The sequence below is a fragment of the Pleurodeles waltl genome, chromosome 3_1, assembly GCF_031143425.1.
Source record: "Pleurodeles waltl isolate 20211129_DDA chromosome 3_1, aPleWal1.hap1.20221129, whole genome shotgun sequence".
NCBI lineage: Eukaryota > Metazoa > Chordata > Amphibia > Caudata > Salamandridae > Pleurodeles > Pleurodeles waltl.
The window spans coordinates 845,677,346-845,939,362 of NC_090440.1; the positions used below are offsets into that span (position 1 = coordinate 845,677,346).

General features: G+C 44.5%; 1 protein-coding gene across 2 annotated transcripts; it reads right to left on the reverse strand.

Moving 5' to 3' along the window:
- Window positions 1-1,637: 1,637 nt before the first annotated feature.
- Window positions 1,638-164,084, reverse strand: SMAP2 (small ArfGAP2). Of its 2 annotated transcripts, none has more exons than XM_069223776.1 (10): window positions 163,598-164,084; window positions 81,073-81,206; window positions 80,657-80,742; window positions 79,172-79,250; window positions 78,032-78,112; window positions 77,770-77,851; window positions 68,682-68,791; window positions 64,234-64,396; window positions 15,402-15,691; window positions 1,638-4,799 (listed from the first exon to the last, which is right to left on the reverse strand). In XM_069223776.1, exons 1-10 carry the CDS (start codon window positions 163,698-163,700, stop codon window positions 4,674-4,676), a joined length of 1,254 nt encoding a protein of 417 aa, XP_069079877.1. In that variant the 5' UTR covers window positions 163,701-164,084; the 3' UTR covers window positions 1,638-4,673. The 2 variants fall into 2 exon arrangements, with proteins under 2 accessions (XP_069079877.1, XP_069079876.1); XM_069223775.1 differs by having other exon boundaries at window positions 77,993-78,112; window positions 163,598-164,005.
- Window positions 164,085-262,017: the final 97,933 nt, after the last annotated feature.

Below are 262,017 nucleotides of genomic sequence, written 5' to 3' on the forward strand. Positions count from 1 at the left end.
ATTTTAAATGAATCCTAAGTCATGTGCAGTTTCAACAACTACTAGCGGATACATGTGCCATAAAATGCACCGTTTGCCATTTTCTTCCCGAATTAATTTTGCCTGATTTCACAACCCATTTAAATCCTAGCAAATGTGACTAGTTTTGCCTAATCAATGAGCTCTGGAATGCCACGTTTGCCAAACGGTGCAGAAAATGTCCCATGGCTTAGTCCAATACGAGGTACTGCTCAGTGTGTCATGTAAAGTATTGATTCAAAGCTTCCCTAGTGGGCCCACTTTATTTGCTGGGATCAAACTTGCGAAGTAAGCAGAGCTAAAGGGTAAAGATTAAGTGATACCCAGACGTCAGTGTCTTATGAGTAAATGTATGTATGCAAGTGCATTGCTCAATGCACATGCCTCCGTGGGTGATTATTTTTTAATCTACAGATCGAAAATTGATTAGTAAAATATGTATGTATGTATATACGGCATCTGACAAATGTGAAAGTGCCTTTTTTTTCAGCAGAGCAGCCCTGCAGCAAATTACTGCCTGGTTCTTCCCAAAAATTAAAACAAACAAAAAATACAAAGAGGACCGCTTGAGAGGAGTGGGGGAGTCAACAGAGGAGGGGGTGGGGGTAAAGCCTGGGGGAGTGGGCAGGTGGGGGGGGGCTTGAGAGAGAGAGAGTAACACAGGCCCTTTGGGCTGGGCCTGGGGAGGCCCAACCCAAAAATAATCCAGGAGGGTTGGGTAAAGCAACAGATGGGCTTGGTGGTATAGATTAGCTTGGGGCAACAGAGAAAATGAGACGAACAAGTGAGTGGGAGAGGGAAGCAGTACATGATGGAGAAAGACTGACAACACATGCACGGTCAGAGTGCTGACAGAAAAAGAAACAAAGTAGATATGTGTGAGCAGTGGGAGGATACAAGTCATCCAAAGCAAATAATCCTGTGCATTTAAACATTTTGGCAAAAGGTGGGTACACCTCGAAAAGGAAATGGCTGCTGTCAGTGGGCAGTTCTCCAGTTTTGGCATTTCAAAGTTGATCACAAAGTTTTCACTACTACTCTATGTACTGTACTGTAGTATTTCTCTGGCACTGTTTAGCACTCAATCAAAAGATCATATCAATTACAAGCATTGGCAAAGGCATCATGTCTGGTTTTAATTCACTATCACATGTAAAGAATGGCATGAATAAGTGTGCATTTGCGCATGAGTTGGCATCAAGAAGTCGACAGAGATAGGGAGAGATGTAAAATATTCCTCACTCACTGCTACACACGTACTCCTATTACCTACAGCCAATGACATTAGGTGACAGAATTGCTTCTTTGGGCTGAAGCAAGATTGATTAACAACGTCAAATAATCGCTGGTCAAATAAATTAATTGGTTAAAATGGTTAAACCACAGGCCCAGTGTATGTTTTCTTCAAACAATATGACTGTTTAGATATCCGTCAAAACCAGATCTTGAAAGAAAAAAAAAAAAAGGTACAGGAAATTAGGCAACAACTGTCTCCTTCGAGTCCCTCATGTCACAATACAAGGAGAACGACTGAAAAAAAAAAAACACAAAAAAAACACAACACATCTTTGGAAAACCGACGCCATTAAAATAGCAAAATAAGCACAGACACCAACTACACCAGTTAATATGCAAGATTTATTTTTTGAATTTACATATTCACAATCCGCATCCGTAACAGACCAAACCTTCAATAAGGAGACTCGAGTGGAATTTGTTTTGATTAAAAGAAATATAAAAGCATATACGTCCTTCCCTCCATTCAGTAGATCCCAACCACTCGAGAATACAAGAAGAATATAAAAGTTCACATTAAAAATGAGGCATAAATTCGAACATTGATGTACTGGACAGAAGAAGTCACTGTGCAGTTTTTTTGCTTCAATAACAACGTTCCATGTTTACATTCTGTTCATTTAAAGAAATGAAAACGTCAATGTCACACAGTCAAAGAAAATACAAAAAAGCAAGTGCAAATTTCACATTCGAGGCATTTCTCGTTAGCAGCAGAAGTGAGAGAGTGCCCTTGTGGTGTATTAAACAGAAAAGTGACAACATATGGATGCAAGACCTCAATAAGAGGCGACACTATATCAAAACAAAAGGCCGACCTGAAAGCACACGGCTGTGCTCATGCAGAATACTACTGCTCCTTCCACTCCATCTCTGGCCTGGTGTCCTTTGGTTGTGGATGTCTCCCTTGGATCATCAAGACACAAACGTTTTGGTGTATATTTTTTCATGTGCAGTCTACTCTGCCTCAGCGCCACTCTGGATTATCATGAACCAGCAAGATTGGTTAGGCGCTTCAAAGGCATGAGCATTCAGCCCGCTTGCCTGTACTGCATGCAGAGTAACTGATCCTGACCGCTACTTAGATGTCACCTTACCATAGATGAGATAGGTGTGATGCATGTTTCAATGCTTAGTTAAATGCCATTATTGGATGGAGATCCTGGCACAGTGGTATGGGACAACAATGTAACCATTCTTCTAATGCAGAGAATTAAGGTAGCAGTCATCAGACCATCAAGCTTCTTATGGGCAACTGTTAATCGATTTGGCACTAGAATGCCTGGTGAGCCAAGATTGCACACTCAAGAAATCTTGTTCACAGAGCGTTGGGTACCCAAAGCTAACAGTGGGAATTCGGTCTTCCTTAAGGGATTAGGACGCTGAGCTTGATGGTGGGAGCTGAAGAACAACAAACTAAAGTCTGCCAACCGCTGGCTGTACCAAAACAAACTTTAAATCACTGCCTATTGGCTATGCAAGCATGCTAATTGTTTTCCTATTGGATTTCAAAGGGTAGAAAACACTTTATCCATGTATCAAACAAGAATGGTCACTTGTGCATCGGGGAAAAGTGGAATAAACAACCAATAGGGTTTTACTTAACACAATACTGCATAATAAATAAACTCATAAAAAAACAGGTTCCTAAATCCTGTTAAAGATAGTTTGGCTCAGAACCAGGGGAAAAGTCTCCAGAACACTAGGACCAAAGCACCAACAGAATGATTCCTAGCACAGATAAAATCATAGTGGATAAAATACATATGCAACCAAAAAAGGACAAAAACAAACAAACATATTGGACATATTTAGAGTCACATAATTAAGCCAGAAGAAACATCTGTGCGTATATCAGTTATTGGGAGGGACTGTGCTTTAAATGAGATCTCGATAGGCTACTACACTTTACAGTACTGCCCTAAGCATTCCATCTAACTTCAGATGAGGCAAGAGTGACGATGTGCAAAAAAAAAAAAAAAAAAAAAAACACATACATTGGCACAGTTTGCTTGAACAAGACATCACAAAATAATCTAGTTGGAACGCACTACTACCACAGCATGCTTCTACACTGAAATACAAGCAAGGATAAAAAGGACATGCAGCAACTAAAGATTTCAGAAAATCGGCTTGAGCATCTTCAACTCTAGGCACCCATGATGGTTTTTGTAACTTACCCAAGATGTTAGGAGGATCTAGTTGTTACACTTGGACCCAATGGAATACTCAGCCAAATACATTCACTTTTCCAATTTCCTCACATAAATTTATGATGCTGTAATTCTGGCCTGAAAACAGATGCTAAACTGTACAAACAAACTGAAAATAATGCCATCCCAACCCCATGGGCCCGTATTTAAAGCAGCAATGTTATGATCAGCCACACTGGACATTTTGGTCTGTAAATCTTAACCTCAGCAAAACATCACATGCCAATATTTATAAAATGGATAAAACTGCTGTAAAGATTTCATGAAAAAAAACACTTGGTTTCTATTTGACCATGCCGAACATCTCAGAATAACTTATGGCAGGGCGTGGTACATTAAGAGGTGCCACTTTACGTGACTTTCTAGTTTCTTTCACTCTATCATGTCTTATAAAGTGTATCTACGATAACAACTGAGAAGGACGAACATAACTTCTAAACACTTACAATGTCCTCAGATGTTTAAGTTTAAGATTGTCGTTGGTCAATCTCTATAATGAAAAATGACCAGACTGCCTACCATTAAGCCACTGTTAAGTGCCGAGTTAAGCTTCTTAAAATCACCCTGTATTCCATATTTGTATCAATTTGGACTTTACAAAGACAACAGATGCAGTGTCCCAAATATCCCAGTTTCTACTCTGCTAGCCAACAAAAGTGACGCACAGTTGCCAGGTAGGGGATTGTGGGATGAGCGGGAACTGCTTCAGACTCTGCTGTTGGGGCAGTGGCCTTTATAGAGTCCATAAAAAACACCTTCAACTATTTGTCCTAAGAAAATGAAGGCTCTCATCACGTATGAATTCAAGTATCACAGCTCAATGTGAGATATGTTACAGAACAGGTGGCAAGGAAGGCATAACAGTACAGATAACCTGACGAAGCCAACGTGATGTGCACTTTTTACAGCATGCAACTCTGTTGGGGGGGATCTCTCCAAGGCCCTCTCCCATGAGGAAGTGACCATCAATGGACAGATCAGAGGATTCCCTGTGTGCCAGGCATAGAAAGGCAAAAATGGATCTCAGCTGTGAAAATGTGATCAGGCCTGAAACAAGCCAAATGGCTCACAGTGCAATGTACAATAAAAAAGAAATGTGTTGAAGGCAAAGAAAAAGGCTAATATATTCTATATAGATGTCATTTCGTCTCATTTCCACATCTGGGTGCTGAGTGTCTGACTGGTCACGTGGGCACTTCCGCCACCTATAGGCTGTCCATATGCCACCATTCCATTGGCTCCGTAAAAGTTCATGCTGGCCATCTGGTGATTAATCTGGGATACAGGGAGATAGAGGTATGGTGAGATCACCAACAAACTGGCATGCACAAAACATAGGACTGATTACAGTATCAAAAATAAGGTCCATGAAGTACCTTAGATAAACAAGTCTTAAAAAGGCATATCAAACATACATGAATGGCTTAACTCCTGAATGTGTTGCAGACATACAATAAATGGCATATGAACACTAAAGGCGGCCTTCCTATCAGATCAATAACACTATTGCCTCTAAAACTTCAGATCCTATGGAATTTCCTATTTCCTTCAGCAAATTTGGGCCCTATATCCAGCCACAATCAAAAGGTAGCAGTCATCAGTGAGGTTAGGGTATCCAGGTACATAATCTTTCCATTTTCACTGTCATTCTGTGTCAGTGGGCCCTGCCAATATACTGTTTGATCGTCAATATGTTCCACAATCTAGGCATCTTCTTGGACTCAATTTCTTGCTATAATTAGAGTGATGCTTTTCGGGTTTTGTACTTTTTAAAAGACAGTTACATTTCTATGGAAACCTCAAACACTGATGCCCTCAGATTCGCTGTGTCCTGGTGTCACTGTATCATCTGTGTTTTGGAATTTCTGCTCTTTCACAGGATTCAGCAAATTTATTAAATACAACAATGCTGACTTTTACACCCTTGTGCCTTTTCCCATTTAATGGATAGGTTGATGGGTTTTAAATTTAAGGGACAAAATCCTCTGTTCACGAACATAACACTGGTGGATGGTAAGTAAATAGTCTTTGATGCAGTTTGAAAGCTGAAATTCCTAAGAACTTTTTGCACCATCTATAATAACACAGCTTCCCATTCCTGTTCTTCAGATCTGGAAAATGGGCAACAGTTACTGAGTATTAGATCAGTCAAAGACGCAGAAAATGTATTTCAATACAGTATTCGAAGTCTGCCCACACAGCAGGCACACAGTACCACAGAGTGGGAGGAATTCATCATCTGGATCTGTAATTCATGGAAACAAACCATATTCAATGATCCCAAAACCATCACACTGTACTGAAAGAGGTGGGGAGGAACTCATTCCTTAACAGTAAATATCTCACGCCTACAGAGGGAACAATATATCTTTGGAATGATATACTGCAAACATTTTTACACATTTTAATCTGAAGAGTTCCGCCATGTTGGAAATATATTAGTGTTTTCACACTGAACTGCTTCTTTGAAATTTCATGAAAATGTACAGTGCAATTTTTGCACGGGTTACTGCGAAGACATGCCATGAGTCTATAACTGCTGCCTGCAGTTACAAAAACAAGGCTGAAGCAAATGCCCATACATTTACCCAGAACATTTAGAGAACATAATATAAATCTATCCTCATGAACTAACGCTAAGTGTTCCACAAATATGGCTCATTTGCAGTGGCTCTGAAACTAGAATTTGTGAAGGCTCTCCAGCACCCACAGAGATTCTGAAGTGGTTTCAGCAAGAAAATGGACAACTGAAGAGGTATCCAAAGCGTTTTTCTTTTTTTCTTTTTAGTATTTGCTGTGTGTTAAAAATATATACTGGCAAATGGCACTTAACCTTTAACACTTGCAATTTCGGTTCTACGACATTTTCTTTGTCGTTCTGGCTACAAAGCAGTGACATTCCAGAAAATTAACCAAGTGACATTGATGCTGGGGTCTGAATTCAAAAAGCAGATTATCTTGCTCCCTTTATTAGATGAATGAATATTTCAAAATATATTGCTCTCAACAGAATTAGGAATGAGCACTTCACCTTTCTTTCAATTTAGTTTTTTTTCCTATGAATAATGCATGTATCACATAAAAACCTTCCAATTACAGCTAGTGCTTTAAAACATGAAAAAAGTAATACAGTTGCGTACGTTAACAGCAATTTATACAATGTAAATAGAATGAGCTATAAAAAAAATCCTACTAAAAATAACATTTATGAATAGAAAAATATATTTCAGCAAGCTATGGATGCTAAATCGGGACAATGTGCTGGTAGCATGTCATAAGCTACTTAAGAGTCCTGTACTTAGCCAATGAGAACTAAGTGAAACCTTATGTTCGCATAGTCCAGAAAAAGAGGGGAACCTTGACCCTTTCTAAAAAACGGGACGAATTTAAGAGACTTCAACTGGGACAATGTCTCACTTCAAGGCATTTGTTGCGACTGGACATTCTGCCTAACATGTAAAGGACTCTTAGCTGCAGGTCACTGTGTTTCCCAGCCAACACTGAAGGGTCTAGGAGCCCTGGGGGCAGAAAGATGGAAAAAACAGAATAGCCTTAACTTGGTAGTGGCATTCCCTGCAGCTGGACTTCCCATCCTGAGACATCAGGAAACAGCAAATGAGACCGTCTATTGTGCCAGTGACAGGCAAGGCTGCCAAGGGGCGTTGTCATCACCCCGAGAACCATCAGGAACATAATCTTTGCCAGTAAGTTTGCCAGGTTTGTGAGGTATTTGACTTCATAATTTCTCCCACCCCTTGTGCTCACACAGACACCTAGTGAAAAGTTCAACCTCATCAGATCCAATTTAGGAACGGGCTTGTCCGTGTCTCTCATATAGTTAAGCCATGGAGTAGCTTTGGCAGTTTACATCATTAACTGAGGTGTCTTTTGAAGGATACTTTTTTACCCTGCCTTCAGTTATTAAATTGGAGTCATCAACAGAATTTCGAACCTTGAGGAAGATTCTAGCCATCCCTGCATTCCAATGACACTGTACTTACAGACTTATTTAAATAGGGCTCGTTGAAGACGTTTCATGTGCCACTTCCCTCAATGAATACTGGATTTTGTTTGAAATCTTTTCACTATTCTTTTACTCCCATTCAATACTGGATGCGGATCACAACATTGCTGCACACTATTTTTTGCCATTTTTGTTACTATTTACATTAAATATTTTTGTCAAAGTTCTTTTTATTTGGTTAAGTATGCACGGATCAACACTGGCAACAGCGGACCAATCAATCTCCCATAGTACAGTTCAGCTAGTTTAGTAACCCTTTGTCGATCTTTGGGGGATGTTTCCCAGTGCACATTACAGACATCATCGTCATCACCGTCCGAATTGCTACTGATACAAGAAACATTGCCCCCTCACTCCCAACCCCAAAACAAAAGAACGAGGGGAAAAAAAGAGCAAAAACATTACCCCTTAGGGGGTAAACACTGAGAAAACTATCGGTACATGTGAGACTCATCCCCTGTAGCGTTGAGCAATACAAGCCTAGGTGAAGCGGGAGGGGGACCATCGGGGATCCTCCGCTCAAAGGACAACCTTGGACCCAGGTAAGCTCACACCACTCCCCATTTTAAAACTGGAGGTGGAGTGCCCTCATGTGGGTAGCGCAAGCACATAGTGTTATACCTGTCCAGAGGTCTTCCCCTAAGACGCCCTAGATTAATTCAACATTTTTTATAGTTATCCATGAATATGTCAGACATTTGTTCCATCATGACTGCCTGCCAAATTCTAGCGTGCCATTGCATTAGTGATGGCACCACCCTTTACCTTCCATGCCGCTGCTAAAGCTAGTTTGGCTGCTCCTTGCCAGAGCCACAGAACGGCTATGTCTCCCGTGGTTTGGGCTTAAGGGAATCATCACATACACCTACTAGTGCAAAGTCAGGGCTATCTGGGATCAGGCACCCCAAGATCTCCTTGACCTGAGCAAGTATTTCAGTACAAAATGGGCAAATAGTTGGGCAATCCCACCAAATATGTCGAAAGTCACCCCTTAGACCACTGCCTCTCCACCATAACTCTTATGTGTTGGGGAAGATGTGTGAGTTTAGTAGGGTAAAGATACCAGTCAAAAAGTTGTTTATAATGGACTTCTCTCATGCCAGTGGAATGGTTAAATTGAGGGATCTCTCCAACATCCACCCCATCTAGACTCAGAGATGTTTTGTCCTAGAACTTTTGGGTTGCAGAAAAGGTGTGGAGGATAACAGGAGGGAGTACAGGAAGGATATACATTCCTTCGAGGTCCCTGTCAGTAAATCGTGGGAGTCAAATACCTAGTGGCCAACACCCGACATCAGGATGGAGTACCCAATGCTTTAGTTGAGTGTACTGATAGTGCTCTGTTTGGGGGATGTGAACATCTGTTTGCCGGTGTTCGAAGGTGGGAATATTCCATCCATGGAATAGTTCAGCTATAGTGAGGCATCCTCCCTCTCTCCATGCATCAAAGGGTCTCGAGTGTAATGCTGGGGGAAAGGTTGGATTGAAATGGATTGGCATGAAGTAGGAGGGGATCTGCAGTGTGAAGTACCTCGTCCCATATTTTAAGCGTTGTCATGGTAGGTGTGCTCAGATATGCATTCAGCGGTAAGTCTGCTTTCGGTTTTCACAGCACACCCCTACTGCTCTGTCCATGTGAAGCCAGTGCTTATCAGACTCTCGGAGGGACCATTCAGAAATGACACACAGCTGGCCTGCCTTGTAAATAAATGAAAATGCGGAAGACCCATCCCACCTGCGGTCTTTGAAAGTCAATATTTTTTGGGATAAGCGAGTTCTGCAATTTTTCCAGACGAAGCGGGTTATTAGGGAGTGGAGTGCTGCAAGGTAGCCCCGATCCAACTCCACAGGAAGGCCTTGGAAGAGATACAGTAGCCTAGGCAACATAGACATTTTTATTGCGTGAATACGCCTTTGCCAAGAAATATACATGGGCACCCAACATTTGAGGCCTACCTTAAGCTGTTGTAGATAGCTGGCTCAGAATAGATTGGAAACTCTGGGTGTGATTTTTATACCCAAATAGGTAATCTCTCTTTTGGCCCGTTGAAAAGGGGAGTTGGCCACTACATTTTCCATGTCTAATGGGGTGGGAGTGTTCGGTTAAGGAGAAAGGATTTGTTGAAGTTGGTACGGAATCCTGCTACTGCTTCATATGCCTGAAGTGCCATCTGGAGGTCAAGGTCAACAACACGTCCGCAAAGAGGAAGATTTGATGGCTCTATGAGCCAAATGACAGGCCTTGGATAGTGGGCATAGTGTGTATTGTAGCTGCCAGGGGTTCTATGCTCAGAGCAAATAATAACAGGAAGAGCTGGAGCTAAAAAAGAAATCTGATCCTACTCCATTAACCAAAACTCTTGAGCATAGAGAAGCATAGTTGGCCTGGATCACTGCGATAAATTGATCGCATAAGCTGAAACGACGCAGGGTGTGGAATAGGAAGAGCCAATATACTCGGGCAAAATATTTCTGTCCATCAAGGGCTATCAATATAGCCAGTATCTTTTTCTTTGTTGCTTTTTCGACCAAGTGGACTCTCCTTCCAGACTGTCATGCATCTGTCGACCTTTAATAAAGCTAAATTGATCCAGGTGAATTAAATTGGCCATGATATCCACTAATCTGGAGGCCAGAATTTTCGAATATAGTTTGGCATCCAAGTTAAGCAGCGCTATGGGGAAGATATGAGCCTCAGGAATGGGGGTCTTTCCCTGTTTTGGGGGATAATCGAGATAAATAGGGAAACCAGATTGGTATGAGGTCAGAGCTAAATGTTTTATAAAAAAAGGGCCATATATCCATCTGGCCTTATTGACATACGGAGCTTCAGTGCCCTAATAGCGTCCCAAATGTCTTCCTCGCTAACTGGAGCACTCAAAAGCTCATTTTGAGCTTCTGTCATCTGTGGGATGTTCACATTTTCCAAATAGCTCTTTTGAGTCTGTTCAACGATAGGGGTGGCAGTATATACCATTCATAACATTTGCTAAAAGTTGATGCCTTCTCTGATTCAGAGGTTGCCAGTTCACCATCCTCTTTCATTACCTCCCCAATGTATTCCTTCTCCGGTTTGAGTTTAAGTTGTCGTGCTATTCGGGGTCCCACTTTGTTACCTTGCTCATAGGAAGAGCGTTTAAGTAGTAAGAGAGTGAATTCTGCCCTGTTGGTATATATTGCGTTTAGTTTCCCTCTAAGTGCTGTGACTTTCTGCCGTAATGGTAGTATTGGTTGTAGCTTATGAGCTTGCTTGGCCTTACTGAGTTCAACCTCAAGTGTCAATCTTTCTTTTGTTCTTTGTTAAGTGCCGAGACTAGGGTAATGCATGTCCCTCTAATGGATGCTCTGAATGTATCCCAAGTGGTGGAGTGGTTAGTGTCATGGGGGGATTCAATTCGAAAACAATCCCTGAAAGCTTTGCGAGACTCATCCCTAGATGCAGTCCCTTGTCAAGGAGGCGGGGAAAAAACCAGCGGCGGAGTTTAGGTGGTGGTGGACCCCATTCTATTTATAAATGTAGCAAAGCGTGATCAGAAATGGTGAGTGGGTAAAAGGAGACCATGGGTATGGACGGTGTAAGCGATTAGCTGAGGAAGTTGTAGTCTAATCTGGAGTATGTACGATGGATATGAGAGAAGAATGAGTGACCTTTAGTGGTGGGGTATAGTGTTCTCCAGGTGTCTATGAGCCATAATGTCTGTATTTTTTTTTTTAGAGCTTTGGGAAAGATCCCTGTGGGGTACCTGTGAGGGCAGGTACTGTCTATATCCGGGTCCCATGGGAGATTAAAGTCTCAGATAATGATGATTTTCTCTTCCGCAAAATCTCCCATTAGTGATAGAAGTGCCTGAATAAATGAGATCTGGTTAAAATTGAGGACGTAGACAGAGGCAAAGATACACAACTGTCCTGCCAGCCGCCACTTCACCATGTTAATTCTTCCGGGGGTGTGGTCAAGAGTCACTAATGCAAATCGTTAGAAGCTGTTTGTGTCCAAGGTGTGTGTAGGCGTTTTGTATATACCTCCGGGGCAGGTTTCTACCCTGATATGGCCAAGTGGGATATACTTAGTTTGTCGTCTCCCCCTTCAAAGGAGAGAGGGAACCAGACCGCAGCTGTGGGCAGTTTAAGATTCGTCGATGAGATGAGCCCCTAGGCTCTGTCAGTGTACATAGGCTCCTTGGTGTAAGGAGCCTGCTCAAAAGTGAGAGCATATAACTCTTTAAGCGTTCAACGTTTCTGTGGGGGGGGGGGGGGGGGGGGGGGGACGGGTTAGGCTGTCTCTGCAATTGCCACTGGGTTCTCTCAGCACTTTTGATTGCCGTGTGTGTGTATAAGGTACTTGCGCTTCCACCCTGTTGTTGATCATTTAGAAGCGATATGTCCAGGATCGATGCCGCAGCTTGTAGGTCGACAACATGGTGAGTTTTGTTATGGTATTCAAACACTAAGCCAAATGGGTACATCCACCTGTACCTGATATGTTCCTGTCTCAGTTTGTCGGTAACAGGTCTTAGTTATAGCCTAAAAACCAGCGCTGCTGGGGTTATATCTTGGAAGAGAAAGCATGTGACATTGTGAAATGTGATGCCGTCTTTCTTTCGTGCTGCTCGAAGGATTGCCTCCTTTGTCTTAAAGGAGTGGAGTCCTTAAAGGACATCACGGGCAGCTACTTCCTCCTGTGTTTGGGTCACCCACTCGGTGGACTGTCTATTTTGATTTTTAAGTGGGTTTCCCCTAGTACCTCCGCAAATAGCCCCACTCCATAGGCCTCAAGATCTGGGTCTTCCACTGACTCCTCAAAATTATGGATGTGTATGTTATTGCAACCTGTTTTCAAGGTCTTCTCATTTCAGTTCTGAGGTTTAAAGATGCAGTTGGAGGGAATCAGCTGTCTCTTCAGTCCTGTCCTTGCGCCTCTCTACCTCCTGGATCCTAGTCTCAAGACCTAGTGCTCGGGAGCCTATAGAGTCAATATCTTGTTGGAGCGCAGTGAACCTGGTATTAACAGCAGATTTAAGTTGGTTCAAGGAAGCATTCAGGTCCACCTTCAGTTTCTCTCGAAGCTCCGGCTTAAATAATTGAAGGAGAGTGAGGTGGTCCTTCTTCGTAAGCGCCATGACGTCCCTGTTTGTGGTGGCTAAGGGAGGTGCCTGTTTCTCTGTAGGTGCAAAATAGGTGGACATTGACACTTTTGCAGTCACCGGGGTGGCATGGGTGCCACCCCATGGGCCTCCAGTGCCTTCCCTCTTATCCAGATACAGATACGCTGAGGTAGAGCCCTTTAAATCTAGTGTAGAGGGGACAATGTAGGAGTCAGGGACCTTGAATTGCGCAGCTCCCCAATTGCTGTGCTATTTCTAATCCCATCTATGGCAGAGGAGGAGTTTCCAGATTTGTGCCTTATGTTCATTCACCCCCTTCTGCCTGTAGGCGTTATATTCACAGCAGCCTGCAGTACAGACTTCCTTGAGTTCAACATCCAGGTGGCAGCAGCAAGCACCAGGTTTTTAATTGGTCATGTGGTGCGTTGAGTCAGTGAGTCAGTACAATTGCTGTCCCAGGCTGTCCCTCATGCATCCTTCATGTCTCTAGGCATGCCCCATCTTAAAGTCAGGCATGGATTAGCCTAAAGCTTTCAGGAAGAATCATGTGTGATGGGCTTCAATCACTGTGGAGGCTCAGGGTTCTTTCTCTCAACAGTACACAGTGCTAGGGCACGCACAGCTCAGATGCATGGCAATCACAAGGGGTCACCTGCATGTCTGTTGGCCCGGGTGCCGCCATTGCAGAGTCAGGCATTTGGTGCTTTGCATTTCATAAAGCAAGGTAGGGACTGTTTGCTGCTTAATTTATTTTCTCCCTTTCTTCGCAGGACAGTCGCAGAGGCGTGGGGCTGTCTGACTGAAGCAGGAGGTAGGAGTTTTCTGGCTCACGCACGGATCACCCCACCCACCCGGTGCCTCTGCCATCATCATATCCAGCTACTCGTAGGAGTGGCAGGGTAGATGTGGTTGCCGCTCCCAGCCTTCTTCCACTCATCTAATAGCTCCCTCTTGGGCCGCTCACCTCTTATGTTGGTGGTGCAGCAGCCCCCCAAAGAGCTGCTACGGCCTCCGAATCACACTGGGGGCTCGGCTCACTGCATCGGGCCAACCCGCGATGGGCCCTCAGTCATCTCGCTCGAGCCTCCGCTCCTTTCATAATCCGCCACCATCAATCCCCTCTGGGCCTCCTTCTGCATTGTCCTTTATTCCTTGCCTACCCAGAAGGGGTCCACTGTGTCCAACAGACCTGAAAGTGTGCACACACCTCAATTTCGCTTGAGTTTGCAGCGGAGCTCGTGTCGATCACATTCACTCAGCCATCATGGTTGGCCACACACCCCCATCAAATGTTTTTGAATCCTCTAACTTACCAGATCTTTTTTTGCAATTGTTTTACATTCGTTATGAAATAGTTAAACTCCAGTAACACAGGGTGCATTGGAACTGCTCCTTGAGACACTACCATCGGAGTACTATGAATTCAGTCTCAAACATGTCCTTAAAGAACATTCTTTTCTCACTGTTCATCCATATTCTCTCTTGGAATATTGGATAGTCCAAAAGAGATTGTTGAAATAAGAGTCAGACGGCAATGCAGTGATCTTTCCTGGTAATTAAGCTGGTTAGAAAGGCCATTTTGATGAAGACCATATTCCCTATGTATGGGCATACCAAACTGCATTTACTATAAATACTTATGAAATATACTTAGAAATGCAATTCTGAATACCATTATTGTGAGAATGGCCTTGAACAGGAGTATAAACACCATCACTGTCCAGACCTATACTTATGCAGCGAATGTCTGATTTATTTGCTACTTTTGAACATGATTTTTACATTCTATATTTATTTGGTGAGATGAGGCTACTAACCAGCACCCTTACTCTCAAACCTCTTCCAACACTACTGCTCATTTACATCTTACAAGAGTCAGCTATTTGGCAGGAATACATGGTTATAGCACCCTAACATGGTCTTAAAAATGCCTGACAACCAGCATAATAAAGGCCCATTCTGGCACTACCTGCCATGGCAAACGTGCACGGTCTGAACAAATGACTATGCACATTTTCAAAGGCCGGTACTGCCAGAATGGGCCGTTTTTATGATTCTTGTTATCCTGCATTACCAACTACAGCAAAACGTCAATATACTTTGGCAGGTACAGAAGTAATGGCAAACATGAAGTAATGGCAAACATGATTTTGTTGCTTGACTCTTAACCATAAAACACTGGGCGGCTGCCAATGTCATGTCTGTGTTAACTTCTAGTTTTGGGGAATTTTGTCAACAGGTTCCCAAAAAACACGCAGTTGGTACTGTCTGAATCACTCCGTAGGGCTAATCAACCTCAACATCATTGGAATGATCAGCAAAGAAGAAAACCTTAACAAAAGCTCGAAAATAAGAGGTCTTCAAAATTTAGAAGAGGCCAACCCAATTTTTTTTTAAATAACGCCAACTTCCAAAGAACACACAGGCTGTGTCAATGAGCTAGCAGCATATGTAGAACAACTGTCCAGATTTCCAATATATTCACCAAAATGTATCCTAATTATATATGTAGTTAATACATAATAAATACTTTCATATTTCACCTACTTACCATTTGGTTGTACGTTATTTTCAGGTGTAAAGAATAGAAACCATACACAAACAATTTAGGAGATGACTAGCAGTGGTGAAAGAAGACAGTCTATGGTGTCAGCTTTCTTTAAAAAACCGACAATGGGTGAGCACCTGCGTTCTAGCATTGAAATTCTTTTAAGTTACAAACAAGAGAACAGAGGAAAACCGTCTCACCTGAGAAACATTCCACGGCATTGGTTGCGTTGGCTGCATCCCATAGACAGGTTGCGGTACAGCTGCCACCCCAATGCCGAAGTTGGCTTGCTGTGTCATCATTCCATTTGGGTGGCCCATCATGGTGGGTTGAACACTGCCCATGTAGCCTGCTGGAATACCCATGGGTGCAACCATGCCAGGAGGTGGAGCCATCATGCCACCAATTAATCCACCTGCCTGAGCCACACCTGGAAAACCGCTGTAGGCTGTGGGATACGCCATCTGGGCAGGTGGCATGTACATTGCACCTGAAAAATGCACAAAGAAATATTACTGAGAAAAACAGATGGTACCGGATGTGATGTTTGTGTGTGTGTGTGTAGGACAGATGGTTTAAAAAAACTGTATATCAGCAGCAAGTGTTTGACACGATGGGTTACTTAAAATATCACCCCTAAAACACAAAGACGCTGATACTGCTTATATGAATTACCTGTTAGTTAAAAGTTGCTGCTTCAATAGTGTAAGAAACCCAAAAAATGTATTCTCCAGGGCCTGCCGTAAAATCAAGTTATTTGTTTTGCAACAACCTAAGATCGAGAAAGCTGCTGCATTACAGAGACAGGTACTCACATGAACATGTTCCAAACAGATGAGAACGGACCTCAGATGTGTGGCGGTGGGAAGGGAAGTATTGACTAACCAAACATAGCTGGCTATGTTGTCCACTTGCATAACATATGTTCTGTACAAGGCACGGAAACTTGCCATTAGCTGCAAGTGCTTTGGAGGTTAGGCAACAGTGTATTCTACAAAAAGAACGCAGATGTATAGGGAAACTCCACAGAATGCACCTAACGCTGCCAAGGGACAGAGCCGCCACTGTGTCGGAGAACGCTCAGAGTGCAACAGAGAAACGTTCCAGATTAAGCTCTCCTCAAGTAAATGCAACACAGCCACTATATGCCATGGAATGTTTCCATCATTCCGACTCATGTGGAAAATGAACATCATCATGACAACAAAATGCAGCATTTGTCAGAGAACAGGGCCGTCACTGCAACACATATGTTTACTGGGAACCCTTTCACGGTCATAGATATAAATATATTTGTGCTACTAAAAGAAAGCAATAGCAAAGTGTGAATTATAGCGAAGCATTGGGAGGGACGATGGAAAGGAAGACTGCAATATGGGCTGTGTGCTCTATGGTAGCAATGCGTTCTTTGGTGGAGAAGATTTTTTTTACCTGTGCAAGGATGGCTTACATTTTTAATAAGCGTTTGGTTAGTGTCTGAGAAGTGTACAAGCAAAATCCACGGTGAAGTTGTAACAAAATAGTACTACGTGAACTTAGACCTGACAAACACAAACAGTGGAAAAATTACCCCTACATTTTGAACAAACACCTTCAACAAGAGAATTGTCTTTCATAGCATAACAAGCTACATTTTACTGACTGACGTGAGTTTTGTTTGCACATTTTACTTGTGCAGTCATTAATTTCAAGGGCCACCTCTACAACATTAGGTTGTCTCCGTCCTTGGATTTGGCAATGGATGGTGTAGTGGAATTCTCTTGACGAACGAAAGAAATCTGTAAATCTGAGGTTGGCCTCTCAGATTACAGGAAAAAAAAATCTCTAAACCAGCCTACCAACGGTGATGCATGCCGATGGTGGTTTATGAAAGTGTTTTCTAGCTGTCCACAGTGCCAGCATTAGCTGCAGTTTGAGCTGCCATCTTCCACGCAGTTGTACCCTGTAGCAGGCATACGTTTTCTTTAAGTGCCTGATAAACGGAATGTCCATGCTGAATTTAGGCTGGGAGATTAAAGGCATCAGCATATATATTGCTGGGTGGTATAAAATGATTTAAGCATACCTTTTTAAATGCAAGATCAACTTATTCACAGAATTGTTTCGTTTCTCTCCACCTCAATGCATGTCTAAAACTTTGGACTGGTTAATGGTGAAAAACTAGACAGTCTCGCAAGGAATTAATTTTCGTAGCCAAAAGAAACAGCCCTCCCCTTGCAACAGAAACAAGCATTGATAAATGCATTGGGTTTTGCCTATAGGATTAATAATAAGTAGGGCTTCCCGTTTCATGATTTTTTTTTTTTTATAAACCATTTTTATTTTGTGTCTTGTGAACAGATGAGGTGATAATTCTTATATTTCCACATTTATTTAACGGATAAATGTGTACTCATACTTTGATGCCTGTCAGGTTATAGCACATTGCACCCCCAAAAATAATTAAATAATAACACCACATTAAACAATTAGAATAATAGCACAAGTACATGTTGCAATATGCAGTAATTTAAGCAAATCTCATTGAGTTCTGTAACTCCCCAAGCCGAGTATATGTACAGCTATTCGTCTGACTGTCATTAATCTCAGCATGGAGAGTCACTCTAAAGAAGCCACATTAGCTGTATTTTGCGGCTTTAAAAAAAAAAATATAGACAGGAAACAATGTTTTCTGTGTATTTATCTGTAAGAATCAGTAAAAACGGAAAACAAGGAGCCCTAATAATAAGTTAGAAGGTCTGGGAGCACACAACAGCTTCTCACATACAAGACGCATTCGCAAGCACATGCACTCGCAGGCCTGACCCTAAAAAAGCAAGCATTCCTGCATACTGTTAGAAGCGGACTGCCTTTTCTGTGGGAAGAGATCTTACTTATCTTATTGTTTAATGACACCGAAGTCTCAACAGTTAAAGGGCTTAAACAGCGTGAATTGCCCAAGATCGCCATGTTAGGGTGGCACCGAGACTTAACTGTCCTGTAAACAATGCAAATTGCTCAAAACCACCCACCATATCTTAGGCTCACCCTGAGACTGAAACACGAGTTTCAGTCTCTTTAAAATGCCACAGAACTTACAGTAAGGAAATTCAATTAGAAAAAATAATATTGCGTACACACTTACATAAAAACACTACCATCCCCGAACAGTTTACTAGCCAAAGAACCACCAGTGCAGTTAATTCCACAACCACTTAAAACAAAACAGTGAAAACTAGAAAACCTCTTTCAGAGGTTAATGATAGTAAGAGTAAAATAAAATATGCTAATTTATATGCGCAATAACATCGTCCGTGGACAACATTGGCTTATTTAACCAGCATATTCGTAAAATATAACAGACTGAACAAGTGGAAAGGATAAATATGCCTTTTCCTACTTCAAGATATTTTCAAAACAACGGAACACCCAAATTCAGTTTCAATCATATCTCTTGTTCATCATAATGTTTATTTATCTTCTAGACAAAATACAGACCAAAGGTTACGGGTTTTTTTTTTTGGTGATGTGGAGAATACGATCTGTTAAATACAGGCATTCCAGGATTGCTGCAATTACTAAAGCACATTTACCACCAAGCTAAATTTGACCAAGCGTTGCCTGTTTTAAGAATGTGCAGTTTATGCTATTTATATAACAACGAAAATACAGGAGGAACTTTAAATTACTATGGAGAACTCAAACCCTTTTCAGCAATTACTGAGCTAAAATACCACGCGTTAAAAGTAGGCAAATAAATATAAAAGCATTTTACATTCACAGAAAGACAAACAGCAAAATTCTCACTTTTAATAAATAACTCCTGCTACAATTTACCACGTATTCCTCACTTCCCACTTTGTTTATTCATATGGCCAACAAAAAATACAGCAAACGATATAACATGTTTTTGGTGCTGGAACAATACAATCTGCACAGGAAAGGCCAGTTCGACAAGAAACCAGTCTTAACACGTACTTCCTTATAAGGCTAAACGCTTGGTGTAAAATAAAAGTGGTGAACTCACACAAAAAAAGAAAAAACTTTTCTTTTTTTATTTAAAAGTATTCCAAAGCAATAAGATACCTTGAAAAAAAAATAAAAAAAAAATAGAACAGCAGCACAAGTCACCAAACACGCTTTTTCAGTAGACCAGCTTCCACGCAATGCAGCAATGCCCAACAACTGGAATTTTCGAATTCAGTGCTTTTGAAACTATACAGCTTCCCTTCCCGGCCAGTAGAAGGAACAGGCTGCAATAACAACCCTCCAGAAATACTTTTAGGACAAGCACATGGCCGTGTTTACAGTGCAAGTTTCTGCGACAGTTGTTTGGCGCTGTAATGTAATACAGAAACTGACCTTACGGATAAAGGAGGTTACAAAAATCCTTTCAGAGCACCACGGAACGTGCTAATGTAAAGCACTGCAATCACTTCGTTCAGGCCTACATAAGACCACAGTAAACACATGTCAGGAATTGGTCTTATTTTTTATTAACGACTAACATAACAGCAGAAAAAGATGCAATTTTAGTAGCGGAACAATATCATAAAGAACGAAGCTTTAGGGGCACCCGATCCAATCCCGAAGTGCTCATTAACCTAGGCGTCCAACGTACCTAGCATGGAAGTACCTTTAAAACAAGCATTGACAAAGCCAATATGTTTGACCTGTTGGCGTTTTCAATGGTTTTTAAAGGTGTTGCACAGCAGCACAAGCTCAGAAGCAAATCAATTAAAGAAGTTCCGAAACCAAAGCAGATGAACACAGTACTTGGTTCTCGGGACACTGATTAGAGGAAACACACGAAAAACAAGCATTGGTAAATGCAGGAAACAGTGCTACAGCCAATAAAAACGCAGGAAAAGTAAGTTGGTGGCAAGCACAGAAACCAATGAAAAGCAAGGGAAGCAAGTTGGGCGAGATGGAAGCCCTTAATGGATGTATTTAATGGAATAGATTTCAGAAGCACAGCGCAAGCGCAGTGCAGGCGAAACCTAAAAAAGCGCAATCAAGACCAAACCATATAGTATGCTTTAATGAATCCATGTCATCATCCACCGCCTGACTCAGGCAGGTGATTAATTGCCTTCTCTACTAGCTGCTACATACAATAGACCAGGAGATCCAGCCAAATAAACAGCAGCATCCGTGTTCCTTAATGCCGGAGAAGCAAAGCATAAACACACTTCACCGCATTCCCTTTTCAGAGAGAAAGTCAAAAAGCATTAGTCTTTTTCTCTTGATGAAGGATTAATCTAAAGACACATGAATCAGAGAGAAGTCCTCTACTGGGGGGGGGGGGGGGGGGATTACTGAGAAAGATGGAATTCCCTACAGTACTACATTTCTACATTAGTTTCAAACAACAAGAATTTTTTTTTGTTTTACAACTTTGCACATCTCCGCAAACAGAACTAATCATATACAACAAGGTGTGAAGGACCCAGGAAGATTAGTTCCTACTTTCCAATCTTCTAGATAAATCTACAGGGTTGTTTGAATAATGCAAGAAAATGCCTCAGCCACCAAATGGTACCAAGCGTCTTCATTGGTGTCTCTCCTCATCAGGGTACATGAACACCAGCCGAATGGGCTCAACTAAAAAGTGGGGGCTTGTATAAGGTATTATTCATGACAAATACAATGATCCAGTAAGAGTAAAAATGATTATGGGTATACCCTGGACATTTACTTTTATTTAATGAATATGCATAATGCGGTTAAGAACAGTGTCAGGATGTTCAATGAAAGCACAATGGTTTCAACATCCTATAATGTCAACATATTTCAACTGAAAAAAGTTTTGCCAATACGTGTCATTCTGTTTTTCATCGGGGCTTCTATAGTTCCCTGCAGATCCCTTCCTAATTGCACAAAAAAGTGTTCAAAAGGAGGCATAATCATCTCTGATCTGCCACTATTATGATAGCAAACCTGTAGTATAAGATAAAACAGCATAAGCATGGAATAACAGATTCCTCTTTTTTTTTTATTTAACAAACAAAAAAAAAGATTAATCACATCAATGGGAAACTCAAAGCATCTTCACTGGGGATTACTGCAAACCAAAACAATCTCGCTTACTATTGTGAAACCCTTCGCTTTCATATACGATTATGCGTTCACTACATACCTCATGCAGCATCCTGTTGTCATACATATGTCAGTTTGTCATCTTTTGTATGCGCCACCAAGGCAGGAGGATGAGAATGAGATCAGATAAGATGTATAGCACAACATAAGAACATTGAAAACATATTATGCCGATCCATAACAATCCAACAAAAGGCGACGTGGGAAGGGTGAGTGAAGAATCTCCAAGTAGAGAGTATCTACCAGAATGATTGATACAAAAAGGTAAGTGACTCTTTCTTATGATGGATACTTCTATCTATAGTTTACTCACCTGCTGAATGGATCACCAAGCAATATCCACCTGCCGGATGCATGGCCTTGATGGATGTTTATACTAAGAAGGCTCGTAACACAGGTCAGGCAACATGCCTGTCCCTCCTAACCTCAGAATGCAGGCAACAGTGCTTGGCAAGGTATGAAGGGATGACTAAGTGGTGGCTCTGCAAATGGCAGCTCCAGAAACTTCACTTGCCAAGATAGATATTGAGGAGAAGGATGATAGAAGGATGACAATGTTATGGACAGACTCAGGTGGAAAGGGGTCACCACCTTCAGGAGAAAAGCAGCTCTGGTTCGGAGAACTAACTTGTCGGAATAAAAAGGGGTGAAGGGAAGCCAGATGTTCAGTGACTCTTCCTGGCCAAAGTAATGGCAATCATGAAAACTATGTTAAGGATTAAAAGCCTTAAAGAACAATTAAGAATGGGCTCAAATTGAGCTTCCATCAATATACTAGGAACCAGATTTAAGTTCCACCGTGGAATTACACAAGGAATGGGAGGAAACGTTGATCAGACATATCAAGAATTTCAAACCAATGGAGGGGGCTTGATAAGTTTCATTTCCCTGCAAGATCAGGCATGCCTTAACAATGCCGCTAGATACCCCTTCACTGTACTCTCAGCACAGCCTTCCTGAGCTGAAGAAAGCACAAACTTGAGGATGTCAGACAGCTGAATAATCTGAATATCTGAATATCCGTGGTCCAAGCGACAAACCTGCACCACCTGCCTCAGTAAATAGATTTAATGGAGGAACAAAAGGCAAATAAGATCACACCCACCACACTAGACACCTGAAATGCAGTCAAGTGCCCCCCACTCAATCTAGGTTCTGTAGTCTGAGTAGAGGACATGCCCCTGCGACTGGGAGAAGACATCCAAGCAGAGAAGGAATGGGGAACACAGTAGGAGCTGCAGAAAGTCTGTTTATCACACCCTTCTCTGCCAAACTAAAATAGGGTGAGCCTGTTCTTGTCAAATGTTCCTCAAAACACAATCAATCAAGGGTATGGATTTAATCGTATCAAACAGAGGAAAGTTCGACTTCAATAGAACTATCTCCTGTACTGCTCCTTGCATTGGATGTTAGAGGGCATAGAGGTGCAACGACGACTGGAACTCTGCCCGTCTGTACTGTCCTTGGCCTTGGCCACACAAAGTGTGGCTTCCCTCTCTTTAATGGCCTTAGAATGCATGCTTTGACATGACTCACATGAATCAGAGTCGTGTTCAGAACCCAGGCACCACAGGCAAATGTGAGTGTAGGTAAAAGACACTCGCAATCTCCAAAAGGTTTAAACCTTGATCTTTTAGGAGGGAGCATGCTGTTGGGCTTGTGAAATAATTTTCTGAGGAGAATTGAGCTCTGGACCTGTGCCAAAGGTGCAAAAAAACCAGTAACCAACATGGATACAATAGTGGGGGTGTTTATGAGGGTTGGTGACGTCACAGGTCATCACTCTCAGCATCAAACAGAGCCAGCGCCAACTACTGTTGAGAAAAAAGCTATGGAAAGCAGCTACCCGTACAAGTCTGACACCTGATTGAATATTCAAGAGGTGAGTAGTTAATCTGTAGTTTGAAGTATCAATCAGAATGGAAAACATATCAGTACTCAAGTTCTGGTTCCATGTAACATTTCTCCTGCTTGCAGTACACCTCAAAAACCTCTGCTGTAGAAATGGGTCTGTTAGACCTGGCAGCTTTTTGGCATGTCTCGCCTGTCTTTTTGCCTTCAGACCTCCTGGTTTTGGACTCTGTTTTTGCTGGTTTATTGTTTCTGCGCACTTTACCACTGCTATTTAGTGCTGAAGTGCAAGTGCTCCCCATATAAATTGTACTGTGGATTGGTTTATCCATAATTGGCATATTTGCTTTACTAATAAGTCCTGAGTAACTGCCCTAGAGGAGCCCAGGGCCTGTGAATCAAATGCTACTAGTGGGCCTGCAGCACTGGTTGTGCCGCCCACATTAGTAGCCCTGTAAACACAACTCAGACCTGCCATTGCAGTGTCTGTGTGTGCAGTTTTAAACTGTCAATTCGACTTGGCAAGTGTATCCACTTGCCAAGCCTCAACCTTCCCTTTTACTACATGTAAGGCACCCCTAAGTTAGGCTCTAGGTAGCCCCAGGGGCAGAGTGCAGTGTATGTTTAAGGTAGGACATATACTAGTGTGTTTTATATGTCCTAACAGTGAAATACTGCCAAAATCGTTTTTCACCTTGCAAGGCCTATCCCTCTCATAGGTTAACATGGGGGCTGCCTTTCAATATCCTTTAAGCGCAGATTCCCTTTGAGAGTAGATAAAAATGTGGAGTTTAGGGTCTCTGAACTCACAATTTAAAAATACATCTTTTAGTGAAGTTGGTTTATAAATTGTCTGTTGGAAAATACCACTTTTAGAAAGTAGGCATTTTCTTGCTTATACCATTCTGTGACTCTGCCTGTTTGTGGATTGTCGAGGTCAGTTTGACAGCTGGGCTGTTCACACCTCTCTAGACAGTGACACAAAAGGGGGTGGGGGTGTAGCCTGCATATCCTGAGGAGCCATCGGAGCTGGAGGGGAGGGATGAGTGGTCGTTCACACCTGAAAGGACTGTGCCTGCCCTCACACAATGCAGTCACCGACCCCCTGGTGTGCGTCTGGGGCCTGGCCTGGACAAGGAAGGATCTTGCAAACACTTGAGACTTTGCTTTGAAGTTTGCCAACTTCAAAGGCAGAACTGAGTATAAGAAGACCCAAAACCCCAGACATTTAGAATCTTTCTGGAATCAAGAGGAACCTCTGCCCATGAGAAGAGTGAACGAGGAGTACTGTCCCTTTGCTGTGTTGCTTTGCTGGACTGGCCTGCAGTTGCTGCTTCTGTCTGAAAAGAGTGCAAAGGGTGAACTTTACTGTGTGTCCCGCTTGAGAAAATTCTCCACGGGCTTGGAGTAGAGCTTGCCTCCTGTTGGAAGTCTCAGGGACACCAAAGACTTTAGTTTCCTCGACCTGCAGCACTGGGAACTGTGTGTTTTGTGCTGTTCAAGAGGAGAAACAACTGCGATGCCAAGGGCCTGCACCATGACCTGCCAATGCCACACAGAGTTGCATTGACCCACTTCACACTGCGACCCTGGTCTCCCCGACGCTGTCATCGGATGACTTCACCGAGCCACTGCTCACTCCGCGAACTGTGGGCCCCACACTGCGGCATCGCCTGCTCACGCCACAGCCTGGGCATCCCCGACAACACCGCTCCTGCTGACACCGGCGCCGCTGCCTGCACCGTGGCCTTTGGACACTGCTCGTGAGGTAAACGAAGTACCGTCCCATCCCGCACCGCAGTCCCGGTCCACAAACGCCAGCACCATCGACTCCGGTGTCGTCACCGGGCATCCTGCCTGCACCGTGGCCTGTGGACACCGCTCATGAAGGTCACTAAGCACCGTCCCGTCCCGCACTGCTGGCTTGGGCCTACCGACGACAACGCTTCAGCAACGACGCCGCCGCTGCCTTCACCGTGACCTGTGGACACCGCACGTCACATCGTCCCGCTTCGCACCGCAGCCCCGACGTCATCCACACCGGCACACCTGACATCATCAGCCTGGAGTTCGATCCTGCACAGACTCTGGAACCGACACCACAACATCAGTGATGCTGCTCTCCGGAGCTCACCGTGAGGATCACGGCACCCTGCATATCCAAGGTACTGTTTGCGGGTCTTCCCGACACCGTAGTTGGCCTGCAACGCAGAGGCCGGCCTGAACTGTTGGTTTTGTTGATCACGACGCTGTGATAGCCCCAGGTGGAGCTATCGACTTCAAGGAACTGTAGTTTTGAGTAAATCTTGTAGAATTCATATTTTTCTTACTGTATGTTGGATTTTTATCAAATTTGGTCTTGTTTTATATAGATAATTATTGGCTATTTTTCTGAAATTGGTGTGGTGTCCTTTTGTAGTGTTTTCACTTATTACTGTGTGTTATGTCCAAATACTTTACACATTGCTTCTGAGATAAGCCTGACTGCTCTTGCCAAGCTACCAATGGGGTGAGCAGGGGTTTTCTGAGCGGGTATCTCCCTTATCCTGACTAGAATGAGGGTCCCTAATTGGACAGGGTGCAAACCAACTGCCAACTAGAGACCCTATTTCTAACAGGGTCCAATAAGAATTCTCTACCAGACCAATCCCATCATAAAAGGGGAAAACAAAGTTGACAAACTTCTAATAGGGGAAAGTTCCAAGCATACTGATGGCTACTCCTATTGTGGCAAATTAGGAGTGATTTATAACATACATATGCAGACAGCCACACCAACCAGAGAAAACAGCAACCCCTAATGGTACCTATTAGAAGTGGCTAGTTGAAAATGACGGGACTAAATACATCTTCCTGGCAAGGTTTTGCCTTGTAAGCCTCGCCCCTTTGCATTCCCTGCTCTCTCCATTCTCACATGCTTAAAATATGTAAAAGAATGGCCGGTAAACTTCTAACCAAGACAAGGTGGGGTGAAGGAGGACAGAGCAGGGTTCATAAGTTGACAGATTAGGCATATGGAACCAAAGAGACATCGTTGTGCAGGAGTCCATCTCTCTGAACTAGCGAGGAACTTAACACAAAATGGGAAGAGACAAGCAGTACATGCAGAGTAGTTCACATGGCCACCATGCAATAAAAACCATGAGAAACATAGGCTTGTTGGTACCAAGCGATTTATAGTGGGGGAAGGGGGAAGGAGGGTGTGAAGTGCTGACCGGTACATGAGAGAAGCAAATGCGAATTTCCTTATTTTGCTTTCAGTATGGATACCTAGGTGGCACGAACGTTGCTAGATGGAAAAAGAAGGATAAAAGAGTAATATGTTTTTTTCATTCGCGTAAATCATTGCTGTCAAATAAAAGCAGCAAAGAGTATGGTCAATCTGAACTTCCTCTTTAACCCATTGTTATTGTGGCCTTTAGAAAGCAAGGGTTTACTGCAAAAGAATGAGTGGCAATGCCCAAACATATGGTGTGCTACACACTTATATGACCACTAGATACTGAGAGCAGTCCATCCTAATGTGAGTAGAAAAACAGCTGCTGTTTTTGCTTTACCCACTAGGACTCCAGGGAGTATCCCAGCAAATGAACTTACTAGTTTCAGGTTTTTCACCACTTAACACTAAAACTCTACCGCCCAAGAAACTTGAGAGAAGTTTAAACCATGGGACACATCAGACAACTAGTTTGGGTGGGCCATATATTCGGATCAAACTTGGCTTGTTACCAGTGTAGGAAAGTATCATCTTGCCTGGCATGTTACCCCCATTTTTACTTGTGTGTCAGTTTGTTTTTGTCTGTAACTGGGATCCTGCTAGCCAGGACCCCAGTGCTCATAGTTTGTGGCCTATATGTGTTCCCTGTGTGGTGCCTAACTGTGTCACTGAGACTCTGCTAACCAGAAGCTCAGTGCGTATGCTCTCTCTGCTTTTAAAATTGTCATTGCAGACTAGTGACCATTTTCACTAATTCTGATTGGCACACTGGAACACCCTTATAATTCCCTATTATATGGTACCTAGGTACCCAGGGTATTGGGGTTCCAGGAGATCCCTATGGGCTGCAGCATTTCTTTTGCCACCCATAGGGAGATCACACAATTCTTACACAGGACTGCCACTGCAGCCTCAGTGAAATAACATCCACATTATTTCACAGCCATTTTACACTGCACTTAAGTAACTTATAAGTCACCTATATGTCTAACCCTCACTTGGTGAAGGTTAGGTGCAAAGTTACTAAGTGTGAGGACACCCTGGCACTAGCCAAGGTACTTCCACATAGTTCAGGGCAATTTTCCTGGACTTTATGAGTGCGTGACACCATTACACGCATGCACTACATACAGGTCAATACCTATATGTAGATTCACAATGGTAACTCCGAATATGGCCATGTAACATGTCTAAGATCATGAAATTGCCCCCCCCCCCATGCCAAATCTGGTATTGGGGTGCCAATCCCATGCATCCCCGGGGCTCCAGCATGGACCCCGGGTACTGCCAAACTAGCTCTCTGGGGTTTTCACTGCAGCTACCGCTGCTGCCAACCCACAGACAGGCTTCTGCCCTCCTGGGATCTGGGCAGCCCAGCCCCAGGAAGGCAGAACAAAGGATTTCCTCTGAGAGAGGGTGTTACACCCTCTCCCTTTGGAAATAGGTGTTAAGGGCCTGAGAGGAGTAGCCTCTCCTGGCCTATGGGAATGCTTTGAAGGGCACAGATTGTGCCCTCCTTGCATAAACCAGTCTACACCGGTTCAGGGATCCCCGAGCCCCTGCTCTAGTGTGAAACTGGACAAAGGAAAGGGGAGTGACCACTCCCCGGTCCATCAACACCCCAGCAGTGGTGCCCAGAGCTCCTCCACTGTGTCCCAGACATCTGCCATCTTGAATGCAGAGGTGTGAGGGCACAATGGAGGCCTCCGAGTGGCCAGTGCCAGCAGGTGATTTCAGAGACCCCTCCTAATAGGTGCTTACCTGGTTAGGTGGCCAATCCTCCTCTGAGGGCTATTTAGGGTCTCTCCTGTGGGTTTGTCTTCAGATAACGAATGCAAGAGCTCACCAGAGGTCCTCTGCATCTCTCTCTTCGACTTCTGCCAAGGATCGACCGCTGACTGCTCCAGGACGCCTGCAAAACTGCAACAAAGTAGCAAGAAGACTACAAGCAACACTGTAGCACCTAATCCTGCCGGCTTTCTCGACTGTTTCCTGGTGGTGCATGCTATGAGGGCTGTCTGCCTTCACCCTGCACTGGAAGCCAAGAAGAAATCTCCTGTGGGTCGACGGAATCTTCCCCCTGCCAACGCAGGCACCAAACATCGGCGTCACCGGTCCTCTGGGTCCCCTCATCTCGATGAGCGTGGTCCCTGGAACACAGGAGCTGGATCAAAGTGACCCCGACAGTCCAGAGGTCCTTCTGTCCAAATTTGATGGAGGTAAGCCCTTGCCTCCCTACGCCAAATAGTAATCCTGTGTACTGAGTGAACTGCAGCTGCTAGAGCTTCTGTGCACCTTTGCAGGGAATCCTTCGTGCAGAGCATAGCCCAGGTCCCCAGCACTCGGTCCTGCATTGCTCAACTCGCTGAGTTGACCACTGACTCCGTGGGACCCTCCTTTGTAGTGTTGAGACGACCAATGTGCTCAGATTTCTTGAACGCCTGTTCAAGTGCTTCTGCGTGGGCTCTCTGTGCTGCTGAGCACACCCTCTGTCTCCTCCTCCAAGGGGCGACCTCCTGGTCCTTCCTGGGCCCGGCAGCACCCATTTTCTTCAACTGCGACTCTTGCAGCTTGCAAGGCTTGTTTGCGGTCTTTCTGCGTGGAAACAACTCTGCATCCTCCAGCACGCCGTGGGACACCTTCTGTGCAAGGGAGAAGTTCCTGGCATCTTCCATTGTTGCAGAATCTTCAGCTTCTTCCACCCGGGGGCAGCCCTTTTGCACCTTCATCCGGGGTTTAGTGGGCTCCTGCCCCCCCCGGACACTTGCGTGACTCTTGGACTTGGTCCCCTTCCTTTACAGGTCCTGCGGTCCAGGAATCCGTGTTCAGTGCTTTGCAGTCAGTTGTTGTCCTTGCAGAATCTCCTATCACGACTTTAGTGCGTTTCTGGGGTAGTAGGGTAACTTTACTCCTACTTTTCAGGGTCTTGGGGTGGGGTATCTTGGACACCCTTAGTGTTTTCTTACACTCCCAGCAACCCTCTACCCACTACACTAGGCCTGGGGTCCATTTGTGGTTCGCATTCCACTTTTGGAGTATAGGATTTGTGTTGCCCCTAAGCCTATTGCATCCTATTGTATTCTACAGTGTTTGCACTACTTTTCTAACTGTTTACCTGCCTGATTTTGGTTTTTGTGTATATTTTTCTGTATTTTACTTACATCCTAAGGGAGTATATCCTTGGAGATATTTTTGGCATATTGTCACTAAAATAAAGTACCTTTATTTTTAGTAGATTATTAGTCATGTTGCACTGCAGCCCACAATACCACTCTATTTCGTCTGTGTGAGAAATACTGGCTTTGTCTTTTAGCTGTGCTGTACAGCAGCATGGCTTAAAGAAAAAAAAAAGATGTGAAGCTAAAACAAAGAGCTGTGGGAATGTTGCTAATGAATGTTTTGGGGCTTTTTTGACTCTTTCTTTATGTTTGTTATGCTGATATGTATAGAGCACTAATCAACTGAGAGGGTATCCAGGTGTTTGGGCAAGGTGTGTAGGTGTGTGATCCCAAGATGCTCATACAAAGAGCCAGGTCTTCAGCTTCTTGCGGACCTCAAGAAGTGAGGAAGCGGCTCTGCTGTGTTGAGGGAGGTTGTTCCATATCTTGGGTGCGGTGTAGGAGAATGAGTGACTTCCATTTTGCAGATGTGTGTGGGAGTGAGGCAGAGTGTAGGTGTTTGGGGAATTGCTGAAAGTGTATGCGGTTATTCAGTTATTCTGGTCCTTTGTTGTGTATGGGTTTGTATATGTGAGAAGTTTGACCTCGATGTGCTTGTGAATGGGAAGCCAGTGAAGCTTCCTGAGGTGTAGTGTGATGAGGGTGCAGCATGGGAGGTCAAGTATGAGTCTTGCGACTACATTCAGGAAAGCCTGGACTCTGTTAGGAGTTGTTAGGGGATTCCATTTCCAGTGTTGCCGTAGAGCAGCCTGCTGGTGAGGAGTGCTTGTATGACAGTCTGTCTGGTGTGCTTAGGAAACCATTTGCAGATTTTTTGCAGCATGCGTAGGATGTGGAAGCTGACGGTGCACACTTGGTTAACTTGAGCCATCAGGTTGATCTTTTCATCTAGGATGATCCCTAGATTTCTTGCAAGATCTGTGGATGTTGGTTCTAGCTCAGACCACCGCCAACCAGGTGGAATCCCATGGGCAGGTCCTGTTGCTGAAGACCAGTACTACCGTCTTGTTGGAGTTGAGCTTCTGGCAGTTGGTTAGCCTCCAGTTTGCTAACATGGTCAAGCAGCTGGTTTTGGGTGGTGTTTGTTTTGTTCGTCAAGGAGAGTATGAGTTGGGTGTCATTGGCATAGGAGATGATGGTGATGCCTTGTTATCGTATGATGTTGGTGAGCAGGCGCATTTATATGTTGTAGAGTGGGGCTGAGTGATGTTCCCTGTGGGACACTGCATATCAGTCTCGTGGTCGGATGTGAAGGGTGGCAGCCTGATCTTTTGGTTTTTTTCCCGTAAGGAAGGAACACATCCATTTGAGAGCGGATCCTCGTGTGCCGATCTCGTAGAGTCTTCTGATGAGGGTGTTGTGGGAGATAGTGTTGATGGCTGCAGAGGTCGAGCAGGTGGATTCTTCCCGTAAGGAAGGAACACATCCATATGAGAGCGGATTCTCGTATGCTGATCTTGTAGAGTCTTCTGATGAGGGTGTTGTGGGAGATAGTGTTGATGGCTGCAGAGGTCGAGCAGGATGAGAACCATTGTTTCTGTATGCTTAGGATGTTGTTGGGGGCTGCAATGAGCACTGTTTCGGTGCTGTGGTTCTTTATGAATCCTGATTGTGTGTTGTCTAGAAGATGGTGAAGTTCGACGTGGACTGTGAGTTGTTTGATAATGGCCTTCTGATTCACTTAGGCGGGATAAGGAAGAAAGAAGGGACATGGGTCGGAAGTTGCTCAGCTAATTTGGATTTGCTGTGAGTTTCTTGAGAAGGGGATTGATTTCTGCAAGTTTCCATTTACCTGGGAAAGTGGTGAAAATGATGGAGGTGCTGATGATGTGGGTCAGGGTGGTGCAGACAGGTGATGTTGCCAGGTTGTAGATGTGGTAGGGGCATGGGTTTGTTGAGGCTCCCCCTTGAGTGGATGGTCCCCATTACTGCTGCTGTGCCGTTTCTGGGGAGGGTTGTCCATTCAGTCGGGTGACCATTTCGGTTGGTGGTGGGAAGGTTAGTGATGAGTTCCCTGGGGCTGGGTTGGTTTGTGAAGTTGCTGTAGATGTTTGGAATTTCACTGTCAAGTTGGCTAGGTTGTTGTAGAGTTGTTGGAAGGCAGCAATGTTGTTGACAGGGGACAAATGCAAGATGAAATCCTTCACAATCGAGAAGATCTCCTTGCAGCTTCCTTCGAAGCGGTCCACTTTTTCTTGGTGTCTTATTTTCTGGCAATTGCACCAGAGTGGTGTTGTGGCTGGCTATCCACTTACTTTCTAGTTGTTTACAGTGTTGTGGTGTCTGGGAGGTCTTCTGTGTACTACCTGGCCTGCTTGTTTAATCTACTATGCATTTTGGGTTTGATGGGTGTAAGGGAATCCACGCAGTCTGCTTCTGTGATTTTGCTCTATCTGCAGCTTGGAGTGCTGAACCTTGTAGGAGTTTTGACTTGAGGTGTGTTGATTTGGAAGTGGATGATGGAATGTTCAGTCCATGTGAACTGTGTGGTGGAGTTGTATTTGATACTGTGGCTTGTGGCGAAGATGGGGTGCAGTGTGTGTCCTGAAGTGTGTGATGCTTCTGTGACTGGCTGTGTGAGTTCGAAGTTGCTCAAGCTTTTGAGGAGCGCTGTGTCACAGGGGTCAAATGAGTCCTCCAGGTGGAAGTGGAGGTCGCCAAGGAGAATGTAGGCTCTAGAATCAATGGTGAGCAGAGTGACAAAGTCGGTGAGGAGGTTGGTAAAAGTGTCTCAGAATCCAAATGGTCGGTAGGTGAGGGTTCGGCTTGGGGAATTTTTCAGAGCTTTGCAGCTTGAAGTGCAGGTGTTCCTTGAATTGAGTGATGTTCTCTGTGGATGTTGTGCATTTGGTGGAACCCTTGTAGATGAGTCTACCTTCTGGCTTGTGAAGGTACTCCTGTTGAACGATCCTAAAGCCTACTGGAATTGCTGTAGCAACGTCAGAAGCCGATGAAGGGTTGAGCCAGGTTGGGTGTGGGTGTGTTTGTTTTGGTAGGGGGTGTTGAGGTCATTGTTAGTATTTGTGTGGGTAGTGAAGGTGGGTGGCTGTTGGAGAACCGACAGTGGGTACAGGTGAAAACTTGTATCATGATGTGAAGTGTGGCGTGTCAGCAGTTGAGGGAAAAGTCATACTGGACCTAGCTAGCTAAGGAGTCTGCAGAGTATTGTTGGGCAGTGACTTGACCAGGGTTCCTGTCACTGGGCGCAGTCCAGGTGCGGACGGGGAAAGAAGAGCTTGCCTTTTGGGACGCCCACTGAGTGTTAATGATGCAGCTGTTAAGTAGGTCCTGGAAGGGGAGGGGAGGGAGCCCCGTGTGCCATGATGTAACTTCCTTTGCTGATGGGTGATGGAAAATGAAGTCCTTGTTTGGCTTTTTCTTTTAAAGATGGTTTTGGTAGGAAAACCAGTAATGTGACCTTCTGTGCTGATAGGAAATAATTTCCATAAATCATTTGATTTCTTTTACAGCTTTGTTTGCAGAATGGGAAGCATATGGTAAATGATAGGATGCACTCCTCTACTCCCTATTGAGATGTTTTACTACACAATCAAACCCTTTCAAAATAATTAAAGTGATTGTTTATAATTAAATGGTAATAGGCCATGCAAATTTGCATTTTGTGCTGAAAGCATGAGAGGTAACCAATTATATTCAACTGTATTTTTTAATTTTACTTACTTTATATGTTGAGCATAGTTTCATGGTAAGAATTGGATATGTATTAAATAAATACATTTATGTTGGAGGTGCAGTAAATGTTTAATTAAGTTAATGTGATAGGGCCCAAACCTGTACATATAAAATGCAAGAAGTGGGTGTGGATGCAAGCTGTAATAGTGTTGGCACCACACATGAATTACCTCTAGTGGCTCTCCCCACCTCCCCAGCAAATTCGGCCAAGATATAATTCCTGTTTTTTTACTGAGCAGAAGGCGTCACCCACCCGCTACATTTGCACCACATTTCAAGTACCATGGGGGTGTCCTTGTTAGCATGTGTGGTGGGAGAAACGATGCATACTTAAGTGCATACTGACACTACAGTGAAAGACTGTATGCATATAAACTTATGCTGTGAGAGCACATGACTGCCCTTTTAAGCAATGTACCATGCACCATGGTACATTGCACAATGTGCCATGTTGTGAGGATCTCTAGGACCTGGTTTGATCTAACCTGTTTTAGTTCATTTTAGTGTTCATATTTTATTCATTTAAGTAAGGCTGCTTTTAGCGATTCGTTTTTGAGCTCATTTTGTGAGCCCAGATTTCCCTGCGCCCTAATACAGCCCAGTGAGTAAGAGCCTTAGAAGACTGGTAAGACCTGATACTTTCTGTGTATTCTTGTTATTTGTTGAAAAGTGTTTCTTCTCCTACCCGTGCCTGTTTACATTAGGCTCCCTGTGTTTCAGCAAACTTGGTGTTTTTAAACTGCTGTTTTTAACCTGTGACTGAAATTTCCCTCTGAGTATTTCACAAAGACTGTGTAAATCTACACCCCCCCCTCTCTTTTTTTTATAAAAAAAAAGGCTACATACACTAAGGCTAACCAGAGTGTGTTTAGGAGACTCCTTAATCTGCTCTGTAATTTAAATGTTGTTTGGGAAGTGTATGCACCACTTGTTTTTGCCTTGAAAACGCCATATATTTGAGTGAGTGACAAGCAGTATTTCAGTGGTTTCAAATCTGTTCCTTACCTGGAAATTAGACTTTGCTAGCTTGGAAGTGTGGATTCTGCAGGACTGTATCCAAGGAGATTCTAAATAGTGGAGCCTCTCTCTCCTCCCTTCCACAAGGGCTTGAGTTTAAGGTAACTTGGCCCTTATATAAGTTTCTATTGGTTGTTGCATATGTTGTTGTGATTGGTTGCTGGGGCTAATATTGCTATTGGCTTAAGGGTTAGGGTTTGTGTTCTGATTAGTACTAGGCCTAGGGTCCCTACTGTTCTAAAGTTTTAGGGTTAGAGTTGTGACTGGCTGTCAGAGCTAGGGCTGTGATTGGCACCAGGGATCCTATTGGAGTGAGGCTTTAAGGTTACTGTTGTGGTTGGCTGTCAGGGCAAGGGCTGAGATTGGTGCTAGGGTTTCTACTGGACTGAGGTTTTAGGGTTACTGTTGGCTGTCAGGGATACAGTTGTGATTAATTAATAGGGCCAGGTCTCCCATTGGCTCTCAGGGTAGAAAACTGATTGCTGAGGGTTAGGGCTAGGGCTAGGGTTCCATTGGCCAATAGGGCTATTTAAGCCTAGGGCTCAGGGAGTCTCAGCCCGGGCGTCAAGGCTAAGGACAGAGATAACAAAGGCAGTTGCCTGTTTAGGCATGTTTGGGACAGGTCAGGCCTAGGTCCAGAAATGCTGTCCAATTTTCCCCATTTACAAGAAAGGACCTTATTCCTTCCACATCCCTCAACATCCAAACACAACATCAGCAAAGTCATCCAACTCATGCGCCCCAAACAAACCTCATGCAGATTTCAATGTCTCAACATCACTAAACACCACATACCACACCTATACACATCCAACACGACCACATTATGACACCTGCATTCTCACACTACACAACTCTGTCCATTATCACTAACACATCGCCCACACAACACAAAGCCACATAACTTTCATCCATCCAGACACACACTCCCTGTTCTGACAAAACGCCAGCACTATCCTCTATTTGCTCCTAACAGACCCCTTTTTATCATACCATCCACCAACACCAACCTCACCCTTTTACCAAATACACACAACCATACAATCCTTACACTCCAATCCACCACACATTACCTCTTCCAGTGATCAAATCTAACACACTCTTAACTCTTGTCCATCCCCTCTTACTCACAACATACTCTTCTTCAAAACACATCACCATCCCCTGTACTATTTAGACACCACTCACCAGCAGTAAGACACATGCAGATCCTTCACAGAAAACCACTATATCAATATCTCCACTTAGTACTCCACAACAAAACAAACCACACACATCAAAATAACACAAACTTCATAATACTTTGCACACTCACTACCACCCTGCTGAATACACAAATAATACAAGTCCTGACCCATCTTTACTCCAAAATTTTCACTCTTCACAAACATCTACCACATACACCCCAACACAACAACATTCATTCACCCGCCTCTCATCCATTGTGCAATTTAGAGCCTTAGATTATAATCTACATGCTCCTCCACCACACCTAACCCATACTCCTTCCCGCTCTAAACAGACGTAAACAAAATAAACATGCCACTTTTAACAACTTTGCACCCCCTGTCTATTATACAACAAAGCTACTCTACAAAAAGAACTAAACTCATCATGTCACTCTCAGCCACCAAGTCCACCACCAACACACACAGATCCAACAAAATGCCTCCTAAGCCTGCTGGATGAGGAACACAATATAGAAAAACAACACTATTGTGACACCCTCATACAGTTATCACAACTAATAACACCTGCTCCAAGCTCAAAATATACTGTTCACCCTTCTCCAAAACAAAAGGACACCACCACCAAAACACAATTTCTAAACTGCCTGCTCTTAAATACTCAATTACTATAAAAAAAACACACACCACATCTACAACCTGCTCACTGACACAACCTGACTTTCTATTCATAAAAGAATCATGGTGCCGAGATGACATGGCTTCAGTGTTGTGTGATGCCACTCCTCCAGGTAATCAAACCATCACACAAAACCACACAGATAGACTAGTTATTATATTCAAACAAGCAATATATCTGAGCAAAACAGAAAACATTTCCCTACAAGGTTGTGAGGCACTCATCACCAGATGCAATTCTACACCAACTTCCTCCTGTAACTTTCTCCTCCTTTACAGACCCCTGTCTAACAATTCAACATTCCTAGTCACATTTCTAGACAATTTCAAACCTTATAAAGTTATATTCCAACCTCTGCATTCTTGGGGACCTAAATATTTGGTTTCACAAACCCAATATGCCACATCCAAAAACTTTCACCACTGGCCTTAAACCTACATCAGATTGTACACAATCCCACGCACATCACTGGGCACATCCTACAGGTCATTTTTGCAAACCCAGAACTAGTTACCATTCAAAGTATCACGTCAGTCGCATGGTCAGACTACCATTTTGTAACTTTCCAACATAAAACACCACAAATCAACACACCCAACATCTATTGACCATGGAAAAAAACTCAATTTTGAAGACTTAGAAACACAACTAACAGCCAGCACAGATCTAGACACAATAAATTCTGTTCAAGAACGTTATGAGTGGCTACAGGAAGCTTTCGATATCCTAATACCACTCAAAAAATAAACAAGACAAAAGAAAACCAAACACCTTGGAGAAATAAAGAACTAAAAAAGATAAACCAACAAATCAGAAGGCTGCATCGAGCTGGGCTCAAAACAAACAATATTCAAGACAAACTTCACCTACACAAACTTAACAGAATATACAAATCATCAATCAAAAAAGCTAAAAAAGGTACTACTCAGACATAATTCAAAATGCTAAATATGCAAATAAAGAATTCTAAAAAATTCTCAGCATATTTTGAAAACCTAAATGCATGAAAGGCGCTCATCCCCTTTACTCAATAATACACAAACAAACTGGCAATTCGTTACACAACTGGGGCAGACACATTGGGGACCTATTTACAACAAGGGAAAACAACCAGCACCAACCCATTTCCTAAAATCCCATCCAAAAGTAAGCCAATCCAGCCTCTGCACTCCTTCAAACAGATATCAAAATGTGAATTTATGGATTTGGTCAAAGCAAGCAGGTTTTCTGGCTGCCCTTCTGACCCTTGTCCAGCACACATCTTCAAGAACATTCTTTTACCTACTTCTGCTGCCATACCAGTAAGAATCATCAATAATTCTTTAACTACTGGAACCTTTCCTGAAGGCCTTAAAAAGGCATACATACGCCAGTTATAAAAGAAAACAAACCTGGACCCACATGACCCCAACAACTACAGACCAATTACAAATGGACCTTTCCTGTGCAAACTGAAAGAAAGAGCAGCACTCGCCCAGATGTCACTATTCATTGAAGATAACTCCATAGTTTCAGACTACCAAACTGGATTCCGCCCAGGAAGAGGCACTGAATCTGCACTCCTCTCAATACGGGATGATCTTAAAAACAGTCGGCCGCAATGGAGTTGCTGCACTACTTCTCTTGGACCTCTCAGCTGCCTTTGACACTGTTGACCACGACACCCTAATTCAAAGACTTCACAAAGTCGTCATAGAAGGGAATGCGCTCAAAAAAGCAGGGGTCCCTCAAGGATAATTTTTCTCACCTATGTTTCTCAATAGCGACATGATGTCATTATCTGAACCGATCAATGAATTTCAACTTACACGCTACAACTATGCAGATGACACACAAATACTCCATAAACTGGAATGTCTGAAAGACATTGGAAACTCACAAATCTTCAGTTGCCTCAGAGTCGTTGATCAGTGGCTAACTTAAAGCCATCTCAAACTGAATGCTTCCGAAACGGAAAGTCTCATCCTTGGAATTACCATGGACTGTAAGTTAACAATGAATGACCAAGTGGACAAATTAGTATAATCAAGCTTCATCACCTTGAAAACCCTGCACTGCATCTTTCCCAACCTCCCCCCAAAAGGTCCATGCTACTATGTCTTTTGTACTATCTAAACTAGATGACGCCAATGGCTGCTACCATTGATCATCTCAATCTACTATGAAAAAACTACAATGCATTCAGAACTCTGCTGCCAGACTACTACTACATGTAAAGCCACAAGCCCACCTCTCCCCTACCTTGAGGGCCCTACATTGGTTACGGGTCGAAGATCGATCTTCAAGCTGCTTTGTTTCACACACAAAGCAATAAATGAAACAGGAACAAATACATTCAACAAAGAAACATTCGCTCAAGATTGGCACCCCGCCTTAAAACACTACCATACACAAAAAATAGGTGGTATATCCTTCTCTGTTCAAGCGGCCAAACTATAAAATTCATTACCCACAAATATAAGATCCACGGATAACTATCTTGTCTTCAGAAGACTACTCAAGAGTTGGCTTTTTCCTTCATAACCACCATATCCAAACAGCAATGGACTTCATATGCCTGTGTTGGTAAACGTTTATAATCTGATTAGGTGTGTGTATATATATATATATTTCTTTAAGAAATATGTATAATTACTATTTCATAATAATAACATATAAACATACTCTTTAAGCCTGTTTAGCAAATGTATATTTACTCATGGTTAAATGTATATTTGTGTGTGCGTATATATATATATATATATATATATATATATATACCAAACAAATTCTTGTAACAAGGTCAGGACACTTCCAGTGAAAGTAAAAAGTTTACTGTCACACAGATACTTCCTCCCAACGCGTTTCAGCCGTAGCCTTGTTCACAAGAATTTGTTTGATGTAATTAATGGTTTTCCCAAAACCATGGTTGGACCGTCACTTTTATATATATATATATATATATATATATATATATATATATATATATATATATATGGAAAATGTCACTTACCCAGTGTACATCTGTTTGTGGCATGTTCTGCTGCAGATGCACATGCTATGCATAGGTCCTGCCATCTAGTGTTGGGCTCAGAGTGTTACAAGTTGTTTTTCTTCAAAGAAGTGTTTTCGAGTGACTCCTCCTCTTCGACTCCATTGCGCATGGGCATCGACTCCATCTTAGATTGTTTTCCCGCAGAGGGTAAGGTAGGAGTGAAAGAGTATAAAGAAAAGAGATGTCCATGCTAATGGAATAGAAATATATATATACATATGTACAAATGTTTGATTTAACTTAAACGGCTACAGGCACCCGGGGAGGCGGGAGGGCGCATGTGAATCTGCAGCGGAACATGCCACGAACAGATGTACCCTGGGTAAGTGACATTTTCCATTCAATGGCATGTGTAGCTGCAGATATACATGCTATGCATAGACCACAAAGCAGTTTTCCTCCCATAAGCGGTGGTCAGCCTGTAGGAGTTGAAGTTGTTTGAAATAGTGTTCTTAGTACAGCCTGTCCTACTGTTGCTTGTTGTGTTGCTAATACATCTACACAGTAATGCTTGGTAAATGTATGGGGTGTTGACCAAGTGGCTGCTTTACAGATTTCTGTCATTGGTATGTTTCCTAAAAAGGCCATTGTTGCTCCTTTTTTTCAGGTGGAATGTGCTTTTGGTGTTACTAATAACTGCCTTTTGGCTTTTAGGTAACACGTTTGGATGCATTTTACTATCCATTTAGCTAGTCCTTGTTTTGAGATTGGATTCCCCGTATGTGGTTTTTGGAATGCCACAAATAACGGTTTAGTTTTTCTAAATGATTTAGTTCTATCAATGTAAGACATTATAGCTCTTTTAATGTCTAATGTATGTAGCGCTCTTACTGCTACGGAGTCTGGTTGTGGGAAGAAGACTGTAAGTTCCACTGTTTGATTGATATGAAACTGTGAAATCACCTTAGGTAGGAATTTTGGGTTTGTCCAAAGTACTACTTTATGTTTGTGTACTTGTATGAAGGGTTGCTCAATAGTGAAAGCTTGTATTTCACTAACTTTCCTTAATGAAGTGATTGCAACGAGGAATGCTACTTTCCATGTTAGGTATTGAATCTGACACGAATGCATAGGTTCAAATGGTGGACCCATGAGTCGTGTGAGTACAATATTTAGATTCCATGAAGGCACTGGGGGTGTTTTTGGTGGTCTGATAGATTTTAGTCCTTCCATGAAGGCTTTTAGGGACTTTAAATATAGAGGTGTGTTTTATATTTTCCAGATACGCTGAAATAGCAGTGAGATGTATTTTGATGGATAAAAAGGCTAAATTTGCCTTTTGCAGATGAAGCAAGTAATCTACAATGTCTTGTAGTGATGCTGAAAGAGGGGCAATCTGTTTGGATTGACAGTAAAACACAAACCTTTTCCATTTGTTTGCATAACACTGCCTGGTAGTGGGTTTTCTAGCTTATTTACTTCCATACATTCTGTTGGAAGATGTAGATATCCAAACTCTAAGACTTCAGGAGCCAAATCGCTAGATTGAGTATTGCTGGATCTGGATGCCTGATCAGTTGTCTGTTTTGTGTTAACAGATCTGGTCTGTTGGGCAGTTTGATGTGTGGTACTACTGACGGTCTAACAATGTTGTGTACCATGGTTGACGGGCCCATGTTGGTGCTATAAGTATGAGTTTGTTTTGACGCAGTTTGTTGACTAGAAATGGAATGAGCGGGAGAAAAAGCGTAAGAAAATATCCCTGACCAGTTGATCCATAGAGCATTGCCCTTGGATAGAGGGTGTGGGAACCTGGATGCGAAGTTTTGGCATTCTGCGTTTTTGCTGGTGGCGAATAGGCCTATATCTGGTGTTCCCCAGTGATGAAAGTATGTTTGAAGTACTTGGGGATGAATTTCCCACTTTTGTGTTTGTTGATGATCTCAACTGAGAACATCTGCTAATTGGTTGTGTATCCCTGGAATGTATTGTGCTACAGGGTGAATGTTGTTGTGTATTGCCCAATGCCAAATCTTTGGTGCTAGAAGGGACAGTTGCGATGAGTGGGTCCCGCCTCGTTTATGTAATACACTGTTGTCATGTTGTCTATCTTGATCAGAATGTGTTTGTGAACGAGAAGAGGTTGAAAGGCTTCTAGTGCTAGGAATACGGCTAGCAATTCTAGGTAATTTAGGTGAAGTTGTCTGTGTTTGTTGTCCCATTGTCCTTGAATGTTGTGATTGCTGAGGTGTGCTCCCCATCCCATCATTGATGCATCTGTTGTAAGTGTGGTTTGGGGCACAGGGTCTTGAAATGGCCGCCTTTTGTTTAAATTGTGGAATTCCACCACTGAAGCGATGTGCGTTTGGCGGTCTATCAAACCTAGATCTTGAAGTTGACCATGTGCTTGTGACCATTGTTTTGCAATGTAAGGGCCGCATGCTTAGCCTTGCATTTGGGACAATGGCGATGCATTATGCCATCATGCCCAACAGTTTCATGACAAATTTGACTGTGTACTGTTGGTTTGACTGAATTTGTGCCAATACGTTGTGGAATGATAGTATCCTTTGTGGACTTGGGCTTGCAAGTGCTGTTTGCATATTTAGTGTGGCTCCCAAATACTGTTGAATTTGCACTGGTTGTAAGTGGGATTTTTGGTAGTTTATTGAGAACCCTAGAGTGTGTAGGGTTTGTATTACCTAATGTGTATGGTTTTGACACTGTGTCTGGCTGTTGGATTTTATTAGCCAATCGTCGAGATATGGGAAGACATGGATGTGTTGCCTTCTTAGGTAGGCTGCCACTACAGCAAGGCATTTTGTAAATACTCTGGGAGCTGTTGTTATCCCGAAGGGTAACACTTTGAACTGGTAATGTTTTCCTTGTATTACAAACCTGAGATATATTCTGTGCACTGGATGGATGGGTATGTGAAAATACGCATCCTTGAGGTTTAATGTTGCCATAAAATCTTGTTGTTGTAACAGTGGGATTACATCCTGGAGTGTTACCATGTGAAAGTGTTCTGATAGGATGTAAAGATTGAGAGTTCTGAGATCTAGTATTGGTCTCAAGGTTCCATCTTTTTTGGGAATAAGGAAGTACAGGGAGTAAACCCCTGTTCCTATCTGATGTTGTGGTATAAGCTCTATGGCTTGTTTGAGTAACAGTGACTGCACTTCTGTTTGCAACATGGAGATGTGTTGGGAGGAGAGTTTGTGTGGTTTTGGAGGTATATCTGGAGGAATTTGTGTGAATTCTATGCAGTAATCATTGGATAATACCCAATTTTCTGTTGTAATGGGTAACCAATTTTTGTGGAACATTTGCAGTCTTCCTCCCACAGGAGAAGTGTGATGAGGGAAGATGTGGAGCAAGTCAATGTTCTGTGTGTGAGGTTTGTTTTGTTGGCTGATATTTTCCCCTACCTCTGGGGAACTGGCCTTTGTAAGTCCCTCTAAACCCACCTTGTTGGTACTGAGGCTGGTAAGACGGTTTTGATTGTGAGGTGGATGCCTCAGATGTTTGGGCTCTAAAACCACCCCTGTATTGAAGCTTTCGAAATGAACCTCTGTACTGTGTCGTATACAGAGCACCCATGGCTTTAGCAGTGTCTGAGTCCTTTTTCATTTTTTTCGATGGCCGTATCAACCTGAGGGCCAAAAAGCTGTTTCTCATTAAATGACATGTTAAGGACAGCCTGCTGGATTTCTGATTTAAAGCCATGCGTGTCTCCGAATGGTGACAGCAGTATTGATTGTCCTAGCTGCTGTATCTGCTGAGTCTAGGGTTGACCTAATCTGGTTATTAGTAATAGCCTGCCCTTCCTCGACTATTTGCAGTGCTCTCTTTTGTTGGTCCTTTGGGAGATGCTGGATGATATCTTTCATCTCGTCCCAGTGGGCCCTATCATACCCAGTCAGTAGTGCTTGGGAGTTGGCTATTCTCCATTGAATAGCTGCTTGCGATGCCACTCTTTTACCAGCAGCATCGGTGATGTCTGGTGGTGGTGCATCACCAGATGACTGGGAGTTAGCCCTCTTTCTTGCCGCACTGACAACTACGGAATCAGGAGGTAGCTGTTGGGTAATGAATGCCGGATCAGAGGGAGGAGGCTTATATTTTTTTTCCACTCTGGGGCTTTAACTGGCTCTTGAAAAATTTGATGTGTGTGTGTGTGTTTCAACATGCCTGGAAGCGTGGGAAGGGACTGGTAAGTAGTGTGAGTAGAGGATAGTGTATTAAAGAGAAAATCATACTCAAGAGGCTCGGTGTGCATGGCTACGTTATGGTATGACGCTGCCCTAGCTAAAACCTGAGAGTATGAAGTGCTATCTTCTGGTGACAATGGTTTTAAAGGATAGCAGTCTGGATCGTAGAGATCCCATGGGTCGACATTGTCTTGGTGTGAATCTGCAGAGTGTACTGGAGACTGTGCAGGTGTAGGGGTAGTAGGTGGAGAGAGAGTCAGGTGAAGAGAATGAGGAGGAGACTGATGAGGTGAGAATTGTAGAGGCAGAGTTTTTTGTTTGGGCTTTGGCTGGTGGCTGATCAGTGTCCAATTGTCCTTGAAAGGCTAGCTTCCTCTTTGTTTTTAGAGGAGGTGCAGTTAGGATCTTGCCAGTGTCTTTATGAATATGAATTCGGACACGACTTTCATCAAATTCCTCCATTTGTGCGAGTTCCTCCAAAAATATGTGGCTTTCTTTAAGTTGTTTTGAAAGTCCATGCTCCTCTGTGTAGATGAGTCTTTTCAGCTCAGAAGCCGGTTTTCTCGGGATCGAAAGGCCTGGAGTGGATGTTAGCCTCGCCTCCGACAGATTTTCGAGGCTTTGACTTGATGGGTCAGTGTTTACCTCTTTCAGAGCCTGTGCTTTGGCTCGAGTCCGAAGGCTTCAGTGGCGTGGCCTTTCTCGGTGCCGAAGTTTTTGCTTGGTCACCGGAAGTCTTGTTGTGGGTGGATCCATGGCTTTCTGGCAGTGGCATTCCTGAGGCCTTGTGTTTGGGCTTGGATTGGACAGGGGAAGGCGTACTCACGTGCTGTCCTGCCGTGACCGGTCTGTCCTCCACGGACTCGTGCTTCGTGTCGGACCCTCGAACGGAGATTGTGGTGTGCATAATCTCCTTTTCCTCCACGCCGAGACGTTCGGTGCTTCTTGACGCCATTTCCAACCTTCACGCTCTTCTGTCTCGTAGAGTGTTCTTCGAGTGGAAGGATCTGCAGGCCTCGCAAGTATCCTCTCAATGGTCTGGAGATAGACAAAGGTTACAGACAAGATGTTGGTCTGTATATGGGAAATTGCCGTGGCACCGAGGGCAGAAGCGAAATGGGGTCCGGTCCATGAGGCTTCGACGAGGCTTTGGTCAGCCCGACCAGGCCCGAGTTGGGTGCGGGTGCCCCGAAGGGCGAGTAAAGAAGTTGGATCCGCCGGTACCGAAGTATCGATGATAGATGATACGCGATCGAAACAATACGGACGAATTAGAGAGTTTTCAGGACTTTTCCGACTCGAACTACTGGAGCGAAAAGAAACATGTCCGAACCCGATGGCGGAAAGAAAACAATCTAAGATGGAGTCGATGCCCATGCGCAATGGAGCCCAAGAGGAAGAGTCACTCGATCCTGTGACCCGAAAACACTTCTTCGAAGAAAAACAACTTGTAACACTCCGAGCCCAACACTAGATGGCAGGACCTATGCATAGCATGTGTATCTGCAGCTACACATGCCATCGAACATATATATATATTTGTGTATATTATTTTATGCTTAACATGTTCATAGGTCATTGCATAGTCCCTACATAAGGTGTTAGAGTAGATACTTATGAATCCCTGCTTTCATTTTATCTATCACAATGAGCAAATGTTATCTTAATTATTTTATCAGCAAGAATTTCGCTGTTGTAAATTGACAAAAGACAAAATAATGTTAGGGAAGTACACAGATAAATTAACTTCAAATATTGCAAATCTTGAAAGTCTGTGTTTATACAACACAACTTTAAATATCAAAATATTTTATCCATTATTAAATTCCTTACACATATATTCCCTTGCTATATATTTACTTATCAGGGCTCGCAAAATCTACTCGAACACTCGCTATGGCGAGTCATTGTTTATGAGGTCGAGCTATTTTTACTAACTACTCCACCCTTCTGGGGAGTGGACAAAGAACAGGTGTTCTGTTCAGACAGTAACTGAATTAGCAATTAAGATGCCTTTAAATCTTATTCTTGTCACATTTCCACTGTATTCAGAGACAGAGGTCAAAAGTCAGTTTGTCTTCTTGAAATGCAAATACTTTTGTTGTGACTGCAGAGTTCCAGGATTTTGTAAGAGGAACTGTCTGACCTGTATGAAATGAATGCCTGTGGGCATCAGGTCTTTTCTAACACACAACATTGGTATAAGTAAGTCAACTTAAACATTTCAAAATATATTTCAGTAGCTGTGAAAGACCATTTTGTTGTACTTGTGTGATGATTTTTTTTTTTTTTTTTAATAGGATGAAAAAAAGTCAGAACACTTTACTTGGTGATGGGCAAATGATACATATTTTTTCTGAAACCTAATTTTCACAGATTATTGTTAATAGACTATATAGTTTTATCAGTAAAGCTGTAAGTTAGTGGGAAGGCTTTTGGACATTTCTTAGAAATTTATCAATCAGATCAATTAATCAGTTTTTGTAAAGCGCGGCTACTCACCTGTGACGGTCTGAAGGTGCTGGGGGATTGGGGAGGCGGGGGCCTCATCCGAAGAGCCACATCTTAAGGTTCTTCCTGAAGATGGTGATCAATGGGTTTTGTTTGAGGTGCAGGAGGAGGTTGTTCCAGCTCTTGCTGTGATGTAGGTGAAGGATCGTCCCCCGCAGTGGTTTTACGAATGCGAGGAATGGTGGCCAGGGCCAGCTGGGCAGAGAGGAGGGCAGGAGTGTGGAAGGAGATGTGGTGGTTCCGGTAGGCTGGTCCTGCGCTTTGTATGGCCTTGTACATTGGGTGAGTAGCTTGAAGGTGGTTCATTTCTCGGACGGGAGCCAGTGAAGGGTCCTCAGGTGTTGGGAGATATGTTCTCGGCGTGGGAGGTCCAGGATTAGTCTGGCGGTGGCATTCCGGATGTGTTGTAGTTTTTTTTATGTTTGAAGTTGAGGTGCGGGCGTAGAGGGCGTTGCCGTAGTCGAGCTTGCTTGTGACTAAGGCGTGACTGACTGTCCTGTGGCAGTCAGTGCTGGGATCCATCTGAAGATTTTCCTAAGTTTGTGGAGTGTGTGCCAGCAGGAGGAGATGACTGAATTTACCTGCCGGGTCATGGATAGGGAGTAGTCGAGGATGATGCCTATGTTGTGGGCAAGCTCATTCAGTGTAAGGGGGATGGGGTCATGGTGCTGAGGGATTTGGGACACCAGGAGATGTCCCAAGCTGAGGTGGCATTTCTGAAAACGATGAGCTCAGTCTTGTCGGAGTTGGGCTTGAGGCAGCTTTCTCTCATCCAGGTGGCGACAGCTTCCATTCCTGAGTGGAAGTTACTTTTGCCCATGTCTGGGTCTTTGGTGATGAAATGATGAGTTGTGTGTCATCGGCATATGACACGTTGTTCATTCCGTGGCTTCTGATGATGGCAGTGTGCTACCACATCATGCTTTAGTAATATACTTATTAAAAGTTAGTGTTTAAACATAAACACTCCTGCCCTGATGGCAAAGCTATTAGTAAACTATGGGGCAAGTCATGTATGGATCATTTGTACCCTATATGTGGGCTAGATTTATTATACATGGAACAAACGTTTTCTGCATTCAAACAAAAAGAGGACTTTTTTTTTTTTTTTTTACAATAGAACTGCTGAACTCGCATATTTGAAGGTGCACTCATATGTGAGAATGAAGAAAAAGGTGACTGTAAAATGCAATATTTACATAGGATCACACAATTTGAGACCAGTTTCCTGGCCAAGTACATTTACTGTTTGTTCAAGTAGATTGTTCAAGCTTCGACCTGCAGGTCTAGTAACATTTTTATGATTTTTCAAGGCCTGCGATCTATTTATTTCTTACTTCAGTCGTACTGTACAAGAAAGAAAAAATTACTCCCTTGTAAGCTTTGCTCTGTCTTCCCATCACTTTATACCGCTATCAATCTATCCTCCATCCCCACTCTCTAACTCTTCCAAAGCCCATTCTACTACTGTGATCTCCTGACGCATCAATGGAATCAGAAGGGTCCTTCTTGGACCTGCATAATGTGGACAAAATAAAATAAAGTGACGTGTGCTTTGTTTGGTGACCACCACAATAACAAGGAGGTAGGTCCCGCAGCCAAAAATATAATAACGGGAAAGCTACTTTAAAATTAATCAGATTGAATCTAAAATATATTAAAAGGAGCCAGTGGTTGCGTTCTTTATCCGTCCCAAATATGGTTCAAAGGGTTTAACAGTGACAGACTGCAAAGAAAAATCCACCTATTTCATGTCCAGAGCACCTCTTAACCTCTTCTTTTCGCAGCGGATTGCATACCTGGATTTCACAATCAGCTTGGCATTCTTTGGAAGAAATGTGGTGGAATCAAATCAATTAATTAAACCTAAATTCTGAAGGCCGATTTTACACACCTCAACCAAGGTATCTTATTCACATTTTCTAGAACTAGGCAATCTAACATACAGGCTCTGACTAATGCTGCTTCTGGGATTTGCCAACACTTGATCCACAATAAGAGTGGCAAGATTTTTATTTGATCAGTTATACAAGGAAGGCCCACCTCTTCATGGCATTTAAAATTAGCTGTATTTTTTGGGACTGCAAGCATCCTATGTTGATGGCATTCTCAATGGATTGGAGATTATCTGATTTTTGGTAACCCCAAATCCCTGCCCCATAGATAGCTGCAGCAATACATTTAGCTTTATACAGAGCAATCATCTCTGCCAGAGGAGTGTGGCCTAATGACCCAGCAAATCTAAAGATGCCCTCCACATTCCTTTCCAGTTGTTGTGCTTTCGCAAGAATGTGTGGTTTTCACTCTAGAGAAGAGCTAAAAACAGACCTAAATAACTAAAATACTTTTTTACATTTTAAAATGATACCCCACCCCCATTCTAGAGTGCCTGGATTTCGTGCGTAATGGCTCACATGTCATGGTGTATGATTTTGAATGGTTTACTTCTAGGTCCAGTCCTTCCATAGTTATATTCAGTAAAAAGATCTAATAGCTTCTGCAGTGCAACTGGGGTGAGAGCAATCAGAACCGCGTTATCCACATACGAAAGTATTGGCACAGAATGATCCCCTACCTTTGGGATGTCCACGCCTATCCGGGATAAATGATCTGTGATACTATTAACATAAATTAAAAACAAAAAAGGTACTAAAATACACCCATCTGACACCTCTAATGGACTTTATTGGAGATGATAATTCCCCTTGTGGGCCATATCTGACCGATACTTTAAGATCATGCTGCAGACGTCTCACTAAACTGAGCAAATCTGAATCCACCCCCCCATCATCTGCATGATCTTGCATAATTTGTCCCTATCTACCAAATCAAAGGCGCTTGACAGGTCAATAAATGCCATATGAATGGTGCCTCCCTTAACCTTTACATATTTACTGGTTATCAAACTTAGATTTAATATTTGCTCCACAGTCCCTATACCCGGCCTGAACCCATACTCAACGGGTGTTAAAATCTTATTCTCTTCGGCCCATGTCTCAAGTCGGGCGACGATAACCCCTTCCAGGATTTTTGCTGTAGCATCTATTAGAGATATTGGCCTATAATAGGCCGGGCACAATTTATTTCCCTTTTTAAAAATGGGGACAAGGATGGCCGTTTTCCATGACTCAGGGATTTCCCCCACCACAGCACTTCTTAAGACATTTGTCACAACTGGGTCCCATAAATCTATATTTGATTTAAAAATATCAACATTACCGGAAGTAGATTTTCCAAGTGCAAATAGTACCTCAATCATTTCTATGAGGAAGTCCAAGGGTACTGGGACTGGCTCTTGTTGAAGTAAACAATCCAGGCCCCATAAGGGTCACCCACTGGGCATCCGGGATTATAGCTTCCAGTTTGGGCATACTGTACTCATATTTCCTATACTTATCTACCACTAATCCTTTTTGGTTTCGGAGTAGCATGCTACTCACCAAAAAAACACTTTTAAAATTTTTACATATTTTTATCAGTTGGCTTTACTCTAGGAAAGCGAGAAACAAGCTGTTTGTTCAGTTAGCCTTTGCATGACAATCAGTACTTTCTGTCCAAGGCTAAAGAACTCTGCGCACGATACATGGGTTTGTGCTGTCCATTCAAGAGTCAGGTTCTACCATCTAGACACAGCATTGCATCAAAACTGTACTTCCAACATGCTATGGTTTATTATATAAACAATGCATTGACCCAGAATTCTGGCCACAAATATCCTGGGTCGCATGCTGTACAGCACGCAGTTTGGTTGGCGGTGATCTACCAGCCTCCGAGAGGTTTGCCATTTACACCACAGGCTGATTCCTGAAACTATTTCCAGGTATGGGGCTGGGATTAATCCCTTACATCGGTTCGGGCAGAAGAGTACACCCAATATGCTCTCAGCATAGACCCAGGGTTATGTAGGCACCTCTAGCGTATCTAGAACCACATACATCATGGTTGGATTGTTTCTTATTTACAATGTTCATAGTGCTGATAACTATGCTTTGTTTCATCTGCCTAATTATCACAGCTCACTCTCTAAATGCAAGACTGTGGTTGTTTCAATAATAGTATTGAAAACGTATTTTGCATCTTTTCTCTCTCTCCTTGGCATTCCTGAGTAACAGTACAAAAGGGGTATGATCCGTTTCCCAGCTTCCCTGGAGAGTTGGAGCGTCATGCTCAGGTTGCCATAATCACCTTTCACCCCAGTGGGTTTGGAGGTTTGGGCGAGGCACTGTGAGCAAGACAGGAGTTAGACCAACAAGTACTAATGGTGTGGAAAGACTCAGGTTCCCACACTTTGCCATTCTGCGATCCTAAACACGCATTCCTATTACCAAAGTAGGAACCGCATAACAGGGCACCACCAACGTATCAAGGTCAGGTACTTAACGGATCTCATGAGTAATTTTCTCTTGTATGCCTATGGAGCCTTACTCACCTTTATATGGAGATGTGTGTGATGTTAGGGAATTATCCTCCTCAGCAGTAGAGGAAGCACCTATATTTTGCTGTAGGTTGTTCAAGCTCGAACCTGTAAACAGATACCCCACTTAGTGTTTTCCTTCTCTGAATTCTGTTTTTCAAATGGCTAATCCAGTAGTTATTCCAGTAAATTGTAGACATAATTTGCTTTTAAACGGACTACCCAATGTGGGTGGAGATGTTACGTCTGTGGTTGAGGCACATAATGCGTACAAAAAGGAAACATTTAATTCATGGGTCAATTTTCCTGCAGTTGATGTCAACTCAAATACATTTCACACATACATGGTGGCTAACCCACCAGCACAATATAGAGCATACAATTATTTAGAAATACCTTTGACAAATCAGGAACATCAGAATTGGTTCCAAGACGCCCTACCACACATTGTTGAAAATGTTAGATTAGGATCCCACAGTCATGACGGGGCCACATAGCCAATTATAGCTGCCTACACACCATATACAAACATACAAAATTTAGTAGCGGCTGATCCACATCCATTATATAATAATTTAGTTTGAGTACATAGATGCTTAACAGTTGGTAATGCAAACATTGAATACTGCCCCAGTAAGGGCTGCTCCAGTTGTTCAACAACAACTGGCGACACCCAGGATTAACCCAGTTACTGTTAATGCTATTATGGGTAAGGTACACACTAAAACAGGAAGAAATTCCATTTTGGGTTGCTGAAATACAAAATCGTCTGGAAGCAGTGTTTCCACATATCATACCCCAAGATAAACCTAGAATTCTCACAATGTGCTTGCCACTTGGGATGTTAGCCCCTCTTGATGAGTGTGCTACTTGGGCACAGTCATTGCTGCAATATATGTACCATAACTCATGGAACACCATCACTTGCGGTTTTACCGGAGTTGTTAAAACAAATAAAAAATTAATATGGGGCTGCCCCGGGACTTGGGGATGAAATTAATTGGCAATTTTGCCACAGTATCCTCAATTATTTTAGGAAATTCAAAAAGGGAAGCAGCTGCATTGGTGGCTCGCTAATGACTTGTGCAAGTTCCTTTAATAGGCCAGGAGCACTAGTTACCTAAAATAACTGAAGAGACTTATACAAGTATAGATCATGATAGTTTGGGGGCAAGACCAAACAAGCCACAGCTTAAAGATAATCCTAAAAAAAGATGATGCCAAGCAAGTGCGGGAGTCTTAAAAAAAAAAAAAAAAAAAACACTGGGACAAACAAAAATCAAATAAAGAAAAAGTAAAATCAAGGGGAGAATCTCTGCATTCACAGCTCTGGAAATTGTTACAACCTACATAACTGTGATAATTTGACACAACCTCAGTCAGTATACTGATACACACCCTTCTCATTCCTTTCAGGGCTCCTCCGATAAATGGTCAGAGGGCTGGCCGGTCAGAACGCAGAACAGAGGAATATGTGAAACAAAAGAAGGTCTCACAATGCTCATCTGACATCATTATGAAGAAGGAAGAGAAACTTCCTCAACAAAAAGCCCAATTCAAAAAGAAAGTGCTTGCAGGAATTTCTGAAAATATGCCACACATATTGAGAACATTACTGTGGAATAGGAAGTGGGCAGTTACTATGCTGGACAGCGTGGCGGAAATCATAATAATTATCCAGTATCTTCAAGAGTTTCGGGATGTGAGAGCAACTAATAACTATATAAAAGTTGAAACCCTAGACAGTCGCGTCACCCTTCCAGACCGCGTCTATAAACTAAACATACAAATTGAGGGTGACATAATGCGCACAATTAAAGAAATTTTCTGGGAAAGATTAACACTAAGCTATGACATTCTCTTGGCTGAAAAAGACTGGCCACCGGAGTTTGTTAGAACACTCCCACCACAAGAGGAGAATGTGATTTTACTGTCTTTCGCAGTCCTTGTTTCAGAGCAGGTAATGCAAGCATATGCGGCAAAACTGGGCCCCTGCACATGCCCCAGCACTGTACTGCAACCATGTAGACTGGGAAAGGGACTCTTCTTATCATGTAATACCCATGAAGTCCAGCCCACAAGAGCAACCACAATTCCTCATAAAACATGAAGCAAAAAAACCCTGTGAGAAAGATTCTCTCACAGTTCGAATACCAGAGAGTAACTGAACCCTGCGTGTCTCCTATGAACAATCCTTTGATCCCAGTAGCTAAGTTGGATCATTCATATAGAACAGTTTCAGATTATAGACATTTAAATAGTCGCACACATTTGTAATACAAAACTCACACAGTACAACACTAATGAATATTATTGCCTGCAAAAAGTACAAAACAACCTTGGATATCTTCAATAGCTTTTCTGCCAAAATATAGTACCACACCAGGGGCCTGACTGCTTTTTCCATGCTTTGCTCTCAACGCCGATTTTGTCGACTTACCCAACAGTATTAGAACAGTCTAGGGATGTTTTCTGGCTGTGTGACATCAATATTGCATGATGTTGATCGCAAAGCATTATTCTATGTCGATGACATATATATGACGAATGATGACTTAAACACACATTTAGCCAGGGTAAATCGCACTGTTCTGGGATGCTACAAATTAAAGTTTAAGAAAACAAACATTGCTTTTCTTAGTGTCCTATTTTTGGGATAGGACCTTTCAAATGAGGGGAAGAGTTTGTTACCACATTTCCTTGAGAAGTGTGCACAATTACAACCACCAAATACCATAACAAAATACAATCCTTGCTAGGGTTTTTCAATTTGGCAGAACATATATACCTGGTTATGCGCAATGCATAAAAAAAGCACCTTATTATTCAATATGTCCAGATTTGTCCAGTAATCACTGGACACCAGAACACACAAATACTCAGAAGCAAAATACCTAAACACACCTGAAAACAAACATTTCACCATCCAGATAGTTCTAGGTGCCATTGGCTATGTCACATTCAATGAAGGTGACAGTATCGACTGCATATAAATCACATTTATATTCCAATGCTGAAATGCGTTTTGCATCAACTGAAAAAATACCGATTGCACTTCAGATGGCTGTCACTAAGGATAGACCACTGGCTCAGGGAAACTGCATCATTGTTGTAACCCCATTATCTGGCCTAGAGGCAGTAACAATGGTTAGTGTTCCAAATGCAAAAGCCTTACATCCAAGATGGATACAATGGGCCCATTTCCTGACTGCCACTGATGCAGACTATGTGTTTAACCCTAAATTGCAAACTAAAGAATTTCTCCAATACGAACTGGGGCACCCCATGCCCACCAATATAATGCCTCTTGATCAGTATAAATATATTATTTACGCTGATGGTTCAGCTCAACCTGCTCTGGGTACTAAACATGAATTCTCCATGGCTTGCGCAGCAGTTTATGGAGTGATGAGGCATGGAGAATTTCACCCTCAACAAACATTTATGTAGTCCTTAGGGGATTGCACTGCACAACTAGCTGAACTGAAAGCACTGATTCTAGCACTGGAACATATGAATTCTGAATTCCCGACACTGAAAGTGTGTGATTCGTACTATTGCGTCCAGTCCTTCAAAGAAAAGCTGCATTACTGGCGCTTTAATAGATTCAGAGACTCGAAAGGAAACGTAATAAACCATAAAGTGCTCTGGGGGAAGGAGGCAGAGTTTAGAGACAAACTGCCACAGGCTCATGTAATACATACATTGGGCCAGCAAAATGTTGGAATGCACTTTGTATGGAAATCACTGGCTGATAAAGCAGCCAAATCTGCAGTTGTTACTGCAACTGTAGCAGTGATTACTTCTTACCATACGAGGGTGGATGAAGAAATACTGGAAGCCGTGTATGACTCAGCTGACTGCACCCCTTCACTGAAAGCATATCCAACAAAATATTCCAACAATTTAAGTGCCCAAAACGTCCTTCCAGGGATGAGTGATCAGGTGATCCCCAACCAAGACCATAAACTAGAATTAATCCAAACCGCACATATGGGTGTTGTGTCTGCCCATTCTGGTGTGGTGGCTACAATTTCCTTGCTACAAAAACGTTATTAATGGCATGGTCTGTACAGACAAGGCAGTATGTCCTTAGTTGTGACATCTGCCAGCAAATTAAAGACTCCACTGTTGAACAACCACTGCAGACACCCCTCTTTGTGTCCAACAAGCCTATTAAGTTGGTGTACCTAGACCATTGTTGTCCCTTAAATACTGATGGTGCATACAAATACATTCTACTTGCAGTAGATTCTTGCTCCAGATTCCTTTGGGTGCGGCCACAACGATCAGCTGATGCTCGCACTTCCATTAAAGATTTGCAAGTCTTTGTGCAGACATATGCAGTAGCAGCATTGCACTCACACCAGGGCTCTGCTTTTACCACCAAAGCGTACAGGGATACCATGGGAACCCTGGATGTAGCTGTGCATTCTCTCCCCCCCCTTATCATCATGATGGAAATTTGATAGTGGAGAGAAAGAACCAAGGCTTAAAGCAATCCTTAACAGCTAGAGTATTAGGTTCAGGTCATAGCTGGATTCATCAAGACCTTTATGGTGTCCAGAGAGCATTCAATAATCTGCCTAGATCATCTTTGATGGCAGTACTCCATATAAAGTCCTGTTTGGCATCCTGATTTATGTCCCACATCTTGATGGTCCTGGTGAAGTGGTGGCAGAAACTCCTTTTGACATAAATGAAATGCAGTCTTTCAGGAATTCCCAAGATTTCAGAGATGAGCGTTCTACTATGCATGGCGCTGCTGTGGGAATGAGGGCTAGAGCAACATCTACAGAGTGGATCCCAAAAGTTGAGGATCTAGTCAGAGAAAAGATCGCGGTGAGAAAAGAATGAGGCCTATCCCACCGCGCATGGGTGCCAGTCCTTGGAATTTAAGGCAAAAGAACTGTCATCTTGCCACCACCGGTTGGTTGTAAAGAAAACAGTTTTGTGTCCATTAATCAAGTAAAATTGTATCATGTAGTTGATCCTACACAATAGGCCTAGAGGATTCCTGGTTAACTACCTCCCTACTCTCACTACCATCTAGGAAATACCTCTTGAAGCATTAAACAACGCTGCAATTATAACCCCTAAGCATAGAATGGTGGAGAATGAACTTCTGTCAATTCCAATTACCACTACGAGCACCAGAAACGCAGGTCTACAGTCTACAATTACTTCTCAAAACAACAAAGTGGATCATGATAAGCCACCTTTGAAGGCGTCTACCAGTTCTCTTTCATCTGCATCGGCTCCTGTCTTCACTCAGACTGCTTCCAGGTATTTTGTCGACATTGACGACTTTTCATGATTATACGTAAGCTTTTTAACTGGCTTTAACACACTTATTTGATTCGTCCGTCGTGCTGTTTGTGGATTATACTAAACCTGCTGCACCTCTTTCTGTGAATTGGATTTGTGATTGTTTTCTTCTTGCTTATAAATGGGCATTATCTTTCTGAACGCTCTACTGCTGAACTAGTACAGAGGTACCGAAGCCTCATTGGTGTTCCCACAAAGTGCAAAGAGACTTGTCTCTATTGAACATTGCTGTTGTTCCAGTTTGTGATGGGATTGTTTGGGATAGGGTTCCATATGATATGTTTGGTCCTGCTGAAACTATTCAAATTCTTTATGCTTTTAAAACTTCTATGGATGACATTACGCCTGGGGTTGTGTCTGATGAATGGGATGTAAACACTGTTTCTTCAATGCTCTCTGCCCTTAAATATTTTTCTGTTTCTTTAAAGTGAAGCTATGTATATCAACTCCACAAATTATGAAGAAATGTATTGTGATCACCACCATGCACATCATAACCTACACAGAGCTAGTACTCCATGTACATTTTTCAATTACACACAATGGGAACACTGTCCGACTTCACCGGGGAGGAGTTCTAAAACATATTCAGATAAATTTACATACTTTTCCAGCCACAATGTTACTGATTCATTATCTTATTATTTTGAATTACCTTCTAATGCAAGGGAAAACATGCTGACCGCTACTAAAGTAATACATTCAGATTATTTATTTTTCCCAACTAGCCATTAAGGATGCATATTGGAACGCTATAATTGATTTGAAATCAGTTTGGGATACAGAAGATGGGCAAGTAGAGAGCATGGATTCCATCACAAATGATTTTTCTGAACAAAACTATTCAAAAGACTACTTGCCTTGGTCTGGCAAAAATGAAATAACTGAATGCGCCCCGTATCCCTTCAAATGGAAACTTTTGAAATTAGCAATGTCTGGTAAATTATACAGAAGATTAGCCCAATGGTATGATCAGGAATGGTAACATTAATTCAACACTTTCAGGTCCCAAGGGGTTAGTATTGTGGCCTGTGGACACTAATGGCTGGCATGCATGTTTTATTATCTCTACACAGGGTTTTAAAGCACGCAGACTGGACCCTCGTTATATATTGAGAAACAACATTCAGAGATTGTCACTTACTATAGCCTAGGGAAGTTATTGAAGCAATGGTTGCAACATTCCACCTTAGCAGCTGTAAAAAAAAAGTAAAAAAAGCACCTCTCTCTCCTCTCTGATGATATGGATTTGCAAAATGTCTTTGACAGCATTTTTACAACTTGAACAGAGTCAGCATAGGTCCGTCATGCAGTTGAGTTGGACATGACAGGTTCTAAAAATCGAAATGCGTGCCCTGGAAGCATGTGAACTCCACCAACTTAATTTTGCCCTTTAAATTATCACATACACAACAGATAATGGCTAAGAACGACGCAAAATATACGATGCTAAATATTATAAAGTTGCCTTTTAGAGTGGCTGAGGCACCATCTGCAGTGTGGTTAGTACATGGAGTAATATGCCTACCAATCTCCACATTTCAATTCACGCTGTGTTTGAAACATTTTCTGGTGTGCAGGTTTGAAGGCTTAGGGGAGAGTTTTATTCATGAGGTGTGGGAACTGCCTTTCAATTACAAATGTATGATTAGGGAAAAGGAAGTCTCTTTAGTGGTAGTAATTGCAAACCTTCAGTAAGCCATCTAATGATTTGTAAACAGGTGACATTGCCCAGCATTTGTAATGCGATCAAGGCCGCTGTGAGATGAGAGCAGGTGTCCCATATGTGATTTCTGTTTCTCAAATATAAACCTGCTGTGGTAATGTGTTATTCCCCCCATGCATGAAATGAAGGCAACACATTTGTGGTGTTCCATTCCTGCCTTTAATGTTAACTTCAACAAGCTGAGCCCACTAAAAGCACTACTGTTACAGAAACACGTGGCGCTTACATCTGCCTGTGAAATACTTGAATTACAAGTGGCGAGGTCATCCACCGACATACAGTCACTTCTAAATACTAACTTTCGAAGACACTTTGGTGAACTTGTTCGCAGAATTTTTAATGCTTCCAACAACACACTTTTTAACAACTGGGCCTGGGTTTGTCAGCACTTTCCAAACTGCTTTCGAAGTGATATCATCATTTATACAATCTTTGTTTTAAAGTGTTTTTGGGGACATACCACTTGTATTGGCATTAATTGGTGGTATTTTGCAATTACTATTTTTGTTCTGCAATGGATGTCCCATCTCAAAGTAGACTAATAGTGGAACTAATAGTGGAACTACTGACTGTCCATCTGTGTCGTGAACACATGAGACAGCACTCTGGAGTGTCTTTGTTGGAGAAACTAAACAACAACTTGTCTTTTTGACCAGTATGGTTCTATTGCATGCAGCCTGTGTTCCGCTGTCTTTGGTGTCCTTTCGAGTGTACATTGGATGTGTATCTTACACAGCAATTTGCATTGCCTACTGACATGGATCTTGTGAAGTTTCCGCTGCGGGTTCATACCTGGAGTTGTCCTATGAATTTATGATGGCTTCGAGATACCTTTTATAAACCATCCTACGTGGATATGGATGCTACGGCTCTAAGTATGTTTTCATCTGGCTTAACAACTGCAGGTACTGCACAGAATGCTACTTCCTTAGAGGAGGCTGAAGCTTTGGATCTTTGGGTTTCTTTACTGAGGCGTTGATGGTTCTGTCGTCTGTGGATGTGGGATAGTCCATGGACTCCCTTCCTACTAGTGTTTTAATTGACATCATGGCTGCCTACGATAACTTAAATGTTGCCTTGTTTTGTCACAAATGGACAATTATTTATTGGCTCCATCAATTGTTTGCTCTGCTTGTTAGTGTAAACAGAGAGGGTGTCGTGAGGACTTCTAGGACGCGGGTTGCTCACCCCTGTTTTAATTAATTTTAGTGTTCAAATTTTATTCATTTCAGTAAGGCTGCTTTTATAAATGATTTTTACATATTATTATCAGTTGGCTTTATTCTAGGAAAGCGAGGAACAAGCTAATTGTTAAGTTAGCTTTTGCATGATATATAACCAATACTTTCTGTCCAAGGCTAAAGAAGTCTGTACACAATATGCTGGTTTGTGTTACCCGTTCGGGAGACAGCTTCTACCATCTACCAGGCATAGCACTGCATTGAAACTGTACTTCCAACATGGTACAGTTTAATATATAAGTGATGCAGTGGCCCAGAAGTGGCAGAGGGCATTCCAGCCACGGCTATCCAGGGACACATGCTGTAAGACAGGCAGCTTCCTAGTGATCTACCAGCCTCCAAGAGATTTGCCGTTTACAACACAGGCTGAATCTTGACACTATTTCCAACTTTGAGGCTGGGACTGACCCCTTAGATCCGGTCAGGCATAAGGGTACACCCGATATGCTCTCGGCATAAACCTAGGGTTAGGTAGGAAACCTCTAGCACATCTAGAACCACAAACATCATGGATGGATTGTTTATCTTCCTTACCATGTTCGTAATGCTGATCACTTTGTTTTGTTTCATTTGCCTAATTATTGCAGCTCACTATCTACATGCAAGATTTGATTGTTTCAATTATTGTATTGAAAACTTCTCGCATCTTTTGTGTCTCACCTTTGCATTCATGAATAACAGTACAAAAGGGGTAAGATCTGTTTCTACGCTTCCTTTGGGAGTCAGAGTGTCATGTTCAGATTGCCATAATCACCTTTCACGCTGGTGAGTTTGGAGGTTTGGGTGAGGCATTGTCGGCTAGCCAGGAGTAAGGCCGACAGGTATTAATAGTGCAGATAAACTCAGTTTCCCACACTCTGCGATTCTGCCGTCCAAAATTTGCAGTCCTATTACTAAAATAGGAACTGCATAACACTCCCAATATCTTAACTGTGTGTACAATAACACTGCAATCAGGAAAGACCTCTGGCAACGGTAGCCAGAGGCGGGATACCCAATTTGCAAATGTTATATAGCAAGCAACAACCTAGGCAGAAACCATTTTAAGACAAATCAAGAGATACACTTTTTTTTTGTACATTCAATACAGAATTTTCTTTTAGTCAAATCAAATCAAATCATTAACATTTATAAAGCGCGCTACTCACCCGTGCGGGTCTCAAGGCGCTAGGGGGGAAAGGGGGGGTTATCGCTGCTCGAACAGCCAAGTCTTTAGGAGTCTCCGGAAAGCGGAGTGGTCCTGGGTGATCCTGAGGCTGGTGGGGAGGGAGTTCCAGGTCTTGGCCGCCAGGAAGGAGAAAGATCTCCCACCCGCCGTGGAGCGGCGGGTGCGAGGGACGGCAGCAAGTGCGAGGCCAGCGGAGCGGAGGGGGCGGGTGGGGACGTAGAAGCTGAGGCGTCTGTTGAGGTATTCCGGTCCCTTGTTGTGGAGGGCTTTGTGTGCGTGGGTGAGAAGACGGAAGGTGATCCTTTTGCTGACTGGGAGCCAATGCAGGTGTCTCAGGTGTGCGGAGATGTGGCTGTTGCGGGGTACGTCGAGGATGAGGCGGGCCGAGGCGTTTTGGATGCGTTGCAGGCGGTTTTGGAGTTTGGCTGTGGTCCCGGCGTAGAGGGTGTTGCCGTAGTCCAGGCGGCTCGTGACGAGGGCGTGGGTCACGGTTTTTCTGGTGTCGGCGGGGATCCAGCGGAAGATCTTACGGAGCATGCGGAGAGTGAGGAAGCAGGCGGAGGACACGGCGTTGACTTGCTTGGTCATGGTGAGAAGAGGGTCCAAGATGAAGCCGAGGTTGCGGGCGTGGTCTGCGGGGGTCGGTGCGGTGCCGAGGGCTGTGGGCCACCAGGAGTCGTCCCAGGCGGACGGGGTGTTGCCGAGGATGAGGACTTCCGTTTTTTCAGAGTTCAGCTTTAGGCGGCTGAGCCTCATCCAATCTGCGACGTCCTTCATACCCTCTTGTAGGTTGGTCTTGGCGCTGGCGGGGTCCTTGGTGAGGGAGAGTACAAGTTGGGTGTCGTCGGCGTAGGAGGTGATGATGATGTCGTGCTTGCGTACGATGTCGGCGAGGGGGCTCATGTAGACATTGAAGAGTGTCGGGCTGAGCGATGAGCCTTGAGGTACGCCGCAGATGATCTTGGTGGGTTCTGAGCGAAACGGAGGGAGGTAAACTCTTTGGGAGCGGTTAGCGAGGAAGGAGGCGATCCAGTCCAGGGCCTGGCCTTGGATCCCGGTGGAGCGTAGGCGGGTGATTAGGGTGCGGTGACAGACAGTGTCAAAGGCAGCCGAGAGGTCGAGGAGAATGAGGGCGACTGTTTCACCGTTGTCCATCAGGGTTCTGATGTCGTCTGTGACTGAGATGAGGGCGGTTTCCGTGCTGTGGTTGGTTCGGAATCCGGTTTGTGAAGGGTCGAGCAGGTTGTTGTCTTCCAGGAAGGTGGTCAGCTGTTTGTTGACGGTCTTTTCTATTACCTTGGCTGGGAAAGGTAGAAGAGAGATGGGGCGGAAGTTTTTCAGGTCGCTTGGGTCAGCCGTAGGTTTCTTTAGTAGGGCGTTGACTTCAGCGTGCTTCCAGCATTCGGGGAAGGTAGCAGAAGAAAAAGAAGAGTTGATGACGGTCTGGAGGTGCGGGGCGATGATGTCGTCGGCTTTGTTAAAGATGAAGTGCGGGCAGGGGTCCGAAGGGGCGCCGGAGTGGATAGAGTTCATGATGGATTTGGTTTCTTCCGTGTTGATGTGGGTCCAGTTGTTGAGGGTGATGTCCGGGGAAGCGGGTTCAGTGGTGTATGGTTGGGTCTGGTGTCCGAAGCTGTCGTGGAGGTCGCTGATCTTGCGATGGAAGAAAGTGGCGAGGGATTCGCACAAATCCTGTGATGGCGTGACGGCGTTAGTGGTTAAAATGGTTTTAACTCCTCTCCTCTCACCTACTTTACTCATTTTTGACTTGCCTGAACGCTATGTCTTGGTGTTTTACATGACTTAGGGCTCTATTAGATTTGATGTTTTGACTCTTTGTATACTTTGTCATGCATCTTCAATAAAGAATTACAACAAAAAAAAGGTTTTAAATATTCACCACTAGCCTCCAATAATGTTTAAAGAGTATATATTTCTTGGTGGGTAGCCTCAGCATGTGACCGTGTCCATGGCGATAAGAATACTACAGACCTGGGGAAAGGGGTGCAGGGTGTGGGGACTTTAATTTAAACAGCCAGAGAGCTCCTCGTTTAATGAAGATGCCTGCCTTAATTAGCCTTATTGTGGTAAATTCAATAATTCTAATCTGAAAAAGAGAAACAACTGCTGGGGAAACAGCAGAGAGCCAGGTACCTGGTCACAGCAGAAGTACTGGCCTACCACAAGCCACTATTTGTCCTTTTGCAACGAGAGGGGCTCGGCCTCCCTTTTCATCAGCGCTTTTTTTCTGGAATGCGGACTAGGGTGCAGTGTTCAGATGCAAAGGGGCTGGCTACTAACGATTATGCTTCGTTAGAGTGTGACTGGCGAGGTGGTGATATGAGTTTCACTATTTATTTCTAACTTTTAAAGAATCTGTTCGAAACAACCCACGAGTACTGTCTACAACCAGTTATGTGCTAGTTAAGACTGGCATGACGAAATGTATCTCTGGATGTTACATTCTGAAAGTAGTTTGAAGTAGAAAGCCATGAGAAGAGGTTAACACTTGAAAATGTGTGCCATCTTGAACAGCATCCAAGCCACTACAGTGAAATAACAGAACCAGCCCGCTCTCCGCTACCTTCTTTCACAAGTGTGACATTGGGTAGAAGTCCACTTCGTGATGAAAATAAACTGCAAAAACAAACCTCTGTGTCTACACCATTCGAGTTTCAGTGTATGACTGTGCCCTAACACCCATGATTTCTTACAGTTAGCACCCATGTTTTCTTACAATCGATTAGGGTTGAACTGGCAGGATATGCATTCAAGGAGTGTTTGGGGGAGGGGGTATTTGAAATATTTACTGCACAATTTCTCCACAGAGACCGGAATAGACGACAACAGGTGAAAGGGACCTGTGGAATAATTCAAGAAAGAACAGGAGGTAGTACGCTTCTTGGTATAGAGACAAAAACAAGGGGTGTGGGAAGCAAAAAAACAGGCAATCAAGCAAGGACGGGAGAATGAGCAGGGGAAGGGGCAGTAAGACAAAGGAGGTTGAGAAGGGGGCAGAGCAAACAACAATGTTGAGAGGGAAATCAAACTACAAACATGCACTTGCTTGAAGTGCTAGCAAGAAAGAAAGAAAAAGTATCTCCACAAATGCCCGGCAGCGAAAGGACATTGGCTGAGGCCTGCAAGATGTCCTAGGTCCAGCTTCACAGCATAGACCAGCACATAACGTAAAGTGAAACCAGGAGGTACCTGTAAGGCACTGACCAATGCGAGGCAAGGAAATGAGATGGACTTTGCAGGCAGCAAATGGTAAGAGATGGGCAGGCTCCCTTTTAAGATTTTCTTTTTTACATACAAGAGATTTCACAAGCAAAGCGCAAGTGCTGTGCAGGCGAAACCTAAAAAAGGGAACCTAGGCTGAAGTTCAGTTGGTGGTGTCAGCAGCAGCTGCCACCCCAAATTTCAAGGGGATGGGCAGAGGAAAAGAGGTGTGAGGGGGGCAAATAAAAAATACATACAATGTTGCTCCTCTGGTCTTCTTGTGGTGTCCCAGCATTCACTGGGACACCAGCACAGGCTCCTCATAGCAATCGTGGCGCTGCTTTTATGCATGCAAGGCATGTAAGCAGCCTCAGGATTGGTCTGAACGGGTCGGAGTGCCACTCAGACACAAGCCTGGGGTCTGTGCTGTTTCTCCAGCCCGGCTGTGTATACAGCCGGGTTGGAGAAACCTAAGTGCGCACGTGTATTTTGCCGGCCTCAGACGGCCATCCAAACATATATGCCCACTCAGTGCACTCTCCGCTCCTCCCCCTCCCACCCCACATGAACACACTACTGGTAGCAGATGAAAGATAAAACTATAATTAAATAAATATTGCTTTATCTTTCATCTCCTGGCTTAGCCAGGGAGGAGACGCTCCTTCGCCATTGCGAAGGAGCCGCCCCTAGGTGTCAGGCAAGGTTTTGACTATGAGGTCACAAATCTTTTCTTGATAGTACTCTTTCTAAAAGTTACTTTTTCAGCAAGAGTAAGGTTATTTGAGCAATCCATATGCTCCAGGTACAGAGATTCATGAGCCTTTTTCATTAACACAAATAAGTAGTTGATTTGTCTGCCTCCTCTGGTATAAACCTAAAGTTGGTTTCTAAACTCTCCACTTTCCTACAATACTTGGAAAACATTATGAACCCTCACACTTGTTTAGCAGTTGAGACCGCCAACCACATTATAGCCTGAAAATGAAATAAGATTCTAAATAATCAGCCGTTTCCTGTGTGGCTGAAAGTAGGTAAGGTGAAACATGACTACTTCGCTGCCTCAATACTTTTAGTCCAAAAAGCGTCTTTTTTTATTTTTATTTTTAGGAAGAAAGTATTTTTATAACTTTGTGATAAAGAGACATTTTTATATGGTCTGGATGTTTGTGTTTCCACCTTGAATAGGCCTGCTTGGAACGTTGTTTCTCCTTTTTAGGTAAAAGGCTGAGTAGTGATATAAGTTTAAAGCTCAGCAGCTACAAGTCTTATAAAAGAAAGAAGGGCATCCCTTGAGAGATGGAGGGTGCAGGGAATGTGAGATATTAAAACGTACCTTGAGCTGGCAATGTAGGCGCCTGGGACCCATATAGGGACAGGATTGAATCTTTTGACATCTTCTTTCCAGACTCTTCAGCTTTACTACTAGACTCAGGAAATAGATTCAGGTTCTCAGGGACGGAGCAGGAGCTTCCAGTGATGGGTGCAGAAGGAAATACCTGGGAAAAAGGACAAATATAGGGAAGGATGTCAACTACTTTCAAGGTATTTCCAAAACACTCAAGCCTTGTGCCAGTGGGCTGCAGATAATGGAATCACATGGCCGTCTCATTTTAAGGACCTGAAATCTGCACTGAAACTGGGATTGCTTAACTCTAATATTTTTCATCTTTAAACCCCTAATTTATAATTTTTCTACCCTTTACAAGTTTCAAATTCAAAGTGGTTAAAATAAAGGTGCTGACTATACATAAGTAAATTAAAATTAAAATGGTTGATATTTATCTTGATCTAGCTAGAACTGAGGATATGTTGACAATACAAACTGATAATCCAGATACAGTTCTGATAAATTAAACAATGAAAATACTAACTCATTTAGCTACGATTATATTGTCAGAAGTGTGGGTATGTACATTACCTCTCTCACTGCATCTCTACACCCATATCCGGAAAGATACCTGAAAAAACATGTAATATGGGCCTATATTGCTATTGAAGGAATCTGATGGCATTATTAACCATAGAGTTAAGTGGTTTTAAGTGCCACCATAATCATGGCATGGAAGTAAAGAACCATATTATACGTTACCCTTTCTGTATTTTTTTTTAATTACATGTTTATTGTGAGGGAGGTAGGTGGAAAAATTATATTTCAAACAGAAAAACGTTCAAAGAGAAACAGTAACTTAAATATGCTGGACTATAGTGATTTGTTATCTGCAGTACAAAGAGAAAATAATACATGTGGTTAATTACGTAGTAACCAATGTAGAATGTTAGAAAAACACCATTTGATCTGTAAAAATGTGTTGTCTGTAGAAGTCAGAGACTGTTAACTTTGTTTCCTGGAACTGATGCAGCTAATAATAGGCAGTGACAGGAACAAGAATGTTATGTTTTGGTCCATGATTTGTGAAAAAAAGTGTTGATTAAAGAAGAGACAGTAGTAAAGCTGTGTGTTCTTGGCTGTCCTGTGACAGGAAACCCATATTTCACAGTGAACTGTGAAAATGTTCCCATATTTCATAAGTCCCTTTTAAATATTGGGTTTTTAATAGCACTGCATTTTGTTCAGTAAAAAATGACCCACAACATACAAATATATACAGTATAAATCTAATTAGGTATAGAGTTTAATATGCCATGTATTACTGCTGTTGAGTGTGGGGCAGGGCAGGATTACCAAGAGGAAACAGCTCAAGTAGGTCAAGATGCCCCTTCCAGTTCCTCAACATTTCTAATAATTAGTGTATTACAGTCAGTGGATCTTCATATATGAGAAGAAGGGTTTAGCCCCATACACTCACAAAATGTTGTATTCATTCAGGCAGCATTTTGGTAAGAACATAGAACTTGCATAACGCAGCAGCAGCAAATGAATAAAAGTGTGTTTGTAACATATGGTTACATCACTACCCTTCCCACAAACTGCTCAACTCTTTAGTGTGTTGCTCTTTCATTTGAATGACAGGAAGCTTACAGACATCCTGAGCGGTGCAAATTAAACACAATAAAAAGCAATTAGATGATTCTCCCAAAAGATTTGAGAATCAGTTTGTCAGATTTTTTAAAAAAAGTTGTAGCTCAGAAAAAGTACAAACATGCAGAGATTCTCTCGCTCCCATAATTACTTAATGCCTACTAAAACAAGTATGTTGTCATAAATAACTCCTTTCTACTGGTCACTGTTCATTTAAAAACAGATCAAAACAAGAAAAGCCAGGTTTCTTTTAATGTTGTTTATACTGCAGCCTTAATTATTTTGTGTGCCCTGTCTTACTTCTTGGATGCTAGGTTTAAAAGGAGGCCTTATGAGATCAGAACTCAAATGTAATACGTTATTACAGTTTAGGTGCAATATATATATATATATATATATATATATATATATATATATATATATATATATTTTTTTTTTTTATTTTTTTTTAAACAGGCGACTAGATATGCCACAAGTTGCCTGTATGAAAATAAAATAGAGGCAGGCTTTTACACAGAGACTGCAGGTTCCCATGTATAATAATATGGGTAGAGATATAAGATGTATAAGACCGATAAAGGCACACGATGCAGATCCAATTATACACCAATACAAGAAAGGCATCTGTCTTCTATTTACAGCACACATTTGTATTGATTAACATTTCAATAAATAGATGTGCATGTAAAAAAAGTTCAATCTCTGGGACCATTTTAGCCCTCCTTGCTGGTGTGAAGTTTCCATTACTCAACTAACCTGGTTAATCTCATCAGCTTTTGACAACTACAAAGCCAATACCTAAATATCTCCTTGTAAGCCAATGATAAATATGTCAGTCATATTTACTACCGTGATAAATAATTCAGTTGTGTGCAAATAGAGCCTTGTCGTAAAACTAGACCTATGCTGAACGAAGAGGTGAACGAGCTGTGAGAATTCTACTTTACTCCAGTCTTGTGCAGCCATTCATTTTCATCACTGTTGAGAAAGGATATTCAAATATAAGTTTATGTACAATAAGGTTTTTATTCCACCTATTTCTTCTTTTTCTACCCCATATTAAAAGAACTTTTTTGCAGTGCATTCAATATATGGCACTTTCGGAGCAAGTTTCTAAATGATTTTCAGACCTGAAATCAGATGCTTCACAGACAGATGAAGGTGTGAGGGTACCTATAAGAAATAATTCAAGCTCTGGACGCCGTAGAACATCACTTTTGTCAATGACTTCTTCCTTTTTAAAGCCAATTGCCCAAAAGTCACCAGGTATGTTATACATTAAGTTTAAGACCTTATTTGCCACAATTATGTGAAAGCTGCAACGACCTTCCCTAAAAAAAGCTCTGCAGTTGAAAGTACTGCAAAACAGAAATTCGCTGTTTACTTAAACTCATTAAACAAAGGATAAGAGATTAAAGCAACACAACACTAATAAAATCCCATTTTGAACAAGATTGTTCTTGGATGGACTTATTTTTTGATTCAATTGTTCGATTGGCTGAATTTTGTAAATACAAGTGTATTGGTATTTAAATGGACCCATTGTTGACTCATTTGTCTAAATAGGTTGGTTCTTATACCAACACATTCTAACGTTGTTGAAATATGGGTAACATGGGATGCAGTTCAAAATGAATATAATCATGTCAATTAAATACGTTTTATTTGCACTTGCCACATACTAGTTGTAGTATTTTTTAATCTTTTGCTTCTTCTTGTATTTAATTATCCCACTGTAATTTTTGTTACGGTTTCTAAATTCTTGAACCCATTACAATTGACAGCTAAGTACGTGTATATTCGTGTGCTCCACTAGTTGGTTTTCGTGTAGCACTAGGAGTCAGAGTGGTATTCAGGGGGCATCAATAAGATGCCTTCTGGGTGTATTTTTCAATAAATCCCACACTGGCATCAGTGTGGATTTATTGTGCTGAGAAGTGTGATACCAAACTTCCCAGATTTCAGTGTAGCCATTATGGAACTGTGGAGTTTGTAATTGACATACTCCCAGACCATATACCCTTTATGGCTACCCTGCACTTACAATGTCTAAGGTTTGGCTTAGACACTGCAGGGGCATAGTGCTCATGCAACTATGCCCTCACCTGTGGTATAGTGCACCCTGCCTTAGGGCTGTAAGGCCTGCTAGTGGGGTGACTTACCAATGCCACAGGCAAGGTAGTACTTTCCTATTCCACACACTGGAGGTGTGATCAGGCTAAAGAAATCAGACATGTATCTCCGTCTTGACAAATATGTCCACAAACATGGAGCAGATCCATGTATGTCATCAATGCAGTCAGAGGTCAAAGTAAAATGTGATAAATGCAATTATATAAGGTGCAGAGGAGTTAGAGGTTGAGTAAGTTATACAACATTGAGACTATATGATAAGACCAGTGACTATGGTAAACATCCAGAGAAGGAAATCTTTCAATCCAGATATGCAATCGCCTTGCTGGCCCTCAGGTTGACCTTCCAGGACAAATAATTACGCGAAGGTAAACAGGCCAGGCACATTATAAATTATTATAAATTATTCCTGCTCGCTATTCACACACCCACCCACCTAAACCATTGTTTGAAATTATCGAGGAGCAAAGTAAAGTCACTGCAACCCAAATACGTACTCAATACCTCCTGCTCTCTGCAGGTTTCGAAAAAGCAGCAAATAACTCAATAACAGTAAATCGAGATAACTGCTGAGGCTAACATACAAAGACGTCAACAAGCAAACAATGCTCTGTTCCACCATGCTACAATTGCAGAGGTTTACATATCAGTCCACACACAATCCCCACCTTACTAGAGTCCGAGAAAGAGATTGATGAGGTAGGACCAAAAAGATCTAACTCATTTTGTAGCTTGTTGCTGGGCTTTCCATTTGGGGTACTGTTGTTGACTGGCGTGTCTAGGGAAGCAACAAAAGGGAGAAGTTAGAAACTGACCCTTAAACATATTCTGCAGAGGGCAATTAAGGGACATAAAGGATAGACAAAGGAACACTGGACAACCATATGTGTAACATTTACACTAGTGCATTTTTCTTTTTTTACGGTGACTGTGCTACTCCTTTGATTACAACAGAAATAGTTACCTTTTTCTTTTCGGGGCATGGAGGGGACACTGTTCTAAAGCAATAGGCAGGTTAAGAAAGTGATTAAAGTCTCTACGGATGCTCCCCTATGCCTCACTCTATCTGCATGGGTTCTTCCTGGCAGTAAAGAAATTAGGTTTAAAAGATTTACCTCAAACTAGAGTTCTGAAGCCTTGTTATCTTTTATAGTCACATATTCGGACTACTCCCAATTAATCTGTAAATCTTTTACACCTTTGGCATCTTTCATAGATTCATATAGCTTGACTATTCACAATCAGTTTGAAAATCTTCAGCACTTTATACTGTAGTATTACTATACTTGAATGACGTAACCCCCCTGAATGCTTTAAGACCAACTGTGCTTGTGCCTACCAGTGCAGACCTTAAACACTAATCACAAAGGTCATCTTGAAGCTGTACGCTACTACTGTGCTATATCTCACAAGGAGAAGTGTTTGGCACATGTAAACCTAAGAAAGATACCAACAATGGAGAACTGTAGTTTTTTTTTAAATGTCTTTATTGATTTTTTATTAATCAACAATAACAATAAAAGTCAAAGAGCATCATCAGTTGTGGCAATATATCATTATATGCATAGTGAAAAACATCTAATCTCATCCTTTCCAATTCGTCTGCCCTCTGTAGGTACAAAGAGAAAAACCCAACATTTCACATATCTGCTATCTTAATCCTCCACACTTCTTGGTATCACATTGAAAGAACGCAATGAATGGTACTTTGCAAGATGATAGGCACATCCCTTAGCAATGTTACCACTCAGTCTGCATCTAAAAATAGCAAATTGTACATACAAATATATACAGGCAGTGAGGCAAACCAAGTGATGGTCGTCACATGGTATCAATTCAGTTCTCAAGTTTCCACCACCGCTCCATCTCTGGCATCTTGAGGATGGGTTATCAGATAATTATGTAACGGGTCCCATATTTCAGACCAAGGAGACAATAGTTCAACATATAGGGGCAATTGGTCATTATAATAAATCAGGTCAGAGAGCCATTCTGTGCTCTCCTCCTCCCCCAGCTACGAGTAACTCTTCGCTTCACCAAGAGGAGGGAAAGTGTCACATATTTCCTGAAGTTCGCATCGACTTACCCGATGTGCCCCCAGGGAGGCAAGAGTGGTGTGAGTGCCAGTTCCCGAACTATCATGGCAGCAAGCACTGTGGAAACCTCTCTCCAGAAAACCCTGTACTTTTTCTTTTTCTACCCCATCTCAAAATAACTTTTTTGCATTGTGTTCCATGTATGGCACTTTCAGAGCAAATTTCTAAATGATTCTCAGACCTGAAATCAGATGCTACAAAGACAGATATACCCATGCAAGGTGAAGAAAAAAAGCCCCCCCCAATGAATTCACATCTGGCACATTTGTCATCTGATGACAAATACCACATTTGTCATCTGGTCGAAGCCAGTAGCGGTGAAGTCTAGCGAGGGTGTAGTATACTTTGCAGAGAAACGTATAGTGAATAATATGAACCCTACTGCTAGAGGCAATCTTCCCTGTTTGTACACAGCAGTATTTCCATTGATCGTCTATACGGATGATACCTATATTCACTTCTCACTGGGCTCAGACCTGTTCCCAATTGTATGGAGCCTCAGTTTGTGCTGGGCGATACAAAATGGAAACTAGATGTTTCAGCCTGCAGTAAGGTATCCAAATTAGGAAGTTCACGAAGGAATTTCTGGGTGGCAACTTTCACATTCTTGTGGCCTAATGTACAGAAAGATGTCCAATGGGGATAGCAGCCCTCAACTAATCAACTAATAAATTCAGCAAGGAACACAAAGAATCTCTCTCAGAGATCCCCCACAATGTTGAAATCCACGTTTCCGAGATAATTGTCTGAAGGCATTCCCTTGTGTAACTGGCAGTGGTGGATGATAAGGGAGCAGAATAAGCAGGGAGTACATCATCGGTTTGCCCAGTTTTCGGGCCAGTCACCGCCAAGTGTCTGATGTACATGCGACTGTGGAGATCACTGATGCAACTGAGGCCTATAAAGATCCCAAGTATGATAGTGGAACAGGGGTCACAGATCCCTGCTCTATTGCCAGATGCGGAAGGAATAGAGTAGGTCTATACCAGTGTATGGCATAATGCGCCCGGGCACACAAATATTAGTTCCAAATCTTGCACCTCAAACCCTCCCTTAGAGAATGGCAGTGTGAGAGTGTCCCATTGAACACTGTTTGTCTGCCCATGGGAGTCTTATAATCTGAGTTTTAAGTGCCTGAAAGAAGTAGCGCCCAGTTGGAGAGGTAAATTGAGGAATAGATATAGAAATGTAGGTGGTATATTAATTTCCGTCAGCACAATAGGACCAGCAAGTGACAGGGGAGGGAAATACAGCGAGTAATATTATCAGTAATTGTTCATTGTGCCGTGCCATCGTTCAATCTGATGATTTCCTCCCTATCTCTCGAGATTTACCACCCCCAGATAATTAAGTTCAAAGTGCCACCACTGCAGAGGAAAATCTGGGGTGAAGGGTTGCGTGGCTTGTGTGAGGGGAAAGAGACGTGACTTTTCCCAGTTAAGCTGCACACCGGATGGCCCCCAAAATCGGACAAATTCATGGAGGACAGCATTAAGGCTTATCTGCGGAATTCCTCAAAACAAGGGTAATGTTGTCCACATATAGTGAGACTAAAATATGCCTGGATGGCTAACAAACTGCATAATCCCAATGGCACTGGCGTAGTTTGGCTGCCACTGGCACCACTGCTAGAGCAAAACGTAATGGTGAGAGTGGGCAACCCTGCCACGTGCCCATGGTATTATTTAGGGCAGAGGAGTCTGCGCGATTGATCCTAACTCTTGCTACCGGTTTTGAGTATGTAAGGGCAATCTAGGTCAAAAATGAATTTGGAAGTCCTATTCGGCAGAGGACAGTCATTACAAAATCCCACTCCAGTGAGTCGAAGGCTTTGGAGGCATCCAGGAAGGCCACCACCACTGCCAGGTATGGATCAGTATCTAGCATAAAAGCAAAGAGGTCTGAGATTATGGGACGTGGACCGCCCTGGTATAAAGCCTGATTGATCTGGTATTACTAAGAGCAGCATGAGAAGGGAGAGTCGGTTAGCAAGTATTTTAGCTAAGATTTTAATGTCCCAGTTTATTTAGAGACAGCGGTCTATATGATTTGCACTTGTCAGGTGGCTTATCTAGCTTGAGCAGGGCAATGATCATAGCTTCATGCATGGGGAGGAAGAAGGCCATTCGTCCTCCCCTCCTGAAATACAGGTCTTAGTATCCAAACAAATAGGCCAATATAGGCTTATAGAAGTGTTCCTGTTAGACTACTGGGGCAAGAGACATGTAGTTAAGGGCAAATAAGCTTTTATTCTCAAGCCTTCTTTTTGTATAGATCTCTGAACAGAATAACAATTACTACATAAAGCAGCAGAACACCAGTAGTGAGGGTCATATATCTGGAATACATTCTATCGTAACTCTTCAGTGCTTGACGTTCTAGTAGTAGTACTTATGAAATGTATGGCATCCATCATGTTGCTACTTTTAAAATGTCTTGAAGGACCCCTGCACATATTGTCATGGTGGCTGTTCTGCTTGCACAAATGGCAGATACACTTATAAGCAGCAGTCATGTTTCCTAAAAACAAAGCAATTCTAGCCATTTAACTGGATATCGAGATTACAGAAAGGTTTCACAATTTAATGGTGGATTACAAAGACTATCTATAGAAAAGTCACTTGTTAAGTTGACAAGAGTGTGGAGTCACTTATGCATCTAAGACGTAGAATGTTGACAGAATTTTGTAAGTGGCGCTGTTTGACTGACTCAATAATTGGAAGGAATCTTCAGGACCAATCTACCACCATCCTTAGATGAACTAAGAGTAACATTACTTGACCGAGGATGAAAGCAGCATAAAGGCACAAATGGAGGAAATTAGAGTCTTTGAAAAACGTAACTGTGTCTGATTTATGCATCCGCTCCATCTGGTATCCCTTTAACCCGAGGTGGTGACAGAATAATATTTAACTCATGTTGGATTATGGCTAGGATTGAGAGCTCTGAACAATTAAACATACTTTATCTGGATGCTCTAGACTCACCTCCTCCAGATGCAGCAAATAAGACACGGCTTGGTGGTACAATGGAGAGCTGTTTTGGTATAATGTGCAAAATCTCTCATTTTGTAGGGCATGTTTTCTAGGTGAAAGCTACTTTCACTGCGTGAAAATGTCGTTATCGGAAATACCCGGGTTTATAAAGTCTAAGAATTCAGCAGCTGTGCAGTCATGCTCCAAGATCAATGGTCAGTTAAAAGTATTCATCCGCTTTCTCTGGCTGGAGGTTTAAGATATTTTGAAACAAGTTCTACAGATGGTCTGTGAACCTAAGTGGCCTTTTTATGGTGGCATTATCAGCATTCTCCAAGGGCTTAGTCTCAATTTCAATACTAGCTTTAAAATCAAAGAGATTAAAGAACTGTTTACAAAATGCCTTGGCCAAGATATCAAAAAATGTTCTTGCACATCTCCTTGGTCCCTCCATGCACCCACCTTCTCAAAAGATCAGACTGCAATGCAGGCTGTAGATTTTTCGTATTTCTGGATCTGTGCAGTGGCAAACAAATCCCCCTTCTGTTTTCCTCAAATTTTGAATAACTTGTACTGGAAATACATTGTTCTCTCACTCAGGTCTTGCACTAGTCGGTCAGCCTGTTGTCTATTGCTGGAAAATACTGCATCTTAACATGCAATACATGATGAATTGCCAAACCTCAAAGAATACAGCCTTTGAAAAATAAATGTTGATCGTTTTCCTCAAAGCTCCATACAAGAGAAAACAGTGGTGGGGCTAGCAGCTTGCAGTATTGGGCTAATAAGAGCTTTTTTAACATACATAGTAATGCTTGAACTCCTTTCCTCCAAGGGTCTTATGATTGCTGATCCGGAATTGAAATTGGTTAGAAAAGTGTAATGTTCAGTAAAGCTACAAGGCACAGATCAGAACATGCCTGTGAAAAATCTTGGGACAGGATAATCCAAAGGGTAACACCTTTAATTGGTTCAAAAAGTGTCTGCTGCCCATAAAACAAAGGAATTTTGGTGAATCAGGATATGCATGGCACTAGCCATCCTGTAGGTTTGTGGACACTCAGAAAATGTTTTCTTGAAGTCTTGAGTCTTGGGATGAGGATTTCAGGAATACCAAGTGACACATTTGTTTCCTCAGTAACTTTCTGATAAACTTTTGTCACAAATCACCTGTTCTTATATGCATAAGAAAATCTGTAAAATAGAGCGACATGTTCATATTGTTCATGTAACTTCTTTCCACTGTACTTAAAAACAGCATCAGGTAGACCTCTTTCTCTAGTAATCGGGTACATTTTCTTGCAACATTCTTCTTCAGCAGTTTAGAGTTTTCGAGGAATTCCAGTGCTTGGCTATCTCTTAAGAGAGAGAATGAAGCCATTTGCATATCATCCCAGATTTTTCGGTAGTTTGCTATTCCTGTCTTCATATCCTTAGAAGGATACGAACAAACAGGGGAAGAAGTACTGGAAATTTGACTTACATAAATGTTTGGTGATAGTTTTGTCCTTCTCCTCCTTTCCTGTTGCAAGGTAGGTTTGACATCAATGCCGCTTCAGGGCTGAAGAGAACCCCTTACTCTACTAGTTTCTTTCATTCTGGCAAAACAAAGATCAATACGGATACTCTAGGGCAGAGGTCTTCAAACTGGGGGGCGGGCCCCCCTAGGGGGGCCACAAGTGATCCCAGGGGGGGCGCCAAACTCTGGCCAAAAGAAATATTATACAGATAACATGCCTTTGTTTTAAGCAGAAGCATGTTATTGCCGTTTTAAAAAGGTAACAATACTTAACTGCAATGTTTAAATAGGTTTAGACATATTTAAACATTGCCATCTTTCTAAAATAATTGTGAAAAATTCTGAGGGGGGGGCAATGATTTTAATTTTTGAACTGGGGGGGGCGCAGCATTAAAAAGTTTGAAGACCACTGCGCTAGGGTGTAGCTACCATCGGTGAAATAGCTGTGGTGACACTAGGACCCAGGGATGTGTAGGGCCCGCTGTCCCAAAAGTGTGCCAGTCTTACCACCCAACTAGAAGAAGGGGGCATATGTTTGAGGGTTTATCTTGAACTGTTGTAAAGTAAGAGATAGCAATTTAAGCAAGGAACAGATCCTCAATGGAGGAAAGAGGAAGTGTTCCCTTCCAGGCCTGCAGGCCAAGAGTCAGACTTTTCTCCAGGAGAAAGAACACTCAAATATTGTTATTTGTAAACATGTGTAACTAACGCTTCCTTTGTGATGGGTTAGAAAACACGGAGTGTACTCAAGGACACCCTCACAAGACAAGCAGTAAGAACCCAAGGCTTATTTTGGGGCCTATCCATGCCCCTAATGGAAGTAGAAACAAGAGCATAAGAGGATGAGTCACTACAGTCCGTGTATAACCTTTAAAAAGACCTTTATAACTGATCTTTAAGATGCACTTAGAAAATTCCTATGTAGCATTGTAAGTATGTTGACATTTTAAAACGTCTATAGTGGAAAAGCATAATTTGGATCGTCAAAGCTTGCTTTTCGGGCGGAGGGAGGGTACTCTGACACAGAATTGAGGAGCCACTTCAGACAGACTCTTATTGGTGGGGTATTAAACAAACTTATTTTGGGGCTTACTGCGGTACATTTTGTAATACTATTACTTAAATAATTTATAATTTTAACACTTGCTAACACTGTCTAGGCATTGGTTGTACCTCATTAGTACCAATGAAATATACTAATACAGCGAAATACCACAAAAGGAGACTTGCCAACTTTTGTAAAGGGCCTTCCACTGAATGACAACACATGAAGCTGCATTTTTAGCAACTTTTGAACCGTTTGAGCTAGTAACAATATTTTTTGTTAAAATCTGCAGGTTATGCAGCTCATGAAGGATTATGTGGCAAAAGCAGCAAATCCATAAATACACGAACAACACTGTGGCCACACATTCGCATAATTCCAGTGGCCCTGGTCATATTCCCTTGCACTGGGAGGCCGACTGCATGTATCTGGTATCCTACATTTTTATTTTGGGCCTAGGCTCACACTAAAGTAGTGGGCGCACACAGTCCGTATCCTGTCCCTTGACATGAGTGGGGCCCCGAATAAGTCCTGTGAGACACAGGGGCACACCAAGCATGCCCTTGTTATATAAAACAATAGAGTACTGTCCCTGTAGTGAGTTTAATACAAAGAGTGGTGGGGCCACACACTGTATCTAATTTCCCCCCTCATGTAAAATTATGTTTCTGTGTGCCTGCCCACATCTTAGTGCTAACATCCCAAGAGTATGTTGTATGTTTTGTCTGTGGCCTGCTTGGTATATGTATTATGTGTATGAGTGAACCAGAGTAATGGAGGCCTGTGGGATCCCTTTAAGGGTATGTTGCCCTAGTGTGGAATAAACATACTTTTTGTTAATGAAGCCAAAACTAGGTTGAACAACCTTCTATTATTTGGATGTGTGTTTTTTTTTTTAGTGCTGAGCTAAAGCCAAAGTCTCCGAGAAGCCTATGACTATTCACCATCACTAACACTGAGAGCAGAATGCTAAAGGGGTTATACTTGGCCAAGAGCCGGACAGATCTCAGGAGAGCTGTGGCAAATTACCATCCCCTGCTTGCCTGTGACCTCCCAACCAGGTGTGACACATGGTTCTGGGGTCATTTTTTGGAGGACTCAAACATTTTGAATCAGACCTTTATGATACATGACTTAGGAGAAATGCATACTGTCAGGTGCATGATGCTGAAGAACAACTAAACAGTGAAACCTATATAAAGGATTATAAATGGTCAAAGGTTTAATTGTATAAAGCTGGTGTGATGCTATCAGAAGGCGAGGAGGACAAAGCTTTTCCTTTCAACTGCATTACATCTACCTCACCCCAAGTGGACACATTAGTCGTCCTCAGCTTAAAATTCTTTTAGAGGACTAATCCTGGTGCATTGCAGAAGGGGCTAACCCTGGCCCACCACCTTTATCACCACAGGTCATGTTGTATACATACTCCTGCTTTCTGCACAACTGCCCCCCCCCCCCACCCCCACTTAGTTCCTTTTCCCTCCCCCGCAGTTTCTGTGCCTGTGGTTTTGGCACACAGGCTGTTTCTTTATATACCCCAGCTTTGCTTTTTTGCTATGTCATTACATCATGCTATAGTGTTTAGTATCCAAGGCATGCTGTTACAGTGGTGTCACTCAGCATGTCCTTGTATTTATCACTGTACACCTTCTGCCAGCCGCTTGGGGGCCAATGCACCCTTTAGCAGCTCTATGTCCTAGTTTAGGACCCAGGGTCTATGGCTCTTGGCAGTTTGATCTACATGGTCTCAGACCCATGTTCTTTGGACTGCTGATGTCCCTTGGACTGCTTGCGTTTATAGCTTCCAGACTGTATTACTATACTTTTATTTTGCTTCAATAAAGCATTGCAAAAAGGAAAAAAAAAAATCCGAACGCATAGTCTTGAGCTTGCATAGTCCGGCAGATCAAGGAAGGGCCACGTCACAGGTACCTTCAATTACACCAGATATTTTACACAATACTGGAGTAGCAAGGCTTCAAACAAACTTTGTTTCAATGGTCTGCTTTCAACTGCAAAGCATTCCTTGTCAATAATCACAATGCAGCACTAAGATCAAGTTACACATTTAGGACTTTCAGTACTTGTCAGGTAGTTCACTAGCAACAGGTGACATACCCAAACCCAGCAAGTCCATGACTGGTTCAGCTGCTCTGGGGGGACTGGATTTGGGTGGAGCTGGTTCATCCTTCTTAAGTGCCTAAGAGGAAAACACAAACATATCTGATGAACCATTTTCTCAGACTCTGATGAAACCATTTGGAAAACTCTGCAATTAACAAAATCGAGCAAAGAAATGCAGTTATAAGTAAACCAATGAGAAATGCAAAAGTGTCCTTACATGCGTGCTGCACCCATCAAAAGGTCTACATTCAATTACCATTTTCACTTTTTCAAAGACTACTGGTGCTTTCCTGGTCTCTGGTGTTGGTTTGACACTCTGTGAATCTGTCTGCTCTTTCTGTGATGGACAGAGGAAAAAAAGATGCATAAGAATTAAAACAAGTATACAAAATTCAAAACAATCATATTGAAAAAAACAGTGGCAGGAATTAAAGCCCTGGAACATATTATATTGGAGACATTTACACTGGCCACTAATATAGGTATGTTAAGAAATTGCAGTCACTAATTGCATCTGGATCTTCTCCACACTGTTCGGTTCAGACAATGTTCGCAGGAAGGTTGGGGGCAAGGCACATGGGGAGCAGGGGAGGTTTAAATGCCTGGGGTGGGAGTCAGTTAAAAGGTGTGGGAATACAGACCAGCCGAAGACTAGGAGTGAGGCTAAGCAAAAGAGGAATGGGTAGACTGAGCAGCAGATGAAGAAAGAGGTGTTTAGCGTCACACAAGATGCGTGAGAACCAGAGATGGTTGACATTACAAGCAGCGCGCGAGGAGAGAGATCTCTGACAAGCCGCAAGAGGCACTTCAGTCGCTGAAGGAGGTTTTTTATTGAAAAACGTTTATCAGTTAAAGAAAACCAGGATACTAGTCTTTATCACTTTTGTTAAGTCAAATTTACAAGACACCTTGCAATCAAAGATCACTGCCACCCCTTTTAAAACCCATTTTTACCTCACCAGGATATTTAATTCTTCCTTACAATCTTTGCAAAATTTGCTGCAGTACACTTCTAGGGGTGAGGGAGTTAATGAAATTGCCAACACCCACATTTCTCCCACCTCAACTTTAGCCAATAAATCAATCAAACAGCAGTCATGGCCCCAAAATAACAAGCCCAATTAAGGAACACCTTTAAGATTCCTGCTCTGTTGTGAAGCCATTTACTCGCCTCTTTTTCCTCCCCTACATAAAATTCAACAATAGGTCTCTGTAAAGTGAATGATGATATTTTGGTGCAGTATTAACATACTGGGTGCAATGGAGGTGACAAAGTGCAAAAGTAGAGAATGGTAGAAGTTGGAAGGGTTTAGAGGGATGTGTGGAGCTCAGATGCAGTGTGAAACAAGGGTGCATAGGAAAGCCACAAGAAGACTGCAGCTCCAGCAACACTCACCCGATAGGCGTTTATGTCCACACTTCTATCAAGGTATTTCTTCTTCTCATATTTCTCTCGGATGAATGATTCTACTGATCTGAGGGTGTGTGATTAAGGTTAAACCACGACAGACTGGAAGCCATCAAAGAATGGCAAGAGAAGACAAGAATGGATTGCAACAAGTCAGAAGAACGAATCAAGTTAAAAGCAAGACCTAGAAGCATCACCTGTAGAATTACACTAGCATCATAAAATAGCAGAAAATGCATACAATTTAATCAAAGTACATAAACACTAACCATACCAGAGATGCTGAGAACCAGTAGCTCCCTCCCCAGACAAAGAGGAGTGAAACTGAAGGCTGATTCAATATATCTATAGGAGGGCCTGGTGACAGAAATGTGTGCATTACTGCATGTATGCTAAAGGTAAAAGGTAGATTTCCTGTAGGATGCACTAAAACCTTGGAGCAAAAAAAGATGGTAGCAATCGCCTAGGGATCCAGAAAGGTACTCAAAGCACTGCCGTTTTGCAGTTCCCTGATAATCAGTCTTGCAAGGGACACATTTCACTTCTTAAATGGCTGCCTCAACTTTCGGGGGGATTGGGAATATAGGTGCTTCTCACACTTTTGTTCATGTAAACTTTGGTGATGTATCATAGCATGGAAGTGAGATTCAGCTGTAAGTAAGTCTGTTAGGTTGCTGTAATCAGAACGCTTGACTTTTGTCATCGACCTCAAATGGAGGAAGCCAACTTAAACATTACCTAACAGCTTCCCATTGTGCTTTCTCAACTGCTTGCCCTCTGCCATTTTTACCACTGAAATACTCTAAAATGTTCTATGAAGGTCCTATCAGACAGTCGATTGGGAATCTGTTCCTAAAACACTCTTTTGAAATCAAAGCATGATACACTCCATTCACTCTGTGCAAAACTACTCCATCTTGCATTACCTTTGACATTAGCGCTGATGATCATGGTTTCAGTTCTTCATTACTCTTCCCTTGCCATCTTGTCAATCCACAACCACCACCTCCAAACCGACATCACTTTGTTCCATTAAGTGCATCAACATAAAGGTCCTCAGTGAACATTTGAGGGCATAGACCCTTTACCATTTATCAGTAACAACCATAAAGTTTTGGGTTGAGTGGAAGCAACACATTACCTGAATTTCGTTACTTTATGTGGACCGTGTTTTGCTATCATCTGCAGGTACACAGAGATCGAATGAATCCACTTTTTATTTTGTAGCAAGTTTCCCCAACAAGTGCAACAAAAAAGTAATTAGGAAAGTAACAATCCAAGTGACCCACGTCAAACGTGTCCAGATATGGACTGAAAAAAACAAATGCAAAATGCTCTGGGCTACAAAAGCAGGCTGGCAGATGAGCAGGACAGAGATTGCTCTCTCAAATACCAGTGCTTCCTGTCCAAGTGTAGACATACTGAACACCTAAAACACAATGTACCAATAGGTCAAACATATCAAAAGGATGCTGGTCAGTCTGTGGTCGTCTGAAGCTCTCCGGCAAATAAGCTTCATATAGTCTGTTGGCTTTTCTGTTGCCCATTCCTTGCATGCACTGATGAAGAGAATCATGTTACAAACAAGACTTGCACATAACGACCTGCTGTGGTCCATTACAAGTTCATCAGGCTGTGAGATTTCCAATTGTGGTACGTAAGGAAGTAAGGCGATAGGAGGTTTACCCAAACAAGAATACGAAACACAGAGAAAACGGGATTGTAAATCAGGCCTTAAATTTCCAGTCAGCAAGAGGCTTACTAAATTGCATATACACAATTAGATCCACTGAGCTTAACAGGTGAAAGTATAGGTGAAAGTATAGGTGAAAGTATAGGTGAAAGTAGCAAGACTGATTAAACAGTAAAAGTAAGCAGTCCGTGCTCACCTGTATCTGTTCTTGTGTCCACTGGTCGAGGTTAACGGACTTCACCTTTGATATGTGGACCCCCAGATTGCGGTGGATTCCGGCGCATCGAATGCAGACAAAGACCCCAATGTTCCAAGATGCCCATCTTGGCCCTGTAGAAAAACAAGCGTAACAACTGAGCGATACGTGTCACAGATCAGAAATGTTAACAGTAAAAAATCCATAAATAGGCATCTTTGAAAAGCCCAATCGGTAAGTTTAGCTGCTACTCGATTTAGGTTGACTGCAAGATATTGCAGGTTACAGGATTCAGTGAATCCAAGGGATACTGGAATTTTTCAGGAACTGTTCTACTGATTAACTCGCAAACAATTAGACATCTCGAGGCAACTTGTGCTGTAAGTTATGTTGTGCATGTATAGGCCATGCCAGTGAAGAACAAGTTACTTACCTTCAGTAATGCACTTTCTGGTGGAGACTGTAATCTAACCACAGATTCCTCAACTTTTGAACATCCAGAAGCACCACACTGGAGCTAAAAGATTCAACAGTACTGCTCCCGTGCACTGGTAGGTGGAGTTGTGCGGATCTGTGCCAACATCTGCTTGGGAAATGACAAACTGCGTAGTATATATGTGCCATCAATGTGTGCTGATGTCAGTATCTATCTGGACTATGACCCCACACCCCAGCCCCCCCAGGCATAAGCCCAAAAATAATCAGCGATACCAGTGTGGAGATTTCTAGATTGGACCATTTTAATTTGGGAAGAAGACCATTCCACAGAACGGGGAAAGAGGGGGTGGTGAGGAATATCTGGTTAAGTAGGGCATCCATCAGAAAGAGCATTATCAAAGGTCAGTAACTTGTTTGTATGAGAAAATCTTCTAATGTCAGATTCCTCACCTTTAGATACCAAGACAGTACCTCTCAAGGTGGCAGGTATGTGGAATGGCTCAGCAGGAACAAGCAGACGAAATTCTCTTTCTGTCACATCTGGCTGTCAAAGGCAGTAGTGTTTTGTGAACATGCGTACTAACATCCATGTAGTAACTTGAGATATGTCAAGCACAGGCACTCTTGAGTGCCAGTGCAGTGGTTGCAGTCTTGGTCCTTGTGGAATGGGCCCTCAGTCCTTCTAGAGGCTGTTCTTTTGGCCAGAGCATAGCAGATCTTTATGCAGAGGACTATCTAGCCCAACAAAGCCCCTTTCTTCACTTCTTTGCCCTTCTTTGCCCCAGAGAAGCCTACCAAGAACAGATTGTCCAGCTGATGGTCTTTGGTGTAATTGATATAAAAACTCTAAAGCTCTTTTATGGTCAAATTTGGAGGGTCTTGCTTCCTCTTTCAAGGGATGAGGTGTGGCAAATAAAGTTGAGAGAGGGATGAATTGTTCAATGTGAATAGCCATAAACACTTTAGGCAGGAAGGCTGCCTTGGTTCATAGAACCACTTTATCTGGAGAGAAAAAAGATGGTAGAAGGTGGCTGCACCAAGAGAGCCTGGAGCTCGCACATATGACGAGCTGAAGTTGCAACAACCAGAAACAAAGTCTTCAAAGTCAGAATCAGCAGCTATGTATGGGTTTCAATGCTGTGCTCATGAGGAAAGCAAGAATCAAATTTATACCTCACAATGGCATCGCAACAGGTTTTGGAGGAAATAAATGATTCAAGCCTTTCAAAAATCTCATTATGAGTGCTTTAAATAGGGATGGTTGTGGTAATAAACCTAAAAAGGCAGAAAAAGCCAACAGATATCCTTCAACAGTGCCCAACGTAAGTTTTTCCTTGGTCCAAGATAAGAAACAATAGGACATTAGACAGTTTTGCCTCGAATGGATCAGTATTGAGAGTGCCACACCAGACTACAAACGTGTCAGTGTTGGGAGGTATACAGACTTAGTGGATGGATGCCTGGCATACAGGATGACATCCACAACCTTGGAAGGAAATGGAATTTTGTCAACTCCTGCCTCTCAAGCATAAGTGCAAGACCTTGCCTTGCCCTGCTGCTGCAATAGGTCTTCTTGAAGTGGCAGCATGATCGGAGGACAGATGCTTATGGTAAGATGTTCTGGATACTACCCTTGCCCAATCTGGAGCCACAAGGATGGAGGCCCAGTTATTCAAGATACGCTTCAGAACTCAGGCAGGAGAGCTAGTAGCAGAAGGGTGTACAAAAGTTCTTTCCTGGTCTCCATCCCAAATATGCCTAAGAAAGCCTCTCGGGAAACTCCAAGATGCAAACATTTGATATGGAGTGATCTCTTAAGAGGTGAAAAGATTTAACCAGGATCTTCACGATTGCTGCATGAATACCCTGTGCCACCTTGAAAGTGTAATCACCATTTGCAATCTGTCAGGCACCGTCGAATGAGCTTGTCCACCCTGGTGTTCAAAGATCAGGCAAGTGGTTCACAACCAGGGAATTACCCTATCAGTCCAGCCATCTCAAAGAACAAAGCACCTCAGGCACAAGAGATAGGACTCCACTACGCCCAGATTGTTGAAATATCACATGACAGTGGTGGTGTCCAGCAGAAGTCTTTCTGCGCCAGGCGACTGGCCAGCATCTCAAACAGGGTGAAATTGAGCCAGGTCTCTACCAAAGAAAAGATCCTCTAATCTCCACCTCTCCCAGATAACCTTGCCAATCTAACAGTGATACACCTATCACCACTATCATCTCATGAAGGAAGAGGGGTCTGCAGCCTATCCAACTGCAACTAAGACACCACTCCAGGTCTTTTGCAGAATCTTCCAAAACATGGATGAAATTAGTTAGGTTCCCCTAGTGCTGGGCCCACTGAAACTTCAGGTTCTACTGCAGAGCCTGCATACGAGACCTAGCATAATCTACTAGTAAAATGCTAAAAGGCCCAGCAACTGCAAAGCCACTCTCACAGACACCCAAGAGCAAGATAGATACATCATGATCATAGCCTAAATAGCCTTTACTTGCTGTGGTGGAGAGAAGGCCCGAAACTACAATGTATCCTGGATACCTCCAATGAAGGGAGTCCATGCAATGGAGTTAGGTGTGATTACAGCACATTGATCATGAACTCAAGGGATTTCAGGAGGTTTGCAGTTAACTACAGGTGGTCTACGACTGCCTGTGGCAAGCCCGCATTCAATACCCAGTCATTGAGGTAGGGGAAAACTGGTACCTCCAAAGGTGTACTGTGACCACTGCCATCACTTTCGAGAACAACTAAGGGGCACTGGTGAGGTTGAAGAGGAGACTAGCAATTGAAAATGCTCCTGGTCCATCCTGAGCCACAAGTAGCATCTGTGGGACTGCAGAACGGATAAACAAAAGTAAGATTCCTGCAGGTCCAAAGAAACTACCATGTGGTCTGGATCCATGGCAGACAGAACCTGGGCCAGAGTGTTTCTTACATGTATCCTTCTGCAAGAAGATATTCAGAGGGCGCAGATCTGAAATGGGATTAAGGACTCCATCCTTCTTTAACATTTGGTAAGAACAGGAGTAACAGCCAGTCCCCACTTCTGGGCTTGCCCCCCTCAATGGTTCCTCTGGCCAAAACAGCCTGCAGTTTTCAGAGCAAGAAAATTACAGACAAAGGTGCAGGGTTTAAAAAGGAATGGCTGAGTATAGCCTTTTTGGGCAATCTAGAGGACACATCTGTTGGATGTCATATTTTACCAACCATAGAGGAAGCATTTGATCATACCTCCTAGAAGATGGTTATGTCCCACTAAGGGAAAACTTAAAAGGCTTGGAGGCGGATGTCGGACGGGCAGGGGAGGTCGTCATGGCCTCGATGTTACCTGCTAGATCCCCACCATCGACCGTCACCCTGAAATGACTAGGGTAATGCTGCGGGCAGGAAAGTGAGATGGTATGGCAATTAGTTAGAGTAGTCTTGAAAGGGGCAAACCTGATGAGGGCACTGTCTCAAAGGGGTTAAAAGGACTAGGGAACTTGCCATGACCAGTCTTTATTTAAAATATTCCAGCATTGCATTGTCTTCTCGCCACACAGGCGCAACCCATCAAATAAAATGGCCATTAAAGAGGCTTGCACATCTCCAGACAAGCCAGTGGATCACATGCTACTGCTCTTTTCAAGACGTTAGTAATGGGATAATGTACTTGTGCGGTGTTCTACCTTTTTGGGAAGGTTTGAGCCAAACTGGCTCAAACTTCCACAGGGACTGACAGCAAAATTTCACCAAGCATGTCTCACAAAGCATGGGTATACCACCTTCGCAAGCAGCTGGCACTGACCAATCAGATGGCCAGGCTCGCCAAGGAAAGCATCAACTTCCCAAAGGTCTCAAGACATTTCACCTCTGTTTGGCATCATTGTGGGGAAGGAGCTGGGGTTGAGATTAAGGAATGATTGGCCTGAATGAGAATAGAATGGAGTTGGTATGCTGTTGATAAGAGACCTTGTCCAAGGCCAAAATCAAAGGTCTTGGCTGACGTCAGGCCTAAAAAGATAAAGCACTTGATCAACCATAAATATGGGAACTAGCAGGCTTCTTAGGTCAAGATAATAAAATGTATGAAAGACTTTTAAAAAAACTGCATAGATATATAAAATAGATTATGAGATGTATATGTGACCCCAAAACCCTCCAAAAGGAAAACAACACGATTAAAATGTTACCATCCATTACAAAGAAATTGAAAAACTGGAATGCAGCAGCTCACATGCTTCCTACATAGCGTTTTGTATATTCTCTGCAGTCAGCAAATCCATATAGGGGTCATTTAGTTTAAACTGTGCATTATTTGACCAGGTTTTATCAGATCAATGAGGTCGAGACTAGCTCTTGCTGACAAATTGCAAAAAACTCCAAACCGAGAGCCCTATTCAGGAGTTTCCTGTTGCAGGCAGACCTTGACAATCAAATATTATATTCAGTGATAAACTGTGAGGAACTCAGCAGATTTCGGAAACAATGAGAAATGCAGGATTCAGCAGAGGAAGGCATGGCCAAAAGGAAAAGGGCAGACTTGGATGGATACAATACATCAGAGTCACATGGTCTGAAAGTAAAACCTGCCACTGCCGCAATAGCTCATCATGGTGGTAGTTCTAACTTCATCCTAGAATTAAAATGCCAACATTAATTTACAGAGGCTTTCAATAAGAGGTAGTTCTGAAAGAAATCAAAAATGACGTTCCTTACATTCATATACTTTACTGGTAAATAAGAGGCTTATGTTGTAAAGGGGAACCTTATGAGCAAGTGGTAAAAATAAATATCTGTTTAAAAAACATCTTCATTCAAGGTACCTTCACTTGCAATCAAACCTGGGAAAGGAAAAAACACGGCACAAGCAGTTTTGTGCCACTAACCCACCTAGGGAGGAGTGAATAAATGTGATTAGTGCTGGGGTGTTCCAGGGGTTGGCTGACCTTTAAATACGGAAAAGCCAATCTAGCTACTCAAGTGGTTTCCAATCTGTTCCCACTTTTTTGGACAGCAGTCTGACTCTCCACTTTTAGAAGACAGTGGCAACAATATTGGCTAATGTTACCAACAGATGGAATGCACTACTAAAGCCCTATAATTCCAGTTCATACGCTTGACGTTTGAAAACGTAGGTCTAGGAGGATGATTCGTGCACTCAAGACGGAAAAGACACACCAGAGACCCCTAGAGTGAACGCTGAGAAACAGAACTCAATGGCAGAAGACCAACAGAGACAACCTTCTAGGCTGCCGGGCAGGGTGAGGTGTCCACTTCTGTATGGACATGGTGTCAAATGCAGACTATAGTATCATAAGAAGAGTACGAGAAACGAAAGAAGGTTTTGAATGCTTAAAATATCCCCAGTACATTTAGGCTAATAATATGTATGGCATCAATCACACACTCCTCAGAAGCACTATGAGCAAAGTTGGACCATAACACAGGACAGCATGAGTCATAGCCTACATGGCAGGTACAACAAAATATGAAGACTTGGAATCGTAGAACTGAAAATTATAACACCTTTAAATCGAGCATCATGGGGATTTTGCTGCAAAGATTAAGAACCCTCTCTACCTCACTGCCTGTGTGTACATAGTCCAATTGTGTAGAGCGAACTAAATATACTCCGATTTCATATACTACAAGGTTCTAAATGATTAGTATAGTGCTGGAAAATATGGAAGAGTAATTTGAGGAAATTAGCCACAGAAACTTATGGCCGAATAATCTGCATGAAGCCTGATCCATGGTCATGTCTCCTATTGAAAAATCACACAGAACTGTATGTATCGCCTTCATATTTTATCAAAATGTAGCGGTTCAAATGATAAGATAATGATTCAACAAATCCACAATCTTACTATGCTGAGTAATTTACGTTTGGTAGTAAATGAGTTGCTTGCAACACTCCAATCGCCGTAGTTACTCATTTCCATAGTTTAGGTTCTTCAACAAAATACGAGCGAAAGACTAGATTTTGCAAATCGGCGAGCAGGCTTTGGGAGTTAATGGAGTTACAGCACTTAATAAGTTAGCAATTATTACACATGCAGTGTTTTGTAGAAGGAAGAGCTGCATCCCTTCACTTCCAGAACTTACCAACCATTGTCATAGCTAAACGACAATGGACTCCAGCACTTCACAATACATAAAGCCACTTGATGTATTTACTTTAATGAGCTTGACACATTCGAGCACCCTTCTCTTTCAGATAGAGGCCTACCCCTTTTCAAGTGAAATGCTAATAATTGTGAAATACCCTGCATAGTTCACATATTGAGCAGATAGGCACATCCAGTTTATCACATACAGTTCACAGATGAGCAAACTACATGCTTGAAGACAAGTTGTAGACAAACAGTGCACAACTTACCCCCATTTAAGTCGTTGGAATTCAATGGGGCTCCTTACATCAACTTGAAAAGATTAAATCAGAGTACGTGTGAACCTGTGACCCGCATATTTTACATACCCATGTGCACACATTCAACACACGTTGCTTGCAAACTAGTTATGCTTTAGCTAGATTAGTCACATGTAGGAGGCTTAGTTGATAGCCGTTTTTAAGTACGACGCTAATTGATCTTGAAAATTCATATTTTCTAAATGTATTGCACTTTGTTCAGGCAGTCACAGGAAGCCAAACGCACTGATTGAGGGTAGGTTTAAAGGCAAACACTAACAACCACTATCTAGGGTCCTTCCTAAAAACGTGAAAACTCACTATAACCACTGTGAAGGACCACAAGGCGCTAACTAGAATGGTTCTACTCTGAGGATAAAACAACAGTGTACCAGTGTACCAGCGCTCCAACGCAAACAGAGGAAGTACGTCTCAAAGTTTCAAACTTGGATCTAGGCCTGGGATGAAGCATATGCATTAGTTAATGATTACTGGGGTGGCTGTGGAACAGAAACCAGCAAAGGGTTTTTGGACAACGAGGCACCGTCCCATTAAGAATGTCCTGTAACTCTTCACGATAAAAGCTGAGCAGGCAGAACAAAATCGCACGCAAAATGCAGCAGTTCAAAGCCATTCATTTTTAGGTCTTACCTACGGAAAGCTTTTAGCGGTTTGCTGCTGAAACACCTCTTGTGGACCACAAACACGTTAGAGTATGCTTAGAGTAACGCCACAGTTAACCACTTGTTTGCGATCTGGTCACTCCCATTCGCTTGCTTCTTTTTCAAACACTTTCCTTCCTTTCCTTTTCTTCCGATTGTCCCTCTTTTGGAGCACAGCTCTTCTGTCATCATTTTAACTGGAGGACCTGTAGCCTTTCACTGCTCACATTTAAGGACCTATTTAATAATATTCTTTCAGCACGCCATGAGAGAGAGCATGGGTTTACTTTTTCCCATCCTCGTCCCTTGCTTTCCGCTCTCAATTATGTCCCTCCTGCACGCTTAGTGTTGCTCCCTCCTCCCTGTGACCCCCAGCTTGTCAATGCTTTTCACACCGCCCGGTTGAACGTCTCCTCTCTGTCCCAAGCACCTCCGTAATACACCTCCCCACTGCTTCCCCCACCTCGTTGTAACTTCCCTGAAGCGCTCCTCCACTGCTACCACGTCACAGACCTCTCATCACGTCCTTTAAATAAAAATACATTTTTGGGAGGGTTTGGCAGCTGCCACTTGTTTTGGGGCCGCTACCTTTTCAAGTGCCTGCACATTTTAAACTATTCTTTATTTACCACCCCGAGATTAGCTTGCATCTTCTTGGATTGATAACATGTTTTACACTACACTGCCCACTGTGTCACCCACGTATGCATGTGTGGTGATGCGTATGCATGTGTGGTGATGCGTCTGCATGCATACACCATCACGATGCCCGCTGGATTTTTTCTGGAATGACACCTCATCAGGAGTGCACGGAAAGAGCAACACCACTAGCTATTCAAGCAGAGAGGGACGCAACTGCAGGCAGAGGAACAGCAACTGTGCCTGGACACAATCGGTGGCATCAGAGCAACAAAGGAATGTTTTCTTGTTCCAATACACCAGTCTTTTTCTACATTTTACTCCCTATCCATAATGCACCTTAGAGTCAGGGTGCAGCTAATCCTCTACAATATTTACACCAATACCCACTTTCTATGCATGGTGATATAAGCCCTGAATGATAAAGCAAAAATATGTGAAGCCTCCTTTAACCTCCTACCCTGAGGCCCATTTTCTTGTAATAACGTGCCCATATTGGAGAAGTGCCACTACAAAAAAACTAAACATCTGACAACCAACCACGTGGGTTATACAAAAAGGTCATTGTTCTCCATGTTCTTCTACCACTAGAACAAAAAGCTATTCCGGGTCTTAGATTTTAAGACCAGGCACGTGAAGAAAGCTTGTGTATGGGTATAAACTATTTTAAACCATTTCGGAATTTCTTTTGTGGATCTAGGGAAAGACTTCACAGCATATACATCACAGACCACTTTCACAGACATGTTAAGTGAACCCCAGAACAGATTACATCACTACATCATTAAATTAAATGTCATGCTGGTGAGGCCTTTATAAGACCAAGCAAGCCAAACAGGTCATGCCCCACGAAGCTGGCAATTACATAGCAGCTGGCGAACTACACAAATTTCACCTGTGAGGGTCGCCCAGCCAAGATTCCTCACCTTGGCTCAAAGAAAGTAGAAAAATAAAGTGGACCATCAGGGGTGGCTCTGTGGATTAAAGGCCGCAGATGTGCATGAGTAGCCTGCTATCCGAAGTCACTTCACTGCACAGCTGTGCAATCAACCAATACAACGGCACCTTTAACAACAACCAGCCAGACAGCGTCTTCTAAGAGGGATTATCTTGAATCTGATGCAGCAGAGACTAAATATTTCCCAACTGAACAACACTAGCAAAATAATGAGCAGCACTGACCATTCAGATAGCGCACACCACCAGCGAACACCACCAGCTGATCCGCGCCACCAAAAGAGCATCATTCAAAGAGAGACTGGGCAAGAACACCCACAACAGCAAAGCACTCTTCAACATCGTCAAAGAGCTCTCCAATCCCAAAGCCAGCTCCAACTCCATCACGCCCTCACAAGAACTCTGCAACTCCCTCGCTACCTTCTTCCATCGAAGGATCACCGACCTACACAACAGCTTCGGACCACAGATCCCACTGACCACCACAGAACCCACAGCCCCAGCCGTCACCCTCAACACCTGGACACCCATAAGCGCCGAAGAGACCAAAACTACCACGAACACCATCCACTCCGGTGCCCCCTCGGACCCTTGCCCACATTACATCTTCAACAAAGCCGACGCCAGCATCGCCCCCTATCTCCAGACCATCATCAACAGCTCATTTGCATCTGCCACCTTCCCCGAGAGCTGGAAACACGTGGAAGTCAACGCTCTCCTGAAGAAACCCACGGCGGACCCCAGGGACCTGAAGAACTTCCGCCCCATCTCGCTCCTTCCCTTCCCGGCCAAAGTCATCGAGAAGGCCGTCAACAAACAACCGACTAACTTCCTCGAAGACAACAACCTGCTCGACCCCTCCCAATCCGGATTTCGGGCCAACCACAGCACGGAAACCGCCCTCATCGCAGTCACCGATGACATCCGAACCCTGCTGGACAACGGAGAAACAGCCGCCCTCATCCTCCTCGACCTCTCGGCTGCCTTCGACACCGTCTGCCACCGCACCCTAATAACCCGCCTCCGCTCCACCGGTATCCAAGGACAGGCCCTGAACTGGATCGCCTCTTTTCTCTCTGACCGCTCCCAAAGAGTCTACCTCCCGCCTTTCCGCTCGGATCCCACCGAGATCATCTGCGGCGTCCCTCAAGGCTCCTCGCTCAGCCCTACTCTCTTCAATGTCTACATGAGCCCCCTCGCCGACATCGCACGCAAACACAACATCAACATCATCTCCTACGTTGACGACACCCAGCTGATACTCTCCCTCACCAAAGACCCAGCCACCGCCAAAACCAACCTGCAGGATGGAATGAAAGACGTCGCAGAATGGATGAAACTCAGCCGCCTGAAGCTGAACTCAGACACAACGGAAGTCCACATCCTCAGAAACTCCCTGTCCACCTGGGACGACTCCTGGTGGCCCACGGCCCTGGGCACCGCACCTACCCCCTCAGACCACGCACGCAACCTCAGATTCATCCTGGACTCCCTTCTCACCATGACCAAGCAAGTCAACGCCGTCTCGTCCTCTTGCTTCCTCACCCTCCGCATGCTCTGAAAGATCTTCCGCTGGATCCCCGCAGACACCAGAAAAACTGTGACCCACGCCCTCGTCAAAAGCCACCTGGACTACGGAAACACCCTATACGCAGGAATCCCTGCAAAACTTCAGAAACGTCTTCAGCAAATACAAAACGCCTCTGCACGCCTCATCCTCGACGTACCCCACCACAGCCACATCTCCACCCACCTGAGACACCTACACTGGCTACCCGTCAACAAAAGGATCACCTTCAGGCTCCTCACCCACGCACACAAAGCCCTCCACAACAAGGGCCCCGAATACCTCAACCGTCGCCTCACCTTCTACACGCCCACCCGTCAACTTCGATCCACCAGCCTCGCTCTCGCCGCCGTCCCTTGCATCCGCCGAACCACTGCAGGTGGAAAATCCTTCTCCTATCTGGCAGCCAAGACGTGGAATTCCCTCCCCACCCACCTCAGGACCACCCAGGACCACCTCGCCTTCCAGAGGCAGCTCAAGACCTGGCTCTTCGAGCAGCAGTGACCCCCCCCGCGCCTTGAGACCCTCACGGGTGAGTAGCGCGCTGTATAAATATGATTGATTGATTGAAACTAAAAACCTTCGGTGCTTAAATACTAAGCGAATAATACTCAACAGATCTTACTGTATTGGACATACATGGATGACAGGCTGAGCCACGCTTATACACCACCCTGTGATCTTCAGGTTGTACGTGGGCTTCAGCTGCTAGTGCTTAACACGTTGAGACAAACTTACAAACTAAGGAACAGTTTGCATTAAAGATTACAATGCCTGTCAGCACAGAAGGACTTACTGAAATATTCACAAACAATAGTACTGCACACTACCTCAAAAGGCAAGAGTAAAAAAGGAAGTGGCAAAGCCAATATGTCTAACTTTGGCTATAGAGCTTTTGGCTTTACCAATACTAGTTTCCTTTGCCAAGGTTTACCAATTTGGTCGCTGTTCCAAGAACGCAACATTTTAGGCAATTTATAACTGTACACTAAAGGTAAAGTATAATGAAAAATACTTTAAGATGGCTGCTCATTTGGCACCCCTTATGCAATGGTGTGAAAGCCCATTTAAAGACTAGTGCTGCTAAAGAAGAAAATGAGCTAAAACAAATTACTTTAAAAAAAATCTATTTTTAAAAGAACAGTGGCTGAAGTGGGGCGGCCCATTGTCTTATGCTTTATATTGATTAATGGACTATTTTTTGTGGGGTGGGGGGCAAGTTTTTGGCTAACAGCAGATCCAGAAACAGATTAACTACAGTATTCAATTAAACAGCTCCTTAAACATTAGCTAAAACTAGGGGCAGCGTTATTGAATCGAATTACTGACCTGCAGTAAAATGCAGGTCAGAAAGGGAAAAACAAGCATTTGCAATGCAACAGGTCTAGCATTTACTTGAATTAGAGCTATTGGCATTGTAAATTCAGAACTGAACAGTTCTTGCCATATAAATTGTTCAATCCTGCTTCATAATTTCGTCTTTTCCTGCAATGTTTTGGTGGTCACTGGTGGCTACTGTTAACAGAATGAAAAGTCTTGCAAGCATTTTTGCCTCCATTTCAACAAAGCTATAATGAAGTTAACAAGAGCAGAGCAGCCTGTGAAGAATTATCGCCCCAATAAAGGAAATAAGCAATGGGATGTCTCCGAGGGCTGGCAGAGAGGGGGCCTGGCCTGGAGAGAGACTCCAGATGAGGCTCTGCAAGTTTCACATCATTGCTTCTAGGTTCCGATACGTTCTACCAGAAGTGCAAGTTACTTACCTTAAGTAACGATATATCTGTTAGAGACATGTTCTAGTTGCATATTCCTTACCTTAGAATTTTTCCCCACGCGGACTGGATCCGGAGATTTTTCTTCGAGCAATACCCTTGAGCGTCCGTAGGTGGCGTCAGTTGACTCCACGGGCGTTGTTGGCGTCATGGTCACAGTGATGTCAGGAGGAGTACATAGATGCCACCTCAGTGCAGTGACGTCTGTTTCTTTTCACCACTTTCCACACCAAAGCGCAGAGCCGCAAAGAACACTGAGATTGGTGCACCAGAGCTAAGGCCCTGAAAGGGGAATCCCTGTCCCTAGAAATCTGTTCGCAAGAAGGGAACATGGATGGGCCAGTAAGGAATCTGCAACTAAAATATGTCTCTACCAGATACATCGTTACCGAACGTAAGTAACTTGTACATCTGATAGAGACTTCTAGTTGCAGATTCCTTACCTTAGAATAGATACCCACGCAATGGTATTCTCGAGGTGGGCTGTGAACCAAGATAATACTAGAAGTCCTGTAGGACCAAACGACCAAAGTAGCTGTCCCGACAGACCTGACTGTCCGGGCAGTAATGTTTAGCAAAGGTGTGCAAGGATGCGGACGTTTCTGCCAGGTTATTCAGGACAGGAACTCCATGTGCTAATGCAGTAGAAGCAGCAGCTGCATTGGTGGAATGAGTGCGCAAGCTCTCAGGGGGTTGCTTCTAGGCCAAAGCGTAGCACATCTTGATGCAAAGAAGTACCCATCAAGAGATGGTAAGTTTTTGCACCACCTTCCCTTTCTTCGCACCCACATATCCAACAAAGAGTTGATCGCCCACGCAGAAATCTTTAGTACGATTTAGATAGCACGTCAACGTCCTTTTGGGTCCAGATGGAGGAGCCTCTCCTCCTCATGAAAAAGGATGCGGGGTGTAAAAAGTAGGCAAGGTGATGGACTGGCCAACATGAAAAGGCGTAACGACCTTGGGAAGGAAGGAAGCTTTAGTACGCAACACCACTTTGTCAGGGTGCACAGACAAGTATAGGTGCTTTGAAGAAAGAGACTGAAGCTCACTCACTCTGCGAGCAGAAGTGATGGCACAAGAAAAACAGTCTTGAAAGTAAGGAGCTGTAATGGACAATTGTGCATCGGCTGTAAAGTAGGACACATTAAGAAAGTAAGGACAAGGTTGAGGTCCCACTGCGGTATGATAAATAGAGTGGGAGGAAACAAATGGGTGAGACCTTTAAGGAAGCGATTGACAATAGGAGACTTAAAGATTGAAGGCTGATCAAGTAACCTAAGAAAGGACAAAAAAGCCAATAAATACCCTTTAAGGGTGCCCAAAGCAGAGCATGCTGGGTTAAAGAAAGAATGAACCAAAGAACCTCAGAAAGTGGAGCAGAGAGGGGGGTCAACAGATTTGCTGGTATACCACGCCACAAATATATGCCAACAGGCGTATACCGTTTTGGTGGAGGGACCCCTTGCTGTCAAGATAATGTCACAGACTTCGGGTTGAAGGTCAAAAGTTGTCAACTGCTGCTGCTCAATCTACATGCATGAAGGCAGAGTTTGGACAGGTTCAGGCGGAGAACTGTTCCCTGATGCTGCGACAAAAGATCCTCCCGAAGGCACAGTCTGAACGCAGGATCCGTGGCCATGCTCAATAGCTGGGGATACCATACTCTACGTGACCAGTCCGGAGCCACCAAGATAACTTGGGCCAGGTCATTCCTGATCTTCTTGAGAACTCTGGGCAGAAGTGGTGTAGGCAGAAAGGAGGTTGGAGTTGTTCTGGAGACAAAAAGCATCTCTGAGCGAGTAACACCTTGGAAACTCCAATGTGCAAAACCGCTGACATTGCACATTCTCCATGGAGGCGAACAGATCTAATCAAGGCTCTCCCCACTGCTGAAAGAGACCTTGAGCCACCTCCGGATGGAGACGCATTTGTGATTGGCTATGCATCAATGACTGAGTTAGTCTGCTCTGACGTTCAGAGAGCCCGCCAAGTGTTGAACCACCTGGGTAATGTTCCAGCCGTGTCCAGAGACATAGTGCCTCCTGACAAAGGGTCCAGGACACTACTCTGCCCTGTTTGTTGCAGTACCACATAGCGGTAGTGTTATCTGTGAGCACTTGCACTACTTTCCCTTTGAGAAAGGGAAGAAATGCTTTCAACGCAAGTCTGATCATCCGGAGCTCCAGAAGACTGATATGGAGCCAAGACTCCACTGGAGACCAGAGGCCTCTGATCTCCACCTCTCCCATGTGGACGCCCCATCCCAGAAGTGACGCATCGGTCACTATGGATAGATCTGGCTGGGGAAGGGAGAGTGATCTGCCATGGACCCAATGCGGATTCGAAAGCCACCACAGCAAGTGTTTCACAGTCCCCTCCGAGATCTGGACCATGTCGGAGAGATTTCCCTGATGCTGCGCCCACTGGAACTTCAAGTCCCACTGCGGAGCTCGCATATGCCACCTGGCATGTGCCACTAGCAGGATGCTATGAGGCCCAGAAGCCTCAGAGTCAGTCTCACCGGAACCCAAAACAGAGGCTGAAAGATCAGAATCATGGCCTTATTATCATGGACTCGCTTTTCAGGAGGATAGGCCCTAAACTGCAGGGTGTCCAGAACGTGCTCCGATGAAAGGGATCGTCTGAGAGGGAGTCAGGTGTGACTGACACATTTATAGGGAAGCCCAGCGCATGCAGGAGGTTCACTGTAGTCTGTAGGAGGGAAACGACTTTCTGGAGCGAGTCAGCTTTCAACAGCCAGTCGTTGAAGTAGGGGGAAGACTGAAACCCCCAACCTGCGGAGATGAGCTGTGACCACCGCCATCACTTTTGTGAACACCCAAGGGGCACTGGTAAGGCCGAAGGAGACCAAGGTAAATTGAAAGTGCTTGTGACCCACCACAAATCGTAGGTAACATCTGTTGGCAGGCAGGATGGGAATGTGGAACTAAGCATTCTTTGAGTTCAACGTTACCATCCAGTCTCCTGGGTCCAAGGCAGACAGGACCTGAGCATTTTGAATTTCTCCTTCTTGAGGAAGAGATTGAGGTACCAAAGGACTTGGATGGGACGTAAGCCCTTATCCTTTTTGTCCTTTTTGGGAACTAGGAATTAGCGGGAATAACAACCACGACCTACTTCTGCCGCAGGCACCTTCTCTATGTCTTCCTTGGACAAGAGAGCTGCAACTTCCTGGTGGAGAAGTGCCAAATGATCCTCCGGAATATGGCAGACTGATTGAGGCATGGCTGGTGGGGCAGATTTGATGGGGAGTAGCCCTTTCGAACGATCTGCAAAACCCACCTGTCAATAGTGATTGATTCCTAGTGGGGCAGGTGATGGCAAATCCTGCCGCCAACTGGACCAGAGTGAGAGAACGGACTAGGAGGGTTTGGAGGCTGCAGCGAGGGCAGGGGTGGACTGGGCAGACCTCTGGTTCCCTGTCCTACGCCCATGTGGGATTCCGTGTTTCTGACCACGCAGCGGCTGAACAGCATGGGTGGCACGGTGGCTGGGATAGGGAAGCGACAAAGAGCCCCTTCCATGGCCACGAAAGAGGCGAAAGGTGGACTGTTGGGGGAGAGGGGCTGTGGAAAGGCAGAGGGACCGAGCCATAGCCCAAGAGTACTTGAACCTCTCCAAAGCTGAGTCCACCTTGTCTCTAAAGAGACTGGACCCATCAAAGGGAATGTCCACAACCAGATGTGGCGCCTTAAGGCCACCATCGTTGTAACCGATCTACCTAGAGAGTTGGTCGTGTCCAGCCCACATCTGATCGTGAACTTTGCTGCATCCCTCCCAATGGCAACAGCTTGGGAGACGACAGCACAGACCTTCTGGGGTATCTGTGGCAGAACCTGCGCCATCGTATCCCACAGAGAGTGGGTATAGCCATCCAAAAGGCATGCAGTGTTCACGGGCCGCTGTGTGAGACTGGAGGAAGAAAACATCTTCTTCCCAATTGTTCCAGCCTTTTCGATTCCCTATCCAAGGGTGTGGAGGGGAATGCGTCCGAGGATGAGGATGCATGGATGACAAGGCTTTCAGGCGTGGGGCGTTCGGACAGAAATTTAGGGTCGTTCAGGATGGGCAGATGGCGGCGTGCAATAGTCCTATTCACAGGAGCTCCTGTGTTTGGTCTGGAACAAGTACCCAATAGGACATCGGTGAGTGCCTTATTGAATGGCAGAAGAGGCTCAGATGTGGAAGCCACTGGCTGAAGCACCTCCGTCAGGAGATTTGACCTGACCTGAACAGTAGGCAGCTCAAGGTCGAGGACCTCAGCCAACCCTACTGACCACCATAGAATAAGCCGCTCCTTCCGCCGTAGCCACAGTAGGAGGAGACAGCATGCCAGCGTCTGGAGAAGTGTCCAGGCCACTGGCCTCACCCAACTCCTGTGCGCAGTCCAAATTAGGGTTATCCTGGTATTCCTAAGGGTCCAGGGACCCCTCCAAGCCTTCCCCGAATTTGTACCTATAAGAAAAAGGGTCAGAATCCGACCTGGGGTGAATAGGCCCCATTGAAGACAGAGGCGGTAGCGGCCGACACCGGTCCAACTCAGAGTCTCTGGGGATGAGGATCGGGTGGATGGTGGGCACCACCGACGTCGGGAGCGTTGGCAATCAAACTGGCGCCGGGGGAAGGTCTCAATGGTATGACAGGTGCCGGTGCTGACCCGAGAGCGGATCCGGAGTGGACCTCGGTGGCCGGAGCCACTGGTGCCGAAACCAAAGTTCCCCCTGAATGAACCCCTTGGGCCCAAAGGCGCTGTATCTGGGTCGGCCTGCCCAAAAATGAGGCGCATGGTCTCATAGAATTCTCTTAATTGGGCGGGGGTCGCTCTGGCTCCCGGAAACTCAGGGAGGCACAGAGCAGACCCAGAAGCAGGTTCCGAAGATTGAGGCATTGAGCGTCGATGCTCCTCCCGCGCTGCATCAGCTGAGCGTCTACGTGAAGTCAAAGGGTGACAGGGATCTCTTGTCTCAAAGACTTCGAGGAAGAAGAATGGTGGTCGTTCTGCGAGTGGCCTGAAAACCCTCCCATCGAGCGAGACCAGGACCTATGCAGAGTTGAGTGCCAGGCTGCCATAAGCTTGAGGGACCGCTCCCTCAAGGTCTCTGGGTGTGTGGCCCAGCACCCAGAGCACGACTTCGGGTCTTGGTCACGCTCCAGTATCCACAAACAGACCGGATGCAGATCAATCACCAACATCATGCAGCGATAGTCCTCGCACGGTCTGAAACCGGTCTTGGGGGACATCCTCGACACACCAAAAAAACTCAACAAAAGGGTCAAAGTTGGTCAAAAAGACAACAGGGTAGCTCTCTCCGGATAAGCGTGGCACGACATCACTGCGCTGAGTGGCGTCTATGTATTACTCTCAAAGTCATCACTGCGACCACGACACCAACGGAGTCGACCGACACCACCTATCGACGCGCAAGGGTATTGTTTAAAGAAAAATCTCTTGATCCAGTCTGACGCCTGGGGGAAAATTCTACGGTAAGGAATCCACAACTAGAAGTCTTTATCAGATAGGGCATATTGTGGCTTTTGTGAGCACTGAGCTTAAAGTTTGGGCACCAGGTGTTTCTTTTGTAAAATAAGCTTATTTCAGGAGCCAGAGGTAAACGAGGACAGCACTGGAATAAAGCCAAAACAAATGTCAGCGACATGTGAGGAGGTGGGAGGAAGGGAATGCTGCAATAAAATGCAGGCAGCTACGAGCCTAAAACACCCACAGTGATAAGTGAGCAACCAAGAAATTACAAAAGTAGTCTGTCACAGCAACAGATAAAGAAACTAAAGGGGAATAATACAGTAGTTGGTCACTGCTCTGAAACAGAAAAAGGAGGGAGAAAAAGACAGAACTGATCACTAGCGAGCAAGAATTTTTAAAGGACACTACAACCAACAAATGAAATCGCTTTAAGTCATAAGAAGTATACTAAAAGTATAAACGAGGTTGAACGCTTACGCTCGACCTAATAAAAGCAGTGAAATAAAATCTTGGGCTCTTGAACACAGCACTGATGCTTAAAGTACAAACCTCTATAGAGCAGTCTCAATATCAACCATTCTGATATTTCTCCACTATTCTGATAGTAATTCTCATCAAAAGTCCTTCACCCCTTTCCCCCCAACCACAGACTATGAAAAGATGTAGCCAGCTCGGATGTGAGCAAGAAGTGCCTCAGCTGCTCCTGGCAGGAGAGTTGGGTTCCAAAGCTGGACCCCTTTTTTTCATTGACCAACCTCCCTTTAGTGGTTATGTTACAACAGGCAGGTTGGTGGCAGACTATAACAGTTTTTAGTTGCCACCGTAGGCTGAGGATACCGCATACCCAGTTTAAAATTAATGTATCCCGCCATATTAAGTGTTTGTCCTACCAACATAAGTATGAAGTAAAAATGATGCAAAGTACATGCAAAACCTTTCCATATGGCAGCAGTATGAGTAGTTCAATGGTACAGAGACAGATTACTCTGGCATAGAATCCAGAAAATGCCCTGTTCTAAACTAGACAGAGACCTGACAAGAACTCTAGAGCACCTGGGTGCCAGGTTCCGATGATGAAATAGTCTCATACTGCAGAACTGTTACTCAAGGGCTTCCTGGCATAGATAAATACATCCAGAAATTGGTAAATTAGACTTGGAATAACAATGCGTTTACTTTTTTAATTTTTCTTTTTTTACTTATTACAAATAAGAGGCCATCATTATTATCACTGTTAAGTTTGAGACAGTTTAAAGCTCACCTAATTGTCAACGACTTCCATGCAATTCCCAAAGTTTTCTGAGTTTGATAAATGTTTTTAGATATGGATACAATGGTTTGAACTTTGTCAGTGTAGGATACAATGTCGCAGCTAAAGGAACAAAAGAGGCACAGAAGAGACATAAATGTTAAAGGGAGTAGGACTCAACGAGGTTACATGAGGTATTCTGAATTTAATAGAGTTAGATGCTGAACCAAAAGGGGAGACAGACATAGCCAGAGTGTAGACTAAGAGAAAAGTGTAGACCCATTTTAGTGCTTGCATGCAAATTCCGATGTCAAAGAGGCGAGAGATGAGAATAGTCAGAGACTAGGTCAGAAGCTGCAGAGAGGTCCATTATGACCAAGGCAGAGCCACCATGGTCAATAATGGCTCTGGTACCATCAGATATTGCCAATAATGCGGTTTCAGTGCTGTGTGAAGAAGGGTGGAAACCTGATTCAGAGAAGTCGAGCAGAAAATAATTTTTCAAACAGGTGAAAATCTGCAAATCAGCAGCTTTCCCCAAGACTTTGGATGGAAATGGTAGAAGTGAAATAGGTCTAAAATTGGCTAGGATATTGGGATCTGCAGACTGCTTTTTGAGCAGTGACATCACTAGGGCTTGCTTGCAGTTGCAACAGACAGAGGCACTAAAGATATTGGCGGCAGCCGGGGGGGGGGGGGGGAGTGGGGTGATGGGGATTTTTTTTTGTGGGGGGGGGGGGGGGTGAATGGGGGGCAAGCATTGAGTAGAGAACAAGATAAGATGGCAGTTACCAGGGCATGCAGTCAGCCAGTAGATAAAAGGGTGAACTCAGACAATGAAAAACCCATCGAAGAAGTGGCAAGGGAAGAAGAGAGTGGACAGGAATCAAAAGGAGGAGGCATAGGGAAATTCTAATGGATTTTTTTTTTTTTTAGATCTTTTCTGAAAAAGTTCAAGAGATCGTCCCACAACTTCTGAGCTGGCTGGATAATATTACTGCAAGGAAACAGATTTAGTAGATTCCTGCAACTGAAAATAAAGACACAGGAAGAGTTTTTGAATGTTTCAATTCTTGTGGTATGGAAAAAGGTGAGAACTGCCTTACTTAACTGCTTGTAATCGCAAACGTCCGAATGATAAATGCATGTATCCATGCGGTCATAGGAATTTTTTCAAATGTGCTCCAAGCGTCTACAATTACACCCGGCTTTCAAGATTTCATTGGTGTACCAAGGGGTGGAAGGATACTTTTGGGAGGCACTATGGAGTCAACTGCTGAGGTGGTCCAAATATTGAATTTTTAAGAGTAGGTAAAGAGGCCTTCAGAAGTGGAGGGAGAAGAATTTCTGAAGAGAGACAAGTTGGTTTCAGTGACTTTCACCCACAGATGATCAGAATAAGTATGACCACCTAGTGAGCGATGGGTATTACTTAAGGGATTGATAACTGTAATGGGAACTGCAAAGTAATGGGACCATTATAGAGGATAGTAGAGGCTAGAGAGATTCAACTCCGAAGAGCGAATGATTGGTAAAGACAGGATCAAGAGTATGTCCTGTGATAAGAGCCTTAATGGATTCAGTAAGGTGATTGGTGTCAAGAAGAGAGGGTACTCTAGACGATTACTAAAATCTTTTAGGATGCAAACGTTAGCTGCTATTAAAATAATAGGAGCTAAAAGATTCAGTAGAGCATGGCAAAAAAATCAATTTGGAGGTGGGGGGCCATATTCTAAGCTCCTGTGAAGGTGGTAGAAGAATTACATTTAGTACAGATATAAAATAATAATTCTGTTGGAAATTACAGCTGTCTAAGGTAATTCAGGCGATGCTGACAAAGAAAACAAATGCTATCCCACCGGGTAGCCTATTTTGGTGGTCATGCCTTACAATATGGAAACTTAGGAAAATGGCAGCTATCCGATCTGATCCTGAGGAGTTACAGAGCGATGTTTCGGTGAGAAGCAAGATATCTGGTTAATGCAAGTTTAAAGATTAAGAGTCGGTTCTTTGGGAGATTAAGTAAATAAAAACTGGCTAAAACAGATTTTGTGCACTGCAGATTGGTTGGATTTACAAGTTTTTGATGTGGAAGGAGATGAAGAATAAGGTCAATGAAAGGCTGGAGAGAGAATTAAGCTGCACACATTTCAGGAAAAGGGAGACTGTATTGTCATAGATGCCAGACAGCAGCAGCAGCATGACTTGACTGATGGTTAAAGTCAGATTAACTAAGTAGCATACTATACCAGATATTGTCACACTGCAGATATAAAGAACCAGTTTCTGGTTTAAGGTGGTTGCTGTGTGTAGAAGGGAGCAAACGGGCTTGAATTTCAACACGGGACACACTGTGGATGCAATAGTATTTTTTTACCCAGCCATGAACCAGGCGGTGTGGCTAAATCTGCAGCTAGACCAGACTACCAGACTGTAACTTATTAAAAATAGGGGACAGATAAAATCAACAAATTGGAGCCCAGCTGCTCCCGCAACTAGGAGACACCCCTTCTAGTAGGATACTCTGGGAAAGTAATAGTACCCTAAAATAAGCATTAAAAAAATCAAATCAAAGAAAATAAAACAACTCCTTAGGCATATCAAGAGGACCGTTCTTCTGGAGACTGTATAGTAGGGCCAGACACCTCTGAAAGAATTCCAGGAAAAAATGGTTGTGATAAGTAGACAGATTAAAAGGTCATAATGGCATTACAATTCACTGAAAAGCTGCTCTCACAATTCACGCTGCATCCTCCCATCTCCAGTTGGGGACATAGCAAAATGCAAGTTGTTATTTAGATTTATCCATTTACTTATAACTCTCTCACCATTTTCTTTTTTTCATTTGAAGTGCACGGCAATAAGCACAAAGGGGTAGTGTAGGGACTGCTTCCTGTCTTAAAGGCTAACTTGTTAGGATTGACATGCCTGGAGCCTATTAAATGTTAGGATGTTTTATTTTTGCCTCACAGTTTGCTTTAAGTTCCACCAAGCGAGGGATGGAAACCTTCATCATCAGACCTCGCAAAGCATGACATCCTTACTGCTGTTAAGGGGCTCACATTTCAGTCCCTGATCTAGACCGTCTCATCACCTAGTTCCCATCATCAAGTTATGGACGTGCTATAGCAATTGATGCAAAGGCGATGACGTCCAATTCCACATTTCAGAAACTCTGGTAAATCCAGATCTTCTGGATTTACAAATGTAGCAAATATAATTTCTCCACCCATTATTGCAGGCAACTATTCAACTGCTTAAATAGCTTTTTTACAGAAATATGCAAACTATATACTTAAATCGTTACATTAATGTATGCGTTCTCAGGGAGCCCTGTGCCCGGGCCTTTATGCTAAACACTACAATACACTTGATAGCATGAACTCTTTGAGAACGTGGGTGTTTGTTTTTTTAATACATCCCCTATCTACAGTGAATAACCGGTTTCACAGAGGAAATGATTTAGCACGGACGGCGCACCAAAAGCCTCACAACAAGCTGAATGGTGCCTGCACATTATTTACCTCTAAGAGGGGGTGAACAGATTTGAGAGACATATAGGTTCACAGTCCCAAAGTGACTATACAGATTTATTCTCGAAAAATAAACTTTGGTCTTGAAAAAGTGATATTTCGATTAGGTTTACATTCCAAATGACTTATTGTGAAATAACTTTGTTAGTAATGCAGCTGCAAATCCGCTAGTCCTGGTTATGTCGAAACTATCACTTCCTTCCTCAAACTAGAAGAAAATATAAAACTGCCTGAACCTGCAAATGCAACTTCATGTTCGAGCTCTAAACCACATTATCGCCTCTTCTCTCTCAATATACAAATCGAATCAACACTTGGATCCGTAGAAGTCTGTTTTCTCAACAAAGACCAATGTGTACTAAAACAGAAAAGAAAACGTACAGTTGTCAGTGAAGAAATTTGAGAAAGGGAATGCAAAACAATACATGTTCTGCCAAAAACACAGATTAGAGCAAGTTGATCAGATTTCAAAATAGCTGTCAACAGCGTTTTTTTTAAATCTGACTACAGATTTTCAGGAGTGCTCAAGGACTGGTAATCATTGATTGACACAAAAGATCATTTAACAAGAGTGCAAAGTGATACACGTTTACATTGAATTGAACAAGATATCTGAAGCTTAACAAACTAAGTAACCAGGGCTTCCTCAGCTTCCCCATACACCTCATTACAGAAAGGAGTTTGTATAGCTAGGTCAGAGGCATGTGGAAGCATAATGCACCACAACAGGTGCAGTTGCTTTTCGGGTAGATTCAACTGTTAAGTCACTACAATGCATGTTAACTTAATCAATTAACAGAAGTGAACCAACTAACTGCATGAAGCAGTGGAAACAGACTACTTATCGAGCTCCGTTATGTCATTTAAATAGTAGTACCATCCAGCTAGTCAACAGAAGGGTACTTCTTAACACATTAATCAAAATGAGCTTCTACAATAAATGTGTTTAGCACCATGCAATATATTAAAGAACTTCAATATATCTGAAATCGGAGTTGTATCCACCTAAGGTTTGATACTGAGATTTTTATACGGGGTGAAGGCCTACACAGTTTTACAAAAGAAAGAGTAAGGAAAATGAAACCATATTGTAATCTTGAACATTGACTCAAGTAACTGATCTCACACCCATAAAAATGGTACGCTGACCTGTGCAAAGTAAATTACACTGCCGCTCTTACCACAATTTGCAAATGAACTAGGATCACATTATCCCTATTTCCATGAGTCTTCTACTTCTTTGCATTACGGTTAGGATATTAAGAGCTTTCTGTAGCCAATGCCCCTGATGAATGTATCTCATACAATTCATAAACATACTTCAGATGGTGCATCTGGATGCTGAAGCACAAGTAACATGTAGGTGAGAGACACGTCAGGTGAGGAAAAGTCTTGTGTGACAACTGCAGAGAAGGTGGTAGCAGGGCGCGGGCTCAGCACTGGGCGATGTAGTGGATCAGAAGTGAGCTATCACCAGGGCAGACGAGGACAGGCGTGGTCATGGCAGCGTTACAGTGATGAGCTGGGTCCTGCGCTGATCTCAGAGATGAAGGAGGGATGGTGTGAGTCATAATAATAATACGGATGGAAGTCCATGGAACATGGCAGGACAAAGGGGTGGGGGTGATGAGTGGGTGGGTATACAATACCATAGACCTGCAGAAGTTCTATAGTTTTGTACAGGTAAAACGTCAACTTAACTATAAAGTCTCTGTAACCCTTGATCTTTTCAGTGAATTTCTATATATTTTTTTTTAACACACATTTTAATATAATCAATGCCGCGCACGGACTTTGGCCGTGCCCTGTGGGGGTTGGCCGCAGGGACTATCCTAAGGCCAACCCTCCCACATGCACCCAAACCAAAGCAGTGCATGGGCTTTGGCCATGCGCAGCATGAGGTTGGATGCAGTATGTTTTTTTCCCCCCCAATTTTTCTCTGGATCAGCAGATGTACTGTAAATTTACACAGGGGGGTCCATGCAGAGCCCCGCTGATCGGGGGTGGGAGGGGTTAGCAATTTTTTTTGCCCATAAGGGGTCTCTAAGGGACCCCTCTATGGGGCCTGTTGGATCAGGATACCTGTATCCTGCCCACTAAATGTGGTTTTGCACTGTTTTTTTCCCTTCCTACCCTCCCCCCGCAAGCCAATGCAAGAAACAAAATGGCGGCCACACAACTTTCTGTCAGGTAGCGGCCGGCCAATCAGGGCCTTGCTTTTCCCCCAGATCTGCGGATCTATAGCCCTTTATATCTATAAAACTTATGTAACTCCAACTCTACTAATCGGACTTACACCAAATCAAAAAAAGACCTGATCTGCGGACCATGATCTAGCTTCCTACCTATTACACACAGTCACAGACTTCTGATCACAAAGGAAATTAAACAGAGTATGGCATAACGTTTTTGTCATTTTGTATTATTCATTTTGGAATTCTGTCTTTATTTCAAAAGTGGTTTCTGTCTTGTACCCATTTTCTTCCGAACTATTGATGAAGCGGAAGAGAAAGAGAAATGAAAATCTAACACATACTGCTATGGGTCCCTGGTTTCAGTCGATTTGTATCATCTACTGCTTGAATTTTCTCTGTCATTTAATAATATAAATAAATGATTAACAGCATTAAAAAAAAAATTATGCCGTTGTGTTCCAGGGTCTATAGCTTCGAGTACACTCAAAAGTTAATTCAGAAGCATATTGCAGCTACTGCATGTTCCAGCAGCACTTCAAAACACCCACAATAAAGTTCCCCGGTAAAGGTCTCCACACTTTGGTGCCTAGTGTCGTACAGATCAGGGGTGCAACACAGGGCCATGCACACCTGGCGCCCACATTCAGTCAAAACAAATTATATACGGGAGACTAAACTGCAGATTGCTTAGGTGGTGAAGGCACCATTTTGCGGTACGCCACTGGTACAAGCACAAACAAAACAATCCGTCTAGCGACAACGCCAGACAGGTTAGGTAGGTTCACAGGCATTCACATTTGGCAAACTTACTTACACTTTCTGTGTGATGAAAGGCATAAACTGTCCTAGTTTGTAGGGGTAGAGGGGGCACAGGCCTGCATACTACACTGAGCAGAATTCATTTAAAAAGACACAAGAAATGACATTCTAAAACATTCTTCACATGAAGTTTGAGCCTCACTAGCCCATCAGTGTCGCGAAGTAAGAGACTTTAGTAATATCAAGTAAACAAAATGCTTTACTTCAGATCTTAGGTGACAGACTTTATTGCATCTCTTCTAAACTCGAACATGTGAACTCTACATAGGTCACTACAGTTGAGCCATTAAACCACTGAGTTATCTTAGCATCCTAACTGTCTGAACCATCGCTTTAATATGTGAAGAATGCGAGTGAAAGGCCAGCTGCACGAGTAAGTCAGTCAGCAGGTGTTCATACCTACGAGGCACCAATATAATACGTTGCATATCAATCCAGAAATCCTCTATTTGTGTCTTCTGTGACGCTCTACAGCTCCCCTTCAACACAACACGACACCCCAGTATTCCCTTGTGGGCTTGGGTACCTGTAATCAGGTAAGTGAATGTGCCAACAAGGGATTCACTTCAAATGATACTTTCATGATGTCCAAAAGTGACATCACAACTGAATTGAATAGCTTATGCACAGTACTTAAAAAACAGAACAGAAATCTGGATGCAGGTGCATATGTTTTAAAAGTTGCATTTAAAAAATACAGTAAGAATTAAACACATGATCAAAGGGGAAACGTGCGTTTAACTTCGGTTAACACGGTAGCTAGAAAGTCGTCTCTGTGGCTTCCGCTGGACATATCTACTCACAATAGCCTGCTGACTGATTGGCAAGAATTTGAAGTACACTCAGCCTCCACCATCTGAGTCAGTATTGATCAAGAATTTGGATTCATTTTAAGAGTGCTGATTTGTTCCGGATTTAGTAATATCTGATTCTCAAGTATTGTGTGCTCTAAGCCCCAGTTAGATATTGTCTCTACAGGGGGGTTCCTTCATCTCCAATAAAAGATACAGCCCTGAAGACAGTCTCACTGATGTATAACAGCGGAGACCGAAATGTCGACTCATAACCAATCTCCGTTTGAGAATACTGCCAATATCCATGGAGAGGCTAGTTCTTCTGTTAAGGCAGTCTCTAGGGTTGATGTTCAGAAGGGGGTATTATGTACATTGACATAGGATGTACAAGATTTTAATTGAAATATAAAAAACATTGTCAAAGTACATTGAAATGTTTGTTCTAGAACCCCTGTGATCATGTGTTTAATATTTGTTCTTTCTTTGAAATAGAACTTGGAAAACATATACAGCTGCATCCAGATTTCTGTTCTTCTTCAACTACTGTGTATAAGCTATTCAGTTCAGTTGCTTTGTCACTTTTGGACATCATGAATGTACAGTGAATTTACTGAGAAATTGATGCTAAGTAAATCCCTTGTGGGCACCATCACTTACCTGATTGTACTACAGCTCCCAGCAGCAACCCCTGCACTTGGGCCACTTGGGACTGCTTTGCTCAAAATAAATTACAAAATCATTGCTGGGATTATCCGGCTGTAGATATAATAACCTTTGTCCATTCCCAGGTGGAATTCAACTTGGTGTGATTTTATCATTATTTTTTCATCACATTTATCAGCATAATCAGTTGTTTCATCCACCACATAGACTCTCCACAATGCCGACAGCTGGTGGGATTCTAGGCTCCATTTGCTACCTGCCTTACGGCTGACACCCACTAGACATGGCCTGCAAGGGCCGTGCCCATGCCTTCACCTTGAGCACCCTTTTCGTATCACTTCAGCTGCCTTGCCATTTGGCATCTCAAGGCCCGCAGATAAGGGATGAAGGCACTACCTGGCCGCCCTTGCGCCCCGTTCATTGGTTTGTTGTGCATAGACGTTCATGCTTGCATCTCTCTACCTACAGCCCAACACAGTTATAAACTGAGACCACCTCGTCTCCGGGTACCTGAATCATTCTACCTCAGTGGGTTCCCACCCACATTCCCTCATATGGTTTCCTCCTACACACTCCCTCATATGTTTTCCTCAGCCCACAGCTGAGCTCACAAGATGTAGAAGTGTGCCGTGATAAATGGCACTTTCTTTTTGGTTCGTTGCCCCATGGGCGCTGCTGAAACAGACTGTTTTTTTTGTAAATTGTTTTTACTTCCTTTCATTAATGAATGATCTAAACGCCCAGTATTCCCATCTTCCAATCTTTTTGGTCCCTTCATCATTGAGTCTGCATCCTCTCACGGTAGTGGGCGTCCGATCCGGGATGAACGAGTACCCTATTCTGTTGCTGGGAGACCTGTAGTCCGGAGTGCCCTCTTCATTATTTGCCCAAATCAGAACTTGCTCAAATACCCCCAATGGGATGCTTACGGGACCTCGTCCCCTGTACATATCTTTAGGTATTCTCACAGAAGACACACAAGGCAAGCCTGAGGGTTCCCTGTTCAGTCCAGCAGTTGATTAGGCCCTTGCCTACTTGGTCTGCTTTAGATTCTCTAAGCCTCGGTAACGTGTGCATATTTTGTAGTCATTCATCTTTTGTCTTGAGGCAGAAGTGACCAGACCGGGTTTTGGAAAGGGAGGGGTACTGCGTTGATGACCTTGTAAGCACCGAAGAAAGCTACTGCAGATGGCATACAGACCACAATTGTCTCTCTGCCTGATAGGCACACTGTTTCTAGCACCGCTAGTAACCAGCAACATTTCTCAAAATCAATGGTTCATCAGTTATATTTTTTCCTGATACAGTGACTTGGCGACATCCTCACCTTCTTGTGACGTGTGCAACTGCCACCATATGTATGACTGTGCGCAAGTCTTGCTTTTCCTGTTGATGAATGCCCCATTTAATGAAGCACACTAAACTTCTATGCATCTTTCAAGTTTCCATCTCAAGTCTCTTCAAATCTGTCCATGTGTTTCCGATATCTAATGGCTGTCTTTGGTGCCAAGGTATTGCTAATGAGGTAAAGTCTACCACTTTCCATAAGTCTTTGTGGATGGGAGTCACCTCCTGATCCGCGTGCGGTGCTAGGTCCCTAACTTTTGCCCAATGTAATCGAGAAAGAGCATCCAACAACTCAGTTAAACTCGTTTGCAACATGGCTCGCCATCACCTTATTTTATCTAAATTTCTCAAGTGGACTAATACCCTTCGACGGTTTGCTGAACCATTATTTACGAGCATTACCACCATTTCGCTGTCCAATCATGTGTCCCTTAATATAGCTATGTACCCATGCACTGCAGCCACTATCGGGAACAGCTGTAGGGCTATGTTTCTTGTTAGCCCTTCTACCTACCGACCAGTTGCCCACCCTGCCGCACCCCATGCTCTGTCCATTATGATGCATGCAGTGCCCATGTAGTTTAGTTGTTTTAAAGGTACCAGGATGTCCCTTCATATCAGTGTTCAGTTAAATATGGCAAGGAATTCCTGTCACACTCATTCTTATGTGGTGGCACCTTGCTCGTGCCCCTTCTCGTCATCTACATCAGCAGTTTTGTGAAGGCTCTACCTGGTGTTATAACGCTCTCTGCAAAGTTTAATTTGCCCAGTTATGACCGCACCTCCACTAGTGCTACTTTAGCCCTTCTCACTATGCTCACCACTGTGTCTTCAAGCTCCTCCGGCTTGTCTTTTGGTAGCCTGCGCACCCCTTCTTCCAAATCCACTTTGGTCCCCAAAAATGTAATCAGTGGCACTGTTCCTATGGTCTCTTCCGTAGCCAGGAGCACCCTCAGTTCTCGGATCACTCGCATGAATGCTTATAACAGTTTTGCAGTGATTAAACCCTTTCAACCAACAAATAAGAAGTCATCCAGGGAGTGTAGCTTCTCCATTGCAGGGTGCATTTTGTGACTGAAATGTTCAGTAGGTTTACTGAATGGGCAAAGTAGAAACAAGATATGGAAAAGCCCATCAAGAGACACCTATCGTGGTAAAGGCTGCCTTCAAATTAGACAAAAAGAAGTGTAAAGCTATACGGATGCACTGGTAGGAGGCAGAAAGTGGATTCTATATCTGTCCAGACCATCTCCTCATATTTTCCCATTTCCTTTACTAAGTCAATGGCATTGTCTATGTTTGTGTATTGTACAAAACCTGGTTCAAGATCTAGACCATCATTCACTGCCCCCTCAGGATACAAGAGGTGGTGTATAAGCCTAATTTGCTCTTCTTCGGGACCAAACATAACAGAGGAATTATGAATTCTGGGAACGTCATTGCCTTGAAAGGCAAACTGACATGCCACTAAGCTGGAAAGGGTGAGGAGAGTTCCTAAGTGTTAATAGATCGGTTAGTTGTACTAAGTTGAATACAGATCTTTTTTTTAAATGCCTTGAAAGGCCTGGTGACTTAGTTTCAACAATTTCCCTACCTTCTTCGTCACTACCTCTAGATTGGTTCAAGCTGATTATTATGTAATGTCTTTACATATTATCAAGCTGCATTACTCAGTGTAGGGAATCCGGAGACCTAGCTTAAAACCCTCCACCAGTTTATTTGCTTAGTATTTCGTGTGGTAGCCACTTAAATGCCTCTTATATGTGGATACTGAAATTGTTTTTTTTGCTTTAACTGCACCCTTGCCTCTTCTAGAGTCCCACCTCGCCATGGATGTCTTCCACCCTAGGGTGTTTGTGGCAGGGGCTGGTTTCCTAGGGCTAGTGCCTCTTTTAGAGGTCCTTCTTGCCAGCTGCCATTTTGAGCATCTGTATTCCCCTTTGGGGTGCCACCCCGTACCAGTTACATGCATGCTTGAATTTGCAGACAGACATCCAGGTGCACTCACCATTTTTTAATTTCAATTAAATGGGCCCCACTCCCTTCTGTGTCCTCGAGTACTTGTAAGACCTGCTTCTTCCTGATGGTTTCACTCTATACTGCAATTAAGCGTTCCCTTCCTCGTCACCTGTCAAAGGGCATCCAGGACTGCGCTACCTCTTTTCTGGCTGGCTCCAATTTGAGAGGTACCCAATGATGTCCCACTTCATCACTGATCACTTCTGCATTTTTAGCCTGAAACTCTCATCATAGTTTAGCCAAAGATCCCCACCAAACATCCTGTGCACCTCCTGGATCTTTGACTCAAAGCCGGAGTGCTGGGGCGCTGTATGGGAACTTCTCCACAAATATACAGGCTAGTATCCTCAATGTGTCCTGCAAGTTCTCTCTTTCTTGACCCTTTCCCTCTTTTCTTTCTCCTCCTATTCCTAGACTTAGCCTCATTGCGGAATTTTCAAAAGTGAAAATTTGACTATGTAGTCTTTCCACTATAATCTTTCACTGATATGGGACCAAGCTAGATAGGCTTATCTCCCTAAACATCCTTGGGGGTTCCCCTAGTGATGGCCTTACAACTACCCCAGCACCCCATTCCTGGAATAGTCTTCAGTATGGGCTCCAAAACAAGGCCACTGCATTGACATGCCTGCAACTGCAAGCCAGGGATAACCTGGCACACATAGGGTGGTGGTAAGCCATACCTAACAGCAGGAACACAGTGACTTAATTCCTGTGCATGTTAGCCTGCCATGATTGTGGCCCACATGTGTTCCTATGTAACTACTGAGGTGGTAGTTGCCAACACAGCCACTGCCCCATCGCGGTCATCTGAATTTGATTTCTGCTGCCCCAGGCCATGTTGTGTTTAAGCTGTTCCCTGTGATACTGCAGGCCCTCTGCAAACCGGGCCTTACCTATCAGACTCTGGTACCATGCCGGAGGGTCGGTCATTTGGCTTGCTAATGTTGCCCATACCGGCTATATGTGCCATGGGGTGCAGCAGACTCACACAAATTAATTTACAGACTGAAAATTCATGGAACAGTCCCTGATCTTGGTCATTCACAGGAATACTAGAACAACAACTGGGTGGATTTGGGACCTTACAACACACTGAAGACAACCTGTATATTTAAAATAAAAATGCAAAGACTGCTAAGGCACTACAAAGGTTGATGACTTTGATCTAAATAATGGGCAATAAATGTCAAGTAATAATGTGATTTTTGTGTTTTTATTACAAGACTAAGATGAGTTGGGGTTTGCGATGCCTGGTAGATCAATTCTGCTTATTGAGTATGTAATGAAAATAAAATGAGTTGCGCCAATAGCGAGCTACGCCACTATTGTTGGGATGGTTAAAGGTTTCCTATAAAAACCGCTTTACTTTCGTAATTTGTGCAACCAGGGTTTCCATAATGTTATTCGGAATGCCCCTTAATCATTAGCGCTTGCTGCTGACTTGTGTGCTCTGCCATGCTTACCCCGCCTGTCCTGCCCCATCCCACACCACAGGGAGGGTGATCAGGCTTGCAGAAGCCTGGCGTCACTCCGATTGTGTGCTGCTGCAGCGTCTTTCTCCCTTTTCTGCCTGCTTTTTTATGTACCTGAACCCACAGTGCAGCAAGCTGAGTATTAACATGTGCTTGATTTCTACATTTACCATGTCCTTGCCATTTATGCAGTGGGCTGGCTGCTTCTGATATCAGTGTTATAATTAGCAGGCACCAAGCTCCCAGATGGTTTTCCCTTCCCCCGGGTTGCCGTGGTGCCGCTTCACAGCATTATTTTGTGAGATATTTCTGTCCCCTTTCACTTTCAGAGAAAATTGAGAGCACATAGGAAGCAAGTCATAGGATATGGGCGCTCACAGTGAGTCAATATAATAGCATTAACATTCCAATTTTAACATGGTGCTCCTGGCAAGAGGATCTTCCTAACTCCTCTAATGTTTCCAGGGAAACTCACAATGACAAAACACAGCTGTCAGGGCACCCATGAATCTATAATTCCAAGTAAGTAATATATCAATATGTAATGTATAATGGCATTAATACCATGGAGAGTTTCAAGCTCAATTTATTGTTCAACAAAAAAGTTCATCATAGTAACCACAGAATTGTCCTTTGACATCCATGTTCATGTAGTAAACACAGTATTGAAGTCAGTATCCATGTAGCACATACAGCCACAGCCAACACGTGTTTCGTCCTATGAGAACAGTACTCTCACGGACTTCATCAGGGCTGAAATAAAATGAGAACAGTCACTAATTCATAACATGTGTACAGAACCGTCAAGAGCAGACCATAAAGTATATCTTATCGTGACAATTTGTGAGATCCTAAAACGAAAACATGTAATTTGTGACTTCTTGTGATCATTCATCTGGTGGGAACTAACATATAGTCCCATCACCACAATAAAATTATTAAAATTATCACAAAATATGATAACATTGCCTATAAAGTTAAAGCACAAAATGGGAATATATATATGAATAACCCATGTGTACAAAGTTTGATCACAATATGAGTGTGCATGTTTCCAAAGTCCAAAGAAAAGTCACCCCAGACACCCAGTCAACACCAAAGTGCGCAATGTAATAATAGCTTGCCCAGTGTAAGATAACAGAAACACCACCAGAGCCCTTCATAATAAACAGTGAAAAACCCATAAATCGAAACATACCTTAACTCAAATTATATCTACATGTATAACCAGTATCATTAAGAACCGTCCAGAGTCTGTGGAAAATAATCATAGATCCACTATATAATCCACTAAGTCTCCTACATGTCTAAATAGAAAAACGTCCCCAAATAAGGGTACAAGCAAATGTGACCAAAAGGTCCCAGACTGACCTGAGTAAAATATATATAATATCCAACATTAGGATGCAAATGAAGTATTCAAGAACCGTTTCCTAAGTATGCAGAGTGAAGAAAGAAATCGGAAAGAAAAATTATTATATGCTGCAATTGAGGCATGCTAAATATAAATCAACACGATTAGGAAATATCCCCAAAAGTAATAATGAGACATCAAGTCACCAGGTCCCCAATAACCAAATTCAGTATCTCACCTATCGTATACGTAAGTAGCCATCATCAAGAAAGGCAACGACCGCGGTCGAAATCCCCCCGCGGCGTCCTCTGTATCGGTACATTAATCTCGAACGTCGAACTAACGGAGGAGGATAGAAATTTAAAACCTCCGCGCGTTGGTAGTGAAGTAATAGAAAATGGACTAACCCATGAGTATGGGCGCCATCTTAGAAAAGGAGAGAAGGACCAGCCTTCAACAGGACACGAGAGGAAAAGAAGGACTATCTCCCGTAATGGGCGTCATTTTGGAACTGCATATACCCCGAGCTTGATGTATGTTAATAATCGATATATACAACAAAAACATAACGAATAAATAAGTATCCTCCCAAATTCTTATTAGCCTAAGTCATGCAATAAAGCAAAAATTGTAAGGAATTCCTTAAATTGCATACCGCCACCATCCGTGTCAAGATAATGGCCTATGGGGAGAACTCCTTCCCCCAAGATATCTGGTTGTAACCATAATTGTTTATTGCCGCATCTAACAAGATATATGTAGGTGAAGTAGTAGTATCCCTCGCACAGCACAACCGAATAGATTAATACGAAAAAACCCAGTGGTCTATACGTAAGTGTTTGGTGTAAAAGGAGAAAGGGGAAGAGTACACGTGACCGTCTCATGCCCCACTCATATTATGTATAGACAACACACTGTCAAGTATACCTAAAACATATAAATTACACCATGGTTTGGATTACAAACAAGCAAACCTGAGACAGTTAATGATGATCTACCATTGCATTACTATGTATTCCTGTTCTAACACAATATATGTATCTGATCTCTCCAAATGAGTATTTATGCATGCCGCAAATACAGAGTATATGTCCCTCTGAGTTGGGTACCAGTCAGTATAATCAATTCACATAGCATTTGACCCAGTGACTTGTATGTAGATGAGACACAATATAATCAAAAGACTACACTTGCAGTAGATTCATGAATAACATATGCTTAATGAACTTAGTAAGTCAGAATGAGAGGAGAGTAGATTGTAAAGATGATGCATAAATATCAGTAATTATTCTTATGTTCCCAAATAGTATTCCATTTCAAAGTTGGTATTGAGACCCTCCTCCACCGCTCTGAGTTTCAAAATCCAATAACATTCTTTTCTCCTGAGGGCTAGTTCCCTATTGCCACCTCTGGGGTCTCTATTTACCTGATCAAATCCAAAGAATTCAAAACCAACAATGTTTTTTTGTTTTGGACAGTGTCGCATATGGTTTACTATAGGGTATCTCTCGTCACCTTGTCTCAAAGCTCTGAAATGTTCACCCGCCCTAACTCTGAGTGGTCTGATAGTACTGCCTACATAGTATAGGCCACAATTGCACATAATCATGTAGATGACAAAATTACTATCACATGTAATATTGTGATTAATGTTGTATGGCGTCCCAGTACAGCTGGTGAATGTGGAGATGCCTGACTTGGCCCATCTACACATTCCACAATGTCCACACTTAAAGAAACCCTTTCCACGGCTGGTAAGCCAGTTAGTCTGAGTTGGTTTACAGCGAAAATTAGAACATAGCAAATTTTTAAGGGTTCTGCCTCTTCTATACGTAAACAGTGGGGTAGCCGGGATCACTTTTTTCAGAGTAGGATCTGCTGTTAGAATAGACCAATGTCTGTTCATACATTTACGTAATAAAGTAGCCGTTTTTGTGAAATTCACAATACAGCGGATACCATTATCCTTAGTTCTCAATTTTTGACCCAGTGTGTCTGATCTGGACAGACGTAAAGCCCTAATCCGAGCTTTGTCTATCACCTTAGTGGAGTATCCCCGTGCTTTGAATCTCATGCTCATATCTTGTATACATAGGCCAAAATCTTCCTCAAGACTACAATTGCGCCTCGCCCTAACCATCTCACCATACGGTATCGCATTAATTTGATGAACTGGATGTGCGCTCTTTGCGTGTAGGATAGAGTTACAGGAAGTACTCTTTCTGTAAAGACGACTTTCTATTTTGTTGTTGCAAATCAGAAGTTCCACGTCAAGAAAGGCAATGTTAGTCACACTTCGTTCAGAAGTAAAGTGAATATTATACTCATTATTATTTAAATAGTTAATGAAGTTGTCAAGTTCTTGTGAGTCGCCAGTCCAGATCATCAAACAATCATCGATATATCTGCCCCAATAGAGTATATCAGAGATCCATTTACTACCCTCTTTACTCCAGATCATATTTTGCTCAAACATTCCCATAAAGAGATTCGCATAGGCCGGTGAGAATTTGGATCCCATAGCTACACCTTGCTTTTGGCGATACCAATCACTTTTAAATAAAAATACATTATTGTTTAAGATCAGATCTACCATTTTTATTAGCATTTGGGTATGGCCATATAGGTTCGCCGGTCTTTTATAGAGGAAGAGACGTAGTGCCTCCTTTCCTTGTTCATGGTTAATGCTGGTATAAAGGGAGGTGACATCTAGTGTAACTAAAATCATCCCTGGTTCCCATGTTATATCCATGAGTATGCTGAGAATATGTTTTGTATCCTTAATATAGGAAGGTAAGTTTCCTACATAAGGCTGTAAAAAAATATCAACATATTCCGACAGTCTCTCAGATGGACCATCGATGCCTGAAACAATAGGCCTGCCAGGAGGGGAAGTGAGACTCTTATGTACTTTAGGTAGTATATATATACAAGGGTTCCTGGGTCTGTGAATACGAAGGTACATATACTCATCTTCTTTTAAAAGTGATTGAGTAAAACAGTCATGTAGAAATGTATTGATTTTATTCGTAAGTGCGGGGATAGGGTCTGATATCATCTTTTCATAACAAGTCACATCCCCTAGTTGCCTATAAATCTCCTGATCATAATCTGAGGTGTTCATTACTACAATATTTCCCCCCTTGTCTGCCTCTCTTATGGTAATCTCCCCATTGGTACGCAATAGTCTTAAGTTTGTCAATTCCTTTTGGGTGAGGTTCTGATGCCAAATATAATGGCGACTGTCATTCTTTGATTCTAGTTTATTAAAATCACGCCAGACCAGTCTGAAAAAGGTTTCTATACAGTTATCCTTATTCAGGGTTGGTGTCCACATTGATTTGCTTTTTAAACCACTAGGCAGTGAGTCAGATGGGATATCTAGATCCGATAAAATTCGAGTTATAGTGGTAGGATCCTGTTCGCAGTCCGCTATAGACAATAGAGTGGCCGTGTCTTGAATATCCTTAATGGACAACTGTTGGTCTTCATTGAGACCATCCAGGGAGATGATGTTGTCCCTGTTATCAGAATGATTCGCAAAATATTTTTTCAGTTTTAGACGTCTAATAAATTTGAAAAAATCAATTTTCGTATTCTGAAAGTCTCCAAATTCTCCTGGACAGAACCCTAGTCCCTTGCCAAGAAGTGTAAGGTCATGAGAAGTAAGCTAGTTCGACGTTCGAGATTAATGTACCGATACAGAGGACGCCGCGGGGGGATTTCGACCGCGGTCGTTGCCTTTCTTGATGATGGCTACTTACGTATACGATAGGTGAGATACTGAATTTGGTTATTGGGGACCTGGTGACTTGATGTCTCATTATTACTTTTGGGGATATTTCCTAATCGTGTTGATTTATATTTAGCATGCCTCAATTGCAGCATATAATAATTTTTCTTTCCGATTTCTTTCTTCACTCTGCATACTTAGGAAACGGTTCTTGAATACTTCATTTGCATCCTAATGTTGGATATTATATATATTTTACTCAGGTCAGTCTGGGACCTTTTGGTCACATTTGCTTGTACCCTTATTTGGGGACGTTTTTCTATTTAGACATGTAGGAGACTTAGTGGATTATATAGTGGATCTATGATTATTTTCCACAGACTCTGGACGGTTCTTAATGATACTGGTTATACATGTAGATATAATTTGAGTTAAGGTATGTTTCGATTTATGGGTTTTTCACTGTTTATTATGAAGGGCTCTGGTGGTGTTTCTGTTATCTTACACTGGGCAAGCTATTATTACATTGCGCACTTTGGTGTTGACTGGGTGTCTGGGGTGACTTTTCTTTGGACTTTGGAAACATGCACACTCATATTGTGATCAAACTTTGTACACATGGGTTATTCATATATATATTCCCATTTTGTGCTTTAACTTTATAGGCAATGTTATCATATTTTGTGATAATTTTAATAATTTTATTGTGGTGATGGGACTATATGTTAGTTCCCACCAGATGAATGATCACAAGAAGTCACAAATTACATGTTTTCGTTTTAGGATCTCACAAATTGTCACGATAAGATATACTTTATGGTCTGCTCTTGACGGTTCTGTACACATGTTATGAATTAGTGACTGTTCTCATTTTATTTCAGCCCTGATGAAGTCCGTGAGAGTACTGTTCTCATAGGACGAAACACGTGTTGGCTGTGGCTGTATGTGCTACATGGATACTGACTTCAATACTGTGTTTACTACATGAACATGGATGTCAAAGGACAATTCTGTGGTTACTATGATGAACTTTTTTGTTGAACAATAAATTGAGCTTGAAACTCTCCATGGTATTAATGCCATTATACATTACATATTGATATATTACTTACTTGGAATTATAGATTCATGGGTGCCCTGACAGCTGTGTTTTGCCCTTTCACTTTCAGCCAGTAGGTTGCGTTGCTTACTCCTGTACCAGAAGCTGTCCCTTCAGGCCTCCTTCCTCAGTCCTGACCTCTATGCTAAGCTTTGCTATGTGGACGTCAAAGTGCATGGCTACCCATAGGCTTCCTAGTACAGGCTAAAGCGTTGATTCGAGAGAAGTGGAGAAACATAGGGAGGCTATTAATGTGGAAATAGCCATGCGTTAGCCTTTTTCTGAACTGTGATTCGTGGTCTAGGCACCCTAATTCTATAGGGAGCATGTTCCAAAGTTTGGGGATGAGATATGAAAATTACATACCGCCCCACCTGGCCTTTTGAAATCTGCGTATCTTCAAGAATCGACCAAAAGAGGACCTTCAAGCCCTTGTGGGGGGTACTATGGGGTTCCCTTATCATAGTGGGTCCTTTGGCGTTAAGCCCTCTATGTGCCAGATAGAGTGATTTGCATTTTATTCTCGCCTCAATAGCGAGACAATGCAGAGATCTACGGCAGTGTTTGCTGAGGCAAATTTTGGGACCTTGTATAGGATTCTGGCTGCCATATTTTGAACAACCTGGAGCCTTTCTGATGATATATTTGGGGGAGCCTATGTATAGGAAATTCCTGTAGTCCAACCGGGAGAGAACAAAGCGTTAGACCACAATTCTTTTGGACACACTCGGACTAGGATTTTAAGTAGTGATCTGAGGGTGCTAAAACAAATAGACACACGTTTTTTGGCCTGTGTATCCATGGACAGGGACTTGTCCAACCACATCCCAAGGATTTTCATAGGGGGAAGAGGGGATGGGTGGATTGCCCAAACGTTCTGGCCAGTCTATAGGTTATTAGGGGTCAGGTCTGCTCCCCACAATCATCAGCTCAGCCTTTTCCCCCGTTCAGATTTAGGCAGCAGTTTGCCCATCCACTTGGATACTTTTTCCAAGCAGGGAGACAGCTGATGCACTGTGATCCGTTCCCAGGGGGAGGGGGAGATGACCAACTGTGTGTCGTTGGCATATGATACTATTGATAGTCCAAACTCCTGAACTATATCCACCAATGGACATATGCACAGGTTAAAAAGCGTAGGGCTGAGGGTTGAACCCTGTGGTACCCCAAACTTCAATGGAAGGAAGTTAGAGTAACATGAATTCTTATGAATTTGGAAAGATATTTCCTTCAAAAATGAGTTGAGCCAATTAAGAGTAAAGCTCGTTATTCAGGCTTCACCCACTCTGTACGTAAGTGTCTCATGGTCAACCATGACAAATGCTGGTCCAAGAGGATGATAGCAACTGTTCCTCCATGGTCCAGCAGCATTTTAAAACCCTTTGGTACTGCGAGGAGGGCAGGTTTCATACTGAGTTATGTACAGAGTCCCATCTGGGAAGTGTTCAGTAGATTATTTTCTTCAAGGAATGTAGATAATATTTGGTTGACAAGTTTCTCTAGCACCTTGCATCTGACTGGGAGCACGGAGATTAGCCTATAGTTTTCTCGACATGTCAGGTCGAGATTGTTTTTTTTTTTTCCTCAGCAAGGACTTGACCTCTACTGGTTTCCACTTAAGTGGCACTATTCCAGTGGACAGGGACAAGTTAAGGACTTTCAATATAATGGACAGGGTGGCTGGAGCTCCTTGTGACAGTATGCGTGGGGAAACTGGGTCAAGCAGGGAAACCTGATTTGACCTTGCTAATAAAAGCGGTAACTTCTGCGTTGGTGATGGGGGCAATCCAGACCTGCATGGATCTTTGGATTGGGCAAAACGAATTTAGGGGGAGGGGCTTGCCAGATTTTGTCACTGAGGTGACAGGGACAGAACTTGTCACGCTGTGGTCCCGTCAGACAGGGAAATGTGGGTGAGGCAGTTCTTTTTGCCAAGGCCTCCTATAAAGCAAACAAATTCTGCTATGACCAGAGAGTTTATGTCAGAAGAGAGTGTGGCGGTGCAAGAAGTGTTAAAAATGTTCATGCAAGACGGAAGGGAGGACTTAAGTCGCCCTGGAGTTCTTTCTCAAGCTTGGGTGGTCTACACAAAAATGAAGAGCTTACCGGCTGTGGTGCTGCTACAGGCTGGTATGGCATCACAGGGGCATGCACACAATAAGAATGCCAAAAACAGAAAGTCAGCGAGTGTTGGGAACACGTCCGGGAAGGGTGCAGTTTCAAGTCCACACCTTCGGGCAGAGTCAGAGACTCTGTGAGCCCAGGTGATACCTGGGGAGGGGAAGGAGTGCCTGTCCAGGCATGTGTTAGAAAACCAGCTTTATTCTTAAAGGGCCAGCACCCTCTTTAACAACTGTTGGCAGCAGTGCATTGAATATCAGAGGACAACAAGAACAAACATTTGCAATGCAATGCGTCTCACATTTGCTAGAGTTAGAGCTACTTGCGTTGTAAGTTCATAACTGGACTTTACTTGCCACATAAATTTGTCAACTCGGTCTCATAATTTGGTCTTTTTCTGTTGCATAATTCCAGTGGCCCTGCAAAGCACTTCCATTTACCTTCTTCCTCTATCTGCAGCCAAAAATGAAAATGTTGCCATTTATCATCCTGATTTAAAACTGCCATGCTAATTCCTATTTAATACCACTTTCACTACCCCGCCATCAGAGCTGCTGGCTGGCTAACACAATTCCCAAAACAAGACAGCCACTGTGGAGTAACAAGAAAAATAAACTAGAAGGTTCACCCAAACATATCAAGAGTGTTTAAACAGTCATAGTGTAATAAGGATGTTAAGTTGGCCTGAATCATGGTCATAATTGCAATAATGGTATATTAATAAAACATATACAATTATCACATAAACCCAATAAAAACCTTTATCAGAAAAAAACCTTTGGCATTAGACTGTAATGCTCAGAACAGTCCCTAGAGGACACCACAATGAAAACAGCATTTGTAAGAAACATGGTCATGTTACTATATAGCTATCTCATAGAGGGCATAACCACATGAAAAGGTAATGGCACAAACTAATGTAGTTCAACCATATATTTAGCCCCTCAAGAGTATAATGTCCTACACATTTTCAGGCTTAGCAGGCCTACTGCAATACTAATGCCCTTAGAACACAAACTACTCCAAGCTGTAAAACAAAAGTTCCAGTCATAAGCGAGCTTAAAAAGGGAATGGATGGTGGGAGCGGTTAATATTTTGGGGTCCCCACTAACCTAGTGTGGGGACCCAGAGATGACCTAAACAGAAAGAGTGTGTCATGCTGAACGTTTTGGTGGTCCCACTGTCCTAGGACCACCACAGGCTGAGTTATGGGCAAAAATGTTTTGAAAAAGAATGCTTGCAAAGCATTATTGGACGACTTTTCCCCGAGTGCAGTGAATACTGTAGTATCAGCTCTCCCGCTGTGCCAGGAGAGTCACTATGTGGATGTCTGTTTATTTTTTTTTTTTTTTTAGTAAAGCATTAATCAACTATAAGTGTTGCTCGGAAAGCTATGGAGTAGGAAGTGGGGAGCCAAAAGAAATGACTCTGATTAGGTGACAGTGTGAACAATGTGACCAGCGCTTCAATACCGCCAACAGAGTTTGCTCTGTTGACGCTGTGAGGGCCATGGCTGCCATTGAGCACGAAGGGGAGAGACAAAAGAAGAAAGAAAAAAAATAGTTCACTCACGCTGAATTACATCAGCAATCGTGCAATTATTCATGTAACAGGATCAGTCCGCAAGGTGGTAACAAAACCGCCCTAAGGCGGGACAAACGTAGAACAATTACCAATGACATCAAGGGATTTTTAAAAGGCAAGCCCACAAACCAGTGAAAGTGATGGCCTTGAGGTGGGCGTGGTTAAATGCCCACAATACTTACAACAGGTCAAAGCGCTTGCGCACTCGACCTAAAAACAAAACACACTGTGAAGACTTAAAAATGAAAAGAAAAAAAAAATGTTAAAATGTCAAGCAGATAAAACAAATGATGAGATTGATATAATCAAGCGGTCTGAAGCAGATGGCAGCTTTAATAAAAGAAATCATTTATAACAGTTTAACAGAGAACCACATTACACAGCAGAACATGGAGATTAAAGAGGGAGAACAGGATATTTCTAATGTTTTCATGACCAAAAATGTTGAGGAGAATAAGGAGCAATGTGTTTGGTTGCCTGTGTATAGAGATAGGATGGATGATCACACAGGTAAACTAGAGACAGATCACAGTCCAGGCAAAAGTTGCAGACACCGGTCAGGTCTGAAGCACCTTTCGAGCACCTGAATGCAGAAAGGCAGGGGACTGGCACACCCGTCCGGACAGCGAGGGAGACAACATAGAATACAATATACGTATGGTGAACAGCTGTGTGGTAGTAAAAATATGGATGTTTGCTGGCATGATGAGACTGAATTGGATTACAAAGGGGAGGAAGAGGAGGGGGAACTCCCGCATTTGCAGGATGATGAGCCTCAAAAAGGCACGATAAGGAAAGGGACTAGATAACTTGCCTTTACAGACTTTTGTTATCCAATACCTTAAGATCAAAGGCAATTCCAGAATATACTATAAAGCAAGGAAATGAGGAAATGGGCACAGGCGGTCCGAAAAAAGCTGGAACGAATCAGCAATTACAACCAGGTGAGCTAGGATGGTGGAACTGCTGGGCTATAAGGGATAAGCACACAGTAACAAAGATGGTGGACAAAGGTGTGGGTGGCGGGGTGGAGGACAAGGGTGTGGGTACAGATGATACGTAGAGGGTCAGAGGGGGAGAAACTAACGGGTAAAAGCAAGATTGTTGTACTGAAAAAACAACAGGAACAAATGTTAATAATGGGGAGGTACAAACAACGGATGAGGATAGGAAATAGATATCAGAAAGTTTCAAACGCTTGCCTTATATGGGTTTAGCCATGTCATTAGGTGCACATCTAGCGTCAAATACTAAAAAAAGAAAATATGGAAAGGGACATTAATAGACGTTTATAAACTTTTAAATAGGGATTTGCAGGTTAAAGAAGGTTTTAAAGAAGAGTCTTAGGAGCTAGATAAACACCTAAAAGGTGCCACCAACATTGACACATGGACCTCAGCCTTTCTGTTATAAGCAAGTGTCTATTGTGAAAAGTTCAGAGATATATCATTATCCATAGTTAAATATATGGATATTATACAAGAAGTGAACATTATTTCAGGGGATATGCTTGGCTCCATTATGATGAAGAATTCAGGTCAAAATTAAGTTTAAGACACAAACCTTTGGGAGAAGTGGATAATGTGTTGTGGGTTTGATCAGTGTACCCAGCACGTCCGCCTCCATGCCGCATACCACTAGATGTGTAGCAGTTCATCATTGGTCCTTTCTCAACAGACCCACTCCTGGGGGGTGGGGGTGGGGGTGGGGGTGGGGGCAATGGGACAGGCAGGCCCCACCCAACTCAGGAGCCTGTCGGAGCTTTAACAGGGGGTATTGACCCTGGAACCCTTGCAAGTACACATATGAATGTGCTAAATGCTGAAGAAAACATGCAGTTCTGCAATGATTTGGAGAACAGGCAAATGTTGATTTCATGGGGCAAGGGAGAGGAGGTCACAACCAGACTGGACAAAAGGGTTTTTACGCCAATTAAGCGAGATACCCTGTGTGCACAGCTGGCCTTTTACCCAAAGAGACAAGAGGCACTGACTTTGAAATGGGGAGTAAAGGTTTCAAGCTGGGTTACCAAGGGCCACAGCACCAGAGATTTGCAGATAACTTGAAATCTGCCATAGAGTTACCTCTTGTGATAAGAGAGAAATTGCCAAAGAATTACCTCATGTGATAAGAGAGAAATTGCCAAAGAATTACCTCATGTGATAAGAGAGAAAAAAAAAAAGAGGTTTGGAGGGGAGAACAGCAGGCCACTCTATTGGCCATTACCAGATTTAATGATTCCTCGCTGGGTACTGTACCCACAAAAGCTCTGGGGTAACACAGAATGATATATCATTTGTCCTGGCCAGAAGGTTCTTCTGCAAACGGTTTTATCGCTGGAGAAGATGCGTTAGTGCAATCCCATCAGTAGAAGTGGCAATGAATGTGATCAGGCAGGGTGAAGTTGGTGCTGAATTGGCTAAGCGCAAAATAAAATATGCTTTTAGGTGCCTCCCTGTACATTGCTTGATTCTTCTCTTTTAGGAATACATTTGGATGGGAAAATCTTTGTGGATAAGGTATTACCCATGGGTTGTGCCGCATCATGTAGGTTGCTTGAATGTTTTAGTCCATTCTTGCAATTGTCCTTTACTGTGAAAACTAAATTTGAACAGGGAAGTCATTACTTAGACGATTTCTTGTGTGTTGGAAGTGGAAACTCCCGTCAGTGCAGCTGGTCTTTACAGCAATTAAAAGAGCAGCCCCGGGTTCTGCTGGCACCAAAAAAAATACAGAGGTTCCAAAAAACAACTCTGGTACTTTTGGGTATCGAGCTTGATAGTGGTAACGTGGAGGCTAGAATGCCGCATGGAATAATTGGAGTTATTACTGCTAGTAGACAAGGCTATAGAAGCACCTAAATTAAAGTTAAGGCAAATGCAGAAGTTACTTGGTCACCTTAACTTTGCTTGCAAGGTGGTCAGAGCTGCAGATCTTTTTGTGGGAGGTTTAGGTTTGCTATGGCCGGAGCCAAGTTGCCGCATCATAGGATCAGACTATCCGCTTTAGATTGGGCAGACTTTGAAGTATGGAGGATGTTTTCCAGGATGCTTGTTTCCAGTCCAGGGAGGACCTGACCTGGCAGTTCGGGCTGGACTGTTCCCATAGGTGAACAGGGTCAAGATTGATTTGCATATGGCTGTGTCCAAACTGGGCTGGCACAGTGAGCAAAAGAACGAAAAGATTAAACTCAGGCCTGTGACCGGGGGTGAGTGTATGAAAAGTTTCAGCACTCCATCTATCATCCTTTTGTGTTTTCAGAATTAGGTTATGACACAACACCATCTCTGGAAAGCTGACACGGATCAGTTTTTACAGCAATTTTGTCTGGGGATACAAACCATCAGCAGGCGAAATGGGACATCATATACTGCAGGGTTGGGCGAAAGCGGAAGAGAGGTCATAGAAAGAGGAAACCCTTAACTATAAAAAAAAAAAAAAAAAAAAAAGTGAATCGAGCTGTTGAAAACCTTACATGAGCTGTGTTGGTCAGAATTTGAGGCACAGTTAATGAAAAGGTTTATGTTGTGGGTTTTTTTTGGTACTTTTCGCATTTGACTCATTGGGCAGAGGCACAGAAAAAAGTACGAGTAGAGAATGTTAAGGAATAATGGACCATTTATTTGTCTTGATCCAAAAAAAAAAATCCAAAACAGATCAATTGGGCAAAACGGCAAACATTACACTGTATACATTTCAAAGAGAATTTGCCAAGTAAACGGTTGGGTAAATTTCAAGATAGGAAGCGCCAATTCAGCAGTCATTTTAAATCACGTGGATGGAAAAAGACTCACCAAGTCTTGGCAATAACGCGGAAAGGTTTGGCACACATCAGTGAGAATCCAAGAGATTTTGGAACTCATTCTTTTAGAATTGGTGCACGTGCAGCACACAGACTGTTTCTCACTTAAAGAAGTAATGAAGGTAGGCCGACGGTCATTATATTAGAGATTTTGAAAAGCGATATTAACTACTAGATGGCGATTCCTTTTCCTTTCAACTTAGAGGTTTTATATCAGGGCCCGGAATGGCATGTTTCTACGTGTGGATTACTAGACACTGCTATATAAAATGAGCAGCCAAACAAGAGACAACCTACCGTTTTGGAAAATAATTTTGATTTTGCTCTACAGAAGTAATGATTGACTGGTGGTGTAGAGGGGGGATGAAATACGGACAATTATTGCAGCGGCTATTCTCTTTGGTGGTTGGGGAGGGCATATTCAGATGTTGTATTGATTCAAATTGGGAAAAATGATTTAGTGCAATTATCAGGTTTGGGGCTCTTGAAGGAAATTAAGAAAGATTTTGAATTGATTAATAAAATGTGGTCAGGCACATATATAGTTTGGACAGCTTTGGTTGCAAGGAGAGTTTAAATGGGAAGCTGAAATATACACAGCAGTTGAAAGAGGCAAACGGAAAGTGAATTGGGCGATAAGGCGTTTTTGCAAACAGAGGTCTTTGGGGTGGCAGAGCATGGGGACATTAAAAAGGAATGATTTTCTGTTATACAGGCAAGACTGGGTGCACTGGTCCTTTATGGGAAATGAGCTGTATCTTTTGGCCCCGAGGGAACCTTTGGCTACTAAAATGTTGATTTCACACTGGTGTTAAAATTTTCCTTTTAGGCTGTAAAGGAGACAGACTGCAACGTTTCAGTTCCAGTTACGGCTCGTAGGGCAACAGCTTATGTGTTTTTCAAACAACAAAAAATGAAAAAGTGATGAAAGAGCAGAAAAGATGAGGAGTTTCTTTAGAATATTTATGGAAACAGTTTTTTCTGAGCAGCAGAGGGGACAGGAAAAATGCCTTGTCTGGGTTTTTTCCTGAGTGGCAGGGAAGCAGTAGGATCACCGAATATACTGGAAGAGTTGGGGCATGGCATGTCCAACCTTGGCAGAGGGAGCACAGGTGAAAGATGGTTGGGGCAGCTGTGAGGGTACGGTGAATTAAATGAGAGGGGATGGTGAGGAAACGTTTGGATGGTTTTTCAGGTTTGGTTCACTTTGGAGGGGTGCTTAAGGGTGTGGGGGGGTAGTTTACCTTTGTATTACTGAGGCAGGAAACAGGAACATGTGATGTATTTAGCTTTTAAATTGTTCACCTGTCTTAATAAAGCGGCATTTTGCTCTATATGTAAATTTGGTCTTTAAGCGTCATCTTTGCCTGAGGGTATCCAGTCGACCGGTGTCCACACCCCGCCCATATTTTGTCATGTGTTTGGTGCGCTGGGGTTTCACAAGTCTTCTTCAGTGACCTGCAGCTGTACCAGACTGTCTAATGGAGTAGGATCCGAACCCTCAGCTAGGCTGACAAAGATGTCACTCTCTACTGAATAAAATGTGTTCCTCTAGTATTATGTATGCAGGTGGATGGGGCCTCTCCCTCTAACCAGGGGGAGTTTCACTTACCTGCTTATCTCACCATCCTTCCTCAATTTTTGCATGCTCTGACCCCTCTGAACCTGAAGTCGGGAGGCGACGTTTGCTTTCCTTCTGCAAGCAATCCCTCATGGTTTCCCCGGTGGCGCAGGTGTCTACTGCTTTGGATCCTGTGTGTCCTGGGCAGAGGCATCCAAGTGGGACGAAGGCTCTCTCCCGCAAGCTAGGAAGTTGGGTCATTTGCCCAACTATCTCCAAGCGGTTGCTTCTGGTGTCATGTCGCCACACTTATGAGCTACTGCACGGTGCCTTGCGGCTGGTGAATCAATCCTGTCCTTGCTACGTCCCCGCAGCTTTCTCTGACTGACACCTTCCCCATTTCCCCTTTCCTCACCCCCCCTCCCCATGCTTGTTTCTTAGCCTTATCCACTTCTTTTCTTCTTCCAGCTGGCAGTGAAGAAACAAATCTATTTCCAGAGGCCAATTAGATGACAGTAACTGCCATCTTTAACTTTCCGCTGCCTATTATGATAGAGCAGCTTCAATGGTGTACAATCCTTTGATTGGACCTTTTTCTAATGCCCTTTAACTTTGCTCTTCTATATCCTGCAGATTTCATTTTGTGAGCTTCTGAACTTTGGTGTCTTTTCCTCCTCCTCCTCTTTCCCCTGACCCAAAGAGGGGGAGAGGCCCTGCTTTTTGGCCTGTTGGGCCCTTAGAGGTTTACCACCTTGTTACTTCATATCTCTTTGTTCTACCACAGCTTTCTGTAGATCAGTGAAACCAGGGTGCAAAGATACATGTGGCACAGGTTGCGTGAAGGCAGTGGACCACTCAGTGGAATGGGCAATGCTTAAGAGCTACGAAAATGAAAATGAACTGCCAAGGAGGCAGTGACCAAATACCATTAGTATGTGGTGTATTGGTGTGAGGCAGATGGTTAATGAGTCATTCCGAGATGCGGAGGTATTGGTCTAATTATGAACCCATAATGACCACATAATATTTATTATAAAAAAAATCAACACACATCACAGTCCAAGCGACACCAACGTGGGCAGTGGGCAGTGTCAGGGAAGTAAAAGCATGGAGCCAGAGATTCACAAATAGCCTCCTAGTGTAAGTCTGCACTGCCGACAGAAATTCAGACCAATGAACAGTATTTATTGTAGCAACAACTTTGCTAAACAGAGGCTAGCAACAAAACTTACACCAACAAAATTCTGACAGTGTAAGAAAATGCACAATACAAAATTAATTTTGAAAAATAATGTTTACCCCACCCACACCAATAAATTAAGCAGGGGAATGGAATTTATTGAAATATCTACTTGTCCATGGGACAGGTTGCTTGTTAAAACTACTTGTCCTGTTAAAAAACAAAACAAAAAAAAACGTACTTGGCTCTTTGGTGCTATGTGGTTTGGCGACAAATTATGGCAGCAATCTCATTATGTAAGAGCTCTGATAATAGCCTCTCTGCTTATTCCAGAGATAGTATTATGGTGAGCTTGAATATTAGCAATTTCAAGCCCTACTATAGCAAATTCCTTATTTTGCCACCTTTCCACAGATCTACATAGTGGAGCTGGAGGAAGCAATAATTAAAGGTTCCAGGGCTGGAATGCCATTGAGCCTGTGTAAACCTATTAACTTGCATGTTTGAAGGATTTTCACCAGCTCTTCTCTAATATTTTCCCATACAGATAAAGGTTAGAAATGTACTCCCGGCAAGGGCAGAAGTAGAAGTTCTTCAAAAGCTGGGGAAAAAAATGTTTGGAGGGAAAGTGAACTTGTAAACGCCCAATACATTTTCGTATGAGCAAACCTACACATGTATAGTTGCTCGTGTCATAATACAGTTCACAAACAGGAGTACGATTTCCTAGTCTACTTCTGTAAATACCTGTGAATTCATGAAAACCACTATTGCAAAGACATACCATGGGTGCACATTAGTCTTTTTTTCCCAAAACAATTGGGCCCCTTTTTAGGTCTGGCTTTAACTGAGGCATTTTGTTATTACTAAAATTCTATTTACCTATATACATCTATCAGTTAGCTTTACTGTGAATGACAGCATTCTGCGCTTCCACAAGGCACATATTGGCACACAATGTAGTTTTGTTCTGTGCCAGGAACTACTCTGGCAATGTGTGCTTTTTGAGACCAAAAAGACATTTTTTTGTGCTTTTTGCCAATGTTTATTACAATGACGAGGGCCTGGCAGCTCCCCCACCAAAAAGTGTAACAAAAGCCATGTCAAAACCAGACGAGCATTGACATAATCCAAAGACTGACAACCAATGTCAGATTGGTTGGCTTGGTCAGTGCTCGTTTATTTTTATGTTTCCCATAATCTTGTTGAAAATGGTTACACTCATTTTCCATTAGGAATACATTTTGGAATACTAGCTCGTCCCAATGAGCTGAAGGTCTGTGCACTACCACAAACATACATGTTTAAGAGTATGTTACAGCTACCCTGCAATCTCTTTCCACAATGGAAAAGGATAGCGATTTACTCTTGACATGGGCACGAGGAAAAAACGTTCTTTTCAGGGTGAAGAAAAAATGGGATATAGGGAAAGTGAGTGGACAATCACTCAGAATATTGTTGTATGAGCAAATATATGCTAGCGTATTTGCTCATGCGAAAATGGAATTCACAAACATTTGTTATGAGTAATCTCTCAAAGCCTACTTCTGAGACTCCTGTGAATTACTGGAAAGTGCAATCCTGTGAAGATATATTTAAAAGTGCACTTCTATACCTTTCTTTACAAATTGGTCACATCATTTATTTTCATGTACCCATAATGCTTTTAGACTCATTCGGTATTATTACTAGTTTTTAACATGTTACCATATATCATACGTTTTATTAAATGATACTTCAAAGAAATGTTTTCTGAAGTTTTCCAATTGTTTAAAACAATGTTTTTTCAAGTTGCAAAATTTTCAAGTACATTATATCCTCAAAGCAAACAATCACCAACCTTGTTTTCAGGCTTCTCCATGTATTTACACACAATCGCAGAGCATTCTGGGAGCATTATAAGTTATCTCAAATTGTTACATCAAAATGAGGACATCAATGGCATTTGCAAGTACTACATGAAATGGCTGATCTACGACTGTCCCTCTTCCACCCCTCCCATCTGGTCCCCCCTCCAGAATATGTGTCGTATAACTCCTATTAATGCAGGAAAGGTCTCTCAACACAAAACAGGTAAACAGTGCGACGCCCTCTATTATACACAGGAACATCAAGGAAACTAGGCCCGGCTGTCCTGCAGCATATCTAGAGCCAGCACCTGCCGCTGCGAAGACAATAAGGTAGCAGCAGTCTGCGGCACGTTTCCATGGCAGGCGAGAGTGTCACCCTTGGGGATGACACCAAAAACAATAGCTGTGAAGAGGCGCAGGCCTCTCATCTCCCAGCGTCTCTGGCAGTACTTTGGAAACTGAGGGGAGTAGAAATATCCATTAAGCACGATCTATAGAGCTGTTACAGTAGTAATCCAACAGCTCTGTACATCAATTTTAGTATGCATTTCCACCATTTTCTAGTCTTAAGTGTTATAACTTTCACGGGAGGAGGGGTGAGATAGATAGATAGACAGACAGATAATCAGGGGTTGCCTTGTCTCACTTTCCTGGGAGGGAAATGTCTTCTTGAAAAAAAGTGCCTGGCATTATTCAGATAAGTGAAATTTTGAAAGAAATAATACTTTAAACGTAGTGTTGAGCTACCTATTGTTGTAGCTATTGTTGCAGCTCAATGTTCTAATGGCGCACCAAATGGTCACTTGGGGGGAGGGAGGCGAGCTTTTTATGCGTTTTCCAGGCAGATCAACCAAGGAGCAAAGGTCACTGTGATTCTGCTAACCATGAGTCTCCCAGGAGCTACTAAACAACTAATATTGGCGAAAGCTCCTTAGAAGATGATACCTATGAATATGAGTGACATGACAATGAGACTTCTCAGCTGACATGTTAAATTGCAACAGAAACACCAATGAGAATGTGTGCTTTTTTCCTCAGTCATATCAAGAACTAGAAGGAATACTCTCCTTGATAGATAGATGTCAGAATTGAAAAGTGCACTGGTCCTGTGTCCAAGTCCTCCGGCCCTCCATTTTTTTGCTCAGGTAAGAGAGAAGCCTGTGACGAGAGTTGGTGTGGTTCCTTTCCTTCCCACTCCAGTAAAAATCTGTGTGAGGGGTTGGCACCTTAGCATATAGTGCCCAGTGATCTTCGGACTGCAAACAAGTCAGACAATTCTCAATTAGTTCACCGAGACACTAAAATCTGAAAAAATACCTTCTGAACCCCGATGACTCAGACATACAACTGATCTAATGGTGTCATATAACAAATTGGACTACTGTCACATTCAGCATCTTCCATTCCAAAACCTTTAGGCCAAGGCTCAAATATGAATAAAATACGTATAGCTAACTTCTTACTTTTAACCATTTTATTTTTTTTAAATGTGTAAATTAATTCAGATTTAAGGAACAGAAGCAGATATGCACAGGAGATATGTTACAGGAGAACCACTGCGCCAGTAAGGTCCTATCAGACAGGAAGAGTAAATCGAGAGGCTTGCCACGGATCAATACTTTCAGCTCCTCTTTCTTGCCCACTCTCTCTGGGAGGCTCTAATTTATTGCTCGGAGAGGGGGGTCTAATTTGGGCTGAGAAATCCTCACTCTTTCATCTTCTACAACCAGAACGGTGGCAAGTGGAGGCCAGAGGCAGGTAAACTAGTCATTAACCTGGCAGGCTAATACTAGGAGAACTCCATTAAACACCTAATGGCTAGTCCCCTACTCCTTTACTGGCATTTAATTGCAAGTTTTCACTTTTCTGCATAGGAAAATCATTAAGGGTAAAAGATCCTAAAACTGCATTACACTTTGGAGGTCTTCCCCTCCTAGTGAGCAGGTAAACACATACTGCCCACTCACAGACGTTTTTGTGAAGCTCGTGTTTACTGTGCTTGGCTGCACAAGGGACACTCTGACCACACCACAAGTGGTATCCCTGGCTGCATTTTAAGTAATTCCACTTGCAGGTCTCATCTCAAAGACCTTAGGTTTGGGGTAAGGGGCAGTGGAAGGGGTTTGACATCTCTTCCAACCTTTCCACTACGCCTCCCTTTTTTTGGCAGCAGACACTAATGCAAGAATCAGCAGGGGTGTTTGGCCAGGAGTGGAGTGGTAGGAAGCAATTACTACTCCCAGCCCTTGCTGCTTGCCATTCACACCCTCCGATAAGAACTTGTGATTGGTATGGAGAACCACCTGTGGTCACTTTCCTGGTATGAGCCACTAGATCACCATCTCTTTCAATAGCCCCCACATCATTGGGCAGTCCAAAGTGAGCTCACGCTTACCAGTGCCCTTATAGCACACATCATTGCCAGTTCTCAGGAAACAGAAAGTCTATGGTGTTTACAAATGGACGTGGCAGTGTGCCGTACTGGGGAACCTCCATTTCAAGATGGGCTGAAGGGTTTGCTTCTGGATCAGCTCATTCACAAAAGCTGGCAATAGTTTAGATGTCCAGGAAGGACCAAGATGGGATTTTCCACTGCCTATAGGATTTCAAGCTTGGGAAAGCTCGTAGGTAGGCAAAACTAAAATGTAAGAGCAGAAAGCAGTAATCATTGCTCCAACCTTCTTTCATTCATTCATTTACTTACTCAAATTTATTGCTGGTGTAATTTGTGCAGAGAATGGGAGGCGATACAAGGTACTGTGAGCAAACTTCCACAGTGCATACCGTTGAGAAAGTGGAGTAAATGGCACACTGCTTTACCTCCGCATTGTGCCACTTTCATCAAGCACGGAAAAAGTACTCTCCATATGGGTCCTCCATCAAGAACACTAAAGGAGCATATCTGGATGTCATGACTACACTGGCTATGAATGAGTTCTTTTACATGCATGACTAAAATAACACTGCTAAGTTACGGCCAAAAAAATAGGAGGAGATGGTTAGGAGGGAAAGGAATGAGTGCAGCATATATAGAGTGTTTAGATAAAAGCAGGAGTGTAAAGGCCATTCCAGTTTGCAAAACATTGAGAAACAGAAAATCTAATGTCATCCACTAAGTGATGGCAAAGCGCCACTTGGATATCTGACTGGTTGCGTCAAAGGAAATATAGGAATGAAAGATCTAGACACTGTCAGCAGTGGTAAGAGAGGCAAACTGGCAAAGACTGGTATTAAGAGAGGTGGGTAAGGCAAGAAAAGCAGCTCCTTCAAGATTGACACTTCACAGACTTCCATACCAAGCATATGGTGAGTACATAGATCAGCACCAGGAGATGGAGAAAGACTGGTACAGGAGTATGAAGAAAATGAGTCCTCATTTGTGCCAGTGATATCAAGAGAGGTAAGGAAGTTCAACAGAATGAAATTAGCAGGAGTATCAAACACAGCTGGCAGGTTCAGTAGAACAGGTACACAGAGAGCTGGCGATTGTGTCGAGCTGAGGTGATGAAAGTAGAAACGTGCAGCTCGCTGCTGGCTGGAGAATCCAAAAGCCACACTGAAGGGGATCAAGTTAGATGGTACTGACATCAAAGTACAACATTTGTAGAAAGAAGTGATGAATAAGCAAATGAAGGAGGGAAGAATGAAACAGGTTAAGAATAAGAGGACTTGAAGTATCAGAGGGTACACAAAACTGATTAAGGATCTTTACTACGAAAGTTTATTTTTTAAATAGTGTGCTAAAGAAGGTGATAAATTGCAGAGTGCAACTTTTGTGGTGGGGATTTATAAGGGTGTCACGGCTGGGACAGGAAATAGTAGACTTGATATTGAGTATTTTAGTGTGGAGATACAGAAACTTCCACCCTCTAAAAACTTCTTTGGATCTCCAAACTCCTTTTTGTGTATCCACATTTTTGTAGGATCTGTGAAGTGCAGTGGGCGTGGTGTATGTGTAGCAAAATAATAGGCAGAGATTTTTTAATTTTATTTTTTAAATATGGACCTTGCATTTCAAAGACTTAAGTGAAATAGGTTGGGAATGTTCAGGTTACATTTGCACTGGGCAAGTGTTTGATGAACGGAGGTCAATGGGTAATCAAATTATATGGTGCAGACCTGTAAATGACAGTAAACGGGTTGAGCAGGTATGGTGACTGCAGTGAAGAGATCTTGAAGGAGGCAGAGCAGGATGTGCTGATAGGAGTCAAGAATGATCCAGATGGCCAGTCACTGGAAATCAAGCGGTAAGGGAAAACAAGGGGAGACTGTGGGTGGTAGGGAGAGGTTGGTAATATGGCACAATTCAACAGTGTGGTGCCAAGCATTAAAGTTGATGTCATGTGAAATGCAGCCACACCAGTCACTCAAATGCTGAAGCATTATTTAAAAAAAAAAAAAAAAAAAAAGTGGAAAGCCACAGTAAATTCCAAATATCTACCTATTTAAAGGGAGCAGTGGCACCAACCATTCAAAAGTTGAATATCTGTGATGAAATATAATGGTATGACGGACTGAACCAAACAGTGTCAAAGCTGCACCCTTCAACAGTCCTGCTCATATCTTAACAGTGATGCCATGCACACAATAAACACTAGGAGGTATCTTTGATATATTAGACTAGACTATGGTAAAACTGTTACAGGCCATATATCTTGTGAACTCTCTAAGCTAATAACTCCTAATTACAAGCGAAATCGTCTTACTTAAGATTCTTCTCCCCCAAATCGCACGATAGAATGAAAAAAAAAAAAAAAAGGTTTGGTAGAGTGCGGTCAGGTAGGCTCGAACTGAAATGCAATTGCCTTACTCGAACCAAGTTTGATGGTCTTAGTCTAGGACAAACCCTAACATACTGCTCATAATGATATAGTAAAGCACGGCATGTTTCCAATGGAAAGCTTGATTTCAGCACGGGAACCTAATTACCTTTATCGCCTTTATTTTATTATACCAGATAATGCCAAAAAGCAGAGCAAAGAGGCTTCAGCCACTACTGATTATATGATCTTATCGGTACAGCGGATCTGTGCATTTATGCACGGATAAAGAACATTTCCACACAAACAGCAAAAAAGGGCAAAGAACCTTGAATTCACTACACTGGCGTTGTATAAAAGGTAAAAATATCCATGCAGACAAACTGCATGAATGTAAAATTAAGAGCAGTGTGCTTACTTCTCTTTGAGAACATCTTCAAATCTGCAGTAGGCAATTTCTACTATTAACAAGATTGGCCTGACATTACAGCAATGCACCAGGACTGGTGCTCCTTTTTGACCCCAACGGTGACCAGTCAAAAGCTGTAGAGTAAGGCATGTGTAACTTGTACAGAGATGTAGAGCAGGTAGGTATCTTATAAACAGAAACTCACTCTATCAGAGTGCAAGGCCATGAGCATAGACTTTCTGCTGTGGTTGCTTAGTGAGGAAGAGGAGGAAGGGTGTGCTCCATTAGCAGACCCCGAATCCCTAACACACCACATAAAACCCCTAAAAATCAAACACCATCATGCAGAAAATTTCAGTCCAATCCTAAAGCCTCTCACACAAAAGAACAGTAATGAAGTTTATTTTGAGCGCACCTGTAGGGGGAGCTTGATGTGGGATGTTAGGTTAAACTTCAAACAGCAACCAGTCTGCTACTGAGCAGATAAGGCAGTGCAGCATAGTCATGTGGCTAATGTTACTATATGAATTTCGGTGGTTTGGTCGACTGTATTCAAACTTTATGTATGGCTGGTGCCATCAGGTGACTTTAGAAGGGAGTACTGCATTCCAAGAAACTACAGAGGGTATACACATGGAAGTAGCCCCTGGCAACTGCAGGACGTTGCAGACATTTTGGAAAGGTTTATCTATAAGTAGTAATAAGCAGCACTATTTTTGCTCTGCGTTTTTTTTCCAGCCTCAGAGATATTTATACTGGCTACCTGTGGCCTCAAAGAGAATGTTCAGGGGAGTACCTCTGTATTTACAAGGTCATTCAATTTTAAAGCCAAGGAGGTAAATTAATCAAGTTTCAGATTCGCAATAGGTTTATGCACATCAGTGAAACAGAGCTGCTGTGACAACCTAGTTCAATTCTTCAACTTGAGGGGAGACAGTGTTTGTCCATATCAACGTAGTCCAAATATTCTTCATCAACTTTCAGACTAAACTTGAGTTGGAAAATGGGTATAAATGTGTAATGAAAATGTCACTTACCCAGTGTACATCTGTTCGTGGCATCAGTCGCTGTAGATTCGCATGTTTTGCAATAGCTCGCCATCTGGTGTTGGGCCGGAGTGTTACAAGTTGTTTTTCTTCGAAGAAGTCTTTCGAGTCACGGGACCGAGTGACTCCTCCTTTTGTGTCCATTGCGCATGGGCGTTGACTCTATCCTCGATTGTTTTTCCCCGCAGAGGGTGAGGTAGGAGTTGTTTTGTAGTAATAGTGCCCATGCAATGGAGTGACTAAGTATGTACCTATATAAGGTTGAAATGATATATATACAAATAGTTGAAGGTAACTTCCGAACTGCTACAGGCTCCCGGGGAGGCGGGTGGGCACATGCGAATCTACAGCGACTGATGCCACGAACAGATGTACACTGGGTAAGTGACATTTTCAGTTCGATGGCATCTGTCGCTGTAGATACGCATGTTTTGCATAGACTAGTAAGCAGTTATCTCCCCAAAAGCGGTGGCTCAGCCTGTAGGAGTGGAAGTAGTCTGAAACAATGTTCTTAATACGGCTTGCCCTACTGTGGCTTGTTGTGCGGATAACACGTCTACACAGTAGTGCTTGGTGAATGTGTGAGGCGTAGACCATGTGGCTGCCTTACATAGTTCTTGCATTGGGATGTTTCCTAGAAAGGCCATGGTAGCACCTTTCTTTCTGGTTGAGTGTGCCCTTGGTGTAATGGGCAGCTGTCGTTTAGCTTTAAGGTAGCAGATTTGGATGCATTTAACTATCCATCTGGCTATACCTTGTTTTGATATTGGGTTTCCTGCATGAGGTTTTTGGAATGCAATAAATAGTTGTTTAGTCTTTCTGATGTTTTTAGTTCTGTCAATGTAATACATTAATGCTCTTTTGACATCTAATGTATGTAGTGCCCTCTCAGCTACGGAATCTGGCTGTGGGAAGAACACTGGAAGTTCCACTGTTTGATTTAGATGGAACGGTGAAATAACCTTTGGTAAAAATTTAGGATTAGTCCTTAGGACGACCTTATTCTTGTGTAGTTGTATAAAAGGTTCTTGTATTGTAAACGCCTGAATCTCGCTTACTCTTCTTAGGGAAGTAATGGCGATGAGGAATGCAACCTTCCAGGTTAGGAACTGTATTTCGCAGGAGTGCATGGGTTCAAAAGGTGGACCCATAAGTCTAGTTAGGACAACATTTAGGTTCTATGAAGGAACAGGTGGTGTTCTTGGTGGAATAATTCTCTTAAGGCCCTCCATGAATGCTTTAATGACTGGTATCCTATAAAGGGAAGTTGAATAGGTAGTCTGCAGGTATGCAGATATTGCTGCAAGGTGTATTTTAATGGAAGAGAAAGCTAGGTTAGATTTTTGTAAGTGAAGCAAGTAACCTACTACATCTTTTGGAGTTGCGTGTAATGGTTGGATTTGATTAATATGGCAGTAGCAAACAAACCTCTTCCATTTACTTGCATAGCAGTGCCTGGTGGATGGCCTTCTGGCTTGCTTTATGACTTCCATACACTCTTGTGTAAGTTGTAAGTGTCCGAATTCTAGGATTTCAGGAGCCAGATTGCTAGATTCAGCGATGCTGGATCTGGGTGCCTGATCTGTTGGTTGTGTTGAGTTAACAGATCCGGTCTGTTGGGCAGTTTGATGTGTGGTACTACTGATAGGTCTAGCAGCGTTGTGTACCAGGGTTGCCTTGCCCAAGTTGGTGCTATTAATATGAGTTTGAGTTTGTTTTGACTGAGTTTGTTTACCAGATAAGGAAGGAGAGGGAGAGGAGGAAAAGCGTAGGCAAATATCCCTGACCAGTTCATCCATAGGGCATTGCCCTGGGACTGCCTGTGTGGGTATCTGGATGCGAAGTTTTGGCATTTTGCGTTCTCTTTTGTCGCAAACAAGTCTATCTGAGGTGTTCCCCATAGCTTGAAGTAAGTGTTCAGAGTTTGGGGGTGAATTTCCCATTCGTGGACCTGTTGGTGATCTCGAGAGAGATTGTCTGCGAGTTGATTCTGAATCCCTGGGATAAACTGCACTATTAGGCGAATTTGGTTGTGAATTGCCCAATGCCATATCTTTTGTGCTAACCGGCTTAACTGCGTTGAGTGTGTCCCCCCTTGCTTGTTTAGATAATACATTGTTGTCATGTTGTCTGTTTTGACGAGAATGTATTTGTGAACTATTATTGGTTGGAAAGCCTTTAGTGCTTGAAAAACTGCTAGCAGTTCTAGGTGATTTATATGCAGTTTTGTTTGATGTACGTTCCATTGTCCTTGTATGCTGTGCTGATCGAGGTGTGCTCCCCACCCTGTCATGGAAGCATCTGTTGTTATTACGTATTGTTGCACTGGGTCTTGGAAAGGCCGCCCTTTGTTTAAATTTATATTGTCCCACCATAGAAGCGAGAGGTAAGTTTGGCGGTCTATTAACACCAGATCTAGAAGGTGACCCTGTGCTTGTGACCATTGTGATGCTAGGCACTGTTGTAAGGGCCTCATGTGCAGTCTTGCGTTCGGGACAATGGCTATGCATGAAGACATCATGCCTAGGAGTTGTAATATCATCTTTGCTTGTATCTTTTGTGTTGGATACATGCGTTGTATGATGTTGTTGAAGTTTTTAATTCTTTGTGGACTTGGAGTGGCTACTCCTTTTGTTGTGTTTATTATGGCTCCTAGGTACTGTTGTACTTTGCACGGCAGGATGTTTGATTTTGCGAAGTTGACGGTGAACCCCAGTTTGTAGAGGGTTTGTATGATTTGATTTGTGTGGTGTGAGCACTTTGATAACGAATGGGTCTTGATTAGCCAGTCGTCTAGATACGGGAATACATGTATTTGCTGCCTTCTGATGTGTGCAGCGACTACTGCTAGACATTTTGTAAAGACTCTTGGTGCTGTTGTTAAACCGAAAGGCAATACTTTGAATTGGTAATGTATTCCTTTGAATACAAACCTTAGGTATTTCCTGTGCGATGGATGTATTGGTATATGGAAATACGCGTCTTTGAGGTCTAAGGTTGTCATGTAGTCGTGTAGTTTGAGCAATGGTAGCACTTCTTGTAGTGTGACCATGTGAAAGTGGTCTGATTTGATGTATGTGTTTACTATCCTGAGGTCTAGGATTGGTCTTAGCGTCTTGTCCTTCTTTGGTATTAAGAAGTACAGTGAATAAACTCCTGTGTTTATTTGTGTGTTTGGTACTAATTCGATTGCATTCTTTTGCAACAGTGCTTGAACTTCTGTCTCCAGGAGCTCGGAATGATGTTGTGATAAATTTTGTGCTCTTGGTGGTATGTTTGGAGGGAATTGTAGAAATTCTATGCAATAACCATGTTGGATAATTGCTAGAACCCAAGTGTCTGAAGTGATTTCCTGCCATGCTTTGTAATAATGACCTATTCTTCCCCCCACTGGTGTTGTGTGGAGGGGATGAGTGACATGTGAGTCGCTGCTTAGTTGCAGGGGTTTTGGGGCTTTGAAATTTTCCCCTATTCCTAGGGAATTGCCCTCCTCTGTATTGGCCCCGAAAGCCTCCCCTGTACTGTCCCTGGTAACTGGACAGTGTTGCCTGTGAGGTGCTGGCTTGTGTGGCCTGACCCCGAAACCCCCCTCTAAAGGGTGTCTTGCGGAAGGTGCCGTAGTTTCCTCTGCTCTGCGGGGAGTAGAGTGCGCCCATTGCTTTAGCAGTGTCCGTGTCCTTTTTAAGTTTTTCTATCGCTGTGTCCACTTCTGGACCGAACAGTTCTTTTTCATTGAAAGGCATATTGAGAACTGCCTGCTGTATCTCTGGTTTAAACCCAGACGTTCGTAGCCATGCATGCCTTCTGATGGTCACGGATGTATTAATTGTCCTTGCAGCTGTGTCTGCTGCGTCCATGGAGGAGCGTATCTGGTTGTTTGAAATGTTTTGACCTTCCTCAACCACTTGCTTTGCCCTTTTTTGTAGGTCTTTGGGTAGATGTTCAATGAGGTGTTGCATCTCATCCCAATGGGCTCTGTCATAACGCGCAAGTAGTGCTTGAGAGTTGGCGATGCGCCACTGGTTTGCAGCCTGTGCTGCGACTCTCTTTCCAGCTGCATCGAACTTGCGGCTTTCCTTATCCGGGGGTGGTGCATCCCCAGATGTGTGGGAGTTGGCCCTTTTCCTAGCTGCTCCTACAACGACGGAATCTGGTGGCAGCTGTGCAGTGATGAAAACAGGGTCTGTAGGGGGCGCCTTATACTTTTTTTCCACTCTTGGTGTGATTGCCCTACTTTTGACCGGCTCCTTAAAAATTTCTTTTGCGTGCCGGAGCATACCAGGGAGCATAGGCAGGCTTTGGTAGGAGCTGTGGGTGGAGGAGAGGGTGTTGAATAAAAAGTCATCCTCGACCTGTTCTGAGTGGAGGCTTACATTGTGAAATTGTGCTGCTCTAGCCACCACTTGAGAATACGCAGTGCTGTCTTCTGGTGGAGATGGCTTCGTAGGGTATGCCTCCGGGCTGTTATCTGACACTGGGGCGTCGTATAAGTCCCATGCGTCCTGATCCTGGTCACCCTGGCTCATGGTGGTGTGAGCTGGGGAATGTGATGGAGTTTGTGCTGGTGAGACGTGAATTACAGGTGGAGGAGAGGGTGGTGGAGTAACCTTTTTCACCACCTTTGTTTGTGGTGTTTGTTCAGTTTGGAACTCCAGTCTTCTCTTTCTTCTAATAGGGGGAAGGGTGCTTATTTTCCCTGTTCCCTCCTGTATGAAGATACGCTTTTGCGTATGGTCTACATCGGTAGATTGCAGCTCTTTCTCTAACCTATGCTTTCGCATTTGGGAGGTTAGTGAATGCTCCTCTGTATAAGAGCCTGAAACTGGGTCGGTTGCAGGTTGTTTTGGCACCGAAACCCTGTCTGCATCTTTTTTCGGCTCCGAGCTGACTTTTCTTTTTTTCGGGGCCGAAACCTCTCGGCCTCGATCTTAGTCGGTGCCGCTGTCTCGGCGTCGAGCCGTGTCTACACCGCTATCTCGGTGTCGATGCTTGTCTCCAGCACTTTCTCGGTCCCGAGAAGGCTGCGTACCGGTGTCTCGACCGGAGTCGGACTGTCTCGGCACTGTTTGGGCCTTTTTCGGTGCCGACGGTCGGTCACCGAATTTATGGGTCGAGCCATGGCCTGGTGGCAGTGGCGTCCCCTGGGCCTTGTCAATCTTCTTATGTGTTGTTTTCGACGTCTTACTCACGGTTTGTGGGTCATCGAATTCCTCGGAGTCCGATTCGTGGATCGAGAAGGTACCTTCCTCTTCTTGTTCCTCGAACTCTCGGTGGGCTGTCGGCGCAGACGCCATTTGAAGTCTTCTGGCTCGACGGTCTCGGAGTGTTTTTCGGGACCGGAACGCACGACAGGCCTCGCAGGTGTCTTCACTGTGCTCAGGTGACAGGCACAGGTTACAGACCAAGTGTTGGTCTGTATAGGGGTACTTGTTGTGGCATTTGGGACAGAAACGGAACGGGGTCCGTTCCATCGGCGTTCTTCAGCACGCGGTCGGGCCGACCAGGCCCCGACGGGGGATCGAAAAACTACCCCGAAGGGCACCGGAGCTCTTCGATCTTCGATGCGGTGTTGAATCTAACTACGCCGATCCCGAACGCAACAATACCGACGAAAATCTTCCGAATTTAGCTATCTTTCCGTTCCGAAACTCGGAGCGACAGGAACACGTCCGAACCCGATGGCGGAAAAAAAACAATCGAGGAAAGAGTCGACGCCCATGCGCAATGGACACAAAAGGAGGAGTCACTCGGTCCCGTGACTCGAAAGACTTCTTCGAAGAAAAACAACTTGTAACACTCCGGCCCAACACCAGATGGCGAGCTATTGCAAAACATGCGTGTCTACAGCGACAGATGCCATCGAACCAAAGTTTATATTGGAACGCACCGCAGCATACAGGAAAAGAGCATTTATTGTGGTGCAGATTACTGCTTGTAGAAGACAACGTGTGGCAGAGCAAAGAACCATCAACACAGTTTGCGTGCCATCTAAAAACCACACTTATTACTTGCAGCATTCGTAAACGTTGATGCTGTGCAGCATTGTACCACAGTCTATATATACATTTGAAAACTGACTGCAATCACATCTTCGACCCTTGCGGCCCATTAGCCACCGACCACTCTATTCCAGCAACCGAATCCATATGCAACCTGAAAAAAACCATGAAGGCATTCAAACATATAAAACCTTCATAAAAAGAAACAATGATACGGGCACACATTATCTAATTCTTCAAACTTCGGGGCAATATAAATAACTAGTAAAGCCATACCCTCTGGAACATCAAGAACACTATGCAATTCTAAAGTTGTGAAACAAATAACTCCGCACATGTCAAAACGTTTACTACACGTTAATCCACTACAAATTAATGTCCCTTGTCACTCCATCGCATAATCACTAAACCAATCCTGTCGCTCATAGAGGACTCTGCCGTGTCTCATGAGGAAATAACATTGCTCTTTAAGTGCAGTGTCGGGACAGCCAGCCACAGGAAACCAAACAATGGGTTGTGAGACATACGCAGCGCCCGACAAGCAAGCTGAGCAAGATAAGGAAGTACAATCAGGGTCTTCCGAGACATGGTGTCAGCAGAGGCGACCTCACTTCACGTAGCAGCTGCCTTCACTGGAGACATGCAGACAGGATGTGCACTTCTTTAGAGCCACTAAGAAGTTGCATTTCGATTAAGACTGCAGTTCTGTATGATAATCTGAGACACGAGTTAAAGAAACACATTGGTGTGATTACCGCTAAAACTGTAGGAGACTTATTCAAGTGTACATTAGCGAGGAGGCAACGTAATGTACCTTACTGAGATGTTTGGAGTGTAAAGTACACCTTGCAACAAGATTACTGCTTCTGCATATTTTAAAATAAAACCACGCAATCAGCAGTAGAGTTCTGTGCACGTTTTGTAGCATGAAACACACTATTATAAAACAAATGTGGTAGAAGACGAGTGTCCAATGTTGGGCCACGGTAAACATATTCACTCCAGGTTTGCAGGAAAATCCTATATGCAAAGTAGGGGCACCTCACCCTACTTACCCAACTACGATTAAAATGATCAAACAAGCATTTGCAATGCAATAGGTTTTGCATTTGCTTGCGTTAGAGTTACTGGCATTGTAAATTCATTTCTGGACTTTTCTTATCACATAAATTGGTCAACTCTGCCTCGTAATTTCGTCTTTTCCTGCCATATGATTCCAGTGACCTTCATATATTTAAAACACTTCCATTTACCTTCTTCCTCTATCTGCCACACAAAAAAATGAAAATGTTGTCATTCAGTATCCTCATTTAAATCTGCCTGCTAATTCCAACAAAATATCACTTTTACCACCCTAGAGTTGCTGGCTGGCTTACACAATTCCCCATAAAAGACACAAGACAGCCACAGAGGAGAAATTAACTAGAACGGTCAACTAAACATATCAAGAGTGTTCAAACAGTCCTCGTGTAATAAGGATGTTAAGTTGGCCTGAATCATGGTCAGAATTGTAATGAGAGATTATTAAAACAAATACAATTATCATATAAACCTTTATCAAAAATACACCTTTAGGCAGACTGTAATGCTCAAAACAGCCCCTACAGGGCACCAGAACAAAAATGTCATTTGTAAGAAACATAGTCATGTAATCATATTCTTAGCCCCTAGAACACATAACCCAATGAAAAAAACACAAGAAAGTAATACAGTATAATCATATACTTAGCCCCTAAAGGACGTTTTTAGGGCTAGCGGGCCTACTGCAAAGATATTACAAACAAGGCCTTTAAAACAAAACTTCTTGTGGCTATAAAAAACAAAAATTATAGCAATGAGAAAGCTTAAAAAACACTGCATGGTGAGAAGGGTTATTATTTTGGGGTCTCCACTAACCTAGTGTGGGGCCCAGATATTATGTAGACAGAAAGAGCACGTTGTGTTAAACATTTTGATGGTGGGTCCCATTGTCCTAGGACCACCACAGGCTGAGCTATGAGCAAAAGTATTTTGTAAAATTAATGCCCGGCAAAGCATGGTGGGACGAGTTTCCTGAATGCTATGAATAATGTAGTATTGCCTCTCCCGCTGTGCCAGGAGAGCTGCTTTCACTTTGAGGGTTTCTGTTTTACCACTTTAGCTTTGAGGATTTCTGTTTTACATAAACCATTTACCAATTTCAAGTGTTTTAAAGTTAGAAGCCACAAGAAATGTCACTGATTAGGTAACTGTGAACAATGTGACCAGCGCACCAATACCGCTGATCAAGTTCACACTGTTGTGCATCTTCGAGCTGTGAGTGCCATGGCCATCATGTAGCACGAAAGGAAAAGACAAAAGAAAAAAAATAGTTTGCCCACGCTGAAGTATATCGGCAAGTGTGCAATAATCCATGTAACAGGGGCAGTCTACAAGGAGTGACAAAAACAGCCTCAATGCGGGACAAGTGTAAAGCATTTCCCAATGTCATTAAGACCCATATTTGTACTCTGCTTGCGCCGGATTTGCGTCTTTTTTATTTATGCAAATCCGGCGCAAAAACTTAACTCCATATTTATATTTTGGTGCTAGACATGCCTTGCGCCAAAATTTTGGAATTGTTAACATTTTTTGCCTGCGCATAACTACCTTGCGTCAATGAGATGCAAGGTAGGCGTTACCGGGCAAAAAATGCCTCAAAGGCCCTAGCACCTTATTTATCCTCCTGTGCAAAAAAATCACGCACAGGAGGAGGAGGGCCTTAAATAATGGTGCTAAGCATGCTTAGCAGCATTATTTAATGCCTGGGTCTGGGCAGCAGGCGTAAGGGGACCTGTAGGCAGATTTCCATGGTCGGAGACCATGCAAATTGCCCACAGGTGCCCTTACCTGTCCCCAGGGACACCCCCACCCACACCAGGTGGTCACCTACGGATTGGGGACCCATCCAAAGGTAAGTCCGGGTGAGTATATTTTCTTTTTTGTCCAACGCCGCTTGGGGCCCTGACTTGAGTCTCCTGCACGGCGCTGGGCCGAATGGCCATGCCTCCCAATTTTACTAAGACAGGAGCCATGTCCATGGGGCTTGTGTGCCACAAAATGGCGCTACACTGCTTAGAGGCAATTTTTTTGCCTCGAATTAGTGTAGCATCATAATTTGGTGCACAAGCCCCGGTTCCCCCACGCCTCCTCGGCCGGCCCTGTTTGCATCGTTTACAAGGACACAAACAGGGCCTTAGTGCCGGCTAACGCCATTCCATAAATATGGCACCCGGCCGGCGTCATGGAATGGCGGTAGCCAGCGCTATACTTTTTGCCGCAAACCTGCGTTACCACAGGTTTGCGGCAAAAATTATAAATCTGCCCTAAGTGATTTTTGAAAGGCAAGCTCAGGAATGAATAAAAGTGATGGACGTGGGATGGGCGTGGTTAAAAGCCCACAATACTTACAACCGGTCTAAGTGCTTGCGTGCTCAACCTAAAAACCTTCAGTGGGCAAAACCTCTAGGGGTCGCATAACGAGCAGCTCGAGAATTGCAACTGTGTTGGTAACTAGAATTGTTCACCCATCACAAACCAAAGTTTTCTAGGAATGCTGCATATCTGATACTTGAACCCTGGGTTGCTTCAAATGCAACCTGGGGGGTATACATTTGAGAGCAAATTAAATTGCTTATCGCAAGCTGTCAAACTAGTCTCCTCGTGTTTTTTGGGAAAATAATTATTATGTTGCCTTCTCAACATAGATTTACAGAGATCCAATTCACGGTGGGGCCTTAGCTAGGATATTGCAATTCCCTGGATTTAGCCTTTCAAAAATACAATCTACACAAACGTCAGCTTATCCCAATGAAAGAAACTGACTGATGCTGAATCTGCCTTGAAGATCAACGGTCTCAAGCCCCCTTGATCACCCGCGGACAATCGAGAAAAGAGTTATTGAATGCTTTCACAATTAAGACAATGGTCAATTATGGTCCTTGTACCAAATTCGTCAATGATCTAATTTATAGTTACACTCCAGCGATTCCCATTTGCATGCCTTCTCACCCCTTTTGAAATAAGAAGGATTGGGCAAAGAGGGCAATTCCTTTTCTTCGGGGCTTCTCTGATGTAGAATGCATTTCCGGTGTGCCTACAATTGACGAGTGATCATTCTGTATTCTGGAAATTACTAAACCCTCATCTGTAAAAATCATCATTTAAACGGGGCACAAGGATACTTTGGAGTTTTCTCTCCGATTTCTCCAACTTGAATCAGGCGAAGTTTCAGTGCAAATTACCAGAGGCAAAATAGAAAATCTGATTCCCGCAAGGGATTTCCCAAAAAACACAGAACATCCACTCATCCATTCACTCTCCTTCAAAATTCCCAAGACCCAAGTATCAGTAATTTTAGAAGTGTTTGGGGGGCAGAGAATGGGTCAAATAAATGCCATTCTTGGGGAAGGCCAAGGCGAGCAAAACTCTTTGCTGCGATCTGCTCGAACATTCATTTCACTCCGATCAGACAAAGATAAATTTGAATATGGTCGTCATACTCGTCATCTACTGACAATCAAGTGAAAAATGTAGAGAAGCGCTAGTACTAACGATTACAAGGTTTCCAAAACTGCTCATATTAGACAGCAGACCAGACAAAAACTCCCTTTCTTCCCAAAACTTTGTGGGTTGCCGTAAAAGCACTGAGAACCCCTATGGTCGTAGCCACATACATTTTTTTTTTTTTTTTAAAACATGCAAGTCCAAAATGCTCAGTCGAGGGAATTCGATTGCCTAGCAGCTGAAATCGAAGTAGAACTGATGGCAGGACTGGCTAGTGAACAGAAACATGCTTAAGACCGAGGAGAAAAAAAATTCATATTAAACGTCATTGGAGCAGGAGCCCTTTAAACACTGCGTAGCGCTCCCGGCACTCGGGAGCGCTAGACTCTTTTCCATTGGGCAGGAGCCCTTTAAACACTACGTAGCGCTCCCGCCACTCGGGAGCGCTAGACTCTTTTCCATTGGGCAGGAGCCCTTTAAACACTGCGTAGCGCTCCCGCTACTCGGGACGCGCTAGACTCTTTTCCAGACACGCGCGGGCAGCGCCCGGGCCAAGGGCGGTCCCGTCCTGCACCCGTCAGCAGCTGGCAGAGGCTGGGCTGGGCCACCCCCCTGACATTTACCACCCAAGTAGGCCCCATTGGACTTAGCCCTATTTGCTATTGCCAACACTGTGCCCCCTGTAAGCTGCTCTACTAAATCTGACACTTTATAGATCAATCTTGCACCAACATCCATTCCAGATGGGCAAAAGGAAAGCAATAGAGGCTGGGGCCGGGGTCGTACTAAAAGCCAAGCGAAAAAGACATAAGCATGCAGCTAGCAACTGCGTCATGGACAGAATCGACTCTCTCCTGGGTGAATGTAATGGAATATTAACTAGCCCCCAGGGAAATAATTCTATTGAAACTGGGGGGGAGGGGGGGAGACCTCACAAATCAACAGGAAGGATGGTCCTACGAAAATCGCTGAGATTTTCGTGAAACGTGGACAACAAGTCACTGACACTACAGGGCAGGGCGAGAGCAGGAATGTTATCACCCATACCGCCCCTCCTCTAGTAGAAGACCTACCACTGGGCACCAACGATTTCATCCAGCTCAGTAACCGCTTTAATCCCTTAATCAACACCCCTGAATCACACAATGACATCAATCCAGGCACCCTGGCAGATGGGCCAGCAGCCACAAACATGCATTTTCCTCACGTAACCCCACAGCACATTGAATGCATACAAGACCTAAAAAAGGAAGTTATAGAACTCAAGCTTATGGTTAACTCCTTAATTGCTATAGTAAAACAGCTAACTCACGCAAATAACACGGCCACCACGAACCTTGCCCAAAACCCAACCCCATCAGGCATCACAACAATCCTGCCCAACTTTTCAGCACCCAGCCATGTCGGCCCCCTCCCTATCGGAGACAAGACCACGAACTCATACCAGACACCCTTTTTCCACAATTCAGGCATAGGAAATTCACTAGACATCCATCACAAAACCCCCAAACCCATGAGCAACACTGCCTGATCAGTCCCATTCAGGTAATATAGTCCTAATGGTTAACGTTCCCAAGTTAACTACATCGACACACAAGGAAGGGGCAGACTCTATCAAAAACAAGGCAATCCATTGGATTCGCCATGTTAGAGGCTGTCGCTCCATAATACGCAAGGACTTAATTAATGTAGTGCGACGGCCATACCCGGGAACACATTTTGACATTTTAAAACTGACACTCAAGGACGGGACCATGGTGAACAATCTGGTGGCCGTAGATGCAAGAACAAGCCCACCAGCACACTCACGCATCCAGTTCAAATACCCCAGGCCACCTACGCACTATGAGGAGTGCCCGAGTTACCACCCAGCAGAAAAATTATTTACTCTTGGTAAAAACGATTGACTTACAGCCTCACCTAAAATCTATGCTGGCAAACCTTGCAACCCTCTAACATCCATCACCCCCAGGTCTGCCTTAAACCCCACCACTGTCTGTCCATGTACTCTCTCCCCTAGCCATGATACCAAGACCACTGTCAGTCCACTGAGCAAACATGACAACGATGCATCTTTCATCTTGCAGGCGCATTGCCCACCAAACCAAGTGCTGCTGGGTAGGCCTGCAAGCACCTCCCGGACCAGGACCGGGTCAGTTCCAATAGAGGAACATCACCAATCACCTCAGGCTCCACGGGTAAACATTGGTATTGACCCACCTCTTCCCACTCAACCACATCTGCCAGATCAACCTCTGACAGCCAACCATACAAACCCCAGGCATTCAGACAGGATAGTTCAGCCACTGACTGGGGTACGACTTGTCTAGTGGAACGTGGCAGGTTTGAAATCTATTCTCCCCCTCCCATCCTTCTCCTCCTTTATTGACGAACATGAGATATGTCTTCTCCAAGAGACATGGTCACTCGACCCACTTTTTCGAACAGGCTATTCAAACTTCCACATCCCCGCTGTGGCCAGTACGAGAGGCAGGCCCTCAGGGGGCCTGACCATCTGGATCAAAACATCACTTAGCTGCCATATATCACAGCTACCTACCGACTCTCCCGACCTGTTAAGCCTCCGTCTATCCTTTGGGCCTGACTCTGTGGTGAACATCTTTAATATCTACACTCGAGGGGTCAGGGGGGGTCAAGTCTCCAAAACCCTCTGCACCCTCATAGCCCTCTTACAAAACTACCCCCGCCATCATAAAACCATTGTGGCAGGGGACTTCAACGTCACATTCGAACCCCTTGACTGGGACGATCTCAGGTCCACTAACGAGGAGGATCAAGCCTGGTCTATCCCCGCCCTGTCAATCCCACCCATCAAGAGATGGACGCAGGTCACTATCCAGGTCAAATCACTGACCATGGAGTTCGGGCTCAGGGCGTTAAATGGCAGAACCAAATCAGACATCAATGGCAGTCACACATTCAACAAAACCAATCACACCAGCAGAATCGACTATTGTCTATTCGACATAAGACTATGGCCTCTAGTCATCGACATGACGATCGTTGAAAGGACTGAAAGCGATCATAACCCTCTCTCTGCCCACACATTAGCTCTAGGTAATCTCCCATCCACGTTTAACTCCCCAGCAGTAGCACCCGAGGGTATTAGCCTGGCCAACAATAAACAACACTTAAAATGGGACAAGGTCGTGGCTCGGCCCGCACTCATCAACGCTGCTAATAACACCCTAAAATCCACACTAATGGTCCTAGAGGCAGGTCCTGCAATTCCCTACCAGGAAATAAGCTTAATCCACGCCTCCTGTTTCAGGGATATCGCAGCCCACTTCTCAGTACCCCCAGCCCATGACGGCAAACGACCCATAGGTAGGCACCGCTGGTTCAACAAAACGTGTTGGTCCCTAAACAAGCACTTAGCTCAAGCCATTAAATCCAAGGACCCCACCGCCATCCGCGTAGCTAGTAAGTCCTATAAATCTGCAATACGCAAAGCCAAGCGTGACCAAGATAACAAATGGTGGATAGCACTCAGTGACGCTGTACGCACGAGGAACCATAGTCTGTTCTGGTCCCTGGCAGCGCGAGGCCCAAAAACCAGTGGTTTGGACATCACAACCAATATTGCCCTGAAAGACTGGGTAGTACATTTTAGTAGCCTGTACTCCCCTGACCATGATAGCCCCATCCCGGCTTGCATGGGCCCCCACCTAAATCCCTCATTAGCACCCACCACCGCCGCACCCCCGTTGTTCTCCCAAAGTGACATAACCTATTCCCTAAGCACCTTAAAACGCGGCAGGGCCCCTGGATCAGACTGCGTCCCAGCAGACCTGTTCTCAACAGACCTAGCATCCTGGTCAAGATACCTCACCATCATAGCAAACGCAATAGCATCTGGGGTGCGAATCCCTGAGTCCTGGAAAGCGGCTATTGTTATTCCAATCTTTAAAAAGGGCGACAGATCACTTCCTTGCAACTATAGACCTATTAGCTTAATTGACTGTGTCAAAAAGTCTTCTGCCACTGCCTCCTAGGAAAGATCGAAAAATGGATGACTGAACATGATATCCTTAGCCCCCTCCAAGCCGGTTTCCGGAAGAAAATATCCACCACTGATCAAGCCCTCAGATTCCTATTATTATATTGGAAAACAGTGCTCATTGGCAAAGGCAGCCTTTATGTAGCTTTTGTGGACCTCAAATCTGCTTTTAACCTAGTACCTCGCAACAAACTTTGGGACACTCTCTCTCGGATGGGAATCCCAGAGCACATTCTTGCCATATTGATACGACTTCACGAGGACAACTACGCACGAGTCAGGTGGGGCAACAAGGGCCAACTAACTGATAGAATCCACGTTTCCAGGGGTGTGCGGCAAGGGTGCGTCCTTGCCCTGACCCTCTTTTCCCTGTATAATCAATGAAATCGTCCCCTCCCTCCTCAGATTGCAGGCTGACGCACCTTCACTTGGCCCACAAAAAATCCCAGTCTTACTCTTTGCCGATGACACTCTTCTGATATCCAAGACCCCTAGCGGTCTAAGAAAACTCCTTACGTGCTTCGAGAAATTCTGCTCATCACAGGGACTCGAAATGAATGCCACGAAAACAAAACTAATGACCCTTAATCCCCATAGATCTTTTAAAGGGAAGTTTACTTTAGAGGGCTCCACACTTGAGAAGGTGGGCATTTTCAGTTACCTCGGCATAACATTCACTGACAACATGTCTTGGAAACCACACATAGGAAAACAAGCTCTAAAACTAAAACAAACAACAGGGGTACTACTAAAAAACTTTCACCCCTCGCACACAAAACCAATTCGCCCAGCATTACAGTTATACGTAGCCCAGGCCGTCTCCTCAGCGCTTTACGCGGCTGAACTTTGGGGCTACACCAAAACCCAAGACTTAACCACCGCTGAAAATAACTTCCTGAGAAACCTTGTGTCCCTTCCGCAAAGCACCCCACTGTTCCCCCTTTTTAAGGATCTCGGTATCGAACACATTGGACACAAAGCCCGCCTGTGTCCTCTATTGAACTGGCGGAGTCTCTGGACCACCCCTGAGCTAGATATCTTCACTGAAGCTCTACAGGTCATTCTAAAAGCCGACCATCTTCACAGAATCCCCTGGCTACGACACACCAAGGGTTTACTGTACTCACTCGGGCTCGATGATCTCTGGAACTCACCAACCACGTCCGTCTTCCCCTCGAAAAGCGAACTAAAGAAACTATATTGGCAAATGGCAAATTACGAAGACACAAGGGCTGCACTCCACACTACACTATCTTGTGACTTTGCCAACCTAAAAGAGTCATGCAAGTACGAAGCTTTTTGGGACCTAATCACGGCCCCAAGGGAAAGGAAACTGTACTTCCAGCTCCGCATTGGAACACTCCCATTAAGAGCTCTCACCAGCAGCTGGTCACACAATGAATCAACCGTCTGCCCAGCTTGCAAAGCCCCTGTCGAGAATCTCCCTCACGTCCTTTTTGCCTGCCCCGCGTACACCGCCCCTCGCAGGAAATGGCTGGCCTCGGCATGCAGACTACTGGGAGTCCGCAGCTCTGAGCTAGCCCTGCGAATCCTCAGATCAGACACTAGGCCAACGCTAGTGATCGCCGTCGCCAAATTCCTCGGAGCTAGCTGGCTTGTCAGAGGGAAAACCCTTCTGTATAAAGACTCCATCTAAGACTGTCCAATCGTCCTGTGCGAGCGCATTTTATTCCATTTTTATTCCATCTTTCTTATCTTTTACTCCCTTTTATCATTATAATTATCATTTTGTGTATTTATTACTGCTTGCGCTTTTGTGGCTCCTGTAGCCGCAATAAAGTTCCTTTGAATTGAAGTGAAAAGAAAATGTAGGTGCTCACTTACTTATCTGTCTCTGGGGTCCCTGCCCCTGAAGAGAACCCTCTTCAGGTGAGTTTGCAAACATGTTTACTGTTTAATCGTCATCTTCGAAAGGGCCAGTCATCTCAACCTAATGAACTATTGCATCGGAAAGGCTTTATCAAATGCCTTTCTTGGTGAGAGATTTAAGCAGCCATCAATGCGTCAAGTTGCTTCACTTATCTGCCATACTACCATGAGGGAACATTAGTGTCAAACAAAACCAGGTTATTTAAAGAGCGTATCATGGGTTCCCTAGGTTGAGTCATCATACGTATAACCAAATTGAATTTGTTATTGATTAATTTGTGTCTACGCTTAATACTTTCCCATGAACTGTTACAGATAGTATCTGAACAGGCTATTACTACATGAGGTTCGCTACAGCCCTACGATGTTCAATTGAGATGGTTAATGCATCATGAAAACACAAAAGGATGATGGACGGAGTGCTGAACAATGCCAACACTCACCCCCAGTCACAGATCTGGGTTTAATCCATCGTTCTTTTGCATTTGTCGCCCTAAGTGGAAGGGTATGCCCAGACGTGGGTCCTGTGCTTCCCATGCCACTGAATTCAAGCTAGCCTGGCTGATGAGGTGTGAAACCCCGAAACCGGTCCCAGGATGCTTGTTTCCAGGCCAGGGAAGACCTGGCCTGGCAGTTCGGGCTGGACTGTTCCCATGGGGAACAGGGTCAAGACTGATTTGCATATGGCTGGGTCCAAACTAGAATGGCATGGGCAGCAAAAAAGCGACGGATTTAGGCCCAGATCTCTGTACTGGTGGTGAATGTTTGACACTGTTCAGCATTCCGTCAATCACTTGTTCTTAATTCATCATGACTCCAGTTAACTGACTAGCCTTGAAAAAAAACTACCTTTGGCTCAGTTACACATGCTGGCTGTATTAGACTTATAATTTTGGACTCAAGTCCTGTAACTGATTCTCAACCAATACACGGAGAATATAAAACTTATGGCCATTTTAAATTTATGAAGTTCTGAAAGTTTTAGAATTGATGTGTAAGGTTAATGTTTTCCACAATGTGTCAGGTTATATGAGGAGCCATGGAACAAACTGGACCAGTGCCATCTTAAAAAGGTATGCAACTGCGCGTTTTAAGCTGGCTTTATAATCATGTCACTAGTTTCTCATCTTCAGAATGCATGGATATTGGAAATGCATAAAATGGAATGACAATTGCCCCCGAGTTATAAACAGTTACTTGCAGAGGCAGCACTTTCCTGCACTCTAAATGCAAAATGTGATCCCTTTCCTCTCCCATCAAATACGCAAAAATCATTACTAACTCCACGCTTCTATACAGTGTGCAGACTACACACGTTGTATAACCCGCCTTACATTCGAGTCATCTTATTGCAGAATTTATGTTATTTCATGATCTATTACAAATGTCTGCACAGGCCCCTTTCTGCTAGTACCCGGCAAAAAAATCCTCTGAAATTGTAATTCAGGGGACTAACCAGCAGCGTTTCAAAATCTTCATATTGCTACACCTACATGTAAGCACATTTTTTATTATTTGTGTAGATACTGTTTATTTACTTTGTTTTACCGTGTCAAACGTGTCACCTTCGTAATACTATGTGCCAAAGAGCACACAGATCCATTTAGCCGAGTTCGGTGATTGATCGGATTCTGAATCACATGACTCCAAGCGCGTTAGACAGGCTTTGGTTAAGTGTGTCAAAGGTGTATATGGAGTAGGCATGGCACAAAGAGGAGAAACTTGTTCTTCAGGCCTGAACTAATTAAGGCCGTGAAAACTTGAGTTACCAGCAGATTTTTTTGACGAACGTTTGAGAGTCAAGGTATTTGTCAGTAGATACATAGACCATAAACATTGGAGAAAATTTGTATAAAACGGAATGTATTTATTCCCAATAATGTATAAATTAGAAAGTACAACAAGAAGTTACAAATCTGTTAGTTTTGGCACTAGGAAACATTTCTGCATACATCTGGGTGGCATATGTTACACATTAATGATACTGTTACTTGTTGATATTCAGTCCTTTCCACCTACGCACCAAGGCATCACCTCTACCAATTTTGAAAACAGATGCACAACCAGACACACCAAAACGTACTGATGTTTAAAAGGACCGAGACTAACTAGCACAGCGTCAGGGGTGAATCTGCAGAAGGTTAAAAACATGCAGCCATGAAGAGACAAGAAATAAAAAAGGAAAAATAAGCCCAGTGAAAACGAGAGCAGGCAAGAGGTCAGAATTAGGCAAATATTACAGACAAATCAAACCACAAGTGACTTATTATTAATAACGATACGGTGCAAATATAAACCGCCCTACGAAGCCAAATGTAACCAGATTGTCAAATCCCATAGAGGCTCACTTTCACCCCAAAAATAAGAGGCACTTCCGTTTAAACCGTTTAGATGGCTCTACTATTTCAGAAATGCTAAACTGCCATCATTTAGCAGCATGAAATAAATACTTGCACTATGGATCAAAAGAAGACCTCAGAGTCGCCGCCGTCCCACGAATCCGGGAGGCCACAGCAGGAGGATGGTCCTTCTCCTACCAAGACCTGGAACTCCCTCCTGATCCACCTCAGAAGATCTCCCACGCTTTCCCCAATTCAGAAAGGACCTCAAAACTTGGCTCGTCACCGGCTCTCCTCTAACCTTCACTTACCACTTCCACCCACCCCCCAGCGCCTTCAGACCCTAACGGGTGATTAGACGCGCTCTACAAGTATTAATTGAAGGTGAAAAAATTGGCCACAACAAAAATGGTAGTCTCTGAACAAGGAGTCAGAGTAACGTTTTAGGATTGTCTAAAATGACATTTCATGGCAGGAGAAAACTAAAACTATTATTACATTTACTTAAAAAGCAGTGCCTGAAAAGGTGAGAAGTTTAAGAACACAGTTATGCATCCATGCTCCAGGTGAGGGACAAACAAGAGGAGGAAGCAAAGACAACACATGCTAACAAATAAGCGAGCAAGCAAACAAGAGTGAGTATGAAGCATACCAACAGAAAGCAATGACGGGCTCTAAGTCCACCGTAAGCCAATACACCTCACAACAGACAGCACATGCACTGTCTAGTTGACACAACTATAAAATGGCCTTTTGAGTCAATATACAGGGTAGTTGAAGTTCAAGCCAACTACAGGTTTACCTTGATCACAACACAGGTAGAATACTTATTCTGGTAGAGTTAAGCACACAAAATTTGAGTTGGTGTCAGTCGGCTGACAATTTAACGAAGTAAAAATGGCAGGGGACTAATAGAATAAGGAAGGAGGGAATAAACAACAAAAGGAGTCAAAATAAAATATTTGGCGGCAATTGCTACAACACACATAATAAATGATGCCCTTGTGACCATAGATGAAGATGACCCCTGCCTCCTGATAGGCAGCAGAGAGTTCCAGCTCATCAACAGTCTACCTTCTCAACCACATTCACACCCGGGAGTCTTGAATGGGATTCACATATATACTAATGATACATAACTCTCTGCCATAGTCTCCTCTGTTTCACACATACAACGCCTCAAACAGTACTTGCGCATCATCCAGATCTGGATTCCAGAGTCTACTTGAAGGTCTACCCAACCAAGAGAGCATTCCTGTTAACTGCCAAGAACAATAAACAAGGTACAGTAAAAACCTCGCTCAATGACATGAACCTTGACTGTTGAAAACCCCAACAGCCACTGAAAGCCAAGTCACTTGGATTCACTTTGAACACAAACCGTATACCTCAAGGAACACATTGTCAAAAAACAAAAAAGACTGATTCCAGCTCTCTCTTCTGAAGAAATTTAAACTATTTCTTCCAGAAGGTAACTTTAGAATTTCTGTGCAAGCCCTCAAACTCTTTCACTTGGATGAAGTCAATGCCCTACTCCATGGCCTCCCAGTCACCATACTGGCATCCGTAATAGGCATAGATCATGATGCAGCACGTCTCATCGAGGGTCTGAAGAAATATGATCACATCAACCCCATCATGACGGAATTCCATTGGCTCCTCTTGCACGCCTGCACAATTTTTAAAACTGGCTGCATGGATATCAAAGCTCTCACAAAAAAAAAAAAACATTTAACTTTCAAACAAGCCTACTATCTCTGGTGGATCTTGGCACACATGCTGCCAGGACACCATCAGACTGCAGGCTAAGATGTGTAAAAAAGAAAAGAAACAAGGCAACAGGTTTTTTTCCATCTATGCCCCAAGGATCTGTAACAAGATCCCTGTATCCATTAGGACCGCCCCAATGTTGCTCCAAAAGAAAAAAAGAGTAGGAAGCTCATCTCTTTAAAGAACACTACATTACAATACATTAACAATCTTCAATCCAGCTCCATCTCTTCTTACTGCCTAACTTTATGCTTGTCCTCGAACAAGTATAGCCATATGTCCCCTTTTGGCCATTTCCATTTTCATGCTAAAGAAATACCATATACATAGGAACAGTGACTAAGGAAACACTTACCTAATAAGGCAGCAAGTATGGACACAAAAGTCAAAGAAAATTTGGAACACAAATTTAAATCAGGAAAATAAATTTAAACTAAGACATTATTCATATCACAGACGTTGACAACCGACAACAGTTCAGGTTTGAGTGAAGGAGTAAAACATCATAAGGAACTGCCAGAAAGGCAAAAGAAAAGGTAGTTAGGGAAATACAAGACGTGCTACAGAAAAGTTAAAAAAAGCAGGGATGTGGAATTCCTATCGCCCGACGCCCGGGACATCTTGTTTGGGGTCAAGGGCAACAAGTTTTTATGTTTACTTTGTCCTTGGGACAAGTAGGCCCAACCCCCTGCAGCACAAACCCTTTGGCTGCCTGTTTACAGAGAGTTGAACTCTCTGCAGTTGAGGTAATGTGTTTCCAAAAGATAATGCTGTTCGAACTTGTATTTATGGTTCATTATTTGAAAGCCTTCATTATTAGGGTGCGTGCTGTAAAGAAATGTTTTAAGGTCACACTTCACTACTGACGTTGGTTCCAGTACAAAAAAAAAAAAAACGTGTACACACATGTTTGAAAAGTTTAGACTAAGAGGCTCCCAGAATGCTCTCTGATTATATGCAAATGAAGTGTCATTTAGTAAAATGTGTTGATGCATGCTAGTATTTCTCAAAAATATTTCTAATGGAAAATCAGTGTAACCATTTTCAACACGATTATGGGAAGCATGAAAATAAACAAACACTGACAAAGCCAACTGATCTGACATACTTTTATACGTCTTTTAGTTTCATCAATGCGTGTCTTGTTTTGACATGGCTTTTGTAACACTTTATTGTTGTGGGAGCTACCAGGCCCTCAACATTGTAACAAACATTGGCAAACCCCCCCCAAAAAGTTTTTGAACTCTTAAAGCACACATTGCCACCAGCGGCATAACAAATGCCCCGCAGCCGCCCTCCAGGGGGCCCCGTCAGCACAGCACCTGCCCTGAGTGAGTGTGGAGAGGGGGCTCCTCCATGTTCTTTGCAAAGGGGCACCCTCCAGTTTCGTTACGTCACTGATTGCCACTGTAGTTCCTGACACTGAACAAAACTACTTTGTGTGGCAATATGCTCCTTGTGGAAGAGCAGAATGCGATCACTCACAGTAAAGCCAGCCGAAAGAGAGAGAAATAGAAGTTTAATAAAACCAAAATGTCTTTGTTAACACCAGACCTAATTAGGGACCAAGACCCACATGTAGGTAGCTTTTTGCATGTCGCAAACAGCGACTTTCGCTGTTTGCGACGTGCAAAAAGCACATTGCGATGCACAAACCCAGTTTTGCGATTCAGTAACCTGGTTACCGAATCACAAAACGGGTTTGCGACTCGCAATTAGTAAGGGGTGTTCCCTTCCTAATTGCAACTCGCAGTGCAATGTAGGATTGTTTTGTGACCGCGAACGCGGGCGCAAACCAATCGCAGTTTGCACCCATTTCAAATGGGTGATAACACTTTCGCAAAAGGGAAGGGATCCCCATGGGACCCCTTCCCCATTGTGAATGTCACTGTAAAAAAAATTTCAGAGCAGGCAGTGGTCCTGCGGACCGCTGCCTGCTCTGAAAAAATGAAACGAAAACGTTTCATTTTTCGTTTTTGTTATGCATCTCGTTTTCCTTTAAGGAAAACTGGCTGCATTACAAAAAAAAAAAAAAAAAACTGCTTTATTGAAAAGCAGTCACAGACATGGTGGTCTGCTGTCTCCAGCAGGCCACCATTCGTGAGGGGGTCGCAAATTGCGACCCACCTCATGATTATTCATGATGTGGGCATTTGCGAAGCCCTTGCGAATCACAGATGGTGTCAAGGACACCATCCTACATTCGGATTTGCGACTTGCAATTTGCAGGTCACAAATCTGAACCTACCTACTTGTGGCCCCAAATTCTTAAAGAAAGTCACAAAAGTGCACCCATGGTATATGTCGTACCCCTATAAAATATTTGTGAACTGTATCTTAGCGTGGGTAAATACGATGTGTAGATTTGCTCATGTGAAAATCTATTGAGCATTTGCAAGTTCATTTTCCCTCCAGCCACTTTCTTCCCAACCCTGGAAGAAGTTCTAATTCTGCCATTGTCAGGAGTAAATGTCCAACCTTTCTTATTATTGGAAAATATTAGAGAGAAGCTGGTAAAAATCTTTAAAACATGCAGGTTAGTAGGTTTTGCAGACTCAAAGGCATTCCAGCCCTGGAACTATTGCTTACTGCTTCCTCCAGCCCCAGTATGCAGATCTGCAGAAAGGTGGCAAAATAAGGAAATTGCTACAGTAGGGATTGAAACTCCAAGTATTCAAGCCCTACTATGGTAGTAGCCCTGGCATAATCAGAGAGGCTATTAATTGCTGCCATAATTTGTCGCCACACTACATGGCACCAAAGGGACAAGTAGATCTTTTTACAGGACAAGTAGATTTGAGAAGCAACCTGTCCCCTGGACAAGTAGATATTTTAATAAATTCCACACCCCTGAAAAAGAGAACAAGACTTCTGGAGATCAACATGTAAAAGATCTAAGAGGGTGAACATTTAGATGGCAGTGAAGGAGATGATATTCACGAAGATTAAAAAGGAGGCAGGTGCCATGAGAGTACAGTTGTGTAATGAAAATAAGCAATGAAGCATGTTCTTAATGTGAGTGGAGACTGGAGTCCTTGTTTATGAGACCTGCATCAGCCTTCTCCCATGCCGTAAGATTGTGGCTATTTTCCGGCTTGATTATTACCTCACATACTATGATCCGCTGATGTGTGGGTGCTAAGGGTGAGGTGTGGGCACCATGGACAATGCTCACAGATCTTCTTGTCCAGTTTCCAGGAATTGTGGGCCTATATACTGGCACAAGGGGACAGGCTCACAGCATTGATGGCTTGATCCATTGTGCTCGAGTAGCAAGGTCATAAGTGAATGATTGGAGCAGAATCCTGCCTGGAAACAATCAAGCTATTTTCAAGCACAAATCAATAGGATCAAGGCAATGCATCCTTCCTGAGTAAAACTGTAAATTCATTTGTGATGGGAAGGTTAGTCTTTTTATCATAGGTATAAAAACCTTACATCAGTGGTTCTTAACCTAATGGCTGCGACGCCTACCAAGTGGGTCTGTGACTTTAAATAATATTAACAGATTAATAAAGTGTACCTAAATAAACATTATAAAATTGAACGTTTTAAATGTTCTGTAAATGTGATGGAACTTAAAATTGGAGGCTAAAAATTAAGTTGGTATCCTCAGATTGATTTTGGGAGCAGTGTAAGCACACTAAACAGAATTTAGTATGCACGGTGGGAGGCCCCAACTGAATTTAGAAAAGCCCCAACCTTTCCTTTAGGAATAAAGTTTAGATTTTGTTATATTTGTTTGTAATTTAAATGAAATATTTAAAAATGTGTGTATTTGTTTGATAAATGCTTGTTCCTATATGTGTATTGTTTTATGGTTCATATCATCGAAATTGCTTAGGCCGGGTTTCACAGCTTCCAATAACTGCTCAGTGGAGGTCCTCGAATTGCAAAAATTCAGTGGGGGTCCCCAGTATCAAATAATGATTAATTGGGGTCTATAGACGTCAAAAGGTTACGAAACACTACCTTGCATCGTTTAGGAAGGGACAGCAGTGTGGTAACCTTTAGTCCTCAGTGCCATATTGGACAAGAAGGACCAAACCCTTTAGGGACCCAAGACCTGGAAAGTCAAGCACCAATCCTCGTCGAGATACTGAGGGCAAATACTCTCACACCGTTAATGTCGTGAAGTCTATTTGCACCAGGTGTGAAGTTGCAGGAGACGAAGCAGAGTTGCTGGACTGGTGATCATTAAGTGGAAAAGCGTAATTGTTACCTAGGGCTACCACACCCATGGGCGAGTTACAGGGAAAAGAGGGTCGGGACTCTTACTTTTAAATGGGAAGTTCCTTTCCACACAATCATTAGTCTACGGTCACTGTTTCACAACCGAGCAGTCTCAGAAGTGGATCGCTGGCGTCAGCCAACATACAAGTGAAACAGAAAGGTTCATTATATTATTTTGACACGTACTCGTATACCGTGTTTCCAACATTTTCAATACATTTCGGTGTACTTGTAGTACATTTTTGCATCAAAAAAGATTACCAGAACTAGGGAAGGGTTGAAGGTCCCCTGACTGAGAAGGGTGAAGAGGAGCGTATTCACCTCACTATTGCAACAGCGCCACTAGGGAATGTGAGAGTGGTAATGAGCTTATTATGACTTTGCATTTCTCTCAATCATAGAGTGCGAACCCATCTTTGGGAGGGTCGTGGTAATATTAGATAATAGCATCTAAATCATGGCTTCTATTACGATGCCTATTTCCTGCCCACAATACAGAACGGATGAATTATGAGTTGCACTTATAGTGCACGTCTTCACTAACAGAAGTACTTACAGTCCAAGTAGGACGCCCACTCGTGGGACGGTAACATCAAGCTGTACTTAGATCCTCATGCAAAAGTGACACCAAAAAAGACAGCAAAGTGACGATAGTGGGAAAATCGGCCAACGGTATGCGAGCTGGATCCGGAGTTCGGATTTCGCCTTTAGACATATATCTGGGGCAGTAGTGGTGCTTTTTGACAGCGGTGTCTGATACTTCGGGTTGGGAAGGTAGGATGAACTGAGGTGCCATTATCACCTCAGTTTAGCCTATCGCTGTAGATAGATGGTGCCATGAGGATACAGTGCTTATGAGACTAGCTTCCTGTTTTAAGTCTGTATAATCGCGTTTTTTCACCGTCAGGTGTTGAAGACCTTTGTGGGAAGCTGGGTGACACTGGGTCTCCGTACCACAAGCGAAGCACTTTGTTTACGAGTTCTATGGAGACTTTGTGTGGATTGATAACGTGGGGGAGGGGGCTATGGAAAAGACTATATAAGAATGTGTGTGTTGGGGGTTCTCTGGTAATTTGGGACATGGTTTAAGAGATGCCCTGGGGGCATCGGTTGCCTTTTCCTAACTAAAAGGTGAGGGGTTCCGGAAGGAGGGAACTATAAACTGCGGTCAAAATGTCCAGGGGCGGAGAAGTTGTAGAGCGTACACATACCTTTAGCTCCGCAGTCGGCACACGTCCGATTATCTTCCTCCTGCAGCAAGGCACTAAGAAGAGCCTGGTAACGCTCCACGTCCCGCACACATTTCCCAGTCATGGCCGCACAGATGGAACCCTGGAGCCTTCAGTCACGGGTGTGCTTTCACCGTCCTACTCCTGACACTGGTGTCCTTATGAATCACTGCGCCTAAAGTCCTCCCGTCCTCGCGCTACAAGTACCCGGTGTTTTCGTGTCCTCAAACGATACAGAACTGAGTCCCACTCCAGCAGCTGACACCTCTACTTCCTGCATCCGGGTACCGTTCCCCTCAGTTTACTGACTGCGGGAAGACAGGTACCGCTTCCGCCCTCGAGACAGGGACATTGACGTCAAGGAATACGCACCTACCACCGACAGCCAATAAGAAAAGAGCAGAATTGGTATTAAGAAACCACAAGTAACATTGATGTTGAACACACGCATCACTCTACGTCTGTGCACGTGATCACGTCCTCAGAGGCAGCCAAGTTGAAGTCAGGCATTAACAGGCAGCCTTCTCGAAACTATTATTACGGATCATAGCTTCCCTACACTATTCAGCACAGTACTATTAATATGAAGCACATGCCTGTCCTTAAGATGGACGTAAGTAGTGCGCGCGCTCGAACCCCGTGGGCAGTATCGATATTGAAACCATGAATGAAACGGGCAATATGGGTGGAGGACCGGAAGTTGTTCTTAAAGGGAAACGTGTATGTTAAAGTAATTTTAGAAATGTGAATACTAAATGTGCAAGTGGATAATTTCCTTTCACCGGCACAATCTGTTGAGAAGAAAAGGTATATTACTTACAGCCTAAAACTAAATTAGCTGCGGAGTAGTTTATGGCTTGTTACAACTTCAGCCAGTCCTTCATTGTTGGCAGGGTTTCAGATTGCTGAAGTGTGACATTTTTGTGGTTTCAAAGCGAATATGATATTCTAATGTCACGGCTGCCAAGGTTCCAGTGTGCTTATGTGTGACATGTTTCTTCTGTGTGGAGTGCTTATGTGCATATAGCGCTCCCGGTATGTCTAAGATGGTCTAACAAACATCTGTGAGTCTCCTATCTTTCTGATTAGAATAGCATGTTTGGGCGTCATGCAAAAAAATTCAGTCAAACCAAATTTGCAAAAACATCTAGCTATGGCTTTATCAAAATTAGCCATTGGTAGCTAGAAACAAAGGACAAATTACATCAACAGTATCATCGGGCTAGTACCTCTCCTCGGTATGGATCAGCAAGCTGTGACTGTCTTCGTCAATTGGACATCTGTTCGGTCAGCATCAGCACTGGACCATGAAAGGGAATTGTTCAGAACGGTGGACTCTAAGCTATCCGAACCATTTGTGAAGCATAGTCTAAGGATCAGCATTCAGCACCAAAAGATTAAGCAATGAAGTTAAAGATAGGATTAAAGTTCTCAGGAACTGTTCAGTTCCTTAGACAGAATAAACAAGCTCCTCTCAGGAGGTTATCAAAGTGGGAAAAAGCCTCTCTTCTCAGCGCAGTGGGGATAAGCAGTGCTTTAAATGGGAAAAAATAAGTGCAGGTGCTCATCGGATTGAGCTAGGGGTGTGGCCAGTGGGCGGGGCTAAGGGTGGGACATGATAAAAAAGCACTTCTGCCATCTGTTGAGTATTCGTTTGGAGCTTGGATTGTCCTTGTTAGTAGTCTCTAATTTCCCATATGTGCAGATTTCCCCTGCACATGTGGCATAAAACATAAATAGTTGTTAATACCTAGTTTGCTGCTATCACTGACTAAAAATGTATGCAGCTCATTGCACTTAGTGATCTTATCCTATGCTGTGTGGTCTTTGGAAAGAACTGTGTGCACTCGACTCAACATTGCTTAGTGATATTGGACCACCAATGTACTATCTTGTGTCAGTGATGTGGGGTCTTAATTCAGCTTTGTCTGAATTTGCCTCTGCCATTTCATGTCTTTGCTCAGTGCCTTGTTCTCCACAAAGGACACAGACTACTAAAAGATCAGGATAAGCTGACGAAGAGTAGCACTTACTTCCTAATGGCATATATACAAAAACTTGTGAAGTAGGAGTGAGACTTTGAGCTTAAAAGTATATTTTAACTTTCTCACCCTTTGTTCTTCATTCTCAAGAAAGCTAACATAAAATTGTAATTTATTGCTCTAAAACAAACTCTGGTGTATTCCCAATATGTTACCATGCATACAATGGGGTCTGTAATGTAAGTGGTCATGGTCCTCCACCCATCTTTACAATATGGAAGGAGATTGAGGGGGGAGGTCCAGGCACAGCAGCTTCTATGTGCACACTCTCAGAATATTGTTTTCCTATTTATCTATTTAACCAGGTAATACCAAACAGCATCTATGTAATCCTGGGCACCGCCCCTCCTTCAGCACCATAGTTTTCAAGGGATCCTCATTTAAAGGGCTAAATCTCAATTTTCTCTTATACGCAATAGGCATTTTCATGCAGCTTATTCTATTTATATGGAATGGCCAGATCAGACCATGTGAAAGAATCCTTAGAATGACGTTGGCAAATTGAAAACCATTCACATTGATTATCACTGTGGGTGATGTTAGGCCTGCATAGTGTTGTAGGCCAGCATTATGTGATCTCAGCACTGTGGGATATTGGATGTTGAAGTATAGTAAGTTAATTTGTGTCACTGCTGAATAATGAACAAGTACTGTATTTTATTGGGTCTGCAGCAGGTTAATGGAGCGGAGGAGAGGCAGTGATGGGTGTGACCTGTGCTAGTTCATGGTTTTTAGGAGTGATGGAAACCAGTCAACAACAAACATTGTTAGGGCTCCAAAGGGGACTGTCAAACATCTCAACTATCCCTCTTTATGAGCCCTGTATCAGCCAGCCTAGAGGTGGCACAGTCAGGCACGAAGGCACATGTGCAGCCATATCGCTCATCTCACCTGGTCTTCTTACATCCTTAATATGGGATCAGGAGGTGAGTAGGTAAGTATTCTAGGGTAGATCTTTCGAAACACCATGGGAGTTTTATTATCTCAGCTCAGTTATGCCTCAAGATGCCATCACATACTTTGAACAGAATTACAAGTCATGCATTCCTGCCACCACACTATAGAATATATACCATCTTCTACTCTCTGCTTGAACCCACCAATCTTCTAGGAACTTCTAGGGTCCTGGTTCTAGCTATACTACGTAATACATGAAAATATGTCTGAGGCCTCCAATAACCAAGACTGACTGAGCCATGGTGTCTTCTGAAACCAAAGGAAACTCAGCACACTCAGATTAGTGATTTAACATAGGTGTGTTGCCGACAGAGACAGGGCAGCCGAAGAAAATAACTCAGTCGATACAACTGACGGATTCTGCAAGTCTCTCTGCTGGCTTCATATCTTGAAAACAAAATGCCCAATTCATCCATTGCTCATCTTAGAGATTTGTACAATGAAAATATAGAGCAGAGGATCCTTAACTTATAACCTACTCAACCCCTTTAACACAGCCATGCTAGATTCTTTTCATTGCTGTCCCCTGAACCCCACCCCCCCCACTAAGACACATGGCCCATAATCCTCTATCACCTTATCTCGAGACAATAGAAAACAAAAATATCTGCAAAAAAGTCATAGATCTGTCCTTCTTCAGCTCCTGTCTGAAAATGAACCCCATCTTAACCCCTGTTCATTCTTAAGCCTGGTCAGAGACAGCTTTAGCTATCTCATGAGTCTTAAGAAATAAAAATACATGCATACATAAAAAATAATATTACATATGTGGAGGGGGCTTTACTCAACCCTCCTCATCCACTGGTCTGTTCAACTACCATTCACAAATCTGCTTACACTCACCACAACATATAGCATGGGTAAAGGGTCAGCTTGTGAACGTAACTAGCTATTTTGCACTCTGAGTGATGGCATTTTTTCTGATTAAATGAGAACATTTGCCTTACAAAGTGCACCTCAATACCAGGTTAGTGGGACAACACTTTGGCAATGTTTTTTTCCTCCACTTTTTATCCATTTTTCAGTGATTATGGGGGTTATTCTAACTTTGGAGGAGGTGTTAATCCGTCCCAAAAGTGACGGAAAAGTGACGGATTTACCACCAGCCGTATTACGAGTGCATTATATCCTATGGAACTCGTAATACGGCTGGTGGTATATCCGTCACTTTACCGTCACTTTTGGGACGGATTAACACTCCTCCAAAGTTAGAATAACCCCCTATGTGTTTTTAAAATAGGTTTTCAGGTTACAGTAAATAAGGGCTAATAGCAGCTTTTCCTTGCACTAATGAAAATCATACCTTTATGTGCTATGTATTAACTTAAAACTGGTTCAAAACCAATTCCTGTTTAACTAGTGCAGTCTCTTGATGCCATACTGGGTTTATTTATTTGCATTGGGCTAAGTACTCATATATTCTCATGTGTGCACACATTCAAACAGAGTTCCGATCAATCACGCATACACCTACAAAGCAATCCACACACTTCCTTCAAAATACCCTCTAAGGGTGTCCGGATTCTGTCTTTCTCTTTCGCATACACACAAATATACACACAATTAGTTAAACACTCACAAGCAGTCAAACCCTCACACAAACGGCTCACACAGGATCAAAGACTCTTTTAACTCCTTACCTCCTGCAGCTTCCTTAATTTCTGCTCTCAGCGGGTTGCCTGGAATCCACTGTATGCACTAATGCACAGGATAGTGTGAATGTAATTGACAAAGCAGGTCTTGAATAGACACTGCTCTGTCAAGCTCAGTGGGAAGGTGATATTCTTAACACCTGCAAATCCAAGACATAATGCTAATGAGCTACTGCTGAACGGTTCAGCAGGGACTCAGCACAGGACTACAGCTGGCACTTTAGCTGGAAGGGTGTCCTGGAGACAAGCACCACCTTGACAGCCTCAGCATCACTAGAAATAAACAGGATATCAGGAGCCGTGAGTACCGGTAGTCTCCTTGACGGTGGAGAAATGCCAGTATTTAAAGGGATATAATTAAGAAGTGCCGGTACTCAATACCTGTGAGTACCGGCCCATTTAAAGCACTGGGGCTAAGTTAAAATTATCCAGAACACTTTCCAAGTTGCTATTGATCAAAGAAATGTACGTTTACATTTAGTCCAATGAAAGTAGAACTTCAAATGTAAGATATAACTAAACTGTCTATCACATGTCGATGATTGGCTCCTCTTCTCCTGTTCCCATCGTCGGACTCGTCAGGTAACAATTTTGTATCTCTCTGCCCTCTAGTCAGTGCATCCATTGTTAGCTCCTGGGAACATCGCTTTCACTCACACTAAACTCTGCATTGTATCTACTTGTATAGCTAATACAGCAGATTCTAGCAAGTAGTTCTCATGGGAAAGAATGCATTTACTAGTGTTTGGTCAACACAGTGGAATAATACAAGTATTTATTTCTCTAAACATCCATTTTGAGTGACTTATTTAAGCAGTGCAACTTAACATGAGGCTGTGTGACTTGGCCTAAGGCCTCTCTAACTTAAGGCCTACAATTAATAAAGCAAATACATAATACATGTTCATTGATATAACATACTACTACATTAATCTAAATATAGCACAACATATCATATTAATAAACAGCTAATAAGGACACTTCGTGATTACTGGGGGCCACTGAAGTAGGCACATTTTCCAAGTTGTGCATTATTTTCTATATTAATTCATTTTCTTTGCAGATTCATAATTTGGAATGCATGAATATTTATTACTAAATATTCAGCGTTAACAGTGGAAGATAGGAGATAGAGACAGTTGGTGGGAGGAAAAAGCCTTGACTATAGCTAAGTACAGGACACTGAAAAAGAGGACTTAACATGAAATAAACCATGTATCTGCTATCTGAGTAGTTTCCAAACAAAAGTATGAAAGTGCACAATCTAACATTTGATTTAATAGATAATTGTTAGTTGAGAAATCAACATATACTGTATATATATATATATATATATATATATATATATATATATATATATATATGGCACACTGCACTACCAGCACAATAGTACTGTCAATTAAACGGTTACATGTTACAGTTTCGTGAAAAAGCACAATTCACAACTGTTTTCTGTGTTGTGACCAATAAAGCACAGTTGACAAATGTTCTCTATTACACTCACTCCGTGCACGTCCCCTCTAAACAATGAAAGCGTGATTGTAGTAATAATGAAGCATGTGTGTATTCACTAATTGGAACTAGTATTAACTACACAGCTTAGCAAAGCAGAAATTACCACAGAAGAGCCCAGCTGCCTTCCTGAGGCAATTCTTATTTCGCTCTCCAATCTACGTTTTTGGCACTGATAAGATAGCTTTGTTCTTCTGTCTGTAAATGACTCGATTGACCACGTGTTTTTTTCCTGTTTGGTGTCGCATTTACAGTGGTGATTTTTCTGTTTGGTGTCATGTTTATAGTGCCAGTTATGGTGGGAACTGGCTTTTTGATGTGGCAGAATACTTTTAGGTCAGTGTTGATGATTAACTGGCTATATAATTACAGCAACACAAAAGGATGATGAATGGAGTGCTGAACAATGTAAACACTCACCCCGGTCAGAGATCTGGGTTTAATCCATAGTTCTTTTGCTCACCATGCAGTTTAGACCCAGCCATATGCAAATCAGTCTAGACGCTGCTCCTCATGGGAACAGGCCAGCCCCAACTGCCAAGCCATGTCCTCCCTGGACCGGAAATAAGCATCCTGAGACCAGTTTTAGGGTATCACCCTTCATCAGCCAGACTAGCTTGAATCCAGTGGCACAGAAAGCACAGAACCCACGTCTGGGACCCTTCCTACATAGGGCAACTTTAGCAATACAAAAGGATGATGGACGGAGTGCTGAAAAATGCAAACACTCACCTCCAGTCACAGATCTTGGTTTAATCCATCCTTCTTTTGCTCACCATGCCACCCCAGTTTGGACCCCGCCATATGCAAATCAGTCTTGACCCTGTTCCTCATGGGAACAGTCCAGCCCGAACTGCCAAGCCAAGTCCTCCCTGCCCAGAAACAGGCATCCTGGGATCGGTTTCAGGGTATCACCCTTCATCAGCCAGGCTAGCTTGAATCCAGTGGTACAGTGAGCACAGGACCCACATCAGGGCATACCCTTCCCCAAACTGGGGTGGCATGGTGAACAAAAGAATGATGGATTAAATTCAGATCTGTGACTGGACGTGAGTGTTTGCATTGTTCAGCACTCCGTCCATCACCTTTTGTGTTGGTAAAGTTGCCCTAAGTGGGAAGGGCATGTGACTCCTGCATTTGGACCCCTCACTATGTTATGTAACACATCCTGTACATTGATTTACACACATATCGTTTATTGTCAATATATAATATGTGCTTGGGATGTAAAGCGTTTTGATACCCTGCATTGGGATGAGTAGCACTATAGAGGAAATAAACAAAATAGTGGTATTTATTTTGTTATTTGTGTAAGTACTAGTAACTGTTAGACCTGGCATCCTTTGGCCTGTTTCACCCTGTCATTTTGCCTTCTGGACCCTGTTTTTGCCGGCTTATTGTCTCTGTGCAGTTTACCATTGCTGATAAGTGCAAAAGCGCAAGTGCTCCCTGTGTAAATTGGATTGGTTTAGCCCTGATTGGCATTTTTGATTTACTGGTAAGCCCCTAGTAAAGTGAACCACAGGTGCCCAGGGCCTTTAAATCAAATGCTGCTAGTGGGCCTGCAGCACTGTTTGTGCCACCCACATGAGTAGCCCTGTAAACATGTCTCAGATCTGCCACTACAGTGTCTGTGTATGCAGTCTTGCACTGCCAATTCGACCTGGCAGGTGTACCCATTTGGAAGGCCCAAACCTTCCCTTTTACTGCATGTAAGTCACCCGTAAGATCCTAGGTAGCCCCATGGGCAGGGTGCCATGTCTGTAAAAGGATGGACATGAACTTGTGTGTTTTACATGTCCTGATAGTGAAATACAGCCAAATTTGTGTTTCACTATTGCAAGGCCTCTCTCCCCTACAGGTTAACATGTGGATTGCATTTAAATTCCTCCTGAGTGTAATTTCCCATTGGGGGCAGATAAAGATATGAGGGTTGGGATCTCTGAACTCACAATTTAAAAATACATCTTGTTGTAGAGTTGTTTTTTTGATTGTCTGTTTGAAAATGCCACTTTTAGAAAGTGGGCATTTTCTTGCTTAACCATTCTGTGCTTCTGCCTACTTGTGGAATCCACGTCTGGGTCAGGCTGACATTTGGGCTGTTTGTGAATTCCCTCTAGACAGTTACATAAAGGGAGCTGAGATGTGTCCTGCATATCCCGACGAGTCTCCTGGGCTAGAGTGGGGAGGGAGGAGCTCACACCTGAAGCTGAAAGGGCTGTGCCTGTCCTCACACAATGCAGTCTCCGACCTCCTGGAGTGTGTGTGGGGGCCAGGCCTGGGCAAGGCAGTGGACAACAGAGACTTTCATTTGAAGTTTGCCTACTTCAAAGGCAGAAAGGAGTATAAGTAGTGGACCCAAAACCCCAGACTTTTAGAACACTTCTGGATCAAGAGGAGCCTCTGCCAAGAAGAAGAGCTGAGGAGCTGGAGGGGGTGTAATGCCCCTATGCTGTGTGCTTTGCTGGGTTGGCCTGCAGTTGCTGCTTTTGCCTCAAAGAGGAGAAGGACTGGACTTTGCTGTGTATCCTGGTTGTGAAGCTTTTCCAACATCCTCAAGTAGAGTTTGCTTCCTGTTGAAGACTCAGGGATATCAAAGACTTCCGATTAATCTGCCTGTAGCACTGGGAACTGTGTGTTTTGTGCTGCAATAGAAGAAAAACCTACATGATGCCGTCAATGACGCTGCTGCCTGCACCATGACCTGCCGACGTCACACAGAGCCGTGCCCCGCTTTGCACCGCAACCCTGGTCACTGAGCTGCTGCTTGCACCATGACCTGTAGACCCGCACTCCGCGTCGCCTTGCTCACACCACAGCCTTGGTATCCCTGACAACGACGCTCTATGCGGACTCCAACACTGCTGCCTCCACCGTGGCCTGAGGACACCGCTTGTGAGGTGCACAAAGAACCATCCCGTCCTGCACCGCAGCCCCGTTCCACTGACGCCAGCGCCATCGAATCCAGCATTGTCAAGAGATGCCCCTGTCTGCACCGCAACTTCTGGGTGCCACACTGAGCCCACCCCACATCGTACTGCTGCCTTGGGTGTACCCACAACAGTGCTTCAGCAACAACAACACCCTTGCCTGCACCGCTACCTGGAGACACCGCACGTCGCATGACCCCACTTCACACCGCAGCCGTAGTCTCAATGACGCCGCAGGACACTGTCACCGATCCGCTGCTTGCAGCGTGACCTGTGGGCACTGCACGTCGCATCATCCCGCTTCACACTGCAGCGTGACATGTGGGCACTGCACGTCGCATCGTCCCACTTCACACCGCAGCCCGAACACCATCAACACCAGCGCTCCTGACTTAGACATCAGCCCGGAGTTCGATCTGCAACGCGTGTGACTTCAAGGGCCCGACGACCCCTGCACTGACCTCTGGAACCGACACCACCGACGCCAGCGCGGTCACTCTCCAGATATCATCATGAGGATCACGATGCCCTACATTTCCAAGGCGCTGTTTGTGGGTCTTCCTGACATCATAGCTGGCCCACGACCCTGCGGTCAGGCTGAACTGTTGGATTTGTTCTTCATGACGTATTTGTATTGTTTGGGTCTTGTTTTACACAGATAAATATTGGCTATTTTTCTAAAACTGGTGTGGTGTCCTTTTGAAGTGTTTCACAGTATTACAGTGTATTATGTGCAAATGCTTTACACATTGCTTCTGAGATAAGCCTGACTGCTCCTGCTGAGCTACCAAGGCGGTGAGTTTGGGTAATCTGAGGTGGGTATCTCCCTTACCCTGACTAGAGTGAGGGTCCCTACTAGGACAGGGTGCAAACCGACTGCCAACTAGAGACCCCTCTTCTAACAGTAACCAACACATCTGGCATTCTTACAATGCATGCATATCTCTTATACTGTATACAGGAACTGAACAAAGGCAAAAGCATGCCTCTCTTAGCTACCTGTGAAATGGTAAGCTGTGTTCCTTTGATTCCCCTCCATTACATTTAGGTGTGAGGCTCCTGATAGCTCCAAGACAGGATACTTCAACAAAAGGAGGCCTGATGGCCCCTTGATTTCGGCCTTGGATATGGGCTCAGGTGGAATCTGATAAGCGCCCTGCCGCCTGCAGGTTACTGCTCAAAATGAAAGCAGATAACGTGTAGGCACTGCTGAATGTGATCCGGTGTTTGAAAATTACCCCGGGACAAGCATAGCATATTTCTGTGGGGCCCAAACTCTTGGCAGGGTAGACGGCATCCACCCTGTAAAAACAGTGGTTAGACACCATCTACAAGGTGTACCCTTGACTCGTGCCCCGCTCATGTGTTACACCTTGAGTGAAACCATATTGTAAATTTACTCAGTGACCCAAGCAGTGAAATTTCATCCCCTGGTAGCGGGTTTTTCCACCCTCCTTGTATAATCACTGCTCCTTAGCTGAGGACATGCTTTAACAGCAGCAGAAATTATACTGGTAACAAAAATGGACTTCAGTGTGGATCCTTCAAAGGTCCCCCAATTACTAACATTTACATGAAGGGTGCCTGCCACCCTCATCCACCTAGAAAAACATTTGTGCAATGTATTTTCTCAAAGACCTGTAGGCCCTGCATTGCTTTGGTATCACTGAATGTGGAGTTTGAAAATTAAAATTGGAAGACAGTATGAAATGCAAATGATTTACAGTAGCTAATTAATCTCCTGGCACTTCATTTGATGCTGTGAATAAATCACAAACTATTTTGAATTAACAATGTGTGGCTGGAAGTGGCTAATATTTGTACCACCTTTTGCCAGTACTGATTTTTCAGTACACAGTCATTTAATTCTGGGACTTGTCGTTCGACTTTTCAATTAAGGATTTGAGTTTATATTTCCACAATGCCAAGTGTCACCAGTTAAAAACCCTTGTACATGCCTGGGTGTTAGTGTCAAACATAGCAGAGCCACTTGGCAGCTATTGTAATCGAAATGAGTCTAGATAAGTCGCCCGAGTTCCTTATCCTGCAGTGGTTTCAAAGTGCTTTTTGCACTACACAGCCAGCTAAAGCCTGTCATCTTTCTCAAATAAACTGAGTTTGTCTGCTGATCACTGTGCTGATGCAGCAGTCATTTTGAAATGACCACTTTTGTCTTTAGGCTGGCAGGGAGAGAGGTGGGTCTAGAGGGTTGGTATGCTGAACTAGGAGAAGCTTTTTGCATTTCTGTCCCGCAGAGAGTATCTGCATCGAGCCAGGAGGGGCAAACGCCCAACTGTGAAAAGGCAGAAATGTCTGGGGCCACTCTGTGACTACAAAACTAAACTGCCAGAGGCCTCTCAGAGACGATCAGAGAGAGCTCGCTTCAGCTTCGGAAGTGTGTGGTAGGGGGCACTGAGGGGACTTCCTCTTCTATGGCAGGTACTGGCATGAACAGCAGCATGCATTAGGCCCAGAGAGCATGCTTCCACAATCCACTGCCCACATGAAGAGCAGGGGACTATCAGGCTGTCAGTTGAGCTTACCCATGCATCACTTACTCTAACCTTGCAGTAATATATAAACTAGTCTCATTTGCATTAGTTTCACTCTTCATCATGGCACCTGGCAGGGCTGCTATGTGTGACACTTAAAGGGACCCTTTCTCGAAGTAAATCAAAGCAAAAAAACACCAATATTTCAGTGGATGCGAATTTTCTGCTCCTGTATGCAGACATCACTCAGCAATGAATATAAGCGTAAAACTAGCAATTGCTATTGGCTTTGCTAATGCTTGTTATCAGTATTGGATCAGTTAGTAATAATGAGTGAATAAAGAGAATAACAAATATTTAAATTCTGAGAATATCAGACTGTTAATTGAAAACTGCTAGGACAGTGGAAGGGATATCGATCTTGTCACGGTGGGGTGTTCATATGCCCATGGTAACGCGTCCCTCTATGATATTTTATTACACATCAGGACTCGTTTTAGGGCAATGAATCTTTTGACCCAGTTGAGAGACACCTTAGGACGAGATAGCTAATCAATATATCAATCAATACATCAATAATGTCATCAATATTTATCACAACAATGCATTTCACTTTAGTCAAAGTCATTAATCAATTCAAAGACGCTACCATGACCTTTCAGCCATGAATAATCACATCTTGTTTAGTAGAATTTTATGAGTTTTATTCCCTATTAATTAATTACAGTCTAATAGCAAATGCGTTAATCTCAACACCAAGAAACATAATAGCATAGTCACAATATGGCAACTTTGGTAAGCTTTCATTAAAGCGAGAATCACAAACATCAGAACATAACAGGGCGTGAACATAGATCAATTTAGCAGAGTGTCAATAACGCGTCAGTTCAACAAAGCATAATCTCGGTCGTTTGTCTATTTGCGTCAGTTTGGTGAACACCTGTCCTAACCACTGATTAGCATTCGCATGTTGGGCTTCATGCAAAACAATTTAGAACATCAATTTGGAAAACCTCTAGCTAAGGCCTCTGTCAAAAGTAAGCAGTTGGTACCTAGAAAGGAAAAGCAAACAGACAAATCACAATCGCATTGTCATAATTACCCTCCAAAGTTTAGGTCAGCGCACAGGATCAGTCTTCGTCTTCAGGACCTCAGTCAAATCGCCATCAGTTAGAACTCAGCTCCGGGGCAAAAGGGCACTTTCCTCATAAGGAGGTAAAGTGTAAAATGGACAATTCTAAGGGCGAGGATGGTTTTAAGTAACCCACCAAGTCACCAAACAGAGTGACAGAGTTTCTGGATAAAATCAATAGCATTCCCTAACCCACCTAAATGACTCCCCGTGACATGGGTTTTTATCCCTTTTCCATTATACATTCCCCCAAAATTCTATTGGACTTTTGCTATACCCCACTATCTTTAACCTATCAGAAAGTACATTAGGTAATCCAATTCTTCACCCCGTATTGTTTTACAAGTCTTTGATTGGTCTTCGTAATTGTCGTCTTCAGAGGTGGTACGTCCGGTATGATTTCATCCTCTTGTAATTATCTGCACATCTTTTGGTCAGCAGTTCCATTGTCTTCACCGGTTTGAATGACCTTGTACATTACATTAATCTACACTGTTTCAATTTACTTTTAACATTTATTCTGTAAACGAGAGAAAGTGATGGGAACGGATCTAACATGGTTACATTCATCTTCCAAGTTGAAGAAAAAGAACAAGCAGGGTCATGTCCCCTTGTGAGTCAGCACACTGGAAAATAGAAAAATGCATTTAATATGAGAGCCAAGGCAACTAAGCTTCAGCTCATGCTAACTTAACCCCTTCCCCGCCACGGACGTAATGGTTACGTCCATGGCAGCGCCCGTGTGGCGCCATGGACGTAACCATTACGTCCTGAATGCTTCCCTCGGGAGAAGCGCTAGCGCTCCTCCCGAGGGCCGCCCCCCCACCCCCCTAGGTCAGGGCTGACCGGGGAATCCCTTCCCCTTCCACCCCCGACCCCCCCAACCCCCCCTGTGACGTCAGCACGCGAGCGCGCGCTGATTTGTCACAGGGGCCTCCCTAGTCGCGCTGGAAGCTCTGCTTCCAGCGCGATTGAAAAAGAAATGCAAAAGCATTTCTTTTTCAATCACTTGGGAGACCCGGAGGGGCTTCAAAGGGAAGGAAAAGTATTTCCTTCCCTTTGAAGTCCCTCCGAGGGTTTCAAAAGCCGGATTGCTTGCAATCCGGCTTTTGAAACCCCACTAGACACCAGGGATTTTTTTTTTTTTCTTTGAAATTGACAAAAGGGAGCGACCCCTTGGGCAAGGGTCGCTCCCAGGGGGGGCATTTTTTTGAAAAGGCCTTTTCTGCCCCCCCTGGGGGCAGAAACCTCTAGGCACCAGGGACCATTTTTATTTTTTTATTTTTTTTTTGTTTCATTTTTTTTTATTGAGGTGGGGAGCGACCCCTTAGGCAAGGGTCGCTCCCCTTGGGGGAAAATTATATTTTGGCCATTTCTGCCCCCCTTGGGGGCAGATTGGCCTATTTTGATGAGGCCAATCTGCCCCCAAGGGGGGTAGAAACCACTAGACACCAGGGATTTTTTTAATTTTTTATTGTTATTGACAAAAGGGAGCGACCCCTTGGGCAAGGGTCGCTCCCAGGGGGGGCATATTTTCGGGAAGGCCTTTTCTGCCCCCCCTGGGGGCAGATCGGCCTACTATTAGGCCGATCTGCCCCCAGGGGGGGCAGAAACCTCTAGGCACCAGGGACCATTTTTTTTTTTTTGGTGGGGAGCGACCCCTTAGGCAAGGGTCGCTCCCCTTGGGGGAAAATTATATTTTGGCCATTTCTGCCTCCCTTGGGGGCAGATTGGCCTATTTTGATGAGGCCAACCACTAGACACCAGGGAGTTTTTTCTTTGCGTGAATTTCACGCAAAGGGAGCGACCCCTTAGGCAAGGGTCGCTCCCTGGGGGGGAGGGCAATTTATTTTAGGCCATTTCTGCCCCCCCTGAGGGCAGAAACCTCTAGGCGCCAGGGCAAATTTTTTTTTTTTTTTTTTTTTTTTTGTTCTTTCTTTTTTTTAGAGATGGGGAGCGACCCATCAGGCAAGGGTCGCTCCCCTGGGGGGCAAATTGTATTTAGACCATTTCTGCCCCCCTGGGGGCAGATTGGCCGATTTTAGGTCAATCTGCCCCCAAGGGGGCAGAAACCACTAGGCACCGGGGATTTGTTTTTTGGCGCCAATGTCACGCAGGGGGAGCGACCCCGTAGGCAAGGGTCGCTCCCGGGGGGCGGGGGGTGGGGGTTGGGGGGGCAAATTTATTTTAGGCCATTTCTGCCCCCCCGGGGGACAGATCGGCCTATTATTAGGCCGAACTGCCCCCGGGGGGGGGGGGCAGAACACTCTAGGCGCCAGGGCAATTTTTTTTTTGTGTTTTTTTTTTTTGTTGTTTCTTTTTTTAGAGATGGGGAGCGACCCATCAGGCAAGGGTCGCTCCCCTGGGGGGGCAAATTGTATTTAGACCATTTCTGCCCCCCTGGGGGCAGATTGGCCGATTTTAGGTCAATCTGCCCCCAAGGGGGCAGAAACCACTAGGCACCGGGGATTTGTTTTTTGGCGCCAATGTCACGCAGGGGGAGCGACCCCGTAGGCAAGGGTCGCTCGCGGGGGGTGGGGGGGCAAATTTATTTTAGGCCATTTCTGCCCCCCCGGGGGACAGATCGGCCTATTATTAGGCCGAACTGCCCCCGGGGGGGGGGCAGAACACTCTAGGCGCCAGGGCAATTTTTTTTTGTTGTTTTTTTTTTTTTGTTGTTTCTTTTTTTAGAGATGGGGAGCGACCCATCAGGCAAGGGTCGCTCCCCTGGGGGGCAAATTGTATTTAGACCATTTCTGCCCCCCTGGGGGCAGATTGGCCAATTTTAGGTCAATCTGCCCCCAAGGGGGCAGAAACCACTAGGCACCGGGGATTTGTTTTTTGGCGCCAATGTCACGCAGGGGGAGCGACCCCGTAGGCAAGGGTCGCTCCCGGGGGGGGGGGGGGTGGGGGTTGGGGGGGCAAATTTATTTTAGGCCATTTCTGCCCCCCCGGGGGACAGATCGGCCTATTATTAGGCCGAACTGCCCCCGGGGGGGGGGGGGGGGCAGAACACTCTAGGCACCAGGGCAATTTTTTTTTTGTGTTTTTTTTTTTTTGTTGTTTCTTTTTTTAGAGATGGGGAGCGACCCATCAGGCAAGGGTCGCTCCCCTGGGGGGGCAAATTGTATTTAGACCATTTCTGCCCCCCTGGGGGCAGATTGGCCGATTTTAGGTCAATCTGCCCCCAAGGGGGCAGAAACCACTAGGCACCGGGGATTTGTTTTTTGGCGCCAATGTCACGCAGGGGGAGCGACCCCGTAGGCAAGGGTCGCTGGCGGGGGGTGGGGGTTGGGGGGGCAAATTTATTTTAGGCCATTTCTGCCCCCCCCGGGGGACAGATCGGCCTATTATTAGGCCGAACTGCCCCCGGGGGGGGGGGCAGAACACTCTAGGCGCCAGGGCAATTTTTTTTTTGTGTTTTTTTTTTTTTGTTGTTTCTTTTTTTAGAGATGGGGAGCGACCCATCAGGCAAGGGTCGCTCCCCTGGGGGGGGCAAATTGTATTTAGACCATTTCTGCCCCCCTGGGGGCAGATTGGCCAATTTTAGGTCAATCTGCCCCCAAGGGGGCAGAAACCACTAGGCACCGGGGATTTGTTTTTTGGCGCCAATGTCACGCAGGGGGAGCGACCCCGTAGGCAAGGGTCGCTCCCGGGGGGGGGGTGGGGGTTGGGGGGGCAAATTTATTTTAGGCCATTTCTGCCCCCCCGGGGGACAGATCGGCCTATTATTAGGCCGAACTGCCCCCGGGGGGGGCAGAACACTCTAGGCACCAGGGCAATTTTTTTTTTGTGTTTTTTTTTTTTTGTTGTTTCTTTTTTTAGAGATGGGGAGCGACCCATCAGGCAAGGGTCGCTCCCCTGGGGGGGCAAATTGTATTTAGACCATTTCTGCCCCCCTGGGGGCAGATTGGCCAATTTTAGGTCAATCTGCCCCCAAGGGGGCAGAAACCACTAGGCACCGGGGATTTGTTTTTTGGCGCCAATGTCACGCAGGGGGAGCGACCCCGTAGGCAAGGGTCGCTCCCGGGGGGGGGGTGGGTGTTGGGGGGGCAAATTTATTTTAGGCCATTTCTGCCCCCCTGGGGGGCAGATCGGCCTATTATTAGGCCGATCTGCCCCCGGGGGGGGGGGGCAGAAACCTCTAGGCGCCAGGGGAATTTTTCTTTTTTTTCTTTGTTTTTTTTTTTTAGAGATGGGGAGCGACCCATCAGGCAAAAGTCGCTCTCCTGGGGGACAAATTGTATTTAGGCCATTTCTGCCCCCCTTAGGGGCAGATTGGCTGAGTTTAGGTCAACCTGCCCCCAAGGGGGCAGAAACCACTAGGCACCGGGGATTTGTTTTTTGGTGCCAATGTCACGCAGGGGGAGCGACCCCGTAGGCAAGGGTCGCTCCCGGCGTGGGAGGGTGGGGGTTGGGGGGGCAAATTTATTTTAGGGCATTTCTGCCCCCCCCCCCCCTGGGGCCGGCTGAGCTACAGGCCAAACACCACAGGAAGGCACCTTGCAAAAAACACCTCTGTTTTCTGTGAAAAAATATGTTGTGTCCACGTTGTGTTTTGGGCCATTTCCTTTTGTGGGCGCTAGGCCTACCCACAGAAGTGATGTACCATTTTTATCGAGAGACTTAGGGGAACGCTGGGTGGAAGGAAATTTGTGGCTCCTCTCAGATTCCAGAACTTTCTGTCACCGAAATGAGAGGAAAAAGTGTTTTTTGGGCCAAATTTTGATGTTTGCAAAGGATTCTGGGTAACATAACTTGGTCAGAGCCCCGCAAGTCACCCCATCTTGGATTCCCCTGGGTTTCTAGTTTTCAAAAATGCACTGGTTTGCTAGGTTTCCTCAGGTGTCGGCTGAGCTACAGGCCAAAATCCACAGGTAGGCACTGCTTTTTATAAAAAAATGTGATGTGTCCACGTTGTGTTTTGGGCCCTTTCCTTTCGTGGGCGCTAGTCCTACCCACACAAGTGATGTATCATTTTTATCGGGAGACTTGGGGGAACGCTGGGTAGAAGGAAATTTGTGGCTCCTCTCAGATTCCAGAACTTTCTGCCACAGAAATGTGAGTAACATGTGTATTTTTAGCCAAATTTTGAGGTTTGCAAAGGATTCTGGGTAACAGAACCTGGTCCGAGCCCCGCAAGTCACCCCTCCTTGGATTCCCCTAGGTCTCTAGTTTTCAGAAATGCACAGGTTTGGTAGGTTTCCCTAGGTGCCGGCTGAGCTAGAGGCCAAAATCTACAGGTAGGCACTTCGCAAAAAACACCTCTGTTTTTTTCCAAAATTTAGGATGTGTCCACGTTGCGCTTTGGGGTGTTTCCTGTCGCCGGCGCTAGGCCTACCCACGCAAGTGAGGTATCATTTTTATCGGGAGACTTGGGGGAACGCTGGGTGGAAGGAAATTTGTAGCTCCTCTCAGATTCCAGAACTTTCTGCCACAGAAATGTGAGTAACATGTGTATTTTTAGCCAAATTTTGAGGTTTGCAAAGGATTCTGGTAAACAGAACCTGGTCCGAGCCCCGCAAGTCACCCCTCCTTGGATTCCCCTAGGTCTCTAGTTTTCAGAAATGCACAGGTTTGGTAGGTTTCCCTAGGTGGCGGCTGAGCTAGAGGCCAAAATCTACAGGTAGTCACTTTGCTAAAAACAGCTCTGTTTTCTGTGATATGTCCACGTTGTGTTTTGGGGCATATCCTGTCGCGGGCGCTAGGCCTACCCACACAAGTGAGGTATCATTTTTATTGGGAGACGTGGGGGAACGCTGGGTGGAAGAAAATTTGTGGCTCCTCTCAGATTCCAGAACTTTCTGCCACAGAAATGTGAGCAACATGTGTTTTTTTAGCCAAATTTTGAGGTTTGCAAAGGATTCTGGGTAACAGAACCTGGTCCGAGCCCCGCAAGTCACCCCTCCTTGGATCCCCCTAGGTCTCTAGTTTTCAGAAATGCACAGGTTTGGTAGGTTTCCCTAGGTGGCGGCTGAGCTAGAGGCCAAAATCTACAGGTAGTCACTTTGCTAAAAACAGCTCTGTTTTCTGTGATATGTCCACGTTGTGTTTTGGGGCATATCCTGTCGCGGGCGCTAGGCCTACCCACACAAGTGAGGTATCATTTTTATCGGGAGACGTGGGGGAACGCTAGGTGGAAGGAAATTTGTGGCTCCTCTCAGATTCCAGAACTTTCTGCCACAGAAATGTGAGGAACATGTGTTTTTTTAGCCAAATTTTGAGGTTTGCAAAGGATTCTGGGTAACCGAACCTGGTCCGAGCCACACAAGTCACCCCTCCTTGGATTCCCCTAGGTCTCTAGTTTTCAGAAATGCACAGGTTTGGTAGGTTTCCCTAGGTGGCGGCTGAGCTAGAGGCCAAAATCTACAGGTAGTCACTTTGCTAAAAACAGCTCTGTTTTCTGTGATGTGTCCAGGTTGTGTTTTGGGGCATATCCTGTCGCGGGCGCTAGGCCTACCCACACAAGTGAGGTATCATTTTTATCGGGAGACGTGGGGGAATGCTGGGTGGAAGGAAATTTGTCGCTCCTCTCAGATTCCAGAACTTTCTGCTACAGAAATGTGAGGAACATGTGTTTTTTTAGCCAAATTTTGAGGTTTGCAAAGGATTCTGGGTAACAGAACCTGGTCCGAGCCACACAAGTCACCCCTCCTTGGATTCCCCTAGGTCTCTAGTTTTCAGAAATGCACAGGTTTGGTAGGTTTCCCTAGGTGGCGGCTGAGCTAGAGGCCAAAATCTACAGGTAGTCACTTTGCTAAAAACAGCTCTGTTTTCTGTGATGTGTCCACGTTGTGTTTTGGGGCATATCCTGTCGCGGGCGCTAGGCCTACCCAAACAAGTGAGGTATCATTTTTATCGGGAGACTTGGGGGAACATAGAATAGCAAAACAAGTGTTATTGCCCCTTGTCTTTCTCTACATTTATTCCTTCCAAATATAGGGGTGTGTGTAAAAAAGACATCTATTTGAGAAATTCCATGTAATTCACGTGCTACTATGGTCACCCCGGAATTCAGAGATGTGCAAATAACCACTGCTCCTCAACACCTTATCTTGTGCCCTTTTTGGAAATGCAAAGGTTTTCTTGATAGCTATTTTTTACTCCTTATATTTCAGCAAATGAATTACTGTATACCCGGTATAGAATGAAAACGCACTGCAGGGTGCAGCTCATTTATTGGCTCTGGGTTCCTCGGGTTCTTGATGAACCTACAAACCCTATATATCCCCGCAACCAGAGGAGTCCAGCAGACATTGCTTTCGATAATCTGACATTGCAGGGAAAAGTTACAGAGTAAAAAGTAGAGAAAAATTGATGTTTTTTTCACCTCAATTTCAATATTATTCTTTTTCAGCTGTTATTTTCTGTAGGAAACCCTTGTAGGATCTACACAAATGACCCCTTGCTGAATTCAGAATTTTGTCTACTGTTCAGAAATGTTTAGGTTTCTGGGATCCAGCATTGGTTTCATGACCATTCCTGTCACTGACTGGAAGGAGGCTGAAAGCACAAAAAATTGCACAAATGGGGTATGCCCCAGTAAAATGCCAAAATTGTGTTGAAAAATTGGGTTTTCGGATTCAAGTCTGCCTGTTCCTGAAAGCTGGGAAGCTGCTGAGTTTAGCACCGCAAACCCTTTGTTGATGCCATTTTCAGGGGAAAAACCACAAGCCTTCTTCTGCAGCCACTTTTTCCAATTCTTTTGAAAAAAACAAAATTTTCCCTGTATTTTGGCCAATTTTTTGGCCTCTTTCAGGGGAACCCACAAAGTCTGGGTACCTCCAGAATCCCTAGGATGTTGGAAAAAAAGGACGCAAATTTGGCTTGGTTAGCTTATGTGGACAAAAAGTTATGCGGGCCTAAGCGCGAACTGCCCCAAATAGGCAAAAAAAGGCCTGGCACAGGAGGGGGAAAAGGCCTGGCAGCGAAGTGGTTAAGGCCTATTAGGATTTCAGCACAGATTCAACAACGCAAACATTAGTATAAACTTATTTAAACATAAGATAAACATTTTGATAATTATTATTAGTCTACATATACATTGGTGGCAACTCCTCGTGGTCACAATTCAAGTGCATGTTTAAGCAAAATCACTATTATTATAGTTTCTATGCGGCATCATAAACATTTCATGTTAAAATAGATTATATAAGCTACGCTCTCTCACCTATTTCACTCTGGAATTTAACAACAGGAAGATTACATAGGATGCAGCATGAGCCACAAGAAAAACCATGGAGGTTTTGCCACAGCACATTCTACTCCAATATGGCCGCCATGCTTGCAAAACTCTGAATTCAGCAGAATACGAGAACGTGCCCTGATTGGTTTAGTGCAGGGTAGTGTCTGTTATTCTGAATCGTTTGTCCCGATGGCTTTGCAGTTCATGGCCTGCAGTGCTGGCGTTAAACACGGCATTATTTGAACGGGTGTATACCTCCTTCACAAAAAATAGTAATTTAAATTATCATAGGTGTGATAATCAGTCTGTGCGCTCTGTGGAAGGGCACAGATGGAATGAGCATCTAGTCGAAACAACTGCATGACCCAACAAGAGGTACTGGGCCAAAGACTTCAGCCTCAATGCAAAAGAAATCAATTGTATACTGTCATGCACATCCACCCATAACCTGAACTTAGCCAGATAATAAGAAATTTCCTAGCTATCGAGAAGGAAAGTTTCAATTCTATTAAGGACACAGAGGCGAGGATTATGCATAATCTTTCTTCACTTTTATTAACAGCAGAGTTCAAAGTTCAGCATATTAGAAAAAATGAACTACAGCACCCATGAGACAGCGTCTCCATGGTAACCAATGTCCAATCACTGTTATCTCCGACGGTCTGTATGTATATCCTGTGGTGCCGTCATCCGTCCTCGACTTCACTGCGATATGAAGTTAAGGTGTCTTTAAGTTGGTGCAGTTTCCGATCCTAGGAAGCAATGTAATACAATGAGAGATTTGGACGTGTGTCCCCTAAAGGTCTAAACAGTTGAAATAGTTAAACAATTCGGGGAATCCTCCTCCCCTCATCATAGGCATCGATAAAGCATGTAAATTCTATTATTAGGCTTGAACACTTTAAACATTAGATAGTATCATTGGTAATTCAAAAATGTGAATACCACCTCCAGAGTTGTTGTGTCAGCTCCCGGGTGGGCGACATTACTGTAATGTCGTGCGAGATAATCCTTTCTTCCGTGTCCTTAATAGAATTGAAACTTTCCTTCTCGATAGCTAGGAAATTTCTCATTCTATGTCATGACCGGAGGCAAGGATTATGCATGTTTAAAGCTTACTTGGTACCAATGAGGCTGCTTCGTGAATAGGTTTAAAATAGAATCTTTTGAACGTAGATTCTGATGACCAATCAACAGCGTTCATGATGTCCTCCAGTCTTCCACCTACCTGAACGGCTTTGGAGGCCATGTGCACCCCGAGTGGAGTGTGCACCAAAGACCTGTACATTGATGCCCGCTTCCATCAAAACCCATTTGATCCACCTAGCGATAGAGGGGGAGGAAACTGCCCCAAAGGGCTTCTTTATTGAAATCAACAATTGTCTTTCCCCAGGTGGCCGGAGTTCAGCCGTCACTTCCTCATGTGTCTTCAGACACCTTACCACACACAATTTGGGCGTATGTTCAAAAGCTGGATAAGTTACTGACCTGGTATTACACTTTGTGTGTCTGGATATCATGAAGGTCACTCCCTCTGGAGAGAAAACCCTAGTGGCTATATCCAGAGCTCTCACGTCCGATACTCGCTTGCACAAGATGAGGCATAGCAAAATAGGTAGTTTTGCTGACAATTCCTTTCTGGAAAGATATTGGTTGTCTTGCCAAGAGGTCAGAAGACGCAGAACCTGGTTGACGTCCCATAGCGTTGAGTACCTGGGTTCAGGATGTCTGGTCATCCTGATGCCTTTCAGCAGCTTGCACACCCATGGGTGCTCCCCCACCGGGCAGTTTACAATAGGGGGGTGTCCCGCCGATATCGCAGACCAAAACAAATTAATCAAGCAGTAAGACTGACTGGTCTTCGCTAGATCCGCTAGAAAATTTATGACATCTGTAATTTGGACCCCCATGGGATCAATGTGCCATTCCACACACCAACGGGCCCAGCAGTTCCAGGCTGATCTCTATCTTTTACATGTGCTGTGGGGCCAGGCTTGTCTGATGAATTTTTCAGCATTCTGTGAAAGTCGGCTGTCTTTCCAGCAAGACCGGAAATCTTCCAAGCCACCAGAGAGAGGTGGCCCTGAAGGACCAGCTGGTGCTGATGTCCCTCTGGGTTCAAGAGAATTTTCGGGAAATCCGGGAGCTGAATCGGAAAGTCGCAGGAGAGTTACAGTTGGGATGGAAACCACACTTGCGACCTCCAAAAAGGGATTATCAGGACCACCGTAGATTCTTGGTGACGCACTTGAGCTGTCACTCTCGGAATTAGGAGGAAAGTGGGGGAACGCGTAACTCTGATCCCGCCCCCAATTCTGTAGGAATGCGTCCTCTGCTGTCACACCGGGATCTGGACGCCAGCTGAAGTAGCTTGGTCAGTGGGCATTCCATCTGGACGCAAAGAGATCCACTGAACAGGGACCCCAGCGTTCCATGAGCGCGAGGAACACAGCTATGTCCAGCTGCCAGTCGCTGGGATCCTCCAGATATCTGGAGTTCCAGTCCGCGAGGGTGTTCTGGGAGCCCGGGAGGTACTCCGCAGTCGCCGATATTTGCAGTTGGAGGCAGAAGTGCCAGAAATCCTTTGCCATTTCCGCTAGGGCTCTCGAGCGGGTGCCCCGCAATCGGTTTATGTACTGAACCGCAGATATGCTATCCATTCTCAAGAGAATACAGCGAGAGACTTTGTCCCGCATCAGGGACCTGATCGCAAAGGATCCAGCCAGGTGCTCGAGGCAATTGATGTGTAGGTTGAGTTCCCGTGGGGTCCAACGTCCCCCGAACGAGACATCCCCACATCGAGCTCCCCAGCCGTAACGGCTGGCATCCGATTCTATCACGAGGTCCGGCGAGGATCCAAAGATCGCTCTTCCGTTCCACGCTTCCATGTGGTCCAGCCACCACTGGAGTTCCGTCCGCGCCTCCTGGGGAAGAGTTATCAACTCAGAATATGTTAGCCTGTGCCGAAGGTGGTGAGCCTTCAGGCGTTGAAGAGCCCTGTAGTGCAGCGGGCCCAGAAAAATGGCCTGAATCGAGGATGAGAGAAGTCCCACCACTCTGGCCAATTGTCAGAGAGAGATCCTGTCGCGTCTCATGACCTTCGTCAGCTCCTTCTTGATCTTGGATAGCTTCGAGATCAGGAGACTGAGGGTGGCTGCCCTGGAGTCAATGAGAAACCCCAGGAAGGTCATTGACTGCGAGGGAAGGAGGTCTGATTTCTGGGAGTTTATCACAAACCCCAATTCCTGGAGGAGTTGAATAGTTGTGGTCGAATTGGATAGCAGTTGCATACGGGATTGGTTCATCGCGAGGATGTCGTCGAGATAAATGATCAGACAGATCCCCCGGGACCGTAGGTACTCCACCACTGGCTTGAGCAGTTTCGGGAAGCACTACGGTGCCGACGATAGGCCGAAGGGCAGGGACGTGAATTTGAACACCTGATCCCTCCAAAGGAATTGCAGGAATCTGCGATGAGGTGAAAAAATCGGGACCGTCAGATAGGCATCCTTGAGGTCCAGACGAATCAGTCAATCTCCACGCAGAAGAAGATCTCTGAGCATGTAAATGCCTTCCATTTTGAAGTGTCTGTACACAACCCACTAGTTGAAGGCTTTGAGGTTGATTACCGGCCGGAAGCCTTTGTCTTTTTTCTCTACTAGGACGAGGTTGCTCATGAAACCCGTGGGGTGATGGACTGATATGCGAATGGCCTCCTTGCGCAGGAGGTCCTGGACTTCCGAGTCTATCAGAGCGGAGTCCATCTCCATAAAGACCAAAGGTCGCGGCATCTCCTCTTGAACCGGAGTTCCCCAGAACTCTATGTGGAAGCCCATCACAGTCTGTAAAACCCAGGCATCCGATGTTATCTTTGCCCACTTGTGCGTGAAAAAACTTAGCCTCCCTCCGAGAATTTGAGGGGAAAAAAGGGTAATTCTTACGATTGGTGCCTCCAGGAGTGTTCGCTCCGCCACGGGCACCTCTTCTGTTCTTTCCTCTACCCTGACTGGGGAAGAAGGCGCCTTGTCGGCGGGCTCGCCATCCATTATTTCTGGTGGGATAGGAGTTGGGGCCTTGTTGGTACATGCGGCTGGAGGAGCGACCCCTGCCTCTTCCGGCCCCCCAAAACAATCCCCGGAATGATCTTTTTTATGGAGGATTGTGCTTTATCAAGCGCCGAGAAGGTGGCCACAAACTTGTCCAGTTCTTTCACAAAAGGGTCGCCAAATAAGTTCCCTTGAGCGATAGCCCCTACCTCTGAGTTGGAGAGTTCTCCCAATTTGGGGTCGATTTAGTAAAGAGCGTCGCCTCTCCGCAGAGAGAGCACAATTGGCATTAACCAAGAGACAGACTGCTCTTTGGGACCATCCCGCCATGATATCCGTAGGCAGGGAAGTATTAGTGTGCTTTGCGTGCTCAGCTAGCTGTATTATCTGTGTTAGAGGTCCTAGAACATCCAACAATTTGTCCTGGCATCCTCTCCAGGATCGGTCTATGCCTTTTTTGGGGTCTTTGATATATTTTGCGAAGAATGTGCACATCTTCGGGTCAATCTCTGGGGTTGCCGCTACTTTGCCTGGCAGAGTAGGGCGAGGACACTCGGACCTCAGCCAGGCCCTAACCTCCTTATCCAGAGGTTGCCGAATTTTGCTGGCGACATAGTCCGCTACTCTCTTCTCCGGTCGCCATTCAGAGAATCTAGGGTGGTAAATGCCCTCTGGTTTGAACATTTCTGACTCAGAGTCCTCAGCCTCCTGCGGGTCTGATATGGCAGGGGCCGGACGCCAAGGACGCCCGGAGTCCTGCTCCTCATCAGAGGAAGAATCCCCCTCTGTGTCCCCCTTGACCCGCTTGGGTGAACCTCTTCACCAGTCTCTCCGGGGTAAGATCCCTCCCGGAAGGGTGGTCGCTTAAGTGTGCGCGCACTCTTATGGAAGACCTCGGTGAGGATATCGAAGCCTTCCAGATGCCCCACGTCACGCTTGCGAAGTTTCTTGGGAGCCGCTGTAATTTTATGGTCAGCACCCGTCCCCCCAAACATGCCTGTCCCCTTACAAACCTGGTCGGATAACTTAGCCACACTATCCTTAAGGGGAGCCAAGGCTCTGGTTATGGCCTGGGTAAGGAGGACATCCACCTCAGGGGGAAGCGCCCGTTGGTAGGTGCCCTCCCCTGGGGACAGGCTGGGGTAGAGATCGTGGTCCTGAGTGGACTGCATTGAGGGACACAGTAGGAGGGAAAAACAGGAGAATCTCCCTTATAATAAAATAATGAGGGAAGCCCCCCCGCACTCCTGTCAATGAAATGAGACCAACGGCCTCGGCGAACGATACTCGGTCGCTGCGCTGCGCTCCTCAAATGGGAGCTGTCCTTACTGCTGATACGGTGTTTTGCAGGGGTTGGGGGGTTATTATGAGCTTCACCCTCACTAAAAAACCCTACCGCGCTATTCTGAAGCGATCGAGCACTCACCGCGTCTTGGATCGCTGAGGTAAGCGCTTCGGGACACCAGAGCGTGCGAAAGAGCGCACTCTGGTGGACCCGACAGAAATCAAGAAGCAAATCTGCGCTCGGGCAAGGGAAGCCTACTGCGCTGACTGAAAGCAGTACACAATATTGTATAACAATATGCCGGCACAAAGTTAAGCACAACAGTAGACAAAAAATACTCTTTCCCCCAACAGTCTCAGAGACAGTATAGGCCAAGAGACTTAACTGACGAATGAGCAGTGAAGAAAGAGGACGGACGACGGCACCACAGGATATATATACAGACTGTCTGAGATAACAGTGATTGGACATTGGTTACCATGGAGACACTGTCTCATGGGTGTTGTAGTTAATTTTTTCTAATATGCTGAACTTTGAACTCTGCTGTTAATAAAAGTGAAGAAAGATTATGCATAATCCTCGCCTCCGGTCCTGACATAGAATTAAAAGAAAGTCTGTTCACATTATGCAGTATACAAGAGTCTGTTGCATAAAAAACTACAGAAACATATAGAAAAAGGATGTATTCTTAGGGAATGCAAGATCAAGTAAAATGTGAAATGTAACCACAGACTGCATCACTGGCATGGATTACCCGAAGGGAAGAGTTTGTTTGACTTTCAGTGCATTCTATAGAGAGGCTAATGACTGGATGCATTATGAAAGCTCTCACTACATTAATCCACACACCATACTTTCAGTTGTGTTCCATAATACTGTGTGTATTCATATCACCATCCATAACATGAATTTACACAGACATTCAGAGGCAACTTGGTTCACCACACACATTGAATGGAAATAAACTACAGAAACGCACCTGGTAAAAGTATATATTCATATGGAATGCAAAATTAAGTGGCTGCATCTCTCACATGGATTACCTGGTTTAAGCATTGAGAAATCTACATTGAGCCGCTGTGCTGGTGGCTAAAAATCCAAGCTGCAGTCTGGGTGCACCAGCCTGGCTGCTTCTGTGTGAGTGATTTCTTAGAGTCTCAGACCAAAGCAGGGTTAGTCTCAGATAGGAGATAGTCCTGGGCACAAAAATAAAAATGCCCCCCGTCAGCAAATTAAATTGGTAAAACATTGGCCGCATTTGTAAAGGCAGGCCATTTAAAATTTGTGAAGACAAGCTACATAGGTGTTTTGCAAGATATGGGAGACTACATGCATTTGTGATTGCTACAGGCAATGCTGTAATAGAATAGAAATCAGTAAAAATGTCATAAGCACTATGTAAAACAGGCCCACAAACAGCCAAAAACCTGGCCCACACTGACTTTGTCAGACCGGCCGTTCTGGCACTCCTAGATTGCCCTAAGTGCCCCTCTGTCCCCTGAATTGGAGGACTGAGCAGAGCACAGAACACTTGCTCTCAAGAGCTGAATGCAACACATAGTCGTGTGTCTTTGCTGTTTCCGAATGTGAGTTAGAAACAATATACATAAATTGTAGCAAGCGGGACCTAGAGGTGCTTTCCATGGTAACCACAGTCACCTCTTCCCTGGACCATGCTTACAGTGCCTAGGGGTTAAACAAATTAGCACTGGCTGTAATCAAAACAGCTGAAAGCAAAGCACATTGAGCAACGCTCAGAGGCGCAAAAAGTATGTGAGACATGCATTTTAGTGCAGGAATGCAGTAATGTGCACTAAAACGTGTCACAATAACCCCTGATGCGTGCTACTTGGCAGGGTTGGTCGTACCTCTTTCATCAAGAATACTCTCCATACTTAACACTGACCTGAGATCCTTTTGTAAGCTGTACTCTGTCTCCCCATCACCGTATGTCTCTGTCAATCTGTCCTCTATCCCCACTCTGACTCGTCCCAAACCCATTCTACTACTTTCATCTCCAAAATAACCCTGCCTAAGTTCTTCCCTCCTCTACCACATCTAGCTCATCCCAAACCTCAGTTTACTACCATGATCTCCCAAAGAACCCTACTAAATTCGCCCTCATCTATCTCACCTTTGACTCATCCAAAACCCCTCCTGCTACTATGATCTCCATAATCCTTTCCACAGACTCTTCCCTCATCCATCTCTCCTTTACTCATCCCAAGTCTCATCCTATTACTATAAACTCCCAATTAACACTTCTGGATTCTTCTCTCCTCTATCACTCCATTATTCTAGACAAACCCACATATCACCTGCTGGAATTAACTCATAATAATACTAATACTGTACTCATATTTCCCTATAATAGTCCACCACTAATTCCTTTTGGGTTCCGGAGTAGCGTGCTACTCGCCGAAAATCTCTTTGACGCCTTGTCAGGGGTATTAAGCGCAATATAAATACTATTACAATTTAGCATAATACTGTTGTACAGTGCATTCTTTAAACTGAGTCCCTCAATGTTTTTATAATGTGCCACAGTGAGAGTTCTGGAGTTGGGGGCTGAAGACCTGTTTCTCGTAGTGCATTTCAGTGAGTGAGAAAGGTGTTCACAATGAATAGTCATCCAATCTGTGGCCTCTCTGCAAAACTCATAGAGCAGTGGTGATGTATTCCAGTCGTAGTTGTGATTCTGTGCATATGGGTGTGGAGGAGGTACAAAATATTAATAAGGCAGAAGTAAAAGACAATACAGTGCATACATGTGAGTGAGTGCTTTGTGTGTTTCGGAGTGGTGTAGGGAAGGAGATGTGAGGGAATGCATGAAGGAGAGAGTGAATAAAGTATTCTGAAAAGGAAATAGATTAGGTCTACAATTCTCAGATGGCAGAAATATGGAGAGAAAAAGGATATAAATGTCTAACAGAGTGAATATAACGGGAGTGATTGAAACACTCTGAAGACCACAACCCCTTTCACCGGCCTCAGTAATATGTGATTCACAGTCTCATAATTTGAGAATAAAAACAATTTCAATATTAATTATTTACAACAAAATTACTGTTGTTACTCATTTATCTTGAACAGTTAACAATCACTGACATAGCCAATGGCTTGTGTTAGGTATAATCAGATGTTGTGTTATATATGGAGATACAATAACAGGAAGCTCAGAGAGGCACCGAAATACTGGTCAGGTGGGACACTATGGAAAAGCCCTGCAACCAAAAGGCGACACATCCTGCATGACCAGCAATCTCTTAAAAGCCTCAAGAGGACTGCCTGCATCCCAGAGGACCAAGAACTGGTGTGGCCAGCTGGCCCTATCGAGAAAGAAACACCAACAAAGGACTCCAGAATTGCCCTGGATCCGCGAGTGCTGCCCACTCCGCACCCGACGCCCACGACCTGTGTCCAAGTGGCCCAACCGATTAGAGCTGGTTCTCAGGTGATTCCAACCTAGTGTCCACCCTGGGTTGACCCCTCCTGTCCGACACGACGACGCCTGCAGCCTGAACCCGGGGGACCCCCCCGGCCGCGACAGAACCAGATGAAGATTCCCGACACCAAAAGGTACCCCTGCACCCGCAGCCCCCTTGCCTTGGGGCATCCGACCTTCAGCGCAACAACATCCAGCAGGCAGCCCTCCTCCTTGGCCAGCCTTTGGTTTCCCAGAACCGACCCCCTGGACTTCACCTGCAGGATCTTTCTGATCCCCAGGGTCCCCCTATAGGAAAGCATTGGGAGTCCGATGCAGTGTTTGCACCCGGCCGCACCTGTGCTGCTGAGGGTGTGTGTTTGGTGCTGACTTGTGGCCCCCCGGTGCTCCTCTAAACACCCCCGTCTGCCTTCTGAAGACATGGGTACTTACTTGCAAACTGGCCTGGTTCCGAGTGCCCCAAGTCTCCCTAGGAGCCCATGTTTAATCAGCCTAAACTTTGACCTCTGCACCCGGCCGGCCTGTGTTGCTGGTGGTGGGTGCTTGGGGTTAACTTGAACCCCAACCTGTGGACATCCTAACCTCCAGAGACTGGAACAGTAAGTCTTGTACTTACCTCAAAACTATGCTAACTTTTCTTCCCCCCAAGAATTGTTTTGAAAAATGCAGTGTATTAACTTTTAAAACAGATTATTGCTATTTATTCGAAAAACGTATAACTTGCCAATTTGAAACAAAGTGGTATTGATACATATGTTGGATGCTTACTTGCAAATGTACTTACCTGCAACATGAATCTTGTGGTTCTAGAAATAAAGTAACAAAATATATTTTGCTATATATAAAAACCATTGTCCTTGAGTTAGTCATTGAGTGTGTGCCTCATTTATTGCCTGTGTGTGTACAACAAATGTTTTGCACTATCCTCTGATAAGCCTAACTGCTTGACCACACTACCACAAGAGAGCATAAGTATTATATACTTTAGCCTCTGTTAGGCATCTAGGGAACCCCTAAACTGTGTGCACACTATGGGGGTCATTATGAGTCCAAACTCATTGCCACCACTTGACCACCAGTGCGAGGAAGTCCCCGTCGGCCCTATTATGATTTTCCCGCTGGGCTTGCAGGCGGAAACAGTGTTTCTGCCTGCCGGCACAGCGGGAAAGAGGGCCTTTACATTGACGTTGGCTCCTAATGGAGGCGGTGCCAATGTGGCGGTGAAGCGAGTGCAGCAGCGCCCATCACGCATTTCACTGCCCGTAATTCGGGCAGTGAAAAACATGACGGGGCTGTGAATAGGGGCCCCTGCAATGCCCATGCCAAGTGCATGGGCAGTGCAGGGGCCCCCAGAGGGGCCCTGAGTCACTCATTCCTCCAGCCTTACCTTGACGGTGTAAACTGCCCAGGAAAGGCTGGCGGAAGGGGACTCATAATGCAACGCCACCCTGGAGGATTACAAACGCTAAGACTGCCAGACTGCTGGCTGGCAGCAGCCTGGCAGTGGCGGCGTTTCAAACATGGCGGCTCCTCAATGTTCATAATATGACGGACAGACCACCACAACCGCGGCGGTCCGTCTGCCACCGTGAGTCTGGCAGTTTCAGGACTACCAGACTCATAATGAGGGCCTATATCTCATTTTGATATAGTATATACAGAGTCAGCTTCCTACACTCATACGCACAGACACACCTGGAATTTCTGTGTATGTGCATCTCTTAAATGGGGGAAGGATTGGACAAAACCCAAAGCCTGCCTCCAAAGCATAGTTTCACTAATGTACTTATGAATTGATAAGTTGTGTGCTTTTGTTTCCTTCCATTGCATTGGCATCTAAGGGCCTGATTTAGAGTTTATCAGATGGGTTACTCCGTCACAAATGTGGCGGATATACTGTCCGCTGTATCACTATCTCCAGAGACTATAATGGGATCGTAATATGACAGACAGCATATAAGTCACATTTATGACAGCGTAACACCCTCAGCCAAACTCTCAATCAGGCCCTAAGGGTCAGACTCTTCAATCTTTTCAGTAATTAGAGTTACTTATGTTCAATGAAAATCACCCCAAGCTACCAGTATTATTAGTGTTTGTGTAGGAGAGTACAATCTTGCCTGGCATGTTACCCCCATTTTCACTGTATGTATGTTTGTTTTTGCCAGGATCAACCAGTTTCTTTTATCAGCAGAAGGTTGACCCCTAGAGAAAAGCGTTGGTCTGCCATAGAGAGGGAGGCCTTTGCTGTGGTCTGGACACTGAAAAAGTTGAGACCATACCTGTTTGGTACTTACTTTTTTGTTCAGACAGACCACAAACCTCTACTTTGGCTAAAACAAATGAAAGGTGAAAACCCTAAATTGTTGAGGTGGTCCATATCCCTACAGGGAGTGGACTATACAGTGGAACATAGACCTGGGAGTACCCACTCCAATGCAGATGGACTCTCCAGATATTTCCACTTAGACAATGAAGACTCATCTGGGCAAGGTTAGCCTTATTGTCCTTGTTTGGGGAGGGTGAGGGGGGGTGCAGGAAAGTACCATCTTGCCTGGCATGTTACCCCCATTTTCACTGTGTGTATGTTTGTTTTCGCCTATGTGTCACTGGGATCCTGCTAGGCAGGACCCCAGTGCTCATAATGTATGCCCTGTATGTGTTCCCTGTGTGGTGCCTAACTGTATCACTGAGGCTCTGCTAACCAGAACCTCAGTGTTTATGCTCTCTCTGCTTTCTAAAATTGTCACTGCAGGCTAGTGACTAATTTTACCAATTTTCATTGGCACATTGGAACCCATATAATTCCCTTGTATATGGTACCTAGGTACCCAGGGAATTGGGGTTCCAGGAGATCCCTATGGGCTGCAGCATTTCTTTTGCCACCCATAGGGAGCTCTGACAATTCTTACACAGGACTACCACTGCAGCCTGAGTGAAATAACGCCCATGTTATTTCACAGCCATTTTTCACTGCACATAAGTAACTTATAAGTAACCTATATTTCTAACCCTCACTTGGTGAAGGTTAAGTGCCAAGTTACTTAGGGTGTGGGCACCCTGGCACTAGCCAAGGTGCCCCCACATCGCTCAGGGCAAATTCCCTGAACTTTGTGAGTGCGGGGACACCATTACACGTGTGCACTACACATAGGTCACTACCTATGTGTAGCGTCACAATGGTAACTCCCAACATGACCATGTAACATGTCTAAGAGCATGGAGTTGTCACCCCAATACCATCCTGGTATTGGGGGGACAATTCCTTGATCCCCCGGGTCTCTAGCACAGAACCCGGGTACTGCCAAACTGCCTTTCCAGGGTTTCCACTGCAGCTGCTGCTGCTGCCAACCCCTCAGACAGGTTTCTGCCCCCCTGGGGTCTGGGTAGCCCAGGCCCAGGAAGGCAGAACAAAGGATTTCCTCTGAGAGAGGGTGTTACACTCTCTCCCTTTGGAAATAGGTGTGAAGGGCTGGGGAGGAGTAGCCTCCCCCAGCCTCTGGAAATGCTTTGATGGGCACAGATGGTGCCCATCTCTGCATAAGCCAGTCAACACCGGTTCAGGGATCCCCCAGCCCTGCTCTGGTGCGAAACTGGACAAAGGAAAGGGGAGTGACCACTCCCCTGACCAGTACCTCCCAGGGGAGGTGCCCAGAGCTCCTCCAGTGTGTCCCAGACTTCTGCCATCTTGGATTCAGAGGTGTTGGGGTACAATGGACTGCTCTGAGTTGCCAGTGCCAGCAGATGATGTCAGAGACCCCTCCTGATAGGTGCTTACCTCTTTCAGTAGCCAAGCCTCCTTTCTTAGTAGCCAAATCTCCTTTTCTGGCTATTTAGGGTCTCTCCTCTGGGCTATTCGTCAGATGACGAATGCAAGAGCTCACCAGAGTTTCTCTGCACTTCCCTCTTCGACTTCTGCCAAGGATCGACCGCTGACTGCTCCAGGACGCCTTCAAAACTGCAACAAAGTAGCAAGACGACTACAAGCAATATTGTAGCGCCTCATCTGGCCGGCTTTCTCAACTGTTTCCTGGTGGTGCATGCTCTGAGGGCTGTCTACCTTCAACCTGCACTGGAAGCCAAGAAGAAATCTCCCGTGGGTCGACGGAATCTTCCCCCTGCCAATGCAGGCACCAAACGTCTGCATTACCGGTCCTCTGGGTCCCCTCTCATCCTGACGAGCGTCGTCCCTGGAACACAGGAGCTGGTTCCAAGTGTCTCCCACAGTCCAGTGGCCCTCTGTCCCAATTTTGTGGAGGTAAGTCCTTGCCTCCCCACGCCAGACAGCAAACCTGTGTACTGCGTGATTTGCAGCTGCTCCGGCTTCTGTGCACTTCTCTAAGGATTCCTTTGTGCACAGCCTAGCCTGGGTCCCCAGCACTCCGTCCTGCAGTGCTCAACCCGCTGAGTTGGACTCTGACATCGTGGGACCCTCCTTTTGTGACTCTGAGTTCACAGATCTTCTAAGTGCCTGTTCTGGTACTTTTGCGGGTGCTGCCTGCTTCTGCAGGGGCTCTCTGAGTTGCTGAGCGTCCCGCTGTCTCCTCCTCCAAGAGGCGACATCCTGGTCCTTCCTGGTCCCCAGCAGCACCCAAAAATCTCAACCGCGACTCTTGCAGCTAGCAAGGCTTGTTTGCGGTATTTCTGCCCAGAAACACTTGTGCAACATCTAGCACGCCGTGGGACATCCTCCATCCAAAGGAGACGTTTCTAGCCCTTTCCGTTGTTGCAGAATCTTCGGCTTCTTCCACCCGGAGGCAGCCCTTTTGCACCTTCATCCGGGGTTTAGTGGGCATCTGCCCCACCCTGGGCACTTTCCTGACTCTTGGCCTTGGTCCCCTTCCTTTACAGGTCCTCAGGTCCAGAAAGCCGTCTTCAGTGTTTTGCTGGTGCTTGTGGTTCTTGCAGAATCCCCTATCACGACTATTGTGTCTTTCTGGGGTAGTAGGGTAACTTTATTCCTACTTTCTTTTCAGGGTCTTGGGGTGGGGTATTTTGGACACCCTCACCGTTTTCTCACAGTCCCAGCGACCCTCTACAATCTCCCATAGGCCTGGGATCCATTTGTGATTTGCATTCCACTTTTGGAGTATATAGTTTGTGTTGCCCCTAGGCCTATGTTTACCTATTGCATCCTATTGTGTTTCTACATTGTTTGCACTACGTTTCTTACTGTTACTTACCTGTTTTGGGTTTGTGTACATATAATTTGTGTATATTACTTACCTCCTAAGTGAGGGTATCCTCTGAGGTACTTTTGGCATATTGTCACTAAAATAAAGTACCTTTATTTTTAGTAACTCTGAGTATTGTGTTTTCTTATGATATTGTGTTATATGATATAAGTGGTATAGTAGGAGCTTTGCATGTCTCCTAGTTCAGCCTAAGCTGCTTTGCCATAGCTACCTTCTATCAGCCTAAGCTGCTATAAACACCTCTATTCTACTAATAAGGGATAACTGGACCTGGCACAGGGTGTTAGTACTACAAGGTACCCACTATAAGCCAGGCCAGCCTCCTACATTGGTGGTGCAGCGGTGGATAAGTACTTGTAACTGCTTTACCACTTTGTCATTTGGTGCTTCAGTATATGTACACTAAACCAAAACAGTTTACTTTTCTGCTCTAAAACTTTTAACAAAGTTTCTGAAAGGTTCTGAAAAGTTTTCTAAAAGTTTGAAAAAGTTTTTTCTCTGTGCCTTCTAAAGTTCTAAAACTTTTTCTGTCACTGTCCTTAAACCTTTTCTATCATGTCTTCAGTAGAGCCCACTCCCAAAACTGTTAATGCATCATATGAGAGTTTAAACTATAAAAGGTTGAGGGGTCTCTGCCTGGATGGAGGTTTAAGTATAGGTAAGAATCCAACAAAAGAGTTTCTCTTTACCCTGCTCATTGAAGATGACCAGAACCAGTCTGGCCCATCTCAGGAGAGGGTAGAAAAAGGGGAGGCTTCCCAGTCAGACTCAGAGGAGGTCCCTGAAGATGCTGGGGAGGGTTCTTACAAAGTCCTGCCCCCTAGCAGGCCACCTAGTGACACTGGTAGTGTTAGAGGGTTACACATTAGTAGGACATCTTTCACTCCTAGAGGCCAGGTTACTAGGGTCCAGACAGTTAGGGACAGGTCTCTCTCAGCAAATTCACAAATCTCCTCTGTGTCCAAACATTCCCAAGCCTCCCACCCTGAGGATAACTTAATGGAAAGGGAACTCAGAAAGCTGAGGATGGAAGAAGCCAGACTAAAGCGTAAACAGCAGCAGCTGGCCTTAGACAGGGAATCCCTAGACATAGAGAGGGAAAGACAGAGATTGGGTTAGTTCCCCATGGTGGAAGCAGCAGTATTTCTGATAGCAATCCTGTTAGAGAGCAAGATTCCAGGAATCTGCATAAGGAGGGGGATGACATTAATAAGTGGTTTGCTGCACTTGAGAGGGCCTGTATGGTACAGTTGGTCCCTCAAAGGCAGTGGGCTGCTGTCTTGTGGCTATCTTTCACTGGAAAAAGTAGGGATAGGCTCCTTACTGTCAGAGAAAATGATGCCAATAATTACAAAGTTTTGAAAGATGCACTCTTGGATGGATTTGGTTTAACCACTGAACAATACAGGATTACGTTCAGAGACACCAGAAAAGAGTCCTCTCAAGACTGGACAGATTTTGTGGACTGTTCAGTGAAGGCCTTGGAAGGTTGGTTGCATGGCAGTAGAGTTTCTGACTATGAAAGCCTGTATAATCTTATTCTGAGAGAGCATATTCTTAACAATTGTGTGTCTGACTTGTTGCACCAATACCTAGTAGACTCTGATCTGACCTCTCCCCAAGAATTGTGAAAGAAGGCAGACAAATGGGTCAGAACAAGGGTGAACAGAAAAGTTCATACAGGGGGTGACAAGGATGGCAAGAAGAAGGATGGTAAGTCTTCTGAGAAGGGTGGGGCTAAAAGTAAACATTCTGAGTCTTCATCAGGCCCACAAAAATCCTCTGGGGGTGGTGGGTCCAAATCCTCTTCAAACAATCAGAAAAAGCCTTGGTGTTATTTGTGTAAAGTCAAAGGCCATTGGGCAAGTGATTCCACTTGTCCAAAGAAAAACATCAAACCTCCCACCACCACAACCCCTACTGCAACCTCTAGTGCCCCTAGTAATAGCAGTGGTGGTGGGAAATCTACTACAAATAGCCAATCCAAGGGTGTAGCTGGGCTCACTATTGGCAATGTAGTTGGGGTTGGTCTTGTTAGGGAGACCACAGAGGCTGTTTTAGTCTCTGATGGTGGCATTGACTTTGCCACCTTGGTTGCTTGCCCCCTTAATTTGGGTAAGTACAAGCAACTACCCCTAATCAACGGTGTTGAGGTTGAGGCCTACAGGGACACAGGAGCCAGTGTAACTATGGTGATAGAAAAACTGGTCCACCCTGATCAACACCTACTTGGTCAGCAGTACCAAGTGACTGATGCTCATAACAACACTCTTAGCCACCCCATGGCTGTTGTGAATCTCAACTGGGGGGGGGGTGTTACTGGTCCAAAGAAAGTTGTGGTAGCCACTGAATTACCTGTGGATTGCTTACTGGGCAATTATTTGGAAACATCAGCTTGGGCATAAGTGGTGTTGGAGGCTCATGCAGCAATGCTGGGCATTCCTGGGCATATTTTTGCTTTGACAAGGGCTCAGGCCAAAAAGCAAAAAGGACAGGGTAACTTGGATCCTGGAACAATGGACCATGTGCTCCCAAAAACTAGGGCTAGAAAGGGTAAATCCCTGCCCACTATCCCTCCCTCTACAGAAGATTCCCCTTTTGAGGAAGAGGAATCCTCTCCCTGTGCAGAACCTACACCAGAGGAGCTGGCAGCAGACACTGCTGAGCTTTTGGGTGCAGGGGGGCCTGCCAGGGAAGAGCTGAGTGTGGCACAGCAAACCTGTCCCACATAAGAGGGTTTAAGACAGCAAGCTGTCAAACAGCAGAATGGGGATTTCAGTGATAGCCATAGGGTGTACTGGGAAGACAACCTCTTGTACACAGAGTCAAGGGACCCTAAACCTGGAGCTGACAGGAGATTGGTCATTCCCTTGCAGTACAGAGAGTTTCTTCTCACCCTGGCTCATGACATTCCTTTGGCTGGGCATTTGGGCCAGACGAAAACTTGGGAAAGACTTGTCCCCTTGTTTCACTGGCCTCATATGTCAGAGGACACAAAAGAGTTTTGCCGCTCTTGTGTGACCTGCCAAGCCAGTGGCAAGACTGGTGGCACTCCAAAGGCCTCTCTCATTCCACTTTCAGTGGTTGGGGTGCCCTTCGAAAGGGTAGGGGTTGACATAGTTGGCCCCCTTGACCCTCCAACAGCTTCAGGCAATAGATTTATCTTAGTGGTAGTGGACCATGCCACAAGATACCCTGAAGCCATCCCCTTAAGGACCACTACAGCTCCTGCAGTGGCAAAGGCACTCCTGGGAATCTTTTCCAGGGTGGGTTTTCCTAAGGAAGTGGTGTCAGACAGAGGTAGCAACTTCATGTATGCATACCTAAAAGCAATGTGGAAGGAGTGTGGTGTTACCTACAAGTTCACCACTCCTTACCATCCACAAATAAATGGTCTGGTTGAGAGGTTTAATAAAACTCTCAAAGGTATGATAATGGGACTCCCTGAAAAACTCAGAAGGAGATGGAATGTCCTGTTACCTTGCCTCCTTTTTGCTTACAGGGAGGTACCCCAGAAAGGAGTGGGCTTCAGCCCCTTTGAACTCCTCTTTGGACACCCTGGAAGAGGTCCACTTGCTCTTGTGAAGGAGGGTTGGGAACAACCTTTAAAAGCTCCTAAACAGGACATAGTAGACTATGTACTTGGCCTAAGATCCAGAATGGCTGAGTATATGAAAAAGGCCACTAAAAACCTTCAGGCCAGCCAGGAGCTGCAAAAGCAATGGCATGACCAGAAGGCTGTCCTAACTCAGTACCACCCAGGACAGAAGGTGTGGGTATTGGAGCCTGTGGCACCAAGAGCACTCCAGGACAAATGGAGTGGACCCCATCTCATTGTTGAAAAGAAGGGTGAGGTTACCTATTTGGTAGACCTAGGCACTGCCAGGAGTCCCCTTAGGGTGATTCATGTCAGTCGCCTAAAACCCTACTATTACAGGGCTGATCTCACCCTGCTCATGGCAACAGATGAGGGACAGGAGGACGAGAGTGACCCTCTCCCTGATCTCTTCTCCACCACTGAAACTGATGGTTTAGTGGAGGGAGTACTCTTAGCAGATTGTCTTACTGCAGAACAGAAAGACAACTGTATCAATCTCTTAAGTCAGTTTTCAGACCTCTTTTCACTTGTACCGGGTACAACTTCCTGGTGTGAACATACAATTGATACTGGAGACAGCCTGCCTGTCAAAAGTAAAATTTATAGGCAGCCTGACCATGTCAGGGACTGCAATAAACAAGAAGTGCAAAAAATGTTGGACTTAGGGGTGATTGAGCCACCTGAAAGCCCCTGGGCTAGCCCAGTTGTGCTTGTACCAAAACCTCACACCAAAGATAGAAAGAGAGAGATGAGGTTTTGTGTAGATTATAGAGGGCTCAATCAGGTAACCAAGACAGATGCTCACCCTATGCCCAGGGCAGATGAGCTCATAGATACACTGGCTTCTGCCAAGTATCTAAGCACTTTTGATCTAACTGCAGGGTATTGGCAGATCAAATTATCAGAAGATGCTAAACCCAATACTGCATTTTCTACCATTGGAGGGCACTACCAATTCACAGTAATGCCCTTTGGTTTGAAAAATGCACCTGCCACTTTTCAGAGGTTGGTGAACACAGTCCTGCAAGGTTTGGAAGCTTTCAGTGCAGCATATCTAGATGATATTGCTGTCTTTAGCTCAACCTGGGATGATCACCTGGTCCACCTATGGAAAGTTTTGGAGGCCCTGCAAAAGGCAGGCCTCACTATCAAGGCCTCAAAGTGCCAGATAGGGCAGGGGAAAGTGGTTTATCTGGGCCACCTGGTTGGTGAAGAACAGATTGCACCACTGCAGGGGAAAATCCAAACTATCACAGATTCCCCCTACAACTCAGACCCAGGTGAGAGCCTTTTTAGGCCTCAAAGGGTACTACAGGAGATTCATAAAGAATTATGGCTCCATAGCAGCCCCTCTTAATGATCTCACTAGCAAGAAAATGCCTAAGAAGGTACTATGGACAGCCAGCTGTCAGAAAGCTTTAAAAGGAGCTAAAAAAGGCAATGTGCTCTGCACCTGTCCTAAAAAGCCCTTGTTACTCCAAGAAATTCATTGTTCAAACTGATGCATCTGAATTAGGGGTAGGGTCAGTACTATCACAACTGAATTCTGAGGGCCAGGATCAACCAGTTGCTTTTATCTGCTGAAGGTTGACCCCTAGAGAAAAGCGTTGGTCTGCCATAGAGAGGGAGGCCTTTGCTGTGGTCTGGGCACTAAAAAAGTTGAGACCATACCTGTTTGGTGCTCACTTTATTGTTCAGACAGACCACAAACCTCTACTTTGGCTAAAACAAATGAAAGGTGAAAACCCTAAATTGTTGAGGTGGTCCATATCCCTACAGGGAGTTGACTATACAGTGGAACATAGACCTGGGAGTACCCACTCCAATGCAGATGGACTCTCCAGATATTTCCACTTTGACAATGAAGACTCATCTGGGCAAGGTTAGCCTTATTGTCCTTCGTTTGGGGGAGGGGGTTGTGCAGGAAAGTACCATCTTGCCTGGCATCTTACCCCCATTTTCACTGTATGTATGTTTGTTTTTGCCCGTGTGTCACTGGGATCCTGCTAGGCAGGATCCCAGTGCTCATAATGTATGCCCTGTATGTGTTCCCTGTGTAGTGCCTAACTGTATCACTGAGGCTCTGCTAACCAGAACCTCAGTGTTTATGCTCTCTCTGCTTTCTAAAATTGTCACTGCAGGCTAGTGACTAACTTTAGCAATTCTCATTGGCACACTGGTACACCCATATAATTCCCTTGTATATGGTACTTAGGTACCCAGGGTATTGGGGTTCCAGGAGATCCCTATGGGCTGCAGCATTTATTTTGCCACTCATAGGGAGCTCTGACAATTCTTACACAGGACTACTGCAGCCTGGGTGAAATAACGGCCACGTTATTTCACAGCCATTTTTCACTACACATAAGTAACTTATAAGTCACCTATATGTCTAACCCTCACTTGGTGAAGGTTAAGTGCCAGGTTACTTAGTGTGTGGGCACCCTGGCACTAGCCAAGGTGCCCCCACATCGTTCAGGGCAAATTCCCCGAACTTTGTGAGTGCGGGGACACCATTACACTCGTGCACTACACATAGGTCACTACCTATGTGTAGCGTCACAATGGTAACTCCGAACATGGCCATGTAACATTTCTAAGATCATGGAATTGTCACCCCAATACGGGACACTTCCATGATCCCCGGGTCTCTAGCACAGAACCTGGGTACTGCCAAACTGCCTTTCCGGGGTTTCCACTGTAGCTGCTGCTGCTGCCAACCCCTCAGACAGGTTTCTGCCCCCCTTGCCCAGGCCCAGGAAGGCAGAACAAAGGATTTCCTCTGAGAGAGGGTGTTACACCCTCTCCCTTTGGCAATAGGTGTGAAGGGCTGGGGAGGAGTAGCCTCCCCCAGCCTCTGGTAATGCTTTGATGGGCACAGATGGTGCCCATCTCTGCATAAGCCAGTCTACACCGGTTCAGGGATCCCCCAGCCCTGCTCTGGCACGAAACCGGACAAAGGAAAGGGGAGTGACCACTCCCATGACCAGTACCTCCCAGGGGAGGTGCCAAGAGCTCCTCCAGTGTGTCGAAGACCTCTGCCATCTTGGATTCAGAGGTGTTGGGGTACAATGGACTGCTCTGAGTGGCCAGTGCCAGCAGGTGACGTCAGAGACGTCAAGCCTCCTTTCTTAGTAGCCAAACCTCCTTTTCCGGCTATTTAGGGTCTCTCCTCTGGGCTATTCCTCAGATAACGAATGCAAGAGCTCACCAGAGTTCCTCTGCACTTCCCTCTTTGACTTCTGCCAAGGATCGACCGCTGACTGCTCCAGGACGCCCGCAAAACCGCAACAAAGTAGCAAGACGACTACCAGCAACATAGTAGCGCCTCATCCTGCCGGCTTTCTCAACTGTTTCCTGGTGGTGCATGCTCTGAGAGCTGTCTGCCTTCACCCTGCACTGGAAGCCAAGAAGAAATCTCCCGTGGGTCGACGGAATCTTCCCCACTGCCAACGCAGGCACCAAACTTCTGCATCACCGGTCCTCTGGGTCCCCTCTCATCCTGATGAGCATGGTCCCTGGAACACAGGAGATGGGTGCAAGTGTCTCCCACAGTCCAGTGGCCCTTCTGTCCAAATTTGGTGGAGGTAAGTCCTTGCCTCCCCATGCCAGACAGCAAACCTGTGTACTGCGTGATTTGCAGCTGCTCCGGCTTCTGTGCACTTCTCTAAGGATTCCTTTGTGCACAGCCTAGCCTGGGTCCCCAGCACTCCGTCCTGCAGTGCTCAACCAGCTGAGTTGGGCTCCAACATCGTGGGACCCTCCTTATGTGACTCTGAGTTCACAGATCTTCTAAGTGCCTGTTCCGGTACTTCTGCATGTGCTGCCTGCTTCTGCGGGGGCTCTCTGAGTTGCTGAGCGCCCCCCCCCGTCTGCTCTTCCAAGGGGCGACATCCTGGTCCTTCCTGGTCCCCAGCAGCACCCAAAAACCTCAGCAGCGACTCTTGCAGCTAGCAAGGCTTGTTTGAAGTATTTCTGCCTTGAAACACTTCTGCAACATCTAGCACGCCGTGGGACATCCTCCATCCAAAGGAGAAGTTTCTAGCCCTTTTCGGTGTTGCAGAATCTTCGGCTTCTTCCACCCGGAGGCAGCCCTTTTGCACCTTTATCCGGGGTTTAGTGGGCATCTGCCCCCCCCCTGGACACTTTCCTGTCTCTTGGACTTGGTCCCCTTCCTTTACAGGTCCTCAGGTCCAGGAATCTGTCTTCAGTGTTTTGCTGGTGCTTGTGGTTCTTGCAGAATCCCCTATTACGACTATTGTGTCTTTCTGAGGTAGTGGGGTAACTTTACTCCTACTTTTCAGGGTCTTGGGGTGGGGTATTTTGGACACCCTTACTGTTTTCTCACAGTCCCACCGACCCTCTACAATCTTCCATAGGCCTGGGGTCCATTCGGGATTCGCATTCCCCTTTTGGAGTAGATGGTTTGTGTTGCCCCTAGGCCTATGTCTACCTATTGCATCCTATTGTGATTCTACATTGCTTGCACTACTTTTCTTACTGTTACTTACCTGTTTTGGGCTTGTGTACATATAATTTGTGTATATTACTTACCTCCTAAGTGAGGGTATCCTCTGAGATACTTTTGGCATATTGTCACTAAAATAAAGTACCTTTATTTTTAGTAACTCTGAGTATTGTGTTTTCTTATGATATTGTGCTATATGATATAAGTGGTATAGTAGGAGCTTTGCATGTTTCCTAGTTCAGCCTAAAATGCTTTGCCATAGCTACCATCTATCAGCCTAAGCTGCAAGAAACACCTCTATTCTACTAATAAGGGATAACTGGACCTGGCACAGGGTGTAAGTACCACAAGGTACCCACTATAAGCCAGGCCAGCCTCCTACAGTTTGTCATAATGAACACACCAGTTAAGGTACATTGGTACCCACCCTACGCAAGATTACCAACAATGGCCACCTCAGTGCAGCGTTGTCATAAGTAATGTAAAAAACCATTGTCAATTTGGAATGCCCCTACATTGGTAATGCATAGCAGGCATAGCTTAAATATCAGCTATAAATATGTTTTGGAATTTATGAGATATGAAAATTCACACATTTTCTCTCATATACACACATTTTAATTTTAGTATACTCATAAGAATCTGACCAAGGAAAAGCTTCTAATTTAACAGACTGGGCTTCACACAGGGGAGATACTTACAGGTACTTTGAGAGATAACAGTAACTCAGAAGCTACTCATTGGAGAAGCCTTCTCTAAATGGTTCCCAGCCAGAATGGTACTTCAATAAAAGAATGGCACTTGGCCCTTTTTAATGAGGCCTTTGCTTTCGGCCCAGCTGGATGTGAAAATAAGAAACCCCCTAACCTGCCTGAAGGTTGCTGCTATGAAAAGAAAGTAGTCAACCTAAAGGTGCTGCTAATTTTTTTCAAGGTGTTGTAAATTACACCAGGAGGTATTCAGCATATTTTATTAGGAGGGACGGATCCCAGATCTGGCTCAGAAATAGCTATTGCAACCAGGATCCAGAAGGCTCCCCATAATTTCCTCCACTGCTCTCACCGCAGGCAGGAGGTACAGTAGGAAGTAAAGGTGAATTCTGCCCACCTTATTGGTGTTATTAGAGTGTAGCTGGCCCATAATTCTTCCTGTTTTTTCCCGTCTCATGATTGAGATAAGGGCCATACCTGTCAACTCACCCTCATTTCGTGTGTGTCATTCTCCTTTCACTTCTACCACCCACCTGATAAATGAAATGTGTCTATATACTTTAATAATAGGGTCACCCGCATTTCAATCTATGTATTTTTTTAGGGGTGGGGGTGAGGGGGTTTGGGGAATTAGATTTTTTAGGGCTTAGGGTGGGTGGGGGACTGGGTAGTTTATTTTTTAGGGGCTGGGGTGGGGGGTTGGGGGATTTTTTTTTTAGGGCTTAGGGTAGGGGTAGTTTATTTTTTAGGGGTGGGGGAAGGTTCAAGGAAGGTCGGGAGGAGAGGAGGAAGGATTGGGAGAGGATGCAATGAGGTAAGTGGGGTTGGTTTTAGTGCTTATGGTGGGTGGGGGGATTGGGATAGTTTATTTTTTAGGATTGAGGGTGGAGGGCTGGGGTAGTTTGTTTTGTAGGACTTAGGGTGGGTGGGGGATTGGGGTAGTTTATTTTTTAGGGGTGGAGGTGGGGAGGCCGGGTAGTTTAATGTTTAGGAGGGGGGGAAGGTTTAAGGAAGGGCAGAGGAGGAAGGATCAGGAGAGGATGGGGTGAGGTAAGTGGGGTTGGGTCAGGGTTGGGTGTATTTTTTTAGTGTGGGGGTGGATTTAGGGATTAGGATGGGTGGTGGGGTTGGCACAGTTTATTTGTTAGGAGGGGGAGTGGAGGGTGTGGTGGTAGTTTATTTTTTAGGGCATAGGGTGGTTGGGGGGATCGGGATAGTTTACTTAGTAGGGGTGGTAAAAGGTTTTATGACTCAGGGCGGGTGGGGGGTGTCGGTCAGGTTAATTTAGTTTTTAGGGGCAGGGTTAGGGTATTTTTTTTTAGAGGGCTTAGGGTGGGTGCGGGGTCGGGTAGTTTAGTTGTTAGGGGTGGGGGGAGGTTTTAGGGCTCAGGGTGGGTTGGGGGGTCGAGGCAATATTGTTTTAGGGGCATGGGTAGGGGGCTTAGGGTAGTTTCTTTTAGGGCTTAGAATGGGTGGGGGAGTCGAGGTAGTTTATTTGTTAGGGGCGCGATTGGAGGGGTTGGGGTAATTTATTTTGAAGGGCTTTGGGTGGGTGGGGGGTCTGAGTAGTTTAGTTATTTGGGGTGGAGGAAGGCTTTAGGGCTCAGGTTAGGTGGAGGGGTCGGGGTAGTTTAGTTTTTAGGGGCAGGGGTGGGTGGTTGGGATAGTTTTTTTTAGCGCTTAGGGTGAGTGGGGGATCGGGGTAGTTTAGATATTAGGAGTGGGGGGAAGGTTTTAGGGCCCAGGGTGGGTGGTGGTGCCTGAGTAGTTTACTTATTACAGGTGGGGGTAGTTGCAGGCCTCAGGGCAGGTAGGGTGGTTAGGGTACTTTTTTAGGTTAAGAGGGGGTTGTATGAGAGAACCATGCATGCCATATTTAGTTACGCCTTTACTAAGCATGCTTTTACAACGAAATTCGCTGTAAATGCATGCGAGGTAAAGACACGGTTGTGGTTCCAACAACGTTGTTAAGGTATGTATTGTTCTGGTATGCGTGGTTCTGTCATACAACCAGGAGGTGTGAGCAGGAGCAAATGTGGTGTTGTTACTACACTGAATAATTTATTTTTCCCGGCATTTTTGGAATTAGAAGTTTATAAGATAATTGGGGAAACATACAAAGAAGAGGCCATTTATTGAGGAATCCTTGTCTTTCAACTCTCCGTCACCCCTAAAGAAACCCACCAAGAAAAAAATGATGATTCTGAGGAGAGCTTTGAGGTTTGGATAAGGAGAATTATGTTGGATACTGTTGGCCAGGAGTACAATGGATTTTTAATGTCACAAACAACCCGATTTGCAGAATTGGGGCATTTGCAACCGCTAAAATTGCTTTTCAAATATACAAAATGCAAAATTGTAATTCAGTAATTTGTTGCTGAATCATAATTTGAATTTGCTATTCGGTACTTGAAAGGGGTATGTTTAGGACATCCCTTCTACATACTGAATTAGTATGGTATGCATTACTGGTTTGCTTCCAAATTCTGGTTGCAAAACAGTGATACTTTATCACCAGTTTAAAAGAGGTGCTAGCCCATTCCAAAATGGGAAGGAATCTTCCCCTTTGAGAATATTAAACATATATTTTTTAACAGCAGGCAGATTTCCAAAGGACCACTGCCTGCTCTTGAAAAATAAGGGAAACTTAAACATTTGATGTTCTGTTTTTCAAACAAGTTCCGTTTTCCATACGGAAAATGGGCTGCATTAAAAAAAAAGTTTCTTTATTAAAAAGCAACTAGACATGGTGGTCTGTTGATCCCAGCAGGCCACCATCCTTGTGATGGTGGAGATTCCTAATGGGTCGCATGTTGCCACTTACCTCGTTCATATTCATGAAGTAGGTCAATTTGCGACCCACTAGGAATCACTAGTCAATTGTTGTACGTTTTATTTCATTAGGAATTGCAATTTTCACATTGGAATTCAGTAACAATCGCAATTAGAAATTCGCCATTCCTACATTTTGTACATATGGCCCCTATATGCTATGCAGTCTTGAGCTCTTCCTGTCCTTACCCTGTACAATATACTGCTTATTTTCTAGATCAGACATTAATGAAAAAAATTGATATTTTACTGTCTGAGCTAGGAGTCAAATACATTGGTAAGGATATTTTGCCTGAGATACTTTGAAGAGCGTGGCAGAATATGGGCTATCCAGTGGAGGAATTGCCTATCACATCTTTTGAACCTATATTAAGACAGATTAAGCATGCTGCTTTCTTGGACTTCCCTATGCATAAATAAGGATGTGTTGGATGTAGTATGTAAGAGTTGAAAGACCTTGATAAAATTCATGTGCCCAAGCTCCTGCTTAAAATGTGTCCAATGGAATACATGAATACAACTATGCCAGAAACTGACTGTAGCTATTTGGTTGCCAGTTTGGTGAGAGGGACATCAATGGCAGAAGGAAGCGTCCTAAAAAGATGAGACTGATAAGAAGATTGATTCAGCCCTTAAAAGGAGCTTGCCACTCGTTTTAGCTTTGAGGGTATTTATGAGACTTACATGAGCCAGTTTCAGATCCCGGACTGCAAGCGTATTTCAAGGCAGTTCAAGATGGATTGGAGTGCTCTATATTACTTGACACAATAGGGACACAAGTTTCTTTCACGTATATCTTTTAATAGTGTAGTGCAAACTACAATATTAGAAGGGGGCAGGCGCTATGATCCCTGTCAGAAGGCATTCATATTTAAAAGTATGACATACTGGTTTGGCACAGAAATCTGCAGCTCTCGATAAGCCCTACGAAGGAGTGAAACTGTGTGGGAGTGAACTAGAGGAAACATGCCACCACCCTTTAAAAAAAAAGAAACATTCCTCTGTGTTTCTCTAAGCAACTGGTTCTTTAGGCTCCTCATCTCAATCTTTTTTTCAGTTTGCATCTCATCATCGTTAAAGATATAGCCAACAATATAAATATGAATTTTCAAACAGACAGACGAATAGAGGGTACAGACTTGAATAGTGTAGGATTTATAAAGTGTATGGCGACCAGAAGGCATCCCAGCGCTGGGTTCGAGGAGGTTGCAACATACAAAGCGAGGAGGCAGTTAGAGACGAATATTATTTCATTTCGGTTATTATTTGAAGAGCCAGGTTTTAAGGGGTTTTCAAAAGCATAGTTCTTTATCTATTGCTCGAATAGCAAACGAAAGCGAGTTCTAGAGCTTATCTGCATTAAAGCTGAAAGACCGTCCTCCATTTCTGGCTCTTTTAATACTAAGGACAGTGGCCAAACGGAGGTTCGAAGACCATAGTGTTTTATTGGGGATGTACATGGAAACAAATTGGCATAGAATAGATGGACGTTGTCCTCGCAAAGCACGGTGGAGAATGCACAGTGGCTTAACATCTATTCTCTGCATAATAGGGAGCCAGTGAAAGTCTCTCATGCCCTGTCTGACTGATTGCACTCTGGGAATCCCCAGTAACATTCGTGCAACTACCTGCAGTTTATGTGTTACTCCTTTAGGAGACCGCAAGTACAGTGAATTACCATAGTCTAGACGCGAGAGAACAAGGGTTTGTACTGTCACCTGTCTTTAATGTTGTGGAAGCAGGGGCAGGATCTTAAGCAGCATTCTCAGTAATCCAGAGCAACTAGCAGAGCTTTTAATGACCTGGGCTTCCATCATTAAAGTATTTTCAAACCACATAACTAGACTATTCATAACCATCATGGGGACTGCTGGGGTGCCGAGGCTGTTTAGCCAGCCTGGAACATGCTGGATGACAGAGTTGTTTTCCAGAATCATTAATTCTGTTTTGGATCCATTGAGCTTAAGGCAAGACTTACTCATCCAGCTGGCCACTTGCTCCAGGAGCGACCAGAGTGTGGAGCAAGAGAGAAGACCAGCTGTCTATCATCTGCATAATAAACTACGGAAAGGCCATCAGAAGCTATAATGTCCGCAAATGGTTGCAGATATATATTAAGTAATGTCGGACTGAGCAAGGACCCTTGGGGTACCCCACAAGTAAAAGCATGATCTTTGATGAACAGTCTTTGCCAAAGACCTGAAATGTTTGGTGGAACCAACCCAATCCAGGGCTTTATCTGTGATACCAAATTTACCCACCCTATCGAAGAGTGTGGGGTGGTCGACAGTATCCAAGGCTGCACTGAGATCCAAAAGTCCCTTCAGCCAGTCTCCTTTTGGTCTTCTGAACCACACCCATAAGGGAAGTTTATATATTATGATTTGTCCGAAAGCCTGTTGTTATAGTGCAAAATGGAGTTCGCTTCCATGAAGTTGAACAGACACTCGTTGACATATTTCTATGCCACTTTGCTAACACCAGGAAATAGAGAATTTGGGTGATCATTTGCTAGGCTTTCGGGATTTGAATTAAGCTTCTTGAGGCCGGCTCTAACCATTGCATGTTTCTAGGAGTGGGGCCTTAAAGTAGAGCAAAATGGGAAATCTGCTTCACCAACAAAGACTCATTGCTCTTGACTATGACAACAATGGCCTAGAGTGGCCAATAGGAGGACAGATAAGGCAGTCAAAGCAGCCTAGGAAACATCTACCTCTAACTCCTGGATGCTGAGGAGAATCTGGGAAGGCTAGAATTCCTTTCAGTTCCTGAAGAAACTGGGATCATATGTACACCATGCCCACTCAATCCTGTCAAAGGGAAAGCAATGATTGACACCATGCACACTCTTATAAAGCCAATTATTCAAATTTCAAAGAAATGTTGTCCTTGGGACAAGCAGGCCCAACCCCTGCAGCACAAACCTTATACTTACCAGTTTATAGTACCACATTATGGATCACGGAAGGGCATTGTCTGCAGTTAAGGTAATATTTGTGTCCATATGTTAATGCTGTTCAAACGTTTATGGTTCATGAATGCAAAGCTTGTATTATTAGTTTGAGCACTCTAAGAAAATATAAGCTTGGACTGCACTACTGATAGTAGTTCCATTATAAATATGTGTACACACATTTACAAACTTTAACAATATGATGTTACATATAATGCTCCCAGAATGCTCTATGATAAGAGGCAAATATTTGCAGAAGCTTGAAAGCAAGATTGAGGATTCTTTGCATTAAAAATAAAAACATTCGCAAAAAAATGCAACTAGGAAAAAAAACGTTTTGCTAAAATACTGTGACATTTTAGGTACCGTTTCTTTGAAGCTTTGTTGATGCATGCTAGTATTTCCAAAACTTATTCATAATGGAACCAGTTTCAACAGGATTATGAGAAACATTAAAATAAACAAGCACTGGCAAAGCCAGTAGGTTTGAAATTTGTTTGTCAGTGCGAGTCTTGTTTTGACATGGGTTTTGTAAAACCTTATTGTTTTGGGAACCGCCGGGCTCTCACTATTATAACAAACACTGACAAAAAGCAAAAATAATTTTTGTTCTCCAAAAGCACACATTGCCCCTGTAGTTCCCAGTGTTGAACAAACTAATTTGTGTGCTGATATGCTTCTTGTGAAAGAGATCAATGCTGTTACTCATAGTGAAGCCAGTCAACAGATAGCTAGGGAGAGACAGAATTTTAATAAAAACAAATGGTCTTGGTTAACTCCAGACCTAATTGAGGGCCCAATTCTTAAAGAAAGTCCCAACAGTGCACTAATGGTATTTGTCCTCGCATTAATGCAGATGTTTTTTTTTTAATGAATTACCAAGAATTTAGAGAAGTAGGCCAGGAAATGGTACTACTAAAAATATTTGTGAACTGCATTTTAGCACAAGCAAATATGTATGTGTAGATTTGCTCATGCTAAAATCTGTTGAGTATTTACAAGTTCACTTTACCTCCAACCATGTTTTTCCCAACCCCGGAAAAACATTATTTTGCCCTTGTCAGGAATACATTTCCAAGTTTTCTCAGTATGGAAAATGATTAGAGAAGAGCTGGTGAAAACCCCTAAAACATGCATGCTAGTAGGTTTGCACAAACTCAAATGGGCTTTCCAACCATTGAACTATTCTTTACTGCTACCTCCAGTCCCAGTATGTACATCTGTGGAAAGGTGACAAAATAAGGGAATTGCTGGTATTTAAACCTTACTATAGTATGGGCCTTTGCATAATCGGAGAGGCTATTATTAAAGCTCCTATATAATGAGATTGCTGCCATAATTTGTCGCAGCACTACACAGCACCAAAGGAGCAAGTGCATTTAAGAAGCAAACTGTCCCATGGACAAGTAGATATTTTATAAATTCCACAGCCCTGAAATGGATAAAAAATTATTTTCAAGATGTTGAAACTGCAGAAAATAATTGCTTTGAAGGGTACATTTATTCTTACATGGGGTCTCCTTCTGCCAGAGTCGAGGTTGAGCTTCTGAGTAAAAGGATCCTAAATAATTTAGCTCAGGTCATTTAAAGATGCAGGCACCTATCGACCTTGAAGTCCTACTCTAAACACTGGAAAAACCTTCACCATTTATGTTTTAAGATGTTTTTCTCCTATTAACTGAGAGATTCCACGCATGCTAAATTTTTTACATGTTGGCTTTGAGAAGAATTTAACAGTAGCCCTCTAAATCCCCAATGGCCAGAGATGAAGGCTTTTGAAAAGCCTTGCTAAGGAATGGGACAAGATGAGGACCTAGTATTGAGGCTTCTAAAGAGCCTTTCAATCTCTAAACCTTTTATGCATCCTTCTATGCCTCCTTGGGATCTTTCCTTAGTTCCAAAAACACGTTAGTTTTGAGAGTTCCGTTTGATCCTTTTAATTGAGTTGACGAGAAATATCTAACAATGAAGGTAGCATTTTTTTTGGTAGTGATTGCTTCTGGTAGGGGGATTGGTCAACTAGGAGCAGTGTTGTGTAAACATTGTTTGAGAACATTGAATTACGAGATTGTGTTAAAATCTAATCAGGCTTTTCTTCACAGGGTGTCTTTCATGAAGCACGGGGATTAGAAGATTTTGCCCCCCCTGTTTTATTTTCTTCTTAAAGAGAAAAGGAGTTATATATTATATAGGGCAGTATCTATTTACATAGATAGTTCAAAATTGTTTAGGAACTTCGATCATTTGTTTATAACCTTTGGAGGGTCTGTACAAGGACATAAAGCTTCTAATATTTTTTTGAGTAGATGCATTTGCTCAATTATTACTATGGCATTCTCTGTGTGTAACATTCTAGTTCTGGAAGGGATTCAGGGCAGGGCAAAAACCTGGGTAACCATAGCGCAGCAAGCATCATCTCGCTAGCTAGAATCCATATTACTTTCCCCGTATAATGCACAACATGATAACTAGCATCATGACAAAAGAGTGACATAATAGGCAAGCCCATCACCATCGCCAGTCCTCAGAGGGTCCTGCTTTGGTGAAGAAATGATACCTCATACCAGAGCCCAAGTCTTCAGCCATGTTCCCCATGTCTGTCATGATTCAGGACACCGGCCGGGAGATTGCCGGCACAGGCGGGCCCATCTAGGTCCCTTGAACGACAGTCCTGTCTGTCGCAAGATGCATCATTAGTGGTGCAAAACACATAAAATATAATGTTTATTTAACCCAGTGACTGCTGCGGTATGCAATCAGTAAGATTGACAATAATCGTTATCATTGTGACTGACTCACCAGCCCTGCTCTACAAAGCACACCACAGCCAACGTCACGGCACAGCTGCAATATCACTAAATCCCAGGCTGGGTCGTGGATAGTGTGCACTGCAGAGCATAGCTGGTGAATCATTCATGATAATAGTTGCTAATGCAAATGTCTTAATTAGAAATTATTGATGAATGTTTATGGATTTTGAATAATGATTTCAGTAGAAAATAAATAACATAGAAAAATAATGTACGCGTTTGAAATTGTGACCTCGAAGAATGGCCACCAGTGTTCACGGAATGTATTAAATGAGTGATTAACATATATGAAATATTGAAAATATATTAGATTAATGTAGTATTATGTCATATTAAGAGTTATGAATTATGTTATTACTTATTAATGTAGGCCTTAACTTAGCGAGTGTCTTGGCCTATTTTGCCAGGCCTCATGCAGAAGCTGTATTTCTTAACTTTTAATAGAAAATGCTGACAGAATGAACTAACTATGAACTGCTTATTGTTTTAATAAAATGCTTAGCCGAAGCTTTCTACGTGAACTGACGGACAGGAGATGATGTTCTACAGTTGTATCATTTTGTATGTAAAATGCGCTGGATGTACTTTCCCAGGACTTGAACAATGAAGACACTGACTGGAGAAGAAGATGCAACATTTTTGATACCTGACGAGCTGGATGATGAGAACATCATTAAGTGAACCAATCAACGACATGTGAACTGTGAAATAATAGAATTCATAGATTTGATTTATGGACTCTATGGGGTAGGGTAATAACGTACGATTAATTGACCAATTGGAAATTGGGGGATAGTCTGGGTGACTTTGATATAACAACGTGACAGAGGGAAGAGATGTTAGATGTTAGGGAAGAGAAATTACGAGACTGCAGAGGCGATTCGAGATTCTGTCATTGGGCTCATACACTCTGACTGAGAGCCTGATGTGATGCTGATCGACTGATGACGAAGACTGATTCTGTTTGCTGACCCATACCGTGGATAGGTAGATATGACAAAATGTCAGAAATGTTTTTTTGTGCCTTTTCTTTCTAGGTACACTCTGCGCTGTCTTAGTAGTATTCCTAGCTAGATGTTTATTAAATTCCTGTTCCTAAATTGTTTTGCCTGAAGTCCCACAGGCTGATGCTAATCTGGGTTAGATGAGGGGTTCCTTACATGACGATTGACATATCACAGAGACAAATGATTGATGGATTGTCTTGCTGAACTTGATGGACAGGATTTAAATATTGAAGTTTATGCTTTTATTGATTTGTGCAAATGCTGTAGAGTGTACTATGATGCAAGCTTTGATTAGATTATGGTTTTGGCGTCTTCTAACTAATTAATGCTGTTCGTACATGAATTGAATTGAGTTTGAATTAATCTCATGACTTAGTATTGTAATAAAAAGGGAAATAAAATTACTAAAGCGTATATTGAGGTATGGTTATTCATGGCTGAAAAGTCATGGTGTGATGTTTATAGCTTTTATTAATTATTGATTAATGTTTGTCTAATGATTAATAAATGTTGTGCATTGATTACTGAGAACATTGGTCACATCATAGCTAGGTTACTCCATGCGAATCAAAAGGTTCATCGACCTTGTAAGCTTACTTATTAAGGACCAACGCGCTAGCATAGTCATCACACACTCTGGCCCTGGTGCTTACCGTCCGGGGCTCGGTGTGTGGAGCGGAGCGCCACGCAGGCACTTTATCACACTACCTGAAAGCAGCAGCCACTCGGGAATGCAGAAGCCCGACTGCATCTTAGAGCAGGGGACTTCAGGAAGAATGGATGCCTTCAGCAAGGACTCCTTAGAACAGGCTCAGAGGAAAGTCAGAACTGTTTGATTCTGTCTGGTGGTGCTTAGGGACAATGATGGGGGCTGCTGCTGTTCTCCCGCTCTGTTGTCACAGAAAACGTATCACTGCTACAACAATAAAAATGTGTGTGTTTGCACGTGAGTCTGTGTTCATGTGAGTGTGTGCCAATGTGTGCACATGAGTGTGTGTGCGTGAGAGTGCATGTGTACGCCGTTAGCCTGTGTATGAACATGAGCAAGTGTGTGCATATGTGAGTGTGCACACATCAAAGCGTGTGAGAAGGTGAGTATGCCCTTGTGACTGTGGGTGCATATGAGTGTGTTGGTGCATGTGAGTGTGCATGTTAACGTGAACTGTGTGTGTGTGTGCAGAAATCTGTCTTCAGATCACAGTAGCTGCACTCAGTCTTTCATCCTCTAAGGTCGATAAAATAAGAACAATTAATTTGGGTAACAATAAACATTTTTTATTCAGCTCCAAGATACCCCAAAGGAGAAATATGTGCTTTTGCAAAAACATATAATGAGCATGTGCAAACAGCGTGTGCATGTGAGTGCCGGGACAAGTGTGTGTGTGGGTGTGTGTGTGTGTGTGCGTGTGTACAAGTGTATGAGTGCCTGTTTCTGTCACAATGGCTGGTACAGGACCCAGCAGTTCAGAATTGAGTGCATTAACAAAACTGTTAGTTTGCAAGTCATGAATGCATATGTAAGTGGCTTCTCCAATTAGGGAGCTACGCGTATTGGCACCAGTGTGTCTGTGTAAACGTCAATCAGGAGTTGAATAATATGGAGCACTGAAGATCAAATACATTAGTCAAAGCTCTTTGAGAGTCATGGGACGCAGTCAGGATCAAGAGGATTGCTTGTCTGAGTGCAGTGACAGAGCATCCACAACATGAGGTACGAAGTGAAGATTCTAAGGACACCTCCACATTGCCCCTGTGAATGCTGAATGTTTACTAATAAATATTCGTGTAGTCTGAATGTTGAATTTGCATAGAATTTGACTTAATATAGAAATAATGGACAACTTGGAAAATGTGCCTACTGGAGTGGCCGTCAGTAATCATGAAGTGTCCTTATAAAAATGAACATTTGTGCTCATGTTTAGATTAATGTAATAGTGTGCTACATTAATGATCACTTATTATGTATTTGCTTTATTAATTGTAGTCCTTAGGTTGGCGAGGTCTTGGGCTTAGTTGAACAGCCTCATGTTAAGTTGCACTGTTAAAATAATTCACATAAAATATCTGTTTAGAGAAATGAATACATGCATTGTTTCACTGAGATGACCAAACGCTAGTAGATGGTTTATTTTCCCCATGAGAACTGCTTGCTAGAATACGCTGTGTTAGCTATCTTTACAATGTGAAGTTTAGTGTGTGTGAAAGCGATGTTCCCAGAAGCTAACAATGGATGCACTGACTGAAGGACAGAGAGATACAAAATTGGTACCTGACAAGTCCGATGACGGGAACAGGAGAACAGGAGCCAATCATCGACATGTGAAAGACAGTCTAGTTATATCTTAGATTTGAAGTTCTTCTTTCATTGGACTAAATGTAAACGTATGATTCTTTGACCAGTGGCAACGTGGGAGAAGTTTTAGATGATTTTAACTTAGCCTGACCGCACAAAGAGAGAAGAGGCATATTCCCGTTTTCCTTCTCCACCGATGAGGAGTATTCACCTTGATTTCCTTTACTTAGAGAAATTCTGTCTGTAACTTTTATTGCTTAAACGTCTGATGCTGAATGTTGATCCTTAGACTTTTGCTTCTGTATATGGTTCGGATAATTTAGAGTCCCCTGTTCTGAACCATTTTTTTCCTTTCATGGTCCGATGCTGATGCTGACCAAACAGATGTCCAATTGACAAAGACAGTTGCAGATTGTTGATCCATATTGAAGAGAGAGATTAATCAAATGTTATTGTTTGATGTAATTTGTCTTTTTGTTCCTAGGTACCAAATGCTATTTGTGCCATAGCTAGATGTTTTTCTAAATTTGCGTTGACTAAATAATTTTGCATGAAGCCCAAACATGCTATTCTAATCTGAAGGTTAGTGAGGGATGACCCTAAATGCTGGTAGGTTGCTATTAATAATTAATAGATGTAACTCAGTTGCTGAATCTAAATGTATGCTATTTCTATTGCGCAGTTTTCTTGTTAGTGATTTGTACTGTAATTCTAGAGTGCGTAACAATACATGCTTTGGTTAAATTGAGATTCTTTAGATTTGGTCAACCAGTGTTGTTTCTGTATGTATACCATTTGATTTTGAGACCAAGGGCCAGATGTACCAAACAGTTTTGCCCATTCTGTGTCTATGGGAAAATGTGTTTGTACATATGGCCCCAAGTTACGTGATATTAGCAGTGTTAATATAGGGAAATAAACATTCTAACTTTTACATAAAGGTGTGGTTATTCATGGCCAAAGGGGTCATGGTGTGTGGAAATTACTGACTCCAAAGATTATTGATACTGTTGATTGATATTTGTTATTGATTTGCATTGAAATTGAGTCCTATGGTGGGAGTTACTCTAAGCGCAGTCAAAAGGTCCACCGAACCTCTAACGCGTCCCTTTATGAATTAAAGAAAAGAAAACAATTAAGGTTAGACGCGCTAACACACCTTACACCCTAGAGCCTGTAGAGATTGCAGATGATGCCTGAATTAAAGGGACATGATGGTGGTAGAGCTGATCCCGTGGTTCAGGTGATGAGCTCTAGTGCAATTACTGTGTCTGGAGAAGTTGCATGGAAAAGGCGTCTGCCATCTTTTGGTGAATGTTCCCCATACTGCAGACTGTAAATAACCCCCTTTACCATTCCACCTTCCAATAGATTACCATAGTGAGCCACAGTATTGTTACCTGCCTCTTGGACATCATGCCTTTGTTTTGAGATCGTCTGGAGTGTGGGCTTAGAAGGTGTCCAAAGGCACATAGCAGTTTGCAGAGATGTAAGAAGTGTAGAAAGTACAACACTGGTGATCACCTGCAAGTCCTAAAAACAATAGGATTCCTTCCTGTTGAATCCATGTTCCCCTGCCTTTTAAGCAAATGAACGTATGCAGAAGGGTTCTTGCTACAGACAAAATATTTCTTAAGCCATAACCAGTCGTTCCAAAACATTGGGCTCTAAATTTTCGCCGACAGTTCCACAAGCAGGAACTGGCCAACTGGAACTGCTAGACCCTCATAACACTAAAATATTTTGGCTAAAACCAGACACTTTCAACATATGAATAGGTGACCATTCCAGCACTCAAGGTACACATGCAAAAAACCATCTGCTACTGGCCACTTTAAGCTGCTGGCCTTGAATTCCAACTCCTATAAAATGCATGATGGAAGTCTATGTTCCAAGATATCTTGTACCCAGTCTGCCAAAGGAAGGAACCAGGTTACTTTGAAAGGTTAACCTCCCTATAGGGAGAATCATGAACATCAGAGAATATATCAACCAACGAGGCAAAAACATGGGTGCTCGTTCGTCAAGAGCATAGAGTTAAGGATTTGGGAAGCTGTTGAACCATCCCTGAGATGACAGGCAATCTGCCTTGCTCTTCAAGAAACTTCATATGACCAACTTGTTGAAACAAGCTGTTTGCACTTACCTAACAAACAGATCACAGTTGAGGGTGCCTCCCCGATGGTGGTCTGAAGGCCACCCTCTAGTACATGAAATGTTTAATGTTGGTCTACAAATTATGTATTTATTCAAGATGAGAAGCTGGAATTTCAGGTCAAAAGCTTTTATTTTTCACATGAAATAATAAGCTTCTGTTTACGGGAATTTAGTTTATTTTGCCAAAAGGAAAATACTGTGGTTGATAACAAAATTAATAAATTTTCATAAACTGAGCAGCTGATGTGTATGGGCAGGATGATTGTGCTACTGCTGTCTGAAACCCTAATCTGTAAGATTAGTGTAACCTTTTTTGCTGTATGAACCTTTACTCTCTCTGTAACCTGAGCGACAGCTCTGCTGGGCCTGCAAGGCCTCTTGAGGCCTCTTGAACTGCCTCAGTTTGCAAGATGTGTGCAGTTTTTATTTTTTCAACCCTGGCCCTCCAAAGAATATTGCAGGGACAAAATATGAATGAGAGTTTACTTTGAAAGGTAGTAAGTATGTAAGTGAATAGTAGACAAGTAGTTGGATGCTAAGGTCAATGATAGGCCATGTGCAGCGCATTTGGGAAGGATCAGGCATATTAGAAGATTCAAACAATTTTTTAGCAAATTGCCCTGGTATTAATCTTTCCTATGTAATTCAGAGGTTTTGGATGCGTAATGCTGTTGCATGCTGGTAGGTATTTAGCACGCTGAATTAGTAACTGTTGCGCCTCATTTAGCCTCTGGGAGCTCCTCCTGCACTCCCTACTAATCTCTGCTGCAGTTACTGAGCCTAGTTCAACACCGCTGTGTGTGGTCGGGTGCTGTGCTTGGAGTGCCTAAAAGCCAGCTCTTGCTGCCCTCCCACTGACCAATCTGTAATTGCTAAGGCAAGGTTGGTGGTAGGCCTGCTCTCTTTGGCCTCGCTGCCCTACACTGGTGTGCTAAGAAACTGGTCAGGAGTGGCCAACATTTTCCAAAATACAGACTATTTCACTGGGACCCTGTGCTGATTGGCTGGCCTATCATCAGCCTGAGATCTTGGAGGTGGACTGCCAGTGAGGCCAGGCAACAGAAAAGCCCACTGTCCAGCCGGCAAGTTCTTCTCTAGAGAATATTAGTTAGGACTGAATGCATAGCTCGGTACCTAGCTTTTGTAAAGGTGATGGTGGTGGCAGGATGTGTGTTTCAGGGATAAGGTTCCATAGGTATTTGCTGCACTTCTTTAAGTTATCTTAAGTACATATCTGTATCCCATAAATGCCCTGTTTAGTTGTGTGACCCAGCATTGGTCATTTTTTAAACTAAGACCTGTTTTGAAGAACACAGTTAAAAATGCAAAATTCAATCACCCCGCCACGCGCACAAAATAGTATTGAAGTGGCACAACACCATGACTCGTGTACATACATGCCAGTGTATGCCCTGTGAATCTAGCATTGCATCATGAAACTGTAAAAGCTGCACAGTGTTATGTGCTCGGCTTAGGCTGTTGTCTAGCACTGATTTATTTTGGTCTTTGTAACATGTTCTGTTGTGTGAAGTTGTTTCACCAGCCTATTGTTCAATGTATTTATTAATGCTAGCAAGAAAGTTCCTTACTTTTCCAAATACCAAAGTAATTCCCCTAACTCAGCCATACCCAAACATCCCCCACACCACAAACTTCCTTTTTTAGTTGAGTACACAAAGTCTCTTGTTGGGAAACCTGAGTCTCTTATCTCTAATATTATTGACTAAGCTGCACCCTTGCTTACTGTTTAAATACATAAGACTTTCTAATGTGTGTTTTAACATTAGTTCTTTTGACAAGCCTGTCTAATTTCATTATGTGGTGGGTTTTAACCTTGAACATTGATCGACCAAAAATGCAAAGGGTAGCATAAGAGATGTTACAGAGTTGACTCCCTATTATACCAGAGAGGTGAGACCTTACCCCACCCATAGCCTCATAATAGTTCTGTGTCAGTGTGACTTATCAGGATGGGTGTGCATGGAATGCCAGTGATGATGAAACACAGTGCCCATTCCCCACCATCGGCACTTGGAAACCCCACAGCATCTCAGAACTCAGGAACCTTCTGCAGCATTTCAGCGTGCTCTGAACCTGATACATTTGACTTCCCTGTGTGCATTGGGGTGCAACCCTGCAGCCTTCCACTGTGGCAGGTGGTTTCTGAAATCTACACTGGTGGGATACTAGTTGTGGAATGAAAGTAGTTTGTTTATTGTAAAGCTGAGATGCAGACGGTGCTCAAAGCTTGAAACAATGCAGAAGTAAGGGGGTAACATTTGATGCCTTGGAATGTGACTGCAATGCAGTCAGCTTTCTAGTATGAATGGGGGTTGGGCCATGGTTGGAGAGCCAACCAGAATTGTGGGCAGCTTATAGCAGCTTTTAGTTTTACTAAACTAGGGGGGAACAAGGACAACGTAGGAACCGGGGTTGACATCGCATGAGCTGCTGGGTTACTGCTAAGACTGAGCGCACCTTACACATGAAATCCAAACACTTTTCCAAGCAATCAATATGATTTAGGTGAATTCTCTGGAATCCCTAATGTAGCATTAGAGTAGAGGGGCAGAGCAGAAGGACTACTCAGGCCCTTCACATACTGCCTGAGATTGCACCTTTGCATATTTGTGCATTTTAGGGGGACAGAAGAACTTGTTGAGATTTCCTAAGTGTGTTTTAATGTTGATTCTACCTGCTCTTCTCATTTCCGATCTCGCCTGTGATAACGCGTCCAGCCCTTATAAATTACCTGTACCTGGACACGTTGGAGGTCGGTGAATCTTTTAACCGAGTCGGGCTCTCCTCATCCTAAAATAGTCGAGTCACCCAGATCAATAATCAATAACTATTGCAATCGGTAATCAATACTCAATTAATAGATCAATATAGCACATCAGAAATCAATAACAGTTGGTATTTCGGCGCACCATGACCTTTCAGTCATGAATAACCACACCAGTTTATTAAAAGTTAGTGAATTTATTTCCCTATATTAACAAAGCTAACACGATGTATATACGTCTCAAAACCAAATGATATATGTATATGAACATTGCAAGCTGTCCATAACGGCTGAAGAAACGCAATCTACGCAAAATCTGGATGATGGTACACTCAGTTATAGCAATGCAAATCACTAATATGACTAACTGTATTTGACTAATTTCATACATTGGTCAGCATAACAAGATTTCAATTTAGCGTGGTACATTGAATGAATACCTCGACTAACCTCTAATTAGCATTGGCATGTGGGGCTTCATGCAAAACGAATTTAGTCAACACAAATTTGGAAAACTTCTAGCTAGGCCCCTATCAAAATAGCAGTTGGTACCTAAAAGGAAAAAAAACACAATGCATAATACATTTATCCTTTCATATTTACCAAATACAATCAGCATTCAAGAAAAGTTTTCGTCCTTCAGGTACCGGTTGATCAGCATGGGGCAAGTTTCAAGGGGGCAAAGTTAAGGGCAAGCTCCCTTGCAGCGGCAAGGAGAATGGGGCAAAGTTACTGCATGGGCAAGACGGGGCAAATCAAAGTTAAAGTCTCTAGGGTGAGAATTCTTAAAGTCTCTTTCTCTCAGATAGAGAAAAGGGCATCAGGGTGTCGTCCAAAATGGAGTCTGGCATCTGGCTTCAAACTGGCATCGAGGAAAATGGCTGACTTCTCTTTGTCCAGTGGGTTTAAGTAAGAAACATTCCAAATTCTGCAGGGTCTTCCATTGGAGGGTTCATAGGTTGGCTTCAAATTGTCCAATGAAAATTGTCTTTTACTAGCGCTCATTTATGCATACACTGTCCTTGGAGCCTTGGAACACAAATTGTATCATGGTTTGCCAATTATTTTACTATCTGTACCTTCATTGTCCGCACCTGCAGACTGACCTTGTATCAAAGGGGATGAAACCGGCCTAGTACGAAACCTTGGAGATAAGTGTATCAGTCAGCTCTACTGGAAAAATACAACTTCAAGCAAGAATATATGTTTCATTAGTTCAAGGAAAAACCACGCAGTTAGAATTTGAGACCAGGCAACTAGGCCAAAGCCTGTACTAAATTTAAGCTAAGCAAAACAGTTTTCAAACAAGAAATCATGGCATACATTTGCAATTATGACGGATTACTACATTTTCAATACTTCATGATTAATAAAGCTCGTTTACAATGATGGCGAACTACCCCGAGGGCACAATTTCCCTCGTACATTATTTTCTTTACTAAAATCACACTTCATTATATGTTTTGATTACACGATATGTATGAATATATGTCGGACCTTCTTTTTCTGCGTCATCACCTGTCAGACCGGACCTTTGCCGACTGACATTATTGTTAATGGTTTAGTCTTTAATTGGGACTAAGGTGCACCAAAGGCAAGCCCGACTGCGCTTGTCCGCGCACCCACGGCGCACAGCTCCAGCCATGCTGCTGGTTCATTAGAAGTGTAGGGGAACCATTTTATCAGGTAGGAACCTAGAATAAGTTACTGTAGGGACCAGCTGCTATCAATTGGCCAACAACATAGCCTTCCTCCTGTGTCATCCCTTGATAGGTAAGCTTGATGGGCCCTTTTCTGCACCTGTCTGGTGCAGCACATGCTATTCTGAAATGTGGCCTAGTAAATGCTAGGTCATTGGTTAAGCACGCCACTGAAGTTCATCTACTATTAGAATATGTTAAATGGACTTGCTGTTTATAACGGCATCTTGGACAACTCCTGACTCAGCAGCAGAGCTGGACCTGGCCTGCCCTATGGGCTTCAACACCCTTAATAAACCACGAGTTATTCAGAAAGGTGGAGGAGTTGGGATAATATATAATGAAAAATGGAATTTCTCCTCACTTGTGCTCGATTAGCTTGTAGGTCCAGAAGTGCTTGGTTTCATGCTGAAGATGAAGAGATGTAGTGCTCTGTCGGACATCCTGTGCTCATACCTGCCATCATACAAAATATTTTCACAGTGTGAGGAGGGGGTGGGGCTTTGAAGGGGAGGGTACCTGGTTCCCAGAGCCAATTAAGAGGCGCTCTGATCTGCTCCTCAAAAAGCCCCTACCCCTTTCCAAAAAAATAGTAACCCATGCTATGGCCGAAGTCCTGTGGTGTTTTCACACCTTTTATGGACATCGGCTGATTACAGCCTCTGACAGTGAGCTGGAAATCCACTGTTTACGGTGGTTTTCAGCTTGTTTCCCGCGCCACCATGTGATTTTGGCTCCCCACCGGGTGACTGTGTGAAGGAAGCTGAAGTCGTGTGGCACATGGTGGCACATTGTGAGGTGGCAGGTCTGTGTGCAACAGACCTTCTGGTCTCTCTAGTCAACATCTTTACCCTCTGTTACAAGTGTTTTCCAATATGGCGCTCGCCCACTCAAACCTTTTTATACTGGGTAGTCTTTAACCTATGGGCAGAGGGAGATCTATCATCTCCTCTGAGAGAACGTTTGAACTCCTTTGAAGTCCTGGGCCTTCATCACTAAGTACACGACCTCACCCATCAAGCGGGACATACTCTCAATCTTATTTTTTCTCCTGATGGGTTGGTCTCCATCAAAGATATTGTGCCGCTACATTGGACGGATCACGCCATAATCTTTCATGTGCAACTGAAGAAATCTTGCTACCCAATGCGGGCTGCTAATTCTACAAGAACTGGAAAGCTGTGGTGCAAATTGATCAAGCCTAGCTCGGGTACACTTTTTATCTGAATAGCACCTTTAACCCCATGAACCCAGTAGATTCCAACTACATGGCATTTGAACAGGGTTTTTTTCTAATTCTGGATAAAGTTTTTCCTAGTACTAGTCTCAAATCCTGCCGTAGGCCTTGGGCACCTTGGTACAATTAATATTTAAAAACCTTTAAATATGCTTGCAGGATATTGGAAAAGAAGATGGTGCAGTAGATTCTGAAGCAGATAAACAATGCATTAGAGCACTGCTACAGGAATAGAAAAGAGAGGTAATAAAACGAAGGCTGAATTCTTCGCCAACACAATCGTTGCTGCCATCAATGGGACCAGAAAGGTTTTTGATATCTACGGGAACTATCCAATCCAGACTGTGTTAAGCAAATGGACAGTAGAGAGTTGAAAGCTGTGTGACACCCACCTGCCACTCTACAAAACATACTGGTGAAGCATTGCTTAATAAAACTGGCAAACGGAAGATTCCCTGCACAGTGGCATTTCCATTGAGAGAATTCCTTGACCTTCATGACCAGAGCCACCTCCGCCGCAGTTGTGGGCAGTGTGAAAGTTGGAAACTGGAATCAGAGGATATAATTTTTTATCCTGACCTCCCCAGGATCTCAAGTTGGGTGCAGTGGTATAACAAAGGCCCCTGCAGCACCCCATGGTGCGGTGATCGAGCTCCAGGGGACCCCTTAGCACAGTACACTGAGTACGGGAGGCAGGCCCGGACTGGGTCCAGGGTTGAAGGCCCCCCTCAAGGGACTCTGCAGTGGGGGGCCCTCAGATTTCTTTATTCCACTGGTTGGGTGCTCTTGGACAAACCACATTTGAATTTATTCCTTTAATCCCATATTTTGCAAAGACTGGAAACACTTGGAATCAGGTTAAATGGTGGCTTTAGTCATGTGATAAGAAAAGTCGACAGAAACTCAAAAACATAAAATATTAGCCTCATTGAGACAACACCCTTTCTTGCATTCTACTATTCATTTAAAGCTACAAATAAACGAGCAGTCCTGTATTACATTCTTGATTCTCCTCGTTGACCACTGTTAGATCTAACATCTTTGGCTTGATGTCCCTCCTAATGTTTTGCCTACACCTCTCCTGTTTTCTGAATTTGTTTGTGTTGGTTTTTGAACTCTGTGCACTTTAGCTCTGCTAAGCAGTGCTAAAGTACTTGTGCTCTCTCCTTCTAACATAGTAAACTTGGACTACACCTAATTGGCACATTTCATTTACTTGTAAGTCCCTAGTTAATTGTACTACCAGTACCCAGGGCCTGTAACGTAAATGCTACTAATGGGCAGCAGCAATCATTGTGCCACTCATTAAAGCAGCTCTGTAAAATATGTCTCAGGACTGCCACTGCAGCCTGTGTGTGCAGTTTTAAAGTGTCATTTCAACCATGTAAAATAAACCTTTTGCAAAGTCTTAACCTTCCTTTTCAATACTTATGAGTCCCTCCTAAGATAGGCCCTAAAGACTTATAGGGCAGGGCACATTGTATGTAAAGAGTAGGGAATGTGTACTTAAGTTTTACATGTACTGGCAGCGGAAAACTAATAAAAGGTCTGTCCTGCCTTTTGCCAGCCCAGACAGTTTAGAGCCCTGACCAGGAAAAGGGGAACCTTTCCAGAACCGGTGTTGGGGGTAGGGCAGGGAGTCCCATACACAAAGGCTGGCATCAGATATAAATATTGGACCTTCAGGGCCACTCATCAGAGCACTCCTGGACTGTGAAAGATTCAGAATAAGGAATGCCCTGCTGCCAGATGGATACCCTGCTGCTTGAAGGACCTCCTTGCTGTCTGAAGAATGAAGTTTGGACCTGCTCGCCTTGATCCAAGGCTACCCAGATTGACTTCAAGCTACTAGAGGGTTATGCACAGGTTAATTTTGTGACTTTTGTGGTTCACCCTGATAAGGAATGTGGCTGCTGCCTGAGTGAGGCTTCCATCCCTCTCAACCAATAACCCAATTTCTTACAACCACATTGTGTGATCTTGGCAAATCCTGTTCTTTACAAGACTTTGGCCCTCATTATGACTTCGGCGGTCTATTCTGTATACCACTGAAGTCACCACTGCCATATGACCGCCAGTGATGGCAGTCTTCAGACCACCATATTATGGCTGCTTGCTCCTCTCCACCACTATTTGGCGGAGAAACTGCCAGCAGCTATACTGGCGGTTGGCGGTCTAGTGGTGCTTGATCCATCGCCACCGCCACGTCACCACAACACCGCCTGCTGCATTACAACATTGTAAATGGCGTGGTGGTGTTGTGTTGGTGAAACGCTGGCAGCGGAGCAAGCTCCATGGACCCCGTTCCCTCCTGGAAGACCACTGCGACTACCAGGTAAGGTGATTGTCCAATAGGGGAAGGGGGTGTTGAGTGTTGTGTACGTGAATGGGGGTGTGTGTGAATGGAGGGGAGTGGGGGGGTGTTGTGTGTGTTTGTGTGTGTGTTGCAAATGTCTGTGTGCTTATGTGAATGCCTGTATGCAGGGTGGTGAGGGGGTGTTGTGGCCGTGTGTGCATGTGTCTGTGAATGAGTGAGTGTGGTGTGTGCATGTATGTGTGGATGGAGGGGTGGGGGGTCAGAACGGGGACTGGGGAAGAGGGGAGCGTCGCTGCTGGGGAGGGGGTAGGGGGGCTTCTGGTGTGGTTGGGGTGGGGGGTGAGGCTCCTACATGGAGGGGGGTTGGGGAGTCCTGTTGTGGTCACTGGGATGAGTATTCCTGTCACCAGTATCCTTAACGCCAGGGATTTTGTGGCTGGGCTGCCTCGGGTGATGTTAGGTGGACCGCTGGGTTGAAGGTGGTCAACCTTCGGCCAGGCGGTCCCACCCCCCTGGTGATACAGCCAGTTCACTAGCGCTGTCATAATTTGGCAGTCCTGCACCGCCACGCTGTCGGTGGTCTGACCGCGACCGCAGGCGTGGCGGGGCAGGACTGCCAAGGTCATAATGACCACATTTGTCTTCTAATCTGGCAATATGTGAGAACTTTGAAATAACATGAGTATGGTTTCATCATATTTCTGTGGTTTAATGGGGGGAGGCAAGCAATGAGCACCTACCTCACTGCTACCTGGTTAATAAAACACTTCGGCCCTCATTATGACCCTGGCGGTCGGTGGAGAAGTGGCGGTAATACCGCAAACAGGCCGGTGGTAAAAAAATTGGAAATTACAAGCATGGCGGTGACCGGCATGCAAAACCGCCACTTCTCCACTCTGACCGCCAGGGTGGTAAAGACCGTTGGGCTGAAGACTTCGGTCTCCAGCCCGGCGGCCTTCACTACTCCGCCAGCGGTATCACAACCCCGCATACCGGCATGGATTTCGTGGGGTTCTGTACCGCCACGCAATCCATGGCGGTAGGCACTATCAGTGCCAGAGAATACGTTCCCTGGCACTGATAGGGGTCTCCCCCCTCCCCCTCCCCAGAGTCCTCCCCCCAAACCCAAGACCCCCCTACCGCCCCTCAAAGATGGTAGGACCCCCCTACCCACCCCCCCCAACATTGACACACACACCCCTCCTAGACCCATACTCACACAACTACACATACATGCACACATACACACACACAGACATACACACAGACATACATGCACACATTTTCCATACACACAACACCCCCGCATGCATACATGCACTCACACACCCCCTCTACACACTCACACACCCATACACGCACACAACACACAACACTCCCCACACCCCCCTCCCCTAACGGACGATCACCTTACCTGGTCAGGTGATCCTCCAGGAGGAAACGGGATCCATGGGGGCTGCTCTGCCACCAGCTCCCCATCACCAGAACACCACCACACCGAATCATGGGTTGTGATTCGGTGGGCGGTGTTCTGATGACGTGGCGGTGGAGGTGGAGCAGGCTCCACTTCACCGCCGACCGCCAGTATGGCTGCTGGCAGCTTTCCATCCGGAAAAGGGCAGAGGGCTGCCAGCAGTTATGATATGCTGTGTGGAAAACCGCCTGCACTGGCGGTCTTCAGCACGGCCGTACCTCGGCGGTCTTCCAAAAAGACCAATGAGTTTGAAATGAGGCCCTACATCACACTAGCCTCTAGTGCTAAGTTTTTGCTTTTGAATTCTGTTACAATAAAGATGTGCAAACTTTCAACCCAACCTAGAGTTATAGAAAATAGGTTCCAGATATTCCTGATGTCTCATTTTAATTTTTGTACTGTCAAATTGGTCAAACTCATTAATCTTTTTAACAATGGGAGATAGGTTTCAGGAGTTTTAGTCTCCATGGGATAATATACAGTTAACACTCTGACAAATATAAAGGCCTCAGGGCAGTCATTGGCCACGGCCCAATTGCAAGATGACGGGGTACCCCTGAAAAAGATGGAGCGCAGCCCCCGGAGATTAGAGAACTGCGTTACAGCCCTGTTTACTGGCTGATTTATGGGGGCTCCTCTTAAGGGTCAGATTTGTTTCACACATTCTTAACATACCTCAAATTAAAAAAATGTGTTGCTAAAGCAGTATTGAACAGGGCACAGTTTTGCACTGAAGCATCCTGTGACTGAGTCCTGGGAGGGGTTCAGAGTACTAATTATTTTATAGGAGTCAATATATGACAGGATCAGACTGTTGCCCAAATATTTTTCTTCTCTTTTATTTGTCTACACAAAATATTTTAGGCAATAGAGGTGTAGGGCCACACCCGTGTGGATTGTCCTTTCGTTTCCTCTTTAGTTTCTTGGGCCGTCAGGACTACCTCTGGGAACATGCTCCTCAAAATAAAGGGAAATAACTCAGGTAAGTGTTTTGGATATTGGGGTTCACCATTTCAGGGAGTGTGCTTGTGAGGAGAAGGGGTAACACCCTGTGCACAGGCTTTTTAAGTGCTTCCTTCACCAAGTGTAATCAAACTTTTGCTACCATCATGGGTGCAGGTAAAATCACAGAGGCCCTCATTATGACATTGGCAGTAAATTCCAAATACCGCCGCAGTGACTGCCGCTAGCATATCGCCATGGACGCGAACATCTGTCTGCCAGATTATGACACATACACACAAAACCGACAGAAAACAGCCACAACCACAAATCCGCCAGACCCACTGAATGTGATAAACAGTCAGAATTACCACCCATACCGTTATGCCACCAATACTACGCCCTCCAAATAATGACCCACGAATCACCACAGCGGACATTCAATGATGGTAAACAGTTGGCGCTGCACACCGCCAAGATGGATATGGCCACCCAAATACAAAACAAGACAACATTGGCAAGAACAAAAACCCCACACCTGCCACAAATAAGCACACCTCACACACCCAACAACAGCATTAAAAAACACACACCCACATCACCCACAATCCTTTTCAAACACGACAAGATGGCTACACTTTGCGACGCAAATCCAAAAGAGAACTGCACACACATATCATAACTACCAATTCATCCAACATGCACCACACACCCCACCACATCACACATGACCCTCTGCTCAACCTACACACACCACACAAAGGCACCCCGTTTCACTGATGAAGAGTTGCGGGTTATGGTTGAGGAAATAGTCAGGGTGGAGCCACAGCTGCTTGGAGCACAGGTACAGCAGATATCCATTGCCAGGAAGATGGTCCTATGGTAGAGGATCGTGGACAGGGTGAATGCCGTGGGACTACATCCATGCACAAGGGACAAAATGAGGAAGAAGGGGATTGACCTACAGGGGAAGTTGCATTCCATTGCAGCAAGGCACCAGCTTGCCATCAGGTGGACTGGCGGTAGATCCCCACCGTTCCCCCACAGCTGGCAGCATGGGAGGAGCAAGTCTTGGCAATCCTGCATCCTGAGGGACTCACTGGAATAGCCCAAGGACTGGACACTGGTGAGTCAATATTCAATAAATAACTTTGTTTCAGCTGAAAGCCATAAAAGTGTCCATTAACAACACAATAACCATACTATACATTTATAATTTAGTAAAAAATACAGAAATCCACATAGAACATTAAAAGAGAAAGCAATAATTCTACTGGATAAAAATGTTAAAACTCAATTCATAAAACGGTTTAAAACAACTGATTTATTTTTAAAATCCTAGGGGCCAGGCTGGACTTAATTCCATATGATAATCTGTTTCTTCCTACTATAATCTAAGCTAAAATGAGCTGTTCGTTCGCTTGGTTGTAGCAATAATACAAAATTAACGTAAAAATTCATTTTTCTTTAACAAGCAAGCCCTCGTAATTCGATGACCGCGATGATCGGTTATTTATGGCTAATCCGATAGGTCAGGATTATTTCCTCTGGTTCTTATAGCCCATGCATTTTGTAAGTACCTAGCAACGGCAAAGACCACCTTGTCGCTTGTGTCGCTTGCAAGGATTCGCAAGGATGTATTATGCTCCCTTTTCCCCAATTGTCTACATAAAGGGATTATCCACTTCTTCCTGGGCACCGAATATCTAGGACAAAAAAACATAAAATTAGCCAATGTCTCTGGTTGCTCAGGACAGAAGTGACAGAAACTTGGTTTATGGACCTCCTTGCACCATCTTGCAGTGAATGAATTAAGAGGCAGTGTTCCTAACCTAAATTTGATTAAAAGGGTTTTAGCATGGGGGGATTAATATTGCCCATATAGGCCTCAAACTTGGGGCTACATTTGTAGCCCAGAAACTGTAACGTCCTGCTACCATGGTCCTTTTTGGACCATAGTTGGGTCAAAAAAAACTCCCAGTAACACCGCCTTATTCGTGCCTTTGCTTCCTTTGTTAGATTGTGGGGATCTCTCCACACCTCATCTACTTTGATAAGTTGGCACGTATCTCTAATGTGTTTGAACCAGGGAATTTTTAGGACATCACAGTCCGCTAGAAGCTCGGCAACTGCTGCTTGGTAGGGGGACAGATATTCGGATGTCCAAAGGCGGACCCAATACATAAGGGGTCTTAAGGCAGCCTCGTTGTGGATCTCATTTAGGGCTAGATCGAATCTAAGGGGTAAGAGTGGAGTACTTGTGGGTAAACGCAGAAAATTACGCATAAAGCGATTTTCCACCATCGTCAGGCAGCTAGAGTTGCTATGCCTCCATAGTTCAGCACCATAAATTGAAGCGGCCCCAGCCGCTGCCTTATATACCGTGATGGCGGGGGGAATCTCTCCTTCCGTGGTGTTAGCAATTTTCCTCGCTATCACGGCTGACCTCTGTAGAAGGATGGACACACTCTTCTCAATCTGTGCCGTCCGCCGTTGGTCATCCGATATCCTAATCCTCAAGTAGTCGAACTGACTGATTCTCTATTGGTTGGCCTACCGAGGTCATTTTTCCCCTAAAGGACTTGTGAGGATTAAAAGCCATAAATTTTGTCTTAGAAGAATTTATCTCTAGGCCCCTCTTTATGCAAAATTTAGAAAAGGCATTGAGTTCATTTTGAAGGCCCATTGGGGTTTGTGAGATCAATAAGGTGTTGTCTGCAAACATTAAGATAGGAACAGAAGTACCTGCTAACTTTGGGGCGTCATGATTGCAGTGCATCAGCTGGTCAACCGCACCGTTGATATAAAGATTGAACAACGTGGGGGCCAGAACACACCCCTGTCTATCCCCCCTGTCAATAGGTATGGCTTCGGTCAGGTCGTCACTATGGGACCAGCGTACCTTGGCATGAGTGCCTTCATGGAGACACCTGATCAGTTTCAACATCTCTCTTTCAAGTTTATAGGTCTCAAGGACGTTCCACAAGAGGTCCCGCGGGACCATATCAAACGCAACTTTTAGGTCAATGAAGGCCACATAAAGATGGCCCTTGGCTAAAGACAGATGTTTCCAACAAAGAAGGTTAAACCTAAATGCCTGATCGATTGTGCTCACGCCCTTCCTAAAACCTGCGTGGAGGTCGGAGAGAATATATGAGTCTACAATCCACCCTTGCAATCTGGTCAGGATTTGCTTACAAAATACTTTTTGGCTAATATCAATTAAGCTTATTGGCCTGTAGTTGGAAGGAAGTTCCCTTGAGCCCTTTTTAAAAACGGGGATTATAATCGCTCCTTGCGATGTAGAAGGGAACCCCACGCCTCTCAGAATCTCATTACTAAGTGTGTTTAAATATAAGGACCAGGTACTGGGGCGGGACAAATACAAATCACCAGGGATACCATCCAGCCCTGGGGCCTTCCCTTTGCGTAACGTCTGGAGTGTCAAGGTTGTTTCTTTTAAGGAAAAAGGGGCCAGATCGAATTTAAATGCAGTAGCTAACCCGGAAGTAGGTCGACGAGGGGCACCTCAAGAGGTGGCGAGGCAGTAGAGCTACTAATTTGAGCCACACTATACACAGCTCCGAAATGAGACACCAAGAGTGCTGGCTGGATTGCTGGGTTAGTCTCCGCGTTGTCAGAGTGTCCTTTGTCCGCCACTAATTTCCAAAACAATTTTGTGTCCTTTACTTGTAAAGCATCAACCATGGCCTTCCAGTGTTTAGATTCCCACTCTTTTTTTGCGTTTTTCAGCTCAGTTTTGTAAGCAAACCTGGAGGTTCTTATCACACTACGACTCCCTGCCTTCAATGCTTCCAAAAGCCGTAACTTGGCCAGCCGGCAAGAGCTTGAAAACCACCTCAGGGTTCTAACCATGGTTTCAGCCCGCCTCCTTGTTACCTGGAAAAAGGGTCTTAGCTGGTTGACCATGGTATTGTGCAATTTAATTATGTCGACCGGTACCAAGGCGATGTACTTCAAGGGGGAAAAAGTTGATATTACCACTTTATATAGTGATACCTGAAAGTTTACGTCATCTGCCACCATTTCCCACTTTACATTTTTATAGTCATTTGTCACGGCTAGGGTGCTGCCCTTCACCCACTTGGAGAGAAGACTACATTTAAATGGGGTGATTGAAAAAAGTACACAAAGAGCTTGATGATCACTATCTTCACGTGGAGAGACTACCATGTCAATTAGGGAATTCCAAAGAAAGTCACTTACTAGAACATAGTCTAGGCGACTCTTGTATAAGCCTTTTCTGTATGTAGGCAACGCAGGAGTGTCTGATTTCGTGTTCCCATTGACTATTCTAAGCCCCATTGTTTTTATCAAATCCTCCACTAGATCTAAAACCCCACCTGAAGGCTTAGTTACAACCTGAACTGGGCCTGATCTATCCCGTGGGTAGATAAACTGGATTCTTTTATACTGAAAATCATCCCCGTGCTTCAACTGCATGTTGAAATCTCCTGCAACGAGTATACCCTGCCCCCCGGGTAGGTGGTTCAAGAGATCGGTAAGCATTTTTATCTGGACGATTTGTGACTTTTTTGGGCCAGGTCTTATATATATATTTACAAGTACTATACGTACTGGCCCCTTGGGCCACTGAGTACTACCTCCACGGCTAGTATATCCCTAGAGGGGGAGGGCAACTCCTTTACCTTGGGAAATAAATCGTGCTTGAGCCAGATTATTAAGCCCCCAGATGCTCTAGCAGATGGAGATGGAAGTGCAGCCTTCTGGAAGGACCAATATCCTGCCCTATGCCTTTTGGAAGTGGCCCATGTTTCCTGTAGGAAAATAATATGATGTTGGTCCATAAAGCTACACCACTCTGGATTAGTTGTCTTAGATGTCACACCCGCCACATTCCAGGTTAAAAAGTTAATTGAAGGTTCGTTACTATCCCCTGTGTTGGGCAGTCTCACTGTTCGCTTGTCTGTGGGCGGTGTTATTCCACTATGTCTCCCTTCTGCAAGTACATTACAACGTACTCCTGTCTCTGCTCCCACTATGACCGACGGTAGAATACTTAGGTTGCATTGTACCAAAGACTTTATACCTGATGTGTTTTCCTTTTCTACCTCTACTATTGGGGCTTTGCGTCAATCTACATTTGAGGTTGAGCTGCTCCTACGTCCCCATCCTGTGGTGCATGTGTTGGGGCAAAATCTAGTAATGAGGCTACCTCTAAAGAACAAGTTAGCCATTGAGAGGGGGATCGACTGGACAAGAGTTACTTGAGACGAGGTGTCTGGTCTTGATCTTAAATCAAGGACATGCAAATATGCAGTTGTGTATGTTTTGGGATTTTGAATATTCATCCAACATGATTACAGTGGTTGGAACAGAACTTTGGGGGTCATTACAACATTGGCGGTAAAAGCCGCTTACCGCCGTGCAGAAGACCGCCAATACACCGCCGCGGCAGACCGCCACAGCAATTATGACACACATCACGGAATCCGCCGAAATTCAGACACCCACACAACACCGCCACACCAAAGGTCAGCGATAAACATGCGGAAACAAATCCTCCACCTCCACGCCAACAGAAACACGCCCATGCTATTACGCCCCACGAATCCGCGCTCAAAATACACACACAGCTCCAAAACACCGCCACATTGGACAATTCAAAATACACACACCTGATACACATACACACACCACTCCCACACACCCAACACAATATAAAACACACACCCACATCACCCACAAACCCCTACAACCAGAAATTCGGAGAGAAGGCGAGAGAGAGAGCACAGCTATTGACAACCCCATCACACAGAGGCACACAACACCATCACCCACACAACTTCCACGCACAAAACACCACATACCACTACACTCACCACACTCATCACCACATACACCACCCCACACTCACACACACACCCCATGTCATGCCAAAGACACCCCCGCTTCTCTGAGGAGGAGCTCAGGGTCTTGGTGGAGGAAATCGTCCGGGTAGAGCCACAGCTATTTGGATCACAGGTACAGCACACATCAATAGCCAGGATGATGGAGTTATGGCGCAGAATAGTGGACAGGGTCAACACCGTGGGACAGCACCCAAGAAATAGGGAGGACATCAGGAAGAGGTGGAACGACCTACGGGGGAAGGTGCGTTCCACGGTCTCCAGGCACAACATCGCGGTGCAGCGGACTGGGGGCGGACCCCCACCTCCTCCCCCACAACTAACAACATGGGAGGAGCAAGTCTTGACCATCTTGCATCCTGAGGGCCTCGGAGGAGTCGGTGGAGGATGGGACACTGGTAAGTCAAATCTTAACTATCACATCCCCCACCCTACCTGCATGCTATCACACACCCCCACCCTCACACCCTCCCCTATTACCCCAAATCCTCACTAATCTACCCATAACACAAACCACCCATCCCAACACCAAGCCCTGCATGACACAACTAAGCAAGGGGCACCCCGCACTAAAGCATGCTCACTGCACATACCCAGAACCCCCCCCCAAACATCATCACACAAGCCCCCACACAGGAATGCTTGCACTGGGGTACACGCACACCCACCCATTGCACACCATGACACACACACATGCAATAATCATGTACTTATACCCCTGCAGGAACCCGAAGGTCCGTCACCACACCAGAGGGTCCAGACAACACCACTCCACCCCCAGAAGAGGCCCACAGTGACGGCAGCAGCTCTGCCCCACTGGATCTTGATGACCAGCCCGGACCATCGTGGGCCTCAGGACAGTCGGTTCCCCTTGCCCAGCGACAGCCCAACACCGAGCTTCCACCCTCTGGTAACACCAGCACAGCACCCACCCTGCGGGCCCAAACCTCCCTACCCAGGACAGGTCTATCAGCGGTGTGTCCACGACTACAGGGCACCCAGGCTAACCCACCACCCAACAACAACAGGGACCTGGGGGCAGTGGTAGTGGGCACACGGTCCAGGGGACGGAGGCACAGGAACACCGGGGAACTGGGAGGGCTGCTGTGCGACAGAGGGAGGACATGCCAAGGGAACCAACTCTCCACGAGGCCCTCTCCTCCATCATGGGAGCCTACCACCACTCCCAGGAGACGATGGCGACGGTCCTGGACAAGTTGCAGGAGACCCTGCGTCTGCAGAAGGAGCAGTATTTGGGGTTCAGGGAGGAGCTCAGGACCATCGGCTCCGCCCTGGGCACCATCGTAGGGGTGCTGACGGACATTCAAAAGACCTTGAGGGACACCGTGGCACTCCAAGGGGCCCCTGACACTAGCCAGGACGATGAACTGCCCACCACCTCAGCCGGTGCTAGTGGACAGGAGGCATCGCCACAGGACCACCACACCAGCATCCCACCCCCTGCAGACGGCCAACCACCACGCAAGCGGTCCCTGAGATCCAGGAACAGGACAGAGCAAGATGGCAAGACCCCGCCAGGAAATAAGACCACCCTGATTGTCCCCCCACTGTCCCACTTTGTTACCTTGTCCATATTCGAGCTGCAATAAACACCCTTGAAACCCCAAAAAATCTAAAGTCAGTCTATGATTTGGTCCTTTGTATTGTCAATCACAGTGTCATAATAAGGGGTTACCCATTGTAAGGCTAACATACCTATGTCACACATCACAAGCCCTTGAAGGATGCAAGCAGTTGACACGTAGGTTACAACACTTGTGAAACTGAAATGGAAGAGTACAACTCAATTAACAAATAGTGAGTGAAATGTAGGTACAGGATAGAGGTAGACGTGTGAAAGTTAATGTAATGTCAAACCAGAAAATGTTCTCACCTGTGTGTCACTGGAAATATTGCTGTATGACTGACTCCCTGTTGTCGTTGTCTTCTTCATCAGCTTCATCCTCATCACTGTACACAGGCTCCACAGGCTCCACAGGCTCCACAGCTGCTACAACACCGTCATCTGGATCATCCTCCTGCAGAAAAGGCACCTGGCGTCGCAAAGCCAAATTATGGAGCATGGAGCAGGCGAGGATGATGTCGCACACCTTCTTCGGTGAGTAGAATAGGGATCCACCTGTCATATGGAGGCACCTGAACCTGGCTTTCAGGAGGCCGAAGGTGTGTTTGTTCACCCTCCTAGTCCGCCCATGGGACTCATTGTAGCGTTCCTCTGCCCTGGTCCTGGGATTCCTCACTGGGGTCAATAGCCACGAAAGGTTGGGGTAACCAGAGTCCCCCAATAGCCATACACGGTGCCTCTGGAGTTGACCCATCATATCCGGGAGGCTGCTATTCTGCAGGATGTAGGCGTCATGCACAGAGCCAGGGAACATAGCATTTACCTGCGAGATGTACTGGTCAGCCAAACAGACCATCTGGACATTCATGGAATGATAACTCTTCCTGTTCACCTGTTCACTCCTGCGGGGGGACCAGCGCTACATGGGTCCCATCAATGGCACCTATGACGTTGGGGATATGTCCAAGGGCATAGAAGTCACCTTTCACTGTAGGTAAATCAACCACCTGAGGGAATATGATGTATCTCCTTACGTGTTTCAGCAGGGCAGACAACACTCTGGACAAGACGTTGGAAAACATAGGCTGGGACATCCCTGATGCCATGGCCACTGTTGTCTGAAATGACCCATTTGCAAGGAAATGGAGCACTGACAGCACCTGCACGTCAGGGGGGGATTCCAGTCGGATGGCGGATCGGTGACATCAGGTCTGGCTCCAACTGGGTACATAGTTCCTGGATAGTGGCACGGTCAAACCTGTAGGTGACGATGACATGTCTTTCTTCCATTGTCAACAGGTCTACCAGCGGTCGGTACACCGGAGGATTCCGCCATCTTCTCATATGTCCCAGCTGACGGTGCCTACTAAGGACAACAGCGAAGAACCAGTCACTATTCCTCCAGGTATGTACCCACAGTTAAACACAAGACTACACCAGACACAAAACCCTTCCTGTATGTGTGTTGAGTGTAGGCCTAGCTATGTGTGACGCTGTAGTAAATGAAGCCATGTGGGCCCCTGAAATGGCGGCTGCCTGACCTCTAAACTGGGACAATGGGATTGTGGGGTAACTGCGCTGGCGTTGCACACCGTCGCGGTAGGCGGTCATAGACCGCGGCGCAATGCTGCATTGGTTAACATTGGACCCTATGGGTCCCAGGAGCCAATGAACAGGTGCGCCGGCGGAGATGATGCGCACCGCTGCGGACGTCACCGCTGCGGACGTCACCGCCATTTTCTATCTCTTCAATCACTAGATACCTGACCTTCGACAGGAGAGGACCTACACTGCTAGTGCTGCTGTGACCTCTGTCTGGAAGCGACGATGGCTGCTGCGTCTGGGGAAAGGGCCCCTGCCTTCACTGCACAGGAGTTGGAGAAACTTGTGGATGGGGTCCTCCCCCAGTACACGCTACTCTACGGTCCTCCAGACCAACAGGTTAGTACACAAGGAGCACGTTGTATGGGCTAGGCCTGGGTGGAGAGGGCTGGGTGGAAGAGGGAAGGGGGCAGAGTTCATAGAACATTTATGCATGGTAAAGAATGGGCCACATGGCCAGAGTGGGGAGGGGGGCACTCACATCGACGGTGCAGTTGGTAATGACTGTTCCTCTTTCCTTGTGCATGTCATGTAGGTCAGCGCCCACCAGAAGAGGGACATTTGGCGTGCCATCGCCAAGGAGGTCCGGACCCTGGGGGCCCACCAGAGACGGGGCACCCACTGCCGGAAGAGATGGGAGGACATTCGCCGCTGCAGCAAGAAGACGGCGGAGGCTCAGCTGGGGATGGCCTCCCAACGTGGGAGGGGTGCCCGTCGCACCATGACCCCCCTGGTGTTCCGGATCCTGGCGGTGGCCTACCCGGAGTTGGATGGGCGCTTGAGGACATCACAGCAGACACAAGGGGGTGAGTACAACCTCATTCTGCGGACTTTGCGTGCAGTGGAGGTGTCTGGGTGGGGGAGGAGGGCTGTGGGTGTCCCTAGGCCAGGGCGAAATCGGTAGGCAAGGCCCCTCCGTAATGCAGGCCATGTGGCACTCAACCCCACCTCAGCAGAGTGCCAAGTTGAGGTATAGTTGCCCCTGTGGCATCCATGTGCGCAGATGTCCACCATTGCCATGTAGGGCATATCCCATAAATTGCATGTGCAGAGGGCAGGAGCACGGCTGTCTTGTCCACCAACGGTAGAGGAATGCCATGCACTAAAACTCTCTTTCTTCTGTCTCCCCCCCTTTTCCTTCTCTCCCTGTCCTCTTGTACATCAGCATCATGAGGCGGAGGTACAGTGGCACCGGAGCACGAGGGAGCTGCATCCCACATAGCCATGGAGGGCCACACCACAGACTCTGAATGCACCAGTGGGACGGAGGGCGAGGGGAGCTTCACGTCGGCCACCGGATCACCAACCAGCGTCACAGACTCGTCCGCCGATGGGAGCTCCCCTGTGGTGGCGGCACCATCTGTGCGCCCCACTTCTACAGGTACAGCCGCCACCTCCCCTACCAGCACCGCCCTCCCAGCAGCCCCTCAGCGTTCGCCCCGTGCCCGCTCACCCAGGAGGGTGGGCATCACCTTCGCCCCAGGCACCTCAGGCCCTGCCCCAATCACCCCTGCTGCCCTCAGTGAGGAGGCCATTGACCTCCTCAGGTCACTCACTGTTGGGCAGTCTACCATTGTGAATGCCATCCAGGGTGTAGAACGAGAGTTGCAACATGGTAATGCACTCCTGGAGGGCATTCATTCTGGTCAGGCTGTCCTTCAGCGAACCCTGCAATCTCTGGCCTCAGCACTGATGGCAGCCATTGTACCTGTGTCCAGCCTCCCCCCTCCAACTTCCTCCACCCAGACCCAATCCCCTGTACCCCAGCCCATCCCAACCATACCTACAGACCAGCATGCACACAAGTCAACACACACAAGTAGCTCAAGCAAACATAGGCACCACACACACCACAGGCACTCACGCAAGCCTCACCCACATACAGACACAGCAACATCCACTGTCTCCACTGTGTCCCCCTCCTCCTCTTCTCCCTCCTCCCTCCCAGTCTCGTCTACACACACACCTGCATGCACCACATCTACAGGCACTAGGACTCGCACCAGGACATCCAGCACCACAAGCCGCTCACCTGCACTCACCACCTCCACTGCCATTTACACGTCCCCTGTGTCCTCTCCCAGTGTGTCTGTGACGCCCCCTCCCAAAGTACCCAAACGCCGGCAATCACTCACCCAACATCCATCCACCTCACGACTCCAGTACCTGCACCTGCACCCAAAACACCTAAAGTGACACCTCCTACAACCACATCCTCTTCCTCCACTCCCAGACCCCCTCCAGCTACCCATCCCAGTGTCCGTCAGAAACTGTCCCTATGTCAAATTGACCTTTTTGCCCCCACCCCCCCCTCCAATTCATCAGTCCCGTCGTAGCGCCTCAGCCAAAAAGCCTCCAATACCAGTGGTGCGTGTTCAAGGTTTGTGGAGTGCACCGGCCACCAGGGCAGGCAGTAGGACACGGAGCCAAGGCACAGGCAGCCCACCCCCTGTAAAGGCTCTTAAATTGGAGAGTGGCCGACGGGACCGTGTTAAGACTCCTGGTGGGACAACAAGTGACATGGGTTTGAAGGGGATTGGTGAGTCAGCTGTAACTCCAACAAAGGTGGGGAAGGTCCAGAGGAAGTCTGCCCAGCCAGTTGTGAGTGTCACAGCGGAGAAGTGCGCCATCATTTCCGGCGGTCCAGGCACAACCGCCAGCACCGTCGTCACTGGTCCAGAGACCACCGCCACCGCCGGAGTCACAGCCCAGGAGGGCCCAAGTATCGTTACTGGTCACGAGACCACCGCCGGAGTCACAGCCCAGGAGGGCCTAAGTATCGTTACTGGTCAGGAGACCACGCCGGAGTCACAGCCCAGGAGGGCCCAAGTATCGTTACTGGTCAGGAGACCACCGCCGGAGTCACAGCCCAGGAGGGGCCCGGATGCCACAGCCCCTCTGGGCAATGATGGAACGTCATGCCACCCACCAATGCCCATTGTAGAGAACGTCATGCCACACACCAATGTCCGTATCAGAACCGCCATGTCAAAGCACCGCTGAACAGTCCTGAACCGCCATGTCAAAGCACCGCTGAACAGGGCAAAGACCGCCATGGCAAAGCACCGCTGAACAGGGCAAAGACCACCATGTCAAAGCACCGCTGAACAGGGCAAAGGCCGCCATGGCAAAGCACAGCTGAACAGTCCAGAACTGCCATGTCAAAGCACCGCTGGACAGGGCAAAGACCGCCATGGCAAAGCACCGCTGAACAGTTCAGAACCGCCATGTCAAAGCACCGCTGAACAGGGCAAAGACCGCCATGGCAAAGCACCGCTGAAAAGTCCAGAACCGCCATGGCAAAGCACTGCTGAACAGTCCAGAACCGCCATGGCAAAGCACCGCTGAACAGGGCATGCACCGTGTAGGAATGAAGAGGCCGCCATATCAGGCATCCTTCTCCCATGTGCAGCTGGGACAGTGACAGGACATGAACTTTCACGGGGAGACTAATCCAGTCTGGGCACCAGTCCCACCCAGTACCAGTAGAGAACTGCATCCACTTGAGAGACTGTGGCATTGCACTCCCCAGGATGGCACAGTGGGAAAGCCACCCACTGTAGAGACTTGAGAGACTGTGGCTTTGCACTCCCCAGGATGGCACAGTGGGCAAGCCACCCACTGTAGAGACTTGAGAGACTGTGGCTTTGCACTCCCCAGGATACATCAATGGGCATGGAGCCCCGTCGTGGATCTGGCTTCGCATTCATGTGGCTGAGGTGCCCCCCTTCCCTTCCCCCTGAGGTGCCTGTAGTGTTTCTATCTGATGCCCCGGCAGTGTTCTCTCCGATTTTGGTCAGGTATAGTTTGTGGGCCTCGCCCATGCATTTTTGGACTGTTGGTGCACGGACATTGTTGTGTACATATCTGCGCTACTTCTCGGATTGTATGTGTAAATAAGACTGATTTTGAGATATATATATCTGTATATTTTTATATGACATGTATATTGCCACATTACAATGTTTGCACGAAATTCGCTTTGTGTTTTCATTCTTCCGGGGGGATTGTGGGTTGTTACTGTGATTTTTGTGAATGCAATGGTGTGTATGTTGTAATATGTGAGGGTGGGGGAGGGGGTGTTTGTTGGGTGTCCCCCTAACTTTTGCCTCCCTCCTCCCCGTGTCATAGGTGCAGTACTCACCGGTGTCTTCGGCGCCTACGTAGCTGTTGGTCGTAGAGAAGCAGAAAGACAAGGGCAGGTAGGATTTGTAATTCGGGCTCCATGGTGTCCTCCTTCCTCGTGGGATGTGTTCAGGTGAGCGTTTTCCCATAGCAAAAGCTGTTTCCGCTGTGTTTTTATCCACAGTGAATCCGCCCCAGAAAAGGTGGCGGATTGGCGGGTTGTAATTGTGTGGGCGGTACATTGTCACCAGCCTGTCTGTTGGCGGTAACCGCCGCGCTGCTTGTCTGTACCGCTGTGGCGGGCGGTGTGTTAAAGTGGCTGTCTTTGTTGGCGGTTACCGCCAGGGTCATATTTCCCTTTTTTTGTCCGCCGGCCTGTTTGCGGTATTTACGCAGCTTTAACACCGTCCGCCAGGGTTGTAATGACCCCCTATGTGTCCTGGCTTTCTTTGCTCCTGGGAACTGTTACTGTTGATTTACTCTGCAGCTGGTTCTGGGTGTGTGGTGTGTGTATGATGTGTGTTGTGCATGTGTGTGTCACTCTCCCCTCCTCCCTTCTTTGTGTGCTAGGCGGCTGTACTCACCGTCGTCATTTTAGTTGGTGTTGGTGTTCCAGAACGCCATGGTGTGGTACAGCATCGGGAAGACTTGCAGTTCAGGTTCCATGACGGCCACGAACTCCTCTGTGTCCCTGGAGGTGAGTGTCTCCTTTTATATGATGTGTTTCGGCCAGGCCTTTGGTGTCGTTGCTGTCGCCCAAGACATCCTGGTGGTGTGCTATATCATATTATGGTGGGCGGATCTTTGTCTTCCACCTGCCTGTAGGTGGCTACCGCCATGCTCAATGGTCGAACCGCGCTGGCGGTTGATGTGGTACATTGGCTGCCTATGGGAAGGTTCACCACCATGGTCATTATTTGGCGGTCATTACTGCTGGCCTGGTGACGGTACTACTGCCATCACCGGCGTGGTGGTAACCTGACCTCCAAGGTCATAATGACCACCAGAATGTCTAGTTTGTCATTACCAGACACTTTTTAGAGGTCCCCACATTCACAAGAACAGCATGGCAGTTGCCCCAGAGCCTACGTGCTACAAACTAGGCTCCTGTAACGTCCCTGGTTATCCCGTCTCACTGTTTCCTCATCCTGACCTGCCATATCACCCATGCATGCAAGCTCATACCTGAGCAAGCCACATTCCTCCAGGAGCATGGCGGGGACCTTGTGGTGACGGTGGCCTCCTGATGCTTAACTCTTACTGTCCTCCCTTCCCTTGGTCCTCGCCTCTTGCTGATGCCTCCTCTTGGTTCGTCCTCACGGCATCCTCTTCCTCTGGGTTCACCTCACGCCTCTTGGACCTGCTTTCCTCTCCTATGAGCAGTCTTGACGAGCTTGAAGGGCACATCAGGGGGAAATACCAGAGTGCCACTTGCCTACTCACCCAAAGAAGGTACATTGTTTTGTCTCCGCAATGTTGTACTCACTTCCTGGTTCCACCGTGGCTGATCCCTGGAGAGGAAACCTGAACCAGAACCTGCACCCTGACAAGAAGAACTGCTGGCTGCCTAAAGGACTCACCTGAATGCTTCTGAAGAAGACTGCTGCCTTGCTGTTGCCCTGCTGTCTTGCTGCTCTCTTGCCCTGATGCAGAAGTGCTCTCCAAGGGCTTGGATAGAGCTTGCCTCCTGTTCCCTGAAGTCTCATGACCAAAAAGACTTCTCTCCTGCAGCTAAAATCCCAGTGCGGTGAAAATTCAATGCACCGCCTGCCAAGTACGACGCACAGCCTGCTAGCAGTGAAAATTTCACCGCACGCAGAGTCCAGAACGACGCAGCCCGACTTCGCAAACTGAAGATCGACGCAGCGCCAGAACTTCAACGCAAAGCCCTACTGGCTCGACGCAATCCGACTCAGAAAGACGCCGTCCGACTTCTTGAGAGGAATCGATGCAGCACCTGCCGTGCGGAAGAAAATTCCACGCATTGTCTACCGGAATCGACGCCGCCGCTGTGACTTTGCTCTACAAGCCCAGGATTCCCTGCATCGTCCTTGGGGCATCTGAAAACCCTGCCACCCGAAGAGGATCCAAGTCCATGCGGAAATCGATGCAACGTCTTTCCAGCATGGAAAATAACAACACAAGTCCGTGTGCGAAGGGGCGAAACCGACTCACACTCACCGTTTTCCCCGCATCTCCTCCTCTGCAGTCCCTTGCGAGGATTTTTCAACACAAACCAGGTACTTTGCCCTGCAAGAGACACTTGTTCTTTCTAGGAGAACTTAAGACACTTTTTATTGCTTTACAGCAATCTTTTAACTCTAAAGACACTTGATATCACTTTCAGTGATATCCCTACATTTGCTTATTTCATCTTTAATCGTTTTGGCCTGCATTTATTCAGATAAATATTATATATTTTTCTAAACACTGTGTGGTGTATTTTTGTGGTGTTATATTGTGGTATTGTATGATTTATTGCACATATACTTTACACATTGCCTTCTAAGTTAAGCCTGACTGCTCAGTGCCAAGCTACCAGAGCGTGGGCACAGGATAATTTGGATTGTGTGTGACTTACCCTGACTGGAGTGAGGGTCCTTGCTTGGACAGAGGGTAACCTGACTACCAACCAAAGACCCCATTTCTAACAGGTTGAATGCTTGAATTAATCTCAGCCACTGGTAATAACTTGGAGCTGCATCCCAGTCCATCAGTATTTTGCATAGCATAACACATCAGTTTGGCCCTAGTCATATAAAAATCAGTTTTGATCCTCCTCCTTTAGTAGCAGTTGAGCCCGAACTGCCAGGCCAGGTCCTCCATGATCCGGAACAGAACCTAAGGCTGGTTTCGCATTGAGTGGGGGAACTGGTGCCACTTTCAGTCTGCCAGTGAATAAGTTGTCAGGGACCAAGATTGAGCTCAAGGGGCTGCATCTGAGATGCAGGCAGTCAATCAAAGAATTAGCCAAGATTACAGGGTTGCTCTCATTCCCCATTCAGGCAATTTTACGTGGATCCTTAAATTACAGACCTCACATACTAAGAGTTGATCACTGTCACAGGAAGGAAGAATAGAACTCCAGTGGTGACTTGATGACATAGAGGCTTGGGAGGGGAAAGCAATTTATGGTTCTGATGATAGAGTTATAATCTAGCAGGAACTGGTTATAGTGTCAGACATCAGCCGATGAGATTAGGGAGCTTGTTTGCAAACTCACTATCTTCCTGCCTCATTTAGAGTAGGGTAAGCAATAGGTATTTCATTAAAGGAGCCCAAATTGGCTCTGTCATTGGAATACTTCCTCTGACGGTTTGACAGACAAAGGGCCATCAGAAGAAGGACTTTACACAACTGCCCTATTTAGAGTGGATGGTGTAAAGTCTATCTATTCTCATGAGAAAAACATGTGACAAAAACAAATGATTTATTAATTACAAATATGAGACAACTACTACTGTAGTCCTGAGTTGGATATGGTGACCTGCCAACAATAAAAACTGTCGATTGGATTGGCTAATTTGAAAAAGTTATTTCAGATACCATAGGCCTGAACTGCTATTATGAAAAGTTAAAACAAAGCAGCAGGCCTGACTTACTGTGAAAAGCATACTTTAAAACCAATGCACTATTAAGAGTTGATTGATATTGCGCTGTGTTGACGCCCATAGACAGGTATTTAGTTACATGGAATCTCACAAATTATGGTGGTGTGCAAGCATTTCGTTGTTGATTATCCTCTGTAGAAGATTTACACTGTGGGAAAGTCTTTTCTAAATACAGTGTTGGTATATTGACAAGTCAATGATATATAGATTATGGATCTAGTTGGTTCATTGGGAAAAGTTAGGTAGGAAGTCTAGTTCTAATCTGTTTATTGTTGAAAGTTACAACAAATTGATCGTGGAAAATATGTATGCAAGTCAATAGACTTTTAAGTTGTTATTATAGTCTGTTAAAGTCTGTAGCTAAGTACTTTTTTACATGGACTCTCACCGATTACCATACTAACCAACAGTGTTGGTTAGCTCATGGAAAACACTGTCCTTTATGGAATTTCCTTGTTGTTAAGGTGTACTGCTAAAATATTGTGTTAAGGATATCGTAAGACGCAAATATTGTCTCTTAAACATTGTGATATCAAAAGTATTGTGGTACAGAATTTTGAAAGTAAGAATATAGTTTTTTTTAAAAACGTTTTATTCAATGATTATCAGCAACATGCCAGCACAAATCCAACATTGTGAGAATCTCAAGATCATGACCATTTATACATGCTGTATCAACCGTGTTACATACAAACTCAGTTGGAGGTGACAGATGGCCAGGCCTCCTACTTCCAAACCTGTCTTCTTCTTCTAATATCCCTACGTCTGCGTGCAACCTCTCCTTAAAGGTTGTCAGAGAACCTTGCCTATTGTTTATCAAAGTTTTATATGTTTTGTATACAGTGTGCTTCTGCAGTGGGGCATCCAGTATGCTAGTGGGGATTCAAAGCGCACTTGCTCCAAATATCACCCATATTTAGCTAAAGTGTGTTTAAGTTGAATATTTCAAAATTCCTGGAAAGCATGCAGTTCAGATTGTTGTTGCAGATGCCTAGAACGTTAGTAGGCCTTGGTTTACATATGCCCAACAGTTTCCCTTGTTGGAAGCCTTCCAGTTCCATTAAATCTAACAGGATGGCCAAGTCGCAGAGCGGTGTCTCCTGCATAAGTTTGTTATGCCATCCTAATGATCTATTTGCCTTTTGCCATAATTTCAGACCCGGGGTGGATCTGCAACTTGGGTGAAATCCTCCATATTGCTCCTGCAGCTAACCCTGTGGAGACATAGCATTCTTATCTGCCTGCAGTGATTGCTCTTCAAGGTCAGCAAAGGCCCAATCATTTATTAGCTGAGGTGGCCAGTAATATAATTTCAAGTCTGGTAGCCCTATCCCTCCCTTGTAAGGGCCCCTCCTGAGTATGTTCAGAGCTGTTTTGCGGCACCTCCCATCCCATAACAATGAATGAGCCACACCTTCTACCTTTTGGTAAAACTTATCAGAGAACACATATGGTATATTCTGTTGCATATACAGAAATGTTAACTGCGTGATCATCTTGTAAAGAACGACATTTCACATTAGCAATAGTGGAAGTTTCCTCCATGTTCCTCACTATTTTTTTAGTCATCCAAAATTCTCCTGGCGTTTCTAGGCATAAACTTGTGTGGGTCTTTAGTGATATATAGACCCAAATGTTTGAAGCCTTCCTTAGGCCACTGTAATAAATTCTTGAGCTCTGATGATGGCAACTAGGCAGAAAGAGGGTACACCACTAATTTGTTTCTGATTTATAAAGAGTCCTGTATACTTCCTAAAGACATTCAGTATCTCAAGTATCGTAGGGATTGAGTGGTCCGGGTCTGCTAGATACAATTGTAAATCATCCTTATATAACAACATCATATTCTCTTATTCTTGGGTCCACCTTATGCCCCTGAGTAAAGCATCCTTGCATATCCATCGGGTCAGGGATTCCAATGCCAGGGCAATTAACAGAAGTTCAGTGGGGGCACCTATTGGGTTTCCCAACCCAGGGGAAATTTGTCAGAGAGAACCCCATTCACTGTGACTCTTGCTATTGGGGAAGTATACAGCAGACAGTTCTGAATTCCAGGCAAAAACCCATTCTATCTAGTGATGTCATTAAGTATGGCCATTCAAGGTAATCAAATGCCTTTTCAGCGTCCACTGCTAACAGAGCTGCCAGTTCGTGGATGTTATCTAGCTGGGCTAAAACTCACTAGTCTTTTGAGGTTATGCAGTGTAGCCCTATGGGACATAAAGCACGATTGATCTGAGCCTATCAACCTTTCTATCACCTGATATAAGTGATTTACCAGCACCTTAAGTAGGACCTTGGTTGTTAAGTATTATCTTTTTATTATACACACCTTTATACATCTCATAATATATACAAAGTGTACTATATTTTATCTGACAATAATTACAGCACAATGAGCCTGATTTAGGGTTTGGCGGACAGGTTACTCCATCACAAAGGTGACAGATATCCCATCCGCCGTATTACAATGACCATAGGATATAATGGAATCATAATATGGCAGACGGGATATCCGTCATGTTCGTGATGGAGTAACCTAACACGCCAAACACTAATTCAGGCCCTATCTCTGTAATGTTTTTAACAACAAAAATTATGTATTAACTTTAAAGTAATTAAGATTCCACATATGATATAGTTGCCATATAATATTTCCATGTATTGTATATGAGTTTGCAAACCGTATAATTTTAGTTTTAATGCTTTTCTACTTGGTGTGTTTAATATTAGTGTAGTACATTTTTTGGAATCTCAGACTCTATTTTGGACCTGGATGCATGTTTTCTTTTGAAAGGAAAAACACTTGGCTATTTTTCAACCAATTGTTTTTTTTAATTCTTTCCTTGTCTTTTTGATCAGCCTGGAGCGTTTACCTGTATTTTCAGGTTTTGGATGAGGTTCCTGACTATTATTTGATTCGTGCTTAATACTGTATTTCTGTCTGGTTTATTTTTTGGCTCTTATTTATTGGTACTTTCTTGGATTGTATTTTCTTGAATGACCCTTTCACTTACCAGCGCTTTAGCCATGAAATCCTGTTTTTTTATTTGTTACCAGGTGTGCAATATTAATTTGTTGGTTTTATTTTTGCGATTTGCATATATATATACATATATATACATATATTGTACATATATATGTATAGGTGAGAGGAATGTGTTTGGTTATTTCAAATATTGTAGGTTATATTGGCTTGCATAAATATATATATATATACATATATATATATATATATATATATATATATATATATATATATATTAATTTAGTTTTCAATATTTATTATAGCAGTTTTTAACTATCAATCTGATTATTTGCCTTTTGAATTATTTATATATTCAAATATGTAATAATAATAATAACTTTTATTCGGTATGAAAAAAATTCATCCATTACAATAAATAATCTCCAATACATTTGTTAAAAATAGCAATAAAACCATAAATAATAAGAACACCCATCAGAAATAAAAACATATATGACCACATGCAAAGAAACAATAAAATAGAAAAATTCATTCTAAAAACTCTACATTGTTACGCCAAGTAATAGCTCCCTTCAGGAATGATCCCAGCCCCTTCCACACCAATACATCTGAGGCCATCTGCAGCCACATAAAAGCAGGACGATATTGCACAAAACCCTTGGGCCTTAGGAGAGGTAATAAAAAACGAGTTCTGAATGGTGCATAAAAAACACAAAACAAAGTAAAATGGGGCAAGGTCTGTTGGGACACCCCATCACAGGGGCAGGGTCTAATACATTTGTCCCCAATATGTATTTTAAAGTTGCTTTAATATTATTTTGAAATACATATAAATAAAGTGCTAGTGTTCAGTTTTTAGGGAGGTTAAAGGCTGTTTTTAGTGAACATGGTGCTTTTAAAGTAGGGTTCTTCCTACTAAGTATAGATATGGCAGGGGCTGGTTGTTAGCAAATAGTATTCTTTTGCATGCCAGAAGTCCATGTATTTATTCAGTTTGGTAGGATATTTTTGGCTCGATTTGAATTAAACATTGTTCCATTCTTAATTCCTGGTAGGCCTGGATGAAATCTAAATTATGCCATCAGAAGTAATGTAATTTCTTGTTCCAGTTATGTGAAATTCCTGATATTGCTGCAAAAGGGTGCTTTTGTTTTTGTGCACTTTGTTTTAGCATGAAATGTGTTATTGTGTCAAAAACTGATGTGGTGATGCATTGTGTGCTAAAATATAGCACAGATGGACAGATTTGCATTACGCACAATTTCGCATAATTTTGCCAAAACTTCACCTAATTACGCAAAAGTGAATTACGCAGCAAAGTTCTTTTTTACCTATTTCTATTAATTGGTAGAGTGTAAGATGGCTTCTTCGCATTGTTCCTTCGAAGGAATTGTGTCAGCCTTCCGCTGCATTATTTGAATTTGCTTCTTAGGACATGGCGCTGTTGTTAACATTCCATCATGGAATGTGATACTTAGGTTGGCATCTGTGGCCTGATCGGTTCAGACGACCAACTCAAGTATTTTCAATATAATTCATTAGTGGAACAATTTTTGTTTCTTGCTTTTAGTAATTGGGGGACTCAACATAAATGTCGTAATGACTAGTGACTTTTGTTACAGGGATGTAGGCTAAAGCTATTAGCTTTATATTTTGTTTGCAGTTTTTAGGAATGAATATTAGACTTTACAAAGCAGGGCTTTATTTACTCTGCATGCCTTTGCCCCGTGGGTATTAACACAACATTGAACTTTACAATGCCTTGTGATTCCACGCAGAGCTTTACATTTTGAGCTCTAAGATAAAAAAAAGTAGGAATAGGCATCAAATTGTGAACTCCCTAATAAATAAATTTTGAAGGGTCTTTACATCTGGAACTATATCACAAATAAAATAGGAAGGGGCTTTACATTGTGAATTTTCTGACAAATGGAAAAAGAATGGCTCTAATACTCATCTCTTTTTCTATTTGACCTCAGCAAACACTTGGGTGGTCCGTGGACCGTCACGGTAGAGGTGGCGGTCGCACCGTCACGGCTCCGGTGGAACGGACCAGCATATTATGAGCACAGGGATAGAACCAACAGAACACAGCCAGGACGCCGCCTGAACCACCACTGTGGAGGGCCCGCAGCAGCCGGCGGCAGGCATATCCAGGCTGGCGGTGAGGCAGTTTCCCACGATCTTCTTACAAGGCTGCACACCGCCAGGATTTCCGGAGTGGTCGCACCCCCACGAAAAACCCTGGCTGAAATGTATCACTCAAAAGGGAACACTCACCTTCAGGAACACAGGAACGTCCACAGGCTCCATGGCAAGTGAATTGCAAGTCTTCCCAATGCTCCTGCTGGCTGTTGAACTCCAGGACCAGCAATGAGGATGAAAACACCAACCGTAAGTACTCCCGCCTAGCACACACTGACGGGAAGGATATTAGTACACACACACAACACACACACACAGCACGGCAAGCCATGCCCACACTCATACGTGCAAACAAACACCCGTAACAACACACATAGACATACACACACTCACACATACCCAATCACATATTTACCACACATACATGTGGAAGGAAAGCCAGGACAAGGTTATTACGAACTACAGCCACAGTACAGTGCTGCATATATATATTAAAAACTATAAATCCATTATAAGTAACAATTTACAAAGGGACCCAAGGCCCAGTCCATAATGTCCATAGTGCCCCTTGCACACTATGTACAGAATGAGGGCCCAACTGGACTCCTGACTGCAAACTGCTGGCCTCCACTGGGCACGGGCATCAATGGGGCATACAGGCACCTCAGGGGCGAGTAGAGGGCCGGAGGTGGTGGTATGGGTTTGGCAGGGGGTCCTTAGGTTTGAGTTTTAAGGGGATCTTTAGGTTTGGGTTTTGAGGGGGGTCCTTAGGCTTGGATGGGGGGAGGTTTGGGCTTAGACTTAGATTTTTGGGGGAGTGGGTTTGGGTTTGGGCTTGGGACGGGTGACTGTGAACTTGGTGGGGGTGGAAGCCTTAGGTGGGGAGGGGCAGGGTGACGACCAGGGGAGGACTGGGAGGTGGAAGGCAGGGTTGTGGGGCGGGTAACAGGGCGCTTGGGGGGCAGGGACAAGTCCACTGGTGGGGAACAGGGAAAATTCACTGAGAAACTGTTTCTTGGGGGCACGGGGACGGTCATGGCAGAAAGGTATGGGAGTGGAGGTAGAGGGAGTGGTTGAGAGGTGTATATGTGGAGGTAATTTGGGTTCAGGTACGTGCTTGGATGCCATGTGTGTGCTGCGTGACTGATGGGTGGGTGACTGTGGGTGTTTAAATTTAGTGGTGGGGGAGATGCAGGGAGGTGGCAGGGGGATGTGTGAGTGAATTTTGTGGGGGTGTCTGCAGGTAGGGTGGGTGTGCTGCATATGGGGGTGTTGACAGTTGTGCTGAGTGAACATGTGGTGTATGGGGTGCATGTATGCGCATCTGATGTTGTGGTGACTGTGGCAGTGAGTGCACTTGTGGCAGGATCTGGGACTGATGAGGTGGTGACTGCAGGTGTGAGTGGTGTATTGGCTGTGAGTGGATGTTGTCATTTCTGCATCTGAATGTTGTGTGTGTACATGGCGGTGGTGGCATTTGTGGCACTTATGTTTGTCCTTGCATACCACATCTGTTGATGTGGATGCATTTTGGTCAGACTATCTCTGCAGGCCAGCCAGGGCACTGTGAATGCCTTCCAGGAATGCATCTGCGATGCCAGTCCCCGTATGAGATTCACGATGGTTGCCTGTTCCACGAGATGGACCTCAGGAGGTCAATAGCCTCCTCACTGAGGGCAGCAGCACTGACTGGGGAGGGGGCAGAGGTGCCTGCGGCGAAGGAGATACCCATCCTCCTGGGTGAGCGAGCATGGGCCACTGGGTGGGGAGCTACAGGGAGGGCGGTGCTGGAAAGGGGGGTGGTGGACAAGGATGTAACTGGAGTGGTCCCAAATGGGTCTGCCACCACCAGGGAGCTGCCATCGGAGGAGGAATCTAAAGATGGTGTGGTCAATCCTGTCTCCCCCGTGGCACTCCCCTTGCCCTCCATTCCACTGGTCCCCTCGGCTCGGCTGGATTCAGCCTCCTGGGTCCCGTGGGCTGCAGCTTCTCCACTCGCCGGTGCCCTTCTCCTTCTCCTTTGTCTGATGATGCTGAAGCACACAAAGACAGAGGAGGAGCGGGAGGGAGGGAGGTTGGGAGAGAGAGAGACAGGGTGCAGTGAGCCAATGCCAGCACAACAGTCACACAGTGTAGCAACATCATCATCTGCTGCCATGCCTTTCCATGCCCTCACCTATACATGCTACAGCAGTACTCCAGTTTCAACTGAATCCTGCATGGGTAGGTAGCATGCCTACTAAGCCATGGACCTTTATGACACTGACATTTTGCCCCACTCTGCCTCACTACACATACAGTATAAGGCAGCAGAATGAGGACTCACTCATCTCCCCTAGCACAGTGGTCGGAAAACACAGATGAAAATGCCCTGACACCTCAGGTGTACTGATGAAGTTGGCAGGAGCTGGGTTCCAAAACTTGTTTGAGGATGACCACACAAATTACACATTGGAAGTACTTGCCCTCATAAGTCACTGACTGCATGGTATGGGCAAACATCTGTGATACCAATCCTGGCAGGGTGACTGATACCCATAGTGGACAGGCATCTACCTAGTACATACGCTATAGCTTCCCACTAGTCCTCAACTCAAACCATCTAAGCAACACATTAATGAGGTGAGAGGGTGTACTTACCCCCTTTGTGGCTGCTGTGGTGCCCTCAAAGCGCCCATCCACCTCAGGGTACGCCACCGCCAAAATGTGGGCCATTAGGGGGGGTCAGGGTCCGATGGGAACCCCTCCCTCTTTGGGAGGACGCCCCCAACTGGGCCTCTGCAGTCTTCCAGGCCCAGCATCTCAGGACCTCCCACCTCTTTCTGTAGTGGGTGCTCTGCTGGGCATGGACCGCCAGGGTCCGCACTTGCTTGACGATGGCCCGCCAAATCCCTTTCTTCTTATGCGCGCTGACCTGCATGGGTGACACAGACAGAAGGAGAAAGTCATGTAGAGTGGCTTCACAGGAACAGCTGTGAACAGCACACATCTCATACATCTCATGGCCACACTCACATGTCTACACACCTCTAACGCTCAGACTCCTCACCCATCTCCATGCATCCACTCTGTCTGCCACGTCCCAATGCCTTACATCCACATACACATCGCTATCAGAGAGGACAATGACATTAGACTCACCTGCTGCTCTGGTGCCCCATACAACTGTCCAAACAGGGGTAAGACCCAGTCCACAAGCTTCTCAAGTTCTTTCCTGGGAGAAGGCTGGGGCCCTATCATATGCAGGACGTGACATCTTGGCTACCAGAGTCAGAGCACAGCAGCACATGCAGTGGAGGTCTTATGTGCAGGACTGTCAGGAGTCAAGTGAGCATTGCCACTTGAAATGGAGTTCACGTTTGTTGCAGACATGCCGTCACCACCAGCAGCGATCACCATTGGCTCCAGTCTTCCATAGATAACCATGTTATCCAATGAAGAGTTACACGTGGTTGCGACCGCCTACTGCTATGACATCTAGCGCCGGAGGTATGAGGTCACTCCCATCTGTCCTGTGCCTGCAGGACAGGTGGCTGCCATTTTATGTGTACGTAGTGAATAGTGGCTAAATGTTACCTGCATCATGGGTGAAACTTTGTAACTGTTGCACAGCTTTACCGTGTCCACACAGTCAATGCTGCGTATTCTGATTCTCTCTCTCCTATTCCCAGATACAGTGCAAAGTTGAGGATGAGACATGCTCTTGTGTACTGGCCCCTAGTCGACCTTGCCATCCTGGAAGAGCGACACGTCATTCAGACATATCGCCTGAACCGCCAGACCATTATAGATCTGGTGACCCAGTTGGAGCCTGATATGTTGCCTGCCATCCATCATCCCAAATGCCATCCCTCCCACAGTACAGGTGTTGTCAGTCATCCACTTTCTTGCCACAGGGTCATTGCAGATGACAGTGGGCTTGGCAGCAGGGATGTCACAGCCGATACTCAGTAATGTTTTGAAGGATGTCCTGTGTGCCCTGCGAAGACAGCTGTCCTGCTACATCAGGTTCCCCCAACGTACTGATTTAACTACTGTCAAAGGTGTCTTTAACACTTTGGCACATGTCCCTCATGTGATAGGGGATATAGATGGCACACACCTTGCCTTGGTGCCACCCAGGAGAAATGAACAAGTGTTCAGGAACCAAAATAACTTTTATTCTATCAATGTGCAGGTGGTGTGTCTCACTGACCAAATTATCTCAGAAGTGACATCCAGGTTGCCTGGTTCTGTGCATTACTCCTACATTCTGCGGAACAGCAATGTCCCACACATGATGGCACCACTACAAAAGGGACCGGGCCTGGCTCATCAGTATGTATCCATTCGTATATGTGCCCCTGTACACTCAACTCTCTTCACACCCTGCCCTATCTCCTTCCCGGTCTTGACATGGATCTAGCTATCCCAACCTTCCCTGGCTACTGACACCTGTGAGACATCCAACTACAGATGCTGAAAACTGTTTCAATGAGGCCTACAGTAGGACAAGGCGTGTGTTCGAAAGAACCTTTGGGCTACTGAAGGCCAGATTCCGGTGCCTACACATCTCAAGAGGTGTCCTACTCTACAAACCACTGAAAGTGTGCCAGATCGTGGTTGCCTGCTGCATGCTACACAACGTGGCCCTGATACGTCACATCCCATTGCTGGATGCAGAAGAGATGGCAGCTGAACCAGTGGCTGATGAAGGGAACATGGGGAGTGAAGAGGATGAAGATGATAAAGATGCAGCTGACTCCAGAGCAGAGTTGATACGACAGTACTTCCACTGAGCTACAGGTATGTGTCATATATATGTTATGTGACCTGTACTTCTGGCTGCCTTGTGACATAGATCCTTCTGATGTCTGTTAGCACTGGGAGAATTGGGTGCAGCTCTACCTGTGGGTGGGTTTGGGGGAGTCACATTTCACCATCAGTGGAGTTGTTACTGTGCACATTTCAGTGGAATTTTCACCCTACTGTTGTGTTGCTTCACATGTGACATGTTTGTGCTTTTCCATTGTTCCCTGTACTGCCACATCAACTACGATATGTGTGCTATACATTGTGGTGTCAACAGTATTGCTGCCTCTCCTAAGAGTCCACATTGGGAGGCAGTGCAAAATTACTGCATTGACTGTGGAATATGCCTTAAGTTTAGCTTTGTGTGCTGTGATGGAAGGACTATTGGGGATGGTTGTCTTGAGAATGTGGGTCTGTCATTGGCATATGGCTAGAGCTGACACTTGCCAGTTCACCCATGGGACTTTGTAATTGTGGTGCATGTGTGTTGTGTGGGCATTTTGTACTCCTAAAGTTATTGTTGTCCCTGTCTTGTTCTACTTGCAGGGCATTTGTGTGGTGCACTCTGGTTCCTGCATCACCTGTTACCTTCCTTGCCACATGTGTCCAGCCTCTACCTGCTCTACTATCATCCTTGCTGCATATTGCTCCCCCTTTTGTGTAGTCTGGCCAGCTGTGAGTAGTCTGAGTCCAGTATAGGGGGCCATGGGAAAACAAGAAGATGACAGTGGACAGTCACCAGGGTGTGTCAGTGGCACACAAGGGAGAATGTTCAGGAGAGGGTTACTTCCTGGCAGTGGTGTTGGTCTTGGCATCAGTTCCTGCAGGATGTGTGGTTGGACATCCTTGCTTGTATAGGGGTCCCTCGGCTACAGGGGACGAGTGCTGGTCATCTGTGGGTCCTCAGGCATGGCCTCCATTCCACTAGCAGTTGCTGTAGTGGAGGGCTCTTTTGGGATGTGGCTAGTGGAAGGGGTTTGCTGGTGGGTGGAGGACTCAGGCAGGATGGTGGTCAGTTCCTTGTGCACACCTGAAATGGAGGCCATTGTGGCATTGAGGACCTGCCACTGCTGCATGGCCTCCTGATGGTGTTCCCTCTGCAGCCTCTGGTTCTCCTGCACAGTGGAAAGTATCTGGCCCATTGTGTTGTGGGTTTGGTGCCCAGTCCCTTGGCCCACAAGTCCCCTGCCACTACCCTCTACCCCCTTGTGCCTGTCCCCCTAGCACAGTGTGCCCACTCCCAGTAGCAATAGGATCTTCATTTTCTTGAGTGTGTGCCCTTGACTCTGGCCCCTGTACTGTGGGGCACACTTGTGACTGACCTGTCCCTGGGACACTGGTTTGAGGAGGAAAGGGTGACTCTGGTGTGGTTACCACAAGGAAGGGGGAGTATGGTGCGTCCAGGATGGGGCTGGTGGGTATGGACTGACCAGTCGTCCCTGATGGGCCAGGCAAGTCGTCACTGTCCAGACATCCACTGGGGCCTTCATCCTAGGAAGGGCTGTCTGACCCTGGCATTCGCTGGCGTGTGGCAGTGGGACCTGGGGATGGAAAGGGAGTGAGTTCCATTTTGTAGATGTCTTTGTTGGCCACATTGTGTGATGCACAGTGTATCCTGACTTGCTTCCCAGTGATGGCAATGAGAGCTGCAGTAATGCAGACATTGTTTGGGGGATACGGATTGTACCATTGTTTCCATGTGCCATTGAGGGTTGAGGTTGGTGGATAACATTGCTGTCATTGCCACGTATTGGAACGCAGTTGAGCCTGCCAGTTGGTGTGGCATGTGGTTTGGTTTTCCATGCAGGTGTTCCACTGTGAAGTCAGACCGTGATCCTCTAATGTGTAGGGAGTGTTGCATTGTGGGAGTTGTGGTGCTTGGCATTGTGCTTGTTATCTGTGCATTAGGGGGTGACTGTGTGGGGATGGCGGCAGTGGAGTGGTGTGGCATTCAGGGGAGGGGTATAGGGTGCCTGGGGGTGCAGAAGTGTGGGATGGGGTGGTTTGGGGAGTGATGGGTGGTGGGGACGCATGCTGGGCAGGAGTGGCTGATGCCTGGGGGGTGTTGTTGACTTACCAGAGTCGAGCCCTCCGATGATTCCAGTCAGGCCCTAAGGATGCATGATGCCCAAGACCTTCTCCTCCCAGGATGTTAACTCAAGGGGTGGAGGTGGGAGCCCACCGCCAGTTTTGATCAGGGACGACATGGAACGCACCTTCCCCAGTAGGTCGTTCCACCTGTTCCTGATGTCCTCCCTTGTGCGTGGATATGTGCCCACTGAGTTGACCCTGTCAACGATCCTCTGCCATAACTCTGTTTTCCTTGCCATTGATGTTTGCTGGACCTGGGCTCTGAAAAAGGGTGTTTGGGTGTGAGTGCAGGGGGGTTGTGGTGTTGGTGTGCGAGTGTGATGTGTGCCTATTGCAAAACGTGCTGTTGTATTGTGTGTGCTGAGTGTGCAGTGTGAAAATGCCTGTGGTGTTTGGGATCTGTTTGAATGTGTCGTCGATATGTGTGCTGTTCGTAGGATTCACAAGGGATTGTGGGGTTGTGTTAGGGGGAGTTTTATAGTGCTGTGAGCAGGTGTGTGTGATTTGTGTAAGTGTCTTAGGTGTGGGGTATTCTAACTGTCCAATGTGGTGCTGCCTACTATTGTCGGTACTTTTTGGAACCGCGGCGGTGTGCACCACCAATCGTGTTCCGCAGTGCGTGGACCGCTGGGCAGGGAACTGACACGTAATAGAGCAGACAAAATGGTGTCAGCGTGGCGGGGCTGGTGGTCATACAGTCATTCTTTCTCCATTAATCGGCCTGGCAGTATTCCATTTAGAGCTGTTTTTGGACCGTTTTCACTTTGTGACTCGTAATTCAGCAGTCACTGTACCGCCAGCACTGACGATGTGATGGCGGTATTCTGCACAGCGGTTTTGCCCGGAAACCGCCAAAGTCGTAATGAGGGCATGGGTGTTTATAGAGGGAAGACTTAGGGTTTTAATTAAAGTTTGATGAACACCCTGCCATCATGTCAGGGTGGTGGAAACATGTGTCAAGCTGGTGGATTACTGCCTGACAAATATAGACATTGCTTCTAGCCCAGCAGTGATCTCTGTAACTTTAGAAGAACTGCAAGCACCAAAAGTATGGTGGATGGCCATTAATCAAAGTTACTGGTCTCCTAGGGTGAATGTTTGGTTCTTAAAAGCAATGACTAATGACTACCACACCCAAGGAATTTTGACCTGGGTATGGCGGTCATTATTTTGTTGACTGAGCCAAAGGAGGCACTGACAACAAAAATCTGACAGTCTGCCTAACTATTAATAAAGTGAATGGATTGAGATGTTAGTGGGCAGGGTACTTTGTAACATTTGTGATGGAGTACCCTGTCCGCCAAATCCTAAATTAGGCCCTTAATGCTCATGTCAGTGTGTACTTTGGGTCTTCTAAAATGTGTGATGGTTCTCTCCAGGCAGAGACCACATGGTCTTGTTTATGGTCATGTTCAA

Coding starts and splice junctions, on each gene's coding strand:
- SMAP2 (XM_069223775.1), bottom strand. CDS start 163,700: ATGACTGGGAAATGTGTGCGGGACGTGGAGCGTTACCAGGCTCTTCTT. Junction 80,743..81,072: donor GGACACAAGAACAGATACAG/GTGAGCACGGAC, acceptor TCTCTTCATCAG/TGCATGCAAGGAATGGGCAA. Junction 4,800..15,401: donor TGCCGTGGAATGTTTCTCAG/GTGAGACGGTTT, acceptor CCTGTATCCCAG/ATTAATCACCAGATGGCCAG.